Source organism: Salmo salar, chromosome 29 (assembly GCF_965601325.2).
Source record: "Salmo salar chromosome 29, fSalSal1, whole genome shotgun sequence".
NCBI classification, from domain to species: domain Eukaryota; kingdom Metazoa; phylum Chordata; class Actinopteri; order Salmoniformes; family Salmonidae; genus Salmo; species Salmo salar.
This window is the reverse complement of record NC_138319.1, coordinates 26,222,121-26,462,621: the sequence shown is the minus strand read 5'-3', so window position 1 is coordinate 26,462,621 and position 240,501 is coordinate 26,222,121. Positions and strand designations below refer to the sequence as shown.

At 44.1% G+C, this 240,501-nt stretch overlaps 6 protein-coding genes across 13 annotated transcripts; 2 read left to right on the top strand and 4 right to left on the bottom strand.

The window, feature by feature from the left end:
* Positions 1-9,700: 9,700 nt before the first annotated feature.
* LOC106590401 (brefeldin A-inhibited guanine nucleotide-exchange protein 1) lies at positions 9,701-110,803 on the bottom strand. Of its 3 annotated transcripts, XM_014181383.3 has the most exons (38): positions 110,483-110,802; positions 76,338-76,368; positions 72,642-72,795; positions 72,269-72,415; positions 71,151-71,330; positions 64,385-64,763; positions 58,851-58,967; positions 58,252-58,478; positions 57,583-57,716; positions 51,214-51,448; positions 50,345-50,444; positions 50,104-50,243; positions 49,889-49,997; positions 47,369-47,570; positions 44,719-44,830; positions 43,648-43,853; positions 43,189-43,273; positions 42,827-42,992; positions 41,892-42,172; positions 41,466-41,624; positions 41,016-41,160; positions 40,454-40,544; positions 40,279-40,319; positions 39,979-40,148; positions 37,493-37,644; positions 36,375-36,547; positions 34,538-34,698; positions 33,794-33,924; positions 33,553-33,682; positions 33,217-33,352; positions 32,868-33,006; positions 32,490-32,562; positions 32,201-32,354; positions 31,857-31,996; positions 31,424-31,595; positions 30,446-30,584; positions 13,490-13,607; positions 9,701-13,342 (listed from the first exon to the last, which is right to left on the bottom strand). In XM_014181383.3, exons 1-38 carry the CDS (start codon positions 110,604-110,606, stop codon positions 13,130-13,132), a joined length of 5,766 nt encoding a protein of 1,921 aa, XP_014036858.2. In that variant the 5' UTR covers positions 110,607-110,802; the 3' UTR covers positions 9,701-13,129. The 3 variants fall into 3 exon arrangements, with proteins under 3 accessions (XP_014036858.2, XP_082826887.1, XP_014036857.2); XM_082970761.1 differs by lacking the exons at positions 9,701-13,342; positions 13,490-13,607; positions 30,446-30,584; ... (4 more) ...; positions 32,868-33,006; positions 33,217-33,352 and adding an exon at positions 70,409-70,462 and having other exon boundaries at positions 33,460-33,682; positions 110,483-110,803; XM_014181382.3 differs by lacking the exons at positions 9,701-13,342; positions 13,490-13,607; positions 30,446-30,584; ... (4 more) ...; positions 32,868-33,006; positions 33,217-33,352 and adding an exon at positions 70,409-70,462 and having other exon boundaries at positions 33,460-33,682; positions 40,454-40,541; positions 110,483-110,803.
* Positions 110,804-114,414: 3,611 nt separating this feature from the next.
* On the bottom strand, positions 114,415-175,639 carry LOC106590408 (carboxypeptidase A6). The gene is made up of 11 exons (XM_014181399.3): positions 175,171-175,639; positions 151,629-151,704; positions 132,779-132,903; positions 129,359-129,473; positions 128,278-128,379; positions 128,091-128,195; positions 123,290-123,400; positions 122,711-122,801; positions 119,139-119,341; positions 118,950-119,034; positions 114,415-118,770 (listed from the first exon to the last, which is right to left on the bottom strand). Exons 1-11 carry the CDS (start codon positions 175,284-175,286, stop codon positions 118,541-118,543), a joined length of 1,359 nt encoding a protein of 452 aa, XP_014036874.1. The 5' UTR covers positions 175,287-175,639; the 3' UTR covers positions 114,415-118,540.
* Positions 175,640-192,629: 16,990 nt separating this feature from the next.
* On the top strand, positions 192,630-210,291 carry LOC106590402 (E3 ubiquitin-protein ligase RNF31). Its single transcript, XM_014181384.3, has 24 exons — positions 192,630-192,840; positions 196,462-196,669; positions 196,790-196,936; positions 197,214-197,369; positions 197,480-197,548; positions 197,657-197,801; positions 197,956-198,093; positions 198,224-198,383; positions 198,478-198,623; positions 198,841-199,037; positions 199,168-199,416; positions 199,507-199,839; positions 199,979-200,164; positions 200,280-200,486; positions 200,637-200,810; positions 204,836-204,934; positions 205,035-205,124; positions 205,298-205,412; positions 205,631-205,743; positions 206,083-206,196; positions 206,512-206,560; positions 208,179-208,275; positions 209,474-209,639; positions 209,775-210,291. Exons 2-24 carry the CDS (start codon positions 196,469-196,471, stop codon positions 209,820-209,822), a joined length of 3,399 nt encoding a protein of 1,132 aa, XP_014036859.1. The 5' UTR covers positions 192,630-192,840; positions 196,462-196,468; the 3' UTR covers positions 209,823-210,291.
* An 863-nt stretch (positions 210,292-211,154) lies between these two features.
* LOC106590411 (interferon regulatory factor 8) lies at positions 211,155-216,841 on the top strand. Of its 3 annotated transcripts, none has more exons than XM_014181407.3 (10): positions 211,155-211,398; positions 212,215-212,273; positions 212,461-212,583; positions 212,725-212,905; positions 213,283-213,425; positions 213,549-213,630; positions 213,780-213,833; positions 213,943-214,332; positions 214,450-214,553; positions 214,892-216,841. In XM_014181407.3, exons 2-10 carry the CDS (start codon positions 212,217-212,219, stop codon positions 215,048-215,050), a joined length of 1,293 nt encoding a protein of 430 aa, XP_014036882.1. In that variant the 5' UTR covers positions 211,155-211,398; positions 212,215-212,216; the 3' UTR covers positions 215,051-216,841. The 3 variants fall into 3 exon arrangements, with proteins under 3 accessions (XP_014036882.1, XP_014036881.1, XP_014036884.1); XM_014181406.3 differs by having other exon boundaries at positions 213,546-213,630; XM_014181409.3 differs by lacking the exon at positions 212,215-212,273 and having other exon boundaries at positions 211,250-211,398; positions 213,546-213,630.
* LOC106590414 (ER membrane protein complex subunit 9) lies at positions 216,575-219,656 on the bottom strand. The gene is made up of 6 exons (XM_014181416.2): positions 219,432-219,656; positions 218,823-219,019; positions 218,577-218,653; positions 218,285-218,354; positions 218,072-218,166; positions 216,575-217,156 (listed from the first exon to the last, which is right to left on the bottom strand). Exons 2-6 carry the CDS (start codon positions 219,015-219,017, stop codon positions 216,976-216,978), a joined length of 618 nt encoding a protein of 205 aa, XP_014036891.1. The 5' UTR covers positions 219,018-219,019; positions 219,432-219,656; the 3' UTR covers positions 216,575-216,975.
* A 289-nt stretch (positions 219,657-219,945) lies between these two features.
* On the bottom strand, positions 219,946-239,847 carry LOC106590406 (alanine aminotransferase 2-like). Of its 4 annotated transcripts, none has more exons than XM_014181394.3 (12): positions 239,476-239,847; positions 238,691-238,878; positions 223,042-223,131; positions 222,842-222,947; positions 222,612-222,745; positions 222,236-222,479; positions 222,053-222,132; positions 221,797-221,933; positions 221,456-221,630; positions 221,161-221,316; positions 220,865-220,977; positions 219,946-220,768 (listed from the first exon to the last, which is right to left on the bottom strand). In XM_014181394.3, exons 2-12 carry the CDS (start codon positions 238,826-238,828, stop codon positions 220,678-220,680), a joined length of 1,464 nt encoding a protein of 487 aa, XP_014036869.1. In that variant the 5' UTR covers positions 238,829-238,878; positions 239,476-239,847; the 3' UTR covers positions 219,946-220,677. The 4 variants fall into 4 exon arrangements, with proteins under 4 accessions (XP_014036869.1, XP_014036868.1, XP_014036870.1 ...); XM_014181393.3 differs by lacking the exon at positions 239,476-239,847 and adding an exon at positions 239,152-239,281; XM_014181395.3 differs by lacking the exon at positions 239,476-239,847 and adding an exon at positions 239,057-239,144.
* Positions 239,848-240,501: the final 654 nt, after the last annotated feature.

The following is a 240,501-nucleotide window of genomic DNA, read 5'->3' as shown; positions in this document are numbered from 1 at the left end:
CTCATTTGCACCCCATTATTTCTATTTCTACTTTGCACTTTCTTCCACTACAAATCTACCATTCCAGTGTTTTACTTGCTATATTGTATTTATGTTGCCACCATGGCCTTTTTTGCCTTTACCTCCCTTATCTCACCTCATTTGCTCACATTGTATATAGACTTATTTTTCTACTGTATTATTGACTGTATGTTTGTTTTACTCCATGTGTAACTCTGTGTTGTTGTATGTGTCGAACTGCTTTGCTTTATCTTGGCCAGGTCGCAATTGTAAATGAGAACTTGTTCTCAACTTGCCTACCTGGTTAAATAAAGGTAAAATAAAATAAATACAAAAATTGAAATGCATTCCATGTGACTATCTCATGAAGCTGGTTAAGAGAATTCCAAGAGTGTGCAATCAAGGAAAAGGGTGGCTACTTTGAAGAATCTAAAAGACAGACACTCACTTCAATTCCGTCATTGGAGCTGCATTTATCTGACTGGCAATGTAATGGATCTTTACTCTTTAGTTTCTGGGTCACTGGGTAGAGAGAAGACTGCAGTCAGACACTGGGATCTGTTGTGGTAGTGTGTGATGTGAGGTGCTGGTGATGGTGAATGCTAACTTGGATGTGGCTGCAAGGAGGATTGGTTAAGCTCTGTGTTTTATGAGGTGGTTCATTGATTAGGTGAACTGAACTGCAGATGTTTACCTAGGTACTGTCTGTCTGTGTAACAGTGTAACTGTTCTCCAGTCTTGTGATGCCTGCGGCCATGAAGACCGCCGGGAGATCCAGGTCTGATTCAGCCAACAAGGATAAGGCTGAGTTTGTACCCGGACTCATCATCATCAATGGGCATCAAGGGGCCCGGTGGTCGTCCTTAGCACAGGACTTGCATATCTTTCCACTTTGTCTAGAGACCTGCACACAAGTTATCCACTTACACCAATTAATCATACAACTCATTGCTAAGTAGCACAGATTTCTTTCGTTTTTAGTTATTTAAAGAACCAGAAGAGGGCACCCTAAGCAAGCATTGAAAGCTGTGTGTAGGCTATACACTGAGTATACCAAACATTAAGAACACCTTCCTAATATTGAGTTGCACCCCCCTTTTGCCCTCAGAACAGCCTGCATCTCAAAGGCACTTTTGTCTTGCCCATTCACCCTCTGAATGGCACACACACAATCCAGGTCTCAATTGTCTCAAGGCTTAAAAATCCTTCTTTGGATTTAACAAGTGACATCAATAAGGGATCATAGCTGTCACCTGGATTCACCTGGTCTGTCTAAGTCACGGAAAGAGCAGGTGTTCTTAATGTTTTGTACTCTGTGTATGTCTCTCACAACTAGTGATATTGTGTTGATAGGGTTACCCATAATGTTTCATGTCTTTCTTCAGAGGAGCCAATCAGCATGTTGTAGCTCTCCCTGGGGCTGGGCTGGGTGTTGGAGCGATAGGACAGAGGCCAAAGCAGTCCAAGGAGAGTGTGTTGAACTACCAGGAAGCCCTGAGACAACAGGTAGGCTACACATTGAAACATGTATTACATTTATGTTTAACTAGGAAAACCCCATTGACATAAACAATCTCACAGGACAGTAAATGCTTTCAGGACATTACAATACAATGAGACGTGTATGTGTGAAATACTCAGGTGGTCTCCAGCCAACCACACCTTTTATACACCATAAATCACTCACACCTGTTGGCAGGGAGAGGGACTCATTTTGTCCCCAGCTGTGGAATGGAGGTGAGGTAAGTGTGATGGAGAGGTGTGATAGCCGTACTCTCATTAGCGTGATAAAAGTCTGCCCTTCTCTCGTCCTTACCTCAGCTCACTGACTTTCTCGCTATCTCTCCCCACTTCTCTCTCCCCCCTCCCCCTCCTCTCTCTCAAGAGAGTGAAGGATAAACCATGAAATATTGATTGAATTCCATCTCCAGTTTGTTAGTCATCACAGTATTGTGTACCAATAACTGCATATTTGGGAAAGAATGCATCAGTTTTTCCCCCTGTTTCAAACTGCTTTGCTTTGTTGTGCACTACTGAACACGCCCCTGGCTCCCAGGCTCTTTACTGAAGAAGGATAATTTAAGTGTAAGGAGGCACATTGAGATGCTAACGTTGCTATCTAGCTGTGTTTCTCTCTGCTGATTCCAGAGGAACAGGAAACCAATGACTCAGATTAGTGACAGACTGCAATATTTTGACGGGAAGAGATCAGGCGAGAGCGAAGTCAGCACTTTTCCAAGGTAAAAGGAATAACTGCAGGAATAGCACAAGGGCAACATAAAAAGGCCTTTCATGTCATACATACTGTAGAGCTCAGTTCGAATATTTTGCAATAGATTAACGTTTTCAAACAGCCGTTGTTCGAGATGTGAAATAGAGAGGTAGGCGTAACTTTCAGGTCAGAGGATATTTCTAAAGTTAAGTTACAGGAGCTTTGGAAAAGCAAATGTTCTTATCATTCAAATAAAATGAGCTTTAAATGATCAGTAGTTAATGGCACCTTTCCATCCCTGGGTGCAGATCCAGGAAAGAAAGGAGCGATAAAGACAGGAGAGGAGGAAGAGGGATTGCTACGATGCCAAGATCGAGGCAGAAATGAATGCCTATGACCCCTTGGGGAAGGGGGAGGAGGGGCCCTTCTCAGAGATGACAGGGGAAACCTCATCAGTACGTCGTTTTTGATTTACTCCATAGTCATTAGTCCTCTTTAGTTACTCTCTCTCTCTATTCACTTTATACTGACTGTAAAACCAAAATGATAACTTCTCTGAATTTGACTATGACACCTTTGGTTTCAGTCACTTTGTTAAGTCTAAACCTCCGGGTTATTTCTCTGTCAACATCTCTGGCCCTGGTATGAAGAGGCATTGTAGCTGAATCTGTGAGTCACCACTGCGTTGAAAGTGTCTCTGTAGCTGATGACGATGCCTCCAGGTGATCTGAACAGAATGCACAGGACCGACGAGGAGGAGTACGTGAACCCAGAGTTCAGGGACAGGTGACGGCCTCAGGGCTCTGTAGGCAGGAGTGGAGGACCTAACCCCAGGGAGAACACCCACCTCCACGGGCTCCTCTGGCCCTCAGCCTACACCCAGGGAAAACACCCACCTCCACGGGCTCCTCTGGCCCTCAGCCTACACCCAGGGAGAACACCCACCTCCACGGGCTCCTCTGGCCCTCAGCCTACACCCAGGGAGAACACCCAACTCCACGGGCTCCTCTGAAGTGATTATAGAACTATGCTATTGATCTGTGGATACTATGGCTCAAGACACACAGAAAGGCTCTTGATAGATGTCTGTTGTCCAACACAACCCCTCCACGGTGTGCTCACAAACCACGATCAAAGTAACAAACAGTGCTGTTTGTTTTCTGAGGAGTAGAGGCTGGCAGAACAGAGGGTTCTCATCCAGCAGGAGTTTGAGAAGGAGCAGGAGAGGAAACGTAAGGAGATCGAGGTGAGGAAGAGGTTGTCATTTTAGATTAAATACCAAAACACAAAATGGGTATTAGGATGCATTCTCCAAGTATTGAAACTGGGCCCTGTCTTTTCCCAAAGTGCCAAGAATGAAGAGCTGACCCACCAGGCTGAGGAGGAGCGCCGTAAGGAGGCAGACAGGAAGAGCATGGAGGAGGAAGAGTGAGACCCTGAGACAACAGGTTGAGAGGGAGAGACAGGCGCGGAAGGCAGAGGTGTAACATGTTCACTATACACTGGATACTGTAAAATATGACTTGGTGTTGTATTGAGCCATCCAAATGTGAGTTGGACTCTCTCCTTTATGCAGAGCCAGAAGGATCCTTCCCCTCCTAACCCAGACTTGCAGAAGAGACTGGGCAAGCAGCTCCTCACTCCCAGACCTCTCTCTGCTGTCAGCCAGCACTCCTCTAGGCCCAGGCGCTATAGCTTTATTCTGACTCCGCTTTCATCCCTGGAACAATACTCTCACTGTCGGTGTACGGTTGTGAACTTAACATGCATATTTTATAGTGGCGACTGTGGCGTGTTTTGAGGTGTTAGATCATGTTCCATTCTGTTGTGCTGTGCCCAGGCGTAGAGGGCGCCCCCATGGGGACATGTTTGAGATATCACGCCACCCAACTCTGGAGAAGCTGCTGCAGCTGCTTACGTCAACATGCAGAACACCAGGGAGTTCAACCAGCTCAAATACAGAGGTATGACAATGACAGTCTTTATGTTATTAAAAACAAGAAACTACGTTTTCAGTGAGAAGTAGGCATCAGCCTGAAGGCCAAAAAGAAAGGAAATTCACATGAGCATCATAATGCCTACTACACCCATGCTCCACCAAGGTTTTACAGCACACAGCTTTGAGGTCCAGACCCCGGACAATAATAACTGGACATGAATCTTCTCCCTCCATTCTTCTCATTCCCTTATTAATGCCCTTGCCCAGATCAAATATAGAGATGAATTGACACCACCATCTCGTGCATTTAAAGGCCTATACCCAATTTATGAGTCCCTCTTTTCATATTTTTCTAGAAGAATAACTATGATCCATTCCTGTTCAGCTTGGCCGGATGTGCAGCCCTCATCAAGCCCCTCTGTCTCCTCTCCTCTTTGCCATGGCATTACTCTGATGAGGTCATGGGGCGACTCATCATTAAAGCCATCCATCAGTGACGGACAGCTTGGCAGCGTAAACACAGGGCTGAAACTAAGGAAATGGACTTTGAATGGATTCCCAGTACTGAGTTTATATGGGGGTCCAAAGAACACTTCAGACACGCAAACATACAAAAACGGGGTTAGAAAAGTGGGAGATATAGAAGCCCTGTGTACAACAACAGTTGGGTGTGTGTGTATACTGCAGGGTGATGACAACACTGTATGCCTGTGTGTTGAGTACACTACAGTGAGTGGGCACACATTGCTTTTGCCTGTGAGCAGACTGTCTCTTGCTTCCACTACTATAGCTCACCAGAGGCCTGCCTCTTCCTCTCCCTTGCAGAGAATGGGACAAGGCATGAGAAGTCTTGCTCCTCTCTGCTTGTCTATGTTACTCCTAGTCCATCTGTAGCTCAGTGTTTAGACTGCAGAGTAGCTGAGTCACCATGGCCTTGGCTCAGTCAGTATAGACTGATGGAGGAGGGGAGGGGTTGACAATAGAATTCGGTCCAGGTGCTCTTCACTCCCATATAAGGTCAGTGTCGACTATCAGTTTCATCTTGGCCACAGCTGCACTAGTCCTGTAAGTGCACAGCACTCCCCCCTGGCTTAGCCTCTTATCATAATGAGCGCTGGCCAGAGAGTCCCTCTGATTGGCTGGTGTGGGAGGAAATCCATTGTGATAGGCTAATCTGGGCCCATCTGTACCTCTAATGGCAACATTAGCACTGTATCAGTACACATGACTACCGCTGCACTCACTGCCTGACATCTGTGTCATGGTGAGGATGTGGTAATCCTGGATGCAGGGACTGAGTTGTGTGTGTTACAGACAGCGCATCTCATCAGGAGGTGCATCACGTATGCCCCAACCCCCCCAGTGACGAACACAGTCTGAACATGCAGCAGCAGGCTCTGCTCAGGGAGCAACAACGCAAGATCAGGATCATGAGGAGAGTCAGGTCAGACATACACTGTGTAACTTGGTTTTTATAGGTGTCTGACGGTCTGTGTTGATCCTCTCAGAGTGAGAAAACAGTCCGAGAGCAGAGAGTCAGAGAGTGCTGTTATTGGTGAGCCTGCTGGTCAAACAACCTGTTTTTGTAGAGGACACATGACTTGAGTCAGTGACAGAAAAACTGTCCTCCTGCGGATTCGCTTACTGGAAGGAATGAATAGTAATACATTATTACACTGAGGTGGATATGGGAGGAACACACACACACACACACACACACACACACCCCTAACTGAGGGGAGGGAGGGTCATTGGGCACCCTTTGGGTGTGTGCCAGTGCCAACACGGCATAGGCCAAGCCATGGCGCCCACACAGCTGGTAGCAGTCCTGACAGAGCAGGAAGCCTGTGCCAGCTGCAGGGTGGTAGTAGCATGGCCTTGGTCCGGCTGAAGGGGGAGAGAGGAGGGCAGGCAGGGAATGTGTTAATGAGAGTCTACTGCACAATGCAGAAAACACATTTTTTAAATTTCTTCTGATATTACTGAAGAATAACATGAGAAGATTGGATAAAATAGAAACATAATATACCTCCAATATTGCTATGCCTTAGTATTGTAGAACAGCGTAGCATTTTTACTAGTTAAGGTTGGGAGAAAGAGACATCATCCCACCTTGCCTGTTAGGTGATGTAATGTAAATGTGTTACAGTGCTACGTCCTCAGACGATCCGAACAGGAAGCAGGGTCCCTGTCCCAAGGGCCAGGGCAGCCCAGGTTGACCTGAGGTCCAGACAGCCCTTAGCCCAGGAGAGGGAGAGGAGAAGGCCTGCCGGAAGGAGAGACTTTGAGGATGTAAGAGTCTATTCCAGAGAAGAGAAGGGCCTGTTGCTTCAGTTGAGTCATTATCACATATTTACAGTGCCACTTCAACAGTCCATTAATGTCCTCAATCTGAGAAGGGCCTTGGGGAAACGTTTCTGATAATACACAACAGTCCCTCTTTTTTTAGTCATTAGAATGTCTTACAGGATTTATGAAAAACAATGGCCAGTACACATTTTCTCTGTAGTCGGTACTAACCCGTTCTAATGTACAGTCGTGGCCAAAAGTTTTGAGAATGACACAAATATTAATTTTCCCAAAGTCTGCTGCCTCAGTTTGTATGATGGCAATTTGCATATACTCCAGAATGTTATGAAGAGTGATCAGATGAATTGCAATTAATTGCAAAGTCCCTCTTTGCCATGCAAATGAACTGAATCCCCCAAAAACTTTTCCACTGCATTTCAGCCCTGCTACAAAAGGACCAGCTGACATCATGTCAGTGATTCTCTCGTTAACACAGGTGTGAGTGTTGACGAGGACAAGGCTGGAGATCACTCTGTTATGCTGATTGAGTTCGAATAACAGACTGGAAGCTTCAAAAGGAGGGTGGTGCTTGGAATCATTGTTCTTCCTCTGTCAACCATGGTTACCTGCAAGGAAACACGTGCGGTCATCATTGCTTTGCACAAAAAGGGCTTCACAGGCAAGGATATTGCTGCCAGTAAGATTGCACCTAAATCAACCATTTATCGGATCATCAAGAACTTCAAGGAGAGTGGTTCAATTGTTGTGAAGAAGGCTTCAGGGCGCCCAAGAAAGTCCAGCAAGCGCCAGGACCGTCTCCTAAAGTTGTTTCAGCTGCGGGATCGGGGCACCACCAGTACAGAGCTTACTCAGGAATGGCAGCAGGCAGGTGTGAGTGCATCTGCACGTACAGTGAGGCAAAGACTTTTGGAGGATGGCCTGGTGTCAAAAAGGGCAGCAAAGAAGCCACTTCTCTCCAGGAAAAACATCAGGGACAGACTGATATTCTGCAAAAGGTACAGGGATTGGACTGCTGAGGACTGGGGTAAAGTTATTTTCTCTGATGAATTCCCTTTCCCATTGTTTGGGGCATCCGGAAAAAAGCTTATCAGGAGAAGACAAGGTGAGCGCTACCATCAGTCCTGTGTCATGCCAACAGTAAAGCATCCTGAGACCATTCATGTGTGGGGTTGCTTCTCAGCCAAGGGAGTGGGCTCACTCACAATTTTGCCTAAGGACACAGTCATGAATAAAGAATGGTACCAACACATCCTCCGAGAGCAACTTCTCCCAACCATCCAGGAACAGTTTGGTGAAGAACAATGCCTTTTCCAGCATGATGGAGCACCTTGCCATAAGGCAAAAGTGATAACTAAGTGGCTCAAGGAACAAAACATCGATATTTTGGGTCCATGGCCAGGAAGCTTCCCAGACCTTAATTCCATTGAGAACTTGTGGTCAATCCTCAAGAGGCAGGTGGACAAACAAAAACCCACAAATTCTGACAAACTCCAAGCATTGATTATGCAAGAATGTGCTGCCATCAGTCAGGATGAGGCCCAGAAGTTAATTGACAGCATGCCAGGGCGGATTGCAGAGGACTTGAAAAAGAAGGGTCAACACTGCAAATATTGACTCTTTGCATCAACTACATGTAATTGTCAATAAAAGCCTTTGACACTTATGAAATGCTTGTAATTATACTTCAGTATTCCATAGTAACATCTGACAAAAATATCTAGACACTGAAGCAGCAAACTTTGTGAAAATTAATATATTGTGTCATTCTCAAAACTTTTGGCCACGACTGTACTGACAGATGTTTCCATGCTGTGGTCCAGAACATGGCGACTGCTGGTTGTCAGAGGGATGACAAGGGCCAACCGGATGCCCAGTCTCTGTTCTCTGTGACAAGCCTGTACGTGGAGGGGACCGCACGTACAGGCTTGTGATAGAATGACGAGGTTGGATGTAAGGTCTCAAAGCACCACATACTGCAAATTATTCAATGCTGCAACTCAATATAGGCTTTTTGATAGAATGTCATGAGAAATGCTAATGTAGGTATCTAAGTTAGGATTGGGCCATCAGGTGTCTGTCTGTGTGAATGACGTCTCTCTGGTCTCCAGGGGGGCTGTCAGCCGATGAAGGGGACGACCTCTCACTGTGGTCCACCCCGTACTACCCGGTCAGGTGTGTGTCCATGGAGACTGTTGCCACAGAGCGCTGGCTACGGCCCGGCACGTCAGACACGCTGAAATTGTTTGGGACTGATCAGAACCGGACAGAGACCGGTTACCCACATCCTGGAGTGGGATGGGCCCTCCACCTACCATGGGTGACCCCTTTCATCTACACATAGGATCCCATTCCCTTCATAGCTTACTACCTTTGACTAGAGTTTGAGGTCTATATTTTATATGCAGTCGATCCCCAATACAAATGTTACAAAATTAACATGGTCTATTTCTGTGTCTGCATCAGAAGAGAGCAAAAAACATCCATGTTTGTGTTTTTATGCAGAAAAACATCTGAATATAGCTTATGCATGTGTGAATTGTTTTATCAGCCACCAGGGCAGACGTCCAAATGGAGAGGAGGTAGTAGCAGAGATATTTCAGTCTCTGTATACAACAGCTCCATGTAGTGAGTAGGAGCAGGGCAGCGTCAGAGTGGGGAAAATCTAAATTGTAGACTTCTTGCGTCCTCTCTCTTCACCTCCTTCAAAAGAGAAGGTTTGAGGGGCGGGACCTCTGGCTTTCTCATCAAATGGGTTTTGAGAAGGAGACAGGATGTGAGGAGTATGCAATTGAGATTGTCCAAGTCTGCTTGGATAAGTGTGCAGCCAGTACACAGTGAAGAATTACTCTGTCCCTGACCTGCATCACTTTCACTGCTGTGTGATATGGCTACAGCTGCAGAAGTAGGACTACGGTATGGAAGAAGTATAGGCTCTGGTCTGCTGATGTAAGTAACTATGGTAACCGTTTGACTGGTTTGGTCTGCTGATGTAAGCAACTATGGTAACCTTTTGAATGTACTTTGGCAGAATGAATATGTATTTAAAACATGTGAAATGTGTATCTGGTGTTGAAATGTTTGTATGTAGCAAGAAAATATATGTGTTAATATACAGTATAGAAAGATTTGGGGTAAAAAAAAATGTTTTTATAATCTTGTCTTTGTCCAGACTGGTCCTTGGTGCTCAATCCTTTCCTCTTAAGACAGACTCATATAGTCCAATCAAATGGTCAAACAAATCAAGTTCAAAAACTTTATTGACCTATAACCTGATTAGAATGTCGGATGATAACCAGTTTTGTACAGGAAGTTGTACAGAAGTCTTTTTTCAACATAGAAAACTTTACATTTCTGTACCATATACATTTTGTTTTCTACATCCGTGAGCAAGGAATACATCCAATCCACACACCATCCAGAAGTCTTCTTTTAAAGCACAGCTAACATTCTTCATTTACTCTATACATACAGCATGTCCCCAAACAAAAGAAAATTAAATATATTATTAATGTATTTAATTTGTACACACTGAAAACTAACTTCAAACATAAACATACCTGTGACTCAGAAGCAGCTCACATCAGGGGCCTATTCAGAAGCATTGCAGATATAAATATTGTATATAGAGCAGATAATTACTTTCATTACATGAAAGAAAATCCTATCTACACAATACATTTCTAGCTGAGCATTGTGTAACATTGCAACCTCCTGAACAGGCCCATAGTTGCTCTTTTTCCTTCCAGTTTTAGGAAGAGCCCAGTTATCGACTATCAGTTAAAAAGCCTCAGAACACATCAATTGAATATTTTAATCCTTCACGTTCTGTTGTCATCATTCAATTACAAATCTCATATAGGACAATCTGCAGGAGAGGTGGTCCAGTAAATAAATTATCACAAAAGTAAAAATCTCCAGTGTATTCAATAATGAGATCAGGGCCTAGATTCAATCAGATCAGCATTACCGGGCGATAGCAGACACCCGCATAGCAGATGTTTTGGCGGTGTCTGAGGTGGAACTGCGTCGGAGCCCTCAAATCGGTGAGCAGCTGCTCTTACGATCATTGCCACACCCGCCCCAATCTCGTTAGTTAACAATGAGAAAGTGTACGCTAAATAGAAATCATCAAACTAAATCATGAGGATTTCTATCAGCCTAATTGAGGTGTAGATTACATCTCACGTTCCAGTGTTCCAACTTGTAAACAAGGCTGATAGAGGATTTCTGTTAATGCGACTCCGTGCAGGCATTGGCAATGTCCGCTTTAGATATAATGCAGGAGTCACTTGTGGATTTGACAGCTCTAGTGCAGTTCCACCTCCGACACGTCAAAACAAGCGCTATGCGGGTGTCAGCTAAAGCGGATGTGATTGAATTGAGCCCCAAGTGCAGCAAAATCCTGTGAAAAAACTAAACAAAACACAGAAATCAAATCTAGTGTTATCAGATTATATTACAAAGCGGCTTTTCTGTACTTAGTTTTTTCATCCACGAGGTGATTGCCGCTAACGTTAGCCATCAGCGGTGCAGCCAGGAAAAGATCAGAATTATCATTGAGTAACAAATGTTACATTTCAAATCACTGAATATTCGTCAATTGCATTGCATGATGTAGGTGTAGCCATTTCATTCTCTAGAATCGCTTTTAAGGATACAGTAATATCAAGAAGCAAACCCGTTTTAAATATATTTTGACTGAGTGATAGTTATTCTGCAGTCATTAGAGAATCAGATCTTCATGTACAAGGCCAAGCCATTCTTCCATGATATGAGGGGCTTCGGGTATTAGTAGCCCATAGGATCTAGGATCAGTTTGACCTCCCGATATTATAACCTTAACCATGAGGGGGAATGCAACAACTGGCCTTAGATCAGTGTCTAGGGGCAACTTCAACCTACTATGATACACTACATGGCCAAAAGTATGTGGATTCGACTATTTCAGCCACAGCCGTTACTGACAGGTGTATAAAATCAAGCACACAGCCATGCAATCTCCATAGACAAACATTTGTAGTAGAATGGCCTTACTGAAGAGCTCAGTGACCTTCAACGTGGCACCGTCATAGGATGCCACCTTTCCAACAAGTCAGTTCATCAAATTTCTGCCCTGCTAGAGATGCCCCGGTCAACTGTAAGTGCTGTTATTGTGAAGTGGAAACGTCTAGAAGCAACAACGGATCAGCCGCGAAGTAGCAGGCCACACAAGTTCACAGAACGGGACCGCCGAGAATTGAAGCGCGTAGAGCTTAAAATCGTCTGTCCTCGGTTGCAACACTACCAAGTTCCAAACAGCCTCTGGAAGCAACACTACCAAGTTCCAAACTGCCTCTGGAAGCAACACTACCAAGTTCCAAACTGCCTCTGGAAGCAACACTACCAAGTTCCAAACAGCCTCTGGAAGCAACACTACCAAGTTCCAAACAGCCTCTGGAAGCAACACTACCAAGTTCCAAACTGCCTCTGGAAGCAACACTACCAAGTTCCAAACTGCCTCTGGAAGCAACACTACCAAGTTCCAAACTGCCTCTGGAAGCAACACTACCAAGTTCCAAACTGCCTCTGGAAGCAACACTACCAAGTTCCAAACTGCCTCTGGAAGCAACATCAGCACAAGAACTGTTCATCGGGAGCTTCATGAAATGGGTTTCCATGGCTGAGCAGCCATACACAAGTCTAAGATCATCATGAGCAATGCCAATTGTCGGCTGGAGTGGTGTAAAGCTCACCTCCATTGGACTCTGCAGCAGTGGAAACGCGTTCTCTGGAGTGATGAATCACACTTCACCATCTGGCAGTCCGAAGGACGAATCTGGGTTTGGCGGATGCCAGGAGGAGGCTACCTGTCCCAAAGCAGTGCCAACTGAAAAGTTTGGTGGAGGAGGAATAATGGTCTGAGGCTTTTTCATGGTTCAGGCTAGGCCCCTTAGTTCCAGTGAAGGAAAATCTTAACACTACAGCATACAATTACATTCTAGACGATTCTGTGGAAACAGTTTGGGGAAGGCCCTTTCCTGTTTCAGCATGACAATGCCCCTGTGCACAAAGTGAGGTCCATACAGAAATGGTTTGTCGAGATCGTTGTGGAAGAACTTGACTGGCCTGCACAGAGCCCTGACTTCAACCCCATCAAACACCTTTGGGATGAATTGGAACGCTGACTGCGAGCCAGGCCTAATCGCCCAACATCAGCACCCAACCTCACCAATACTCTTGTGGCTGAATGGAAGCAAGTCTTCACAACAATGTTCCAACATCTAGTGGAAAGTCTTGCCAGAAGAGTGGAGGCTGTTATAGCAGCAAAGGGGGGACCAACTCCATATAAATGCCCATGATTTTGCAATGACATGTTCGACGAGTACTTGTCCACATACTTTTAGCCATGTAGTGTATATGGGAGTTGGCATTTTCTGTCACATGACCAGTCAGGTTCACAGTAGAGACACCTTGGAGTTTCCTGTATCGTTAGTTGGGGATTCTGGGTAACTGCCAAATCCAGAAGGGTGAAGTCTGGTCAGATGCACCCTTCATAGTACCCTGGGGGATGGGAGACCATAGTCCTAAAGGGTTGGTAGACAAACCCAAGGCAAGAGGGGAGGAGGACTTCCAGAACTCCAGGCTTCCCTAGTCAGAGGTCTCGCAGCCAGCCCGCTACAAGTGCAACATCACTGGGCTTCCTCTCCAGCCACCTCCCCCCTCTCCACCTCAACTTCCAGCTCTGGTTCTGGTTCTGCAGGTGGTTCAGGCAGCTGGGCGATCTGGAACACGATGCCGATGCGTAGGTAGAACTTCCGCAGCACGGCCCGCAGTTCTGGGATTAGATCAACCTGCATGATCTCACACAGCAGAGGATAGTACCTGGACGCATGGGCCTTGAACTGTGGAAAGAGAGAGAGACATAAAACATCTTCCTACAGATTCATCTCCACACAAAGACAGGGGCAGGTCTTCTTGAACATATCGCTGACAATGACTTGACCAAATCAGTGGCCTGTCTGAATGTTGTTAATGGTTGAGATCCTTACCCTGCCGTCACTGATCTTCAGGACCTTGGTGAGGAAGAGGAGCAGCAGGTTGGTCCAGGCTTCTCTGTGGCTCTCTGATGTTAGAGTCAGGAAGTAGGCTACTGCCTCACTGCACACACTAGAGGGAAAGATCTTGATAGACTCATTGACCTTATGAAAACTGTTCAGCGACACAGAATTAAGATGCGATTCACAAATTATTTAGCAGCAAGACTAAATTCACAGCCAACATGAAATGATTTGACTCCACACCAGCCACAGGGAGAGGAGCCGCTGTGACCTCTGACCTCTAACCCTCACCCTAGACCTTTCCTCAAACAGAACCTCCATCTCTCCCTCCCGTCCCCTCATCTCCTCCCTTCTTCACAGCCCCCTTACAATCCATGAGCTAATCACCTCCGAAATCTGCTTAGCCCTCGTAAGCACCTTGCCGGAATGTCGGATGTCCTCTCTCCTCTACCATGCTATACTAGTGTGGTGTGTGTGCTGTCCTCTCTCCTCTACCATGCTATACTAGTGTGGTGTGTGTGTTGTCCTCTCTCCTCTACCATGCTATACTAGTGTGGTGTGTGTGCTGTCCTCTCTCCTCTACCATGCTATGCTATACTAGTGTGGTGTGTGCTGTCCTCTCTCCTCTACCATGCTATGCTATACTAGTGTGGTGTGTGTGCTGTCCTCTCTCCTCTACCATGCTATACTAGTGTGGTGTGTGTGCTGTCCTCTCTCCTCTACCATGCTATACTATACTAGTGTGGTGTGTGTGCTGTCTTCTCTCCTCTACCATGCTATACTAGTGTGGTGTGTGTGCTGTCCTCTCTCCTCTACCATACCATGCTATACTAGTGTGGTGTGTGTGCTGTCCTCTCTCCTCTACCATGCTATACTAGTGTGGTGTGTGTGCTGTCCTCTCTCCTCTACCATGCTATACTAGTGTGGTGTGTGTGCTGTCCTCTCTCCTCTACCATGCTATACTAGTGTGGTGTGTGTGCTGTCCTCTCTCCTCTACCATGCTATACTAGTGTGGTGTGTGTGCTGTCCTCTCTCCTCTACTATGCTATGCTATACTAGTGTGGTGTGTGTGCTGTCCTCTCTCCTCTACCATGCTATGCTATACTAGTGTGGTGTGTGTGCTGTCCTCTCTCCTCTACCATGCTATGCTATACTAGTGTGGTGTGTGTGCTGTCCTCTCTCCTCTACCATGCTATACTATACTAGTGTGGTGTGTGTGCTGTCCTCTCTCCTCTACCATGCTATACTAGTGTGGTGTGTGTGCTGTCCTCTCTCCTCTACTATGCTATACTAGTGTGGTGTGTGTGCTGTCCTCTCTCCTCTACCATGCTATGCTATACTAGTGTGGTGTGTGCTGTCCTCTCTCCTCTACCATGCTATACTAGTGTGGTGTGTGTGCTGTCCTCTCTCCTCTACCATGCTATACTAGTGTGGTGTGTGTGCTGTCCTCTCTCCTCTACCATGCTATACTATACTAGTGTGGTGTGTGTGCTGTCCTCTCTCCTCTAACATGCTATACTATACTAGTGTGGTGTGTGTGCTGTCCTCTCTCCTCTACCATGCTATACTATACTAGTGTGGTGTGTGTGCTGTCCTCTCTCCTCTACCATGCTATACTATACTAGTGTGGTGTGTGTGCTGTCCTCTCTCCTCTACCATGCTATGCTATACTATACTAGTGTGGTGTGTGTGCTGTCCTCTCTCCTCTACCATGCTATACTAGTGTGGTGTGTGTGCTGTCCTCTCTCCTCTACCATGCTATACTAGTGTGGTGTGTGTGCTGTCCTCTCTCCTCTACCATGCTATACTAGTGTGGTGTGTGCTGTCTTCTCTCCTCTACCATGCTATACTAGTGTGGTGTGTGTGCTGTCCTCTCTCCTCTACCATGCTATACTAGTGTGGTGTGTGTGCTGTCCTCTCTCCTCTACCATGCTATGCTATACTAGTGTGGTGTGTGTGCTGTCCTCTCTCCTCTACCATGCTATACTATACTAGTGTGGTGTGTGTGCTGTCCTCTCTCCTCTACCATGCTATGCTATACTCAGTGTGGTGTGTGTGCTGTCCTCTCTCCTCTACCATGCTATACTAGTGTGGTGTGTGTGCTGTCCTCTCTCCTCTACCATGCTATACTAGTGTGGTGTGTGTGCTGTCCTCTCTCCTCTACCATGCTATACTAGTGTGGTGTGTGTGCTGTCCTCTCTCCTCTACCATGCTATACTAGTGTGGTGTGTGTGCTGTCCTCTCTCCTCTACCATGCTATACTATACTAGTGTGGTGTGTGTGCTGTCCTCTCTCCTCTACCATGCTATACTAGTGTGGTGTGTGTGCTGTCCTCTCTCCTCTACCATGCTACTATACTATACTAGTGTGGTGTGTGTGCTGTCCTCTCTCCTCTACCATGCTATGCTATACTATACTAGTGTGGTGCGTGTGCTGTCCTCTCTCCTCTACCATGCTATACTAGTGTGGTGTGTGTGCTGTCCTCTCTCCTCTACCATGCCATGCTATACTAGTGTGGTGTGTGTGCTGTCCTCTCTCCTCTACCATGCTATACTAGTGTGGTGTGTGTGCTGTCCTCTCTCCTCTACCATGCTATACTAGTGTGGTGTGTGTGCTGTCCTCTCTCCTCTACCATGCTATACTAGTGTGGTGTGTGTGCTGTCCTCTCTCCTCTACCATGCTATACTAGTGTGGTGTGTGCTGTCTTCTCTCCTCTACCATGCTATGCTATACTAGTGTGGTGTGTGCTGTCTTCTCTCCTCTACCATGCTATACTAGTGTGGTGTGTGTGCTGTCCTCTCTCCTCTACCATGCCATGCTATACTAGTGTGGTGTGTGTGCTGTCCTCTCTCCTCTACCATGCTATACTAGTGTGGTGTGTGTGCTGTCCTCTCTCCTCTACCATGCCATGCTATACTAGTGTGGTCTGTGTGCTGTCCTCTCTCCTCTACCATGCTATACTAGTGTGGTGTGTGTGCTGTCCTCTCTCCTCTACCATGCCATGCTATACTAGTGTGGTGTGTGTGCTGTCCTCTCTCCTCTACCATGCTATACTAGTGTGGTGTGTGTGCTGTCCTCTCTCCTCTACCATGCTATACTAGTGTGGTGTGTGTGCTGTCCTCTCTCCTCTACCATGCTATACTAGTGTGGTGTGTGTGCTGTCCTCTCTCCTCTACCATGCTATACTAGTGTGGTTGTGTGCTGTCCTCTCTCCTCTACCATGCCATGCTATACTAGTGTGGTGTGTGTGCTGTCTTCTCTCCTCTACCATGCTATACTAGTGTGGTGTGTGTGCTGTCTTCTCTCCTCTACCATGCCATGCTATACTAGTGTGGTGTGTGTGCTGTCCTTTCTCCTGTACTATGCTATACTAGTGTGGTGTGTGTGCTGTCCTCTCTCCTCTACCATGCTATGCTATACTAGTGTGGTGTGTGTGCTGTCCTCTCTCCTCTACCATGCTATACTATACTAGTGTGGTGTGTGTGCTGTCCTCTCTCCTCTACCATGCTATACTAGTGTGGTTGTGTGCTGTCCTCTCTCCTCTACCATGCTATGCTATACTAGTGTGGTGTGTGTGCTGTCCTCTCTCCTCTACCATGCTATGCTAGTGTGGTGTGTGCTGTCCTCTCTCCTCTACCATGCTATAGTAGTGTGGTGTGTGCTGTCCTCTCTCCTCTACCATGCTATGCTATACTAGTGTGGTGTGTGTGCTGTCCTCTCTCCTCTACCATGCTATGCTATACTATACTAGTGTGGTATGTGTGCTGTCCTCTCTCCTCTACCATGCTATACTAGTGTGGTGTGTGTGCTGTCCTCTCTCCTCTACCATGCCATGCTATACTAGTGTGGTGTGTGTGCTGTCCTCTCTCCTCTACCATGCTATACTAGTGTGGTGTGTGTGCTGTCCTCTCTCCTCTACCATGCTATACTAGTGTGGTGTGTGTGCTGTCCTCTCTCCTCTACCATGCTATACTAGTGTGGTGTGTGTGCTGTCCTCTCTCCTCTACCATGCTATACTAGTGTGGTGTGTGCTGTCTTCTCTCCTCTACCATGCTATGCTATACTAGTGTGGTGTGTGCTGTCTTCTCTCCTCTACCATGCTATACTAGTGTGGTGTGTGTGCTGTCCTCTCTCCTCTACCATGCCATGCTATACTAGTGTGGTGTGTGTGCTGTCCTCTCTACTCTACCATGCTATACTAGTGTGGTGTGTGTGTTGTCCTCTCTCCTCTACCATGCCATGCTATAATAGTGTGGTCTGTGTGCTGTCCTCTCTCCTCTACCATGCTATACTAGTGTGGTGTGTGTGCTGTCCTCTCTCCTCTACCATGCCATGCTATACTAGTGTGGTGTGTGTGCTGTCCTCTCTCCTCTACCATGCTATACTAGTGTGGTGTGTGTGCTGTCCTCTCTCCTCTACCATGCTATACTAGTGTGGTGTGTGTGCTGTCCTCTCTCCTCTACCATGCTATACTAGTGTGGTGTGTGTGCTGTCCTCTCTCCTCTACCATGCTATACTAGTGTGGTGTGTGTGCTGTCCTCTCTCCTCTACCATGCTATACTAGTGTGGTGTGTGGCTGTCCTCTCTCCTCTACCATGCCATGCTATACTAGTGTGGTGTGTGTGCTGTCCTCTCTCCTCTACCATGCTATACTAGTGTGGTGTGTGTGCTGTCCTCTCTCCTCTACCATGCCATGCTATACTAGTGTGGTGTGTGTGCTGTCCTCTCTCCTCTACTATGCTATACTAGTGTGGTGTGTGGCTGTCCTCTCTCCTCTACCATGCTATGCTATACTAGTGTGGTGTGTGTGCTGTCCTCTCTCCTCTACCATGCTATACTATACTAGTGTGGTGTGTGTGCTGTCCTCTCTCCTCTACCATGCTATACTAGTGTGGTGTGTGCTGTCCTCTCTCCTCTACCATGCTATGCTATACTAGTGTGGTGTGTGTGCTGTCCTCTCTCCTCTACCATGCTATGCTAGTGTGGTGTGTGCTGTCCTCTCTCCTCTACCATGCTATAGTAGTGTGGTGTGTGCTGTCCTCTCTCCTCTACCATGCTATGCTATACTAGTGTGGTGTGTGTGCTGTCCTCTCTCCTCTACCATGCTATGCTATACTAGTGTGGTGTGTGTGCTGTCCTCTCTCCTCTACCATGCTATACTAGTGTGGTGTGTGTGCTGTCCTCTCTCCTCTACCATGCTATACTAGTGTGGTGTGTGTGCTGTCCTCTCTCCTCTACCATGCCATGCTATACTAGTGTGGTGTGTGTGTGCTGTCCTCTCTCCTCTACCATGCTATACTATACTAGTGTGGTGTGTGTGCTGTCCTCTCTCCTCTACCATGCTATACTAGTGTGGTGTGTGTGCTGTCCTCTCTCCTCTACCATGCTATACTAGTGTGGTGTGTGTGCTGTCCTCTCTCCTCTACCATGCTATGCTATACTAGTGTGGTGTGTGTGCTGTCCTCTCTCCTCTACCATGCTATACTAGTGTGGTGTGTGTGCTGTCCTCTCTCCTCTACCATGCTATACTAGTGTGGTGTGTGTGCTGTCCTCTCTCCTCTACCATGCTATACTAGTGTGGTGTGTGTGCTGTCCTCTCTCCTCTACCATGCCATGCTATACTAGTGTGGTGTGTGTGCTGTCCTCTCTCCTCTACCATGCCATGCTATACTAGTGTGGTTGTGTGCTGTCCTCTCTCCTCTACCATGCTATACTAGTGTGGTGTGTGTGCTGTCCTCTCTCCTCTACCATGCTATACTAGTGTGGTGTGTGTGCTGTCCTCTCTCCTCTACCATGCCATGCTATACTAGTGTGGTGTGTGTGCTGTCCTCTCTCCTCTACCATGCTATACTAGTGTGGTGTGTGTGCTGTCCTCTCTCCTCTACCATGCCATGCTATACTAGTGTGGTGTGTGTGCTGTCCTCTCTCCTCTACCATGCTATACTAGTGTGGTGTGTGTGCTGTCCTCTCTCCTCTACCATGCTATGCTATACTAGTGTGGTGTGTGTGCTGTCCTCTCTCCTCTACCATGCTATACTAGTGTGGTGTGTGTGCTGTCCTCTCTCCTCTACCATGCCATGCTATACTAGTGTGGTGTGTGCTGTCCTCTCTCCTCTACCATGCTATACTAGTGTGGTGTGTGTGCTGTCCTCTCTCCTCTACCATGCCATGCTATACTAGTGTGGTGTGTGTGCTGTCCTCTCTCCTCTACCATGCTATACTAGTGTGGTGTGTGTGCTGTCCTCTCTCCTCTACCATGCTATACTAGTGTGGTGTGTGTGCTGTCCTCTCTCCTCTACCATGCTATACTAGTGTGGTGTGTGTGCTGTCCTCTCTCCTCTACCATGCTATACTAGTGTGGTGTGTGTGCTGTCCTCTCTCCTCTACCATGCTATACTAGTGTGGTGTGTGTGCTGTCCTCTCTCCTCTACCATGCTATGCTATACTAGTGTGGTGTGTGTGCTGTCCTCTCTCCTCTACCATGCTATACTATACTAGTGTGGTGTGTGTGCTGTCCTCTCTCCTCTACCATGCCATGCTATACTAGTGTGGTGTGTGTGCTGTCCTCTCTCCTCTACCATGCTATACTAGTGTGGTGTGTGTGCTGTCCTCTCTCCTCTACCATGCTATACTAGTGTGGTGTGTGTGCTGTCCTCTCTCCTCTACCATGCTATACTAGTGTGGTGTGTGTGCTGTCCTCTCTCCTCTACCATGCCATGCTATACTAGTGTGGTGTGTGTGCTGTCCTCTCTCCTCTACCATGCTATGCTATACTAGTGTGGTGTGTGTGCTGTCCTCTCTCCTCTACCATGCTATACTAGTGTGGTGTGTGTGCTGTCCTCTCTCCTCTACCATGCTATACTAGTGTGGTGTGTGTGCTGTCCTCTCTCCTCTACCATGCCATGCTATACTAGTGTGGTGTGTGTGCTGTCCTCTCTCCTCTACCATGCTATACTAGTGTGGTGTGTGTGCTGTCCTCTCTCCTCTACCATGCTATGCTATACTAGTGTGGTGTGTGTGCTGTCCTCTCTCCTCTACCATGCTATACTAGTGTGGTGTGTGTGCTGTCCTCTCTCCTCTACCATGCTATGCTATACTAGTGTGGTGTGTGTGCTGTCCTCTCTCCTCTACCATGCTATACTAGTGTGGTGTGTGTGCTGTCCTCTCTCCTCTACCATGCTATGCTATACTAGTGTGGTGTGTGTGCTGTCCTCTCTCCTCTACCATGCTATACTAGTGTGGTGTGTGTGCTGTCCTCTCTCCTCTACCATAGCTATACTAGTGTGGTGTGTGTGCTGTCCTCTCTCCTCTACCATGCTATGCTATACTAGTGTGGTGTGTGTGCTGTCCTCTCTCCTCTACCATGCTATACTAGTGTGGTGTGTGTGCTGTCCTCTCTCCTCTACCATGCTATACTAGTGTGGTGTGTGTGCTGTCCTCTCTCCTCTACCATGCTATACTAGTGTGGTGTGTGTGCTGTCCTCTCTCCTCTACCATGCTATACTAGTGTGGTGTGTGTGCTGTCCTCTCTCCTCTACCATGCTATGCTATACTAGTGTGGTGTGTGTGCTGTCCTCTCTCCTCTACCATGCTATACTAGTGTGGTGTGTGTGCTGTCCTCTCTCCTCTACCATCCATGCTATACTAGTGTGGTGTGTGTGCTGTCCTCTCTCCTCTACCATGCTATACTAGTGTGGTGTGTGTGCTGTCCTCTCTCCTCTACCATGCTATACTAGTGTGGTGTGTGTGCTGTCCTCTCTCCTCTACCATGCTATGCTAGTGTGGTGTGTGTGCTGTCCTCTCTCCTCTACCATGCTATACTAGTGTGGTGTGTGTGCTGTCCTCTCTCCTCTACCATGCTATACTAGTGTGGTGTGTGTGCTGTCCTCTCTCCTCTACCATGCTATGCTATACTAGTGTGGTGTGTGTGCTGTCCTCTCTCCTCTACCATGCTATACTAGTGTGGTGTGTGTGCTGTCCTCTCTCCTCTACCATGCCATGCTATACTAGTGTGGTGTGTGTGCTGTCCTCTCTCCTCTACCATGCCATGCTATACTAGTGTGGTGTGTGTGCTGTCCTCTCTCCTCTACCATGCTATACTAGTGTGGTGTGTGTGCTGTCCTCTCTCCTCTACCATGCCATGCTATACTAGTGTGGTGTGTGTGCTGTCCTCTCTCCTCTACCATGCCATGCTATACTAGTGTGGTGTGTGTGCTGTCCTCTCTCCTCTACCATGCTATACTAGTGTGGTGTGTGTGCTGTCCTCTCTCCTCTACCATGCTATACTAGTGTGGTGTGTGTGCTGTCCTCTCTCCTCTACTATGCTATACTATACTAGTGTGGTGTGTGTGCTGTCCTCTCTCCTCTACCATGCTATACTATACTAGTGTGGTGTGTGTGCTGTCCTCTCTCCTCTACCATGCTATACTAGTGTGGTGTGTGTGCTGTCCTCTCTCCTCTACCATGCTATGCTATACTAGTGTGGTGTGTGTGCTGTCCTCTCTCCTCTACCATGCTATCTATACTAGTGTGGTGTGTGTGCTGTCCTCTCTCCTCTACCATGCTATACTAGTGTGGTGTGTGTGCTGTCCTCTCTCCTCTACCATGCTATACTAGTGTGGTGTGTGTGCTGTCCTCTCTCCTCTACCATGCTATACTAGTGTGGTGTGTGTGCTGTCCTCTCTCCTCTACCATGCCATGCTATACTAGTGTGGTGTGTGTGCTGTCCTCTCTCCTCTACCATGCTATACTAGTGTGGTGTGTGTGCTGTCCTCTCTCCTCTACCATGCTATACTAGTGTGGTGTGTGTGCTGTCCTCTCTCCTCTACCATGCTATACTAGTGTGGTGTGTGTGCTGTCCTCTCTCCTCTACCATGCTATACTAGTGTGGTGTGTGTGCTGTCCTCTCTCCTCTACCATGCTATACTAGTGTGGTGTGTGTGCTGTCCTCTCTCCTCTACCATGCCATGCTATACTAGTGTGGTGTGTGTGCTGTCCTCTCTCCTCTACCATGCCATGCTATACTAGTGTGGTGTGTGTGCTGTCCTCTCTCCTCTACCATGCTATACTAGTGTGGTGTGTGTGCTGTCCTCTCTCCTCTACCATGCTATACTAGTGTGGTGTGTGTGCTGTCCTCTCTCCTCTACCATGCTATAGTATACTAGTGTGGTGTGTGTGCTGTCCTCTCTCCTCTACCATGCTATACTAGTGTGGTGTGTGTGCTGTCCTCTCTCCTCTACCATGCTATACTAGTGTGGTGTGTGTGCTGTCCTCTCTCCTCTACCATGCTATACTAGTGTGGTGTGTGTGCTGTCCTCTCTCCTCTACCATGCTATACTAGTGTGGTGTGTGTGCTGTCCTCTCTCCTCTACCATGCTATACTAGTGTGGTGTGTGTGCTGTCCTCTCTCCTCTACCATGCTATACTAGTGTGGTGTGTGTGCTGTCCTCTCTCCTCTACCATGCTATACTAGTGTGGTGTGTGTGCTGTCCTCTCTCCTCTACCATGCCATGCTATACTAGTGTGGTGTGTGTGCTGTCCTCTCTCCTCTACCATGCTATGCTATACTAGTGTGGTGTGTGTGCTGTCCTCTCTCCTCTACCATGCTATACTAGTGTGGTGTGTGTGCTGTCCTCTCTCCTCTACCATGCTATACTAGTGTGGTGTGTGTGCTGTCCTCTCTCCTCTACCATGCTATACTAGTGTGGTGTGTGTGCTGTCCTCTCTCCTCTACCATGCTATACTAGTGTGGTGTGTGTGCTGTCCTCTCTCCTCTACCATGCTATACTAGTGTGGTGTGTGTGCTGTCCTCTCTCCTCTACCATGCTATACTAGTGTGGTGTGTGTGCTGTCCTCTCTCCTCTACCATGCTATGCTATACTAGTGTGGTGTGTGTGCTGTCCTCTCTCCTCTACCATGCTATACTAGTGTGGTGTGTGTGCTGTCCTCTCTCCTCTACCATGCTATACTAGTGTGGTGTGTGTGCTGTCCTCTCTCCTCTACCATGCCATGCTATACTAGTGTGGTGTGTGTGCTGTCCTCTCTCCTCTACCATGCTATACTAGTGTGGTGTGTGTGCTGTCCTCTCTCCTCTACCATGCATCTATACTAGTGTGGTGTGTGTGCTGTCCTCTCTCCTCTACCATGCTATACTAGTGTGGTGTGTGTGCTGTCCTCTCTCCTCTACCATGCTATGCTATACTAGTGTGGTGTGTGTGCTGTCCTCTCTCCTCTACCATGCTATACTAGTGTGGTGTGTGTGCTGTCCTCTCTCCTCTACCATGCCATGCTATACTAGTGTGGTGTGTGTGCTGTCCTCTCTCCTCTACCATGCTATACTAGTGTGGTGTGTGTGCTGTCCTCTCTCCTCTACCATGCCATGCTATACTAGTGTGGTGTGTGTGCTGTCCTCTCTCCTCTACCATGCTATACTAGTGTGGTGTGTGTGCTGTCCTCTCTCCTCTACTCATGCTATACTAGTGTGGTGTGTGTGCTGTCCTCTCTCCTCTACCATGCTATACTAGTGTGGTGTGTGTGCTGTCCTCTCTCCTCTACCATGCTATACTAGTGTGGTGTGTGTGCTGTCCTCTCTCCTCTACCATGCTATACTAGTGTGGTGTGTGTGCTGTCCTCTCTCCTCTACCATGCTATGCTATACTAGTGTGGTGTGTGTGCTGTCCTCTCTCCTCTACCATGCCATGCTATACTAGTGTGGTGTGTGTGCTGTCCTCTCTCCTCTACCATGCTATACTAGTGTGGTGTGTGTGCTGTCCTCTCTCCTCTACCATGCTATACTATACTAGTGTGGTGTGTGCTGTCCTCTCTCCTCTACCATGCTATACTAGTGTGGTGTGTGTGCTGTCCTCTCTCCTCTACCATGCCATGCTATACTAGTGTGGTGTGTGTGCTGTCCTCTCTCCTCTACCATGCTATGCTATACTAGTGTGGTGTGTGTGCTGTCCTCTCTCCTCTACCATGCATCTATACTAGTGTGGTGTGTGTGCTGTCCTCTCTCCTCTACCATGCCATGCTATACTAGTGTGGTGTGTGTGCTGTCCTCTCTCCTCTACCATGCTATCTATACTAGTGTGGTGTGTGTGCTGTCCTCTCTCCTCTACCATGCTATACTAGTGTGGTGTGTGTGCTGTCCTCTCTCCTCTACCATGCTATACTAGTGTGGTGTGTGTGCTGTCCTCTCTCCTCTACCATGCTATACTAGTGTGGTGTGTGTGCTGTCCTCTCTCCTCTACCATGCTATACTAGTGTGGTGTGTGTGCTGTCCTCTCTCCTCTACCATGCCATGCTATACTAGTGTGGTGTGTGTGCTGTCCTCTCTCCTCTACCATGCTATACTAGTGTGGTGTGTGTGCTGTCCTCTCTCCTCTACCATGCCATGCTATACTAGTGTGGTGTGTGTGCTGTCCTCTCTCCTCTACCATGCTATACTAGTGTGGTGTGTGTGCTGTCCTCTCTCCTCTACCATGCTATGCTATACTAGTGTGGTGTGTGTGCTGTCCTCTCTCCTCTACCATGCTATACTAGTGTGGTGTGTGTGCTGTCCTCTCTCCTCTACCATGCTATACTAGTGTGGTGTGTGTGCTGTCCTCTCTCCTCTACCATGCATGCTATACTAGTGTGGTGTGTGTGCTGTCCTCTCTCCTCTACCATGCTATGCTATACTAGTGTGGTGTGTGTGCTGTCCTCTCTCCTCTACCATGCTATACTAGTGTGGTGTGTGTGCTGTCCTCTCTCCTCTACCATGCCATGCTATACTAGTGTGGTGTGTGTGCTGTCCTCTCTCCTCTACCATGCTATACTAGTGTGGTGTGTGTGCTGTCCTCTCTCCTCTACCATGCTATGCTATACTAGTGTGGTGTGTGTGCTGTCCTCTCTCCTCTACCATGCTATACTAGTGTGGTGTGTGTGCTGTCCTCTCTCCTCTACCATGCTATACTAGTGTGGTGTGTGTGCTGTCCTCTCTCCTCTACCATGCTATACTAGTGTGGTGTGTGTGCTGTCCTCTCTCCTCTACCATGCTATACTAGTGTGGTGTGTGTGCTGTCCTCTCTCCTCTACCATGCTATACTAGTGTGGTGTGTGTGCTGTCCTCTCTCCTCTACCATGCTATACTAGTGTGGTGTGTGTGCTGTCCTCTCTCCTCTACCATCATGCTATACTAGTGTGGTGTGTGTGCTGTCCTCTCTCCTCTACCATGCTATACTAGTGTGGTGTGTGTGCTGTCCTCTCTCCTCTACCATGCTATGCTATACTAGTGTGGTGTGTGTGCTGTCCTCTCTCCTCTACCATGCTATGCTATGCTAGTGTGGTGTGTGTGCTGTCCTCTCTCCTCTACCATGCTATACTAGTGTGGTGTGTGTGCTGTCCTCTCTCCTCTACCATGCTATACTATACTAGTGTGGTGTGTGTGCTGTCCTCTCTCCTCTACCATGCTATGCTATGCTAGTGTGGTGTGTGTGCTGTCCTCTCTCCTCTACCATGCTATACTAGTGTGGTGTGTGTGCTGTCCTCTCTCCTCTACCATGCTATACTAGTGTGGTGTGTGTGCTGTCCTCTCTCCTCTACCATGCTATCTATACTAGTGTGGTGTGTGTGCTGTCCTCTCTCCTCTACCATGCTATACTAGTGTGGTGTGTGTGCTGTCCTCTCTCCTCTACCATGCTATACTAGTGTGGTGTGTGTGCTGTCCTCTCTCCTCTACCATGCCATGCTATACTAGTGTGGTGTGTGTGCTGTCCTCTCTCCTCTACCATGCTATACTAGTGTGGTGTGTGTGCTGTCCTCTCTCCTCTACCATGCTATACTAGTGTGGTGTGTGTGCTGTCCTCTCTCCTCTACCATGCTATACTAGTGTGGTGTGTGTGCTGTCCTCTCTCCTCTACCATGCATGCTATACTAGTGTGGTGTGTGTGCTGTCCTCTCTCCTCTACCATGCTATACTAGTGTGGTGTGTGTGCTGTCCTCTCTCCTCTACCATGCTATACTAGTGTGGTGTGTGTGCTGTCCTCTCTCCTCTACCATGCTATACTAGTGTGGTGTGTGTGCTGTCCTCTCTCCTCTACCATGCTATACTATACTAGTGTGGTGTGTGTGCTGTCCTCTCTCCTCTACCATGCTATACTAGTGTGGTGTGTGTGCTGTCCTCTCTCCTCTACCATGCCATGCTATACTAGTGTGGTGTGTGTGCTGTCCTCTCTCCTCTACCATGCCATGCTATACTAGTGTGGTGTGTGTGCTGTCCTCTCTCCTCTAGCATGCTATACTAGTGTGGTTGTGTGCTGTCCTCTCTCCTCTACCATGCTATGCTATACTAGTGTGGTGTGTGTGCTGTCCTCTCTCCTCTACCATGCTATACTAGTGTGGTGTGTGTGCTGTCCTCTCTCCTCTACCATGCTATACTAGTGTGGTGTGTGTGCTGTCCTCTCTCCTCTACCATGCTATACTAGTGTGGTGTGTGTGCTGTCCTCTCTCCTCTACCATGCTATACTAGTGTGGTGTGTGTGCTGTCCTCTCTCCTCTACCATGCTATACTAGTGTGGTGTGTGTGCTGTCCTCTCTCCTCTACCATGCTATACTAGTGTGGTGTGTGTGCTGTCCTCTCTCCTCTACCATGCTATACTAGTGTGGTGTGTGTGCTGTCCTCTCTCCTCTACCATGCTATGCTATACTAGTGTGGTGTGTGTGCTGTCCTCTCTCCTCTACCATGCTATGCTATGCTAGTGTGGTGTGTGTGCTGTCCTCTCTCCTCTACCATGCTATACTAGTGTGGTGTGTGTGCTGTCCTCTCTCCTCTACCATGCTATACTAGTGTGGTGTGTGTGCTGTCCTCTCTCCTCTACCATGCTATACTATACTAGTGTGGTGTGTGTGCTGTCCTCTCTCCTCTACCATGCTATACTAGTGTGGTGTGTGTGCTGTCCTCTCTCCTCTACCATGCTATACTAGTGTGGTGTGTGTGCTGTCCTCTCTCCTCTACCATGCTATACTATACTAGTGTGGTGTGTGTGCTGTCCTCTCTCCTCTACCATGCTATACTAGTGTGGTGTGTGTGCTGTCCTCTCTCCTCTACCATGCCATGCTATACTAGTGTGGTGTGTGTGCTGTCCTCTCTCCTCTACCATGCTATACTAGTGTGGTGTGTGTGCTGTCCTCTCTCCTCTACCATGCTATACTAGTGTGGTGTGTGTGCTGTCCTCTCTCCTCTACCATGCTATACTAGTGTGGTGTGTGTGCTGTCCTCTCTCCTCTACCATGCTATACTAGTGTGGTGTGTGTGCTGTCCTCTCTCCTCTACCATGCTATACTAGTGTGGTGTGTGTGCTGTCCTCTCTCCTCTACCATGCTATACTAGTGTGGTGTGTGTGCTGTCCTCTCTCCTCTACCATGCTATACTAGTGTGGTGTGTGTGCTGTCCTCTCTCCTCTACCATGCTATACTATACTAGTGTGGTGTGTGTGCTGTCCTCTCTCCTCTACCATGCTATACTAGTGTGGTGTGTGTGCTGTCCTCTCTCCTCTACCATGCTATACTAGTGTGGTGTGTGTGCTGTCCTCTCTCCTCTACCATGCCATGCTATACTAGTGTGGTGTGTGTGCTGTCCTCTCTCCTCTACCATGCTATACTAGTGTGGTGTGTGTGTTGTCCTCTCTCCTCTACCATGCTATACTATACTAGTGTGGTGTGTGTGCTGTCCTCTCTCCTCTACCATGCTATACTAGTGTGGTGTGTGTGTTGTCCTCTCTCCTCTACCATGCTATACTATACTAGTGTGGTGTGTGTGCTGTCCTCTCTCCTCTACCATGCTATACTAGTGTGGTGTGTGTGCTGTCCTCTCTCCTCTACTATGCTATACTATACTAGTGTGGTGTGTGCTGTCCTCTCTCCTCTACCATGCTATACTAGTGTGGTGTGTGTGCTGTCCTCTCTCCTCTACCATGCTATACTAGTGTGGTGTGTGTGTTGTCCTCTCTCCTCTACCATGCTATACTATACTAGTGTGGTGTGTGTGTTGTCCTCTCTCCTCTACCATGCTATACTAGTGTGGTGTGTGTGCTGTCCTCTCTCCTCTACCATGCTATACTAGTGTGGTGTGTGTGCTGTCCTCTCTCCTCTACCATGCTATACTAGTGTGGTGTGTGTGCTGTCCTCTCTCCTCTACCATGCTATACTAGTGTGGTGTGTGTGCGCGCGCATGTTTGTGATAGTCCAGTCCGTGAGCTCTCACTCTCCCTCTCTGTCTTACACATGAACAGACATATCAGACTGACAACCTAGGAGTTTCCTGCTAATACAGAGACTGTCTTCAATACAAAGATGAGACGATAGCTACTATGTGATACTGCAATAGAAAGACAAAGCGATGACAACTGACTGAGTAATCACAGCAACACAGAGGCTGTGGATGTATAGGCCTTCTATACCCACTATCCAGTCTAGTTGTTTCAGATATCTGTCACATTTAGACATGCGCTCTGAATGACTGGAGAGAGTGAGAGTCATCGACGGAAGATGCAACGACATCAACACAATCTGACTCAATCATTCTCTCTCAGGACCAATTTCTTTTGATTCCCCCCCTGCTGTGGCGGATATTGATGTTTTGCCTCGGCGACTGTGACTTCTCTATTCCCTAGATGGTGTAAACAGAAGTGTGAATGTCTCAGTCTCTCAGACAGCTGCGGTCAGGGTCAGGACAGAGCACAGCTGTCGAGATGGGTCTCCCTCCCCCCAGTCAATCCTGTTTCCCCTGTGATTACATGGACTGATCAATGCCCTCCATCTCCCAGCAGCCCTTCATAAATAGCAGGCGTCTGGAAGGACTTGATTCCCCCTCTTCATGAAAAATAAAGGAAGTTGTTAATGCTGTTAGATGGTGTAGCTAGCTGCCTGCCTGGTCCTTAGCAATACTCCAGACATTCGATTTGTAGGATTTAAATAAAAGTCATCATGTTTGCCAGAGTTCCACCCACGACAAAGCAGCAAATGAGTTATTAAATATTTGTGTAAATTAAAGCACATTCTCGGCATACTTCAGACATGTGTGAAAATAATGCCCTCCATATGACTGCCATTACACACAGCCCAATAAAGGAGGTTTACGTATGCAGGGAGAGGATGATTAGAGATGGTGGAGGAACGGTGAAAGGCTCGTTAGTGAGAGGATGATTAGAGATGGTGGAGGAACGGTGAAAGGCTCGTTAGTGAGAGGATGATTAGAGATGGTGGAGGACCGGTGAAAGGCTCGTTAGTGAGAGGATGATTAGAGATGGTGGAGGAACGGTGAAAGGCTCGTTAGTGAGAGGATGATTAGAGATGGTGGAGGAACGGTGAAAGGCTCGTTAGTGAGAGGATGATTAGAGATGGTGGAGGAACGGTGAAAGGCTCGTTAGTGAGAGGATGATTAGAGATGGTGGAGGAACGGTGAAAGGCTCGTTAGTGAGAGGATGATTAGAGATGGTGGAGGAACGGTGAAAGGCTCGTTAGTGAGAGAAAAAAGAGCAAAACAATAACAGGAAGCAGTAGAACAGAGCTGCACGGCCTCCCGAGTGGCGCAGTGATCTAAGGCACTGCATCGCAGTGTAAAAAAATATAAATAATAGAGCTGCACATGATCATTGTTACTCTGCTCACTTAAAGAATGTTGTTTTTAGTTAAATTAAGCGTAATCTGAAACTCTAATGACTTTCTATTCCCAGGTTGAGACAAAGGGACACAAAGCCAGGTGGAGATTAGCTGGAGATAAGGACAGTGTTTGGTGTGAGTTAGGAGTTATTGAGGTTTACACGGGCAGTAATCAAACTAGCTATTCAAAGCAGCAGTCAAGCAATTCCCTGAGTTTAGCCTTCAGTAAGTCTGTTATATGGCCAAGTGTATTGATTGACAGCCTCCATACAATGATATAGTGGTGGGGGCGTGGCGGTCCTTCCTTACTTAAGCAGCCGTCTCTGGACTTCCTCCCAGGCGGTCTGACGGCTGTTGTCAGTGTACATCCGGAACAGGATCCTTAGGCCACACGCCAGACTGCTGGTCTCCTGCTTCAGCAGATTGGGCTTCGACTTCCCTTTAAAACCTGGAATAGACAGACAGAGAGAGAGCGGTTGCTGTCCGTCACAGCCATTGAGGCCCGTCAACACTAGGGACGACAAACAGGGCATTGTTCCAATTGTTCAGAGAGTTGCATTTGGCTCCAGGACAGATATACCGTGCATCCTGAGGAATTTTAAGATTCAGAAAATCACTCTCCTACTTCATGTAATTCTTGCAGTTTCCTCGAGTGGTGCACTGCAGGGCCATGTAAAGACTATTCTCAGGTACACTGTACAGCGCATTCGGAAACAATTCAATCCCCTTTACTTTTTCCACATGGTGACGTTACAGCCTTATTCTAAAACCAATTACATATATATTTTTTCCCCCCTCATCAATCTACACACAATACCCCATAATGACAAAGTGAAAACAGGTTTAAAGAAATCTTGCCACATTTATTACAAATAAAAAAACAGAAGTACTGTATTCACATAAGTATTCAGACCCTTTGCTATGAGACTCTAAATTGAGCTCAGGTGCATCCTGTTCCCATTGATCATCCATAAGATGTTTCTACAACTTGATTGGAGTCCACCTGTGCTTCAACAAAGTACTGAGTAAAGGGTCTGAATACTTATGTAAATGTGATATTTTATTTTATTTTTTATACATTTGCAAAAATGTCTAATAACCTGTTTTTGCTTTGTCATTATGGGGTATGTATTATTATGGGGTGTGTATATTGATGAAGAAAAAAAAGATTTAATCAATTTTAGAATAAGGCTGAAACGTAACAAAATGTGGAAAAGTAAAGGGGTTTGAATACTTCCCGAATGCAGTAGATATCTGCCTCTGCTCTGGTGCAGGGCAGTGACCCACCTGCCTTCCATAGAGTGGTCCTCTGCTCGTTGCTAGAGTTGAAGGCCTTGGCGAAGCGGTGGGACTCCAACAGGCAGTCCAGCAGCTTAAACAGCTGTTCTGAGGTCAGGTAGCGGTACATTCCCTGGTCCTGAGTCTCGACACGGACGTCTGCCGCGTCCAGAGCATCTCTCTGGAAAGGACAAACACATACACAAGCTTCAGAGAACTTTCCCAGAATATTCACACAACCAAACACAAACAGAGCCTTCACATATCACTGCTATGTATGACAAATACTTCCCTCCTTCCCTGACATTTACTAGAAGAACATACAGTATAGACATTTCACATTTTCAAGGATCAGAACAGTCCATACAGCCAAACTATTGTCCTTCCACCAAGCCCTGAACCAGTGATACCTCTCATCCTCCATGTAGGAGTGGGACGTTACCTGCGCAGCAGCCAGGTTCTCAGCGTCCTCCTTCCTGCTGGTTGCAGGGAAGAAGACCATGTTGTCTATGGTCTGGATCAGCTCCAACTGTACCACACACTTAATGAGCAAGCCTGAGAATAACCTCTGCTCCTGGATCTCTGTGGAACACACACACACACACACACACACACACACACACACACACACACACACACACACACACACACACACACACACACACACACACACACACACACACACACACACACACACACACACACACACACACACACACACACACACACGATGAGCATAGGGTTGAAAAACACTCCAGTGGTACAAGGTGTAAAAGAGACACTAACTTGTTGGAGTCTGGGTTCTGGGGCTGTCCTCACACATGCCTGCGCTGTACTGACTCTGCCGCCGGGTCTCCATGGCAATCCTCTCCGCACTGTTGATGGAATGCTGGTCCTCGGAACGGGACTGGATGTCCACTGACTTCTGGGAAATTGAGTCCTGAGGGCACATGGGGAGAAGTTATTTTGTCTGGATTGTACTGGGTCTTGTTGTTGTACAGTCTAGTCTAGCATAAGAGATAGACCAGCTACAGACTTAATGAAACCTACAGCTCAGTCAGGGTTTGAAACATACCAGCTGTTTGTCTGATCCATCCTGTGGTGTCATGGGATCTCCCTCTGCTCCTGCTTGTCTCCATGTCAACAGTCTGAGAGGGCAGAGAGGAACAATACGGGACAGGACAGTGTTACTCTACTTATACAGTGTTATGCTACAGTACCATACACACAGACAGTCAGGTATCCCACTCTATCAAGTAAACAACGGCAAAAGCCAGTAAAAGATCATGTCCATTTAATACCTCCCCTCCATCCCTAGAGGACTTCATATGATATCATACTCATCTCGGTGTGCTCCATGTTTCCATCACTAAGTTCAGCAATAACAATCATCACAAACAATATTCCCAGCTGAATCTCAGCCATATGAATAAAGCCTGCATCAGTAGCTTACGCGTGTGGGATGGTGGTCTTGAAGATGTCCAGCATGCAGTTACAGGTCTTGTCCCAGGTCTCCGGAGTAAACTTCTCTCCATTCAGGATGACCACGTTCTCCAGACAGTTGGTGCCTGACCGGGCCAACTGCTCATTATCTAGGGGGAGAGAGAGAGGAGAGAAGAAGTGAGGGAAAGAGAAAGACAATTAATGTGGAGAGCAGGAGAAGAGAGAGAAGAAAGAGTGGAATGTGGATTGAGAAGAAGAGGAACTATGCATAAGAAAGAGGGGATGAGAGTGATTGAGGACGGTGTACTCTGTAGAAGTCTAGGACTGGAGGTGTTTGTAGCTCTGCCGCCTGTCCTCACCTTGCTGAACACACCAGTACAGTTGGGACAGGATGTCATCCAGCAGGACGTCACTGAGAGTCTCAAAGTACTGCGTGAACACGTCAGAGATGGCGTAAAGTGCGTGGTTACAGGTCGTCGTCATCCACTCTGCTTTCTGGAAGAGAAAAACAACACAGAAGGGTTACCAGGGTTACACCAGTTCAAGTCATTGTAGCAGCCAAGAGGACAATCGTCCAGTTGGTACTGGATAGTTGTGGAACCAATGATGTAGTGTAACTATGGAAATAGGTGTGGGTTACACTGGAGATAAAGCTGGGTCTTTGGTGAATGGGTGTTTGGGATGTGGAGACTTGCCTCAGTTTGCTGCTCAGGCAGCTTCATGTTGTCAAAGATCCTGAAGACGATCCTGAACAGATCCTGCCACCAGTGCTTCTCAAAGGTGTGTCCATAGGTCTTCATCACCTCAAACATCACCGTCAGACCCCTGACACACACACACACACACACACTTCTTACAATACACCCTTACCATCAGTTGACTTCAGCCTCTAAAATATTCCAATCTATGATGACACAGGACTAAAACTCTTCTCACCTGGTCCTGACGTCCAGTTTGCACCTGTTGATGATGCAGGACAGCTCAAAGAGGATGGGGAACCAGCCCCTCACCCACACCCGGTCCTCTGGGACTACATTCATGTCATCGCTGGTGTAGTCTTTGAATGCCTGCCAGAGAGAAAACAGCATAGTTTACACCATTTCCTGAGAGTTGATACACACGGACACGCAGACACACACGCAGACACACACTCTATAAAGGTCTCTAAGCCGTATTTACTGTTCACTGTAGGCTTTTCCTGAATTTGCCCCACCGCCCACTCAACGGAGGTTTCCGTGTACACACACACACGCACGGAACTAATCCTTTCCTCTCCTCTTGTCCACCCCCACACAAACAAACAGAAAGCAGGCAGTGTGGCTGGAGAGTGTCTGCATAGGGAAGAGACCTTGGAGAAAAGCACTGGCAGTAAGCACCAGTGATGTTTTCTAACATGGGACATTTTCATTATATATATATATATATATATATATATATATATATAAATAGATCATTTGGGAGATGCTGTTATCCAGAGCGACATTGTTTATCTGATGATTAACAAGAAAACGATGAAAGCTTTAGGTGGGTCACAGTACAAAATGTTTTGGGGACCAGTCATGGTCTACCACGAACAACTATGGGCAATACCATTTGATGTTCAGAAATGACTGATATGGTTTCAGCTCTTATCTATGAGACCTGATAATAAACTCAGTCCAGGAAGTGTTTGTAACTGACCTGAGGCCTGTCAGAGACGTATTTGGCGCAGTGGCGGATGAGACGGATGGCCTCCATGCTGGTGTCGGGGAAGGAGGCGTTGCAGGCGAACTCAGACAGACACTTGACTGCATCCTGGAAGGAGTCTATGGTGGCTGGGAAGTGCTTCTCAAATACATTCACTGAGAGAAGAAGAGAAGAGAAGAAGAAGAGGAGAGAAGAAGAGAAGAGAAGAAGAAGAGGAGAGAAAAAGAGAAGAAGCGGATAAGGAGAGAAGAAGCGAAGAAGAGAAAAGAGAAGGAGAGAAGAAGAGAAGAGAAGGAGAGAAGAGAAGATAATAGAAGAAGAAGAGAAGAGAAGAGAAGAGAAGAAGGAGAGAAAAACAGAAGAGAAGAGAAGGAGAGAAGAAGAGAAGGAGAAAAGAGAAGAGAAGGATAAGAGAAGAAGGAGAGAAGAGAAGAAGAGGAGAGAAGAAGAAGAGAGAAAAACAGAAGAGAAGAGAAGGAGAGAAGAGAAGGAGAGAAGAAGATCAGTGAAAAGGGATGACTGGAGTTAATTTATCTGTTTATCAGAATGATATTACATGGCCCTGTCATCAAAAACACTAAAATAAACCTCAAGTTGAGGATTACTGAAACAATCATATTGAAATCTAAGCAGTAAATATATACAGTGCCTTTGGAAAATATTCAGACCCCTTGACTTTTTCACATTTTGTTACATTACTGATTAAAGTAAAAAAAAATCCTCAGCAATCTACACAATCTACAATTCTTTCACATGTATTAGAAATAAAAAACTGAAATACCTTATTTACGTAAGTATTCAGACCCTTTGCTATGAGACTCGAAATTGATCTCAGGTGCATCCTGTTTCCATTGATCATTCTTGAGATGTTTCTACAACTTGACTGGAGTCCACGTGTGGTAAACTCAATTGATTGGACATGATTTGGAAAGGCACACACCTGTCTATATAAGGTCCCACAGTTGACAGTGCATGTCAGAGCAAAAACCAAGCCATGAGGTTGAAGGAATTGTCCGTAGAGCTCTGAGACAGGATTGTGTCGAAGACACAGATCTGGGGAAGGGTACCTGTACCAAAACATTTCTGCAGCATTGAAGGTCCCCAAAAGCACATGACAGCTCACTTGGAGTTTGCCAAACGGCACCTAAAGAGTCTCAGATCATGAGAAACAAGATTCTCTGGTCTGACAAAACCAAGATTGAACTCTTTGGCATGAATGCCAAGCGTCACATCTGGAAGAAACCTGACACCATCCCTACGGTGAAGCATGGTGGTGGCAGTATCATGCTGTGGGGATGTTTTTCAGCGGCAGGGGCTGGGAAATTAGTCAGGATCGAGGCAAAGATGAACAGAGCAAAGTACAGAGATATCCTTGATTAAAACCTGCTCCAGAACACTCAGGACCTCAGACTGCAGTGAAGGTTCACTTTCCAAAGGGACAATGACCCTAAGCACACAGCCAAGAAGTGGCTTGGACAAGTCTCTGAATGTCCTTGAGTGGCCCAGCCAGAGCCCGGACTTGAACCCGATCGAACATTTCTGGAGAGACCTGAAAATAGCTGTGCAGCGACGCTCCCTATCCAACCTGACAGAGCTTGAGAGGATCTGCAGAGAAGAATGGGAGAAACTCTCCAAATACAGGTGAGCCAAGCTTGTGGCGTCATACCCAAGAAGAAAAGTCAAGAGGTCTGAATACTTTTCGAATTCACTGTATATTAAATATAGGTATAAAAATAAAATCTTAAAGATAGACGATAATACAGATCAGATAATGAAGATCAGTTCTTAGCCCGAAACATGGTTGTCTCTGAGGCGTGTCTCAGTAACTCACTGCTGATGTGGCCCGTCGTCTGGAAGGCTAGCTCTACGATGCTCTCATCCTGGTCCGAGGCAGCCAGGTGGAACACTGAGAAGATGTTCTTCCAGCCTGACCGGATGTTCCCCGCCTGTGAGTTGACCATCTGGGCTATACAGCGCACCACCATGTCCCTGATCGTTGGAGATCTGGAGGAGCAGGAAGAGGACATATGGGTTATTCACCTACTGTATGTGAAGGTTGCTTATTGGACTATGAGGAGGATGATCAATAGTGCAGTAGAAGTGAAAGTACCCCTGCTACAGCCTTTACTTAGGCAGTCTGATTATTCCCTTTCGGATGTTGTGACATGATGGGTTCCAACGGCGCCTGTTGTCATAGCAAATAATCTTTCTGTGCTTTGATTAAGGAGAAAGGACCAGCCTCTGCACAGAAGTACTCTCACAAACATACTACACACACACACACACACACACACACAGGCTGAGTCTAATGAACATACAGCACTGTGGGGCATCCATGGCTTTGCGTGGCCCCCTGCCATTTCCTCTGAGCTGTAACAGTGGGTGGATTTGGGCCTGGTAGTTCTCCTTCACATCAATGAAAACAGCTTTCAACTGTGAGACTCGGAGCCCTCCAATTTTAAGCTGCTGTATCTGTGTCACTACAGAATCTGAGAAAAGATTCACAGCTTCTACTCAGTTGCCAGAGTGCTTTCCTGGTGCTCAAGCCAAAACCAAGGAGAAATATTCTATAAAATCCCTATCTTGCTCTCTGGGTTAGTTCTGAGTGTGCCAGTTTTCTCCTCCTCAGAGAGCTGGGTGACTGTGGGAGTTTGACACAGTGCAGTGACTCAGTACAGGGAGACTGGCTGGCTGCAGCGCTAAGAGAGACAGGCACTGGAATGCGAACCACAGAGGTACAACACAACACAGACCTTGTAAGGCCAGACTACTATAGCCAAGTGCCTACGCAACTAGGGAGTGTGTACATATACCAGCACACACACACACACCGCCTAAGCAAGCAAGCAAGCACAACCGCAAGCTCATTCAACGCAAGTAGGCAGCACACACAAACAAACACTCACACGATACAATCAGGAATAACGTTTACAGCAACATTCTCTTTACCTGTTCTTTTTCATGATGTGCTCGAAAGGCCTCAGAAAGTCCTTCTGGAATCTGAAGTTCGCCAGCTCTCCCTTCTCCAGAAACTTCATGGACAGCTGCCGGAGAGAATCCACGGCAAAGATAGCTACATCCTCATTGGGGTTACATCCAACCTGAACAGGGAGGCAGACACAGCATTTTAACATTTCTACCCCACTCTCTAACATTTAACATCCCCTGTAACATTTATAATCTCTGTCCATCTGTAATATTTAGTAGCCATTCTCTACCTCTTCAGCATTTTCACACTTACACCCCCCACCCCCGCAGCACTCGGGAAGACTAAGGCTAAATTAAGCCCTTAGATATGATTCTTTAGGCCCTGTGCTGTCAAAAATGTGATATTCCTGTCTTTCATATACACTGCTCAAAAAAATAAAGGGAACACTAAAATAACACATCCTAGATCTGAATGAATAGAAATAATCTTATTAAATACTTTTTTCTTTACATAGCTGAATGTGCTGACAACAAAATCACACAAAAATAATCAATGGAAATCCAATTTATCAACCCATGGAGGTCTGGATTTGGAGTCACACTCAAAATTAAAGTGGAAAACCACACTACAGGCTGATCCAACTTTGATGTAATGTCCTTAAAACAAGTCAAAACGAGGCTCAGTAGTGTGTGTGGCCTCCACGTGCCTGTATGACCTCCCTACAACGCCTGGGCATGCTCCTGATGAGGTGGCGACTCCTGGACAGTCTATGGTGCAACGTGGCGTTGGTGGATGGAGCGAGACATTATGTCCCAGATGTGCTCAATTGGATTCAGGGCGTGCCAGTCCATAGCATCAATGCCTTCCTCTTGCAGGAACTGCTGACACACTCCAGCCACATGAGGTCTAGCATTGTCTTGCATTAGGAGGAACCCAGGGCCAACTGCACCAGCATATGGTCTCACAAGGGTCTGAGGATCTCATCTCGGTACCTAATGGCAGTCAGGCTACCTCTGGCGAGCACATGGAGGGCTGTGCGGCCCACCAAAGAAATGCCACCCCACACCATGACTGACCCACCGCCAAACCGGTCATGCTGGAGGATGTTGCAGGCAGCAGAACGTTCTCCACGGCGTCTCCAGACTCTGTCACGTCTGTCACATGTGCTCAGTGTGAACCTGCTTTCATCTGTGAAGAGCACAGGGCGCCAGTGGCGAATTTGCCAATCTTGGTGTTCTCTGGCAAATGCCAAACGTCCTGCACGGTGTTGGGCTGTAAGCACAACCCCCACCTGTGGACGGCGGGCCCTCATAGAGTCTGTTTCTGACCGTTTGAGCAGACACATGCACATTTGTGGCCTGCTGGAGGCCATTTGCAGGGCTCTGGCAGTGCTCCTCCTGCTCCTCCTTGCACAAAGGCGGAGGTAGCGGTCCTGCTGCTGGGTTGTTGCCCTCCTACGGCCTCCTCCACGTCTCCTGATGTACTGGCCTGTCTCCTGGTAGCGCCTCCATGCTCTGGACACTACGCTGACAGACACAGCAAACCTTCTTGCCACAGCTCGCATTGATGTGCCATCCTGGATGAGCTGCACTACCTGAGCCACTTGTGTGGGTTGTAGACTCCGTCTCATGCTACCACTAGAGTGAAAGCACCGCCAGCATTCAAAAGTGACCAAAACATCAGCCAGGAAGCATAGGAACTGAGAAGTGGTCTGTGGTCACCACCTGCAGAACCACTCCTTTATTGGGGGTGTCTTGCTAATTGCCTATAATTTCCACCTGTTGTCTATTCCATTTGCACAACAGCATGTGAAATGTATTGTCAATCAGTGTTGCTTCCTAAGTGGACAGTTTGATTTCACAGAAGTGTGATTGACTTACATTGAGTTACATTGTGTTGTTTAAGTGTTACCTTTATTTTTTTGAGCAGTATATATATATTTCACACTGAGGTTGGAATAATAGTGTAAAATTGTGAAAATTATGACAATGTCTTTTTAGTGTAAGAGCTGTTTGAAAAGACAGCCTGAAATGTCAGCCTGTTTTGGTGGGATGGAGTTTTGGCCTGCCTGGTGACATCACCAGTCAAGTTCCAAACCTCTCAGCCAATAACAGCTAGTTTTCAGGTTTCCCCTCCCTACTCAGACCACTCCCAGACAGTCCTAGAAACATTTTGGGTTGATAAGTTGCTGTTTGCTCAGAAGATATTTTTTTTCCTTTTTGACCATTTTAATTGAAAATAATCACAGTAAGGTACTTAATTATCACCCAGAAATGATTTCATATTGAGATAAAAATGGCTGCATTGGACCTTCATGCCAGGTGTTGCTAAGGGCAGTGTTACAAAGACTGATTAACACCTAGGTAATCAGGTGTGTGGACTCCCTAACCAACATCAACATTAATCAATCAATTAATGCAAATAAAACAATTTAAAAAACAGAAGTCCCTGACAACCAGAGTTTCCACAACCCCTGTTAAAGTAAAATAAATCCCAAGATGTCCACCTTGTTGAAGTGGTCTCCAATGACCTCCCAGATCCTGGACCACTGCAGTCTGATACGTCCCATGTTGTAGTAGGAGATCTCCACTATCTTCTGCAGGCTGAACATGCGGGGGTGTGTGGGCGAGGCCAGCTCATCCATAGACACAGCACACAACCAGCGCACAAAGTCCACTGAGAAACACAGAGAAACCAGTGTTACTCAACCCTCAGGACAGCCATGGTACAATGCCAATACATCCACATCAGATAAGGATGTGATCAAATACTGTAATTGAATTCAGTTTGGATTTAGAACACTCACCAATTGCATTACCATCCAGTCTGGTAGAACCTGTGAATATTCTGCAAGAACAAGACCATGGTCACAAGTACATGACATTTACAGTACATTCATTGACATGATAGAACATTGTCAGAGCTAAGACCCCAAACCAGTCAGCGGTAATAGAGCAGGAAGAGACTGCTACAGTAACTACCTGTCTACAGCCACCACCACACTCTGGGAGCTGGTCTCTCCTATGGACTCCTGGATACTGAGGATCTGCTTCCGGTCTACTGTCCCACCTGCTGTGGACCACAGGACAGTCAGTCACATCTCCAGCATCAAGCATCATACCAAGCATCTCCAGCATCAAGCATTGCACCAAGCATCTCCAGCATCAAGCATCATACCAAGCATCTCCAGCATCAAGCATCATACCAAGCATCTCCAGCATCATACCAAGCATCTCCAGCATCATACCAAGCATCTCCAGCATCAAGCATCATACCAAGCATCTCCAGCATCAAGCATCATACCAAGCATCAAGCATGTAACCAAGCATCTCCAGCATCAAGCATCATACCAAGCATCTCCAGCATCAAGCATCTTACCAAGCATCTCCAGCATCAAGCATCATACCAAGCATCTCCAGCATCATACCAAGCATCTCCAGAGTCAAACATGTTGTATACTCAAGCACATCACCGGCTTGTTAACAGTTTATTTAGTTTATTTAACAGTTTATACAGTTTATTTAACCAGTGATAAGCACTGACCCAGGCCCAGGTATTCATCGTTGCTCTGCTCCTTGGTGCTGCTGATGAAGCCCTCTTTCCCCCGAACCGTCCCTGAGATGTACCTGGCCTTCACCCCCGTCCCGATCAGCTGGGCCAGTTCCAGCTGACTGATACACTTCATTATCTGTAGGAGGGGGGAGGCAGGTTGGGGCATACAGTCACCCATACATTCAATAAGGCTGCGTTTACACACGCGTCAAAAGAGCTGATGTGATTGGTCAAAAGACTGATTGTGTAAAGCCAGCCTTATTTAGGATTGTTTTTGCACATATCTATTCATTAGTCTTAATTAGTTGAGATAGAAACATATTTTTCACATCGATTGCATCGAAATAAAGAAAAATGGAGACAAAATGATGCAATACATCTTACGACAGCGATACTATAGTTGCTAATACTGATTACAAGACATTGGCAGTATGTCCAGACCTCGTGCCAGGAGTTGCCCAGGTAGTTTCCGTCTGTGTGGGCGACGGTGATGAGAGTCTTGATGGTGTCGATGTTCTTCTGCTTCATCTCAGTGATGCCAGAGCTGGCTGTGAGCAGGGTGAACCGTGCCAGGGCCTGCACATACGCATCCCGCTCAAGCTGTGTGAGTGTGTGAGTGTGTGAGTGAGTGAGTGAGTGAGTGAGTGAGTGAGTGAGTGAGTGAGTGAGTGAGTGAGTGAGTGAGTGAGTGAGTGAGTGAGTGAGAGAGAGAGACCATATTCAGTACTATCGCCATTAAGTTAAGGAGCATTCTATCTTTGGAAAACACACCATTTCACCTTTTGATTCATAGCCCCTCATCCCTTTCATTTAATTCATATTAATCCTCAGTGAACACATATAGTGTTAGCGTGCTAGATAGACTACCTGTATGGTGAAGATGCAGGCTATCCGGATAGCAAAGCGTATTCCCTCCAGACAGAGAAAAGCCACCTCAGTGTCGTCACAGTCCTGGAGGCCCACGCTGAAGGCTGCTAGGAACGGAGTCCAGGCCAGCTTGAACATGGGTCTGACGTGCTCCAGGTGTGTGGCGCTGGTGAAGGGAGCCTGGACGTGACTGACAGCCTCCATCAGGGCCTTGGCTGTCTTAGCCATCTGCTCCATCTCTACGTTATACAGTAGCCGCCGCTGTTTCTCACTGGCCACACCTGATCCAGAAACAGAAGTAAAGTCATAGCATGAACAAACCCACTCTGCTTTTCACCGGCCACACTTGGTCCGGGATCTGATACAAGGCTTCCTACATGTTGTGTTTTCAGACGAGTGCAGATTATAAACTAGACGAGAGGAAGCCACCTGCACAAACACGAAAAATATACATCTCTAACTGAAGAGGAAACTTTCCCCGTTGAACAACAGACACTATCTCCAACTGAAGAGGAAACTTTCCCCGTTGAACAACAGACACCATCTCCAACTGAAGAGGAAACTTTCCCCGTTGAACAACAGACACCATCTCCAACTGAAGAGGAAACTTTCCCCGTTGAACAACAGACACCATCTCCAACTGAAGAGGAAACTTTCCCCGTTGAACAACAGACACTATCTCAAACCTTTCCACTGATCAGTAACCCAATCTAATCAAACTACATCTCAATCCCATTTATATCTCTTTGATTGTGATGAGAATTCTATGATCCCCACAAAGATGTCAGATGAAATGACTCGTCAGTTAAATATAAAGCTGATCATTTGCAAAGATCCATTACGCCTCAAAGTAGGCATTTACAGACTGACATGCTCAATTTCAGTCTGTAATGACATTGTTGTGCTAGCAAACACAGAGGAACAGAGATACTCACTGTGCTTGTTGGATTTCAGAGTCATTTCCTTGGTCCCCTTCATAGCGATCTTCTTCCCTGCGATCTCGTCGTAGATGGCCGACAGATACTCCTCCGGTAGATCCTTGCTGTCGTTGATCCCTCTGTTCATCTTGATGTATTGTTCTTTAGTCATCTTGTTCTTAACCTTTGAAAAGTAAAAGATGAGATTTGTTACCCTGTCTGTCTGCCTGCCTACTCTGTCTGTCTACTGTTGTCTGTCTGAAATAGCTAGCATTGACATTCCCCATGTGCCACTGCTGAAGGTCTTCTGTTGAAGCTAAGTGCAGCTCAGGTGATTGTTTCTCTCAGTTCATCTTTCCAAAAACAGGCTGTTGTCTTACCTGCGGACTATGAAGGTCTGTTGTCAACATAATGATTGAATAGGCAAGGACATAGGCAGTGTCTGCACTTGCAAACTCAGTTTGCCTGAAGGGAGAGAGATAGAGAGGAGGGGAGAGAGAGACAAGATAAACAACAGAGATTAAACAATAGTGTATGACTGGTTGTGCTAGACTAGAAGAATTAGACTAGTATTTCTACACTGAATTGTTCATTTAACCCATTCTGTCATTTCTTGATTTCTTGTTTAGTTTATTTGCCTATTTCCATTTTATTTGCGAGACACCTGCAACTCTGTGTATCCAACCAATAAACTTTGATTTGATTATGATTTAATAAAGATTCAAAACAGTGAGCAATCTGATTGTTGCCATTCAATGTACTTGACATCACAAACAAAGTCTTCTTCTAAATCCAAGATTCCACAATGCCCAGGGCAGTCCACACCACTCCACACTCACCCCTGATTGCATTCCAGATATCTAGCAGCAAATTTCTCCATGAGCCTGTCGATCTTCTGAGCCTCTCCCGGGAGACGGAAGCCCTCGAGGAATGTTCTGAGAGCGTAGACAAAGTCTTTGCCCTGGAAGTCCATCTGGTCCACGTAGGCATACATGACCTCTTTATTGAAGCGATCATTGTCCCCCAGGAACTCACCCACCTGAGTCTGAGAGGAAGGAAGAGAGAGAGAGAGAGAGAGAGAGAGAGAGAGAGAGCGAGAGAGAGGAAGACAGAGGGAGAGTGAGGGATGAAAAGAGAGGGTCAGAAGGGGATAGAGAGAGGCAATGATGTTGAATTCAATCAATAGATAATGATTTTTTTCCTAATGCATGTGCTTCTCATTGGAAGTCAATTAACACATACGGTCCTGACAATGAACTTCAGAGACACAGCACACAGAGAGGAAAGGTCTCTGTTTTCAGTAAACAGGAGCGTTGATGTGTTAAATACATGTTTCAGTCAGTCACTCCTCTGTGCTCTATTCTCCCCGCTCTGTCAGACTCTCTGGCTGTCTGTTTGAGGGCCTCTTGTTCCAAAGCAGATGTTATGAACGCTCTTCAATGCAGATTACCACCGCACCAAGCCCCCCTCGAGGCCAGCCAATCAACCGGGAGAGTGCTTCACTCGTTAAAATAAACATTGAAGTGCGCTCGGGATGCGGGAATTGTCTTGGAGTGGGAGGGTAATGTTGGTGGTTCAACATTAGGAGATAAGTGCCTTAGTGTTTCTATGGGATGGATATGTTCTCCTTTGGGCCTGCAGCTGTGTGGAGGCCGGTTGAGAGAGCCAAATGTGTGAACTGAGAGTTTAATGAGCTAGAGTGGGTATTTGTGTATTTGCTATTCGGATCTCTATTAGCTGCTCCGATCAACCACTCTACTCTACAATCGACAGGTCAGCAGGTAAAAGGTTGACAGAGGAAAGAGCTGAATGAGGTAGAGTGGGTATTTGTTTATTTGGACCTGCATAAGTTCAATGAAATGCAGTTCACTGAAGTAGATTGGGTAAACAGATTTAACAGGGTTCTTTACCGAGTCCAGCCTCTCCTCCTGGTGCAGGAACTGAGCGAGGTCCTCCGGGGTGGTTCCCAGCATACCTTGCTCCTGGAGGTACTGAATGCCCCTCTTTGGTTTCTTGTTGAACCTGACCACAGAACAGAGAACAGGGTCATGTCTAGGGATACAGATTTTGTCAAATTGACATCAAAAGTTGAATTTTCTTGCATTTTCGCTAACCCAAACCTGAACCCTTTTCATAACCTTAACCCAATTCTCCTAACCTGCTACGTAAGGTCTCCTAAATATGTTTAGTAAGGTGGAGGAGGAAGTGTCCCTCCAGAGCCAGTGTATAATGTATATTCTGTCCTAATTACAGTAATGACTTAATTAGTAATTGGCTAATTAATCAACGGCATTAATTGATCAATAGACAGGAGAAATGAAAACTAGCAGGACAACGTCCCTCACTAAAAGGACTGGCATTGTGCAACCCTGGGTGTGAATATATTCAGCTGCCTAAACAGTACAAGGTGAATATATTCAGCTGTCTATACAGTACAAGGTGAATATATTCAGCTGTCTATACAGTACAAGGTGAATATATTCAGCTGCCTAAACAGTACAAGGTGAATATATTCAGCTGTCTATACAGTACAAGGTGAATATATTCAGCTGTCTAAACAGTACAAGGTGAATATATTCAGCTGTCTAAACAGTACAAGGTGAATATATTCAGCTGTCTATACAGTACAAGGTGAATATATTCAGCTGTCTATACAGTACAAGGTGAATATATTCAGCTGCCTAAACAGTACAAGGTGAATATATTCAGCTGTCTATACAGTACAAGGTGAATATATTCAGCTGTCTATACAGTACAAGGTGAATATATTCAGCTGTCTATACAGTACAAGGTGAATATATTCAGCTGTCTATACAGTACAAGGTGAATATATTCAGCTGTCTATACAGTACAAGGTGAATATATTCAGCTGTCTATACAGTACAAGGTGAATATATTCAGCTGTCTAAACAGTACAAGGTGAATATATTCAGCTGTCTAAACAGTACAAGGTGAATATATTCAGCTGTCTAAACAGTACAAGGTGAATATATTCAGCTGCCTAAACAGTACAAGGTGAATATATTCAGCTGTCTAAACAGTACAAGGTGAATATATTCAGCTGTCTATACAGTACAAGGTGAATATATTCAGCTGCCTAAACAGTACAAGGTGAATATATTCAGCTGCCTAAACAGTACAAGGTGAATATATTCAGCTGCCTAAACAGTACAAGGTGAATATATTCAGCTGCCTAAACAGTACAAGGTGAATATATTCAGCTGTCTATACAGTACAAGGTGAATATATTCAGCTGTCTATACAGTACAAGGTGAATATATTCAGCTGTCTAAACAGTACAAGGTGAATATATTCAGCTGTCTAAACAGTACAAGGTGAATATATTCAGCTGTCTAAACAGTACAAGGTGAATATATTCAGCTGCCTAAACAGTACAAGGTGAATATATTCAGCTGTCTAAACAGTACAAGGTGAATATATTCAGCTGTCTATACAGTACAAGGTGAATATATTCAGCTGCCTAAACAGTACAAGGTGAATATATTCAGCTGCCTAAACAGTACAAGGTGAATATATTCAGCTGCCTAAACAGTACAAGGTGAATATATTCAGCTGTCTATACAGTACAAGGTGAATATATTCAGCTGTCTAAACAGTACAAGGTGGATATATTCAGCTGTCTATACAGTACAAGGTGAATATATTCAGCTGTCTATACAGTACAAGGTGAATATATTCAGCTGTCTATGCAGTACAAGGTAGATATATTCAGGTATTCAGTACATGGTGAATATATTCAGGTATACAGTACAAGTTGAATATATTCAGGTATACAGTACAAGGTGAATATATTCAGGTATTCAGTACATGGTGAATATATTCAGGTATTCAGTACATGGTGAATATATTCAGGTATACAGTACATGGTGAATATATATTCAGGTTTACAGTACATGGTGAATATATATATATATATATATATATATATATTCAGGTTTACAGTACAAGGTGAATATATTCAGATATACAGTACAAGGTGAATATATTCAGGTATTCAGTACAAGGTGAATATATTCAGGTATTCAGTACAAGGTGGATATATTCAGGTATTCAGTACAAGGTGGATATATTCAGGTATACAGTACAAGGTGAATATATTCAGGTATACAGTACAAGGTGAATATATTCAGGTATTCAGTACAAGGTGAATATATTCAGGTTTACAGTACATGGTGAATATATTCAGGTATACAGTACAAGGTGAATATATTCAGCTGTCTAAACAGTGCATGATGAATATAGATTTAGGTATACAGTACACGGTGAATATATTCAGGTATACAGTACACGGTGAATATATTCAGGTATACAGTACACGGTGAATATATTCAGGTATACAGTACACGGTGAATATATTCAGGTATACAGTACACAGTGAATATATTCAGGTATACAGTACACGGTGAATATATTCAGGTATACAGTACACGGTGAATATATTCAGGTATACAGTACAAGGTGAATATATTCAGCTGTCTAAACAGTAAAAGATGAATATAGATTCAGGTATACAGTATAAGCAGCACTAGTCTGGCTTACAGGTCAATGCCCTGCTCGATGATCTCCTTCTGTTGTTTGAGAACCTCAAACTGCTCGGGGTTGTCTGTCCCTGACATCTGTGTACTGTAGCTCCCAATGCCGGACGAGGCTGTTGAGTCCAGCGAGTTGATGCTTCCGTAGCGGTTGATGGTCTCTGGGGCCTTCGTCTCATTGGTCTCCTGCTCCGAGGGCTTCTCCTGACCTGGGGACGGAGGGAGAAGAACATTGAACAATCAATGGTCTGAGAGAGATTAGCAAACTCTGTAGTTGGTGTTAGGATCCCAACGCAATCAGCAATCCAGCACAGTCAGTCAGTCAGGCAACACTAAAAGTTTTCTAACAAACTGTATATTTCCTTTTTTAGTCATTATGGGGGTTCAGCCTATAGTTTATAGATCCGGGTCTCTGGGGACTTCACTAATAGTGGGAGGGACTCGCACTGCTGAGAGAAAGACAACGTGATGAACCTGAGGCCTTGTCTGGTGGTATATTGTTTGCTGTGGAGAGCCTGACAGTATCATATACACACAATAAAAAGGTTTGTTATTTAATAAACCAGGCAGCAGTTGAAGCAGTGTGCAGTAACTAACATGGAGGTAGTGCAGGGCGTTGTGTACGGCCTGAGGGGACAGAACAGAGCAGAGTAGCCTAACAGGTCTGATGCTACTGTTCTGTGGGTGAATCAGGTCCATGGTGGTTGCATACCTGGCTGTAACAGACATTGTAAGGGATCTTATTACCCATTGGAAACTCTGTAAAACATTCAGGACACCATCAGGGTAATGTGAGCTGGCAGTGTGCTTCATCTAATCAACAGCTTCAGAGAGCAGACACAGGGTGGGGGGAGGAGGGTGGCACAGCCAGGGTGGGGGGAGGAGGGTGGCACAGCCTGGGTGGGGGGAGGAGGGTGGCACAGCCAGGGTGGGGGGAGGAGGGTGGCACAGCCAGGGTGGGGGGAGGAGGGTGGCACAGCCAGGGTATTAGGAGGAGGGTGGCACAGCCAGGGTAGGTAGCAAAGCTCTCATAGAAACATGTGGGGAAAAAACTGGTTAGAATAACAACTTACAGTCAGATGTAGGTATTTGAAATGTACATAGAGCTGTGCTCCAAATCTATCCAGAATCTACAGTGTTCTAAGGCAAATAACAGAAGGCTATGCAAATGAAAGGAAGACAAGATGTCTAACACCCACAGTACTACACACAGTCAGCGTAGCCCCCTCCACCCTCTAATCTAGGCCCAATGACTCCTACTGTTGCTACAGCAACCAGTCTATCAAACACTCCACAACTTTGTACCGTTACCTGCTCTTCCTGTGATGTCAGATCAGTACAACCAGAGAACAAAGAAAGATAGACCCGAATTAAGAGAAAGTGGAGAGTAGAGCAGTATTATCTATGTAAGGATGTAAAACATATTTTTAGAACCCCAAATGATATGCATTAGCTGAGCTATCTACATGGAAAATAGCATAATAAGGATACACTTTCACTGACTCAGAAAAACACATTTTGTTTGAAGTAACCTAAAAGCGTAACAATACGCTTTTAGCAGCCAATACGGCATACTTTCTAGACTCAAATTTGTCTACTTGTCTTCAGCATTGTCACTAAATGAGTTGGCACTAGCTGTACTTTGGCATGGTGACATCCCCTCTAGCAGAGGTAGTTTGTGAATTCAGCTACCTTCCGTGCCTTGGTAGAGTTAGCTCTCTGAGTGCCAGAAGGTAGCCTGAGGCTAGCGCTGTGTATCCTCTCTGAGGGGAGATATCTGGCAACGCTCTCAGAGCCTCAACTTCCCTCCCTTTGTTAAAGCCCCCCCTTTCCCCCTTGGTTAGAGCCCTCTATTCTCCCTTAACAGGAATGATTCCCCTCACCTCACTCTGAAGCAAGGGGTCTAATCCAGGGGCACTGACAGGGGCTCCGTCTGTCGCACCAGGGCTTTTCATCATCAACAGGCTCAGGGTATCGAGTTAGCCTCCCCTGCTCTGGTGTATTAGCCTGGGTACATTATTGAATTAGCCTTTCCTTTCAGGGTCTGTATAAGGTGTAGGCTACTGATGAATGGTAATCGCTAATCTCAGGGACTATGCTAAAGCTGTACTGATGAATACCACTCTTCCCTTTAACCCCAGTTAACCCGAGGCTGGTTTGACTGAGAATAAAGCCCTGGCATAGCTTGGCCTGGCATAGCTTTCCCTTTTGCCCGTAGTCTGAAAGAATCCACTATACATATGTTAAACACACCGACAAGCACGTCACCATTTCTGATGTGGAGCATAGGATGCCAGAACGATGTAGATATCTCAACTATACTCCAGGTACTGGGGTACTGGACTCTACACATCCAAACACTTTCCTCTTTCTGGTAACCACAAAGGAGCAGGCACAACGGTGCACTTGAAGAATTGCTAAACAGTTTTCCTCAGGACCTAAATCAAACACCCAGTGGTGCATAAATCCCCATCAGCCTTAGTGTAACTATGTGACTAAAGTAAGTGTTGTTTGGTCAGTCTCCTACCAAGGCTGGTCTGGGAGTTGGGGTTGACATACTGGTCCTTACTCCACTCCACCATACACTTCAAGATGGACACCAGACACTCCAGGCCTTTCTTCCTCAGGGTCAACTCCTGGCGGGAATCGAGAAATATTACCGCAACGTTATGACAACTTTAAAGCAATATACTGTACATTTACCCAATACAGAGAAAGACAGTGGCCATTGGTCAGTCTTACCTGGAGTGGTGTTGTGCCGAGCTCGTGGCCTGCCCGGCCCTGTGCGATCTTCGACAGGTCATTCACCAGCCTCTCAAAGATATTAGCAGCATTCAAGTCACAATCATAATTCACATAGATATCCACCACACCCTGGGCATCTGAGGGAGGAGAGAGATGAGGGACAGTTGGTACTTGACTTGTAATAGGGATTGATGGGTTGTACCACAGCTAGCATTTAAAATTCACACCACACACTCACCTGCACATATTCTGGTTAGGGTCTGTATAACCATCCATTTATGGTCGTAGGAGCTTGTTGACGTCTCCAGAATATACAGGAAAATCTCCTTGAAGAACACCTGCACAGTGAAACAAACCATGACAGTTAAAGCTGAGGGAAACAAATAAGGGTAGCAAGAAGAGGTCAAGATGAAAAAAAGCATTTTGTATCTTCATTAACAGAACTATCCACTGTAACAAATCAATAAACACATACATCTCACTGCAAACTGAAAGCTCAACTATGAAATCATAACATCTCAACAAACAACATCCGTCTCCAGAAAAGACTGTTGGCCACAAACAGTGGCAAGCAGATTAAGTCATCAACTTCAGGATGAGGAAATATTACAGCCAGACCACTGTGGAAGTGGACTATTAATCAGAAGCAACAGCTAACAGGTAATACTGAAACACACTGAGGCAGAACTACATTACTGTGCCCTGTAATAAACTTCATCTCCCATGAATCACCTTTGTCAGGAGCCTGCTGTATTGAGAAATGTCAGTATGTTAATATTTGAAAGGTATGACAGATTTACAACATTGGAAGCTGGAACGGGAGAGATTGGCAAATAGGGGGATAAGACAGCTATTCAGGAACAGAACAGTGTCTTGACCTGCATATTTATAGGTTTTCAAGTAGGACAACAGAAGGTGAGGGGGACTAGATGGAGAGCAAGTGTGGAGGAATATAGGGTTTGTGACTTTGGGACAGGAAGGGAAATCCTATTTGAAGATAATAGCTTGTCAGGTATGCTTGGTTTGCACAGACACTTTCTGGAACAAAAAAACTAAAAATCAGCAGCTAACCCTTTTATGACAGAGGAACAACCAAAGGTCAGGTACCTCGATCTGCATCTTGAGGTGGGTCTTGAAGTGGGAGAGGAGGGTGAGGAAGATGGACAGCGAGAGCGAGAAGACCTCGGGGACAGAGGAGACGCCGTTCTTGGACAGCGCCACACACAGGTACTGCTTGATGGCGTTGATGAACATCTCGTTGGTCTTGAAGATGGGCCCAGCGTTCTGCAGGATGGACAGCAGCAGCTGGAGGGACAGCACCTTGGAGCGCAGCTCGTGGGACCTGGGAGGAAAGAGACAGGGGCGTTGAGTCAAACTTATAACATTCAAGTGCAACAGGAGTTGGATTTCAGTGTTTCCCCTATATCCATGAATCTTTGCTGGCCTTTTGTTATTTTTTGGAGAGACACAGTTTTAAAGAGATAGTGTGAGATTTTGGCAATTAAGCACTATTTTCTACTTACCCAGAAGAACTCATGGATACCATTTCTATGTCTGAGTGCAGTTTAAAGGAAGTTGGTAACTAGCGTTAGCGCAATGACTGGAAGTCTTTGGGAACAGCTAGCATGACAAGAGCGCACAGCCGCCGCTTGCTCCACATCATCTTCCTACAGTGCAGTGGCGCGCATCAGTTATATTTCAGATGGTGTCAACATAATTTTATTTTCATGCATTTGAGTAGAATGTTATTTTTTTTTAAGTCACCAGAAGTGAACTTCTCACAGTTGTTCTACAAAAATAAAACAACGGGAGGGGCATGCCCCTGGACCCCCATAACCCTAATTTATTCATTATGGTCATGATTGCACATTAGCAGAACGAGTGCCGTGTGTGTACTGTGAATCACCATCTGACACATCAGTTATTAGCAGCACTTCCTGATTGACCCACAACTGACTGAGGATCCTAATGGTCTGATGGCAGTGAGGGGCTCAGAGTATGTCAACCTAATGTCCTCCTTTATACTAAAAGCCTGAGCTAGCTATTGTAGATGTGTGGGTGCTGGTGCTGTTTTACCAGTTCCAATAATACTTCCAAAAATAGATCAACACAATTCATACAGAAACTATCTGTTACAATGTAGAGAGGGCATCTGCATAATAGATCATTATAGTATATTGTCCATACTGTCTCGATCTAGTCCGACCGATGTTTCTGACCAGCTGTATGATGGAGAAGTAGGAACCCAACAGATTGTTTTGTTATCTTATTTGCTCTGACTGGCTTCCTCTCTGTAATGTTCCCCAGCCCTCCTCCACAGACAGACTGATATTAAATGTAGCATACAGAAATATGGAACTGCTTCTCTGACTAACAGAAATATGGCCTGATTCTCCCCGGGCGCATGGAGCGCAGAGGAAACCTGACACAACTTTATAATTTCAGCTTGGCCTGGAAAGGGGAAGCGTGTGCAACCAAAATGCAAATTTTCAGTACAATAACAAATCAACAATTTGAACAAAACTTCTAATAACTGAGCAATGAACAACAAGACCGATGACCTAGGGTTTTGAATGTTTGAAATGTCTTTATATGCTAACCATAAATAATTTATGTGTGTGTGTGTTGTTCATAGTCAGTGGGTTGAACTGAGCATGCCATGCAGCCTTGGGGTATGAAACCATTTCACTGTTGACTCACTTTAGGCCTTATCCCACTGCATTGTTCTTAGCCTCGGGCTAAGACTGGACCCGGACAAAGACTGGACCCGGACAAAGACTGGCCCCGGACAAAGACTGTCCCCGGACAAAGACTGGCCCCGGACAAAGACTGGCCCCGGACAAAGACTGGCCCCGGGCAAAGACTGGCCCCGGGCAAAGACTGGCCCCGGACAAAGACTGGCCCCGGGCTAGCTTATCCTGCGTTCACGCAAGCATGCGTTAACCCTGGGCTAAGCTTTATCCTTGGGCTGAGGTTTCACACTTATATTCCAAAGCCTTGGGCTTACGGACAAACACACATGCTACCAGTCGTGGAAAAAGTACTCAACTGTCATACTTGAGTAAAAGTAAAGATACCTTAACAGAAAATGACTCAAGTAAAAGTGAAAGTCACCCAGTAAAATACTACTTGAGTAAAAGTATGTGGTTTTAAATATAATTAAAAATCAAAAGGAAATGTAATTTCTAATATATACTTAAGTATCAAAGTATAAATCATTTCAAATTCCTTATATTAAGCAAAACAGACGGCACAATCTTCATTTTTTTATTTATTTACAGATAGGGGTACACTCCAACATTCAGACATAATACAAATGAAGCACGTGTTCAGCGAGTCCACCAGATCTGGCAGTAGGTATGAACAGGGATGTTCTCTTGATAAGTGTGTGAAGTATTGCTAAGTCCTGCTAAGTATTAAAATGTAACGAGCACTTTTGGGTGTCATGAAAAATGTATGGAGTAAAAAGTAGATTATTTTCTTTAGGAATGTAGTGAAGTAAAAGTTGTCAAAAATATAAACAGTAAAGTACAGAAACTTTTGACATGTGATATCGCCCCTGTACAGCAAATGCTGTGCACTGAAGAAACATCAACTTTTCTGATCCAAAGCGAAATCATGCAACAATATTATTATCATGGATAGCTATATCCAATTATAAACCAGGTGGTTCAAGCCCTGAAAGCTGACTGGCTGAAAGCCGTGCTATTTCAGACCGTATACCATGGATATGACAAAAGCATTTTTTTTACTGGTCTAATTATGTTGGTAACCAGTTTATAATAGTAATAAGGCCTCTGCGGTGTGTGGTATATGGCCAATATACCATGGCTGAGGGCTGTATCCAGGCACTCCGCATTGCGTCTAGCATAAGAACAGCCCTTAGCCGTGGTATATTTAAGGGGTAATCAATGAGGGGCTATGCGTCCTATGGAAAATAACGAACGACGTGGAAGGTGTGTTCCACGACCCGCTAAAGGAGTTCTACTCCACTAGCACATTTATCGTGTGACACACCTTCCACGCCATAGCAACCAATGTTCTTGCACAGATGAAAGTATTTTGTTTTTTTGTGAGGTTTTGGCACCATGTTTCTGAGCCTCGCCCTAAAAAGTCAGTGCTAACCCTGCTAGCAGGACCAGCTAGCCCTGGGATAAGGTTGGTGCTTGCTCACTTTAGAATGTGAACAATCGCTTAGCCCCGTGCTAAAATCTCCCTTAGCCCAGGGCTAAAGAGGGGGCTAAGGTGCAGTGTGACCTCGCCTTCTGTCTGCTTCCTTAAAGTGAATTTAAGGTAACAAAAATAGCAAGGCAAATACGCAAAACCTGAATCCTTTATTAACGAATTACAACAGCAGGATTCAATACTGATTTAGTCTTTCTAATCCATAAAAAGACTGAGTTCAAAGCATCTGTTGTGAGATTTACAGCTGATCTCCAGATAAAGCAAGTCTCCTGTGTGTCATCCAGGTATCTTTCAAATAAAGGCTAAATCTGCACACCAGTAGCTCCAATGCAATAATTCATTTACCAACGTTTAGACAGCAAGCTGCCTTTATCAGGGTTATCACCTGGGCCAGTCATGGAGTAAATCTCTGTGGATGAAAAGGCTTTCTGTCTGACAGACACTTAGCACAGCCCTGCCTGTGATGACACCGCCTTCCTCCCTGTTCCCTCTGACAAAGGCCCGTGATCAACAGGGTTCTTTTCCACCATTGTCTGGACGGATCGTCTCTCTTGTGTCCTGAGACAGAATCCCGACAACACCATCAGAACAGAGTAGAGTGTTAGTCCACAAGGCTCATGGGAAGAATGATAGAGATGGGAGACTGAAACAGTCAGAATTGAGTTACCATATAGAAACCAGACTCAGGAAATCCTGTTATGTAAACACAGCTATCAGATTCAGCAAATCAAATGCCTCTTTGCCTGTAACAAGCCCAGCAAAACATACTGTAGAAAAACCAAATGTTATCTCACTTGTAGGGAGGCAAAAATCAGATAACACACACACACACACACACACACACACACACACACACACACACACACACACACACACACACACACACACACACACACACACACACACACACACACACACACACACACACACACACACACACACACACACACACACACATACAGTTGAAGTCGGAAGTTTACATACACTTAGCTTGGAGTCATTAAAACCACTCCACAGATTTCTTGTGAACAAACTAGTTTTGGCAAGTCGGTTAGGACATCTACTTTGTGCATAACACAAGTCATTTTTCCAACAATTGTTTACAAAAAGATTATTTCACTTATAATTCACTGTATCACAATTCCAGTGGGTTAAAAGTTTACATACACTAAGTTGACTGTGCCTTTAAAGAGATTGGGAAAACTCCAGAAAATTATGTCATGGCTTTAGAAGCTTCTGATAGGCTAATTGACATCATTTGAGTCAATTGGAGGTGTACCTGGAGATGTATTTCAAGGCCTACCTTCAAACTCAGTGCCTCTTTGCTTGACATCATGGGAAAATGAAAAGAAATCAACCAAGACCTCAGAAAATAATTGTAGACCTCCACAAGTCTGGTTCATCCTTGGGAGCAATTTCCAAACGCCTGAAGGTACCACGTTCATCTGTACAAATAATAGTACACAAGTATAAACACCATGGGACCACGCAGCCTTCATACTGCTTAGGAAGGAGACGCGTTCTGTCTCCTAGAGATGAACGTACTTTGGTGCGAAAATCCCAGAACAACAGCAAAGGACCTTATGAAGATGCTGGAGGAAACAGGTACAAAAGTATCTATATCCACAGTAAAACGAGTCCTATATCGACATAACCTGAAAGGCCGCTCAGGAAGGAAGAAGCCACTGCTCCAAAACCGCCATAAAAAAGCCAGACTACGGTTTGCAACTGCACATGGGGACAAAGATCGTACTTTTTGGAGAAATGTCCTCTGGTCTGATGAAACAAAAATAGAACTGTTTGGCCATAATGACCATCGTTATGTTTGGAGGAAAAAGGGGGACGCTTGCAAGCCGAAGAACATCATCACAACCGTGAAGCACGGAGGTGGCAATATCATGTTGTGGGGGTGCTTTGCTGCAGGAGAGACTGGTGCACTTCACAAAATAGATGGCATCATGAGAAAGGACAATTATGTGGATATATTGAAGCAACATCTCAAGACATCAGTCAGGAAGTTAAAGCTTGGTCGCAAATGGGTCTTCCAAATGGACAATGACCCCAAGCATACTTCCAAAGTTGTGGAAAAATGGCTTAAGGACAACAAAGTCAAGGTATTGGAATGGCCATCACAAAGCCCTGACCTCAATCCTGTAGAAAATATGTGGGCTGAACTGAAAAAGCATGTGCGAGCAAGGAGGCCTACAAACCTGACTCAGTTACTCCAGCTCTGTCAAGAAGAATGGGCCAAAATTCACCCAACTTATTGTGGGAAGGTTGTGGAAGGCTACCCGAAACATTTGACCCAAGTTAAACAATTTAAAGGCTATGCTACCAAATATTACAAGAAATTTGTGGAGTGATTGAAAAACGGGTTTTAATGACTCCAACTTAAGTGTATGTAAACTTCCGACTTCAACTGTATGTTTATTTATTTCCCCTTTTGTACTTTAACTATATTGCACGTTACAACACTGTATATAGACATAACATGACATTTGAAATGTCTTTATTCTTTTGGAACTTTTGTGAGTGTAATGTTTACTGTTCATTTTGTATTGTTTATTTCATTTTGGTTTATTATCTATTTCACTTGCTTTGGCAATGTAAACATGTTTCCCATGTCAATAAAGCCCCTGAAATTGAATTAAGAGGAGAGAGAGAGAGAGAGAGAGAGAGAAAGACAGAGAGAGAAAGAGAGAGAGAGGCAGAGAGGGAGGAGAGAGGAGAGCAAGAGAGAGAGGAGAGAGAGAGTGTGAGGGGAGAAGGAGTGAAGGAGAGCGAGAGAGAAAGAAAGAGTTCCATAATGTTCTGTTCAAGAGCAGCTGAACTCTTAACACATTCTTGTATGGATCAAGACAAGCTGACATCCATATATCTGACCTCTGCACCTCACTGAATAGCCCATAACCTGCTAGAGCCTGACGCATACATATTTCATATGGACAAGCCTACAGATTTGTGTATATATATATATATATATATATTATGTTCAATAGAGGGAGAGGAAACAGGAAGAGGAAGGCTGTTTTACTGCAGGAGCACAAGAAGTGATCCGGAACCAATAATCAGCTGAGTGATGCTTCATACAAACACACACACAAACCGTCACAACACTCCCCACTAATAATAACTAGGGCTACACTCCACGAGGCATGACTCAACTAAGGAACACACTCCAGAAATAAACCTGTAATATCCTACTTACTAAGGCACTATAGCTACTGTTCGTCTATTCAATTATCTTAAACAAAACCATCATAAGCGTTCCGATACAAGAACTCATCTTACTTTGGGTCTGGGGGACCATCTGACAGAGGCTTCATGGACAGCTTGCAGAGCGATCTAAACACTAGGAAGGCGTCCTTCTGGAGAATATGGGAGAACTTAGCACCTGGTACTGGGCCTGTGGTGGCTCCCGACTCCTAATGCAGAAACACAAACAGATGATCAACATCAAAAACTTTTAAACAAGGCTCAAGAGTAAATTATCATTACTTGTGATCAAAAATGTATTTTCCACTTGACACAAAGACTTTGAAATAAAATAGTTCTTATTAGCAGATCTGTTCAACCTTGATCATGTAAGACTATAATCATAGATAATTACATCCAGTGCTCAGACTTACTTATAATAACCTGAGAAGCTGAAAAGAGAGGAGATGTTAGAGTATCTATTAATCATGTTGGAATCAAGCCCAGCAGACTGGCAGACAGACACTTTGATCTGCAGTAGCAGAGATTGAATAGCTCCTCCCCTCACGGACTCGCTTTAATTCCTCATGTTACCAATGACTTTCCAATTTCCTTTTTACAAATTGATAAACACTTTAAATGCAATAAAAAATGCAATAACAGTTTTATTCAACTGCTAAAACAGACAGACACCCAGGCTAGCACAAAACTACTTTGTTGAGCGGAGTGTGTAACCAAGATGACAGTCAGGTCAGTCCCGCTCACCTGTGTATCATTAGAGGAGACAGACAGCCTGTCATCGGGCAGTGACGGAGGGAAGCTGGCAGAGATGGGCGTGCCGGGGATTCCGTTGGCGTGGACGTTCTCGCTGTCCCCCTCGTCGTCTACCATCTCTGCGATCGCTGTTGCCTTGGTGATGGCCTCATTGATGACCTTAGCAGGTTCCGTGACCTCTGTGGGCAGCTCGGTCTCACCAGCGGACTCCATGGCATCTGAACACATATGAGCAGGTTTCAGGCATTGCCATTTGGAGTGGTTTAGTATGCAGGGGTCAAAATAGCACTGAGACACACAACTCTCGCTCTAGGTAGGACAAAAAAAGCTAACACATAGTAACTTCTAAACTCTAGATTTCAACTCCTTTTCATTTGAAAATGATTTGTATCAGAAAACTCCCCCACCCCTGGATGCATGTTTTGGTTTTTGCCGTAGAAATAACAGCTGATTCTAATAACAAACTTATCATCAAGTTTTGATGATTTGAATCAGCTGTGTACTGCTGGGCTCAGGACCGAGTTTGGGAAACCCTGACTTAACTGACCGCAGACAGAAATCTGATTTCAGATCCATAGAGTGACTCTTACCTCCAACAACGGTGTTGACGACCTCCTGTAGGATGCTCTGGACGATTTCCTGGGTTTTCTCCTCATAGTTAGGCTCCTCCCCCTCCTCTACTGCTTCCTGATCACGCTGAGCGGCACCTTGAACACAGGACAAGTAAAACTTTAGTCAAAGTACATTCAAAAAGGACCTCAATACACTTTAAAAATGTAAGATGGGAAACAGTAAACTGGCAGAATGAGTAACGAATGCGTGTTCTCTGAGAGAGGCATTACCCTTTGACTTCAAAGTTCACAAGATATACAGTCGTCACAGGCATTAGCTATCACATCTTCACTGAATAAACTGAGCATGTGTGTGTGTGTGTGTGTGTGTGTGTGTGTGTGTGTGTGTGTGTTGAAAGCACTGAGTAATTTGCTAACAAAATGATTATTGAATCTTTGGCTGCATCTCCACTCACTCTGGGTGCCAAACTCTTCTATCCTCTCTCCCATTCAATCACTAATGAAAGGTTTTATGCAGGTTATTTTCTTTAAACTACTTCATTAATGTCTAAAGAGAAAGACGTCTCATCAAATGCTTATTTCGCACAGACTAAATATTCTACCAATATTGAGTACATGAAAATGTCAAGTTTGAGGCTTTGTTACTGTCTAAAGCAGCCAAGATACCAGTCTAGAACAATAACCTGGATGTGTCTATGATCAATACACTTCCATCCACTACGGTACAAAGTACTGCGTGAGAATGAGAGTCTGTGAACTTCAACCTGACTGCCGATATGAGTATGATATGATATGATTGTGTGTGACACACTGTGTCCTTGTCTATCTGTATGTGGTTTACCAACTACCTCTCAGATAGAGTTCAGTGTGTCAAATCGGAGGCCCTGTTGTCCGGACCTCTGGCAGTCTCTATGGGGGTACCAATGGGTTCAAATCTCGGGCCGACTCTGATCTCTGTATATATCAACGATGTCGTTCTTGCTGCGGGGGATTCCCTGATCCACCTCGACACAGACGACACCATTCTGTATACATCTGGCCCTTCTTTGGACACTGTGTTAACAAACCTCCAAACGAGCTTCAATGCCATACAACACTCCTTCCGTGGCCTCCAACTGCTCTTAAATGCTAGTAAAACTAAATGCATGCTCTTCAACCGATCGCTGCCCGCCTGCCCGACTAGCATCACTACTCTGGACGGTTCTGACTTAGAATATGTGGACAGCTACAAATACCTAGGTGTCTGGCTAGACTGTAAACTCTCCTTCCAGACTCATATTAAACATCTCCAATCAAAAATTTAATCTAGAATCGGCTTCCTATTTCGCAACAAAGCCTCCTTCACTCACGCTGCCAAATTTACCCTCGTAAAACTGACTATCCTACCGATCCTCGACTTCGGCGATGTCATTTACAAAATAGCCTCCAACACTCTACTCAGCAAACTGGATGTAGTCTATCACAGTGCCATCCGTTTTGTCACCAAAGTCCCATATACCACCCACCACTGCGACCTGTATGCTCTCGTCAGCTGGCCCTTGCTACATATTCGTCGCCAGACCCACTGGCTCCAGATCATCTATAAGTCTTTGCTAGGTAAAGCTCCACCTTATCTCAGCTCACGATAACAACACCCACCCATAGCACGCGCTCCAGCAGGTATAGTTCACTGGTCATCCCCAAAGCCAACACCTCATTTGGCCGCCTTTCCTTACAGTTCTCTGCTGCCAATGACTGGAACGAATTGCAAAAATGACTGAAGTTGGAGACTTATATCTCCCTCACAAACTTTAAGCATCAGCTATCTGAGCAGCTTACCAATCACCGCAGCTGTACACAGCCCATCTGTAAATAGCCCACCCAATCTACCTACCTCATCCCCATATTGTTTTTATTTACTTTTTTGCACACCAGTATTTCTACTTGCACATCATCATCTGCACATCTATCACTCCAGTGTTAATTTGCTAAATTGTAATTACTCGCTACTATGGCCTATTTATTGCCTTACCTCGTCACGCCATTTGCACACACTGTATATAGATTTTTTTCTTCTTCTATTGTGTTATTGACTGTACGTTTGTTTATTCCATGTGTAACTGTGTTGTTGTTTGTGTCGCACTGCTTTGCTTTATCTTGGCCAGGTCGCAGTTGTAAATGAGAACTTGTTCTCAACTGGCCTACCTCGTTAAATAAAAGGTGAAATAAAATAAATAAAACATATCTGCTCTAAGATGAAGCGCAGTCTGTGATACTGCTCTGGCCTGGCAGTGTTGCGGAGTAATGGATTACATGTAAAAAAAAAATTTAAAAACACCCCCTGTCACGCCCTGACCTACTCTACCATAGAAAATAACATCTTACTATGGTCGGGACGTGACAGGATGTTTGCAAAAAAAAAACATGTGGCACTTCTCTATTTACTGAATGATATTCAAATCAGCATTGAAAAAAGGCAGAAGTTTAACAATAAATTATCAACATTTGATCAAATCTGGCAGCCTTTCCTCTCTTACTTGGACCAGTCGGCGCTGTGAATTTGTACTTAACGCACTCTCAATTGTAATATTGAAATCTACCTTTGGGCAGCGTGTGCTGGCCCCCGCCACCCGAGCAGTCGGGAGGGGAATAGGGGGGAATAAAGGGGGGAATAAGTGGGGGGGGGGTGACATCTACCCTCCGCTTTCTTTCTACCCGTCCTTGTTCTGTATGTCTTGTTTTGTAATATTTATTTTGTACCCAGAACTCTGGGTCTTGTTGTTCCTGTCTGCTCTTTTATGTTTAGATAAGAATTGTATACTTGTCTTTTATACCTATACACCATTCTTGTGTGTGTTCAATACAAAAATATATATTTGAACAGAAAAAAACGCAGAAGTTTAAGTTTGTTCCACCTGAGCGAGTCTGAACACAAGTCAGAGACCACTATGATGACACACCAAATGTGTTTGATGGATCGAGGGAAAAGAGCAAGAATTGGCTTTTGTAGGCTACAGTCCAAGCTATGTCTTCCAATGGTACGACTGCTGTCGGCATCCAAAGATTATCCAACTTGAATAAACACTTGGAGGTAAGGATGACATCAGTGGTGTAGTCTACGGCGATACCGATATCACTTATTATTGATATACACATAGAGCATTGATGTGAATCACACAGCTGCTCTCTCCTTTTTGGGGAGGTTCCCATTGCTTGGAAGGCAGCCACGGTTCGTCCTTTATTTAAAGGGGGAGATCAAGCTGATCCTAACTGTTATAGGCCTATTTCTATTTTGCCCTGTTTATCAAACGTGTTGGAAAAACTTGTCAATAATCAACTGACTGGCTTTCTTGATGTCTATAGTATTCTCTCTGGTATGCAATCTGGTTTCCACTCAGGTTATGGACGTGTCACTGCAACCTTAAAAGTCCTCAATGATGTCACCATTGCCCTTGATTCTAAGCAATGTTGTGCTGCTATTTTTATTGACTTGGCCAAAGCTTTTGATAGGGTAGACCATTCCATTCTTGTGGGCCGGCTAAGGAGTAATGGTGTCTCTGAGGGGTCTTTGGCCTGGTTTGCTAACTACCTCTCTCAAAGAGTGCAGTGTATAAAGTCAGAAAATCTGCTGTCTCAGCCACTGCCTGTCACCAAGGGAGTATAGAGTCTTATTCTCAGCTTGCCCCTCCCCGGATTTTGTGTTAAATGCTCTACAACAAAGCTTTCTTAGTGTCCAACAAGCTTTCTCTACCCTTAACCTTGTTCAGAATACCTCCAAAACAAAGGTCATGTGGTTTGGTAAGAAGAATGCCCCTCTCCCCACTGGTGTGACTAATACCTCTGAGGGTTTAGAGCTTGAGGTAGTCACCTCATACAAGTACTTGGGAGTATGGCTAGACGGTGCACTGTCTTTCTGTCAGCACATATCAAAGCTGCAGGTTAAAGTTAAATCTAGACTTGGTTTCCTCTATCGTAATCACTCCTCTTTCACCCCAGTTGCCAAACTAACCCTGATTCAGATGACCATTCTACCCATGCTAGATTACAGAGACATAATTTATAGATCGGCAGGTAAGGGTGCTCTCGAGCAGCTAAATGTTCTTTACCATTCGGCCATCAGATTTGCCACCAATGCTCCTTATAGGACACATCACTGCACTCTATACTCCTCTGTAAACTGGTCATCTCTGTATACCCGTCGCAACCCACTGGTTGATGCTTATTTATAAAACCCACTTAGGCCTCAGTCCCCCCATCTGAGATATCTACTGCAGCCCTCATCCTCCACATACAACACCCGTTCTGCCAGTCACATTCTGTTAATGGTCCCCAAAGCACACACATCCCTGGGTCGCTCGTCTTTTCAGTTCGCTGCAGTTAGTGACTGGAACGAGCTGCAACAAACACTCAAACCGGACAGTTTTCTATCAATCTCTTAATTCAAAGACTCAATCATGGACAATCTTACTGACAGTTGTGGCTGCTTTGCGTGATGTATTGTTGTCTCTACCTTCTTGCCCTTTGTGCTGTTGTCTGTGCCCAATAATGTTTGTACCATGTTTTGTGCTGCTACCATGTTGTGTTCCTACCATGTTGTTGTGATGTTGTGTTGCTACCATGCTGTGTTGTCATGTGTTGCTGCCTTACTATGTTGTTGTCTTTAGGTCTCTCTTTATGTAGTGTTGTCTCTTTTGTCGTGATGTGTGTTTTGTCCTATATTTATGTTTATATATATATATATATATATATATTTTTTTTTTTACATATTTTTACATTTTGCCTTTTTGTAGGCCGTCATTGTAAATAAGAATTTGTTCTTAGAACTGACTTGCCTAGTTAAATAAAGGTTAAATAATAAATAAATAAATACATACATACATACATACATACATTTAGCTATTTGTGCTTTACGGATTGTGGTTGTTGTGGATGGCTGTACACAAATCTAAATGTGTATTTGAACCCAATAATGGAAGTTCAAGAAGTTTAAGCTGCCTATCAATCATTGTTTTTGAAACCAGTGGACAGCCAGTGAAAAATGTGCTCTTGCAACAGCTGCATAGTGAGGATCCCAGCCTATGGAATAAAAGTAGGGTTTTTATTACTCAATCTAATTCATGCTGATAAAACAATACATCCATAGACCTAATGAACACATGCTCAAACTCACACACTTTTGATAGACTTAAAGGGCAATCTGTAGTTGCTGCATCCATTTTATAAATTCTATATATTAATGTAAATATATCATTTAATCATATTATTATATGTAGTAGAAAGTGATGGGTTAGAAGAAGCCTACATAACCAACACATAAAGTAAAATTTAACATCCATATACATAGCCAGCTATGTAAACTTTAACACTGATTTATCCTGCAATAGACGTCGTTCAATTGGTAACACACATTCAGATTACTTTCCCATTAAGAGGCATTAGAAGAAGACAAAAATGTAACTGAATGTAATCAGATTACGTTACTGAGTTTGGGTAATCCAAAAGTTAATTTACTGATTACAAATTTTGGACAGGTAACTAGTAACTGTAATGGATACAATTAGAAAGTAACCTACCCAACCCTGTGGGCTGGTCTGCCTCTGTCTGGTGGTTCTCTGCTGTGCTGAACTCAGATCCATTCTCTGGGTCTGTGCTCTCATAAACCTCCCCCTGTTCCCCCTGCAATGCCTGCTCCTCCTCCGTGGCCCCCTGGCCCTCCTGGGGGTCCCCTGCCCCAGCTGCGCTGCCCTTAGGGGCCGGGGCAGGTGTAGGTGTGGAGGGAGTGGAGGTGGGCGTGGGTGTAGAGGGGGTGGTGGGGCCGTTGGCCTCACGAGGAAGGCCCTTGGCTGTGGGATAGGTGTGCTGCTGGAGCGAGTCTTGTTCCTGTTCCTGTTGCTGGGTGACTGGGGAGTGCTGCCGGTGCTTCTCCCTCTCCATCTGCTTGGCCTCTTGGAGCTAGGGAGGGGATGGGACACAGACACACATCCAAAGACCAAGACAGAGTATAACCCAGCGTAGCCACATACAACCAAACACACACAGACAGAGCCAAATTCACACACACACAGTCGCACACACAGAGAAACGTGTTAACATAATGTACACAAACTCATTATATCAAATACAAGCCTGAACAAGTGCTCAAATGTTCCCTAAGGTTTTTCCGACCCCAAAGCCATTGTCAGATCAGGAAGCAACAAATGACAGCTTCGGAATCACAGTTTTCCAGGCGGAGACAACAGAACACTGAGATTCTGCAAGGCTATTTCAACATCAGGACTGTCTAAAATGTGTTTATGAATGAGCAGTCATACGGTAGGACATGCTGTCAAAACAAGTATGAGCCAAAGCATCCCTTCATGCTTACATAAACTGGGCTATTTCAGTGCAGAGAAGGAGGCAAAGTATTTTTGGTCTAAAATACATTCATACTGCATGTTCTCCTGGTTGATGTATCACTGATGTTGATGTATGTGTACGCTCATTTGAACCTCAAACATTTCTGTTATAGTATACAGTGGCACAAGAATACATCATTCTAAGAAAATAACATATTTCACTGAAAAATATTAATTCTTTCAGCCAAGCTATAGCAGCCCACTACACAGTATCAATCAGGCTGCATGTGTAGTAGGTGTGCTGCATGTGTAGTAGGTGTGCTGCATGCATGTGTAGTAGGTGTACTGCATGCATGTGTAGTAGGTGTGCTGCATGCATGTGTAGTAGGTGTGCTGCATGCATGTGTAGTAGGTGTGCTACATGCATGTGTAGTAGGGGGTGCTACATGCATGTGTAGTAGGGGGTGCTACATGCATGTGTCGTAGGGGGTGCTGCATGTGTCGTAGGGGGTGCTACATGTGTCGTAGGGGGTGCTGCATGTGTAGTAGGGGTGCAGCATGTGTAGTAGGGGTGCAGCATGTGTAGTAGGGGTGCTGCATGTGTAGTAGGGGTGCTGCATGTGTAGTAGGGGTGCTACATGTGTAGTAGGGGTGCTACATGTGTCGTAGGGGTGCTACATGTGTCGTAGGGGTGCTACATGTGTCGTAGGGGGTGCTGCATGTGTCGTAGGGGTGCTGCATGTGTCGTAGGGGTGCTGCATGTGTCGTAGGGGGTGCTACATGTGTAGCCGAATCTTGATCCAGAAATTATAAAAAACTATCGGCCTATATCGAATCTTCCATTCCTCTCCAAAATTTTAGAAAAAGCTGTTGCACAGCAACTGACTGCCTTCCTGAAGACAAACAATGTATACGAAACGCTTCAGTCTGGTTTTAGACCCCATCATAGCACTGAGACTGCACTTGTGAAGGTGGTAAATGACCTTTTAATGACGTCAGACCGAGGCTCTGCATCTGTCCTCGTGCTCCTAGATCTTAGTGCCGCTTTTGATACCATCGATCACCACATTCTTTTGGAGAGATTGGAAACCCAAATTGGTCTACATGGACAAGTTCTGGCCTGGTTTAGATCTTATCTGTCGGAAAGATATCAGTTTGTCTCTGTGAATGGTTTGTCCTCTGACAAATCAATTGTAAATTTCGGTGTTCCTCAAGGTTCCGTTTTAGGACCACTATTGTTTTCACTATATATTTTACCTCTTGGGGATGTCATTCGAAAACATAATGTTAAATTTCACTGCTATGCAGACGACACACAGCTGTACATTTCAATGAAACATGGTGAAGCCCCAAAATTGCCCTCGCTAGAAGCCTGTGTTTCAGACATAAAGAAGTGGATGGCTGCAAACTTTCTACTTTTAAACTCGGACAAAACAGAGATGCTTGTTCTAGGTCCCAAGAAACAAAGAGATCTTCTGTTGAATCTGACAATTAATCTGGATGGTTGTACAGTCGTCTCAAATAAAACTGTGAAGGACCTCGGCGTTACTCTGGACCCTGATCTCTCTTTTGAAGAACATATCAAGACTGTTTCAAGGACAGCTTTTTTCCATCTACGTAACATTGCAAAAATCAGAAATTGTCTGTCCAAAAATGACGCAGAAAAATTAATCCATGCTTTTGTTACTTCTAGGCTGGACTACTGCAATGCTCTACTTTCCGGCTACCCGGATAAAGCACTAAATAAACTTCAGTTAGTGCTAAATACGGCTGCTAGAATCCTGACTAGAACCAAAAAATTTGATCATATTACTCCAGTGTTAGCCTCCCTACACTGGCTTCCTGTTAAGGCAAGGGCTGATTTCAAGGTTTTACTGCTAACCTACAAAGCATTACATGGGCTTGCTCCTACCTATCTTTCCGATTTGGTCCTGCCGTACATACCTACACGTACGCTACGGTCACAAGACGCAGGCCTCCTAATTGTCCCTAGAATTTCTAAGCAAACGGCTGGAGGTAGGGCTTTCTCCTATAGAGCTCCATTTTTATGGAATGGTCTGCCTACCAATGTGAGAGACGCAGACTCAGTCTCAACCTTTAAGTCTTTACTGAAGACTTATCTCTTCAGTAGGTCCTATGATTAAGTATAGTCTGGCCCAGGAGTGTGAAGGTGAACGGAAAGGCTGGAGCAACGAACCGCCCTTGCTGTCTCTGCCTTGCCGGTTCCCCTCTTTCCACTGGGATTCTCTGCCTCTAACCCTTTTACAGAGGCTGAGTCACTGGCCTACTGGTGTTCTTCCATGCCGTCCATGGGAGGGGTGCGTCACTTGAGTGGGTTGAGTCACTGACGTGGTCTTCCTGTCTGGGTTGGCGCCCCCCCCCCCCCCCCCCTTGGGTTGTGCCATGGCGGAGATCGTTGTGGGCTATACTCGGCCTTGTCTTAGGACGGTAAGTTGGTGGTTGGAGACATCCCTCTAGTGGTGTGGGGGCTGTGCTTTGGCAAAGTGGGTGGGGTTATATCCTGCCTGTTTGGCCCTGTCCGGGGGTATCATCGGATGGGGCCACAGTGTCTTCTGATCCCTCCTGTCTCAGCCTCCAGTATTTATGCTGCAGTAGTTTATGTGTCGGGGGGCTAGGGTCAGTCTGTTACATCTGGAGTATTTCTCTTGTCTTATCCGGTGTCCTGTGTGTATTTAAATATGCTCTCTCTAATTCTCTCTTTCTCTCTTTCTGTCTTTCTCTCGGAGGACCTGAGCCCTAGGACCATGCCTCAGGACTACCTGGTATGATGACTCCTTGCTGTCCCCAGTCCACCTGGCCGTGCTGCTGCTCCAGTTTCAACTGTTCTGCCTGCGGCTATGGAACCCTGACCTGTTCACCGGACGTGCTTGTTGCACCCTCGACAACTACTATGATTATTATTATTTGACCATGCTGGTCATTTATGAACATTTTAACATTTTAACATTTTGACCATGTTCTGTTATAATATCCACCCTGCACAGCCAGAAGAGGACTGGCCACCCCTCATAGCCTGGTTCCTCTCTAGGTTTCTTCCTAGGTTTTTGGCCTTTCTAGGGAGTTTTTCCTAGGGAGTTTTTCCTAGCCACCGTGCTTCTTTCACATGCTTTGCTTGCTGTTTGGGGTTTTAGGCTGGGTTTCTGTACAGCACTTTGAGAATATCAGCTGATGTACGAAGGGCTATATAAAAATAAATTTGATTTGATTTGATTTGATTTGATTAGTAGGGGTGCTGCATGTGTAGTAGGGGTGCAGCATGTGTAGTAGGGGTGCAGCATGTGTAGTAGGGGTGCTGCATGTGTAGTAGGGGTGCTGCATGTGTAGTAGGGGTGCTACATGTGTAGTAGGGGTGCTACATGTGTCGTAGGGGTGCTACATGTGTCGTAGGGGTGCTGGGGTGCTACATGTGTCGTAGGGGTGCTACATGTGTAGTAGGGGTGCTACATGTGTAGTAGGGGTGCTACATGTGTCGTAGGGGTGCGACATGTGTCGTAGGGGTGCTACATGTGTCGTAGGGGTGCTGCATGTGTCGTAGGGGTGCTGCATGTGTAGTAGGGGTGCTGCATGTGTAGTAGGGGTGCTGCATGTGTAGTAGGGGTGCTGCATGTGTAGTAGGGGTGCTGCATGTGTAGTAGGGGTGCTGCATGTGTAGTAGGGGTGCTGCATGTGTAGTAGGGGTGCTGCATGTGTAGTAGGGGTGCTACATGTGTAGTAGGGGTGCTACATGTGTAGTAGGGGTGCTACATGTGTAGTAGGGGTGCTACATGTGTAGTAGGGGTGCTACATGTGTAGTAGGGGTGCTACATGTGTAGTAGGGGTGCTACATGTGTAGTAGGGGTGCTACATGTGTAGTAGGTGTGCTGCACAAATCATGTTAAAATAACTGAAAAACTGAGCCACCTGACGATGAACACATGATTCAGAGGAAAGACAGGTTATGAATGGAAAGCAAATACCAATATGAATGTGAATGATACACCTTCTCTAACACCGGGCAATAGACATTTCCCCTATTCCTATCCACCCAACATGGGGCATTTTTAGGTTATTAACGTAACAGAATTTGCTCTCAACCACTTTCCTGGCTAAAGAAAGGTTAAATAAAGAAAGAAGTTAGTAGAGGTTGTACTGGCATTGACAAATCCAGCCAGCCGTGTTTAGTATGCAGCTCACAGACCAACTCCAGGTGGGAGTGAGACTCCTCCTATCAGACATGGCAGAGTCATGTAGCACCATTATCTCTGTGGCAGCTAGACATCACACACACACACACACACACACCACACACACACACACACACACACACACACACACACACACACACACACACACACACACACACACACACACACACACACACACACACACACACACACACACACACACACACACACACACACACACACACACGCGAGAGAGAGAGAGAGAAATGGAGGTGCCTCTCCATTTGTTTACCTGAAAGGCTGCTCTCAAACTGTCTTGCTCTAAAAGCCATTGTGTCAACGCTACTGCTCTCTCTACTATAATGAGGACATTACATTTACCATTAAATTCTATCAACTCTCAAATTCAATGATACGGCGCTCTATTTAAAAGGGATGAATGAAACTATCAACATCGAATTACTGCGATGGTAAAAACCCAAGACAAACGCAGTGAGATGCTGAGACAGGGGAGAGGTAGAGCACACGAAGTTGATTACAGAAATGTCACCTCAGATTCTGCCAGCTATATTAACCCACTGAGCCCTGCAATGAAAACACCACACAATACACTCCATATCACTTCTGAGGATGGGACATGTGTGTGTCTCTATTTCTTAATCAAGAGGGTTAAGCCCAAACACACACAATGCAAACAGAAAACCAGTTGAAAGGCTATGTCGGCTGGTATGAGCACACACACACACACACACACACACACACACACACACACACACACACACACACACACACACACACACACACACACACACACACACACACACACACACACACACACACTACACAGGCGAGTGAATGCAAACTAAAATGGAAATTGGTGGTGAAGAAAAGATAGTGATTTGCAGGCAACAGAACTGAAGCCACAGCAAGCACAGCGCAACCACAATGCACATCTGCCCCATAGCTGGAACAGAGGAGGAGAAAGAGAGAGAGATAGATAATGGATGGACGGAAGGAGCCGAATGAGCACAGTTCAGAGTTCAGATCATGCAAGTCAAGGCAGTCCTGTAGGCTTTACCTGGCGGTCACGTTTTCTGGGACCCAGAGACCAAGATATCTTGTGATTTGTAAGCTATGTGTCCGCAGGGGGGAGAAGTGTCAATCGGAAAATAAAAAGATGATATTAGAGCAAGCTTAACACCTTACTTGGACCTCTGGTCAGAAAGTGGATGTTATACTGTCATTAGCATGATGGAAGTTAGAAAAAAATCAGTCAAGTTATAGCAACTTAGATTGGTTATGTAGCTGTCAAGCTAGCCATGTTTAGCCTAGCCGTAGCCTGACACATAAACCCTTACGCCTCCTTATTCTTACTTATTCTAACTTAGATTGGTTATGTAGCTGTCAAGCTAGCCATGTTTAGCCTAGCCGTAGCCTGACACATAAACCCTTACGCCTCCTTATTCATCTGCTGTCATGATTATGACCGCATAACCCATGCTTTAGGACGGAATTATTTATATATTTTTCTCTCTGCATTGTTGGGAAGGGCCCATAAGTAAGCATTTCACTGTTAGTGTTTACCAAGCATGTGACAAAACATATTTTGATTTGAAGTGCTGAAATAAAGAGTTACCCTCTCTTTCCCTCTGTGTGTGTCTGTCTCTTCCCTTTTCCCCTCAGTACAGTATCTCTATCAGTCTGTAGCTCTGTTTCAATATCCACACTAACACACCACTTCAAATGAAGCCATCTATTTGGCATCATGCATTCTAAGTGCTTTTGTTAGTGTGGACACTGCGTCTCAGATCGGGACTTACTGCCTGGTTCTCCATGCGGGCGAAGATGACGTTGAGCATCTGCGTGAGCGTGGCCTTGGCCGTGGTCTGGTTGATCAGGTTCTTGCTGGCTAGGTAGATGTTGTAGCAGGTCCTGACCGCCTGCAGCACCGTGCCCTCGTGAATCTCTATGTGTTGGGAGGTCACCGCCGTCAACAGGGCCTGGTGTGAGGTGGGGGGAGGGAGGGAGGGAGGGAGAGAAGGTTCATTCATTCATAGTTTATCAAGGTCTTTCATGGCTACTCATAGCATAAATGATTTGTGTGAAAGACAAGATGAATAGATTACAAACAGAGCTACAGTCCTCTGCATCTCACATCTCTGACCCCTTGACCCTCCTCCCAGCAGGAACTACACAAACACAGCTATACTGGGCCGAGCTGAGCTGAACCAAGCTGCGCTGAGCTGAGCCAAACTGAGCCAACAGCAGATTAGGGGTAGAGGCTGAGATTTGGGCTAGTGTTTCACAGCAAGGAGTACTGTACTAGGAAAAAAACTCTGCCCCTGCAAGACGATCAGGCCCTCTGACTCACAGCACTTACTGTCAGTCATCACTTCTTAGTAGTCTTAATATGACCCTTCTCACAGCAGGAAAGTAATCCTGCAGCAACAGGAAATGTGAATTATTATGTAGACTAAATTAATGGACATTTGATACATTTTTTGTTAAGGCAAATCAATTCTGAAACTTTAAATTGGAAATGACAAACTATAGAATACTTTTTAAACCTTGAATACACTACAATTTTCATTTCCTGCTACAAGGGAAATTCTCTGTGACAACATAGTGATCAAATTAAGATAGTAGATCTGTACACTCCCCTCAAACACTGCTAAGTGCACTTCTCGTCATCCATCACGACTTAGTGCATTAACCTCAGCGTACTTCTCTCATCCACTGCTTAGTGCACTTCCCTTAACCACTACCCTTCTGTCTACAGGTGAACGTAACACACAGACAGACTCACTATACAGATAACACTATTCTGTATTCTAAATAACCACCATGCGGAAAAGCACAGAAACCAACAATAGCAGGACACAGTATCCAAAACACTCCCAGTTCCCAGCAGAGAGACCATTGAACAGCAGGAGCCGACCTTAATGATCTGTAGCTGCACCCCTTCATCTGTCTGGGGTCCCTGGAAGCAGCCACAGATGGTCTCGATGATCCTGTCGATGAGCTTCTTGCCTGGGGCTGCGCTGTCTGGACCGCTGCCTGTCAGGTGGCCGTACGCTATCAGCTTCTACAAGACACACCCAAAACACACAGAGGAAGACAGTCAGAAAAACACAACTCCTGAACCCTATTCAGAAACACCCCATATACACATGAACTGTACTATGTATGAACTAAGCAACAAAAAAAACACATGATTAATGTAGGAGAACCTCCAATGAATAGAAACCTGTAGCATAGACAGACAGTAGTAGACAAACAGGGGTCACGTCCTGACCTCCTCTGCCACTGACCTGTAAACAGTCTAGTGATGTGATGACAATGCGGGGACATTTGGACTGACATGCCAACTCAAACGGCAGGAAGTACTTGTCGGCCTCGACGAAGCTGGTCTTTGATTTGATTGGCGGAAGAGTGCTAGAATCTGATTTGCTGTCTGGAGGCGGACTGGAGAGAAGAGACCAAGGGAAAAGCAAACCAAGATCATACATCCTAGTCTGTCCTCTACTCAAAGCATGATAAAAACATAACCTAGATTTAAACCAGCATTTATTCTAGCATGCACAGACTACTAACAGTGTACTGTTTACGTATTTATACATGTGCTGTATGTAGCTCAATTTAATACACTGTAAGCAGCTAACTTTTACAAAGAAACACAGCTGCAAAGTATGAGAGATCCATGGTGTCATACACCTGATAATAATGCTCTCAGCTCCGACTCTGCTGACTGTCTTTATGCTGTCAAAAGCCTTTGTGGCCAAAATTGCATCCTTGTGACTGTTGCTAAGGAATAAAACCAAGGAAAAAGCCATATTTGTAAGTGTTGTCTGTCTTTATGGATCCCACATCTAAACCAGGGGTCCTTGTCTGTGGGCTAAAATATTACACATCTAAACCAGGGGTCCTTGGCTGTTTATTATTATTATTTTTTTTTAAACTAGGCAAGTCAGTTAAGAACATATTCTTATTTTACAATGACGGCCTACCCTGGCCAAACCATCTCCTAACCAGGACGCCGCTGGGCCAATTGTGCGCCGCCCTATGGGACTCCCGATCACGGCCAGTTGTGATACAGCCCGGGATCGAACCAGGGTCTGTTGTGACACCACTAGTATTGAGATGCAGTGCCTTAGACCCCTGCGTCATTCGGGAGGCTGTGGGCTAAAATATTATAGATCTAAACCAGGGGTCCTTGGCTGTGGGCTAAAATATTACACATCTAAACCAGGGGTCCTTGGCTGTGGGCTAAAATATTATAGATCTAAACCAGGGGTCCTTGGCTGTGGGCTAAAATATTACACATCTAAACCAGGGGTCCTTGGCTGTGGGCTAAAATATTATAGATCTAAACCAGGGGTCCTTGGCTGTGGGCTAAAATATTATAGATCTAAACCAGGGGTCCTTGGCTGTGGGCTAAAATATTATAGATCTAAACCAGGAGTCCTTGGCTGTGGGCTAAAATATTACACATCTAAACCAGGGGTCCTTGGCTGTGGGCTAAAATATTACACATCTAAACCAGGGGTCCTTGGCTGTGGGCTAAAATATTACAGATCTAAACCAGGGGTCCTTGGCTGTGGGCTAAAATATTACACATCTAAACCAGGGGTCCTTGGCTGTGGGCTAAAATATTATAGATCTAAACCAGGGGTCCTTGGCTGTGGGCTAAAATATTATAGATCTAAACCAGGGGTCCTTGGCTGTGGGCTAAAATATTATAGATCTAAACCAGGGGTCCTTGGCTGTGGGCTAAAATATTATAGATCTAAACCAGGGGTCCTTGGCTGTGGGCTAAAATATTACACATCTAAACCAGGGGTCCTTGGCTGTGGGCTAAAATATTACAGATCTAAACCAGGGGTCCTTGGCTGTGGGCTAAAATATTACACATCTAAACCAGGGGTCCTTGGCTGTGGGCTAAAATATTACACATCTAAACCAGGGGTCCTTGGCTGTGGGCTAAAATATTATAGATCTAAACCAGGGGTCCTTGGCTGTGGGCTAAAATATTACACATCTAAACCAGGGGTCCTTGGCTGTGGGCTAAAATATTATAGATCTAAACCAGGGGTCCTTGGCTGTGGGCTAAAATATTATAGATCTAAACCAGGGGTCCTTGGCTGTGGGCTAAAATATTATAGATCTAAACCAGGGGTCCTTGGCTGTGGGCTAAAATATTATTCAGCAGAACAACCACACCCAGACTGCACTGAGCTCTGATCCTACGATGGAGGACATGAGAGAAGAAGAGAGAGGGGGAGAGAGAGAAAGGAAGGGCTGTGTTTGTCTTGGCAGAGAGAAAGGGATGACTTCAGCTTCTTTAGAGGGATAACCTCGCAGAGTGCAGTGGGACACGAGAAAGAGAGTGGGAGAGAAAGAGTGAGAGAAAGAGAGCGGGAGAGAGAGACAGAGAAAGAGGTGGATAAGGAAGAGAAGAGAAAGCATACAGAATTCTGAAAGATGATATGATAAGCATGACTGAGCATTTGAAATATAACAACCAATATGGCCTCCAGACGTTGTTTTCAATGGTAATGTCCATTCTACTTATGCTAATTCTACGCATGGGTCTGAGTCATGAGTCACTGAGATCCTCCCTTTTCAGCATGCGTTCTCCCCTCTAATAAGCAACATACAGGATTTACCTGATCATGTTCATAATTTACATACATGTAGGTTTAGCCAGACGAGAGAATGCTAACAATATATTTAGCTACCGTTGCTTTTGGGCTTAACATTTTGGACAATTTTTAGCGTACAAAAGATCCTTGGGGATTAGTGATGTTATGGGTGTTTCTTATTACTTTTCTGAAACCTGGAGGGCAGGGCAACTCTGTGAAAGGTTAGGTAAGGTGTCTGTATATGAACTCCCTACATCCCTCCCTCCTCCCCCACCAAAAATGAGCCCATTTAGGCAGGTCATCTGTGGGAGGAAGCTTAGATACAGTGTCTGTACGATCCAGTGAATCGGCCCTCCCACCTAGCCAGCCTCCCTCTTCTCACCCCCTCAGCCCACCTCTCCCTACCCACCCCCTCAGCCCACCTCTCCCTACCCACCCCCTCAGCCTAGCTCCCCTACCCACCCCCAGCCTAGCTCCCCTACCCACCCCCAGCCTAGCTCCCCTAGCCACCCCCTCAGCCCACCTCCCCTAGCCACCCCCTCAGCCCACCTCCCCTAGCCACCCCCTCAGCCCACCTCTCATTACACACCCCCTCAGCCCACCTCTCCTTACCCACCCCCAGCCTAGCTCCCCTAGCCGACCCCAGGAGTCTCATTTTGGCAGAGCTAGCCTAGCTGGAACATTCTGATCCAGCCCTGATCATCCAGTTCTGCTGTGGGTCTCTCGAGGGGGAGAGATACAGAGATGGGAAGGGAAATGGAGGGAGAGAAAGAGGATGAGGAAAGGACTGGTACATTTCATTCCTTAGACCCAGTTACCGGGCAGAAAAGCTCCACAAACGCTCCCTCTCCCAGGTAAAAGCCAGCTTTTCTCTCTCCCGCTCTAACACACACACACACACACACACACACACACACACACACACACACACACACACACACACACACACACACACACACACACACACACACACACACACACACACACACACACACACACACACACACACACAGGTTAGAGCCGGGCACTAGGCAGGGGTCCATGAAAAAAGCCATTAATGATAGGGAGAGGGCTTTTAGAAGTAGACCAGCTGGAGAGACAAATAAACACACAGGAGGACACACACACACACACACACACACACACACACACACAAAACACACATACACTTATACTCAAGGGCACGCTAAGGCGAGGTTTGCTTTCAAAACAAGCGTTCAAATGTACAAGAACTGTACAGGCAGAGACAGTACAGGCAGAGACAGTACAGGCAGAGACAGTACAGGCAGAGACATTCAGTAGGGTAAAAGGAAATCACGTAAATTAACCCGGATGTTTTCCTGAACAGAATTAAAACAAACGTACCTTAATTTTTCAGACTCTTCCTTTATTTCCTCTGAAACGAGAGAGAGAGAGAGAGAGGAGAGAGAGAGAGAGAGAGAGAGAGAGAGAGAGAGAGAGAGAGAGAGAGAAACCGTTAGAAACATTGAGGTAACAGTCAAAGGGGAGAGTAAATTCTGCTGTATTTTACTAAACTAATGACATCATTGGGAATAGCAGACAGCAGGAACTGGCAGCAGTAATGAATAGAGCGGGTAGGGAGCCTGCTTATTAATGAATAGAGAGGTAGGGAGCCTGCTTATTAATGAATAGTGAGGTAGGGAGCCTGCTTATTAATGAATAGAGCGGGTAGGGAGCCTGCTTATTAATGAATAGAGCGGGTAGGGAGCCTGCTTAATAATGAATAGCGAGGTAGGGAGCCTGCTTATTAATGAATAGCGAGGTAGGGAGCCTGCTTATTAATGAATAGAGAGGTAGGGAGCCTGCTTATTAATGAATAGAGAGGTAGGGAGCCTGCTTATTAATGAATAGTGAGGTAGGGAGCCTGCTTATTAATGAATAGTGAGGTAGGGAGCCTGCTTATTAATGAATAGTGAGGTAGGGAGCCTGCTTATTAATGAATAGTGAGGTAGGGAGCCTGCTTATTAATGAATAGTGAGGTAGGGAGCCTGCTTATTAATGAATAGAGCGGGTAGGGAGCCTGCTTATTAATGAATAGAGCGGGTAGGGAGCCTGCTTAATAATGAATAGCGAGGTAGGGAGCCTGCTTATTAATGAATAGCGAGGTAGGGAGCCTGCTTATTAATGAATAGCAAGGTAGGTAGCCTCCTTATTAATGAATAGAGAGGTAGGGAGCCTGCTTATTAATGAATAGTGAGGTAGAGAGCCAACTTATTAATGAATAGCGAGCCTCCTTATTAATGAATAGTGAGGTAGGGAGCCTGCTTATTAATGAATAGCGAGGTAGGGAGCCTGCTTATTAATGAATAGCGAGGTAGGGAGCCTGCTTATTAATGAATAGCGAGGTAGGGAGCCTGCTTATTAATGAATAGCGAGGTAGGGAGCCTGCTTATTAATGAATAGCGAGGTAGGGAGCCTGCTTATTAATGAATAGCGAGGTAGGGAGCCTGCTTATTAATGAATAGCGAGGTAGGGAGCCTCCTTATTAATGAATAGCGAGGTAGGGAGCCTGCTTATTAATGAATAGCGAGGTAGGGAGCCTCCTTATTAATGAATAGAGAGGTAGTGAGCCTGCTTATTATTGAATAGCGAGCCTGCTTATTAATGAATAGCGAGCCTGCTTATTAATGACTAGTGAGGTAGGGAGCCTCCTTATTAATGAATAGAGAGGTAGGGAGCCTGCTTATTAATGAATAGTGAGGTAGGGAGCCTGCTTATTAATGAATAGCGAGGTAGGGAGCCTGCTTATTAATGAATAGCGAGGTAGGGAGCCTCCTTATTAATGAATAGAGAGGTAGGTAGCCTCCTTATTAATGAATAGTGAGGTAGAGAGCCAACTTATTAATGAATAGCGAGCCTCCTTATTAATGAATAGCGAGGTAGGGAGCCTCCTTATTAATGAATAGCGAGGTAGGGAGCCTCCTTATTAATGAATAGTGAGGTAGGGATCCTGCTTATTAATGAATAGCGAGGTAGGGATCCTGCTTATTAATGAATAGCAAGGTAGGGAGCCTGCTTATTAATGAATTAGCGAGGTAGGGAGCCTGCTTATTAATGAATAGCGAGGTAGGGAGCCTGCTTATTAATGAATAGCGAGGTAGGGAGCCTGCTTATTAATGAATAGCGAGGTAGGGAGCCTGCTTATTAATGAGAAGCGAGGTAGGGAGCCTGCTTATTAATGAATAGCGAGGTAGGGAGCCTGCTTATTAATGAATAGCGAGGTAGGGAGCCTGCTTATTAATGAATAGCGAGGTAGGGAGCCTGCTTATTAATGAGAAGCGAGGTAGGGAGCCTGCTTATTAATGAATAGCGAGGTAGGGATCCTGCTTATTAATGAATAGCGAGGTAGGGAGCCTCCTTATTAATGAATAGCGAGGTAGGGAGCCTGCTTATTAATGAATAGAGCGGGTAGGGAGCCTCCTTATTAATGAATAGCGAGGTAGGGAGCCTCCTTATTAATGAATAGCGAGGTAGGGAGCCTCCTTATTAATGAATAGCGAGGTAGGGAGCCTCCTTATTAATGAATAGAGAGGTAGGTAGCCTCCTTATTAATGAATAGAGAGGTAGGGAGCCTGCTTATTAATGAATAGTGAGGTAGAGAGCCAACTTATTAATGAATAGCGAGCCTCCTTATTAATGAATAGCGAGGTAGGGAGCCTCCTTATTAATGAATAGCGAGGTAGGGAGCCTCCTTAATGTATAGTGAGGTAGGGATCCTGCTTTTTAATGAATAGCGAGGTAGGGAGCCAGCTTATTAATGAAGAGCGAGGTAGGGAGCCTGCTTTTTAATGAAAAGCGAGGTAGGGAGCCTGCTTATTAATGAATAGCGAGGTAGGGAGCCTGCTTATTAATGAATAGCGAGGTAGGGATCCTCCTTATTAATGAATAGCGAGGTAGGGAGCCTCCTTATTAATGAATAGCGAGGTAGGGCGCCTGCTTATTAATGAATAGCGAGGTAGGGCGCCTGCTTATTAATGAATAGCGAGCCTGCATATTGAATAGCGAGGTAGGGAGCCTCCTTATTAATGAATAGCGAGGTAGGGAGCCTGCTTATTAATGAATAGCGAGGTAGGGAGCCTCCTTATTAATGAATAGCGAGGTAAGGAGCCTCCTTATTAATGAATAGTGAGGTAGGGATCCTGCTTTTTAATGAACAGCGAGGTAGGGAGCCTGCTTATTAATGAATAGCGAGCCTCCTTATTAATGAATAGCGAGGTAGGGAGCCTCCTTATTAATGAATAGTGAGGTAGGGACCCTGCTTATTAATGAATAGTGCATTTAGCTGATTATCGAGCTTCTCTCTCGTCCACAGCTCCTTGTAAATGTCTGGGTAGTCACAGCGAAATGTTGATGAATTCTGTAAGTGGGACACTTACAATGTTTGCAATGTGGATAAGAACCTCTTAAGACAGCAGGTAGCCTAGTGGTTAAGAGCGTTGGGATGCACACACTTACATATGCATGCAAACAAACTCATTAAGAAGTTGGCCTGCAATGAGTATGTGAGTGTGTTTTACAATACACCCTCTTGTGTTTTGGTGTTGGGTAGACATTCCACACTCCAACACACCCAGTCATTGTGACAGTTCTAGACATGCCCTCACCGAGAGGAGTCTGGGTGCTGTGCCGACGTGCTGTGGCACAATTCACTCTGCTATGCACTGAGTGAATGTGGATTTTAGCTCTCTCAACACTGACTCAGGGGGAGTCTAGGAAGTGCTTAAAACATACAGTATAGCAACACTCACCAGAGCCCTCCAAAGAATACTACCCTCTTATTATTAACAATGGCCACTAAAATAGTGACAGCTCAATTATTGATATTGCTTCGAGGCTCATTTTTGCTTCAAAATCTACTTAAGGGTCAAGTTAGCGTGCTACAGTACATGTCATTTAATCAGGTGTGGTTTCAGGGCCACTTTACAGTCTAGTACGAGCAGAATAAAACACAAGCCTATAACAAGGGCTTTTTAATCACAGGCAGAGTCATTAAATCATTATTCACAGTCATTAAATCATTATTTATATTTCCTTTTAAAACAACTCTTCTACTCCATTTGCATACCAGAAAGTATTCAGACCCCTTGATATTCTCTAACTATTGTTACGTTACAGCCATATTCTAAAATATATTAAATAAAAACTGTTTCCCCAGCAATCTATACACCATATCCCATCATGACAAAGTGAAAACAGATTTCTAAAAACGTTCCCCCCAAAAATAAAATACTTTATTTACATAAGTATTCAGACCCTTTGCTATGAGACTCGAAAATGAGCTCAGGTGCATCCTGTTTCCATTGATTATCCTTCAGATGTCTCTCCAACTTGAATGGAGTCCACCTGTGATTTAGTTGATTGGACATGATTTGGAAAGGCACACCCCTGTCTATATAAGGTCCCACAGTTGACAGTGCATGTCAGAGCAAAAACCAAGCCATGAGGTCAAAGGAATTGTCCGTTAAGCTCAGAGACAGGATTGTGTTGAGGCACAGATCTGGGGAAGGGTACCAAAAAATGTCTGCAGCATTGAAGGTCCCCAAGAACACAGTGGCCTCCATTATTCTTAAATGGAAGAAGTTTCGAACCACCAAGACTATTCCTAGAGCTGGCCACCTGGCCAAACTGAGCAATCAGGGGAGAAGGGCCTTGGTCGGGGAGGTGACCAAGAACCCAATGGTCACTCTGACAGAACTCCAGAGTTCCTCTGTGGAGATGGGAGAACCTTCCAGAAGGACAACCCTCTCTGCAGCACTCCACCAATCAGGCCATTATGGTAGAGTGGCCAGATGGAAGCCCCTCCTCAGTAAAAGGCATAGGACAGCCCACTTGGAGTTTGCCAAAAGGCACCTAAAGACTCAGACCATGGGAAACAATGTTCTCTGGTCTGATGAAACCAAGATTGAACTCTTTGGCCTGAATGCCAAGCGTCACGTCTGGAGGAAACCTGGCACCATCCCTACGGTGAAGCATGGTGGAGGCAGCATCATGCTGTGGGGCTGTTATTCAGCGGCAGGGACTGGGAGACTAGTCAGGATCGAGCCAAAGATGAACGGAGCAAAGTAAAGAGAGATCCTTGATAAAAACCTGCTCTAAAGTGCTCAGGACCTCAGACTGGGGTGACGTTTCACCTTCCAACAGGACAATGACCATAAGCCCACAGCCAAGACAAGGCAGGAGTGGCTTCGGGACAAGTATCTGAATGTCCTTGAGTGGCCCAGCCAGAGCCCGGAATTGAACCCGATCGAACAGCTATTGAGAGACCTGAAAATAGCTGTGCAGTAACGCTCCCCATCCAACCTGACAGAGCTTGAGAGGATCCCAAATACAGGTGTGCCAAGCTTGTAGCGTCATACCCAAGAAGACTCAAGGCTGTAATCACTGCCAAAAGTGTTCAACGAAGTACTGAGTAAAGGGTCTGAATACTTATGTAAATGTGATATTTCATTTTTTTATTGTTATTTTTTTGTTGCTAAAATGTCTAAAAACATGTTTTGTCATTATGGGATATTGTATGTAGATTAACGAGTAAAATTTTCTTTAAATCAATTTTAGAATTAGACTGTAACATAACGTTGAAAAAGTCAAGGGGTCTGAATACTATCTGAAGGCCCTGTATATGAACAAGCATATAGGCTAGAGGATGGCTCTATGAACCTTCTGTGTCTCTGTAGAACTGATCTGACAACACCAGTCTGTCTGTATAGAGGACTGCTGCCTTGATCTGCACTGATCTGAAGACATGTCAGGCTACACCAGTCTGTCTGTATAGAGGGCTGCTGCCTTGATCTGCACTGATCTTAAGACATGTCAGGCTACACCAGTCTGTCTGTATAGAGGGCTGCTGCCTTGATCTGCACTGATCTGAAGACATGTCAGGCTACACCAGTCTGTCTGTATAGAGGGCTGCTGCCTTGATCTGCACTGATCTGAAGACATGTCAGGCTACACCAGTCTGTCTGTATAGAGGGCTGCTGCCTTGATCTGCACTGATCTGAAGACATGTCAGGCTACACCAGTCTGTCTGTATAGAGGGCTGCTGCCTTGATCTGCACTGATCTGAAGACATGTCAGGCTACACCAGTCTGTCTGTATAGAGGGCTGCTGCCTTGATCTGCACTGATCTTAAGACATGTCAGGCTACACCAGTCTGTCTGTATAGAGGGCTGCTGCCTTGATCTGCACTGATCTGAAGACATGTCAGGCTACACCAGTCTGTCTGTATAGAGGGCTGCTGCCTTGATCTGCACTGATCTGAAGACATGTCAGGCTACACCAGTCTGTCTGTATAGAGGGCTGCTGCCTTGATCTGCACTGATCTGAAGACATGTCAGGCTACACCAGTCTGTCTGTATAGAGGGCTGCTGCCTTGATCTGCACTGATCTGAAGACATGTCAGGCTACACCAGTCTGTCTGTATAGAGGGCTGCTGCCTTGATCTGCACTGATCTGAAGACATGTCAGGCTACACCAGTCTGTCTGTATAGAGGGCTGCTGCCTTGATCTGCACTGATCTGAAGACATGTCAGGCTACACCAGTCTGTCTGTATAGAGGGCTGCTGCCTTGATCTGCACTGATCTGAAGACATGTCAGGCTACACCAGTCTGTCTGTATAGAGGGCTGCTGCCTTGATCTGCACTGATCTGAAGATATGTCAGGCTACACCAGTCTGTCTGTATAGAGGGCTGCTGCCTTGATCTGCACTGATCTGAAGACATGTCAGGCTACACCAGTCTGTCTGTATAGAGGGCTGCTGCCTTGATCTGCACTGATCTGAAGACATGTCAGGCTACACCAGTCTGTCTGTATAGAGGGCTGCTGCCTTGATCTGCACTGATCTGAAGACATGTCAGGCTACACCAGTCTGTCTGTATAGAGGGCTGCTGCCTTGATCTGCACTGATCTGAAGACATGTCAGGCTACACCAGTCTGTCTGTATAGAGGGCTGCTGCCTTGATCTGCACTGATCTGAAGACATGTCAGGCTACACCAGTCTGTCTGTATAGAGGGCTGCTGCCTTGATCTGCACTGATCTGAAGACATGTCAGGCTACACCAGTCTGTCTGTATAGAGGGCTGCTGCCTTGATCGGCTTCATCGGTCTGCTCTCTGTGTTGTTCTTTCTCTCCCACTTCTATCTGTCTCTATGACTGGCTATTCTGTGTGTGTGTATTCATGTGTACTCACACATGTGTATGAGCATATGTGTGTCTGCCTATGTGTTTGTGCTTACGTGTGTACGTGCCTGTGTGCACATGTGTGTGTTTTAGTCTACAGGGGCTGTAAAGCTCCAGTGAGACAGTTTTAGTCTACAGGGGCTGTAAAGCTCCAGTGAGACAGTTTTAGTCTACAGGGGCTGTAAAGCTCCAGTGAGACAGTTTTAGTGTACAGGGGCTGTAAAGCTCCAGTGAGACAGTTTTAGTCTACAGGGGCTGTAAAGCTCCAGTGAGACAGTTTTAGTCTACAGGGCGGCTCCGTGAGACAGGCTCGGGGCGAGCTCCGGAGACAGTTTTAGTCTACAGGGGCTGTAAAGCTCCAGTGAGGCAGTTTTAGTGTACAGGGGCTGTAAAGCTCCAGTGACGTACGTACCAGTCAACAGTTTGGACACACCTACTCATTCAAGTTTTTTTTTTATTTTCACTTTTTTCTACATTGTAGAATAATAGTGAAGACATCAAAACTATGAAATAATACATACGGAATCATGTAGTAACCAAAAAAAGTGTTAAACAAATCAAAATATATTTTATATTTGAGATTCTTCAAAGTAGCCACACTTTGCCTTGATGACAGCTTTGCACACAAAGCCTTTACTATCTCATCCTGGAATATCCAAGGCCTGAGGTCATCTGCCTTTGGCCTAAAGAGCAGGAACCTGGACTTCACCAAAGAAATCAGAAATACAGACATCCTACAAGAAACATGGTATAGAGGAGATGGACCCATTGGTTGCCCTCTAGGTTACAAAGAGCTGGTAGTCCCATCCACCAAACTACCAGGTGTAAAACTTGGAAGGGCCTCAGGGAGAATGCTAATTTGGTATAGAGCAGACCTAACTCAATCTTTTAAATTAATCAAAAACAGGAACATTTTATATTTGGCTAGAAAAACTAAAATGTTATCATGTGTGCTACCTATATCCCCCCACTAGAATCCCCATACTTTAATGAAGATTGATTTCCCCCTCCAGGATGGAGAAGCTAATATTTCCAGGCCCACGAACATGTACTAGTCTGTGGCGACCTAAATGCCAGAACTGGACAAGAACCTGACACTCTCAGCACACAGGGGGACAAACACCTACCTGGAGGTGACAGCATTCCCTCCCCATATGCCCCCCTAGGCACAACTACAACAACATAACCAACAAAAACGGGTCACAACTCCTGCAGCTCTGTCGCACACTGGGTATGTACATAGTCAATAGTAGACTTTGAGGAGACTCCTACAGTAGGTACACCTATTGCTCATCTCTTGGCAGTAGTATTATAGACTACTTTATCACTGACCTCAACCCAGAGTCTCTCAGAGCATTCAGTCAGCCCACTGACACCCCTATTAGATCACAGCAAAATTACAGTCAATCATGCATCAAAGCCAAAGAAACTGAATCAAATGAAGAAATTCTATAGATGGAAGGAAAGTAGTGTGGGAACCTACCAAAAAAACTATTAGGCAACAACAAAGTCAATCCCTTTTAGACAACTTCCTGTACAAAAGATTTCACTGTAATAGTGAAGTTGTAAACTTGGCAGTAGAAAACCTAAACAGTATATTTGACCTCTCAGCTTTCCTATCAAATCTAAACATTTCAAGCAGACAACCTAAGAAAATGAACAACAATGACAAATGGTTTGATGAAGAATGCAAAAACCTAATAAAGAAATTGAGAAACTTATCCAACCAAAAATATAGACCCAGAAAACTATGGTGAATCTGTCACTACTTCCGCCGAAGTCGGCTCCTCTCCTTGTTCGGGCGGCGTTCGGCGTCACCGGCTTTCTAGCCATCGCCGCTCCATTTTTCATATATCCATTTGTCTTGTTTCCATACACACCTGGTTTTCATTTCCCCAATTAAGCTACTTGTATTTAACCCTCTGTTTCCCATCATGTTTTGTGTGTAATTCTTTCATGTTGCTGCGCTTTACGTTTTGTCATGTTCCGTGGCCGATTAATTAGGGTCGATTTCAAGTTTTGGGCTAGTTTTCATAATCTGTCATCTGCATTTTTGGACACCGATTGTGGCCATTTACATGGCTCTCCACGAGGAGCCTGTGTGGCAGGCTGACTACCTGTTACGCGAGTGCAGCAAGGAGCCAAGGTAAGTTGCTAGCTAGCATTAAACATATCTTATAAAAAACAATCAATCTTAACATAATCACTAGTTAACCTGTTAGGGCTAGGGGGCAGTATTTGCACGGCTGGATAAAAAAAATTTACCCGATTTAATCTGGTTACTAATCCTACCCAGTAACTAGAATATGCATATACTTATTATATATGGATAGAAAACACTCTAAAGTTTCTAAAACTGTTTGAATGGTGTCTGTGAGTATAACAGAACTCATTTGGCAGGCAAAACCCTGAGACATTTTCTGACAGGAAGTGGATACCTGATGTGTTGTATTACCTTTAAACCTATGCCATTGAAAAACACAGGGGCTGAGGAATATTTTGGCACTTCCTATTGCTTCCACTAGATGTCACCAGCCTTTACAAAGTGTTTTGAGTCTTCTGGAGGGAGATCTGACCGAACAAGAGCCATGGAACGATGATGGCCCATTAGACACCTGGCGCGCGAGTTCATGTTGGGTACCCTCGTTCCAATTCGTTATAAAAGAGAATGCATTCGTCCACCTTGAATATTATTCATGTTCTGGTTAAAAAAGGCCCTAATGATTTATGCTATACAACGTTTGACATGTTTGAACGAACGTAAATATATTTTTTCCCCTCGTTCATGACGAGAAGTCCGGCTGGCTTAGATCATGTGCTAACAAGACGGAGATTTTTGGACATAAATGATGAGCTTTTTTGAACAAAACTACATTCGTTATGGACCTGTGATACCTGGAAGTGACATCTGATGAAGAGAATCAAAGGTAATGGATTATTTACATAGTATTTTCGATTTTAGATCTCCCCAACATGACGTCTAGTCTGTATCGCAACGCGTATTTTTCTGGGCGCAGTGCTCAGATTATTGCAAAGTGTGATTTCCCAGTAAGGTTATTTTTAAATCTGGCAAGTTGATTGCGTTCAAGAGATGTAAATCTATAATTCTTTAAATGACAATATAATATTTTACCAATGTTTTCTAATTTTAATTATTTAATTTGTGGTACTGACTTGACTGCCGGTTATTGGAGGGAAACGATTTCCTCAACATCAATGCCATAGTAAAACGCTGTTTTTGGATATAAATATGAACTTGATAGAACTAAAAATGCATGCATTGTCTAACATAATGTCCTAGGAGTGTCATCTGATGGAGATTGTAAAAGGTTAGTGCATCATTTTAGCTGGTTTTATGGTTTTGGTGACCCTGTCTTTGAATTGACAAAACATTACACACAACTCTTGTAAATGTACTGTCCTAACATACTCTAAATTTATGCTTTCGCCGTAAAACCTTTTTGAAATCGTAAAACGTGGTTAGATTAAGGAGATGTTTATCTTTCAAAGGGTGTAAAATAGTTGTATGTTTGAAAAATTTGAATTTTGACATTTATTTGGATTCAAATTTGCCGCTCTTGAAATGCACCTGCTGTTGATGGAGTGCACCACGGGTGGGACGCTTGCGTCCCACCTAGCCCATAGAGGTTAACTACACATGGTTGATGATATTACTAGTTTATCTAGCTTGTCCTGCGTTGCATATAATCAATGCGGTGCCTATTTATTTATCATCAAATCACAGCCTACTTCGCCAAACGGGTGATGATTTACAAGCGCATTCACGAGAAAAGCACTGTCAATGTGTACATAACCATAAACATCAACGCCTTTCTTAAAATCAATACACAAGTATATTTTTTAAACCTGCATATTTAGTTAATATTGCCTGCTAACATGAATTTCTTTTAACTAGAGAAATTGTGTCACTTCTCTTGCGTTCTGTGCAAGCAGAGTTAGGGTATATGAAGCAGTTTGGGCCGCCTGGCTCGTTGTGAACTGTGTGAAGACCATTTCTTCCTAACAAAGACCGTAATGAATTGGTTGTGCAATGTAACAGCAATACTTAGACTTAGGGATGCCACCCATTAGATTAAATACAGAACGGTTCCGTATTTCACTGAAAGAATAAACGTTTTGTTTTCAAAATGATAGTTTCCGGATTTCACCATATTAATGACCTAAAGCTCGTATTTCTGTGTGTTTATTATATTATAATTAAGTCTATGATTTGATATTTGATAGCAGTCTGACTGACCCGTGGTAGGCAGCAGCAGGCTCGTAAGCATTCATTCAAACAGCACTTTCCTGCAATCAATAGTCAAAGGTATATGAAATACAAATGGTAGAGAGAGAAATAGTCCTATAACAACTCCTATAATAACTACAACCTAAAACTTCTTAACTGGGAATATTGAAGACTCATGGCAAAAGGAACCACCAGCTTTCATATGTTCTCATGTTCTGAGCAAGGAACTTAAACGTTAGCTTTTTACATGGCACATATTGCACTTTTACTTTCTCGTGTTTTTGCATTATTTAAACCAAATTGAACATGTTTCAATATTTATTTGAGACTAAATTGATTTTCTTTATGTACAGTTGAAGTCGGAAGTTTACATACACCTTAGCCAAATATATTTAAACTCAGTTGTTTTCACAATTCCTGACATTTAATCCTAGTATAAATTCCCTGTCTTAGGTCAGTTAGGGTCACCACTTTATTTTAAGAATGTGAAATGTCAGAATAATAGTAGAGAGAATGATTTATTTCAGCTTTTATTTCTTTCATCACATTCCCAGTGGGTCAGAAGTTTACATACACTACATTAGTATTTGGTAGCATTGTCTTTAAATTGTTTAATTTGGGTCTAACATTTCAGGTAGCCTTCCACAAGCTTCCCACAATAAGTTGGGTGAATTTTGGCCCATTCCACCTGACAGAGCTGGTGTAACCGAGTTAGGTTTGTAGGCCTCCTTGCTCGCACAAGCTTTTTCAGTTCTGCCCACAAATGTTCTATAGGATTGAGGTCAGGGCTTTGTGATGGCCACTCCAATACCTTGACTTTGTTGCCCTTTAGCCATTTTGCCACAACTTTGGAGGTATGCTTGGGGTAATTGTCCATTTGGAAGACCCATTTGCGACCAAGCTTTAACTTCCTGACTGATGTCTTGAGATGTTGCTTCAATATATCCACATAATTGTCCTTCCTCAGGATGCCATCTATTTTGTGAAGTACACCAGTCCCTCCTGCAGCAAAGCACCACCACAACATGATGCTGCCACCCCCGTGCTTCACGGTTGGGATGGTGTTCTTCGGCTTGCAAGCATCCCCATTTTTCCTCCAAACATAACAATGGTCATTATGGCAAAACAGTTATTTTTTTGTTTCATCAGACCAGAGGACATTTCTCCAAAAAGTACGATCTTCGTCCCCATGTGCAGTTGCAAACCGTAGTCTGGTTTTTTTATGCCGGTTTTGGAGCAGTGGCTTCTTCCTTGCTGAGCGGCCTTTCAGGTTATGTCGATATAAGACTCGTTTTACTGTGGATACAGATACTTTTGTACCCGTTTCCTCCAGTATCTTCACAAGGTCCTTTGCTGTTGTTCTGGGATTGATTTGCACTTTTCGCACCAAAGTATGTTCATCTCTAGGAGACAGAACGCGTCTCCTTCCTGAGCGGTATGACGACTGAGTGGTCCCATGGTGTTTATACATGTGTACTATTGTTTGTACAGATGAACGTGGTACCTTCAGGCATTTGGAAATTGCTCCCAAGGATGAATCAGACTTGTGGAGGTCTACCATTTTTTTTCTGAGGTCTTGGCTGATTTCTTTTCATTTTCCCATGAGGTCAAGCAAAGAGGCACTGAGCTTGAAGGTCTTGAAATACATCCACAGGTACACTTCCAATTGACTCAAATGATGTCAATTAGCCTATCAGAAGCTTCTAAAGCCATGACATCATTTTCTGGAATTTTCCAAGCTGTTTAAAGGCACAGTCAACTCAGTGTATGTAAACTTCCGACACACTGGAATTGTGATACAGTGAATTATAAGTGAAATAATCTGTCTATAAACAATTGTTGGAAAAATTACTTGAGTCATGCACAAAGTAGATGTCCTAACCGACTTGCCAAAACTATAGTTTGTTAACAAGAAATTTGTGGAGTGTTTGAAAAACGGGTTTTAATGACTCCAATTTAAGTGTATGTAAACTTCCCACTTCAACTGTATGTTTATTTATTTCCCCTTTTGTACTTTAACTATATTGCACGTTACAACACTGTATATAGACATAACATGACATTTGAAATGTCTTTATTCTTTTGGAACTTCTGTGAGTGTAATGTTTACTGTTCATTTTGTATTGTTTATTTCACTTTGGTTTATTATCTATTTCACTTGCTTTGGCAATGTAAACATGTTTCCCATGTCAATAAAGCCCCTTAAATTGAAATTGAATTAAGAGGGAGAGAGAGAGAGAGAGAGAGAGAGAGAGAGAGAGAGAGAGAGAGAGAGAGAGAGAGAGAGAGAGAGACGAGAGAGACGAGAGAGACGAGAGAGACAGAGAGAGCAGGAGAGACAGAGAGAGCAGAGAGACAGAGAGACAGGAGACGGGCAGAGAGACGAGAGCGAGAGACGGGGCGGGGGGGGGTTCCATAACGTTCTGTTCAAGAGCAGCTGAACTCTTAACACATTCTTGTATGGATCAAGACAAGCTGACATCCATATATCTGACCTCTGCACCTCACTGAATAGCCCATAACCTGCTAGAGCCTGACGCATACATATTTCATATGGACAAGCCTACAGATTTGTTCTGCCTCAAACATATTACCCGCAGCCATCCAATCCCACAAACCTAGATGCATTCTTTCCTTGGCTAGATCCCAAACACAAACAGAGAGCAGGGTAGTATTATTTCAAACCAGTGTTTCTCATTCAAGTGTGCACATTTAAGTTCCAGCCCAGTACTTACACCCCCAGGAATGGATTGCGCAGTCACCACCCATAGCAACATCAGAAGACAGGTGTCTGCTGAAAGACCTTTGTAATATAGCAGTGTTAACTCAGTCCTGGCTGGGAGAGTTGTGAAGATGAAACCGAGGCTCTGTGCTACTGTGACTGTTCAGACAACATGTCCACTGCATAGCTTTTTACTGTTTCATAAAGTCAGATTCAAATACAAGAGAGTGTAAGGAGCCATAAGAACGTAGTGATATTAATTCAATAGGCATACATCGGCCCAGTATTGGCTAATCTCTTGGGCATACATCGGCCCTGTATTGGCTAATCTCTTGGGCATCCATCGGCCCTGTATTGGCTAATCTCTTGGGCATCCATCGGCCCTGTATTGGCTAATCTCTTGGGCATCCATCGGCCCTGTATTGGCTAATCTCTTGGGCATCCATCGGCCCTGTATTGGCTAATCTCTTGGGCATCCATCGGCCCTGTATTGGCTAATCTCTTGGGCATCCATCGGCCCTGTATTGGCTAATCTCTTGGGCATCCATCGGCCCTGTATTGGCTAATCTCTTGGGCATCCATCGGCCCTGTATTGGCTAATCTCTTGGGCATCCATCGGCCCTGTATTGGCTAATCGCTTGGGCATCCTTCGGCCCTGTGTTGGCTAATCGCTTGGGCGTCCATCGGCCCTGTATTGGCTAATCTCTTGGGCGTCCATCGGCCCTGTATTGGCTAATCTCTTGGGCGTCCATCGGCCCTGTATTGGCTAATCGCTTGGGCGTCCATCGGCCCTGTATTGGCTAATCTCTTGGGCGTCCATCGGCCCTGTATTGGCTAATCTCTTGGGTGTCCATCGGCCCTGTATTGGCTAATCTCTTGGGCGTCCATCGGCCCTGTATTGGCTAATCTCTTGGGCATCCTTCGGCCCTGTGTTGGCTAATCTCTTGGGCATCCATCGGCCCTGTATTGGCTAATCTCTTGGGCATACTTCGGCCCTGTATTGGCTAATCTCTTGGGCATACTTCGGCCCTGTATTGGCTAATCTCTTGGGCATACTTCGGCCCTGTATTGGCTAATCTCTTGGGCATCCTTCGGCCCTGTATTGGCTAATCTCTTGGGCATCCTTCGGCCCTGTATTGGCTAATCTCTTGGGCATCCTTCGGCCCTGTATTGGCTAATCTCTTAGGCATACTTCGGCCCTGTATTGGCTAATCTCTTAGGCATACTTCGGCCCTGTGTTGGCTAATCTCTTAGGCATACATCGGCCCTGTATTGGCTAATCTCTTGGGCATATATTGAGTTGTTAAAACCAAGGCACACAGAAAGTGTTGGCTTGGAACGTTGGGGTATGTTATCTTCACTGTGAGCTACATCAGGTAATTAGTTGAATGTGTAGGTAGTGTTTAGGAATAATTGTCACCAGTGGCGTTGAGTGCTGAAACCATGGCAACACTAAGAGTTAACCAGCGCCCTCGGTGAGACAGACAGACAGAGTAATATCCTGGACACCCCAGGAAGTTTTTATTGATGTGAAACTGGATCCCCAATTTGGTGCCTATCCCTCCCAAATAATCCCATTTAACTGAGATACAAACACACACAGACACAAAAGACACACACACACACATGAATGTCCATGACTTAGGCACACACACACTCAGAGACACATACCGCAATAGGGTGATCTATTATTCATTCAAATCTCATTTTCACCAAGTGAACCATGATAGTACTTTTGTCTCCCAATGCTGTTATGAATACAGTCAATGTTATGTGACTAACTTCACCTCTTGTTGCCTGTCTCTCCGCCCTATAATTTACCATCTCTTCCACAAGTCACTGAGTCCTAACATTCACCAAGCAGCACTATAAACAACACATTAGAAGTCATATTTATCCTATTCATCCTGTACTGTCTGTGTTCTGGTCTGCTGTAGTAGGTCTGCTGTAGTAGGTCTGCTGTAGTAGGTCTGCTGAGAGCTGGCGTTGACAGGCCTTGTGTTAAGTGTGTTTGGGTGTTCTGGGTTTGTCCAATCAAAGGGCATAAACACTGACTAGCATGCTTCCCCACCAGTAGCCTCTCAATCACACATGACAATGCTGATGCCCATCTGAGCGAGAGAGTGCTCAATGTAATTGAAGAATCCATACACTCTAACCACTTCTGGGAAAATTGGAACCCACTAAACAAACCACAACACGAAGAGTTATCTATCCAAAATGGAGATGTATGGATAAACCACTTCTCTAATCTTTTTGGTTCTATAACAAAGAACAAACACCAAAAACATATACATGATCAAACACAGATCTTAGAAAAAACTATTAAAGACTACCGGAACACACTGGATTATCCAATTACATTGAACAAAAGGCCTGTGGTGTTGATGGTATCCTAAATGAAATGATACAATATGCAGACCACAAATTCCAAATGGCTATACTTAAACTCTAACATCATCCTCAGCTCTGGCATCTTCCCCAATATTTAGAACCAAGGACTGATCACCCCAATCCACAAAGGTGGAGACAAATTTGACCCCAATAACTACTGTATGTTATGCATCAACAGCAACCTTGGGAAAATCATCTGCATTATCATTAACAGCGGACTCGTACATTTCCTCAGTGAAAACAATGTACTGAGCAAATGTCAAATTGGCTTTTTACCAAATTACCGTATGACAGACCACATACTCACCCTGCACACCCTAATTGACAAACAAACAAAACAAAGGCAAAGTCTTCTCATGCTTTGTTTATTTCAAAAAAGTGTTTTGACTCAATTTGGCATGAGGGTCTGCTATACAAATTCAAAAGAGACTAGGTCAGATTTTTAAAAAGAAATCCTGTTATTTCCAGATGGGAATAAAATATAAACGTTATAAACTTTGCACTAGTGTAAACCAATCCCTTTAGTAAACTCTAAAATGTCAGCCCAGGCCCCAGCCCTGCAGTCATCTCTACTCTTTCCATGCTATCTAAGCACGTGTGAGGTTTGGCTGTGTAGCTGCTTTGTCCCCCGAATCCTAGAACAGCCATCCTCATATACAGAATGGCAGTGTGAAGGGGGTTTATAACTCCCTGACCCCCCTGGACTCCAGTCTCACTGCCTAGCTGCACCAGAAGGAAGGCGATTGGATGGGAGAGGGCTATAGGAGATTTATTCATACCAAAAAACACAGGAACATACACTCACAATTACACAACATCAGACACAGATACAGACACACGCACAAATACACGGCTAACAGACACGCATTCACACACACACACACACACACACAAGTCATGTACTTCCCATCTGAAAACGGATACTACTCACCTACACAACACCAATGGAGAAACAGAACACTTACTGAAATTCATACACAACATCCAACCCATCAGTCTCCACTGACACTTCATATTCTTTAGGTAATGGTAATGCCCTGGCCAGAGCCCAGCTAACAGCTACTGTGCTACCGGCCACTTCCTCATTCTGCTAAGGATAGTGGATTTGTTTACATTGAATTAAGAGTGGGCCAACCAGCAAACCCTCTATTACTCTCTCTGATAGACCACAACAACACAAACACTGAAACATGGATGAGAGGGTGACAGAGGTTGCTCTGCTCAGTAAAGTAACCCTAATTCCCCTGACCTGAAAGCACAACCACTCCATAAACAAACTGTTCCTGACCCTATATTCATACTGTACCCTCTGTCCTTCTGTTGAAAGAACCGGTGGATCTGAGCTCATGACCGACGCACCTCAGATCAGACCACTATGATGCAATCCACAGCAAATGGAGTACAGTCAGCACACATCAAGAACACAGAAACGCTATCAGACTGCTGTGAGACAAACATGACTGTAGATACGACAGAGACAGAGGGACAGAGAGCGAGCGAGAAAAATACTTGAAATCAGTTATAGAACCCACCCATTATGGTTGTGAGGTCTGGGGTCCGCTCACCAACCAAGAATTCACAAAATGGGACAAACACCAAATTGAGACTCTGCATGCAGAATTCTGCAAAAATATCCTCTGTGTACAACACCAAATAACGCGTTCAGAGCAGAATTATGCCGATACCCACTAATTATCAAAATCCAGAAAAGAGCCATTCAATTCTACAACCACCTAAAAGGAATAGATTCCCAAACCTTCCATAACAAAGCCATCACCTACAGAGAGATGAACCTAGAGAAGAGTCCTCTTAAGCAAGCTGGTCCTGGGGCTCTGTTCACAAACACAAACAGACCCCACAGAGCCCCAGGACAGCAACACAATTAGACCTAACCAAATCATGAGAAAACAAAAAGACAATTACTTAACACATTGGAAAGAATTAACAAAACTTGAATGCTATTTGCAAACTTGAATGCTATTTGGCCCTAAACAGAGAGCACAAAGTGGCAGAATTCCTGACCACTGTGACTGACTCAAACTTAAGGAAAGCTTTGACTATGTACAGACTCAGTGAGCATAGCCTTGCTATTGAGGAAGGTCGCCGTAGGCAGACCTGGCTCTCAAGAGAAGACAGGCTATGTGCACACTGCCCACAAAATGAGGTGGATACTGAGCTGCACTTCCTAACCTCCTGCCAAATGTATGACCATATTAGAGACACATATTCCCCTCAGATTACACAGATCCATAAAGAATTCGAAAACGAACCCAATTTTGATAAACTCCCATATCTACTGGGTGAAATAACACAGTGTGCCATCACAGGGGCAATCAATATTTGTGACCTGTTGCCACAAGAAAAGGGCAACCAGTGAAGAACAAACACCATTGTAAATACAACCCAAATTTATGCTTATTTATTTTCCCTTTTGTACTTTTAACTACTTGCACATCGTTACAACACTGTATATAGACATAATATGACATTTGAAATGTCTTTATTCTTTTGGAACTTCTGTGAGTGTAATGTTTACTGTTAATTTTTATTGTTTATTTCACATTGGTTTATTATCTATTTCACTTGTTTTGACAATGTAAACATGTTTCCCATGCCAATAAAGCCCTTGAATTGAATTGAGAGAGTGCGAGATAGTGAGAGAGAGAGAGAGAGAGAGAGATGTATGCCCACAGAATCACAACAAGCCTTCCTCAGATGACAGGCTCGTCACTTCACTGAGACTCAGAACTATGGGATGGCTTCTTGATAATACTGGATTGGATGATAGTACTGGATTGGATGTTTGATACAACAATTGCCTGACAATAGGGGGCTGGCCAGTGGCCACTGAGACAGACTAAGAAACAAAACCTGCTCCAAACTGAAAGCTGCTCACTTCTAATGATTACCAAAGACTGCTGAGTCACAAGAAACTCAGGCTAAAACAAAGACAAAGTCCTCATCAATCCTCCTTTCGTCAATGGGTATTAAATTAGTATTGGGAGGTTTATCTGGGAGCAAGCACACACACACTAGGGATGCACAATATAAATCGGCGAACATATCGGAATCCGAAGATATTAGCTAAAAATGGCAACGTCGGTATCGGCCCGATGTCTTGTTTAACGCCGATGTGCAAAACCGATGTCAAAGCTAACGTGCATACCTTTATAAATTGTTTTCTTTTGTTGATTTTATATAACAACATTCCAACCGCGTTTAGCATGAGCTATTCAATTAGGGCATAATTCTACTATTTGTATCACTGTCAATGACATACTTTTATTTTCAAGGCTAACCGCAAAGTCCACTATTGTGGATAATCCTCATTGTGGCTAGCTTCACATAGATGGGTCCGACCACCATTAATCAAATAAGAACTGTCTTATAAATTAGGGTTATTTTAGATGATGACACCTAGCTATATAGTTAGCGAGCTAACTATAGCTACTGAAACGGATTATGTCATTTTGCTATGTTTTTGGGGAAGAACATTATTTGGATCCATTAGCTAGCTAGCGAGACAACTTTACCAGCATCATAGCATACGTATCGATGAATCATTGTGACATGAAATACAAGTGATAGTGTACTCAATGTGTAATGACTACGTAAAAAATGTATGAATGCGTTCAATTATTATGTAACTTTCAGGCATATTCAGGTCCTGATTGGTCAACAAGCTTATTTGACACATGAAATAGTGTTATTTCACATGTATCTTTTTTGACACGCAAAGACCCAAACGGCGTTCCATAGAAATCCTGGTTGAGAATGAAACGACTGAACAAATGAACAATGAAACAGCACAGCAAGTAAGTGAAAGAAATAGGTTTTGATTATGTTTTACTGGTAATGGGAACATAAGTAAATGCCAACAAAATAACTTTTTGGTCAGTGTGGTGTGTAGTTAACCTTGATTTAACTAGGTAATTCTTATTTACAATGACGGCCTAACCCGGCCAAACCCGGCCGACGCTGGGCCAATTGTGCGCCGCCCTATGCGACTCGAAATCACAGCCGGATGTGATACAACCTGGATTCGAACCAGGGACTGTAGTGACGCCTCTTGCACTGAGATGCAGTGCCTTAGACCGCTGCGTCCATGTGTGTGTGTTAACTATACTAGAATGCTTAAAAGGTCGCTAAAATTTTATCGGTATCACTATCGATTTTTTTGGGCCAGGAAAATATCGGATATCAGTCTCGGACAAAAATGTCATATCGGTGCATCACTAACACACACACTTTTTGTACAGATGAGTGGCACAGTTTGATGATGCGTACAGACTACTTCACCTGGACAAAAGACTCCTGCTGACTCAAGCTGTTTGATCAATACTACTAATTCAATAAGCACCCCCTGCTCTGGCAGAGAGATGTACACACACTGCAGAGCATCGCGTTAGAAAGAGAGGAAAGACTAAGAGTACAATAACAATAACAACCTAGCCTCATTCAGCAGCCACTGCTGTGCTATAGCTTCCTCACGGTGAGCGACTAAGAGTACAATAACAATAACAACCTAGCCTCATTCAGCAGCCACTGCTGTGCTATAGCTTCCTCACGGTGAGCGACTAAGAGTACAATAACAATAACAACCTAGCCTCATTCAGCAGCCACTGCTGTGCTATAGCTTCCTCACGGTGAGCGACTAAGAGTACAATAACAATAACAACCTAGCCTCATTCAGCAGCCACTGCTGTGCTATAGCTTCCTCACGGTGAGCGACTAAGAGTACAATAACAATAACAACCTAGCCTCATTCAGCAGCCACTGCTGTGCTATAGCTTCCTCACGGTGAGCGACTAAGAGTACAATAACAATAACAACCTAGCCTCATTCAGCAGCCACTGCTGTGCTCATAGCTTCCTCACGGTGAGCGTACATGATAAGAAGTCACTAGGGGAGTGGGACTGAGAGGTGAGGGGAGTTTTCAGTGGGACATGTTTTACCTTCTCTGTGAGGAGCTGCTCTGCAGAAAGGTATTGTGTCAGATCAGAGGGAAGAGAGGGGGAAGAGGGCAGGACAGGAGGAGAGGGGGAAGACGGCAGGAGGAGAAGGGGAAGACGGCAGGAGGAGAAGGGGAAGACGGCAGGAGGAGAAGGGGAAGACGGCAGGAGGAGATGAGGAAAACGGCAGGAGCAGAAGGGGAAGACGGCAGGAGGAGATGAGGAAAACGGCAGGAGGAGAAGGGGAAGACGGCAGGAGGAGAAGGGGAAGACGGCAGGAGGAGAAGGGGAAGACGGCAGGAGGAGATGAGGAAAACGGCAGGAGCAGAAGGGGAAGACGGCAGGAGGAGATGAGGAAAACGGCAGGAGGAGAAGGGGAAGACGGCAGGAGCAGAAGGGGAAGACGGCAGGAGGAGATGAGGAAAACGGCAGGAGGAGAAGGGGAAGACGGCAGGAGGAGATGAGGAAAACGGCAGGAGCAGAAGGGGAAGACGGCAGGAGGAGATGAGGAAAACGGCAGGAGGAGAAGGGGAAGACGGCAGGAGGAGAAGGGGAAGACGGCAGGAGGAGATGAGGAAAACGGCAGGAGGAGAAGGGGAAGACGGCAGGAGGAGAAGGGGAAGACGGCAGGAGGAGAAGGGGAAGACGGCAGGAGGAGAAGGGGAAGACGGCAGGAGGAGAAGGGGAAGACGGCAGGAGGAGAAGGGGAAGACGGCAGGAGGAGAAGGGGAAGACGGCAGGAGGAGAAGGGGAAGACGGCAGGAGGAGATGAGGAAAACGGCAGGAGCAGAAGGGGAAGACGGCAGGAGGAGATGAGGAAAACGGCAGGAGGAGAAGGGGAAGACGGCAGGAGGAGAAGGGGAAGACGGCAGGAGGAGATGAGGAAAACGGCAGGAGGAGAAGGGGAAGACGGCAGGAGGAGATGAGGAAAACGGCAGGAGGAGATGAGGAAAACGGCAGGAGGAGATGAGGAAAACGGCAGGAGGAGATGAGGAAAACGGCAGGAGGAGATGAGGAAAACGGCAGGAGGAGATGAGGAAAACGGCAGGAGGAGATGAGGAAAACGGCAGGAGGAGATGGGGAAGACGGCAGGAGGAGATGAGGAAAACGGCAGGAGGAGATGAGGAAAACGGCAGGAGGAGATGGGGAAGATAAGAGGGGGAAGGAAGGAAATTGTTCAACGGTCAGACACCATAGACAGATCAGGACACAGAAAGACCGCAGACTTTTCTCATGCTCTATGTGTCACACACACACACACACACACACACACACACACACACACACACACACACACACACACACACACACACACACACACACACACACACACACACACACACACACACACACACACACACACAGTAGGGGGTCACGGGTCAATTTCATTCTCAGGTTCGGTCACCTGAGCTGTGTGGGTGAGCATCCTGTCTCCTGCAGTCAGTGGCATTTCCACATCAAAGGCATTCCACCCATCTGAATCTAGCATGGATCCAATACCGATTGAAACGCCTTAGACACGGCACCCCTGTGTGTGTGGTTCTGTCTCGGGGGAAGTGTGTGAGAGTTAAAATGTTCCTTTCTTTGTAGACACGACATCTCAGCCACAATGTAGCACATCAGCCTTGGGCTGCTGAGACACAGTCAGCCACACGCTTTGTTATCAAGGGAAGATATTACATTTCAAATGCCACCGCTTTTCAAGATGAGAGTCCCTTCAGTGATCCTGGACTGCCTGTGTGCATCTCTTTCTACGTGGCCTACTTTCTTAAGGAAATCAGAAAGGCAGTGGTGAGGTTATCAACATGCAGACCAGTCTCTCTCAGTTGCTCCTTAACCCCTATTCCAGGGTCAGATATTATCTCACACCATGAAGATTAACATTAGGACCAGGGTTGATTAATCAGATCCAAGGTCTGTGTGTAGGTGGCAACCTCCAATTCAATCTCTCCCCTGAGCATTGGTAAACAGGGGGCAGCTGTTGCTGCCATAGCGAGCCAGAGGAAAATCTGCCCATATGGGATTTCCACTATGCTGGGTGGAAGGAAAGGTTGCACTGCAGTAATTACATTTGGAGAGGAGAGGAGTGGAGAGGAAGAAGGAAACACTGGCTGCCAGAGGTTGTCTGGACGACCTGGTGTGTGTGTGTGGGCCCATTGGACCACGGACTCCAGCCTGCCTACTCACCCAGACCTGCTGAAGCCTCTGTCTAATCATGGGAATCACTACACTGACTGAAGCTTGATTTCTGCTCCACCAGGGCATAATTATTAATTACACAGTTATTGAGGTCTTTCTTTTACAAGAATCCATGTGAAATATTTATGCAGTGTAAACACAGATTGGTGATTCTGCAATATTTCCCCCAAATTCAATGCATTGCAATTTCCTCTAGTGGTATTGATTTATTGTACTGGACTACATATGATATACACGTATACAGTTGAAGTTGGAAGTTTACATACACTTAGGTTGGAGTCATTAAAACTCGTTTTTCAACCACTCCACAAATTTCTTGTTAACAAACTATAGTTTTGGCAAGTTGGTTAGCACATCTACTTTGTGGATGACACAAGTAATTTTTCCAACAATTGTTTACAGACAGATTATTTCACTTATAATTCACTGTATCACAATTCCAGTGGGTCAGAAGTTTACATACACTAAGTTGACTGTGCCTTTAAACAGCTTGGAAAATTCCAGAAAATGATGTAATGGCTTTAGAAGCTTCTGATAGGCTAATTGACATCATTTGAGTCAATTGGAGGTGTACCTGTGGATGTATTTCAAGGCCTACCTTCAAACTCAGTGCCTCTTTGCTTGACATCATGGGAAAATCTAAAGAAATCAGCCAAGACCTCAGAAAAAAATTGTAGACCTCCACAAGTCTGGTTCATCCTTGGGAGCAATTTACAAATGCCTTAAGGTACCACGGTCATCTGTACAAACAATAGTACGCAAGTATAAACACCATGGGACCACGCACCCGTTATACCGCTCAGGAAGGAGACACATTCTGTCTCCGAGAGATGAAAGTACTTTGGTGCGAAAAGTGCAAATCAATCCCAGAACAACAGCAAAGGACCTTGTGAAGATACTGGAGGAAACAGGTACAAAAGTATCTATATCCACAGTAAAACGAGTCCTATATCGACATAACTTGAAAGGCCGCTCAGCAAGGAAGACACCACTGCTCCAAAACCGCAATAAAAAAGCCAGACTATGGTTTGCAACTGCACATGGGGACAAAGATCGTACTTGTTTGGCCACAATGACCATCGTTATGTTTGGAGGAAAAAGGGGGAGGCTTGCAAGCCAAAGAATACCATCCCAACCGTGAAGCACGGGGGTGGCAGCATCATGTTGTGGGGGTGCATTGCTGCAGGAGCGACTGGTGCATAGATGGTATCATGAGAAAGGACAATTATGTGGATATATTGAAGCAACATCTCAAGACATCAGTCAGGAAGTTATAGCTTGGTCGCAAATGGGTCTTCCAAATGGACAAGCATACTTCCAAAGTTGTGGCAAAATGGCTTAAGGACAACAAAGTCAAGGTATTGGAGTGGTCATCACAAAGCCCTGACCTCTATCCTATAGAACATTTGTGGGCAGAACTGAAAAAGCTTGTGCGAGCAAGGAGGCTTACAAACCTGACTCAGTTACACCTGCAACTTCTGACCCACTGGGAACATGGATGAAAGAAATACAAGCTCAAATAAATAATTCTCTCTACTATTATTCTGACATTTCACATTCTTAAAATAAAGTGGTGATCCTAACTGACCTAAGACAAGGAATTAGAGGGATTAAATGTTAGGAATTATGAAAAATTGAGTTAAATGTATTTGGCTAAGGTGTATGTAAATTTCCGACTTCAACTGTACACTACACATATGAAATACAAGTATGTATGTATATATATGCTACAATAGCTACTCTTTCTCTCAGTCAACATGTTTGATGTTGTTTCTAGCATCAAACTGTTTCTAGCTGATCTACTACTGTGTGTGTGTGTGTGTGTGTGTATATATATATATATTTATATACATACATACATATACACACACTACACATTTGACACACACACACACACACACACACACACACACACACACACACACACACACACACACACACACACACACACACAGTAGTAGATCAGCTAGAAACAGTTTGATGCTAGAAACAACATCAAACATGTTGACTGAGAGAAAGAGTAGCTATTGTAGCATAGCCCTGACATCATGCAGCTGCAATGCTATTAAGTATTCCACCATTCAATAACACCAGCCACGATAATATCCTATCCCCCCTTTCTGAGGCATGGACTGTGGAGATGAATAGCTAGGCAATGGTGTGTGTGGGGCCTTCCCGCCTGCCTGTACACAGCACCACAGCAACACACTCCCATGAAGACTCATTCTGCCAAAGTGCCCTCTCTCATCAACCCTGCACTCCTTCAACCTGCTGACTATGGGGCCCAGGCTGGCATGGCATCCCTCTCTCTCTCTCCCTCTCTCAATCCCTGTTTTCTCTATCTCCCTCTCTGTCTCCATCAATCAGTTCCTCCCTCCCTGATGCTCCTCTCTGTCCATCTCTTTAGTCAGAGTGATGTATGGTAACTCGCTAGCTTTGTATTAGCCCGCCTCAGATGCACACAGATGGCAGGATCTGCTAAATATGAGCGTCGTAACTCTTCCTACACCCTATGAGGAGGAGGAAGAGGAGGAGAATATTACCTCTGTTCCTCTCAGCTGTTTGTTAGCTGGTAAAATAAAATGTATTCATCACCTATCCTTAGATTGAATGAGCCGTTAGCATGGATCACTCATGTATTGGCTTGTGCGATAGAGAAAAACCCCACATAGAGATACAGTAGAGTATTAGCTTATTTTGCTCCTAACTTGGTTCTTTCTACAGAAAAGTGTTAGTTCATGTAATTTTCAGGTCCAGTTTGGGCTGTAGGAGAGTGAATTTCTCCCTGCTGACGATGTGTGTAGTAGTGAACCTGCTGGTTTAGAGCTGCGCTGAGCTAAGCTGCCTGATGCACACAGCCTGGTGGAGCCGAGACAGGAGTCCACCATGGGGTCTGCTCTCAAACTACTAGTCTGTCTGTCTGTGGCACAATTCAAGGAATATCTATTATCTGCCTATATCAACAGTTAACCAATAGAAAAAGAGAGCTCCTCTCCTCAGTCTCCCCTCCTTTCTCCTCTCTCCTCCCCTGCTCTTCTCCTCAGTCTCCATCCCCTTCTCTCCTCTCCTCCCCCCTCTCCTCTCCTCATTCTCCTCTAGCCCAGGACCCAGCGTATGCTCCTCACTGATGGAGAGCCAGCGAGCAAACCAAATTAAACTCACCACATTCACACTAAACAATAATACCCTGCAGCAGGCCAGGCTTGGCCAGACTCCATTACCTAACACACACACACACACACACACACACACACACACACACACACACACACACACACACACAGGCCCACACTTATGTCCGTGTGTTCCAAGTTTTGAACAATTTACTCTATCATTATTTTAAATTGCAACAAAAAAATAACAGCGCACACACACAGATCTGTCCATTTCCTGAGAAACAGCCTGAGGAGAGCAAATCTATTGCTGTGAATATTTCCAGATAAGAGATGGCTGAAGGCTGCTGTCTCCTCACTCATTTGCTCTCTTTCATCCACAGTGATGCTCTGGCAGCTCTAGCACCGGCTCCCTGGTGTCTCAGCTTCACACAGCTAGGCTTTCTAAATATGTCTGGCTAGGCGTAAACCACATGGTTATTCCATTTCTGTTCCTAATGTTGGGAATATGATAAAAAAACATCCTAGTTTATAATTGAATACATAGCCTTAGCCTATGAACCATCATGCACTATTTGATGGTGCTAACTAAGTAGAAATCACAATAATAGATTGCTGAAAGCTAATAGGAATAACTTGATCACTAAGGCTAAATACTAGTTACTCTAAACCCCATAGCTTTTATCCACTTAATTACTCCTTCATGACATAATGAAGCTAACAGAAAGTATCCCAATGAGGATCTGGTATAACCAGTTCTAGGCCTATGTAGCATTTGTGCACTATGGAGCAACTCTCTACCCCTGTGTGTGAGTGAGTGAGTGAGTGAGTGAGTGAGTGAGTGAGTGAGTGAGTGAGTGAGTGAGTGAGTGAGTGAGTGAGTGAGTGAGTGAGTGAGTGAGTGAGTGAGTGAGTGAGTGAGTGAGTGAGTGAGTGAGTGAGTGAGACTGCAGTGTTTACTGGTCATTAGGGAGTCACATTGAAAAGCTTAACAAATAGGATCCAATATTGGGAGAGCCTGTGTTCAGTGAGCCTAATGAGCAGAGGTGTACTGTTCCCAGTGGATGGTATCCCTAATGACGACGTGGCCGATGCAGTGCCCATATTTATGTCAACACTGTACAGTGTTTAAAACGTAGGTCCATAGACCTATACTTCCTGTCAATGTACAATAGGTTAGATGTCTTTTCAGTGGTGTTCTTTGCTATCTAAGACTTGTGGCCTTGGTAAAGTGCCTTATGTCATAATGAGTCATGTCCAGTTATTTCTTGAATGCAACCTGAGACAATCAGCCCACTTTCTATTTGGTTTAAACTTGAATCTTTACAGTCTGGCAAAAACTTCCCACTTTGATGAAGATTTATCCCCACATTGGCAGACGGTACCGTTAAAACAGCTCTGTCCTGAAAGCCTGCTTCACCACATTCGATACACACAGATCTTTGTAAGCTCTTAGACTCAGTGCATGAATTATGCATCGCAATACCCCACAATTGTTTAGAACAACCTTTTGAGTAAAAATAATGGAAACACACTGTTATTTTTCTATTTCGGAAATACCAAGTCATTGGACGAATGATGATTTTGTTATAAGGCGTCAGAGCCACCTGGAAAGCCGAAATTGATAAATGGAAGGAGTTTGCCACAGTCTAAGCATAATGTTATCTTCAAAATAAAAAGCTTTAGAATCCCACTAAGGATTCAGATATCATCCGTGAGATTTCTTTGACTGATTGAGGACCACATACACTGTACCCACCACGTGTGGTTGGGTTTGGCAAAACTAATGACTACAGTAAGTGGGACAACAATGGGCCATAACAGGAACAGCTGTTTATAAAAACATCTCAAAATGCCTCTTAAGGAGTTCTGATCTGTTATCTGAACCTATAAACTATCAAAATAAAGAAAGTCGCACACTCCATGTATAAACTCCCAGCAATTAAAATGGGTATTTACCAACGTTTTGGCATCACTGTGCCTTCCTCAAGGTTATCAGAACCCGCATTGTTCCTGAAAAGTACACAATATATTCTGATCATACTTGCCCAGCAAATGTTTTTCTCCAAGAGGAGGAAACAGTTATCTCCACTGCCATCCACAATCAGGAGGAAAACAGTTTGCCATAGCAGTTGCTCCATGACTTTGTTCATGTCAACCTTACTTTTGGGGAAGGTTAATAAACAGCATATTACAGCATATTAGAATTTAATTTCACGCCTCTTTTCGGCATCAAATGAAATGAATGAGGTCTACTATGGGTCAGTCAACATTGCTTAATTTAAAACGGCCTTCTAGGCTTTTACCTGTACAGTACAGAATATCCAGCCAGTGTACATGAGGGAAACAATGGGAGCTCTGTCTCGAGACACATACATGGCATACTCTCAAAGGGCAAACAGCGTAGTACCAAACAGTACTGTCCTCCAAGCTGACCAAGCTACAATAATTGAACTAGCAAACAACAAACGTTTTGATTGTAGTGCCTGAGACATCAGGTGACTGGCAGTGACTTAACCTAGATATGACCAATTACATGAAATCTAGACCCCGTGGTATAATATATACTGTGGACCGACTGCTACCTTCCCACAGCAGTCGTGTGTGTGTGTGTGTGTGTGTGTGTGTGTGTGTGTGTGTGTGTGTGTGTGTGTGAACTGAATGTATTCACATGCTGCTGTGAGAGCAGAGGACTGTGGAATAAGAGAAATGTGTTTCGACTCTACTGGACTCTGTGACCTTTGGAAAAGCCCTGACCTCGTTGCAGCTGGCCACTCCCTCCCTCTATCCTGATAACTTGTGACACACATTGGTTACCTTTTAAACAATGTATTTAACCTTTATTTAACTAGGCAAGTCAGTTAAGAACAAATTCTTATTTACAATGACGGCCTACCCCGGCCAAACCTGGACTTCCAATCACGGCCGGTTGTGATACAGCCTGGAATCGAACCAGGGTCTGTAGTGACGCCTCTAGCACTGAGATGCAGTGCCTTAGACCGCTGCGCCACTCGGGAGCCCACTTGAAAGTCAGCCCGGTGTTAGTAAACTATTTAATCATCATGAATGAAATGAATCATAAACCTCATTCTCAGAATAGGTGGGCAGCGCCAGGCGGCCGCCCACTACTCTGTGATCCAAGATGAATGTACTCCTGCTTCCATCACTGTTCTGCCTCTTTGTGACAATGTGAGAACCCAAGCTGTTACAGGATGTTTTCCTGAACCAGAGCAAAAGTCAAGTCCACAGTGAAAGTGAGAACATACTCAATCTGACAACTTCGTTTTTCAATAGAACAAATGTCATGTATTGGATAGTGTTACAAGGTAGATCACATACCTACAAGAAGAGGGCTGAATATCAACAACACTAGAGATGATACAACATCCCTGGTCAAAGTGACAAAAATAACTCCAGTATTATTAGATTGATGACGTGTCTACACTCTTAGAAAAAAAGGTGCCATCTAGAACCTGAAATGGTTCTTCGGCTGTCCCTCATAGTAGAACCCTTTGAAGAACCCTTTTTGGTTCCAGGTAGAACCCTTTTGGGACCCTTTTAGGGCTAGTGGGTAAGGGCTTGTGGGTAGGGGACTAGTGGTAGTGGGTAGGGGACTAGGGGTAGTGGGTAGGAGACTAGGGGTAGTGGACTAGTGGTAGTGGGTAGGGGACTAGGGGTAGTGGACTAGGGGTAGTGGGTAGGGGACTAGGGGTAGTGGGTAGGGGACTAGGGGTAGTGGGTAGGGGACGGGGGGGGGGTAGGGGCGTGGGGTAGGGGACGAGGGGTAGTTGGTAGGAATGTGGGGTAGCTGGTAGTGAATAGGGGACTAGGGGTTGTCTTGGAAGGATTACAAGGTGTCCCAAAGAGGAGGACAGTGAGGACTAAATGAATCCCAATCAGAGGGACTGTCAGTGAGTAGTGGCATTCTCTCAGAGATGTCTCTGTGCCTCAAGGTAAGAGGGAAGATTGCGTAAGTCTCTGAGTATACTGGGTGACCCAGTTGTTTAGACAGGCAGTGGTTACTGAGTTTCTCAGTGTCTTTGGATGAATGGCATTCACACTCTCCATCCACACCTCCAATAGGTACAAGATCCAAGCTTTTGAATAAAATCACAGCTGGTTATCATGAAAAATACTAATTCAGGCACAAGAAAAAAGAAAATCACCTTTAGAATCGTGCCTAATAAGGATGGCATCCTGTAGTTTCTGCCACGACATAGTACGGGTGTTTTTTCTTATTGATAATAGGTATGAGGAAGCATTATGTTAAACTCACTGCTCTTAAAACACCCACACTGTGATGCTCTGAATAATCTGGGCTATTCTGTTTATGAATGTAGAGGGAGCTTCATTCCTACTGCAGACTCTCTGCCTATCTAGGATAATCTCACAACACAAACCCAGGAAGTACATAGCCTAATGCTAACATAAACCCAGTAGCCTATGTAACACAATGGGGAAAAACTACAGAAATGTGTAATCAAATATTTTTACATCAAAAGAGTAAGTTTTACTGAACATGCTAACACTCAATTGTGTTACTAACAGCGTAATAACATCATAGCATTGCGTATGGGCTCGGCCCACCCCTCCTGTGCAGTGACTGAGTGACTCATTGCAAGCTAACAGAAAAGGTCTGCGGGCAGCTGAGCGAAAATGGAGGAAAACTACTCTAAACTTCTGTAGTAGGACCTATTATTCTTCCACTCCTCTCTACTTGCTCTTCCTCTGTATCCTTTGAAAAGAAGGTTGATGACATCCACTCCTCATTCACTCAGCCTATTGAGTCCACTGAGCACGCTGCCTCTGACCAACACTCTAGCTACCTCTCTCAGATTGATCTTCTTGACCCTAACCAGTCAGGCTTCAAGACGGGTCACTCAACCGAGACTACTCTCCTGGGTGTGACGGAGGCTCTCAGTACTGCCAAAGCTGACTCTCAATCCCCTGTTCTCATTCTCCTAGATCTGCCTTCGACACCGTGAACCATCAGATCCTCCTCTCCACCCTCTCAGGGCTGGGCATCTCGTCTCAGGCCCATCCTACCAGGTGACATGGAGAGGATCTGTATCTGCACCACATGCTCTCACTACTGGTGTCCCCCAGGGCTCTGTTCTAGACCCTCTCCTCTCCTCTCGAGTCACTCGGCTACATCATATCCTCACATGGTCTCTCCTATCATTGCTATGCGGATGACACTCAACTACTTTTCTCCTTCCCACCACCTAGGTGGCGACACACATCTCCGTGTGCCTGGCAGATATCTCAGCTTGGATGTCGGCCCACCACTTCAAGCTCCACCTCAACAAGACGGAGCTGCTCTTCCTCCCGGGGAAGGCCTGTCCGCTCCAAGGCCTCTCGATCACGGTTGACAACTCCACGGTGTCCCCCTTCCGGAGTGCAAAGAAACTTGCCGTGACCCTGGAAAAGACCCTCTCATTCTCTGCAAACATCAAAGCAGTGACTTGCACCTGCAGGTTCATGCTCTACAACATCTGTAGAGTACAACGCTACCTCCCACAGGAGTTGGCGAAGGGCCTAATCTAGGCACTTGTCATCTTTCGTCTGGACTACTGCAGCTCTCTGTTGGCTGGGTTTTCCTCTTGTGCCATCAAACTCCTGCAACCTATCCAGAATGATGCAGCCAGCCTGGTTTTCAACCTTCCCAAGTTCTCAGATGTCACCCTGCTCTTCCACACACGCCACTGACTTCCAGTCAGAGCTCGCATCCACTACAAGACCATGGTGCTTACCTACAGAACAGCAAGAGGAACTGCCCCTCCCTACCTTCAGGCTCTGCTCAAACCCTACACCCCAACCCAAGTACACCTCTGGTCTCTTTGCCCTCCCACTCCTAAAGGAGGGCAGCTCCCACTCATCCCAGTCAAAGCTCTTCGCTGTCCTGCACCCCAGTGGTAGAACCAGCTTCCCCCTGCAGCTAGGACAGCAGAGTACCTGCCCATCTTCTGAAACCCTACCTCTTCAAAGAGTATTTTAAATAATCCCACAGCACACCCCCATCTACTTACTATGACTGTGATATGTGGTTGTCCGACCTAGCAACCTTAAGATGAATGCACTAACTGTAAGTCAAACAAAAAAATCGAATCAAATGTTATTTGCAGCAAGTGCCGAATACAACAGGTGTAGACCTTACAGTGAAATGCTTACTTACAAGCCCTTAATAAGAGCATCTGCTGAATGACTAAAATGTCAATGTAATGTAGTAATGTGCATTTGCTATCCCCGTAAACAGTGGAGAGACAGGTACAGTAAAATGAAGATAAACTAGACTCACTGGCTGCTCAACAACAAAGGTGGTCTGTGGGGTCATTGTTTCACCAGCAGTGTCAGGTTACTGGAGTAGCAGAACAGAGAGTAACTTGTTCCAAGCCATTTTCCAAATTGACCAAAAACACATAAATGGACCAGAAATGACTATGCAGGGAAAAACAAAACCTGTCCTGACATTTTTCATGACAGATTAAAATGATTCATGTGAAGTTCAGATGGGCCCTTCCTCTTTCTAAATTCAACAAGGCCACTGGAAATAGGCTATAGTGTGAAGACGCGTTTCAGCTAAATGCAGCTAAATGCACCTGGTGCGAATGATACATCTGCCACTTTCCCGATGCGCATGTGTTTTTGGGGACAACCCAAGACATAAACGCCGGTCCGGGTCTCCAAAGACATCACAGTAGCCAAGATTCACTGCCAAGCTAGGCTACTTGTTTTTCTTTCAACACCACTCCCTCTACGGTTCTGACTAGAAGGGATACAGTTTATGTCAGAATTGACAATAATTGAGTTCGTAGCAGGTTAGGAGAATTTACGTAGCAGGTTAAGATAATTGGGTTAAGGTTAGGAAAAGGGTCAGGGTTTGGTAAAATGCAAAAAAATGTCAACTTTAAACGTCAATTTGACATAAACTGTATCCCATTCAGCCATGACCCCCCCTCTCCGGACACGCAGGGCAGTCTGGATTTCTAGAGCAGAGTAGACAGACTGCTTCGTATAACCCACACAGACGATCCCATCAGGAAAAAAGTTAAAGTAATGTGGCAAAATGATTTGCACATATCAGTCTAACAATTTAAAATCGCTTCTTCTTCTTGCAGGAATAATTGTATAGGCTACGAATTGATGTAGCCTGCAGCCTATGACTTGCAGACAAATGCAGCAGCAATTCCATAATGTTTTATAATTGGAAATAACAAGTGACAGTTTGCTTTCAGTTAATAGCTAATTATTTATACAGCACGGTATTGTCAGTTGCATGCGTAATAAACTAGTGTAGCAGTTTGCAACTGTCAAAGGAGGCACCCACCCCTGTCATTTGCACCATTTCCGTATCCACACAGAGTAACTAAGCGATGATTATCCGAGAGCCTATAATGCCACCTCGATAGTTGTATATTCAACAACTATCTACCGTCCTTTACGAGAATAAAACCTAAAATAGTGAGCGAAAATCCATATCAACTGTAGCTGCAATGTTGCGGACAGATTCTAGAACGACTTTGTTGCGACAATGCAGCCCAAGGAGTCGTATACTTTCGCGAACCTTGGGGCTGGCGACAACGTAGCAGCCGAAAACATAGTAGGCAGTATTAACCAGAGATGCATGACGTTGGTAAATCAATTACAAACTAAGACTGTGATAATGTCAGAAATAAAACTTACCTAGTGCCACCTCGCAGGCTTTTCGCAATTGCGAATGGTGAGCCTTTTTAACCTCTTTATCGGCCAGGATCTTCTCCAAAGCTCTGGTTAAAAACATGTTTTTCGTCTTTTTGCCCTCATACATGGCGTACCGGAATTGGGGCGAGGAGTAGTACCTGTCCCAAGGGCAGCAGCCGTTCCAGACCGATGTGTTCTATTCGAGAGGACAGCGGCAGTGGCCCTAACATACAGACATAAATAAAGACAGAAGGTGGGGTAAATCCCTCAGATTGCCATTAGCAACCTGCCTAGCTGCGCCATGTTGGAAGGAAGCGACGTCACGCACGTTAAAAAACGGCCGCAGTGAGGCAGCAGGGTGTGTATGTGCGCGCGTGTACTATAGAAATAATCTACCTGATCATGATGATATTACATTAATTAAAAAAATATTGTGGGAGCAAAGCAATCCCCCTCCTGCCTTTTCAAACTAATGCACCTGTCAAATAATGAGATGATGCATAAAACTGGTCACTTTAATAATGTTTATATAGTCAATGCCAGTCCGACATTGCTCGTCGTAATATTTATATATTTCTTAATTCCTTTATTTTACTTTTAGATGTGTGTGTATTGTTGTGAATTGTTAGATACTACGGCACTGTTGGAGCTAGGAACACAAGCATTTCGCTTGTGCCAAATACAGTACCAGTCAAAAGTTTGGACACACCTACTCATTCAAGGGTTTTTCTTTATTTTTACTATTTTCTACATTGTAGAATAATAGTGAAGTCATCAAAACTATAAAATAGCACACATGGAATAATTTAGTAACCAAAAGAGTGTTAAACAAATCAAAATATATTTTATATTTGAGATTCTTCAAAGTAGCCACCCTTTGCCTTGATGACAGCTTTGCACACTCTTGGCATTCTCTCAACTAGCTTCACCTGGAATGCTTTTCCAACAGTCTTGAAGGAGCTCCCACATATAATGAGCACTTGTTGGGTTCACTCTGGGGTCCAACTCATCCCAAACCATCTCAATTGGGTTGAGGTCGGGTGATTGTGGAGGCCAGGTCGTTTGATGCAGCATTCCATCACTCTTCTTCTTGGTCAAAGAACCACATCAGAAGGCTTTAAATTATCTGAGTCAGGATCAACAAAATGTTGAATCTAACAAACTCTCCTGTGTTTCTAACTAATTACACTGAGTGTAACTAGCGTAATGGATGTGATATTGAACAACTCATTATACTGAGTATAACTAGCGTAATGGATGTGATATTAAATAACTCATTATACTGTGTATAACTAGTGTAATGGATGTGATATTAAATAACTCATTATACTGTGTATAACTAGCGTAATGGATGTGATATTAAATAACTCATTATACTGTGTATAACTAGTGTAATGGATGTGATATTAAATAACTCATTATACTGTGTATAACTAGTGCAATGGATGTGATATTAAATAACTCATTATACTGTGTATAACTAGCATAATGGATGTGATATTGAACAAAATACTACACCTGTTTGTTCCTTTGTCTGGTACCTGCAATCAATCTGTTTTTCACCAAAGGTAGGGTGATACTGCACTCTTGAAAGTGAGCCATGATGTTGATTACTTGTAGAAAAACGAAAGGTAACCCAAACTGCAGTGTCAGCGAAGGAAGAGGCTCTATGAAAGAGAGTACTTGATCAACACTTGAGGCTAAAAGCCACTAAAGTGCCAGTATTGAAAGATCCTCGTACCATACCATTCTGTGTCTTAGCTCAAACAACATGAAATGTACAGCATATGGTGGTAGCAAATAATTTTTCTCAATACAGGAACATCCCCTGCCAATTTTGAAGATGAATGTCTATCTCTGTGTCTTGGTTGCTTATCCAGAACAATTATTAGTACTTTACACCCAAGTGGGAGGGAGAATCCTGATACATTCTTACCAGTCTCTCACACACTGTCTCACACGGCAGGTAGCCTAGTGGTTAGAGCGTTGGACTAGTAACCGGAAGGTTGCAAGATTGAATCCCTGAGCTGACAAGGTAAACATTTGTCGTTCTACCCCTGAACAAGGCAGTTAACCCACTGTTCTTGGGCCGTCATTGAAAATAAGAATTTGTTCTTAACTGACTTGCCTAGTTAAATAAAGGTAAAATAAGCACACGCAGTCTCTTACACCCACACAGGATTGATTGATGTCTAGCTACAGTAAGAGACAGACAGCACAAGGATCTTTCTTCATTAGTTATTTAGTGTTGTGATCAATGGAGTTTTAGGGTGGCAGGGGGAGAAGAAATTTGAAAAAACCTAACTCTGACCGATCTGGTACCAAGTCATCATTGTCATCCACATCAAATTGTAACAGTAGTTGATCCACATTGATCCTTGTCAATTGGGAGAGTGGGCAGCAATCATGATAACTGTTTGCATAAATACGCGATGATTGGACTAAACAGGGTGATATACAGTATGAGTGTGTTGTCTCAGGGCCCAGAAACACGGCACGCTGTGTCTTGTTAGAATGAATTATTAATAACAGAGATAGGAAATAGCAGACTGCTTCACTGCGTTTGTTACACTACCTACCACACATGATATTACACTCCTCCCACTGGGCAAAAACTGGTTGAATTAAAAACTTCTTAGGGCTAGGCCCCTTTTTTCTCAATTTCCGCCTGAATGACGTGCCCAAAGTAAACTGCCTGTTACTCAGGCCCTGAAGCCAGGATATGCATATCAATGTTACCGTTGGAAAGAAAACACTTTGAAGTTTGTATAAATGTTAAAATAATGTAGGAGAATATAACACAATAGATATGTTAGGAAAGAATCCAAAGAAAAACCAACCAGAATTTTAAAATTATTTTTTTGAAAAAGGTCATATTGAAAATGAGCTCTCTAGATGCAATTCCTATGGCTTCCACAGGGTGTCAGCAGTTTATGTTGAAGGTTTCAGGCTTGTAACTTTAAAAATGAATAAGAAATATCAGTTTAGGTACAGTGACACAGTCTTGGAAATTCGTGTTTATGCGCCATGAAGACAGGACGCACCTGCTAAAATCGGTTTCCTATTGAACATACTTGTTTCCGTAAGAAATATTATAGTTTGATTACATTTTAGGGTATCTAAAGAGTAAATAGACATTTATTTTGACTGGTTGAAACAAAGTTTAGTGGTAGATTTTCGGATTCCTTTCTCTGCATGTTGAACGAGTGGATTACTCAAATCGATGGCGCCAACTAAACAGACCTTTTGGGATATAAAGAAGGATTTTATCTAACAAAACGTCACTACATGTTATAGCTGGGACCCTTTGGATGACAAATCAGAGAAAGATTTTCAAAAAGTAAGTCAATATTTAATCGTTATTTGTAAATGTATGAAACCTGTGCCGGTGGAAAAATATTTTGATCTGGGGCGCCGTCCTCAAACAATCGCATGGCAGGTTTTCGCTGTAATAGCTACTGTAAATCGGACAACGCAGTTAGATTAACAAGAATTTAAGGTTTCAGCCAATATAAGACACTTATATGTACCTAAATGTTTAATATCCATAATTTTTACGATTATTTATTTGAATTGCGTGCCCTCCAGTTTCACCAGAAGTTGTCCCGCTAGTTTCCACATCATTTCAACCCCAAAAATCGATGTGATGCATTGAATCCACGTGGAAAACTTATTGGATTTGCAAAAAGTCATCAACATATGGGCATTTTGTCTTTTTTCACCCAACTTTTAACATAAATCCAATAAATGACATGGTGACATTTTTTGTTGATTTCACGTTGCATTCACGTTAGTTGACAACTCAACCAAATGTAAATCAAAATTAGACGTTGAACTGACGTCTGTGTGCAGTGGGCTGTTACTGTAAAATGATGCTATTGTAATGTTTGTAATGATAGTAATGTCAAAGAAAACATCCATGTGACAACCTCATAAAAAAAGAAATAAGATGTATTACATTTCAGTAAATGTCCGTTACACTTTCTATCAAAAGTAAACATTTCCCCTTGATAAAAAAAGATTAACTTATCCTTTACAAAATTATAAAAAGGGTTTAAAGTCCATTTCAAATCACTTTGTTAAAGGGATAGTTCAACCAAAAGACAAAATTACATATTGGTTTACTTACCCTGTAAGCAGTCTATGGACAAGATATGACAGCAATCCATGCTTTGGTTTTGTTTACCTGGATACTGTTTCAAATGATAACTTTTCTGCATTTGCAGAAGAAATCCAATGCAAGCCAATGGTACCTTTATAAGCATTTTACATTAATGTCCAAATTATCTATAAGTAACTTCATTGAGTTACACAATACATTTTTAGATACATAAAGTGCAAAAATTATAATACAGGTACTGTTGACTTGCATTGAATTTGCATTGGAACAGTGGCCAGCTAAACAAACTAAAGCATGGATTGCTGTCATACGTTGTTAACTTCTTAAAGTATAGGGGGCAGTATTTTCACGGCCGGATGAAAAACGTACCCAAATTAAACTGGTTACTACTCTGGCCCAGAAACTAGAATATGCATATTATTAGTAGATTTGGATAGAAAACACTCTGAAGTTTCTAAAACTGTTTGAATGGTGTCTGTGAGTATAACAGAACTCATATGGCAGGCAAAAACCTGAGAAAAATTCAACCCGGAAGTGGGAGATCTGAGAATTGTAGTTCTTCTTTCTAATCCCTATCGAAACTACAGTGTCTGTGGGGTCACGTTGCACTTCCTAAGGCTTCCATTAGCTGTCAAAAGCCTTCAGAAACTTGTTTCATCTGTCTCCTGTAACCCGGCAGAGAAAAGGAGCTCAGTCAATCAGTGGACTGCCTGGCGACAAAGGGATTGAGGATGCGCGATCCCGCCGTTCCTTCTTTTTCTTCTTGAATGAATATGCTATTGTCCGGTTGGAATATTATCGCATTTTTACGTTAAAAATACCATAAAGATTGATTTTAAACAACGTTTGACATGCTTATAAGAACGGTAATGGAACATTTTGACTTTTAGTCTCTGGTACTGCGCTCGCGCATTATGCCTTTGGATAGTGCTCTGTACGCACAAACAAAACGGAGGTATTTGGACATAAATATGGATTATTTCGAACAAAAACAACATTTCTTGTGGAAGTAGCAGTCCTGGGAGTGCATTCTGATGAAGATCAGCAAAGGTAAGAGAATATTTATAATACTAATTCTGAGTTTAGGTGACACCAGAACTTGGCGGGTGTCTGTATAGCTTGCTTTGATGGCGAGCTATGTACTCAGAATATTGAAAAATGTGCTTTCGCCGAAAAGCTATTTTAAAATCTGACACAGCGGTTGCATAAAGGAGTACTGTATCTATAATTCTTAAAATAATTGTTATGTATTTTGTCAACGTTTATGATGAGTATTTTTGTAAATTGATGTGGTCATTCACCGGAGGTTTTGGTGGGAATACATTTTCTGAACATCATGCGCCAATGTAAAATGCTGTTTTTGGATATAAATATGAACTTTATCGAACAAAACATACATGTATTGTGTAACATGATGTCCTAGGAGTGTCATCTGATGAAGATCGTCAAAGGTTAGTGCTTCATTTAGCTGTGTTTTGGGTTTTTGTGACATATATCCTTGCTTGGAAAATGGCTGTGTGGTTATTTTTGTCTATGTACTCTCCTAACATAATCTAATGTTTTGCTTTCGCTGTAAAGCCTTTTTGAAATCGGACAATGTGGTTACATTAAGAAGTGTATCTTTAAAATGGTGTAAAATAGTCGTATATTTGAAAAATTGAAATTATGATATTTTTGCTGTTTTGTATTTCGCGCCATGCTATTTCACTGGCTGTTGAGTAGAGTGGGACCCTCACGTCCCACCTTGTCCAGAGAAGTTAATAGACTGCTTACAGGGCAAGGAAACCAACATGTAATTGTGTAATTTGTGTGAACTATCCCTTTATTGATACTTTAGGCATCCTTGTTGTTTGTACCATATAAACACATTTTTATGACCTTGTTCTACAACAATTAATGTAAAATGTCTTTAGAAGACACCTAGAGCAGTTAGCTCAGTGGTTTAGTGGGTGAATACACAGGTATACATACGACTTATGCCCACATATTTTCAGTGAGCATTGCGTATACTCACTTCTTAATCGCCATGATGCGTATCAAAGTAGTGTAGTGGAGGTATATGCCATATCAATTAATAAGGCTGATGGAACAGATCAGAATGTTTAGCTTAGAATGTTAAAAAACTATTATTTCACATTTTAGGCTCAGCAATGTGCACATGGCAGTAGGCCTATGTGGGGAAAACACTGTTCTAAAATGTGCACTGCACATGCAAGCGGTTTCAAGGACAGAGATGTAAATATCCTTTAGATATTTTGAAAGAGGGGAAATCTAAAGATGCAACAATTATCATGGGTTGCTAATATGACTTGGATAATGCCTTTGGCTGCTAGACAATTTAAGACATTTTAAAGAAAACCAATATGTCTTTATAAAATAATTGCCTCCACATTTCTATGGTGGGATTTTGGCTATAAGCTACTTTGAAACATGCCTCATAATATGAGACAAAACATCCTGGTTTCAGACAATGAAGGAGCAGGAAAAATATAGCAATGCTAATGATAGGCCTAATCGTCTTCTGGTAGATGGAAAGGCTTTCCCAAAACCTTCTAAATTAAGCGTTAACTAGCTACCAAGTAGCCTATGCCTACTTGCCAGAATTATATCATGATTATTTGCATCAATCTAGTGGCCATTTGTTTTGCAAACTCAATCTCATGTCCTACAGAAACACTGCTAATCAAACAACAGTGCTAGGTGCCTGCAAATTATAGGGTAACTTCACAAAAAAATCTAAATTTCTTAGATTGTTCCCTGACCTCAAAAGTGGTCTCCGGATGTGGTTTAAACATTGTTATGGAGTTACAACATTCTATTTTGTTGTTTTTCTATAAAAAACTGACATTGGCCAGCCTCATGTATCCATTTCAATAGTAGGCATATTATTAGCCTACTTGCACAGTACAGCTTGGGTTGGCCTGACTGTGAAAGACCAATATGAACAGTACAGCTTGGGTTGGCCTGACCGTGAAAGACCAATATGAACAGTACAGTTTGGGTTGGCCTGACCGTGAAAGACCAATATGAACAGTACAGTTTGGGTTGGCCTGACCGTGTAAGACCAATATGAACAGTACAGTTTGGGTTGGCCTGACTGTGAAAGACCAATATGAAGAGTACAGTTTGGGTTGGCCTGACTGTGAAAGACCAATATGAACAGTACATCTTGGGTTGGCCTGACTGTGAAAGACCAATATGAAGAGTACAGTTTGGGTTGGCCTGACTGTGAAAGACCAATATGAACAGTACATCTTGGGTTGGCCTGACTGTGAAAGACCAATATGAACAGTACAGTTTGGGTTGGCCTGACTGTGAAAGACCAATATGAACAGTACAGTTTGGGTTGGCCTGACTGTAAAAGACCAATATGAACACTACAGTTTGGGTTGGCCTGACTGTGAAAGACCAATATGGGATTTATCATTTTAGGTCATTCAGAGTGTATGTCACTGTTTCTCATAGAATTCACCCAGCGGGCCGTTTGGGACATCTTTGGCAAAAGATAGAATATACCCACTTCTCCAGGCACGACTACACCACTGAGTTAGCTGATGGTGCTCCAGATAGTGAAGCTTTAATGGGTCAAAATGGCAAGTTCAAGAAAAAGACTCTGTGAAATGCAATGTCAGTCTCTTGAAAATGGCATTCAAGTGCTTGCGTTCACCGTACACTGTAAACAGTCGAGTTGTTGATAGTACAAGGTGAAGATTTTATGTAATATGACATCTAAATAATTTTACATTTGAAACCAGTTTGAGGGCATTTTCAAGTACCACTATAGCCTCTAACATACAGACATAAAATGGAGTGGTGACCACTCTTGGGTAAACATCAAGGCTTGCATGATACATGTTGCATTTTCCTTTTTGGCACAATAACCCACCACCCGTAGTTATTCCCTAGCAGATGCAGAGATACTGTAAATGTCTATATATATCTCAGAGATATGGATATCTCTCCCTGTCCAGCTGATACGTCCCTGTCTCACACTTCTTCAGTAGGCCTGATGAGATGGTCTTCACTGCTCTCATGGTCTCAGTACAGGTGGGGTTAATCAGAGCTTCAGGTAACAGGAAGCCAAAGTAGCCTGTGTCCCGCAGTTCAAAGGCAAAGGCATAAGGGATCCCGTTCCTATAGGCCCAGTCCATGGAGCTGCCTGAGCTGACATCTGTTGAAGTCAGAACAAATAAAACAGTTCGGATTCATTGGGAGGGTTTTCCACAGGCAAACGGGTGCGGCAGGAATTCTTAAATATTTAAATATTATGAGCTAGATGTTTTCTGAGTGTTTTGCAGTGTGTTGCTGAAGTAAGTAAACGTTGGGAAGGAGAGAGTGTGCATAACTCACACAGCGTGGTGGAGGCAGGTCCATATCTGTACCTCACTCCATAGGCAGAGTACAGGGCAGTCACTGCATTGTGTGCAGCTGACTCCTGAATCAGGCAATACATTACATTACAATCATTTATTCAATTCCAATGTGAGTTGCAACAACATTGATTCATTGATTGACTGTGGTCACAGATCTGTCTCTCACCACACAGTTGAAGTTAGGGATGGTGGCGTATTTATAGGAGTAGGGGTAGAGCAACATTTGGGCGTAGGCGTGGATGGAGACGTAGGCCTTGACACGCTTCTTGTGCTTCCGCAGGAACTTGGCCACTGCCTTGACCTCTGGCTCGGACTCGGGGAAGGGTCCGCAGTACGTGTCATCACAGGGGTGGGAGGATGCACCCTCCTCTGGCAGGGAGAAACAACGACAGGGCAGGTACTGTTACTTACTGTAATCATACAGTATTAAGTGCTGTAAATACATACAGAGAGGTTATACTAGTTTATAGTGGAACTATACCCAATACTTTATGACAGGGTTTTACTATGGTGTTAGTGTATGTATCTGTGACCTTTTTTGAATACATTTTATGCTTCTACACCTGCATTGCTTGCTGTTTGGGGTTTTAGGCTGGGTTTCTGTACAGCACTTTGATATATCAGCTGATGTAAGAAGGGCTAAATAAATATATTTGATTTGATTTGATGCAGAGAAAATTGCTCTGAGTAAATCTGCTAGATTATAAAATTGTTCATGGTAAATGGGAGGTATAAAACACACCGGGGACATATTTTTTGTCCACACAGCCTGTTGACATTTTGTTCTCAATTCAATACGTTTTAGACATTTCTCTTGGGGGAATTTTGACCCCCAAAAAAACAGTCTTCTTTCACCTCTCCCTCTTTCATGTTATTTTTATATTCATAGCTACTTTGTGTCATTGAAGCCTGTTTTCAATGTGGATGGATACCTCTTCAGATGGACTACGCTGGCTACATATCTCTCTCAGATTATTTTTTGCATATTCATGTATTCTAAGCAGAACTATACCTTCCAACTACAGTACGCATGCCCATTAATTATGTAAATGAGTACTCCAAAAATAAAAGTTAGAAGCACAACTTGGCATAACCTGCAGACAGACAAGAAAGAGCATGATCTAAGAGACTTGCCCATGAGCAAAAAGCAGCACCTCAAAACTCTGGGCCGAATTAATATTTCCATATGCAAATCCAACAGGGAATGAGCCATGTCTATGTATAATACAAACAGTGTAAATGAACAATTTCCTAAATTAATTGACTGATTAAAATTAGACGGTAAATTACCCCTGGTATCATCCAACCTTGAAAAAGAGGTGATTGGTCTGCACAAAACACATAGCGGCTTCAGTAAGCATTAACATGTGCCTATTGCCTATTCTCATAATTAGGGCCTCGTTCCAGGCTTTAGCGAGGAGCCAGAGTTCTTTTCTGGTCAGCTTTCAAAACTCAGAGCCTTATTCAAAATACAGATGGCTCTGAGGGTTAAATCAACAATACATACTGTAGTTTGGATTATTTGTCATTCCCCTCCCATTCTATGCTACAGTATAATGATACATCTCAACACCAAGCTGAGGCCTATCATTATCATGTAGTTTTCATAGGTCTTGGCCCCCATAATGAATACTCTGTGTAGACCAAGGCCGTGTTTTACACAGCGTGTGTTTTAACAACTTGTTCCCACAGGTCCCCAGCCAGTACGCATCTACATACGCCTGGCAATTAGTTATACACAGAGCATAGAAGGGTTTGTTACCCAGGAAAATGTGAAAGTGGCACAAGGTAAAGGACAAGGCAGTGGATCTTGTACTGTATTGTCACGTCCTGACCAGTATAAGGGTTATTTGTTATTGTAGTTTGGTCAGGACGTGGCAGAGGGTATTTTGTTTATGTGGCTCGGGGTGGTGTTTTATGTAGTAGGGTGTTTGATTTATTATTTCCGGGTTTTTGGGGTTATGTTCTAGGTTTGTATTTCTATGTGGTCTCTAGTCTTTTGTATTTCTTTGTCTAGTTTATTGGGGTTGGACTCTCAATTGGAGGCAGGTGTTTTCTAGTTGCCTCTGATTGAGAGTCCTATATATGGATATGTGTTTGGTTAAGTGTTTGTGGGAGATTGTTTCTTGTTTTGCATATGTGAGCCTGACAAGACTGTTTTGTTGTTCGTGCGTTCTTTGTTTGTTATTTTGGTGTTCTCATTATTTAAAATAAATACAAGATGAGCATCCACATTCCTGCTGCGTTTTGGTCCTCCAATCCCGACGACAACCGTTACATGTATTCTAGCCTGCCTTTACAGTAGCTGGATAATCTAATGTGGCAGGTTTGACTTAAGGGCCTAGAGTTTTCCTGTTTCTGTCTCGTGGTCAGGAAAAACTCAGGCCTATAGCCATTTCTGCTGCTGTCACACCCTGATCTGTTTCACCTGTCCTTGTGAATGTCTCCACCCCCTCCAGGTGTCGCTTATTTTCCCCAGTGTATTTATCCCTGTGTTTCCTGTCTCTCGTGCCAGTTCGTCTTGTACGTCTTTCAAGTCAATCAGCGTGTTTTCCCGTACTCAAATCAAACCTAAAACCCCAAACAGCAAGCAATGCAGGTGCAGACTCGACGTCACCGGCTTTCTAGCCATCGCCGCTCCATTCTTCTATTATCCATTGGTTTTGTCTTGTTCCTTTCACACCTGGTTTGCATTCCCAATCACACTAATTGTATTTATTCCTCTGTTCCCCCTCATGTCTTTGTGTGAAATTGTTTGTGTTACGTGTTTATTGTTGACGCGCCAGACTGGTTTGTTTTTCCGTGTTATTTCACGAAGATGTTTATTGTTAAATATTATTCTTGTGACTGTTTTGCACTTTTGCCTCAACAAAGTGTGCGTCTTTTCACAAATCTCTGCTCTCCTGCACCTGACTTCGCTACCAGTATGCACACACCTGACAGCTGCATTATAATCTCACGTGTGAGAATCCCTTAAACAACAACCACTCACTGGGTACAGATGTCACTTCAACTTCAATTTTTCATTTGCATTTGGTTGAGAAAAAAAATACAAAATTCCCTTACGTTGGGGACTTTCTGATTACTTTTAGAAATTCCAAACCGTTTTCCACGTTGTTTCAATGTTATCAGATTATAATTTCTGTTGTTGAAATGACGTGGAAACAACGTTGATGCAACCAGTTTTTTTCCCCAGTGGGCAGTGTCTCATACAGACCTTGGAGATGATCAGTATCACATGCTCTGTCTATCCACCCCTCTCTTCCTCCCTCTCTTCCCCCCCTCTCTTCCCCCCTCTCTTCCTCCCTCTCTTCCCCCCTCTCTTCCTCCCTCTCTCTCTTCCTCCCTCTCTTCCCCCAGCTCTTTTCTTGCTGTAATTATCTATCCTTTCTTATTTAAGATTCCAATTATCACACATAGAACCAGCCTCTCTCCCTCCCTGAGTGATGAATAGCAGACACCCCCCAGAAGACCCTACACCCCTCTCAGCACCACCAACATCATATCAAACAGGGGGGGTGCCGTCACCACACAAACATTTAATCCACAGCTTACACTAATTAAGCAGAAAGAGCACCAGGAGACACATCTCCCAACAGCAGGGGAAGGAAAGCAGGGGAAAGGGAGGACAAACAAACACACACACACACACACACACACACACACACACACACACACACACACACACACACACACACACACACACACACACACACCAAGGATATATTAAAAACTCACCACACCACTTGACTTTCCAGTTCCTGTTCGCGTCAACACCTCTGCAGTGATACTTGCCGTTTTTGGACCGGGTTTTCCTCCAGAAACGATCCTGGGGGGAAAATAATGAACACTGTCACTGACTCAAAGTAGCTATGAATATACTAATAACATGTCACCTTAAATACACATGTTGGGTCAAATGTTAGCTAGGTGAGAGAGAGAGCGAGAGGGAAAGAGAGAGGGAGAGAGAGAGGGAGAGGGAGAGAGGGAAAGAGAGAGAGAGCGAGAGAGGGGGAGAGGGAAAGAGAGAGAGAGAGAGAGAGGGAGAGAGAGAGGGAGAGGGAGAGGGAGAGAGGGAAAGAGAGAGAGAGCGAGAGAGGGGGAGAGGGAAAGAGAGAGAGCGAGAGAGGGGGAGAGGGAAAGAGAGAGAGAGAGGGAGAGAGAGGGAGAGAGGGAAAGAGAGAGGGGGAGAGGGAAAGAGAGTGGGAGAGGGAGAGAGAGAGGGAGAGGGAGAGAGGGAAATAGAGTGAGCGAGAGAGGGGGAGAGGGAAAGAGAGAGAGAGAGAGAGGGAGAGAGAGAGAGAGAGTTGTAGCTACCGTAGTCCAGCTGAAGATGTATCCATCCACGTTGAAGACAGGCATGATGTAGAAGTTGAGTTGGTTCATCAGTCGTCTCATCACAGAGTCATACTGGTAGGAATGCAGAGCCTACAACAACAACAGGCTTATATGAACATGACAGGTAAGATCACAATGAACCATAGGCTATATCTCTTCTTGCAACTGTTTTATTTCACCAGTTAGAATACTTTCCAGTTGGTGAATAATAAATCATGATTAATACTCCTAAGCAGTCTGTAAGTCTGAGGGTGGCAGAGGATCCACCAGTGATATCACACACCTGTGACTGAACAGTACCACTGCTATAGAGGGCTACTAGAAAACCCTTATCATCATCATCCTCCTCATCGTTCTACAGCTGCACCATCGAGAGCATCCTGACCGGTTGCATCACCGCTTGGTATGGCAACTGCTCGGCATCTGACCGTAAGGCGCTACAGAGGGTAGCGCGTACGGCCCAATACATCACTGGGGCCAAGCTTCCTGCCATCCAGCACCTATGTACATGTACTAGGAGGTGTCAGAGGAAGGCCCAAAAAATTGTCAAAGACTCCAGTCAACCAAGTCATTGACTGTTTTCTCTGCTACCGCACGGCAAGCGGTACCAGAGCGCCAAGTCCTGGTCCAAAAGACTCCTTAATAGCTTCTACCCCCAAGCCATAAGACTGCTGAACAATTCATGAAATGGACTATTTACATTGACCCCCTCCTCCCTTTGTTTTTACACTGCTGCTACTCGCTGTTATCTATGCATAGTCACATTACCCCTTCCTATATGTGCAAATTACCTCGACTAACCGGTACCCTCTGTATATAGCCTCCTTATTGTTATTTATCCTATTGTTTAAAAAAAATATATAATTTAACCAGGTAATTTGACTGAGAACACATTCTCATTTACAGCAACAACCTGGGGAACAGTTTCAGGGGAGACGAGGGGGGATGAATGAGCCTATTGTAAGTTGGGGATAATTAGGTGATCATGATGGTAAGAGGGACAGCTTGGGAATTTGCCAGGACACCGGGGTTAACACCTCTACTCTTACGATAAGTGCCATGGGATCTTTAGTGACCACAGAGTGTCAGGACACCTGTTTAACGTCCCATCCGAAAGACGGCATCCTACACAAATCACTGTCCTGGGGCATTGGGATATTTTTTTTTAGACCAGAGGAAAAGGTGCCTCCTACTGGCCCTCCAACACCACTTCCAGCAGCATCTGTTCTCCCATCCAGGACCTGACCAGGACCAACCCTGCTTAGCTTCAGAAACAAGCCAGCAGTGGGATGCAGGGTGGTATGCTGCTGCATTATGTTACTTCTATTACATGTTTTACTTTAGTCTATTAAGCAAATATTTTCTTAACTCTATTTCGTTGGTTAAGGACTTGTAAGCATTTCACGTTATTTCATGGCGCATGTGACAAATAGAATTGTATTTGATTTGATCAGGAGTGTGTTAATGGCTCTTCCCCAGGCAGGTTCCAGTGGAGGAACCTGCTCAGTAATCAGGCTCAGGCAGAGGTTAATCTGACTTTGTAGAGAGATGGAGCTCTGCCCCCCACTGGCCAAAAGGAAACATTACTATTATTGAGCTAAACAGCACAGTGATCTGCTCCATTATAAAAGTCTGTTCTTGTACAAACTCTTGAAGTTTCTCAATACTGTCCTAGTACACACTCATCTGGAGCTGCATAACCTCCCTGCTAGACATGCACACGGCTTGCTATGTTCTAACAATGTTATAGTAAAGCTCTGACATTTCAGGGTGGTTTGGGTTGACTTGCGGGGACTTAATTGTGTGTGACGCATTACTCTCCCTGCTCTCTGTCAAAATGGTTGTAATGGTTCCAAACTGAGAGAGGGTCCAGAGCAAAAGTAGAGAGATGTGTGTATGTGTGCCAGCAGCATGTCACCTTGCATCCAAATGCTGGCTTACCTCTGAAGCTAAGCAGGGTGGGTCCTGGATGGGACACCAGATGGTGTTGGAGGGTCAGTAGGGGGCACTCTTCTCTCTGGTGTAAGGAGAACCCAGGGCAGTGAAGGGGACATTGCCCTGTGTAAGGTGCCTTCTTTCGGATGGGACGTTAAATGGGTGTCCTTACTCTCTGAGGTCATTAAAAATCCCATGGCACTTATTGTAAGAGTAGGGTTGTAATGGTTCCAAACTGAGAGAGGGTCCAGAGCAAAAGTAGAGAGATGTGTGTATGTGTGCCAGCAGCATGTCACCTTGCATCCAAATGCTGGCTTACCTCTGAAGCTAAGCAGGGTGGGTCCTGGATGGGACACCAGATGGTGTTGGAGGGTCAGTAGGGGGCACTCTTCTCTCTGGTGTAAGGAGAACCCAGGGCAGTGAAGGGGACATTGCCCTGTGTAAGGTGCCTTCTTTCGGATGGGACGTTAAATGGGTGTCCTTACTCTCTGAGGTCATTAAAAATCCCATGGCACTTATTGTAAGAGTAGGGGTGTTAACCCTGGTGTCATGGCTAAATTACCAACATGGCCACCTAATCATCCCCCTAATTGGCATATATCACTCCTTACCTCTCCAGCTGATATGTGGTGAGTGTTCTGGCACAGAAATGGTTGCTGTGCATCACCCAGGTGGATGCTATTTTAGACTTAGGAGTTAGGGTTAAGGTTAGAATAAGGGTTTAGAGTTAGGCTTAGGGGAAATAGGGTTTTGAATGGGGATCAATTGTTTGTCCACAAAAAGTCCACACAAATACAGTAAGACATAGCTGTGTGTGTGTGTGGTAGTTTATGATAATTCGATGTGACTAAACCACAAGCGGTTCTGGGGGTGGGTGGGACAGTGGCACTGTGACAACAATTTTGGACCCCCTTGTGGCCCCCCTAAATGTGGAGTATGAAATAATTTTTACATAACACATTTTTTGCTATCGTTATTTTTTTACATCCGTTATTAGACTGTGGCAACGATGATGATTATGAACATGGTCTTTTGCCTGCTAATGCCTGCAATGCAGTGAAGAAAACGATATGACAACAATAACGTCTAATGTAACTGGCCCCTCTAACAGTACAACTGGCCCCAGCTTGGCCTAGTTGAAATGGTCTAGAACCGCCACTGGACTAAACTTCTGCATTTGAGACCAAAACGTTACACAATGTTTCACATTGTTCAAATCTTGAACAGGCAAGCCCTCTGAACTGTCTGCAACATTGTGCAGCAACATTTGACAGATGTTCACTGTATTGACAAGGGAGTGTGACTGATGGTTGGCACTGTAGTTGATGCAATTAGTAGTGATTCAGCACCATAGACAGACAGCAGCAGAGACAGACAGCAGCAGAGACAGACAGCAGCAGAGACAGCCAGGCAGCAGCAGAGACAGCCAGGCAGCAGCAGAGACAGACAGCACCAGAGACCGACAGCAGCAGAGACCGACAGCAGCAGAGACAGGCAGCAGCAGAAACAGGCAGCACCAGAGACAGACAGCACCAGAGACAGACAGCACCAGAGACAGACAGCAGCAGAGACAGCCAGGCAGCAGCAGAGACAGCCAGGCAGCAGCAGAGACAGGCAGCACCAGAGACAGGCAGCACCAGAGACCGACAGCAGCAGAGACCGACAGCAGCAGAGACAGGCAGCACTAGAGACAGACAGCACCAGAGACAGACAGCACCAGAGACAGGCAGCACCAGAGACAGACAGCAGCAGAGACAGGCAGCACCAGAGACAGGCAGCACCAGAGACAGGCAGCACCAGAGACAGACAGCAGCAGAGACAGGCAGCAGCAGAGACAGGTAGCAGCAGAGACAGGCAGCACCAGAGACAGACAGCACTAGAGAGGCAGCACCAGAGAGGCAGCACCAGAGACAGACAGCAGCAGAGACAGACAGCACCAGAGACCGACAGCACCAGAGACAGACAGCAGCAGAGACAGGCAGCACCAGAGACAGGCAGCACCAGAGACAGGCAGCACCAGAGACAGGAAGCACCAGAGACAGGCAGCACCAGAGACAGGCAGCACCAGAGACAGACAGCACCAGAGACAGACAGCACCAGAGACAGACAGCACCAGAGACAGGCAGCACCAGAGACAGGCAGCACCAGAGACAGGCAGCACCAGAGACAGACAGCACCAGAGACAGGCAGCACCAGAGACAGGCAGCACCAGAGACAGGCAGCACCAGAGACAGACAGCACCAGAGACAGGCAGCAGCAGAGACAGGCAGCACCAGAGACAGACAGCACCAGAGACAGACAGCACCAGAGACAGACAGCACCAGAGACAGGCAGCAGCAGGCTGCAGCTTCCCCAGCTATTATTAATATCATAATAATATGTGACAATTAGCAGACGATTTTATCCAAAGTGACTTACAGTCATCTGTGCATACATTTTTACGTATGGGTGGTCCCGGGAATCGAACCCACTATCCTGGCATTGCAAACTTCCTGCTTAACTAACTGGAGGCGTTCAACAACCAAAGTGTTGCTTAGGTTCTTTTAGGTTGTGAAACAGCTCACATGTGGACGTATTTGACTGCAGTGCAACACATGATTAAAGGTTAACACTGTGATTTACAGTAAGAACGTAAGAGGTGCACAACTCCAGGCCTCTAGGACCACAGTCCTGCTGGTTTCTCCTCTTGGCACTTTACTGATCAATGCATGTTGTTGTTGGGCTGGAGAGTCCACACACACCTGGCTCTCCCAGGACGAAATCAGTCTCTTATAAGAAAGCAAGGCCGAGCTGGCACTGCTGCCCTAAAGGACTGGAGTTGTCAAGGAAGGCCAAAGGAACGTACCTCTTTGACAAACCACTGGCAGAAGGCTGGTCCAATCCACTCCCTTGCATGGACCCCACAGTCTATCCACACTGCCTTCTTATAGGACCGTGTTCTCTTTCCTAGCTGACAGGACAGGACACCAGTCAGTTAACCAACATTGTGTGTGTGTGTGTGTGTGTGTGTGTGTGTGTGTCTCCTACAGTACCTGAAGCACATAAAGGGGCCTGCCTTCATATGACCTCCCTATAGAGAACATGTCCACCAGGTGAGGATGGGTCCTGTTCATCTCAAACATCCAACTCTGGATCTGGGGAGAGAAACACAACAAACAAAGAATTGAATGATGTGGTCATTCAGCCATTAGAATGAAGATAAAAAGGCACCAGGCCATCCTATCAGCTCTATAACACTAGACCTACACATCACACTTTAACTCTGTGAAACAACTCATTTCACGCTAGGCAGCACGGCAATGAATCTTAGTTGTAGCTGATTCCATGGGGGAATCAGCCCGCACGCACGCGCGCACACACACACACACACACACACACACACACACACACACACACACACACACACACACACACACACACACACACACACACACACACACACACACACACACACACACACACACACACACACACACACACACACACACACTAATATAAAAGTTCAATTCCTTCCATGTGTTTTCACACCCACTCAATAACCCCCATGCTTTCCCTTACTCTAACACACTATACAGACGCTTAATCTAACAGTCCTGGATGATCGAGGTGATGGAGATGTAAGTATTTCCACCTCTCTGGAATGGTATGTACATTATGGCCCTGCTACACAGAGATTGTACAGATGGTGAATGTAAGTGAATGTTTCCTGTGTGTGTGTGTGTGTGTGTGTGTGTGTGTGTGTGTGTGTGTGTGTGTGTGTGTGTGTGTGTGTGTGTGTGTGTGTGTGTGTGTGTGTGTGTGTGTCTCCTGTGCGTGAGGATTGGTTCAAAGCTGTGTAATGATAATGATAGGTTGCTGAAGTCTTACTGAAAGGCTCCCTGGTTCCCCCTATCTCACAGTGGAATGCATGCGGACTGAGGCACTGGGGCGTACAGATTCAAGATTCAGGGGGCCAGAGGCAAATGCACACATCTCAAAGACTCCTAGTTGCACTGTACTGAACTGAAAAGTGTGTGTGTGTGTGACTGTGTTAGTGTGTGTGTACAAAACTAAACAGTGTGTTATCGTGTGAGCAACGGAGTAAATGAGAGTGTGTGTGGGTGTCCCACCTACCTCCTCCAGAGAGTGGTACACCTCATAGTCATATTGGGATTCAGACCTCCTCTTGCGGGAAGAGCGATATCCAGTCTGCTTTTCAATTTCCTTCTGAAGGTTAGATATGAACACCCTGTAGAGAGAGAGAGGGGGGGGGCAGAGAGAGAGGCAGAGAGAGAGAGAGAGAGAGAGAGAGAGAGAGAGAGAGAGAGAGAGAGAGAGAGAGAGAGAGAGAGAGAGAGAGAGAGATACAGACAGGAGAGAGAGAGAGAGAGAGAGACTAGTGTGAGTCTGATGGGTACATGGTTTTATGGGAAACATTTTTCCTGAAAAGTCCTTTCTTCTCTTGGTATTTCTATGAGCCAAAATACAGAGAAACGATTGAAACAAAAATAAAAAGACCTTGGTGTTTCAGCTTTGGATAACTGCAAGTACAAGAAGCTTTGGGGGTGTGATTTTAGTATAGATGAGTTTCCTTTTATCATCAGTTTGCTTATTCAAGTGAGAAAAAAATGCAGAGAGAGCAGAGACTTTGGCCTTGTGTGGAGAGACAGCTTGTAGACAGTGCTATTGTGTGTGAGTGTAAGAGCTCAGCAACCCTCTGGAAGTAAATCAACCTCTGCTGTCCATGAAGACAAAATATGTTCTATTTGATGAGTCACATTCTTCTGTCACATATTTGGTCAACTATTCTCATAGCACCGGAGAAGGTTACATCTGTCTTTGCTATTTTTTCAGAGAACTTTCTTTCTCTTCAAAAATGAGTACGTTTTGAAGATTATTGTCATACACTAGCTTAGCTCACATTAATGAGAAAACTGAAAACTGTGGACAGAAATTCAAGTGGTTGAAAGCGTGGCATTTTAGGAATCCCTACACACAATTGTATTTCCCCAGCTACGATTTGATATTTTATTCCCCTCTCATATGAACCCATCAACCATAGCTTTTCTCCTCTAAAACAGACTGTCTCTCAGACTGTACATAAAGAAACCCTTCAACTCACCAGCCTCCCCTACCCAGACAATATAAAATAATATATACTGCTCCAAAAAATAAAAGGAACACTAAAAACAACACATCCTAGATCTGAATGAAAGAAATAATCTTATTAAATACTTTTTTCTTTACATAGTTGAATGTGCTGACAACAGAATCACACAAAAATAATCAATGGAAATCCAATTTATCAACCCATGAAGGTCTGGATTTGGAGTCACACTCAAAATTAAAGTGGAAAACCACACTACAGGCTGATCCAACTTTGATGTAATGTCCTTAAAACAAGTCAAAATGAGGCTCAGTAGTGTGTGTGGCCTCCACGTGCCTGTATGACCTCCCTACAACGCCTGGGCATGCTCCTGATGAGGTGGCGGATGGTCTCCTGAGGGATCTCGTCCCAGACCTGGACTAAAGCATCCGCCAACTCCTGGACAGTCTGTGGTGCAACGTGGCGTTGGTGGATGGAGCGAGACATGATGTCCCAGATGTGCTCAATTGGATTCAGGTCTGGGGAACGGGCGGGCCAGTCCATAGCATCAATGCCTTCCTCTTGCAGGAACTGCTGACACACTCCAGCCACATGAGGTCAAGCATTGTCTTGCATTAGGAGGAACCCAGGGCCAACTGCACCAGCATATGGTCTCACAAGGGGTCTGAGGATCTCATCTCGGTACCTAATGGCAGTCAGGCTACCTCTGGCGAGCACATGGAGGGCTGTGCGGCCCCCCAAAGAAATGCCACCCTACACCATGACTGACCCACCGCCAAACCGGTCATGCTGGAGGATGTTGCAGGCAGCAGAACGTTCTCCACGGCGTCTCCAGACTCTGTCACGTCTGTCACGTGCTCAGTGTGAACCTGCTTTCATCTGTGAAGAGCACAGGGCGCCAGTGGCGAATTTGCCAATCTTGGTGTTCTCTGGAAAATGCCAAATGTCCTGCACGGTTTTGGGCTGTAAGCACTACCCCCACCTGTGGACGTCGGGCCCTCATACCACCCTCATGGAGTCTGTTTCTGACCGTTTGAGCAGACGCATGCACATTTGTGGCCTTCTGGAGGTCATTTTGCAGGGCTCTGGCAGTGCTTCTCCTGCTCCTCCTTGCACAAAGGCGGAGGTAGCGGTCCTGCTGCTGGGTTGTTGCCCTCCTACGGCCTCCTCCACGTCTCCTGATGTACTGGCCTGTCTCCTGGTAGCGCCTCCATGCTCTGGACACTACGCTGACAGACACAGCAAACCTTCTTGCCACAGCTCGCATTGATGTGCCATCCTGGATGAGCTGCACTACCTGAGCCACTTGTGTGGGTTGTAGACTCCGTCTCATGCTACCACTAGAGTGAAAGCACCGCCAGCATTCAAAAGTGACCAAAACATCAGCCAGGAAGCATAGGAACTGAGAAGTGGTCTGTGGTTACCACCTGCAGAACCACTCCTTTATTGGGGGTGTCTTGCTAATTGCCTATAATTTCCACCTGTTGTCTATTCCATTTGCACATCAGCATGTGAAATGTATTGTCAATCAGTGTTGCTTCCTAAGTGGACAGTTTGATTTCACAGAAGTGTGATTGACTTGGAGTTACATTGTGTTGTTTAAGTGTTCCCTTTATTTTTTTGAGCAGTGTATATCTGAACAGTCAAAGGAAGGAGAGACAGACAGAGAGAGACAGCGAGAGAGACAGAGAGAGAGACAGAGAGAGAAGGAGAGTGAGAGTGAGAGAAAGACAGAGAGAGAGAGAGAAAGACAGAGAGAGAGAGAGAAAGACAGAGAGAGAGAGAGAGAGAGAGAGAGAGAGAGAGAGAGAGAGAGAGAGAGAGAGAGAGAGAGAGAAAGAGAAAGAGAAAGAGAAAGAGAAGGAGAGTGAGAGTGAGAGAAAGACAGAGAGAGAGAAAGACAGAGAGGGAGAGAGAGAGAGAAAGACAGAGAGAGAGAGAAAGACAGAGAGAGAGAGAAAGACAGAGAGAAAGACAGAGAGAGAGAGAGAGAGAGAGAGAAAGACAGAGAGAGAAAGACAGAGAGAGAAAGAGAAGGAGAGTGAGAGAAAGACAGAGAGAGAGAGAGAGAGAGAGAGAGAGACAGAGAGAGAAAAAGACAGAGAGAGAGAAAGACAGAGAGAGAGAGAGAGAGAGAGAGAGAGAGAGAGAGAGAGAGAGAGAGAGAGAGAGAGAGAGAGAGAGAGAGAGAAGACAGAGAGAGAGAGAGAGAGAGAAAGAGGAGAGTGAGAGTGAGAGAGAGAGAAAGACAGAGAGAGAGAGAGAGAGAGAGAGAGAGAGAAAGAAAGAGAGGTATAGAGTAGAGCAGTAGAAAAAAGTAGAGTCTTCCCTGAGGATAGGGATGACAATGATAAACTCCATCATTTTAATGTTGATTGTGATGATTGATGGGAAGACAATATGAAATGGGGAGCAGTGAGTCGGGAGGGTAGTCTCTAAGCCCTTACTTAAAATATATGTGTTCCTTCTGGAGGCATGCACGAAGCCCTCGCGTGTTGTTCCGTCTCACATGCACGTCCACGGTGGCGTTGTGTCGGATCAGAGAGGCACTGTTGGGCTGCCACAGATCCACCTGAGAGACAGTGGGAGAGTTAGTTATAGTGGAATGAACATGGACACATGCCTATAAACACAGACATGGCAAGACACTCACCACTCAAACAACCTTGCTTCCCTTGATGAACCCACAGTTCTGAACAGAACTACATTGGCCCATCCCCTGAACGAATGACTTTAGCTTCCTCCTGCTAATAAACCCAGGGCTTCTGGGGAGATGGACAATAGCACAGCTTTAACATTCAAGGCTGTTCTCCACAGCACACTGTGACCTGGATTCTAGATCAATCTTATGGCTTAAGGCTTGATGGGTCTGTCCAGCAGGTCAATATTGCTCTCCGAGTAAAGTGTGAGGGAATGTTGATGACTACACACACAGACACAGACAGACACACACACACACAGACACAGACAGACACACACACACACACACACACACACACACACACACACACACACACACACACACACACACACACACACACATGAAAATGCGCACGCACGCACATACACACACCCCCACACACACCACATAGACACACACACACATGCGCACACCCACCCACACACACACACCACATAGACACACACACGCGCACACCCACCCACACACACACACCACAAGTCCTTATTACAGTTTTTTACAATCTTTTTGGCACTAATTTCAGAACCTTGATGTCATTTTTCAAAACTCTAGACACAAAACTCACAACCGATGGTCAAAATGCACATTTTTCTAAACTCTAACACCTTTTATAATTGCTTGGATACAATACACATAAAGCTAAGATCATTTGTTCAGTGAACTAAAATCACCTGTTCAAAATGGCACAACTTAACATCAAAGTACTACCATTTCAAAATGCAATTCACACATTACATCTGAGATGACTGTCTATTCATTTCATTACAATGATCTAAATATCAATTGATACAACTGCTCAAAATGATAAGCAACTGTTGCATTACTCTTACAGTTTTTGTCAATTGCTAACATGCATTGGTCAAAACTGAAGTCACATTGTCAAAACTCTTCACACAGTCAGCGAAACAGAAGTGCATGTGGACCAAACTGTGAATCATTTTTCATTGCTTTCACACAAAATGCATTCAATGACCACATTCTCCAAAATCCATGAACTCTTTTCTCATTCATACTCCACCACCTGCAAAACTATATACAGTCGGAAGTTTACATACACCTTAGCCAAATACATGTAAACTCAGTTTTTCACAATTCCTGAAATTTAATCTCAGTAAAAATTCCCTGTCTTAGGTCAGTTAGGATCACCACTTTATTTTAAGAATGTGAAATGTCAGTGTTAGAGCCGATGTGGACATATTTGTATAAAAGACAGAACATACAGAGCTCCATGTACATTTGTGTAAATATATTAAATATTACAGTTTTTCTCCATTGGTTTGGCTCATTTCTTGAAACAGAAATTACATTCTCAAAACTCTAAGATCATTTGGCAAAACAGCCTTACAGTTCAGCACAACACTATAGCTCACTTGCAAAAGCTCATATCTCTCCTAAAACTGTTCACTCATGCTTCAGAACTAAATTCCTTTCCCATATAAAGAGTCAGTGCCAGGAAAATGGCAAAGATCCTTCTCAATTGCTTTGGCTCATTTCTTGAAACAGACCGGACGTTCTCAACACTCTTGGTGCTTTAACCAAAACTAAATGTCCTTCTCATTTAAACAGTCAGTGCCCCCAAAATGCTTCGTCCCTTTGGCATTGTGTAAGCACTGCAAGTCAAAATGTTTAGATGTTTTGTCACTATGGCAGAGGACCATTGAAATATCCCTCATGTCCACCTTTCAGTCTTAGCCCAGTCCTTCATTGACAATGGTTACTGTACTGTTTTTTGTCCAGCTAACAGAATACAATTGTGTATAAAACTGAAAAAAATAAATAGGATTTTAGGGTAAGAGTAGCCTCCAAGGTTTGACATCACACATTGCACTCATACTGCCAAGGAAATTGTAACCATTATCATTCACACACATAAAGTAACTTCCATACATCAGAGTAAAAAGAAAATGTATACAGCATAATATACTGTAATATAAACACACAAACAAAAAACAATGAAAATGATATGCAGCCTACAGTGCTGTAAATAAAGCTGGAGTTTCACAACTAACAGTTCTTCACTGGTCGCTGTCCTCACCCTCCCTCTCCTGGCCACCATTCTCACCCTCCTGGCCATCCACACGCTGCTGTCTGTCTGGCCACAGATTCTCGTCCACATCACAGCGTATATTCTCCCTTGCGATGCAACGAGGGAAGAAACGGCGTGCATGTCGCAACCATCCCCTACACTGATCTCTTGTAATATCCTCACACGCAGCATCCATTGCATGGAGCAGGGACCTCTGATCTTGAGCCCGATGCTCATACACAGAAATACTCCTCAATAGGATTGAGGAAAGGAGAGTAAGGTGGTAGGAACACCATGACCATCCTTGGATGAGTAGTGAACCAGGCCCTGATGAGCGGGCCACGGTGGAAATTCACATTGTCCCATACAATGACATATTGTGGTAGGTGAGGCCCTACGAGACCTCTCTCATTTTCAGGGATCAAATCAAAATGAAGGCGGTCCAAGAAGATGAGGAGCTTCTGTGTATTGTATGGGCCAAGACTGGGTGGCCCGGTGGCCAATAATATTACGGCCACGTCTTCGGCCCTTGGCCAGGTTGAAGCCAGCTTCATCCACAAGCACGAGGATGTGATGGGTCTCGTTTCCTTCCAATGCCATTATTCTCTACAATAGCGTAAAAAAAGAAAACATCAAATCAGTCATACAGAAGAGTCATACACTACAGTTACAGACAATTACATAGGAATGTTCTATGTTCTCCACAAGTTCAATATGCTACTGGCCACTACTCCAGTGGTTCCAAACCTGGGGTACATGTACCCCTATGCAGAGGTCCTACAGGGGGTATTTGACAGAAAGGGGAGGGGGGAAATCGTCAATGACTAGACTTACTGAAATGTTACAGTAAAACCCACAGTATTAGATAGATTTACATGGGAGGCACTAATTGCAGCTCTTTGACCCCTTTTCTTATTGTATGTTATATTCTTCAAAATAAGGATTATAATGATAATTGCATCATACAGTAAGCTGCAGTTTTTAGGCGAAATGTTGAAGTCAGATAAATCAAATACTTCCATACCTGGATTACCTGGATACACAAATCAGGTAAAGTGGGTACTGAAGCCAAAAAAGTTTGGGAACCACTGCTTAATTGTAAAAAGGTTATAATAATGGACAACCAGTAACTGACTTACATGTACATACTGGTACCGCAGCTCTTTCACTCTATCAGAGTTCCTCTCAAATGGTACCCTGTAAATTTGCTTCATTGTCATCTGATGCTTCTTCAATATCTGGTCTATTGTGGAGTTGCTTATAGAGTTGACATTTTGGAATATGGCATTGTCTTGTAGGATTGCAGCGCGGATCTGTCTCAATGTGATGGCAAATAACATCACCATGTTACAGATCTCTTGTTCTTGTTGTTCATTGAGAAGTTTTCCTCTGCCACCCGTGCAAGGTTGTCGTCCAATCCTAGATATAGAAGTCAAAGGACAACACTCCATTCGTAATGTATACCTTATGTATTCCTTACAGAATGAGTTACCTATGTAATTGTATTGTTGTTTTACTTACAGTAACTTTACCACAATTCTAATGCATCACTGCACAGTGACTGGAATACTACTGTAAACTGTATCATCAATACTGTAGGCCTATCACACACACACACACACACACACACACACACACACACACACACACACACACACACACACACACACACACACACACACACACACACACACACACACACACACACACACACTAAATGAATAGGTAAATGTGTAAATAAATATATTTCTTGCTCTATGCACAGTGTCCTGTCCTATACAACATATAATTCCATCATTGACTGACTACATACCTGTTTTCCCAGTGAAAGGTTTGGATGATGGAGGAGACTGTTGAGCGAGGCACATTAGGCTGCACTCGGCGACCTGCCTCCGCCATTGTGAGGCCATGTTTGATGACATGGTCTATAATTGTGGCCCGAATTTCATCCGGGACAGCATGGTGTCTTCGTGCTCCTCGGCCTCTTCCCCCTATTCCACCACCACGCACCCTTACTCCTCCTCCTCCTCCTCTTCTTCTTCCTCTTCCTCTTCCTCGAGCAGGCAGTTGCCCTTGTTCATTTACTTGGCCAGGTGCCTCCATGTTCAGAAATTGTACTGGTCCTGCATGGTCAAGCTCTTTACATACACGTTTGGCAGCATTCACAGTCATGGACAGCACCTGTCAGATAACTAAACATACTGTTTGATTGGTCATCTGAGATGTGTGAAACTCCTCCTTCGTTAGTCAAGTTCTAGTTTCACCTGACTGTCAATTGCTGTAATACATTTATCAAATGTTCCAAGGGATTCATATATGGTATTCATGGTATTATGTTCTTGACTAATTTTGACAATTGAACAGACTATTGTGCATGTGATGACTTATACAATGAAATGACGCTGACACGTTTTGGAGCGAACAACCATTAGACTGAGAATCAACAATGAGTTTAGATCGATAAGATCTATTCACTTGGAAATTGTACTAAATGTAGGCTACATGTACTTAATCATTTGCAAAGATGTACTGAGACATTGAGACATGTACTTAGACATTTGCAATTTGATGAAATGAATGAGAAATTCAATTCTGTTGTGAACAATTGCCAATTGGTTTGGAGGTTTGTCCATGTAGTTTTGAGAATGTAATTTCTGTTTCAAGAAATGAGCCAAACCAATGGAGAAAAACTGTAATGTATATGATGAAATATTAGGTACGTACCTTCATGATTTATATTGACCTGATTGAGATGTATTCATTTGTTGTTAGCGTAACTGAGTTTTTGGGCCTTCGGGGGGAGGAGTCCTTGCTTGACGCAGGAGCGGTATAGTTTTTTGACCATACAGACATACAAACAGGTCATATTATGTATTTTTCATATAAAGTAATCTATGCTTTAAGTTGATTGGAGAATCATTTTTTTGTTAGATATAAGAAGAATAAACATTTTTGTTGCATCATATCCCTGGATCTCATTGAATGTTTGGCCGTTTGGAAACCTTGAGTGTGGACTGTACGCATACAAAACAACCCCGCTTCAGGCTTAGGGAGTCGCTATGGTAAAGAAGAAAGGAAGCCACTACAGTCAGAATAATAGTAGAGAGAATTATTTATTTCAGCTTTTATTTCTTTCATCACATTTCCAGTGGGTCGGAAGTTTACATACACTCAATTAGTATTTGATAGCATTGCCTTTAAATTGTTTAACTTAGGTCAAACTTTTCAGGTAGCCTTCCACAAGCATCCCACAATAAGTTGGGTGAATTTTGGCCCATTCCTCCTGACAGAGCTGGTGTAACTGAGTTAGGTTTGTAGGCCTCCTTGCTCACACATGCATTTTCAGCTCTGCCCACAAATGTTCTATAGGATTGAGGTCAGGGCTTTGTGATGGCCACTCCAAAACCTTGACTTTGTGTCCTTAAGCCATTTGCCACAACTTTGGAAGTATCCTTGGGGTCATTGTCCATTTGGAAGACCCATTTGCGACCAAGCTTTAACTTCCTGACTGATGTCTTGAGATGTTGCTTCAATATAGCCACATAATTTTCCTTTCTCATGATGCCATCTATTTTGTGAAGTGCACCAGTCCCTCCTGCAGCAAAGCACCCCCACAACATGATGCTGCCTCCCCCGTGCTTCATGGTTGGGATGGTGTTCTTCGGCTTGCAAGTCTCCCCCTTTTTTCCTCCAAACATAACGATGGTCATTATGGCCAAACAGTTCAATTTTTGTGTCATCAGACCAGAGGACAATTCTCCAAAAAGTACAATCTTTGTCCCCATGTGCAGTTGCAAACCGTAGTCTGGCTTTTTTATGGTGGTTTTGGAGCAGTAGCGTCTTCCTTGCTGAGCGGCCTTTCAGGTTACATCGATATAGGACTCGTTTTACTGTGGATATAGATACTTTTGAACCTGTTTCCTCCAGCATCTTCATAAGGTCCTTTGCTGTTGATCTGGGATTGATTTGCACTTTTCGCACCAAAGTACGTTCATCTCTAGGAGACGCGTCTCCTTCCTGAGCGGTATGACGCCTGTGTGGTCCCATGGTGTTTATACGTGCGTACTATTGTTTGTACAGATGAACGTGGTACCTTCAGGCGTTTGGAAATTGCTCCCAAGGATGAACCAGACTTGTGGAGGTCTACAATTTTTTTCTGAGGTCTTGGGTGATTTCTTTTGATTTTCCCATGATGTCAAACAAAGAGGCACTGAGTTTGAAGGTAGGCCTTGAAATACATCCACAGGTACACCTCCAATTGACTCAAATGATATCAGTTAGCCTATGAGAAGCTTCTAAAGCCATGACATATATTTCTGGAATTTTCCAAGCTGTTTAAAGGCACAGTTAACTTAGTGTATGTAAACGTCTGATCCACTAGAATTGTGATACAGTGAATTATAAGTGAAATAATCTGTCTGTAAACAATTGTTGGAAAAATTACTAGATGTCACAACCGACTTGCCAAAACTATAGTTTGTTAACAAGAAATTTGAGGAGTGGTTGAAAAACGAGTTTTAATGACTCCAACCTAAGTGTATGTGAACTTCCGACTTCAACTGTATACTCAGCAAAAAAAGAAACGTCCTCTCACTGTCAACTGCGTTTATTTTCAGCAAACTTAACATGTGTAAATATTTGTATGAACATAGCAAGATTCAACAACTAAGACATAAACTGAACAAGTTCTACAGACATGTGACTAACAGAAATGTAATAATGTGTCCCTGAACAAAGGGGGGTCAAAATCAAAAGTAAGTCAGTATCTGGTGTGGCCACCAGCTGCATTAAGTACTGCAGTGCATCTCCTCCTCATGGACTGCACCAGATTTGCCAGTTCTTGCTGTGAGATGTTACAACACTCTTCCACCAAGGCTCCTGCAAGTTCCCGGACATTTCTGGTGGGAATGGCCCTAGCCCTCACACTCCGATCCAACAGGTCCCAGACGAGCTCAATGGGATTGAGATCCGGGCTCTTCGCTGGCCATGGCAGAACACTGACATTCCTGTCTTGCAGGAAATCACGCACAGAACGAGCAGTATGGCTGGGGGCATTGTCATGCTGGAGGGTCATGTCAGGATGAGCCTGCAGGAAGGGTACCACAAGAGGGAGAAGGATGTTTTCCCTGTAACGCACAGCGTTGAGATTGCCTGCAATGACAACAAGCTCAGTCCGATGATTCTGTGACACACCGCCCCAGACCATGATGGACCCTCCACCTCCAAATCGCTCCCGCTCCAGAGTACAGGCCTCGGTGTAACGCTCATTCCTTCGACGATAAACACGAATCCGACCATCACCCCTGGTGAGACAAAACCGTGACTCATCAGTGAAGAGCTCTTTTTATCAGTCCTGTCTGGTCCAGCGACAGTGGGTTTGCCCATAGGCGACATTGTTGCCGGTGATGTCTGGTGAGGACCTGCCTTATAACAGGCCTACAAGCCCTGAGTCCAGCCTCTCTCAGCCTATTGCGGATAGTCTGAGCACTGATGGAGGGATTGTGCATTCCTGGTGTAACTCGGGCAGTTGTTGTTGCTATCCTGCACCTGTCGCGCAGGTGTGATGTTCGGATGTACCGATCCTGTGCAGGTGTTGTTACACCTGGTCTGCCACTGCGAGGACAATCAGCTGTCCGTCCTGTCTCCCTGTAGCGCTGTCTTAGGCGTCTCACAGTACGGACATTGCAATTTATTGCCCTGGCCACATCTGCAGTCCTCATACCTCCTTGCAGCATGCCGAAGGCACGTTAACACAGATGAGCAGGGACGCTGGGCATCTTTCTTTTGGTGTTTTTCAGAGTCAGTAGAAAGTTTTCATAACTGTGACCTTAATTGCCTACCGTCTGTAAGCTGTTAGTGTCTTAACAACCGTTCCACAGGTGCATGTTCATTCATTGTTTATGGTTCATTGAACAAGCATGGGAAACAGTGTTTAAACCCTTTACAATGAAGATCTGTGAAGTTATTTGGATTTTTACGAATTATCTTTGAAAGACAGGGTCCTGAAAAAGGGATGTTTCTTTGTTTGCTGAGTTTATTTGCAGCACCTGTTTTCAAATGCTAACACACTGTTTCCAAAACTGTTAAAAACACATTCAAAACAGAACGATAGCAAATGTTGTGCATTTCTCCAGTAACTAGATTGAAACATATAGAAAATCTCAGCAGAATATTTAATAATTCCAAAAACAGCTGATTGCAATTTCAGCTGAAAGCCTTCCCAAGTGTCCTGTTTTTAATCTCGATACCAAACAAAAGACGACGGCTTCGGGATGATTTAGTTTGGAAACATGGACCAAGGAAGACAGGTTGGTGGGGAAAGAAGAGTGGCAGGGTGAGGGAGAATGTGTGGAGGACAAAAGAGAGGAAGACCAAGAGCGGTGGTCTCTGACGAGATAAGGGCCACAATTACTGACCATGTTGTAAACCATGGTCTCTCTTTGAGAGAGGCCGGTTTAAGGGTGCAGCCAAATCTGCAGCATTCAACAGTTGCATCAATAGTATGAATTTTCCGGCAAAACAACAGGTGAGATGTGCATCCTTCAATAATAATTGAACTACATACTACATTACAATACAGTATGTTCACATTTTTACATGTACTGACATTTTGAAATATATTGTTTTGTGTTTTTCAGTAGGATCCAAAGGTTGCCTCCCACAGGAGGGAGAGGCAGAACGTTATCAGATGCTGTCACGTGTGCTCCCTCTCCGGCCTCTAGGTCACCAGGCTGCTCGTTAGGGCGCACACCTGTCACCAGCGGTACGTGCATAATGACACTCACCTGGACTCCATCACCTCCTTGATTACCTGCCCTTTATATGTCACTCCCTTTGGTTTCTTCCCCAGTCGTCATTGTTGCTGTTTCATGTCGGTGCGCTGTTTGTGTTTCTTGGTTTGTTCATTTATTTATTAAATGTATTCTCTCCCTGAACCTGCTTCTCGACTCAGCATACATCGTTACAGAGGCGCAGGAAATTGCCATTGTTGACATGGTAATTGGCAACAATGCAAAAAAACTGCGGCAAATTCAGGACAGAGTGATGGTAGAGGAGCTAACATCACAACGTGTCCAGCACTGTCCAATGATGGGTTGCTGTTACACAAACTACTCATTGGCCCCTACAATACAGAAGCTCTTTTCTGGATGACCTGCGTAATCGACTTGTGCCAGCAGAGGAGAGAGGGGCAGGAAACTCCCCTACCTTCATTGATGTGTGGGATAATGTGGCATTCCACCACTTTGCTGCAGTCACAGACTGGTTTGTTGCACATCCCAGGATGTCAGTACGATTCCTGCCTCCATACTCCCCCCTTCCTAAACCCCAAAGAGGAGTTTTTCTCTGCGAAGAGGTGGAAGGTTTATGACCACCATCCACATGACCAGATGTCCTTACTGGATGCCATGAATGCGGGGTGTGGAGACACTTCTCCTGAAGATTGTCAGGGTTGGACTAGACATTCCAGAAGATACTTTCCAAGATGCATTACCAGAGAAGACAAGATGTGATGTTGATGAGAACTTGCAGGAGAACTAGAACCCTCACAGTACTATACAGTATGAGTGATTATACTATACATGTTTTTTGTTGTAATTATTATTGCAGACCTGGAATTTCAGGAATTTGTTTTTTGTTTCAACGTTACATTTTTCACATGTAAATTACTATATGCAAAGATATAGAAAAAAATAAAGGCTATTGAAGCAAATTGCTGCATTTGATTCATTCTTGTTACGTATACTGTAGTACAGTCAATAAAGTGAAAAGGTGTCATTCTTAGTCTATAATGAAATACTGATTTATGTGAAAATTTCAAAGAGAAGTTCATTTATGTAATGCTCCCTGTTAGTGTTTTTTAGGTCAGTGTGTTATGAGTGCCAATGCCTGCTTTCTGAGTGAGAATTGTTGCCAGTGTTATGGTTGAACAAGCTTATTTTGAATGAAGTGTTTTGGTGGTTTGAGTGAGTTTTGGAGGTGAGATTAACTGTTTGGCCAAGATGCATGTTGGTAATGTAGACTGTGTGAAGAGTTTTGAAAAAGTGGCTTCAGTATTGACTGATACTTGTTAGCGATTGAGAAAAAAACAAAAAAACAATGCGTAGTTTTATGGAAACTGACAAACAATATGCCATGTTCAGATCATGAAAGTTTCAGGATGAGATCCATTGGCAACAATTACCGTGGAACATGAACCAATTGGACTACATTATCTATGGATGTAATATTTCATCATTCTTTATCAGACACTTTCTATTGTCCCATGTTTTAAGATTTCACATTACTGTACACTCACTGGCCACTTTATTAGGTACAACTATCTAGTACTGGGTAGGACCCCCTTTTGCCTCCACAACAACCTGAATTATTCACGGTGCTGTACGTTAAGAGATGCCCTTCTGCACACCACTGTTTTAAATGGCTGTTATTTGAGCATTTGTGGCCTTTCTGTTAGCTTGAATGAGTCTGGACATTTTCCTCTGACCTCTCTCATTAACAAGGGGTTCTTGCCCACGGAAGTGCCACTCACTGAATGTGTTTTGTTTATCGCACCATTCTCTGTAAACTCTAGAGACTGTAGTGCGTAAAAATCCCAGGAGGGCAGCTGTTTCTGAGATGCTGGAACCACGTGTGGCACCAACAATCATACCACGGTCAAAGTTGCTTAGATTATGCATCTTCCCCATTCTAATGTTTGGTCGAACAACAACTAAAGCTCTCTACTCTACATACGGAGTTGCAGGCAGCCACATGATTCCCTGTTCGAAGGAGCAGGCTATTTGCGTTAACTTGTTTGGGATAGGGGGCGGTATTTTGACATCCGGATGAAAAGCGTGCCCAAAGTAAACTGCCTGCTACTCAGGCCCAGAAGCTAGGATATGCATGTAATTTGGATAGAATGTCTGTGAGTATAACAGAACTTATTTGGCAGGCGAAACTCCGAGGACAAACCATTCAGGATTTTTTTTTTGTTCACTGTTTTCAATTGCTTTTCTATGGTAAACTAGATTTATGAGGGACCTGGTTGCAGTTCCTATGGCTTCCACTAGATGTCAACAGTCAAGCCAAGTGGACTCTTTTTTTTTTTTTGGGGGGCCACTTTTGATTTTATCCGCTATTGAACACAGTATATTCCGTGTTAAATTTTAGCGATTATTTACGTTTTAGGATACCTAAGGATGGATTAGGAAACTTGTTTAAAATGTTTGGGCAAAGTTTACAGGTAACTTATTAGATCATTTGTAGTCATGTTGGGCGAGTTGGAACTGGTGTTTTTCTGAATCAAACGCGTCAAATAAATTGACATTTTGGGGATATAAAAAAGGAGTTTATCAAACAAAAGGACCATTTGTGATCTGTTTCTGGGACATATTGGAGTGCCAACAGAAGAAGATCTTCAAAGGTAAAGCATGAATTATATCGTTATTTCTGACTTTTGTGTCGCCACCTGCCTGGTTGAAAATGATTGTTATGCATTTGTATGGTGGGGTGCTGTCCTCAGATAATCGCATGGTTTGCTTTCGCCGTAAAGCCTTTTAGAAATCTGACATGGCTGGATTAACAAGAAGTTAAGCTTTATTTTGGCTAGGTGGGATGGTAGCGTCCCACCTGACCAACATCCAGTGAAAGTGCAGGGTGGCAAATTCAAACTACAGAATTGTAAATATAAAAAATTCTTGAAAATACACATGCATATTTACAATTATGTAGTTTGAATTTGGCGCCCTGCACTTTCACTGGATGTTGGTCAGGTGGGACGCTACCGTCCCACCTAGCCTAGTTAACATGCAGGTGTACCTAATAAAGTGGCCGGTGAGTATTTATGCTGGCTCTTGTAAATGCTTTTCCAATAAAAATGAATCAACCAAACCCCAGAAGATCAACCGTGGCCTCAATCATCAGAACTTTCCGCAATGATAACCTGTAAGTCTTCAGCATGCACTAAACATTAGGCTACTCTCAATTGTCAAATGACTGTATACTGCATGCCAATGTGTACTACAGAGTAGGTGATGTGACTAAATGAATTCTTACTGTAATTTTCCCTACAGAGACTAATTTTCCCTGCAGAGACTAGGCCAAATAGGGGAGGCAGTGGCAAAATTCTGACTGACCAACAAGAGTGGGCTGTGGTCAATTTGGTTCGGGACAGAAATTATATTTGCCTTACAGAAATTTGGCAGCACATCTTGGACAATGACGACATGTTCAACAATGTGGAAGCCATAAGTTTACCGACTATTGCACGCGTGCTGAAAAAGCACCAGGTGTCTCTAAAACAGCTATACCGTGTGCCTTTTGAAAGAAATGCAGACAGTCAAGCAACTGAGGACTGAGTATCTTCAGGTATGTTCAGTTTCAAGATGCCTGTTGTGAAAAATTCCCCAAAAGTTCTACATCATTGTAATCAGTAATTCTCTATCCAAAATGTATTTTTAGAGGGTGATGGAGCTGGATGCTGACGAAAACCATCACAAATTCCTCTTTTTTGGATGAGGCAGGCTTCAACCTGGCCAAGACAAGGAGGAGAGGTCGGAATTTCATTGGCCAGTGGGCAACCATCCAAGTACCTGGACAACGTGGGGCCAACATCACCATGTGTGCAGCTATATCAGAAGATGGTGTGGTGGGACAGACCTCATATTGGATGATATAATGCAGCTCTCCTTGTAACCTTCCTTGATGAGCAACATCAGGTCTGTAGAGCTGATGGCGTGACCAATGTCATTGTGTGGGATAATGTCAGGTTCCACCATGCTCAAATGGTGCATGCATGGTTTCAGGCCCATCCACAATTTACCACCCTGTACTTACTCTATACTCTCCTTTCCTTAACCCAATTGAGGAATTTTTCTCCACATGGAGGTGAAAGGTATATGATAGGTGCCCTCACGAACAAGCCACCCTTCTCCAGGCCATGGATGACGCATGCAATTACATCAAGGCAGACCAGTGTCAGGCCTGGATTCGCCATGCCTGAAGATTCTTCCCAAAATGTTTGGCTAATGAAAACATCCATTGTGATGTGGATGAAAACCTCTGGCCAAATCCACAAGACAGGGTTGATGGAAATATACATATTCTATGTTTTACTGTAGTTTTTTTTATTTTTTGCTTTGATTCAAAGAAACCTATGTTGTAACGTCCGTCGTTGAAGGTAGACCAAGGTGCAGCGTGTGTTGGGTTCATCATATTTTATTTAACGGTGAACCAGCAAAAACCAAAACAAGAAACAACGAACGAAAAGTTTTACAGGCTACTCACAGCAATACAAAAACAAGATCCCACAAACACAGGTGGAAAAAAGGCTGCCTAAGTATGGGTTTTAATCAGAGACAACGATAGACAGCTGCCTCTTTTTAGGAACCATACTCGGCCCAACACAAAGAAATACAAAACATAGAATGCCCACCCCACACCCTGACCTAACCACATAGAGAAACAAACCCTCTCTCTCAGGTCAGGGCGTGACATATGTTGTGATTTTACTGTATGTCATCAATACATTTCAGATTTTGTTCAATGTGTCTGTAGTATTCTCTCTACTAGTCCTTTTACAGTGATTTATTTACGTGTAGTACCATAATGAAACATGTATCACATATTTTGTACTACATTATTTAATGATTGTATGAACAACTACACAGTTAAACTATCGGTATCTTCTGTGTGGGTGATCTAAATGAATGTTCCAATGGTATTTCATGATAAGTGAGTTATTTGAACCAATGATTCTGCAAGTGCAAGGTTTCTTTAAAGATATAAATGCACAATGCAATGTTTAGAACATTGGATAGCCTGTGTTACAAGTGATGACCATTGCGAGTTTTGTGTCTAGAAAAATGACCACAAGGTTCTGAAATCAGTGCCAAAGTGATTGTAAAAAAACTGTAACAGCCCAGTCAAGCCATTCCCTCTGCCTCCAACATCCCACACCCTGCTGTTTGTCCCCAGGTTAGCAGCAAAGCCTTCTTTCAGCTCCTGCCAACAGATAGGCCTGCTGGCTGGAGCTGGTATAACCTATCCTTTAGCCAGCTATTAGCAGCCAAATAAACACATGTCGACCTTTGACCAGGCATTGATGCTCTCCTTCACCAAGGCTTTATGTAAAGACAATACCAGCCTTGCTCTAAAATTAAACTTTTTTGGGAGCATGAATCAGCGATTCAGTTATTTGCTGTGACGGGAACTGAGCGTCTCATAGTGCCAGCTGGCTCTGGTTTCAGCACGGGAGTAGAATCCTACAGACTGGTACAAACCCCTATTAACAGACCGATTAGTTTAATGGTTAACAGAAAGCCATGCACCCGCTTTGAAGTAAACGGTATAGAATGCCATGGTGTCCTCAGCTTTTCTCTGTTACTCCCAGCCAACATAAATGGGTAGGGTCAAAGGCCTCATTTCCAAATGGCTAAGAGCACCATTGTTACAGTAAATGTTTCCACATCTTCATCTCTTTGTTGGTCTCACAAATCAAACAGCCCAAGTATCACTTGTGTATCACTATCAGAGAACATGGTTCAGTCTTAATGAGGCCCTTGTAGGATCCAAGTTACGGTTTTCTGTAATTGTTTACAGAAAAGGCTCTTATAGATGCATTCCTTGGCTCCATTAGGAAATAGAATTCCCATTGATTAGATCCTTTATGATTTGATTGTTTACGCAATTTGTGGTTATAGGATACCTTTAAATTGAGGGAGTTGTGTTATGGTTCATGGCAATGATGGCATGGAGTTAAGGAAGCTACTGGGCCTACAGTAGAGATTAGTTCAGTCCTGAGACATACTGTAGACATGTCGGCCTCAACACAAGGCAACTAAGGTGAAATTCTATTGGAGAATTTGTGCTTCAGGAGAAGCTAGACAGATCTATCAAAATACATAGTGTAACGCCCTGGCCATTGAGAGGTTTTTGTTCTCTATTTTGGTTAGGCCAGGGTGTGACCAGGGTGGGCATTCCATGTCCTTTTTTCTATGTTTTATATTTCTTTGTTTTGGCCGGGTATGGTTCTCAATCAGGGACAGCTGTATATCGTTGTCTCTGATTGGGAGCCATACTTAGGCAGCCTGTTTTCCTTTGGGTTTTGTGGGTGGTTAATTTCTGTTTAGTGTTGCTTACCTGACAGAACTGTTTGGCTGTCGTTTTTTTGTTTCTTTGTTTATGTGTTCTCAGTACAATAAATACATGATGAGCACTCAACACGCTGTGCCTTGGTCTACTCCCTTCGACGGCCGTTACAGAACCACCCACCAAAAGAAGACCAAGCAGCGTGGATCGGAGCACCGGGGAGAAGGATGGACATGGAAGTCGGAACGTCGATTCTAGGAGGACAAGTTAAGGGAGCTACAGGAACCTGAGAGGCAGCCCCAAAAAAAGTTTTGGGGGGGCACACGGGGAGTTGGGGTAAGTCAGGTTGGAGACCTGAGCCAACTCCCCGTGCTTATTATGGGGAGCGACGGATCAAACAGGCACCCTGTTATGCTGAGTTACGCACTGTGTCACCAGTGCGCAGCTATAGCCCGGTGCGGTCGATACGGGCTCCTCAGCGTTGCCGTGCTAGAGTTGGCACTCAGCCAGGGAGAAGTGCGCCGGCACAGCACATCTGGCCACCAGTGTGACTCCTAGGTCCAGCCTACCCTGTGCCTGCTCTACGCACGGCAGCCATCATTCCCCAGCACAGCCCAGTTCGCCCTGTGCCAGCGCTCCGCCCATGCCGGGCTATAGTGACCATCCAGCCAGGACGGTGTGTGCCAGCCCTGAGCTTCAGATCTCCGGTACGCCTCCATAGCCCAGTACGTCCTGTTCCTGCTCCTCGCACTAGCCCTGAGGTGCGTGTTACCAGTCTGGCACCTCCAAAGCCAGTCCCACGCATCAGGCCTCCAGTGCGCCTGTCCAGCCCAGTACGTCCTGTTCCTGCTCCTCGCACTAGCCCTGTGGTGCGTGTTACTAGTCTGGCGCCTCCAAAGCCAGTCCCATGCATCAGGCCTCCAGTGCGCCTGCCCAGTCCAGTACGTCCTGTTCCTGCTCCTCGCACTAGCCCTGAGGTGTGTGTTACCAGTCTGGCACCTCCAAAGCCAGTCCCACGCATCAGGCCTCCAGTGCGCATTCCCTGTCCGGAGCCGCCAGAGTTGCCCGCCTGTCCGGAGCCGCCAGAGTCGCCCGCCTGTCCGGAGCCGCCAGAGTCGCCCGCCTGTCCGGAGCCGCCAGAGTCGCCCGCCTGTCCGGAGCCGCCAGAGTTGCCCGCCTGTCCGGAGCCGCCAGAGTTGCCCGCCTGTCCGGAGCCGCCAGAGTCGCCCGCCTGTCCGGGGCCCGCTGCGAAGGTCCCCAGTCCGGGGTCGGCGGCGAGGGTCCCCACTCCAGAGGCACCACCTAAGTGGGTCAAGGTAGAGCGGGGTCCACGTCCCGCACCAGAGCCGCCACCGTAAGGAAGGCCCACCCGGACCCTCCCCTTTAGAGTCAGGTTTTGTGGCCGAAGTCCGCACCTTTGGGGGGGGGGGGGGGGGTACTGTCACGCCCTGGCCATAGAGAGGTTTTTGTTCTCTATTTTGGTTAGGCCAGGGTGTGACTAGGGTGGGCATTCTATGTCCTTTTTTCTATGTTTTGTATTTCTTTGTTTTGGCCGGGTATGGTTCTCAATCAGGGACAGCTGTATATCGTTGTCTCTGATTGGGAGCCATACTTAGGCAGCCTGTTTTCCTTTGGGTTTTGTGGGTGGTTAATTTCTGTTTAGTGTTGCTTACCTGACAGAACTGTTTGGCTGTCGTTTTTTTGTTTCTTTGTTTATGTGTTCTCAGTACAATAAATACATGATGAGCACTCAACACGCTGTGCCTTGGTCTACTCCCTTCGACGGCCGTTACACATAGCACTCTGTGGTCTCAGTATCAACAATTCAAAGGGCAAAGCACTAAAGGAAACATCTTTCCACTAGTGTCTGAATGATGGTACAAACATATTTGGAGTCCAACCCTTCTGTCTCTCTGTGGACTGGCACCCGTAGATGTGAATCAACAATTGAATGTATGTGACACTCCTCTCTCTATTTGACCCCAGTCTCTACCTGAAGGTTAAAAGTGTGACTTTGGCATGAGGTCGTCACGGCGGAGCGCGGCTAAACTAATGAAAACACATCTCAGCAGCAGCTGTCCAAACAGTAGCTACCATCTCCAGGCTCTCCTTATCCACTGGCCCTCCTTTGACAAAGACTCAGGCCATACCAAGACCAACATGTGGGAACCACCAAATGATGTCCGGTTATTTAGCCATCAGTACAATAAATCACTACTTTTTGGGTCAATTTACTTTTCCCCCTCTCTGTCCCTCATTCCCTCTCTGAGTTAGTCTTTCTGGTTGTCAGAACAGTTCAGCCCAACCCTGAACCCTAATAGACTTGGCCAAGGATAACTATAACAGCCCAAACACCTCCCAACAGAACCCAAACAGTCAGACATACAGTACTTCAGACACTACCAAATAGCCATATCAGTGATATACTACCCAATACAGGCCAAAACAACTAAAGACAGCCCAACATTGGCAAACACTGTTCAACATATCCCACCACTGCAACACAAAAAGTGGGATGGCTGTATCTAATGTGAATGTATCAATTCAACACAGTTTTCATATATTAACCTTGACCACCCAGGCAGGTTCCACCTCATTTTCATACTCCACTAATAACATCAGTCCTTCTGCTGGGAGTTTATCTCAAGGGAAGGAAAGTGCAGGAAGGTTGTCGTTTTTCCTGGCATTGCTGTGTAATTGTTCCCAAATGGGATTGGGAATGTCACAGGCCACAGGAAACTCCTTCTCGCCTTGTCCGAGGAGCCTGCAGGTTTTTCCAACGGCAACAGTCCATGAACCAGATATCTTTCTTACTTGCATGAACTGCATCATCTGCCTCTCTGTAAAATGTGTCAGAAGAAGAATGTCTAGTACACTGACTACAGTATGATCACCGTGGTTCTCTATTGATGGTAAACAGTGAACGTTTTATCATGGCCTATTGTTCCTTCCTGGTGAAGCTACAGTATTGATGGAGACTCAATCTAAACATCCCTCCCCATTATGTAAATATAAAAATACTTCATCTCTCCCTCACTCTCAGACTGCAGAGCTCACTGAAGTAGAACAGGGGCCTCTTCTTCTCTCATAGAAACAGACATGGTCTGACGGTGGACGGCTCCCTCTCCCAGTCTCCCTGTCTCAGTAAAGAGGTTCTCTCAAGAGAGATAGAGAGAGAGAAACCGCTCAATCTGCATAACACTGTTGTTCTGACAGAGTAATCTGCCTCGGCTCGTAACTCAAGTTGACACGTTGACTCCGGGAAATATGATCATCAACACTGTGTCATAATAATCAGAGATGATGAGTGGGTTAATTACTCTCTCTGTGTGTGTGTGTGTGTGTGTGTGTGTGTGTGTGTGTGTGTGTGTGTGTGTGTGTGTGTGTGTGTGTGTGTGTGTGTGTGTGTGTGTGTGTGCGCGCGCACTCGTGTGTGTGTGTACGTGTGTTTTTGTGTGAAGAAAGAGAGAGGGTGAGACTATTAAAGACAGGACATCATTACCTTGATGTTTCCCAGGAGTTTCTTGAGCTCCTGAACCTCCCCCTCGTTGCTGGGAGTTATCCTGAAGACTTGATCACTGAACAAGCAGAGGGAAGGAGTTAAGTAACATTTATGCATTTCTTTTCTATTTGCTGAAGGGCGGACTGGCCATTGTACATTATTACTAGTATACTGTATAACTACAACAGAGTTTTCTTATTTCTTATTTTTTATAAAAGACTGTAAAAACACCTGCAAATCCGCTCCAATTTATTTACATTTTGGAAATCTATTCCAAACTATTCCCACGCATAATACAACTGTAAGCAAGATTTTAATTGATTATGTTTTAGCCAAACAATATATCTGTTTGGGCTTCTTGCGGTCAGTTTGCACTCTACAAATTATTTGTAATTATGTTCAGTTCACCTAACAATCCCCTTACGAAAAATGTATCCACCGCAAAAAAAAATGACAATTAATTATAAACCACATAATAATTCACATTTCCTGTTACTGCAGGATTATTTTCCTGCTGTAGGAGATGGCTCAAATGAAGATCCTATACCTTATCTAACTACCTTGTAGGATCTACCTATCTATCTAAACTATGTCTGGAAGTAGACATAATCTGTCCCCTATACTAACCACAGTCAGGATTAAGTTGAGCAAGATTTAAAATGACTAAAAGCACCTCACTCTATGACATTTCTCAGCCATACAGTAGACAGAGTTAATGCAGTCTCCCTTTTGTACATGACTGGAGAATGACACTTAATTGTGAGAGATGATTCAGCAAGGTTAAGGGAAGGGCTGGGTCCTGTTTTAGTGTGACGGAATGGATGGATGACAGGGTCAAACCAGCGGTGAACAATCAAATCAAATCAAAATACATTTGTCACATGCGCCGAATACAACAGGTGTAGAACTTACAGTGAAATGCGTACTTACAAGCCCTTAACCAACAATGCAGTTATAAGAAAAATAATAAATAAGTAAAAAATAGAAAATAAAAGTAACAAATAATTAAACAGCAGCAGTAAAATAACAATAGCGAGGCTATATACAGGGGGTACCGGTACAAAGACAATGTGCGGGGGCACCGGTTAGTCGAGGTAATTGAGGTAATATGTACATGTAGGTAGAGTTAAAGTGACTATGCATAGATAATAAACAGAGAGTAGCAGCAGCATGGGGGGGGGGGGCAATGAAAATAGTCTGGGAGCCCTTTGATATGCTGTTCAGGAGTCTTATGGCTTGGGGGTAGAAGCTGTTAAGAAGCCTTTCGAACCTAGACTTGGAGCTCTATGACTAGGGTGGTTGGAGTCTTAAACAATTTTTAGGGCCTTCCTCTGACACCGACTGGTGTAGAGGTCCTGGATGGCAGGAAGCTTGGCCCCAGTGATGTACTGGGCCGTACGCACTACCCTCTGTAGCGCCTTGCGGTCGGAAGCCGAGGAATTTGGCTGACAGACAGTGCAGTGCTACAGCGTTTTGTGTTACACACAGGTGATGGGATGGGACACAGGTTTGTTATTACAACACATCATTAAATTGAGACAGATGAGAATCAGGAGTCTTAAATAACATGAACCTATATTAAAACATAATATAGAGAATGTTATCTCTGGTAACTTTTCAAAAGGATATCCTACTGAAAATAAAATGATGCTGACATCTAAAATATAATTTCCCCCTCCAGAAACGAGCCCAATAACATATTGGTCCATAATATCAGGCAAGTGTGCTATTTAGCCATACTCATTATCACCTGATGTGGCCCAACTGATGCAGCATAGTTGCTAGGAATAAATAGGCAGAGGGTAGCCCATCTGCATTTACCTCACTGGGCTGATCATTAGCAAGATCACAAACTCTAAAGTCTAAACATTAGGCTATCTTGTTGCTAGTTACAGTATAGCAGCATAATGATGACTTGAATGTCCCCCCAAAAAAACATTCCACTGGCACTCAGCTAACCAAGGATCATGTAGGCTACTGTGAATATAATATAAGCCTACCTGTTATACATGACTCAGGTTACATTTCAACGCCATTGTAGCCCGCTAACGTGCATAAACCAATGCCGCTGCTAGAACTAAAATGGTGCATTTTACACATTTCTTGGATTTGAGAAATAAGTGTAGCTTAGTAGAAAGCTAGAAAGCTCAGTGATCCTCATCAACAGTGGCCATCAAAACTGCTTTCAAAGGTGTGTTTCCCGCGACTGCATTAAGAATGTTGAATGGCTACAATGACTGGGCATCACAGGAGGCTGGTGGCACCTTAATTGGGGAGGACGGACTCATGGTAATGGCTGGAGCGGAATAGGTGGAATGGTATCAAATACATCACACACATTGTTTTTATGTGTTTGATGCCATTCCATTCGCTCCGTTACAGACATTATTGTGTGCCGTCCTCCCCTCAGCAGCCTCCTGTACTGGGCATGCATATTTCTCTCCCTGTGCGGCACTGGCAATTTGAATGCTCCTTGAGAGGAATATTATTTTCTTGCATAGAATGCGACAGGCTGAACAATTGGTAAACTATTCTACTATGGGGTTGTCTGATTTTTCTGTTGCTTAGCCTACTTGTGTTGTTGGCTGTGGGAAATTAAATGTGGACAGCAATCTTTCATTAGATAAATCAAATAGGCTAACGAAAGGTAACGGATCTCAGCTCCACCCGGGTCTCTTTTGGGCTAGAGACAAGCGGTTTGGGCTAGAGACAAGCGGTTTGGGCTAGTGACAAGCGGTTTGGGCTAGAGACAAGCGGTTTGGGCTAGAGACAAGCGGTTTGGGCAAGCGGTTTGGGCTAGAGACAAGCGGTTTGGGCTAGACACAAGCGGTTTGGGCAAGCGGTTTGGGCTAGTGACAAGCGGTTTGGGCTAGAGACAAGCGGTTTGGGCAAGCGGTTTGGGCTAGAAACAAGCGGTTTGGGCTAGAGACAAGCGGTTTGGGCAAGCGGTTTGGGCTAGAAACAAGCGGTTTGGGCTAGAGACAAGCGGTTTGGGCTAGAGACAAGCGGTTTGGCTAGAGACAAGCGGTTTGGGCTAGAGACAAGCGGTTTGGGCTAGTGACAAGCGGTTTGGGCTAGTGACAAGCGGTTTGGGCTAGAGACAAGCGGTTTGGGCTAGAGACAAGCGGTTTGGGCTAGAGACAAGCGGTTTGGGCTAGAGACAAGCGGTTTTATGAAATGTAAAGTGTAACCATAACGGTCAGGGAGATGTGCTCTATAATAGGCCCTACTCACAGGCTGCGGTAGGCTACAGCGAAGCCTAATCAGACTTGCCCGTGCTCATGGTTCTCACAGGTGAGGTCAGGTGCAAAGGAAAGTGAACACTTCAGTGAAGAGAGGCATGGCCTCCTATTGGTCAGATTTCGTCTTGTATTCCCATTGTGATTTGTCCCTGAACCCATAGGAGACCATTTTGAAATATATAAAAGCCTCCTTAAATTTTCACGTCGTTAACACCTGAAGGCAGAAACATGTTTTTTTTGTTTTCTTTTACCAATTAAGAAGCACTTTGATCAACTTCCACTGTCCTCCAAGAGTTGCTGAAATTTCTCTTCACTCTCACAGGTGAGGTGAAATTATACAATGTATCGACTTTTCTTGCAATGTGCCCCATTCAAATATATAACAACAGCCGGAGTGCACTGGACTAATCCATTCAGAGATGCTAACTACATTAAGCATCTATTCATGAAGGTATCTTCTGGCCGGGGGAGTTTTAGTCTGAATGTTAACACGCATCGCTTGCGGTATGGTTTTAGAAACAATAGGAGCGTATCTTTCATAGCGAGAAATGCGTGCTCCAAACACCTATGTGTAAGCGTAACTGGGGAGGAAGTGTCGCAGAAGTGTAGTTCATCGGCTGGAAGGATCTGTGCAAACCTGCTACAGTAAGTGCATATTTTTTATTCGAAAGATTCTTTCTGGCTGATATGAAAGATAAGTTCCATATGTTTCGGAAACCGTATCGCAAGTGATGATTATTGACGTTTCTATACATTAAAACAGAGCATCGGGATTGTAGTTCACATGGTCCCACCGGTACACAGTGCTTAAAGCTGAGAACCCTTGGGATAAAGCAGAATGTATTTTTGAATGCCTTGGTGTTAAAGCCTTGGGTTCTCGAGAGAAAGCACTGGACATAAATCAATTATACATCTTTATTTGCTCTCAAAACATTTTTTGCCATACAATGTATTATCTGGGTGAATATTTCTCTAGGCGAACTGATGCTAAATCCAAATTTCAGGTCGGAGAGCATGCATCACAATTTTGAGCCCTGACCTTGACTATGAAACATATTGGTGAAAAGAATTTAAAAAATCCATACCACATTATTAGACACAGTTGCAAACAACATCAATTAAATGACTGTGAAGCCCTGGTAATTCCTTTCAGGTGTAAACATGGGAAACAGATGAATTAAATACACTTCATTTGACTGGGATGTTCCATGGGGGCTAGTAGTCATTCCTCGTTCGCACCTGTTTAACACTGCTTCTGAATCTCCTGTATTCATAGGCTATAAAGGCAATCCCTAGGCACACTGAAAATACATTTACACTAACGATACCATCATAAAGACAACAAAATAAGAAGGAAAAACCACTCCACTTGTGTTTGGTTAACTAAAACCATCTCTACCACCTAAGCTATCTGGTTTCAATGGTCTGGCTTTCATATTTCTCCATACAGCAAATCAACTCAGCCGCCAGATTAACACTGTGCTGCAAAGCTTTGCATACAGATGTAGGATCTTAATTTGAACATCCTGTTGCACGAGAACTTAATTGTGTTTTTGTAAAATTTTCTGTGGAAATTGTTAAAAGTAATCCTTGTAAATAGTTTGTTTAACTCAGCATTACATTCAAAACATTTCATTGTGCATTCATTTTGTTTGTCGACATCTTTCACCACACAACCATTGATCAAAAATATAAGTTCACTGTGAAGTATAATGGTGCAACCACCAAAACACAACATAATGATACCTTCTCAATGTAGTTATTTTAGCAACCAGTTAGTCCAATAGCAAAAAAAGTTAAGATACATATTAAAAAATGTCCATTTGAATGCAGTATGCTACAGTACTGTAAATTACAGTACATTACAGTTTTTTCACATTAGGTACTACACTTGCACTACCCATTAAAATTGACTGAACATAACATTTCCATAATTTCTATTCCATGTGTGATCAACGGTGTGATCATTGAAGACACCTTTCACAATGCAATCAAATGGAAGAAATGAAAGAAACAATGTTTAGCAGGCAGTAGTTTGCATAAAGCCTGTCTTGAGCATTTGTCTATAATGTAGGTTGTCATCGAAATCTCAGTAAATATGTACCTGGAGAAAAATGTTTTGGCATGGTGAATCCAAGCCCATTGGCCAATGTCAGATATATTTTTTTATTTGCACCACTGAGATGCAGTACCTTAGACCGCTGCACCACTGAGATGCAGTACCTTAGACCGCTGCACCACTGAGATGCAGTACCTTAGACCGCTGCACCACTGAGATGCAGTACCTTAGACCGCTGCACCACTGAGATGCAGTACCTTAGACCGCTGCACCACTGAAATGCAGTACCTTAGACCGCTGCACCACTGAGATGCAGTACCTTAGACCGCTGCACCACTGAGATGCAGTACCTTAGACCGCTGCACCACTGAGATGCAGTACCTTAGACCGCTGCACCACTGAGATGCAGTACCTTAGACCGCTGCGCCACTCGGGAGCCCATACAGCATATCTAATGCTATAGATTCATCTGAGCCACTCGCTTAATCCTATTCTTTAACTTTTATTGTTGGTTTAGTTGGAGACATGAATCTAACATAGAATTTGTTAACTTGTCAACAAGTTAATAGGCTGATATTTATTATGTTTGATTGTCAACGCAAGCAAATATCAACATTTCAAGGAGATGTATATTTTGTGCCATTGACTTAGTCTGGCTTTAATTCCAGTTTGTCTACAAATAAATCATTAATATGTTGGATTCACGTCTCCATCTCAACCAAAAACCTAAGTTAAGAAATAGGAATAAATCAAATCAAACTTGATCTAAAGCAGGGGTTTATAAACTTTTCCTTCAGGCCCCCTTCCAGCATTGGGGAACATCCTGCGCCAGCACCACCCCACCCCCCTTCCTGCACGCGCGCATGACAGGTCTATTTCTATGGATACAAGCACTGTTCATGCCCAGTAGCTTTGTCTGGGTATAATTACTGGGGAAGAAAAAAAAAGACATATTACAACCTATGTGTTGTCATCAACTGCTTTGTTTGCTTTATAACCGGTTAGTTCATATGCCTTGACACTGTGATATACAGGCCTAAGGCTGAGACAATAAGAAGACACAGTGGCAGAATAAACTCAACAACACCAGGGCACCCTCTGTCTGGTGAAGTCCACAATGCATATTACATGTAACAAATACACAGGTACAAAAGTATCTCTTACCACCATCCGTATTGGATTTGGATTTGCCATATATTTTTCAACTGTGCTGTTTCACAAAAGTTCTGAACTTTTCTATTCTCATTGTTTCTACAGATTGCATATTGAATATTTTTGCTAAAAGTATTATGTTATTGATCAATTGACAATGACTTTTCAGATCACACAGTAGTGCTATCTGCAAGGTTAGCTCCAGTTAAATATTGCAATTCTTCAGCCATTCCTGGACCTGTGACCAAAAACTATAGACAGTACCAAAACAAATGATCTAATGATTGTCTCTTCGCAGCAAAATCTGCAGAGCTTGGAAGGTTGTATCCCCCATATAAATAACATTCTATTGGTTGCAAGAATTTTGTACAACATTTTTGAATCTGGCGTCATTTTGCGTACTGTATCAGTTCATAAACCATGTGCCATGGAATCGGTACGTAAAAAATCTCTTCCCAACTATTTTGCAATCTATATGGCAAGGCTGTCAATTTTTTGGTCCTTAAATTAAACTTGTATACTTTATTTAGCACAATTTTCTTTAACCAATTATGGTCTTTAATGCAGGGCCGACAGACAACTTCCTTACTTTTTCCCCCTTCCACTTTCCTCTTCCATTTTTGTGGTAATGCTGCAATTAGTTGTAATTTTATGTAGAGCAGACATTTCCATATGTTATTGTTAGCTGCATGTGTGCCAACTCCACCAGTCCTATTCATTATATAATTTATGAAGATTATACTTTTATTTTTTTATTCAAATTAGTATGTTTGAATTTAACCACAATATTTGTTGTATTATTTGTTTTGTCTTTTCTGGTGGATTAAATTGAAATTGCAACAAACTTTCTATGCCTTGTTTTAAAAGTAGCGATATTTGGGAGATGATTTTCTTTTCAAATAACTGAAAGTGAGACGTTGTAATCTGAATAAAGGGAAAAAGGCCATTTTTGAACATAGGGTGAGACATTCTTACTAATTTACTAGAGAACCAGTGTGGATTTAAGTATAACTATCATGACACAAGGCAAGACCCAGATACAGACACAGGAGGCAGATGGTTGGAGTCTTACAATGTTTATAAATCCAAAAGGAGTAGGCAAGAGAAATGTCATGGACAGGTAAAAGGTCAAAAACACATCATAGTCCAGGAGGTACAGAGTGGCAGAAAGGCTCGTGGTCAAGGCAAGCAGAATGGTCAGGCAGGCAGGTACAGAGTCCAGAAACAGGCAAGGGTAAAAATCGCAAGGACTCGAAAAAGGAGAATAGTAAAGGCAGGAGTACGGGAAAAAAAACACTAGTTGACTTGGAACATACAAGACGAACTGGCACAGAGAGACAGGAAACACAGGGATAAATACACCAGGGAAAATCAGCGACACCTGGAGGGGGTGGAGACAATCACAAGGACAGGTGAAACAGATCAGGGCGTGACAATAACTTTTGTATGACTCCAGCCTTTAGTGAGAGGTCTAATGCTTTAATAATTTATCATTTCTGCCTTCCGAATTCATATTCATAATATAAATAGTCCCGTTTAATTTTGTCTGGCTTGCTGTTCCAAATAAAATGTAATATTTTTTTCTCAAATAATTTTATGGCAAGACCATAAGCAAATAGGTCAACTGGGATATGACTAAAGAGTTAATCAGGGTGATTTTTCCACAAATAGACAGGTATTTACCTTTCCATGGTAGCAAAATCTTCCCTATTTTTGCTAACTTTCTATGAAAATGTATTGGAGTGAGATAATGTATGTATATGTACACTGAGTATATCCACATCACCATCAGACCATTTTATTGGGAAACTACACAGTAATGTAAAAGTTGTATTTTTTGTGATCCAATACGTAATATAGTACACTTATCATAATTTGGTTGTAATCAAGAGAGGTTAGAAAAATTATCTAGATCCTCCATGAGACTGTGGAGGGATCTATGTTGAACATCAGCGTACAATGTGTCATGCCCTGACCTTAGAGAGCCTTTTTATTTCTCTATTTGGTTAGGTCAGGGTGTGATTTGGGTGGGCATTCTAGTTTTTCTATTTCTTTGTTTGCCGGGTATGGTTCCCAATCAGAGGCAGCTGTCTATCGTTGTCTCTGTTTGGGGATCATACTTAGGCAGCCTTTTTCCCACCTTAGTTTGTGGGATCTTGTTTTTGGTACTGTGCTGTATGCCCTACTGAATGTTTTACGTTTTCGTTTGTATTTGTTTTGTTTCGGTGTTCATTTAATAAATTAAAATGTTCGCCTACCACACTGCACCTTGGTCCAATCCTTACATTGACAAGCGTAACACAATGACACCTTTATTTTTAAGCCCTGGATATCTAATCCCTTGATATTATTGTTGGATATGATTTTAATAGCTAACATTTCAATGGCCAGCATAAATAGATATGCTGATAGTGGACAACCTTGTTTTACTCCTCTTGACAGTTTAAACTTTCTGAGAAGTAGCCATTATTTACTATTTTACACCTAGGGTTACTATACATGATTTTAACCCATTTTATAAGAGATTCTCCAAAATTGAAATATTCCAGGCATTTATATATAAACTTCAGTCGTACTTTATCAAAAGCCTTTTCAGTGTCAGCTATGTAAAAAAACCTGTCTGATTAGAATTAATAATGTCTGACAATACCATCTTAATTCTATGCGCTATACATTTTGCTAGAATTTTTGCATCACAACAGTGAAGTGTAAGGGGCCTCCAATTTTTTTAAATTGGACTGGATATTTATATTTCCCACTTGTATCCTGTTTCAGTAATAATGAAATCAGACCTTGTTGAGTGGTTTAAAAATGCTAATAACGGTCCTCTGAACATATAAAAAAAGTTGGTATACATCAACTTGATTGGAAACATTAACTTGATTGATCATGCATGCAGTTGAAGTCTGAAGTTTACATACACCTTAGCCAAATACATTTAAACTCAGTTTTTCACAATTCCTGACATTTAATCCATTTAATCCTAGTAAATCCCGGTTTTAGGTCAGTACGCAAGTATAAACACCATGGGACCATGCAGCCGTCATTCCGATCAGGAAGAGATTAGAGATTAACATACTTTGGTGCAAAAAGTGCAAATCAATCCCAGAACAGCAAAGGATCTTGTGAAGATGCTGGAGGAAACAGGTACAAAAGTATCCTATATCGATGTAACCTGAAAGGCCGCTCAGCAAGTAAGACACCACTGCTCCAAAACCACCATAAAACCAGACTATGGTTTGCAACTGCACATGGGGACGAAGATCATACTTTTTGGAAAAATGTCCTCTGGTCTGATGAAACAAAAATAGAACTGTTTGGCCATAATGACTATCGTTATGTTTGGAGGAAAAGGGGGAGGCTTGCAAGCCAAAGAACACCACCCCAACCGTGAAGCACGGGGGTGGCAGCGTCATGTTGTGGGGGTGCTTTGCTGCAGGAGGGACTGGTGCACTTCATAAAATAGATGGCATCATAAGGAAGTAAAATTATGTGGCTATATTGAAGCAACATCTCAAGACATCAGTCAGAAAGTTAAAGCTTGGTCGCAAATGGGTCTTCCAAATGGACAATGACCCCAAGCAACTTCCAAAGTTGTGGCAAAATGGCTTAAGGACAACAAAGTCAAGGTATTGGAGTGGCCATCACAAAGTCGTGACCTCAATCCTATAGAAAATTTGTGGGAAGAACTGAAAAAGCGTGTGGGAGCAAAGAGTCCTACAAACCAGACTCAGTTACACCAGCTCTGTCAGGAGGAATGGGCCAAAATTCACCCAACTTATTTTGGAAGTAGTCAATCACAGACTACAAAAGAAAAACCAGCCCCGTCGCAGACCACGATGTCTTGCTCCCAGACAGACTAAACAACTTCTGTGCTCGCTTTGAGGACAATACAGTGCCACTGACACGGCCCGCTACCAAAACCTGCGGGCTCTCCTTCACTGCAGCCAACGTGAGTAAAACATTTAAACGTGTTAACCCTCGCAAGGCTGCAGGCCCAGACGGCATCCCCGGCCGCGTCCTCAGAGCATGCGCAGACCAGCTGGCTGGTGTGTTTACGGACATATTCAATCAATCCTTATCCCAGTCTGCTGTTCCCACATGCTTCAAGAGGGCCACCATTGTTCCTGTTCCCAAGAAAGCTAAGGTAACTGAGCTAAATGACTACCGCGCTGTAGCACTCACCTCCGTCATCATGAAGCGCTTTGAGAGACTAGTCAAGGACCATATCACCTCCACCCTACCTGACACCCTAGACCCACTCCAATTTGCTTACCGCCCAATAGGTCCACTGACGACGCAATCGCCATCACACTGCACACTGCCCTAACCCATCTGGACAAGAGGAATACCTATGTAAGAATGCTGTTCATCGATTACAGCTCAGCATTTAACACCATAGCACCCTCCAAACTCGTCATTAAGCTCGAGACCCTGGGTCTCGACCCCGCCCTGTGCAACTGGGTCCTGGACTTCCTGACGGGCCGCCCCCAAGTGGTGAGGGTAGGTAACAACATCTCCACCCCGCTGATCCTCAACACTGGGTCCCCACAAGGGTGCGTTCTCAGCCCTCTCCTGTACTCCCTGTTCACCCACGACTGCATGGCCATGCACGCCTCCAACTCAGTCATCAAGTTGGCAGACGACACTAAAGTGGTAGGCTTGATTACCAACAACGACAAGACGGCCTACAGGGAGGAGGTGAGGGCCTCTCGTAGTGTGGTGTCATGAAAATAACCTCACACTCAATGTCAACAAAACAAAGGAGATGATCGTGGACTTCAGGAAACAGCAGAGGGAGCAGCCCCCTATCTACATTGACGGGACAGTGGTGGAGAGGGTGGACAGTTTTAAGTTCCTCAGCATACACATCACAGACAAACTGAAATGGTCCACCCACACAGACAGCATGGTGAAGAAGGCGCAGCTGCACCTCTTCAACCTCAGGAGGCTGAAGAAATTCGGCTTGTCACCAAAAACACTCACAAACTTTTACAGATGCACAATCGAGAGCATCCTGTCGGGCTGTGTCACCGCCTGGTACGGCAGCTGCTCCGCCCACAACCGTAAGGCTCTCCAGAGGGTAGTGAGGTCTGCACAACACATCACCGGGTGCAAACTACCTGCCCTCTAGGACACCCACACCACCCGATGTCACAGGAAGGCCAAAAAGATCATCAAGGACAACAACCACCCGAGCCACTGCCTGTTCACCCCGCTATCATCCAGAAGGCGAGGTCAGTACAGGTGCATCAAAGCAGGGACCGAGAGACTGAAAAACAGCTTCTATCTCAAGGCCATCAGACTGTTAAACAGCCATCACCAACATTGAGTGGCTGCTGCCAACATACTGACTCAACTCTAGCCACTTTAATAATGGAAAAATGTATGTAATAAATGTATCACTAGCCACTTTAAACAATGCCACTTTATATAATGTTTACATACCCTACATTACTCATCTCATATGTATATACTGTACGCTAAACCATTTACTGCATCTTGCCATATGATGTAATTAAATGTATCACTAGCCACTTTAAACAATGCCACTTTATATAATGTTTTCAGACCCTACATTACTCATCTCATATGTATATACTGTACTCTGCACCATCTACTGCATCTTGCCTATGCCGTTCGGCCATCACTCATTCATATATTTTTATGTACATATTCGTATTCATTCCTTTACACTTGTGTGTATAAGGTAGTTGTTGTAAAATTGTTAGGTTAGATTACTTGTTAGATATTACTGCATGGTCAGAACTAGAAGCACAAGCATTTCGCTACACTCGCATTAACATCTGCTAACCATGTGTATGTGACAAATAAAATTTGATTTGATTTGATTTGAAGCTTGTGGAAGGCTACCTGAAACGTTTGACCCAAGTCAATTAAACAATTTAAAGGCAATGCTACCAAATACTAATTGAGGGTATGTAAACTTCTGACCCACTAGGAATGTGATGAAAGAAATAAAAGCTGAAATAAATCATTCTCTCTACTATTATTCTGACATTTTACATTCTTAAAATAAAGTGGTGATCCTAACTGGCCTATAACAGGGAATTTTTACTAGGATCAAATGTCAGGAATTGTGAAAAACTGAGTTTAAATGTATTTGGCTAAGGTGTATGTAAACTTCCGACTTTAACTGTAGATGGGAGGGGTTGAATGGAGCTGAAGGTTGGGACTAACAACAAATAATAACAAGATAACTAATGTAAAACATACTTTATCCGTAAAACGTATATGGGTTACGAACTTTTGTGAAAGACCACAGTTTGAAAGATATGGAAAATAGAAATCAAACTGGATGGACATCAGAAATAGATGGGAGAGGTTGAGGTTAGAGAAAGGACAGGAGTAAAAACAAACAAAATAGAACTATTGTACAATAAACTGTGTCCATAAAATGTATATTGTACATATAAGCTGGAAGTAGAGGCCTAAGCATTGTTGTTCACTAGAGAGGTGGTAGGGTTAGAAACTAATCATGGAAAATATATATTTTTTAAAGATATGTATATGTATGTATGTATGTATGTTTATGTATATGTGTGTATATATGTATATGAATGAATATATATACACTACCGTTCAAAAGTTTGGGGTTTAAAGTTTGTCCATTAAAATAACATCAAATTGATCAAAAATACAGTGTAGACATTGTCAATGTTGTAAATTACTATTGTTGTTGGAAAATGCAGATTTTTATTTTATGGAATATCTACATACGCTTACAGAGGCCCATTATCAGCAACTATCACTCCTGTGTTCCAATGGCACGTTGTGTTAGCTAATCCAAGTTTATCACTTTAAAAGGCTAATTGAGCAATTATGTTAGGACAGGTAAAACTGTTTTTCTGATTAAAGAAGCAATAAAACTGGCCTTCTTTACACTAGTTGAGTATCTGGAGCATCAGCATTTGTGGGTTCGATTACAGGCTCAAAATGGCCAGAAACAAAGAACTTTCTTCTGAAAATAGTCAGTCTATTCTTGTTCTGAGAAATGAAGGCTATTCCATGTGAGAAATTGCCAAGAAACTCAAGATCTCGTACAACGCTTTGTACTACTCTCTTCACAGAACAGCGCAAACTGTCTCTAACCAGAATACAAAGAGGAGTGGGAGGCCCCGGTGCACAACTGAGCAAGAGGACAAGTACATTAGTTTGTAGTTTGAGAAACAGATGCCTTACAAGTCCTCAACTGGCAGCTTCATTAAATAGTACCTGCAAAACACCAGTCTCAACGTCAACAGTGAAGAGGCGACTCCTGGATGCTGGCCTTCTAGGCAGAGATCCTCGGTCTGTTCTTTTGCCAATCTTAATCTTTTCTTTTTATTGACCAGTCTGAGATATGGCTTTTTCTTTGCAACTCTGCCTAGAAGGCCAGGCGTTACATTTCATTTGCTCTGTTAAACATGCCCTTTGGAGTGACTTCAATAGCAACCGTGAAAATATTTAGTTATAAATAGCTCTCTCAATAACCATTCTCACGATAGCACATTGGTAGTAGTCAGTGATAATATCTAAGCTGGGCTTGGTAAAACCATGGATGGGCGACCAAATTGATACCAGTAGATTAATTCTCCAGTAGGAGGTGCAGTTTCAAATGTACAAATTCAACATATTTTATACAAGTTTGCCTATGTTGAAAATTGGTTACCACGATGACATAATCCTGTGGTTGAAATTTCACCCTCAAAAGAACACTTTACGTTGCCAACTTTTTTCAAATCCAATGTATTTTCCACATAGATTCCCGATCACAATACATTGATAAATGACGTTGAAGCAACGTTTTCTTTGTATTATCTTTTACCAGATCTAATGTGTTATATTCTCCAACATTAATTTCACATTTACACAAACTTCAAAGTGTTTCCTTTCAAATGGTATCATGAATATGCATATCCTTGCTTTAGGTCCTGAGCTACAGGTAGTTAGATTTGGGTATGTCATTTTAGGCAAAAATTGAAATAAGGGTCCAATCCTTTTTAACCTGTCTCCTCCCCTTCATCTACACTGATTGAAGTGGATTTAACAAGTGACATCAATTAGAGATCATAGCTTTCACCTGGATTCACCTGGTCAGTCTATGTCATGGAAAGAGCAGCTGTTCTTAATGTTTTGTATACTCAGTGTATATCATGCATTTTATGTTTTGTACTTTGCAGACATATGGTACCAGTCAAAGGTTTGGACACGCCTACTCATTCAAGGGTTTTTCTTTATTTGTACTATTTTCTACATTGTAGAATAATAGTGAAGACATCAAAACTATGAAAAAAAAACTCATATGGAGTCATGTAGTAACCAAAAAAAGTGTTAAACAAATCAAAATATATTTTATATTTTAGATTATTCAAAGTAGCCACCCTTTACCTTGATGACAGCATTGCACACTCTTGGCATTCTCTCAACCTGCTTCACCTGGAATGCTTTTACAACAGTCTTGAAGGAGTTCCCACATATGAGCACTTGTTGGCTGCTTTTCCTTCACTCCGCAGTCCAACTCATCCCAAACCATCTCAATAGGGTTGAGGTCAGGTGATTGTGGAGGCCAGGTCATCTCATGCAGCACTCCATCACTCTCATTCTTGGTCAAATAGTCCTTACACAGCCTGGAGGTGTGTTGGGTCATTGTCCTGTTGAAAAAAAAATGATAGTCCCACTAAGCGCAAAGCAGATGTGATGACGTATCGCTGCAAAATGCTGTGGTAGCCATACTGGTTAAGTGTGCCTTGAATTCTAAATAAATCACTGACAGTGTCACCAGCAAAGCAGCCCCACACATCACACTTCCTCCTCCATGCTTCACGGTGGGAACCACACATGCAGAGATAATCCGTTCACCTACTCTGTGTCTCACAAAGACAGGGCGGTTGGAACCAAAAATCTCAAATTTGGAATCATCAGACCAAAGGACAGATTTCCACCGGTCTAATGTCCATTGCTCATATTTCTTGGACCAAGCTAGTCTCTTCTTCTTATTGGTGTCCTTTAGTAGTGGTTTCTTTGCAGCAATTCAAACATAAAGGCCTGATTCACGCAGTCTCCTCTGAACAGTTGTTTAAAAAAAAAATATATATATATATTTCACCTTTATTTAACCAGGTAGGCCAGTTGAGAACAAGTTTTCATTTACAACTGCGACCTGGCCAAGATAAAGCAAAGCAGTGCGACAAAAACAACACAGAGTTACACATAAACAAATGTACAGTCAATAACACAATAGAAAATAAAAATAGAAAAATCTATGTACAGTGTGTGCAAATGTAGAAGAGTAGGGAGGTAGGCAATAAATAGGTCATAGAGTCAAAATCATTACAATTTAGCATTAATACTGGAGTGATAGATGTGCAGATGATGATGTGCAAGTGGAGATACTGGGGTGCAAAAGAGCAAGAGAGTAAGTAATAATATGGGGATGAGGTAGTCAGGTTGAGATGTGTCTGAGACATTGAGATGTGTCTGTTACTTGAACTCTGTGAAGCATTTATTTGGGCTGCAATTTCTGAGGCTGGTAACTCTAATGAACTTATCCTCTGCAGCAGAGGTAACTCTGGATCTTCCTTTCCTGTGGAGGTCCTCATGAGAGCCAGTTTCATTAAATGTCAAAGTTCTTACATTTTTCCGCATTGACTGACTTTCATGTCTTAAAGTAATGATGGACTGTTGTTTCTCTTTGCTTATTTGAGCTGTTCTTGCCATAATCTGGGGCCTGTTGCACAAAAGTAGAATTAAGACATCCGGGATAAATGACTCAGCTGAGCTCAATGAAGCCAAAACATGTGCGTCCAGGCTTAATTGGTTGCACAAAGACCAAGCCAGGATGAGCAGACACGGATTCATTAAGCCAGGTGAAACCAATCCTGGATAGGTGCGCGCTCACGGCTCACTCAAATAGACCCCGCCACAGATCACAGATTAACTGATTTACCATGGCAACTAGAGCCGCGTACTTTTCCCCGTCGGAAGCACAAATCCTCATGGAGGCATACGAGGAGGTAAAATATATAATTAAGAAGAAAGGCAACACCGCCACAGTGATAAAGCAAAGAGAAAAAGCGTGGCAAAGTATTGCAGACCGCCTGAATGCGTAAGTAGTGCACAATTACACAGTCACCGCTCCGCTGAAACATCACAATTACAATTCAAATATTTAATTCACATCTCCAAAAATGCAGTTGTACTGTAATTATGAAACGGTTAAATTTTTAATTGAAATGCACTGCAGATATGAGTGAAATTGTGTAAAGTAACTCCATCACACTGTATAAAGCTATGATAGATTTTTTGATATTTTTACTGAAAACAAGACAAAAATACCAAGTAATTTTTTGCAGTGTGACTCCATTAAATGTGTGTGTGTGTGTGTGTGTGTGTGTGTGTGTGTGTGTGTGTGTGTGTGTGTGTGTGTGTGTAGATTAAACATGAACGGGCCAAAACGGACATGGCAGCAGGTCAAAATCAAATACAAGAACATTCTGCAGAATGGTATGGTCCCTGACTAATATTTAACAAAGCACAAGCATATATTGTACCCAGAAGGTGCCTGCTCACACATTGTCTGTACTGTTTTAGCAGTGAAAAAGAATACCCACAGACAAGGCACGGGTGGTGGGTCACCAAAGGCTGACCTTACCCCAGCAGAGGACATGGCCTTGGAGCTAAATAAAGGCAGGCCCGTCTTAGAGGGGATCCCTGGGGGGAAAGAGACGAGCATAGGTTCCTCCCAAGATGCCACCCGCTTCATTCAAGGTATGTCCTTCCATCTCTACATGGGATACAACCACATTCATATTGAATCAATTTGGACTGTCTGACTTTGGTTTACCTATTGCCTTGCAGTGTCTGGCAGCACTGTGTTCCTGTTAGAGCCACCAGCACAAGCACCAGACGATGCTGATCCAGTGAGTACTCCATCAAAGGCATACTGTAGGCCTGGCATGTCTTGTCTACTAGCTTCAATATGAATCCGATTAAATGTGATAGGGTGAAGGCCCCAGTGCAGCAGCAACAGCACATGATGGAGACGATGATGATGAGGAGGAGACCATCTCTCTGGATTCCAGAAGGCATGAGGTATCATGTTAAGACTGTGAAAGTACTATTTACTCTACAATGGTGAGGAGTCCTCATCAAAATCAAAAAATCTAATTTCTTTTACAGGACCCAGATGCTATACAGTGGGAAAACCAGCCTGGCAACATAGTGCGTATTAATAAAAGGACACCACATCCTGCCAAATTCCAGCTGCGCTAATTGTATTGTGTTCACAGAGCTCACAAGCTATCAGAAAGTTGTATGGCAACCACCTCCGGCGCCAAATAGAACTGGCAGACATAGACATTCAGTACAAGAAGAAAAAGATGGAAAATCTTGCACTGGAGTCCGAAATAAAAAAGAGGACAATTAGGAAACTGGACCTTGAAATAAAAAAACTTGAGAGGGAGGTGAGATATGCCTTCAATGTACACTGTATGCTAACTGTAACACAAATGTATTAATCATTATTTTTCTTTCCTCCCCCAGCTCCAAGAAGATGACACAGCTCAAAATAAAAATTAGGTATATTCTCGTAAAGTCAAGTGAGCCATGACATATGAGCTCTTATTGTGAGCACACAGGACGGTGGCATCTTTCTAAGGTTTTTTTTATTTTCCCAGCAATCAGTACAACCAAGTCATCGTTATAAGGCATCGCCCTCTTTTGCCCACCCCCCCAGCACCAGGTGTGGCCACTAGCCTATATGAAGGCCCAAAATTGTGTGTTCCTTTCTGCTCTGACAATGGCATGCCCATTCGTGCGAGATGTGGTGGATGAAGAAGCACTTGTGCTGAGGAGAGCCTTCAGGCGAGAAAGGGTCTTCAGGGACCGGTTGGACCCACTGGCCTTCCCTGATGACCATCTATATGAAAGATACAGGTTTTCTGCAGATGGCATCAGGTATCTATGCAGACTACTGGGTCCCAGGATTAAGCACCGCACTGCACGGAGCCATGCACTGAGTGTGGAGCAAATGGTTTGTGTGGCCTTGCGCTTTTTTTCTAGTGGAGCCTTCCTGTACTCAGTGGGGGATGCAGAACAGCTGAACAAGGCCACAATTTGCCGCACAATAAGGAGTGTGTGTCTGGCTATCAAAGCATTAGCAGATGTCTTCATCTCCTTCCCTGGCCACAGAAGACTCTGTGACATCAAAGAGGAGTTCTATAGGATTGCAGGTAAGAGGATCTACAAATTACAGGACAACTGTTAACACATAGTAGGATACTCATTACTTTGTGTGACAGGTTTCCCCAATGTCATTGGTGCAGTGGACTGCACACACATAAGGATAAAAGCCCCCTCAGGTGCCCATGAGGCCGATTTTGTGAATAGGAAATCCTTTCACAGCATTAATGTTCAGGTGAACATAACTTTTTGATATTGTCCATTGACGAACACTCTGCATTGCCAGTGATGTGCATTGATTGGTGTAATATTCCTCATCTTATGATTTCAGATGGTCTGCAATGCTGACTGTGTGATCAGCAATGTTGTGGCAAAATGGCCTGGCTCAGTCCATGACTCCAGAATCTTTCGGGCCTCTGAAATCTATCAGTGCCTATCACAAGGTAAGCCACACAACCCCTATTTATAACCATCATGGCTGTGTCAAGAATATCACTGTGTTTATGAGGTAGTAATGATGAGATTTTGTGTTGACAGGTGAATTCTCTGGTGTGCTGCTGGGAGACAGGGGGTATGGCTGCCAGCCTTTTCTCCTGACACCTTTCACAGACCCCCAGGAAGCACAGCAGGCCTACAACCATGCCCATGCCAGGACCAGGGCCAGAGTTGAAATGACCTTTGGCCTCCTGAAGGCACGCTTTCACTGCCTTCACAAATTAAGGGTCAGCCCTGTTAGGGCATGTGATATTACTGTGGCTTGTGCTGTCCTCCACAATGTGGCCTGCCTGAGGAAGGAGAGGGCCCCCAGAGTGCCACCAGCCATGGACTGGGACAATCCGGCAATCTTCCCTGATGACGACAGTGGTCGGCTGCTGAGGGACCAATATGTGTTGAATTATTTTAGTTAGTATGTGTGCTTTCAATTTTGGTTAAATATGTCCTGCGGTGGCAGAGGAATTGGGTTTTTTTTGGGTTCGTTTTTTTACGAATTTGGCCTCTTATGATGTTTGTGCGGTATACTGTGTGTAATACAAGGCTGCAGGGAGGCTACTGCATCCATTCATTTGTCTGTTCAGTTGATGTGTATGGATTTGTCCTGCATTTATTTTAGTGTGCAGACATGCAGGGTGTGTTATATACAGACCTTTGAATGTGTATGTATCATTTTGTATAATATGCTTGGATTCTGTGCTTTCCATCTTGTAGTCACTGTGACTTCAGTTTCGAAAGGAGCTGATGGTTTACCTGCTTTGTTTTGTCCTTATTCAATAAAGGAACATAATGTTACACATTGTGTTTTTATATTCATATGGAATGTGTATTTGTTTATATGACAGAGTACTAGGGCCACACTGAAGAAAAAGGATAAAGTCATAAATTTATGAGGCTGGTTCTTTCTGCAGAAAAGCTACATATTGTTTTTACAGTTTTGATACTTATGACAATGTGATACTTAATATTCTGGCACATCAGCATGTCTTTGTTTATGAAACCATACTGAAGTACAATTTCACGAAATGCCCCACATCTGTCATTTTAACAACTGTCCTCCTTTAAAACAACCGGTTACAATATTATTACTTGTTTTTTTCCCCTCTGTGGCCCTAATATTCTATCATTTTATATATAGCCTTATAGTCTATGGGAAACTGTAAATTATCTAATGATAGCAACATAATCTAAAAATTATTTTTTATCCAAAATCATTGAAATTAATGATCACAAACGTTTAAATAATGACAGTGGGTCTAGTTATGTGATAACAATGTATAGTGAGCAGTGAAATAACTATTGGTTTCCATTTGTGGTGACTGCTGACTGACATTAGGGATGAGATTAAATAGATCCTGGAATTTAGCCTGGTCTGGAGCAGGCTAGCTCCACAGAATAAATCTCCATGGTAATTTATACCATAACATATCCTCCTGCCCCCTATCCATCTTTAGTGCAACCGGATTACGGATCAATTGAGCCAGGATCACCAAGATATCCTGGCTTAATCCCTTATCCTAGTTTTGTGCAACAGGCCCCTGGACTTGGTCTTTTACCAAATCGTCTGTATACCAACCCTATCTTGACACAACACAACTGATTGGCTCAAAAGCATTAAGAAGGAAAGAAATTCCCCAAATTAACTTTTAACAAGGCACACCTGTTATTGAAATGCATTCCAGGTGACTACCTCATGAAGCTGATTGAGAGAATGCCAAGAATGTGCAAAGATGTCATCAAGGCAAAGGGTGGCTACTTTGAAGAATCTCAAATATAAAATAGATTTAGATTTGTTTAACACTTTTTTGGTTACCACATGATTCCATATGTGTTATTTCATAGTTTTTATGTCTTCACTATTATTCTACAATGTGGAAAATAGTAAAAATAAAGAGTAGGTGTGTCAAAACTTTTGACTTGTACCGTACATGCTCATTATGTAGTTCTCAAAATCAGTTGTAGACAAACCAGTTTACATGTTAAATCTATAGGTTTACCAAATGTTTAAATTATCATCAATTAAGAGCAGTCGGATTAAGTAATAGTAAAATGTCTATTCATAAAGAAGAGAATCATATCAAAAGTAATGTGAGCATTGCATTGTGAAAGGCAATGACGCTATACTCTATGAACATGTATTGCAATGTGAAACATGTATTTCTAGATGAAACACTGATTAAGTTTGGTGGTAAAAGTGACTGTATGATTTTGTGTGTTGAACTTTGTCAATTGAAAATGTGCTTAGAGTTTTGAAACAACTGCCTTTTTGATTTTCTGTTATTGAATTTTGTACTAACAGTTCTACCACATAAAATTGCACCAAAGCGATCAAAAAGTAACACCACCTCTGTCTCTTTTTCTATTGCTCTCTAACATTTTATTTTCCTTTCTCTATGTACTCCATCACTCCCTTTCTCTCACTCCATGGCACCATCTCTCTATTTCTCTATCTCACTCCCTATAGCACTCTCTCTCCCCCTCGCTATTTATCCCTTTCCCTATCACGTTTTCCCTTTTCAACCCCGTCTTTCACACTGTGACATGGGATGTTGTGTCCCCCATAAACAAAGGTGGCCCAGGGCCGCTTATAGGGATATGAGAGAGGGAGAGAGAGAGGGAACAAAGGGGCATCACACCCCACTCCAGCGACCACAAGAAATGCCACCAACAGCCTGGCCCCAAGGCAACAGGCAGTCTCAATGCATCTCATGTTAGAGCAAGGACTTAAAGGCCCTTTATCGAGGGCAAATTCCTTTCCATCCCGAACTTGAAAACTGTGTAAATCATGCAACTTCAAATATATTATTAAATTTCAGTTTTTCTAAACTCATGCATTCTGTTTCTGAAACAACAGATAGTGACTTCCTCTTGTTTTTCCCTTTAAATTGCATTTTAAATAACGACTTCTTAGACTTCTTAGAGCTACAATGACATCATATGACAAAGTGCACCCCATAGAATTCAAAACAATCCACCAAGGCTGCAGTCTAGTTCTTCTCCAGAAAAGTTTTTTTAACCATCACACAAATTGACCCATCCTTTCTTTGTCATAGCGATCCCCATGGATTATAGATTCTCTGTCAAAACGCTGGCACTGCCTTCTCAGTGTGTCTTCAAAGCCTGGTGAGTGCAGGCAACTTGTCTTTCTAAGTTAAAGCGTTCTTTTAAGCTGTCAATCTCACGGTTCACTCAGCTATCTATAAGACAGGAAGTTTTTAACTGAACCCTGGTCACTCAGAGAGAGGGCACTTCTCTGTAGTCTTTTGGATACTGAGAGAAATTCTGTTATCGCTCCACTCTGTAAGCCTACATTCAATATACCCAACTCTTTGTGTCCAATTGTTGAAGGGAATAGGGCCACATAGTACTTCTGCACACAATATAGAAATCTGACAAGTGTATTGTATTAGATCATGCTCCACCAACAAAAGAGATATGATAATTACCAAAACTAAACTCAAGTAATCACAAAGATTTAACAACAATAGAGAACATTTAGTCATTTAGCCTAAAGGCGCATTGTGTAATCTGAACTAAGTGGGACAATGCCCACCATAAAGTATTCTGAAAAGAACAGAGCTATGTCCATGTTGGGACTGTTGTTTTCTTGCCCTGGCTTTCCTACCTTGTTAAAGTGGGGATCGTCTGTGCTCAGCAGCTGGGGATTGGGTGGAGCACTGGGGCTTTGGAACAGGTCCAGGGTGCAGGGGAGAGAGGGGGGTTGGGGGTGCGGAAGGCAGGGGGAGTGCAGGATGGGGTCCCACTGTGCCCCAAAAATTACCCTAAAAGTTCCCCAAAATCATGCCTATAGCAGAGCACTCAAACCGGCTGAGTATACCCCAAAACGGTCCCTTTTTTCCCTGACCCAAGGTGCCCCAGGGGTGCCCAAAACCTGCCCCAATGTGGCCCTTTGTGTGCCACATGCCACTTGACAGGACATCAACACAGCCAGGTTCTCTGCTGAGGTTCTCTGTCCCAAAATATTACTGTTTCTCAATGTCCCAGTTCGCCTTATCTGTCTGCTATCAACTCTCCGTTGGGGCATCTTTTCACAGAAATTGTTTTAGTCCCATATGTCTTGAACACACAACTAAATAGACACAATATGTTATGTCTCCAGCAGAGAATAGTTCTCCAGCAGGGAATATGAGAGAAAAAAATTGTGGTCATACTGTTGCTTTGAACAATCCATCTCTTTTCAACAGGAGATGAGAGGAAGTGATAAACCATTTTGATAATCAGATAGTTTGGTTTCAGTAGGCCTACAGTACTTAAGATACAGATCATTCCTTGTATGTTTTCATCCTTCTATTTTACTTCATAGGGGTTCAACTTCAAGTCTTCAACATGAATGAGAGCTCTTAGGACTCAATTTACTAACAGTCACAAGGAATGAATGAGAATCCTCACTTACCCTGCATAGCGGTTGTTGTAGAGGTACGCATCAATGGGACATAGCACGTTACTGAGGATAATCACACAGCCCCAAAAGACTGAGCCGTGAACTGCGCATCTAAAGTCCACTGCCATCCTGAGCGTACATTAATAACGACAGAGGATAGCCCCACTTCCCGCCCTCGAAGATGATTTCTCTGCAGGCTTCGATCAACTTCGTACAGTATAAGAATAGAAACTGAGGGTTAAAAATAAGGATGGGCCGCTCGTCATCAGGTTTGCTGATGGAGTCTCATGGGTCGTTGGTGCGTTCTGCGCGCTGTCAATTGCACAGAAGTGCCGCGGAGGTGCGAAAATCGGTTAACTGGCAACGGGGAGTAATTTATCCACCTCTTTGAAGCCCTGGTGGGAATTATAAATCCCGTTCTTTTTTAAATGTGCAGGATCTGTGTCACGTGACCTGGTGTGTGTCAGAGAGGTTGGTAACAGGATCCCTGTCCCGTTTGGATATGGGTAGACGATGGGCTCGCACCGGATTACCGCGAATTAATACCGAAGCGAGGTATTTAAATCGATAGCATCGTTTACCGACACCGTGAACAGGACCATATGCCTCTTGCATAATAGAGTGACTGGCATAGAATAACTAACTCAAACAAAAAGTGACTATTGGGGACTTTGGATAAACTTTAGAGAACAGACTGTAGCCTACATTTTAGATATAAATTGTTCGTCAATTTTAGTATGCAACTATTTTGACAGCATGTATATCCTTTTGCTTGTTTATAACGCACACTTAAGGTGATAATCTCCATCTGTCCTCTCTATACTCTGTAAAACAAACATTTTTGGAAAATAAAAACGAATCCACTCTGTATGCTCAGTGTTTGTTGAGCTGCTGCACACTGAAATAGACCCTCATTTAGACTGTAGTCTCCAGAAGATTTATCAGATAAACCACATACAGATCTGTGGGGTTTCAATGATAGACTGGAATGGAATAATGGAATTGTCCCCAGCCCTGAGTTCAATAGAGGTGTGTGTCATTTAATCAGTCAACCAGTCAGTCAGTGTGTACCCCAGACTTTGGGTAATAGAAGCCAGACAGTAGAGATAACAGGGACGAGAACAGATGCAGTCTCCCCAAACTCTCTGATAGATCTAGAAATACTAAACTCAGCAAAAAAAGAAACGTCCCTTTTTCAGGACCCTGTCTTTCAAAGATAATTCGTACAAATTCAAATAACTTCACAGATCATCATGGGTGAAGGGTTTAAACACTGTTTCCCATGCTTGTTCAATGAACCATAAACAGTTAATGAACATGCACCTGTGGAACAGTCATTAAGACACTAACAGCTTACAGACGGTAGGCAATTAAGGTCATAGTTATGAAAACTTAGGACACAAAAGAGGCCTTTCTACTGAAAAACACCAAAAGAAAGATGCCCAGGGTCCCTGCTCATCTGCGTGAACGTGCCTTAGGTATGCTGCAAGGAGGTATGAGGACTGCAGATGTGGCCAGGGAAATAAATTGCAATGTCTGTACTGTGAGATGCCTAAGACAGCGCTACAGGGAGACAGGACGGACAGCTGATTGTCCTCACAGTGGCAGACCAGGTGTAACAACACCTGCACAGGATTGGTACATCCAAACATCTCACCTGCGGGACTGGTACAGGATGGCAACAACAACTGCCCGAGTTACACCAGGAACGCACAATCCCTCCATCAGTGCTCAGACTGTCCGCAATAGGCTGAGAGAGGCTGGACTGAGGTCTTGTAGTCCTGTTGTAAGGCAGGTCCTCAAAAGACATCACCGGAAACAACGTCGCCTATGGGCACAAACCCACCGTCACTGGACCAGACAGGACTGGCAAAAAGTGCTTTTCACTGACAAGTCGCGGTTTTGTCTCACCAGGGGTGATGGTCGATTCACGTTTATCGTCGAAGGAATGAGTGTTACACCGAGGCCTGTACTCTGGAGTGGGATCGATTTGGAGGTGGAGGGTCCGTCATGGTCTTGGGTGGTGTGTCACAGCATCATCGGACTGAGCTTGTTGGAGGGATTGTGCGTTCCTGGTGTAACTCGGGCAGTTGTTGTTGCCATCCTGTACCTGTCCCGTAGGTGTGATGTTCTGATGTACCGATCCTGTGCAGGTGTTGTTACCCTCGACAACCACTGTGATTATTATTATTTGACCCTGTTTGCCACCAGAAATGTCTGGGAACTTGCAGGTGCCTTGGTGGAAGAGTGGGGTAACATCTCAGCAAGAACGGGCAAATCTGGTGCAGTCCATGAGGAGGAGATGCACTGCATTACTTAATGCCGCTGGTGGCCACACCAGATACTGCCTGTTACTTTTGATTTTGAGTTCAGGGACACATTATTCCATTTCTGTTAATCACATGTCTGTGGAACTTGTTCAGTTTATGTCTCAGTTGTTGAATCTTATGTTCATACAAATATTTACACATGTTTAGTTTGCTGAAAATAAACGCAGTTGACAGTGAGAGGAATTTTTTGTTGTTGTTGCTGAGTTTAGATACTTGTGCATTCAATTCTACCACAAATTCACAGCTACCCATCAATTCTCCAGACAACCCAGTGAAGGTACAGTATATTGATAAAGTTCTGTCTGACCTGATGACTGGGGCATCCATCCCAACCTGCTGCTACTCCTTTGGCCTGTTTCCACCAGTAATCTATCACTGTGTGTATCGCTGTGTAGGCTAGGTGGCTCTCCCTGTTATTCCAGGCTTGGCGTGCCTTCGTTTGATCCTCTACTTATCACCCAGCGCTGTGATTAAACGTCTAAATCAACCGCCAGGCTTTTCCCTTTGTGATTGCATGGCAGCAGCACATATTTCGCATGCTTCCCTCCTATGTAAACACTGCGCCACCTGTTTTACACCCGTACAACACATTATTCCCCCAAAACAGACACAGACAGGAATGGTTCCCGCCCAGACAGTGAGCTGAATGAGTGAGCAGGAGAGAACCTTTGTGCATGTAGTAGAACAAGTACAGATGTATAATCTTAAATTGATCTCTCTGTTGCGGTGTATTTGAGGTTTAAAAAGGCTTCTGAAGTTTGTAATTTCCATTTTGAAATGTCACACTTCGATTCTCCCTTACGAAAACTATATCAATCCCTAAAAAAGAATACAATAACTATAATCCACATAATAATTCACATTTTCTGTTGCAGGATTATATTCCTGGTGTAGCAAACTGGCTCAAATGAAGATCCCACATCTGTATGGGCTCTCTACCAGAAGCATTTTCCTACTGTAATACTTATTTTGTGAGTGCATGGGTGGCAGAAGTTGGTGTCTGTATATATACATTTTAGTGTACTAGTAAATTCTCCTATGGTATCTGTAAATTATATTTGGATACAACTAAAATCTACTTCCACTACACAGCTGAAAAAAAAGTGATCCCACAAGAGACCGTTTGGAGATGATGCCCCTGCCATCTTCAAGGATTCACGGTCCCAAACTGGAACCAATTATCATGTGATCAATGGTGTGCTTGTTGTGAAATTGAATTGTTTTTCATACAATCATTCATAATTGGAAAGTCAGTCCATCTGACACCAATGTGAAGCGCTCTCTGCATTTCATCTGCATTTAATAGTCAATCTGCCAGCGGTCTATTTGAACAAAATCTGTCTGCCACATTCAGTGAGAAAAAGCACGTTCATGAGAAACAGAGTTCTAATTTTATCCTGCCAAAAGCACTGCATCTAAATGTCAAATGGTTCATTTGGACAGATATAAAAGGCAGATTGATGTTTATTATACTGAGGTCCATCAAAAACACATAAGTGAAATCGTCCTCCATTGGTGAATTTCACAGGCCCATTTAGTAGGCCAATATGGTCAATGCAGAGGGTGGTTGACATACCCATAGCCATTTATTAAAATAACATAAAACCCCCACTGAAGGTTTTTTGAGTACCTTGACAGCCACACATACTGTACAGTAGCATATTCATAAAACTCCTGCGTTACATATTAGTGTGTATATGTCATGTGCTGGGTTTGTGGGAGGACTAAAATATGTTGCGTATATGAAGACTGCATTGCTTGGTGGACTAAGCAGACTGGCAATAAAACTGAGCTGTGACTTTTGGAACATAGGAACACAGTGTTCCGGCATACAGTTTAGCTCTACCTGTGGTTTGTGGGATAGGTGGAGGACCCGTTCACTCTGGCTCTCACAGAGTCCGAGTCTATACTATCTGGTACGGTTAAAAATGGCACTGCTGGCACTGGGGGCCAGTAAATTAGTGTTTTCTCTCTCAGGCAAACAGTATGTTGTGAGTGGAAGCGAGGGTGTGAATGAGTTCTTTGATAAGTCTCTGTTGGCCTGGGGCTGTGGGCATGCGCTGTAGGCGGCCTCTGGTCAGACTGACTCTGCTATGCTCTGAAGGGAACATCTGGTCAGACTGACTCTGCCATGCTCTGAGGGTGACTGCAGTTCTTTATGTCCAACCCCCCTGTTGCTCTGCTAGGTCAGAGATGACATCTGAGCCGGACTGTGAGTGCACATCTACAACCTTTGACCTTTTAGGGGGAGGGTTTGGTGTGTGTGTGTGTGTGTGTGTGTGTGTGTGTGTGTGTGTGTGTGTGTGTGTGTGTGTGTGTGTGTGTGTGTGTGTGTGTGTGTGTGTGTGTGAGTGTGTGTGTGTGTGTGTGTGTGTGTGTGTGTGTGTGTGTGTGTGTGTGTGTGTGTGTGTGTGTGTGTGTGTGTGTGTGTGTGTGTGTGTGTGTGTGTGTGTGTGTGTGTGTGTGTGTGCGTGTGCGAGCAGGGATTGTGGATCTAGAGGGGGGGCCAGAAAAAAATCTGTCACGGTCATTATTGAAGGAGGAGTTCTTTTTTTTACTTAACCTTTATTTAACTAGTCAAGTCAGTTAAGAACAAATTCTTATTTAAAATGACTACCCCAGCCAAACCCAGACGACGCTGGGCCAGTTGTGCACCACCCTATGGGACTCCCAATCACAACCAAATGTGATACAGCCTGGATTCAAACCAGGGACTGTAGTGAAGCCTCTTGCACTGAGATGCAGTGCCTTTGACCGCTGTGCATCTCGGGAACCCTAGAAGCAAGTCACGCCTAAATGCAACGCAATCCAATATAAATTCAGCACTATCAAGCATTTCACACGTTATCCAGATACTGACTGTTAGCTCTTGGTGGTCTATAGCAGCTTCCCACCAGAATTGGCTTTAGGTGAGGCAGATGAACTTGTAGCCATATTACTTCAACAGTATTTAACGTGAGATCCTCTCTAAACTTTACAGGAATATGGTTCTATATATAACCGGCCACACCTCCACCTTTGGAATTTTTGTCTCTTCTGTAGATTTTATAACCATGTATTGGCATTATCTAAATGAGTGTCATAGATTGTCAGAATATGAATGCCATCTGTTACTAGCAAATTATTGATTTCATGAACCTTGTTTCTTAAGCTACATATGTTAATGTGGGCTATTTTTAGCACTTTTCTGGGATGCTTGATTGTTTTTATTTCTTTACTGGGAAGCTTGGCAGAGGTAGACATGCTCAGGTTATTTGTGTTGGTGCAGGGTGAGCTGCACACAGTGGACATCCTGCTAGGGCACACTGCCTCAGTGCTAACAATGTACAGTGCCTTCGGAAAGTATTCAGACCCCTTCACCTTTTCCACATTTTTTTATTATACAATTGATTACATAAATAAAACCCCTCAGCAATCTACACACAATGCCCCATAATGACAAATCAAAAACAGATTTTTAGAAATGTTTGCAAAAACAGAAAAACCTTATTTAGATAAATATTCAGAACCGTTGCTATGAGACTTGAGATGGAGCTCAGGTTCATCCTGTTTCCATTGATCATCCTTGAGATGTTTCTACAACTTGATTGGAGTCCACCTGTGGTAAATTCAATTGATTGGACATGATTTGGAAAGGCACACACCTGTCTATATAAAGTCCCACAGTTGACAGTGCATGTCAGAGCAAAAACCAAGCCATGAGGTTGAAGGAATTGTCCACTGAGCTCTGAGACATGATTGTGTCGAGGCACAGATCTGGGGAAGGGTAACAAAAAAGGTCTGCAGCATTGAAGGTCCCCAAGAACACAGTGGCCTCCATCATTCTTAAATGGAAGAAGTTTGGAACCCCCAAGACTCTTCCTAGATTTGGCTGCCCGGCCAAACAGAGCAATTGGGGGAGAATGGCCTTGGTCAGGGAGAACTCGATGGTCACTGAGCTCCAGAGTTCCTCTGTGGAGATGGGAGAACCTTCCAGAAGGACAACCATCTCTGTAGCACTCCACCAATCAGGCCTTTATGGTAGTGGCCAAACGGAAGGCACTCCTCAGTAAAAGGCACATGACAGCCCGCTTGGAGTTTGCCAAAAGGCACCTAAAGACTCCCAGACCATGAGAAACAAGATTCTCTGGTCTGATGAAACCAAGATTGAACTCTTTGGCCTGAGTGCCAAGAGTCACGTCTGGAGGAAACCTGGCACCATCCCTACGGTGAAGCATGGTGGTGGCAGCATCATGCTGTGTGGGTGTCTTTCAGTGGCAGGGACTGGAAGACTAAGCTGGATCGAGGGAAAGATGAACGGCGCAAAATACAGAGAGATCCTTGATGAAAACCTGCTCCAGAGCGAGAGTTTACCTTCCAACAGGACAACGACCTAAGCACACAGCCAAGACAACGCAGGAGTAGCTTCGGGACAAGTCTCTGAATGTCCTTGAATGGCCCAGCCAGAGCCCAGAATTGAAGCCAATCTAATATCTCTGGAGAGACCTGAAAATAGCTGTGCAGCAATGCTCCCCATCCAACTTGACATAGCTTGAGGTGATCTACAGAGAAGAATGGGAGAAACTCCCCAAATACAGGTGTGCCAAGCTTGTAGTGTTATACCCAAGAAGACTCAAGGCTGTAATTGCTGACAAATGTGCTTCAACAAAGTACTGAGTAAGGGGTCTGAGTACTTATGTAAATGTGATGTTTCTGTTTTTTATTTGTAATAAATTATCAACATTTTCTAAAAACCCGTTTTGCTTTGTCATTATGGGGTATTTTCTGTAGATTGATGAGGGAAAAAAATATTTTAGAATAAGGCTGTAACTTAACAAAATGTGGAAAAAGTCAAGGGGTCTGAATACTTTCAGAAGGCACTGTAACTCTGGTTCACAGGCACATGATTACTGCATTCAATAGCTGTAGGATCAGCAGAGGCATTCAGGGCAGTACGAGCGACAAAAATTAGGTTACTTAAATTGTGTCTTCCAGCGCCCCTGGGATAATGTACATTTGCTAAGGCATTATGACAACTCAGCGACACAATGGTAGGGATTAAATGAGCTGAGCTTGGGTCATTCATAAGTAATTGTCTCAAATCAAATCAAATGTTATTTGTCACATGCATCGAATACAACAAGTGTAGACCTTACCGTGAAATGCTTACTTACAAGACCTTAACCAACAATGCAGTTCAAGAAATAGAGTTAAGAAAACATTTACTAAATAAACTAAGGTAAAAAAAAATACAAATTAAAAAAACTTACACAAGAAAATTACATAACAATAACCAGGGTATATACAGGGAGTACCGGTACCGTGTCAATGTGCAGGGGTACAGATTAATCAAGGTCATTTGTAAAGTGACTATGCATAGATAATGAACAGCGAGTAGCAGCAGTGTAAAAACAAAGGGGGGGGGAGCCTTTTGGTCCTAGACTTGGCCCTCCGGTACTGCTTGCTGTGTGGTAGCAAAGAGAACAGTCTATGACTTGGGTGACTGGAGTCTTTGACAATTTTTTGAGCCTTCCTCTGACACTGCCTAGTATATAGGTCCGGGATGTCAGGAAGCTTGGCCCTAGTGATGTACTGTGCCGTATGCATTACCTTCTGTAGCGCCTTACGGACAGATGCCGAGCTGTTGCCATACCAGGCGGTGTTACAATCGGTTAGGATGCTGTTGATGGTGCAGCTGTAGGACTTTTTGAGGATCTGGGGACCCATGCCAAATCTTTTCAATATCCTGAGGGGGAAAAGGTGCTGTCATGCCCTCTTCACAACTGTCTTGGTGTGTTTGGACCATGATAGTGCGTTGGTGATGTGGACACCAAGGAACTTGAAACTCGACCTGCTCCACTACAGCCCCGTTGATGTTAATGGGGACCTGTTCGGCCATCCTTTTCCTATAGTCCACGATCATCTCCTTTGTCTTGCTCACATTGTGGGAGAGATTGTTGTCCTGGCACCACACTGCCAGGTCTGTGACCTCCTCCCTATAGGCTGTTTCATCGTTGTCGGTGATCAGGCCTACCACTGTTGTTTCGTCAGCAAACTTAATCATGGTGTTGGAGTTGTGCTTGGCCACACAGTCGTGGGTGAACAGGGAGTACAGGAGGAGACTAAGCACGCACCCCTGAGGGGCCCCAGTGTTGAGGATCAGCGTGGCAGATGTGTTGTTGCCTACCCTTACCAGCTGGGGGCGGCCAGTCGGGAAGTCCAGTATCCAGTTGCAGAGGGAGGTGTTTAGTCCCAGGGTCCTTAGCTTAGTGATGAGCTTTGTGGGTACTATGGTGTTGAACGCTGAGCTGTAGTCAATGAACAGCATTCTCACATAGGTTTTCCTTTTGTCCAGGTGGGAAAAAAAACACAGACTTATAATGTCGTGGATCCCATCCTCCTTATAATACTAGCTTTGTTTCCAGAAGGTATCAACATTGTCAATAAATGTTATACTCACAGAGCTGCAATAGTCTCGTAGCCAGTTATGGAGGGCTAAATGTCTGCTGAACCATTCAATGCCACGATGTAGGGAGGGCAGAGGGCCAGATATTATAGGGCGTTTGTTGGTGTCGAGTAGTGACCCAAACAGTTCTTTAAAATCCATCTTCAGCTGTTCTGAGCTTCCCCACGTAATGCCATTGAATACCACATTAACCATGGTAAACTCAATTTCCTGATGCTGGTTTAAAATGTTTGGGAGCAGCTTATTGATGTCCTGTACTCTTGCTCCTGGATAGCACAACATTTTTTTTGCTCCAGGGACTGAGACATTTCTCACCATTGAACTGCCCAATACAATGGCCGGAGAAGGGAATAGAGAAATCTACCCATTCTTAGCCCTCACACAATTTGTTGAACCTTCCACAGGTCCACGAGAAGCAGGATAGTGTACGCCCAGAGAGAGGGAAAGGAGCCAAAACTCGACAACGAAGCATAGTTGGAGTTAGCACCGCCGTCACAGACACAGGCAGTCCCAGCAATGAAAGCGCAGGTAGATCAGGCACCAGTGCAGCGAAGCTGTTCCTTATGTCAATCTGCTCCAAACCTCTTGCAGTCACTCCCGTCCGCTTAGCAGCATGCCGCTGCTTTCGGTTTCCACGACTAGTGACATGGGACCAGCGCTGATTGGAACACTCTTCTTGCTCTTCTCCGTCTACTTCACTACAGGATGGAGGAGGAGAAGCAGATGGAGATGACTTCCTTGGCAGGAAAGTTCCAGGTAGCACAGGCCATTCTGATAGGGAAAGATGACAAGGCCGGGAAACATCCACTAGGCCCGAGCGGCGTCCTACCACAGTTGGCCTAGCTAAGCGGCTGTATTTAGATGCCCTTTTGAGGGCCTGGAATATTCTCTAGACATTAGGGACATCAGAGTTGATGGGAAACACACTAGACTAGATCCAGAGATTCACTCTGTGGTTAGTGAAGAGGTCCCACCCTGATACTGGATATAGAGATGTAGGAGATAGGCCTACATAACACCAACACCTATGGGGAAAGATGACAGAGCTGCATTTGACAGAAAATGAACATCTGCCATCCACAGCCTTCCATCTGCACACACACAATTAAAGCTCTCTGTGAAGAAGACAACTGTTAATAGAAACCAGTGTGTCTGTTACTGGTGCTAAAAATATGAAAGGGCAGCATAAAAGACTGATGATAGTTTAAAAAAGTGTCAGATGCTGAACTCAAAGGCACCTCACGGTTCCTCCTCATGGCTGTTACCCACAACCACAGTCCCACGGTCTCGTATTGTGTGTGATTTAGAAACTTAATATGAGGTTAGTGAGTGGGATGTGTGAGTGAAGAGGTCTGTCTACGCTGACATTGGGATGATGAATACAAAAATAGTGGTTGTGGTTGAGGTTAGCTCGCCCAGGGTTGGTGTGATGTTGTCAAGAGCAACATGTTTAGAACTTCTACCACCATTCTGGGAATGATTCATCCTGCAATGGTAGCTATACCACACAACACCAAATACAGTGTGCTTGATTCCATTCGAGAACTAGCCAATGAAGTAGAAAGAATGGGGAATGCTACTGCCACTGCTTTGGAAGCATTAACTGCTGAACTCGTAGCTACACGTACCATGGTCTTACAAACTAGCAGTGGTGGAAAAAGTACCCAATTGTCATTCTTGAGTAAAAGTAAGATACGTTAATAGAAAATGACTCAAGTAAAAGTGAAAGTCACCCAGTAAAATACTAATTGAGTCAAGGTCTAAAAGTATGTAATTGCTAAAATATACTTAATAAGTATCAAAAGTAAAATGAAAAGTATAAATCATTTTGAATTCCTTATATTAAGCAAAGCAGACAGCCACATTTTCTAGTTTTTAGTTATTTATGGATAGCCAGGGGCACACTCCAACTCTCAGACATAATTTAGAAATGAAGCATGTGCTTACTGAGTTCACCAGATCAGAGGCAGTAGGGATGACCAGTTGATGTTCTCTTGATAAGTGTGTGAATTAGATTATTTTCCTGTCCTGCTAAGCATTCAAAATGTAAGGAGTACTTTTGGGTGTCAGGGAAAATGAGTAAAAAGTACATAATTTTCTTTAGGTATGTAGTGAAGTAAAAGTAGTCAAAAATATGAATAGTAAATTAAAGTACAGATACCCCCAAAAACGGATGGGGGGGGGGGGGTTGCTAAATGTTGTACTTACATTTCGGATTCCACCATTGGGGTTGCTCAGTCTGTTGCCACTATCAGACAGGTGGTAGCTACTGTAAACAAGCAGGATAACGAGAACGAGTGGGGTTGGGATCTATTTGCATGGGTGAAAACTAACCTGGGGAACATTGGATCTCTCGTGTTGCAAGGTTTCCTAGCCGTGGTTGGAGTCCTTGTGCTATCATTCTGCCTGTTCTCATGCCTGATGGCCTTGGTGAGGAGATAGTGGTCTGTTCTCATGCCTGATGACCTTGGTGAGGAGATTGTGTGAAACAGAAGTATCTCCTCCCCATCAGAAGTAAACTTTTATGACCTGACAGATCTCACCATTGGTTCACCCTTTATTGGGGATCCATTTTGTCCTATTGGAAATGATAGTGCCTACTGCCATTGTCACGTCCTGACCAGTGAAAAGGGTCATTTTGCCATAGTAGAATGGTCAGGGCGTGGCAGGGGGGTTGGTTTGTGTGTTTGGGGTTTGTTTGGTTCTAGGGGAATTTGTTGTGGTTTTCTATTTCTATGTTTCGTTTTCCATGTTTGGCCGAGTATGGTTTCCAATCAGAGGCAGGTGTCTTTCGTTGTCTCTGATTGGGAGCCATACTTAGGCAGCCTGTTTTCCTTTGGGTTTTGTGGGTGGTTGCTTTCTGTTTAGTTTGTTAGTATACATGACAGAACTGTTTGGCTGTCGTTTGTTTTTTCTTTGTGAAGTGTTTTCATTCAAAACAAAAGATGAGCACTCAACCCGCTGCGCCTTGGTTTGTTCACTACGACGCGTGTGACAGCCATCGAAATGACCACATCCCTATGAATCCCCCTTTTCCCCAGATTGTTATGATTGTTATGATTACCTTTTAGGAGTTCCATTCAGACCACCCCTTTCTGTGTAAAATGCCAATTTCCCAGAAACCAGAATGTTTTCAATTCAGTCTGACAAGAGCTCAGATATATAATGTATGGTGATGCCTATGGTTTTCATGGCATCAAAGGGGGAATTGTGGTGACAGAATTTGGGGTGAGCTGATGTAACTTCTCACGTGATATGTTCTGTGTTGGACTGTGACTGTCACAACTTCCGCCGAGGTCGGTCCCTCTCCTTGTTCGGACGGCGTTCGGCGGTCGACGTCACCGGTGTTCTAGCCATCGCTGATCCACCTTTCATTTTCCATTTGTTTTGTCTTGTTTTCCCGCACACCTGGTTTGCATTCTATCATTACTCGTCTTGCATATAACCCTCTGTTTCCCCCCATGTCTGTGTGTGGAATTGTTATGTGTAAATGTATGTGTACTCCAGGCTGGTTTGCGCCAGGTCATTGTAACCCGTGTGTGTTTAGTTTTCTGAGTGCCGTGTTTTGTTCTCCTTAATAAAGGGCTCCGTTTGCTACCCATTTCTGTTCTCCTGCGCCTGAATTCCCTGCAGCCAGTTACGCACTCCATTACAGAATTCCACACACAGACATGGGGGGAAACATAGTGTTATATGCAAGACGAGTAATGAGGGAATGCAAACCAGGTGTGCGGGAAAACAAGACAAAACAAATGGAAAATGAAAGGTGGATCGGCGATGGCTAGAAGACCGTTGACGTCGACCGCCGTACGCCGCCCGAACAAGGAGAGGGACCGACCTCGGCGGAAGTCGTGACAGTACCCCCCCCCCTTGACACCGGCCTCGGGGACGACCCGGAGGGCGAGGCGCAGGGCGATCCGGCCGGAGACGGTGGAACTCCCGCAGCATTGAAGGGTCCAACACGTCCTCCACTGGGACCCAGCACCTCTCCTCCGGTCCGTACCCCTCCCACTCCACGAGGTACTGAAGGCCCCTCGCCCGACGCCTCGAATCCAGTATGGAGCGAACGGAGTACACCAGGGCCCTCTCGTTGTCCAGAAGGTGGCGGAGGAACCGCACCTCAGACTCCTGGAGTGTGCCAGCCACCACCGGCCTGAGGAGAGACACATGGAACGAGGGGTTAATACGGTAATCGGGCGGAAGTCGTGACAGTGACGTTATGCCTTGCATAGACTCGTGTTATGTCTGTGCTCTAACACAAGGCCATTGTGTTCTGGAACTGTTGCTTGTATAAAATAACTGTTGTGTAACAATATGATTGTATTATTACCTCCCACTATATAAGAGACATAACATTTAGTCTGAGTTCTTCCCAGTGAAATCAGAGGTGGATCTCCCATGCAGCTGCTTGTATTAAAGATGTTTCTATTATATCATTAAATAGTCTCTCAATCTTTGGATCTAATTTTCCACAACAACAGGATTGGAACTTCCCACAGATGCTGTATTACACTGCAGGTGTAGGTGGGACACAAAACCATTTTGTATTTCTAATGTACACTTCCGCTGAAAAGTTTAGGGTCACTTAGAAATGTCCTTGTTTTTGAAAGAAAAGCACATTTTTTGTCCATTAAAATAACATCAAATTTATCAGAAATACAGTGTAAACATTGTTAATGTTGTAAATTACTATTGTAGCTTGAAACAGCAGTTTTTTTATGGAATATCTACATAGGCGTACAGAGGCCCATTATCAGCAACCATCACTTCTGTGTTCCAATGGCACTTTGTGTTAGCTAATTCAAGATTATCATTTTAAAAGGCTAATTGATCATTAGAAAACCCTTTTGCAATTATCTTAGCATAGCTGAAAACTGTTTTGCTGATTAACAAGCGTCCCACCCTAGTCAACAGCCAGTGGAATCGCGTGGCGCGAAATACAAATACCTCAAAAATGCTATAACTTCAATTTCTCAAACATATTACTATTTTACACCATTTTAAAGACAATACTCTCGTTAATCTAACCACATTGTCCGATTTCAAAAAGGCTTTACAGCGAAAGCAAAACATTAGATTATGTCAGGAGAGTACCCTGCCAAAAATAATCACACAGCCATTTTCAAAGCAAGCATATATGTCACAAAAACCAAAACCACAGCTAAATGCAGCACTAACCTTTGATGATCTTCATCAGATGACACTCCTAGGACATTATGTTATACAATACATGCATGTTTTGTTCACTCAAGTTCATATTTATATCAAAAACCAGCTTTTTACATTAGCATGTGATGTTCAGAACTAGCATACCCACCGCAAACTTCCGGTGAATTTACTAAATTACTCATGATAAACGTTCACAAAATACATAACAATTATTTTAAGAATTATAGATACAGAACTCCTTTATGCAATAGCAGTGTCAGATTTTAAAATAGCTTTTCGGCGAAAGCACATTTTGCAATATTCTGAGTACATAACCCGGCCATCACGGCTAGCTATTTTGACACCCACCAAGTTTGGGACAACCTAAACTCAGAATTACTATTAGAAAAATTGGATTACCTTTGCTGTTCTTCGTCAGAACGCACTCCCAGGACTTCTACTTCAACAACAAATGCTGTTTTGGTTCCAAATAATCCATAGTTATATTCAAATAGCTCCGTTTTGTTCGTGCGTTCAGGTCTCTATCCGAAGGGTGACGCGCAAGCGCATTTCGTGACAAAAAAATTCAAAATATTCCATTACCGTACTTAGAAGCATGTCAAATGCTGTTTAAAATCAATTTTTATGCTATTTTTCTCATAAAATAGCGATAATATTCCAACCGGGCAACGTTGTATTCATTCAAAGACTGAAAGAAAAAAATGGAGAATGCTCATGAACGCGCATCTCAGTGTCACTGTCCCCAGGCTGACCACTAACAAACAAAGCTGTTGTACTTTGCCCAGAGACAGCAGACACCCCATTCCACTTTCTGGCGGCTTTAGAGAGCCAATGGGAGCCTTAGAAAGTGTCACGTTACAGCACAGATGCTGTATTTTTGATAGAGATGCAACAGAAGGAAACAAATGGTCAGACAGGGCACTTCCTGTATGGAATCTTCTCAGGTTTTGGCCTGCCATATGAGTTATGTTATACTCACAGACACCATTCAAACAGTTTTAGAAATGTTACAGTGTTTTCTTTCCAAATCTACTAAGTATATGCATATTCTAGTTTCTGGGCAGGAGTAGTAACCAGATTAAATCGGGTACGTTTTTTATCCGGCCGTGCAAATACTGCCCCCTAGCCCCAACAGGTTTTAAAGAAGCATTACAACTTGCCTTCTTTAGACTAGTTGAGTATCTGGAGCATCAGCATTTGTGGGTTCGATTACAGGCTCCAAATGGCCAGAAACAAAGCACTTTCTCCTGAAACTCGTCAGTCTATTCTTGTTCTGAGAAATGAAGGCTATTCCATGTGAGAAATTTCCAAGAAACTGAAGATATCGTACAACGCTGTGTACTACTCCCTTCACAGAACAGCGCAAACTGGCTCTAACCAGAACAGAAAGAGGAGTGGGAGGCCCGGTGCACAACTGAGCAAGAGGACCAGTACATTAGATTGTCTAGTTTGAGAAACAGATGCCTCAGAAGTCCTCAACTGGCGGCTTCATCAAATAGTACTCGCAAAACACCAGTCTCAACGTCAACAGTGTAGAGGCCACTCCGGGATGCTGGCCTTCTAGGCAGAGTTCCTCTGTCCGGTGTCTGTGTTCTTTTCCCATCTTAATCTTTTATTTTGGCCAGTCTGAGACATTGGCCAGTCTGAGACATGGATTTTTCTTTGTAACTCTGCCTAGAAGGCCAGCATCCTAGAGTCGTCTCTTCACTGTTGACGTTGAGACTGGTGTTTTGCGCATACTATTTAATGAAGTTGCCAGCTGAGGACTTGTGAGGCTAATCTACGTTTTTTTAAATGAAAAACTAACTAGATTAGCTAACACAACGTGCCATTAGAACACAGGAGTGATGGTTGCTGATAACGGGCCTTTGTAAGCCTATGTAGATATTCCATAAAAATTCTGCAGTTTCCAGCTACAATAGTCATTTACAACATTAACAATGTCTACACTGTATTTCTGATCAATTTTATGTTATTTTAATGGACAAAAAAATGTGCTTTTCTTTCAAAAACAAGGACATTTCTAAGTGACCCCAAACTTTTGAATGGTAGTGTATATTATAAAGCTGTAGCACCCTCTTTGAGTCAAAAATGTGGTGTTGCTATCCTTTCAAAGGTACTTCGATATAATTGAAATCTTGAGTTTTTTCTGTCGGTCTTTATTCATTTGATGTTTCTAAAGTATTATATATCCTCAACCTTTTAGAGTCCTCTCAGAGAACTTCTGTATGTTACGGTGGGTAATTCCTTTAACAACCCACATGTTTGTCCTGATCTGAAGGTGTGATTAGTCTGATAAATGGGTATCAGGTTACAGATCCGAGGCCAATCTAAGTGATGTGTGATGGAGGTCTGTTGTGCTTGGCCCAAAACGTATTGAGTGTGAATGGTATAAGGGGCATCATATCTTCAGTGCCACTAATGGCACTTTCTGGCAATAGCAAGTCACCAGCAGCACCAATACATGATTAATACTCTAGATGCTAACTAGAGTGCAAAGTCATGGGCAATGAACTGCCTGGATTCTGCAATTGACCTGCATTGGCATTCATATAAATCTCAATCTGTCACCAGTGCCCTGTGGATGCCCTTCAGACCCTAATATGTTAGTACAGGCCTGGGTTAGATATCAGTGAATGTAGTCAAATTGAGAATCATATGCCCTCTCACATACAGGCCCGCACCTGAAGAAAAGGGTGGCGAGTCCTTTTGTTGTTCAAGCCCTGGTACTGACCACTACCTTATGGTTGACCCAGTGACCATGCAATGACAATTATATTATCATTGTCATTGCAATAACTTCAATGACACTATGAGTTCTTCTTGCCATGTCATGATGAGAAGGCACTAAATTTACTAAAATAGCAGTTGCTTCCTTTGGTGGTAGAACAAATATAGTATAATCTTTGGACATTGTAAATTGGTCATATAGACCAGGGTTGGTTGATCAGATGAATCAGGTTAGTTACAACTGGGGTTGGAATGGAAACCTACAGGAGGGTAGCTCTCCAGGAACAGGGTTGGAGAGCCCTGATATAGACTGTGCTTGACTTGGACTGAAATTGGTTCCAGTACTCATTTTGGGTGCTGGTAGTAATTCCATTTAGGCGCTGTAGCTCCACAATACTTTTGAACTAATATTCTATAAGAGGAACAGGAGCTCAAGCAGTAGAACAATTTGTGGTGTCAGTACTCAGCACTCAAGCACTGCATATATGTTAATAAATAAAAGCTTACACACAGAAGAGTTGAACTGGTCTTTCAGCCTGGAGAGCAAAACACTAAGATAGTGTTTTGTGTTCAGTTCCAAGAAGAATACTTGAACGGCAGTTTGTGGACTTCAGTTGTATTTGACTGTCGTAAAGAAAATTAAGTATCCAAAACATGATTGATTGAGTGATTGATTTCTAACAATGTAATAACAATGTTGTGAACTCAAGTCAGTGTAATTACAGTAAGTGATATTATATATATGACCACTAGAGGGTAGTGTACCTCGAGGTTTAACCTACATACCACCCCCAAAGATTTAGTCTCCTTCAGTGCCGCCCCTCTCGATAACTTCCGCGTCAACAACATTTCTAATTTACTGTTGTTTTGACTGTATGCTTTTCAAGAAATGGTTCAGAAGACCGACGTGACTCTGGAAATGTAGCTACATTTTGCCTTGATATTTAAGTCTATTGGATTCATAAGGACCTGGATCATAAAATACATCTGGAAACCTTGAAGATAAAAGTAAGGCCAGCACTGATCTGGCTGTCATTATAAACTTTCGATTTCAACTTGCTAGCCAGTCATACAGTAATACTTTAGCTGACGTATGGTCAGAAATATACTTGCCAGCCAACTAAATTTTCCACTTCAATTTCAGTACATGTACTAACTGTAAAGTTTACAGCGATCTAGTGTCACTGTGTCATTTTGAGATAACAATAGCTAACTTCAATATACTTCATTCACAGTAGAGAGAGTAACGTTAGCTACATAGACAGTACACTCAGCTAGCAAGCTAGCTACTTTGAAGACAGTACTAGGCCTACCTACAGTGCAATCGGAAAGTATTCAGACCCTTTTGACTTTTTCCACATTTTTTTACACTACAGCCTAAAATTGATTAAATTGTTTTTTCCCCCTCATCAATCAACACACCACACCCCATAATGACAAAGCAAAAAAAGTTGACATTTTTGCAAATATATTTAAAAAAAAGAAGGTAATCAAATCCATATGTATTTGTCACATGCGCCAAATACTTACCAACAATGCAGTTTTAAGAAAAATACCTACAAAAAAAAAAGAAATAAAAGTCACAAATAATTAAAGAGCAGCTGTAAAATAACAATAGCGAGGCTGTATACAGGGGGTACCGGTACAGAGTCAGTGTGCAGGGGCACCGGTTAGTCAAGGTAATTCATGTAATATGTACATGTAGGTAGAGTTATTAAAGTGACCATGCATTGATAATAACAGAGACTAGCAGCAGCGTAAGGGGGGGGGCATTGCAAATAGTCTGGGTAGCCATTTGATTAGATGTTCGGGAATCTTATGGCTTGGGGGTAGAAGCTGTTTAGAAGCCTCTTGGATCTAGACTTGGCACTTCGGTACCGCTTGCTGTGCGGTAGCAGAAAGAACAGTATATGACTATGGTGGCTGGTGTCTTTGACAATTTTTAGGGCCTTCATCTGACACCGCCTGGTATAGAGGTCCTGGATGGCAGAAAGCTTGACCCCAGTGATGTACTGGTCCGTATGCACTACCCTCTGTAGTGCCTTGTGCTCAGAAGCCGAGCAGTTGCCCTACCAGGCAGTGACGCAACCTGTCAGGATGCTCTCGATGGTGCAGCTGTAGAACGTTTTGAGGATCCGAGGACCCATGCCAAATATTTTCAGTCTCCTGAGGGGGAATAGGTTTTGTCGTGCCCTCTTCACGGACCATTTTAGTTTGTTGGTGATGTGGACGCCAAGGAACTTGAAGCTCTCAACCTGCTCCACTACAGCCCCGTCGATGAGAATGTGGGTGTGCTCGGTCCTCCTTTTCCTGTAGTCCACAATCATCTCCATTATCTTGATCATGTTGAGGGAGAGGTTGTTGTTCTTGCACCACACGGTGCAAGAACGTTGTCTCATCGTTGTCGGTGATCAGGCCTACCACTATTGTGTCATCGGCAAACTTAATGATGGTGTTGGAGTCATGCCTGGCTGTGCAGTCATGAGTGAACAGGGAGTACAGGAGGGGACTGAGCACGCACCCCTGAGGAGCCCCCGTGTTGAGGATCAGTGTGGCGGATGTGTTGTTACCTACCCTTACCACCTGAGGGCGGTCCGTCAGGAAGTCCAGGATCCAGTTGCAGAGGGAGGTGTTTAGTCCCAGGGTCTTTAGCTTAGTGATGAGCTTTGAGGGCACTATGGCGTTGAACGCTGAGTTGTAGTGAATGAATAGTATTCTCACGTAGGTGTTCCTTTTGTCCAGGTGTGAAAGGGCAGTGTGGAGTGCAATAGAGACTGCATCATCTGTGGATCTGTTGGGGCGGTATGTAAATTGGATGGGGTCTAGGGTTTCTGGGAAAAAGTTTTTGATGTGAGCCATGACTAGCCTTTCAAAGTACTTCACGGCTACAGACGTGAGTGCTACGGGTCAGTAGTCATTTAGGCAGGTTACCTTTGTGTTCTTGGGCACAGGGACTATGGTGGTGTGCTTGAAACATGTTGGCATTACAGACTCAGGCAGGGAGAGGTTGAAAATGTTAGTGAAGACACTTGCCAGTTGGTCAGAGGATGCTCGGAGTACACGTCCTGGTAATCCGTCTGGCCCTACGGCCTTGTGAATGTTGACCTGTTTAAAGGTCTTACTCACATCGGCCGCTGATACATTTACATTTACGTCATTTAGCAGACGCTCTTATCCAGAGCGACTTACAAATTAATATTTACATAAGTATTCAGAACCTTTACTCAGTACTTTGTTGAAGCACCTTTGGAAGCGATTACAGCCTTGAGTCTTCTTGGGTATGACGCTACATTCTTGGCACACCTGTATTTGGGAAGTTTCATCCTCTCAAGCTCTGTCAGGTTGTATGGGGAGTCATTGCACAGCTATTTTCCGGTCTCTCCAGAAATGTTCGATCGGGTTCACTCAAGGACATTCAGAGACTTGTCCCGAAGCCACTCCTGCGTGGTCTTGGCTGTGTGCTTAGGGTTGTTGACCTGTTGGAAGGTGAAACTATTCCCCAGTCTGAGGTCCTGAGCGCTCTGGAGCAGGTTTTCTCTGTACTTTCTCTGTACAGAATCTCTCTGTACTTTGCTCCGTTCATCTTTCCCTCGTTCCTGACTAGTCTCCCAGTCCCTGCCACTGAAAAACATCCCCACAGCATGATGCTGCCACCACCATGCTTCACTGTAGGGATGGTGCCAGGTTTCCTCCAAACGTGACCCTTGGCATTCAAGCCGAAGAGTTCAATCTTGGTTTCATCAGACCAGAGAATCTTGTTTCTCATGGTCTGAGAGTCTTTGGGTGCCTTTTGGCAAACTCCAAGCGGGCTGTCATGTGCCTTTTACTGAGGAGTGGCTTCCGTCTGGCCACTCTACCATAAAGGCCTGATTACTGGAGTGCTGCAGAGATGGTTGTCCTTCTGAAAGGTTCTCCTAGCTCCGCAGAGGAAGTGTAGAGCTCTGTCAGAGTGGCCATCAAGTTCTTGGTCACCTCCCTGACCAAGGCCCTTCTCCCCCAATTGCTCAGTTTGGCTGGGTGGCCAGCTCTAGGAAGAGTCTTGGTGGTTCCAAACTTTTTCCATTAAAGAATGATGGAGGCCACTGTGTTCTTGGGGACCTTCAATGCGGCAGATTGTTTTTGGTATCCTTCCCTAGATCTGTGCCTCAACACTATCCTGTCTCAGAGCTCTACGGACAATTCCTTCAACCTCATGGCTTGGTTTTTGCTCTGACATGCACTGTCAACTGTGGGACTTTATATAGACAGGTGTGTGCCTTTCCAAATCATGTCCAATCAAGTTGTGGAAACATCTCAAGGATGATCAATGGAAACAGGAAGCACCTGAGCTCAATTTCGAGTCTCATAACAATGAGTCTGAATACTTATGTAAATAAGGTATTTCTGTTTTTAATATTTATACATTTGCAAACATTCATAAAAAACTGTTTTTGCTTTGTTATTATGGGTTATTGTGTGTAGATTGATGAGGAACATTTATTATTTAATCCATTTTAGAAAGCGGCTGTAATGTAACAAAATGTGGAAAAAGTCAAGGGGTCTGAATACTTTCCGAATGTACTGTATATCAGCCAACAATCCCAGCCCTGAGTTTACCATACTGTCATTATTTATCTCTCTCTCCCCCAGAGTCTGAATGATGAGTACCCAGTCTGTCCCATTTGAGGAGGTGCGGAGGAGAGCTGAGTCCCTCCTATCCTCCTCAGGCTCTGCCCAGGAGGTAAAGGCTGATGTCCAGGTCATGGCCAACATCCCCCTGTCCCTGTCTGACAAGTTTCACCACATCACAGCGCAGACCATGGTGACAGAGAACATCACAGGGCACAGAAGGCAAGAGGTGAGGCATGTTTTGACATTCAACTGTATCCCTTGTTTCACATTATGTGCCTCCTTACCGTCTTCACATAGCTATGCTTTCTTTCTCCCTGTCTGCCCTCCTGCTCCCCTTCCTCCCCAGGTCCTAGAGTCTTTGGGTCGGCTGTGTAAAGCCTTGAGTATCCTGGAGAAGTATGGCTGTAACCTGACCAGCCCCAGCAGGCCCAGGTACTGGCGGAGCGTCAAACACAACAACCCAGTTTTCAGGACTACCGTGGACGAAATCAAGGTGAAGAGACAGACAGGCCTCTCTAAACCCTGTCAGGAACTTCAAGCCCTATTCTTACAGTATAATGATTGACTTCCTTATGCATAGTACAGATTACAGAGTCTGAAGGTCATCTCATCCATTGATTTCACTATGAATTGTCAGATGGTTGAAAAGGGGAGTGGATCAATAAGAGATGTTTAGAGTGCCTAGGTAGGTCATAGACCTACTGATATTTAAAGCATCTGAGTTGACTTTTTCACTCATTTGAGTCAATGGGCTGCTTTCTTTTCTACAGGGTGGCAAGTCAGTCCTATTTCTTTACGGTTACACCAATCAGCAGCCAGACGGGCTCAGCTTCCCTGATGATGTCATACATCCAGACGTTGAGAAGGTTGCTGCGGTGACCATTGAGGTCATGATCCTGCACATGGAAATGGACATGCTCATCAAGGTGAGAAATCTATATTTACATTTGTGTAATTCTCAATTTGAATATGACCACAAAGTCATGTTATCATGTTTGCTCTGTTATGAGGTAATGTGTTGTTTTTTGCCTGTCAGGGTACACATGCTCACCCAGAAATGTACAGCAATATCATCCCATCCCCTAATCTACAGAAGACAACCCAGGTCTGTGTAACCTACAGTTGGTGGTTCATCAGTTCGTCTGTTTCTACCTCTACCTCTTCCTGGTTTTAGTGTTGTTATGCTGAATAATGGCTATTTTACTCTCCTCAGGATGAACCAGAGCTGATGTCTGATGTGGTGGTCATTCCACCAGGAGAGGAGCGCGGGGACAGGGGGAAAGACCTTCAGCCGCTATCTCCTCCACCCAAACATGCTACCAGTCCTGGACTAAGACATGTCCCCACCACTCCTACTGGTGAGACAAGCAGCCATTCCCTGTACCAGTCTACCTGTCACCTTGCCACCTGCCTGCTTTCTGCCCACCAGCATTTATGTCATCTGGCCAATGTGTTGTACTGTCAGCGGATGACAAACCCCTTATTTCTTCTTTCGCTCTCTTTCTCTCAAAGATGGGATGTGTGATTTGTGCGGTGCCACTCCCTCTCTCCTCTGCCCAGCCTGTGGTTCTCTTCCCTTCTGTCAGTCATGTGACCTCCTCTACCACATCCACCCGTCCAGAGCCAATCACAGGAGAGATAGAATACAGGGTAAGAGATGGGTCATAGCTTTGACCATCATTTCAGCTCAAATGTAACTTTTTAACCTGGATTTCTTTGAATATTACATCCTATCAATATGTAAACTAACACTGATCATCTTTTTAAACTCCCCCCGTAGAGACCTGTATACTCTGTGGAGTGTTCCAAGTCTCTGCCATTTGCTCCACCTGTTCTCAGAGGCTGTGTCTGGAGTGTGACAGACTGTACCATTCTCACCCTGACCGCGGGGGTCACAACAGGACAGTGGTTTCCCACGCCAAACCAAAAAGAGCTTTAAGGTTAGAAATTAGGAAGGGTTAATATTTTACTCCACGCGCGCACACTCACACCGGATCACTTCTTCCTCTCACTCGCATTTCTTCTCTTTTTCAGCCACTCTCTTTCCTCGTGGGAGTGTGCTCAGTGCACTACAGTCAACGAGGTGAAGGCCGTGCTGTGTGTGACCTGTGAACGACCCCGCCTGGCCCTCGCTTCCCTTATAGTTCAGGAAGACCCGGGGCAACCGCCATCCAGCGCAGGTCACATTCCATATACACGGGTCGACTGATGAATAGTTTTCATGTGACGTTCATTAAAACAACGTCAGTCACCTGTCCTATCCTGTTTGAGCGGTTCACGTCATCTGTGCCGCTATAGCATTGATAATACATCAGTAATGTAATTATACAGACATAGCTAGAAACTGAGCTAGATCAATACCAGGTTATCTGTTTATCTATCTGACCTCTCTCATAGAGTGGCAGTGTAAGAGCTGTACTGTGGTGAACCAGGGCAGCAGTATACTGTGTGAGGTGTGTGAGCGCCCCCGTCTGGCCACCCGTCCCTCTATCACGCCAGTACTCCCCAGTACTCCAGTACTCCCCAGTACTCCAGTACTCTCCAGTACTCCAGTACTCTCCACACCAGGACCCACATCAGATAACGAAACAGAGGTTCGACCCCCCCAGTGGTTTAAATACTCTCTACAATTGGAAAGCTCTGTGAGACATAATCATTCCAGCATATCTTTTCTGTTTTAATCTTTCACTCCCCTCCTCCCATGCTGTCTCTCTCGCTCTTTAGTGGATGTGTCAGTTCTGCACCTATGTGAACTCTCAGCCTGTAGTGGTTTGTGAGATGTGCAACTTGCCGTGTAAAGATCCTGCAGTCACCAGCCTCAAGTCCCTCCCCCTGCAGTCTCCAATCAAAGACTTAGCCTCACCTTCTTCTACGCCCCAACTCCGTCCCCAGATCCCTCCCAGGGTGAACATCGACATCAAGAGACAGAACCTGATGAGGGATGAAGGGCTGAAACTTGTCCATCAAATACGAGTAGGTGGAGTACAAATGGACACAATGTGAATTAAAACCAGATTAACCGCTACTATGTTATCTAACTTTTAACCTAATGTTCTTCCTCAGGAGGGAGAGAAAAATGGAGTGGGCCCAGAGGAGGTCTACGCAGCCCTTTGTGTTTCCGGGGGCAGCAACGTCAACCCCTGCGATTGGCTGAAATCAGAGCTGCCCCACCTACTGGATGAGATCTGTGCCATGGCGGCTTCAGCTGCTTTGCAGAACTACAAAGCAGGGGTTTCTGGGCCGCGGGATGGAGGTTCGACAGAGCAGCAGAGTCCCAGTGTGCTACTGGGTGAGGGGGTGCGGCTGTCCAGGGTTGAGGCCAAGCAGGCATGGCTGGCAGCAGGAGGAGACACTGAGAGAGCAGTCCGTCAGCTGCTCAGAGACAGACAGGTCAAGGTGAGAACCAGACATGTCACCTGACCCAAATGGTCACTCTAGACAGATATGACTAAACACTTTTGATATCAACTCAAGTAACCAAGATCTTAGAGTTGACTGTATCCAGTCCGACTGCGTCTGTCTCTGGTGTGTGTAGATGCGCGAGCTGCGTTCTCTGGGTTTCCGGGAGGCGTCCCAGTGTGAGGAGGCTCTGCGTCTGAGTGGAGGAGAGGTGCAGGGGGCTCTGTCCGTGCTGCAGCGGCCCCTTCTGGAGCCCTTCCACCAGCGCATCTGGAGCGACCAGCCAGAGGCCCCTATTGATGCCAAGAGCCCTGACAAACAGGTGTGTGTGTACACGAGAGCCAGCAGAACTCAATGAACTAAGTTTTTCAAGACTACACACACAAAGCAAATAGCCTGATTGTTAATCACCATGAACCTACATTGTGTAACCTCAGCGGATGTGCAGGCGCCTGCTGGCGTTGTACGAGCTGCCCAGCTGGGGGCGCTGTGAGCTGGCCCTGTCTCTACTCCAGGAGCCTGATGCCCAGTACTCCCTGGAGGACGTCGTCCAGGCCGTCGGAGAGTCCCAGGACAGGGAGTTCCTCCGCCGCCTCCTCAACAACGAGTGCCCCTGCTGCCTCAGCATCTTCCCCCACAGCAAGGTGGGCTGCTAGGGCTGTCTGTCTTTGCCTTGGGGTGGATGATGAGCTCTTATTACCTCCTCCCTGTATCTGTATTGCCTTGTCAGTCAATAGTCCTATGGACTTTAAATTGTTCCTTTTTATCCTGTATGAATTCTCTACCTCTCACAGATGCAGTCCCTGACCTCGTGTCAGTGCTCGGTGTGCCACGAGTGTTTCACGCAGCACTTCACCATCGCTGTAAGAGACAAACACATCAGAGACATGGTGTGTCCCGTGTGTGCAGGACCAGACATCAACGACCCTGAGCACCTGGACAGCTACTTCTCTACCCTGGACATCCAGGTACATACTATAGAAAGAAAGATTTAGAGATATCAGGGAGGAAGGTTATTTTCTACATTTTACATTTTTACATTTAGCAGACGCTCTTATTACAGTGCATTCATCTTAAGATAGCTAGGTGGGACAACCACATCACAGGCTAGTAGGGGGGAAAGTTAAGTGTGAGTGTTAGTTGTTTTGTTTTTTGTTGTGGGAGAGTGGTGCAGTGGGATTATTTAAGATACTCTTTGAGAGGTAGGTTTTCAGATGTTTTATGAAGATGGGCAGGGACTCTGCTGTCCTAGATTCATGGGGAAGCTGGTTCTACCATTGGGGTGCCAGAAGAGAGAAGAGTTTGGACTGGGCTGAGCGGAGTACTTGGGTTGGGGTGTTGGGTTTGAGCAGAGCCTGAAGGTAGGGAGGGACAGTTCCTCTTGCTGTTCCATAGGTAAGCACCATGGTATTGTAGTGGACTCGAGCTTTGACTGGAAGCCAGTGGCGTGTGCGGAGGAGCGGGGTGACATGGGAAAATTTGGGAAGGTTGAACACCAAGCGGGCTGCATCATTCTGGATAAATTGCAGGGGCCTGATGGCACCAACGGGGAGCCCAGCCACCGAGTTGCAGTAGTCCGGACGAGAGATGACAAGTGCCTGGATTAGGACCTACACTGCTTCCTCTGTGAGGTAGCGTCGTACTCTACAGATGTTGTAGAGCATGAACCTGCAAGAGCGAGTCACTGCTTTGATGTTTGCAGAGAACGACGGGGTGTTGTCCAGGGTCAAGCCAAGGTTTTTTGCACTCCGGAAGGGGGACACCGCGGAGTTGTCAACCGTGACGGAGAGGCCTTGGAGCAGGCAGGCCTTCCCCAGGAGGAAGAGCAGCTCCATTTTGTCGAGGTTGAGCTTGAGGCAGTGGGCCGACATCCAAGCTGAGATATTTGCTAGGCATGCAGAGAGGAGGACTGCCTTGAGAGGAAGACTGCCGTGAGGTTAGCAAACAGCCTCTAGTAAAGGTGAGGTCAAGCGTATTGCCTGCCTCGTGAGGGGGAGGGGATTGGGAAAGGGTGAGGTCAAAAGAGGTAAGGAAGGGAAATAAATTAATCGAAGGCAGACGTCGGGAGGTTGAAGTCACCCAGTACCAAGAACGGGGAGCCATCTTCAGGAAATGTGTTTATCAAGGTGTCAAGCTCATTGAGGAACTCTCTAAGGGCACTTGGTGGGCGATACAGTAGATGACAATAATGTTAAGCTTGAGTGGACAAGTGACAGTGACAGCATATCATTCAAATAAGGAGATGGACAGGTGAGAGAGGGAGAAAAGAGAAAATCTCCATTTAGGATGAATGAGTAGCCCTGTGCCACCACCGCAACGACCACATTCTGTCAGGCTATGAGAGAAAACGTAGTCAGACGAAGAGAGAGCAGCTGGAGTAGCAGTGTTCTCTGTGGTGATGTCTCCATCAGGGCCAAAAAGTCTAGGGACTGAAGGGCAGCATTGGCTGAGATTAACTTGGTGATCTTTACCGCAGATCAGCAGTTCCAAACGCTGCCGGAAACCAGGAATTCCACATGGGTTGTGTGCGCAGGGTACACTAAATTAGAATGGTTGCAGCCAAGGGATGGGGAGAGTCTGTAAAGCCTACAGGGAGAGGAGCAAACTGGGATGAAAACACATAGTTGCCAAAGCTACAAATTTGTTTTGCTGACGACACCACCGCTGACTCTGATTACCAAAACAACAGTCACAAATTGCCCTGACCCTTCATCCTGGTTGATGTGTCAACAATCATCTGCAAGTTATGAGCAGTGAGCAGTTCACACACCAAGTAGGCTATTGGGAAGACAGGCCGCACCTACAGTAGATGGCCCTAGCTAGCAAAAAAACAGTACTAGACAGAAACATATTAAAGGGAAACTTGATGCCCTTTATCTACTTCCACCTAGTCAGATGAATTTGTGGATACCATTTGTATGTCTCTGTGTCCAGTATGAAGGAAGTTGGAGGTAGTTTTGCGAGACAATGCTAATTAGTGTTAGCACTGTGACTGGAAGTCTATGGGAATCTGCAAGCATGTTAGTACAGTTGAAGTCTGAAGTTTACATACACCTTAGCCAAATACATTTAAACTCAGTTTTTCACAATTCCTGACATTTAATCCTAGTAAAGAATCCCTGTTTTAGGTGAGTTAGGATCACCACTTTATTTTAAGAATGTGAAATGTCAGAATAATAGTAGAGAGAATGATTTATTTCAGCTTTTATTTCTTTCATCAAATTCCCAGTTGGTCAGAAGTTTACATTAGCATTGACTTTAAATTGTTTAATTTGGGTCAAACATTTCAGGTAGCCTTCCACAAGCCTCCCATAATAAGTTGGGTGAATTTTGGCCCATTCCTCCTGACAGAGCTGGTTTAACTGAGTCGGGTTTGTAGGCCTCCTTGCTTGCACATGCTTTTTCAGTTCTGCCCACAAATGTTCTATGGAATTGAGGTCAGGGCTTTGTGATGGCCACTCCAATACCTTGACTTTGTTGTCCTTAAGTCATTTTGCCACAACTTTGGAAGTATGCTTGGGGTCATTGTCCATTTGGAAGACCCATTTGCGACCAAACTTTAACTTCCTGACTGATGTCTTGAGATGTTGCTTCAATATATCCACATAATTTTCCTACCTCATGATACCATCTATTTTGTGAAGTGCACCAGTCTCTCCTGCAGCAAAGCACCCCCACAACATGATGCTGCCACTCCCGTGCTTCAAGGTTGGGATGTAGTTCTTCGACTTGCAAGCCTCCCCCTTTTTCCTCCAAACATAATGGTCATTATGGCCAAACAGTTCTATTTTTGTTTCATCAGACCAGAGGACATTTCTCCAAAAAGTACAATCTTTGTCCCTATGTGCAGTTGCAAACCATAGTCTGTCTTTTTTATGGTGGTTTTGGAGCAGTGGTGTCTTCCTTGCTGAGTGGCCTTTCAGGTTATGTCGATATAGGACTCGTTTTACTGTGGATATAGATACTTTTGTACCTGTTTCCTCCAGCATCTTCACAAGGTCCTCTGCTGTTGTTCTGGGATTGATTTGCACTTTTCTCACCAAAGTACGTTCATCTCTAGGAGATAGAACACGTCTCCTTCCTGAATGGTATGATGGCTGCGTGGTCCTATGGTGTTTATACTTGCGTACTATTATTTGTACAGATGAACGTGGTACCTTCAGGCATTTGGAAATTGCTCCCAAGGATGAACCAGACTTGTGGAGGTCTACAATTTGTTTTCTGAAGTCTTGGCTGATTTCTTTTGATTTTCCCACAATGTCAAGCAAAGAGGCACTGAGTTTGAAGGTAGGCCTTGAAATACATCCACAGGTACACCTCCAATTGACTCAAATGTTGTCAATTAGCCCATCAGAAGCTAGCCATGGCATCATTTTCTGGAATTTTCCAAGCTGTTTAAAGGCACAGTCAACTTAGTGTATGTAAACTTGTAACCCACTGGAATTGTGATACAGTGAATTATAAGTGAAATAATCTGTCTGTAAACAATTGTTGGAAAAATTACTTGTGTCATGCACAAAGTGGATGTCCTAACCAGCTTGCCAAAACTATAGTTTGTTAACAAGAAATTTGTGGAGTGGTTGAAAAACGAGTTTTAATGACTCCAACCTAAGTGTATGTAAACTCCTGACTTCAACTGTATATATCCATAGACTTCCAGCCACTGTGCTAATGCTAGTTGGCATTGGCTCTTGAAATGACTTCTTCTTCCTTTATACTGGACACAGAGACATAAAAGTGGTATCCACAAGTTCATCTGACTCTGGGGAAGTAGATAAATGGCCTCATTGCCAAAATCCCAAAGTATCAATGTAAGACAAAAATGATATGATTTTCTAAAATGTCCGAAACTTTAAAAAAATTCCGTGTTTGAGATTTCTGGAATTTTGCAACCCAATTAGGGATATAGGCAGATGGAAATGGGGAGATCATGTGTTGCTGAAGCTTGTGCTATTATATGGTTATTACATAGTTATTGATGTTGTGTGTTTAGCTGCGAGACTGTCTGGATCGTGAAGTGTACGAGCTCTTCCACAAGAAGCTGATGGAGCATGCTCTGATGAAGGACCCCATGTTCCTGTGGTGTTGTCACGTGAGTGGGTTTCTAACCAGGTCCATCACATATAAAATTACTTCTCTACTGAACTTTTCACCCACCCACCCCTCTTCTCTTCTCCCTCTTTCTTCCTCAGTGCACCTTTGGGTTTATCTATGATGGAAACCAGCGCAAAGTCACCTGTCCCACGTGTATGAAGAGCTTTTGCAACCAATGCAAAAAGCCTGTAAGTACAAAAGATACATGTTGTTGCCTTGCCTGCCATCTATTGTGTCATTTCATAGCTACATGTATGTGGGACCTAAATAATGATGCCTGTCTCTCTCTCCATCTTTCTTTCTCCTTCTCCCTCACTCTCTCACGCTCTCTCTCGCCCCCCTCCCCCTCTCTCTCTGTCAGTGGGAAGCTCAGCACCAGGATGTATCCTGTGAGCAGTTCCAGTTGTGGAAGAGAGAGAACGACCCTGACTACCAGAGACAGGGACTGGCCGGGTTCCTGCGGGACAATGGCATCAGTGAGTCAGTCAGCCTAAACAACCTGCCGTTATTGGCCCATATTCACAAAGAGTTTTAGAGTAGGTGCTGATCTAGGATCAGATTTCCCTTTTAGATCACAATGAATAAGATTATATGGACAGACAGGACCTGATCCTAGATCACACAATGCCATCTCACCACCATCATCATTATTATAACACCATGATGTGGCCCTTCTTCTCATCTCTCTCCATAGCCTGTCCTCACTGCAGGTTCCAGTATGCCTTGACCAAAGGGGGCTGCATGCACTTCAGCTGCTCCCAATGCAGATACCAGTTCTGCAGCGGCTGCAACAATCCCTTCCACACTGTAAGTCACGCGCAGGGATATTATCTAGGACAGTGGTTCCCATCCTTTTTTGGTTACTTTACCACCAACTGAATTTTGCTCTGCCCGGAGTACCCTTGAAGTACCCCCTCATGTGCATTTTACCAGTAGGCCTATGGTCTCATGAGTCTTCTTAAGTACCCCCTGGTTAGGAACCACTGATCTAGTACAGAATGTCTTACTAAATGGATTCACTCAGAGGGAAGGATCTCTCTTTCTGCCATGGCTTTCTCATCATCCATCCTCATGTCTGTTTCCTTTCTCTCTTTCCCTTTTTCACCCCTTTCCCTCCCTCTCCCTCCCTCCACTTCTCTCTGTCAGACGGCATGTAAGACAATCCAGTGTAAAATCACAGGTCTCCATGCTCATCACCCACGAGACTGTCTCTTCTACCTCAGGGACTGGGAGCCTGTCAGACTACAGGCCCTGCTGCAGGTACAGCGACAAGGAATGTTCTGGGAACGTTACAGGGGAAATGTTCGGGGAACTTAACAGACTGGATGTTCTGGGAACGTTAGAAAGGGAATGTTCGGGTAACGTAACAGACTGAATGTTCTGGGAACGTTACATGGGAAATGTTCGGGGAACTTAACAGACTGGATGTTCTGGGAACGTTAGAAAGGGAATGTTCGGGTAACGTAACAGACTGAATGTTCTGGGAACGTTACAGGGGAAATGTTCTGGGAACGTTACAGGGCTGTCATTTCAATGTTCTGTTTCTGAGGTGAGGTGTTTGTATTTTGTCCACAGAGGAATGCTGTTGTGTTCAACACAGACCCCCCTAATGGTACACAGACTGGTGAGAGTGACCTCTTGTTTATCCTCACTTACAGTGCATTCAGAAAGTATTCAGACCCCTTGACCTTTTCCACATTTTGTTACATTACAGCCTTATTCTAAAATGTATTATAGTTTTTTTCCCTCATCAATCTACACACAATGCCCCATAATGACAAAAGCAAATTTTTTTGGCAAATTCATAAAAAATTAAAAATGGAAATATCACATTTACATAAGTATTCAGAACCTTTATTCAGTACTTTGTTGAAGCTTGAGTAGGACGCTACAAGCTTGCCACACTTGTATTTGGGGAGTTTCTCACATTCTTCTCTGTAGATACTTTCAAGCTCTGTCAGGTTGGATAGGGAGCGTCGCTGCACAGCTATTTTCAGGTCTCTCCAGAGATGTTAGATCGGGTTCAAGTCCGGCCTCTGGCTGGGCCATTCAAGGACAGTCAAAGACTTGTCCCGAAGCTACTCCTGCATTGTCTTGTCTGTGTGCTTAGGGTTGTTGTCCTGTTGAAAGGTAAACCTTTGCCCCAGTCTGAGGACCTGAGCGCTCTGGAGCAGGTTTTTATCAAGGAAACCTCTGTACATCTTTCCCTTGATCCTGACTAGTCTCCAAGTCCCTGCCACTGAAAAACATCCCCACAGCATGATGCTGCCACCACCATGTTTCACCGTAGGGATGGTGACAGGTTTCTTCCAGATGTGACGCTTGGCATTCAGGCCAAACTGTTCAATCTTAGTTTCATCAGACCAGAGAATCTTATTTCTCATGGTCTGGGAGTCATTTGCGCAAAATCCAACCAGGCTGTCATGTGCCTTTTACTGAGGACTGGCTTCCATCTGGCCCTCTACCATAAAGGCCTGATTGGTAGAGTGCTGCAGAGATGGTTGTCCTTCTGGATGGTTCTCCCATGTCCACAGAGGAACTCTGGAGCTCTGTCAGAGTGACCATCGGGTTCTTGATCACCTCCCTGACCAAGGCCCTTCTCCTCCCTTTGCTCAGTTCGGCCGGGCGGCCAGCTCTAGGAAGGTCTTGGTGTTTCCAAACTTCTTCCATTGAAGAACGATGGAGACACTGTATTCTTGGGGACCTTCAATACTGCAGAAATGTTTTGGTACCCTTCCCCAGACCTGTGACTTGACACAATCCTGTCTCGGAGCTTTACGTACAATTCCTTCGACCTCATGGCTTGGTTTTTGCTCAGATGTGCACTGTCAACTGTGGGACTTTATATAGACAGGTGTGTGCCTTTCCAAATCATGTCCAATCAATTGAATTTACCACAGGTGTGTCCAATCAAGTTTTAGAAACATCTCAAGGATGATCGATGGAAACAGGATGCACCTGAGCTCATGTTCGAGTCTCATAGCAAAGGGTCTGAATACTTATGTAAATAAGGTTTCTGTTTTTTGTGCAAAAATTCCTAAAATCCTGTTTTCACTTTGTCATTATGGGGTATTGATGATGACATTTGTTTATAAAATCCATTTTAGAATGAGGCTGTAACGTAACAAAATGTGGAAAAAGTCAAGGGGTCTGAATACTTTCAGAATGCACTGTATGTGAGAACTTTAGTCTTTTTTTCTCTTTCTGCCCATACTTTCATTTTATCTTTCTGTGTGACTCAGACGCATGTGGAGTGATGGAGCAGAAGGATGAGGGAGGTCAGCAGATGGACTCACCCTGTGGAGTCCAAACTCAGCCAGGAGAAGCTGGACTCTGCGAGTGAGTCACACACACACAAAAAATACCTAATTGTTTGTTATTTGTGCACTACCACCCACATATCCTGTGGGTTTAATTGTATTGAAGACATGCCATGAGAAGTTAATGATATTCACTTTTAAACAACCTTTGTTTGCTGTTCTCACTATCTCTGTCTATGTGTGGCCATTGTTCTCACTATCTCTGTCTATGTGTGGCCATTGTTCTCACTATCTCTGTCTCTGTGTGGCCATTGTTCTCACTATGTCTGTCTCTGTGTGGCCATTGTTCTCACTATGTCTGTCTCTGTGTGGCCATTGTTCTCACTATGTCTGTCTATGTGTGGCCATTGTTCTCACTATGTCTGTCTCTGTGTGGCCATTGTTCTCACTATGTCTGTCTCTGTGTGGCCATTGTTCTCACTATGTCTGTCTCTGTGTGGCCATTGTTCTCACTATGTCTGTCTCTGTGTGGCCATTGTTCTCACTATGTCTGTCTATGTGTGGCCATTGTTCTCACTATGTCTGTCTCTGTGTGGCCATTGTTCTCACTATGTCTGTCTCTGTGTGGCCATTGTTCTCACTATGTCTGTCTATGTGTGGCCATTGTTCTCACTATGTCTGTCTATGTGTGGCCATTGTTCTCACTATGTCTGTCTCTGTGTGGCCATTGTTCTCACTATGTCTGTCTCTGTGTGGCCATTGTTCTCGCTATCTCTGTCTATGTGTGGCCATTGTTCTCACTATGTCTGTCTATGTGTGGCCATTGTTCTCACTATGTCTGTCTATGTGTGGCCATTGTTCTCACTATGTCTGTCTATGTGTGGCCATTGTTCTCACTATGTCTGTCTCTGTGTGGCCATTGTTCTCACTATGTCTGTCTATGTGTGGCCATTGTTCTCACTATGTCTGTCTATGTGTGGCCATTGTTCTCACTATGTCTGTCTATGTGTGGCCATTGTTCTCGCTATGTCTGTCTATGTGTGGCCATTGTTCTCACTATGTCTGTCTCTGTGTGGCCATTGTTCTCACTATGTCTGTCTATGTGTGGCCATTGTTCTCACTATGTCTGTCTATGTGTGGCCATTGTTCTCGCTATGTCTGTCTATGTGTGGCCATTGTTCTCACTATGTCTGTCTCTGTGTGGCCATTGTTCTCACTATCTCTGTCTATGTGTGGCCATTGTTCTCACTATGTCTGTCTCTGTGTGGCCATTGCAGTAAACACTACAGAGAGTACCTGGTTAGTCTCATTAACGGACACACCCTGGACCCCGCTCTTCTCTATGACCAACAAGAGGTGACAGTTGCCTGCAGGAGGTACCAGGTGGAGGAGCAACAAGGGGAGGGGGAGGACGACCAGGTGTACCTGGATCGACTGCTGAAGGTCAGTCATCCATCACTCAGTTAGGCTTGTGGCCTCGCTGGAAGTTCGCTCGAAATAGTTTCAATGTTCATTTTGATGTGGTGTTTTTGTTGTGGTTCAGATTGTGTGAAAGTGTATACAACTCTTTCTTTACAGAAACTGATGGAAGTCCCACTTGGAGAAAATGTTCCTCGGATGAGATGAAGACTGGTTGATAAAATATTTAAAATCATTCTAAGGAAAGTACAGGTATCCTATTTGCAAACAGCACCAAGTGAAGGAGTCAGGTTTCAAACCTCCCACCACATTGCATTACCAAGCTGTTATATTACATCTCATTGAAGTTTAACATGTTTTGTTCTTTACATGCTTCATTTGATTTATGACATCTACAGTTATTAGTGTCAAAATTCCTCTCTGTAAGGATACAGTTGCAAAGACAGACTGACAAGACAGGCTAATCAACAACAGTCTTTCTTGTTTATTTTTTATTAAAGATATAAAATATTTTTTCAATATGTCACTAAACAACTTACAAAATAACCAGAAGGTGTTTGTCAACTTAAACATGACAGTCTATATTGTGAGATATTATACAAAGTGTAACTGCAGGGTATACCATGTAATAAATAGGCTACTCATGCAATAAAGTATTTTATTGATTTGAAAATTACTTTTATGACAGGTCTCATTTTTCTATTCTCAATTGCTTTCTCTGGGGGTGCGTTCCAAACACGTAATGTCCACTTACCCTCGCCTATTGCCCTTGGGGGAATCCCCGCGGCCATGTCTGCCGTCAGTCCAAACCATTAGCCAAGCAAGGGAAGTTTACAATGTAAGACCCTCAGACCTCGTTTGTGATCGAGTGTTCAATTATGTTCTGAAACACCCCATAATAAAATTTGTGATGATTGAACATCAGCTAAGAAAAGTCAGCCAGAACTTAAAACTAACATCAATATGAGAGTAGTCAAAATACAAGTGTAAGTAAAAACAATTGTAAATAAATTAGAAATTGTGCTACTAATGCACATGACGGCACTAACACGTCTGGTAAAAGTTGCGATGCTTTTGTGTGGTTAGCTTTTGGAAACGTTAGCTAGCACATACAACTTTCCCTGACATCACACATTTCAATTAACCTAATATCTAGTATTCGATGTCTGCGGATGCGTTGCCTTCTAGCCAAGATATTGCCAAGATATTAAATGCAATCAGAATTGACTGTAGCGCATATACAGCACACACAACAGATACCGGTGGTTCCATGATGGCAGAAAACCGTGGGACGAACGAGTGAATTTCCAGGCAAGGGCGGTCCATTTCAAATGAATTAGATTTGTGTGTATTAGGTAGTTGTGGAATTGTTAGATATTACTGCACTGTCGGAACTAGAAGCACAAGCATTGCTACACTCACATTAACATCTACTGACCATGTGTATGTGACCAATACAATTTGATTTGAAGTGTCCACTTAATTTGAGGGCTGAGGGGAGAGTGTGTGTCTTTCGTTTTTTTTCTGCAGTCTGGTGTTAATTGTGGGAGGCTCTGCCTGGGGAGACTACTTTCTGAGCATAGGCCATATTTTAAGCGGTATGTTGCGCCCTGGCGTCACAACAGTACCTACGTTAGTTCTGTAAAGTCACGTGATTTCTGGGAAACGGGGCGTCTCCCTCTGCCCTGCGCGAGACAAGTAAACAACTTCTGGATTTCCAGTCAAAGTGCTATGCGGTGGTGCGCTCAGCTGTAGATAGGAAACGGAGGAAACGCAACCTAAGGTAAGCGAAACCAGATCACCCAATAAAATACATTCATGACAATCATTCTAAATCTGTGGAAAAGATGTGTGTTTCACTTCATGAGCAATCTCTTGATGTATTTAGTTCGCTATTTTTAGATGGAGACTAATAGTTTGATATGTATTTCATACCAACCGATGCAGAATAAAAAGTCATTACTTTATGATCATGATCAAAGTGATAGGTGGCTCAGTTGGTCGAGCATAGCGCTTGCAACGCCCGAGTTGTGGGTTCGATTCCCACGGGGCACCGGTACGAACAAAAAATGTTTTGTATGCACTCACTACTGTAAGTCGCTCTGGATAAGAGCGTCTGCTGCATTTACAAAATGTAGTTATTTCATGCTTTATCATGAATATACAATGACATATAGTATCGTCTCTAAGTATAATCACAGTCAAACCATCTTTGGCAGAATATTTACTCACCAATAATAAATTATTTAAAAGTCCAGTAAGTAACAATGTGAGCGACCCGACCAAATTCATATAGAAATGTGAGTTAAGGATATGTCATTTTCATTTAAAGTCTGATAAGCTGTATATCCGTTCTTTGTGCGCTACTTCTATGCTTACGGCTAGCTTTTGCATATTTTTACTTTCGGTTTTGTACACCATCTTCAAACAGCTGAAAATACCTTTTGTTATTTATGCACTACCACACTCACCACAGCTAGCACTCTCATGTATTATGTTTGGTTTATTTATTTTCCATTGTATAGTGTATCGTTTTTAATCAGACACAAAAGTGTATTGCCAAACTAGATTCAAATAAAGTTATACGCCGTCTTCACAGCTATGGCATCTGGGAAAATTCGCTCCACGCGCAGACTACGCGCTTGGATGGTAGAACAGGTGAGTGTTTGTGGAGGATGGGCTCAATAGTCAAATGTGTTGTTTGGAACAGCTGATTACAGTGAGTGTGTCTGAGTGTTTCAGCTGGTATGTCATAGTGATAGGTAGAGTCAATGTACTGTCTGGGAAATGGGTCGAGTGTTTCCCAAGCAACACTCACCACATCCTGTTGAATGTATTGGTGCAGGTCAGCAGTGGGAAGTACCCTGGCCTGATATGGGACGACGACGACAAGACCATGTTCCGTATACCATGGAAACACGCCGGGAAACAAGACTTCCGCAGCGAAGTGGATGGTGCCATCTTCAAGGTCCTGACACTAACAACTTTATGAGTACTAGTTCATTGACTTTTTATTTTACAGTGGGCTCGTCATGTATTATCTGTTAAAAACACAATAGTAGATATTACTTCCTGCGTCTACATGCCTTCTCTTCCTACTCCTCGACAGGCGTGGGCAGTGTTTAAGGGGAAGTTGTCTGAGGGGGGTCATGCGGACCCTGCCTCCTGGAAGACGCGGCTGCGAGTTGCTCTCAATAAGAGCCCGGAGTTCAGAGAGGAACCCGAGAGGTCACAGCTGGAAATCTCCGAACCATACAAAGTCTACCGCCTCGTACCCATCAACGAACAAGGTGAGACAAGCACACACGCTGTTAGTTTGTTATACAATGTTTATTTCTACCCCTCTTAAGATGTTCCAGCAATTATTTGCAGCAATTACCTTTTGATCCTTTAGTCTTGTGTAGACATCTAACCACATACCTATGATCTGGGAATAGAAACTGGGTGTAGCCAGTTTCAAGGTTGAGAAGATTAACATTTTTAATATTTGCCAACTTCAATACTCTAGTTCAGTCAGTCCGTCCAAAGGCACATAGTCATACCAGAGTCAACAGTACAAATTAGCACAACAATAACGCCACATAGTTTGTAGCTATGGAGACAACTTCAAAGCAGGTTAAAGTGCAGTAAACAAATTCGTGACCTATGGTCCCTTTTCTCTTCACAGCATTGGGGAGTGTTGACATGAAGGTTCAAGCCAGAGCAGGGGGGAGGAAGAGAAGGAGCTGCGATTCAGACATCGAGGTGGAGGAAGAGGTGGTGAAGGTCAAACAGATGAAAGAGGTTACCACCTCCCTACCAATCACCATGGTAAGTCTGGCATTTTGAGGAGAAAATAACAATCCAATGGAAACAAGTTATAGAAACCTTTGGATGCATCTCTTAGTCATGTCAGTCTCTCTCACCGACATGTTTGATGTTTCTACTTAGCAGTCTGTTCAGGAGATTGAGGAAAGTCTTCTTACAATCCAGCTAGACCAGGTTGAGCCCTCGGTCATGGTGAAGAGTGCTGGGAGTAAGTCTTATGTCTTACTAATGCAATGTCATGTCTGTCAGACACTGAATCTCTATGTTAGTTGATGTTGGATCTCTCAGCCACTGTCTCTTCATTTTGGGGAGTTTCAATAGCATGTGGTTGATTGACATTCTGTTGTCTTCCTCTAGCAGTCAATGAGATCCAGGTGAACTTCACAATCGAGACCGTCCCTCCCCCTGGAGGTAATGCTACTGATGCTGCAGTAAATGCTAGACAGAGTATATCAGATCTGTTTTTCATCACATACACTGGAAAATGCAGTCTCTCATTCAAACTCATTCTCTCCCCCAGCCCAGGACTCTTTCCATGTCTTAGTGAAGTACATGGGAGAGGAGGTGCTTAAACGTGGGGTCATGGGCAGCGATGTCCGGATCGCCTATCTGCCCTCCTCGCCCGTTCCCCCCACCCTGATGGTGGCTGGGTTCCCCCGCATCCCCCTGCCCGACCCCCCCTCCACCTTAACCTCCAGCATCGGGCCCCAGTTCCAGGCCCTCTCCACCCTGCTGCCCTTCTTGGAGAAAGGGGTGATCCTGACCTCCACGAGAACAGGGGTCTATGCTAAGCGCTACTGCCAGGGCCAGGTGTTCTGGACAGGGCCACATTCAGCCACGGCGGGACCCCACAAGATGAACCATGCTGTGGAGCCCGTGCGGCTCTTCAATAGAGAGGCTTTCAGAATGGGTGAGTGACATGGGGCTGTTCACTCTTTTGCTGAGGATCACCCCACTTCTTTTTTTGTCCCCTTAATGGATTTGAGTATTTCAGCAGTCAGTGTGTATTTACTGACTGTTTCCTTAGAGCTGGACCACTTCAGCAGCTACGGAGGAGACCCTCCGCAGTGTGGCTTCACCTTGTGTTTCAGTGACAAAGAGGACCCATCCAGCAAACTCATCATCACACAGGTACAGCTGACCAAGCTGACTGTTAAACCTGTTCAAATGGAAACAAAAAGGTGTAGCAAATGCATACCGTAGAATGTTAATGCTAGGTCTCTCTATTCAATCCGCATCGCAGAAGTTCAGCTTTACAGTGTGATTGAAGTTTAAAGACAATGTTCCCGCTTTAGCCAAGACTGCATTCGTCGGCTCAATCTGAAATTACCTTTAAAATATATAAAATCGGAGAATCTGTTCACAGCTTTACAGATTGAATAGATCCCTAAGGTTTATGAAAGTACAGGATCGCTACACCTTATTTTTCACTGTGAAAGAGATTGAACCACCCACCCCCTCTCCTCTAGATAACCCTACCCTGGGCTCAGCAGCAGGTCAAGGAAGCTGAAGACTTCCGGGAGTCAATGACCTACTTCCGCAACATAACCAGCGAATCAGGAGAGGTCACCATCAACCTGGTATCAGGTTCATTGCTATCCGAGATCCTTGGGACGTCCCTACCTTAAACATTTAAAAATGTCAACTTCAAATGGGGGCGGGATAGCATGTAACAGTGCCTTGGCCTTTAGCATCCAATCACAGGACATCATGTATAATTGACTAGTCTTTTTTTAAATGAAGCACTCTCTGATCTGATACTAAGGCACACATATGATGCACTAAATACTGGTCTGAATAGCACTACATGGAGTGGAAGATGTCACTTTGGCTTAGCCCTCAGTATTGCCCTTTACCAACTTGTGATGTTATACTGATGTTCCAAACTCACTTTTATATGGAGTCAGATACTTCTACTCCTCGTTGCCGTCTTTGAATGCAGACTGGTACTGCGTTAGACACCTCTCCGTGTCCTCATGTTGCTTACATAGTGTACCTGTTGACCAAGTTGTTTTAAGTAGCATATGAGAGAAGCTCTGAAGCCATAGTAGGCTGAAGGTCAGTGATTTGATCATCACCATGCCAACCGTTAAGAGGCGGGAAACCAACTTCTCTTCCATTTTTGTTTCAGAAAGTGGAAACGCTTGTTAAGCACATTTCTATAGAGAACATTAATATTCCTAGACTTTGAAGCAGGCTCCTTCACTAGAGACATTGGACTCTTAAAGATGTGTTTGCAAGAGCAAGTGAGTTTGTTTTGCATTTGTTAATCTTCTCTCCATAACTCGGCACTTACTACTAGACCCAACCATAAGAACTCAATTGTGATTGGGTAAACCTGCCATGCAAAACTGAGCCAATTAGTATATTACACAAGCCACAGTATAAAGCAGGTGTGGAGACTGTTCTAGGGTTATGGTGTGTGGAGACTGTTCTAGGGTTATGGTGTGTGGAGACTGTTCTAGGGTTATGGTGTGTGGAGACTGTTCTAGGGTTATGGTGTGTGGAGACTGTTCTAGGGTTATGGTGTGTGGAGACTGTTCTAGGGTTATGGTGTGTGGAGACTGTTCTAGGGTTATGGTGTGTGGAGACTGTTCTAGGGTTATGGTGTGTGGAGACTGTTCTAGGGTTATGGTGTGTGGAGACTGTTCTAGGGTTATGGTGTGTGGAGACTGTTCTAGGGTTATGGTGTGTGGAGACTGTTCTAGGGTTATGGTGTGTGGAGACTGTTCTAGGGTTATGGTGTGTGGAGACTGTTCTAGGGTTATGGTGTGTGGAGACTGTTCTAGGGTTATGGTGTGTGGAGACTGTTCTAGGGTTATGGTGTGTGGAGACTGTTCTAGGGTTATGGTGTGTGGAGACTGTTCTAGGGTTATGGTGTGTGGAGACTGTTCTAGGGTTATGGTGTGTGGAGACTGTTCTAGGGACCATGTTTGAAAGGTTGTTTTTCGCACCTTTGAACTGGCAATCTGTTGTTCGATCTTGCTCTATTGCACAAATCAAGTATGTTTTATATATCTATATCTCTGGTCTACTTAAGCCTGTAAGTGCACAAGGTGATGGCTGGCCTTGCCAGACTTTTTAATCTGTTAGTATTGTAGAAATTAATGTGAACTGATATTTATATGAACATAGCACATGAACACTTGAAATAGTTTGTAGATGTAGTTTAATAAATTGATAAAAGGTTACACACTGAAAGCAGTGGGACAGGATGCACATAATATGATGCCATTAGCAGTCAGTGAACTATGAGCACAGCTTTGTCAGTTGTAAATGGGTTAACAACATGGCTACTGGGCTTGACAAGGCACACTGACTGAGAGACCGGAAGACTGCACAGATCTGTCAAACTGTAAATATTTGTTATTTATGCAATGTTCTGTCTGACCGCATTAAATGCATTTCATATTTCTACATTATCGTGGATGATGTGCGCTTATTTGACTGTTAGATGTTAATAAAAATATTCTTAGAATTTGTAGTATCAGTAGGTTTAAGACATAAATAATTCTAACCTTTTCAAAGTAACAAATTAATCTGCATACTTATTTCAGACATTACCATTGGCTGGTGAGGCAAGCTCTGCTATTTTGGCATTGAGTTTCTGATTTGTCCAGTCCCTAGTGATGTCGTCCAAATGGCTGTCAAAATCCACTAATAATGAGTGATCTCCAGAGTCCAGCAGCTGATTGGCTATTTCCCGAGTCTCCTCCCACTGCCGCAGCATTATCCTGGAAGAAAAACAAAGGTAGCTTTAAATGAACCTGTACTTCCCTCTTCAGGTACTAACACTAACCATGTTTCCATCCAACTTTTTTATGCAAGTAAAGTACATGAGATGAAAAGTGTCACGACAGGCCTGATGGAAACATTACATTTGGCGGTACACTTTCCAAATGTTGACAAAACATGCTAGACAAGGTGGGATCTTTTTGTCTAAAATTGTGTAAATGCTAAACGCTTTTATGCACATTGATAACCATATCGAAGTAAACTTGGAGTCACGCGATACGTTATGTTGTCCTCCCACTACGACTTGGGAAAGTATGCAATTTATTAGGCAACAGATGAAATAAGTTATGATGTACACAGTGATGAACTTTATGCTCCTTTCCAATAAATATTGAGGGTCTTATTCTGGTGACATGCTTGGCTGCCATTTGACAAAGATAATCTCTTTTGTCCTTAATAATCTCATGTAGGCTATACCCGCACTATCTGCAAGCTGTTGGCTAGAGCGCACGTGCCAAGACCAGAGTGGGCACATTCATTATATAATTTTGTGATGAAAATCCATTTAACTTGTACTTTTTATTTCAGTACCTGGGAATTTAGCCACAAGTTGTTTTTATGTGCACTAGGTCATCACACACAGCCTTTTATCTGCAATGAGTCAATTTGATGGAAACATCTCTGGTGGGAAAATGCACGTTGTTTTTATGCAGATTTTAGAATATTCGCATGAAAATCTGTCACCAATTAGATGGAAACCTAGCTACTGACTATTGGAATTTAGTTCCATGCTCACTCCGATACAATGTATGTAGTCATATGCAGTTGATAAAAGGTGTGCCATCAACAGAAAAGCAAACTGTAGTTAACTACAGTATCTAGAAAGAAGGATAGCAGAGATGTCCAGCTCTTACGTATGTTTGTCTTTGAGGGTCCAGCGGGTGTCTTTCCGCTCATACATCACTATGGGAGGCACCCTGTAGTCAGGAGACATCTTTCCACCGTCAATCTGAAAAGCCACATAGATCAGAGATAAGTAGATGGCACACAGCATAAAGATTTACCAAAAATCCGCATTGTGACCATGTACACACAGGAATTTAGACAAAACTCCAGTGGATGCTTACCATTAACAAAACTGCATTGTTACACTGCTCGGCAATCTTGTCTGCAATCTTCAATGCACATGGCGTAGGGCTGCCCAGCGAAGGAGAGAGAGAAGGAATGGTTAGTGTTTAACACAGGTGATATTTTTATTTAACTAAGCAAGTCAGTTAAGAACAAATTCTTATTTTACAATGAAGGCAGTGCATGACAGCATATGCATGTGATAAGCAGGCAATCAGCCACTGACACTACCTAATAGAGAAATTAACATCTACAGAGGTGATGGTGATGCTGGACCGCTATGGGACACACCTGTTGTCTGACACACAGGCGTTGGCTTGGTAGTATCCTACAATCCTCTGCTGTGTCTGTGCACACCATACATCCACCTGAAGCAAAAGGTATGATACATTACAGCATAACAAATACATTAAGTCAAAAGACAACCACAATGTACATGCACCACTGCCAGGTAAGGATGAGTAGTTAGGCTAACTGTATTGGTCATTTCAGACACATGTTTGACAGTAAAGACCACTCAGGTAATTAAATGGTTACCTGTGTGAGACCCAGCTGGGTGATGGGAGCCAAAGGTAAGTGAGAGTGGAGCAGGGGCACACAGTCTGTCACACACACAGCACCACCTGCTGGACTGGAAGACAACAGCAGCCCATTGACACTACACCGTGGAAACAAACAGCCGTGCAGGTACATCTTCACATAGGCCAAACAGGACAGCTCAACCTCCCCCATTGCTGTGGACAGAAATGGGTGCACAGATCAGAGAAGATGCAGCAAACTGCATTTAGTGATGAATACGTTGTTACAGTGACATGGAATTGCTACAATAAAACTCTATTGTTGGCTGGATTTGAGCATTTTGATGGCAGAAGTCATGAAATCTGAGATGGTAATAAATAGGTGTAACAGCTCTAGCTATAGTAGCTAGCTGAAATGGTAGCCAGCTGGTTAGCAAACATCTTATTGTCGAAGGGCCTGCCTACGTAGCTAGTTATGGCCAATAGTTACGATCCTTTTATTAAAATAGAACTGGTAAAGTCTATAGTGTAGATATTGAAGAAACAATTATTTGATAGGATATATAGGCGTTCAACACGAGTTAACGTTACGTTAGCTAGCTAACAGTTAGTAGCAAGCGTGGCTTACCATCAATGGATATTATTTGCTGGGATTAAATTTCAGAAGTCCAGTAAAACAAGCGTCCGGTTTGAAACTCATCTAATAGTGCATGTTAATACATATAACTGAATATTGATCATTTACAAACGTTTGCACTGTGAAGCTGCATTATTCGTTAAGACCATTTCCTGTTCCGTGCCCGCCTACCAACAGTACATCTACATTTGGGTTGGTAACAATAGCGACTGTCTAAAGTTCTATTGGCGTCTCAGTATGCCAATCATTTGGAAGTAGATCCGTTCTTCAAGTAGTGACGGTGTCTCCTCCTGGTGGACAGAGTTTGACATACCTTGTAACCCAATCATGCATTCATGGTTTTTTGACACATTTACAAAATATGATACGTAGTATAGCCAGATTTGTTTGTGCCGTCTTTTCAACTCCTATAGTCAGTGACATTAACATAAATATTGCCAGAGAATGCGGTAGATTGTCAACTGAGTTTACTTCTACAAAGAGACTGTCTTTCAACTTCCAATACTAATGGAGTACACAAATACATTTTATTATTTATACAATAAACATTAGTCACCAAAAAAATACTGTAGCTACAGTCAGACTGTTCATTGGACACAGTATTCTTTTCAACCCAGCACCCTTTTCAACACAATATCCATTGCACTCCTGTCGTGCAATAGAAGCACACCTCTACCAACCATTTACTGATATTCGGACTAGTTTGGACCAGTGTTGCTGTATGACCTGTAAAATACGTGGCAGGACAAGTAAATTCTTAACTGAAAAAAAAAAGTTAAGTCATGAGCTGATGACTGAAAACAGATATCACATAAACACACACACATTGCAAAGGAGGCTGGTTAGGGGAGAACAGCTCATAATAATGGAAACCATGTGTTTGATACCATTCCATACATTCTGTTCCAGCCATTACTATGAGCCTGTTCTCTCCAATTAAGTTGCCACCAGCCGCTGTGCAGATGCTGTCTGACACAATTAAAAACAATTAGCTAAAACAGAATAGCAGGCACCATGTTAAATAGTTCCGTTTTTTAACAGTGCTTCCCTTGCAATGTCAACTCTTGAGCATTAGAGGGGAGATATTCCAACACGAGGTGTGTTGTGGTGACTGTTCCAGCCACACAACGGCACTTGGTAACTCACTGGCACCCCTTGTTGGCTATTCAATCCATTTTCTGAGGAGGATAGGTGGGTTTCTGTGACAGACTGGTCTAGGTGGGGGAGGAGTTTGGGGTTATGAGAACTCCTCTGTGAACCGCTTATGAAACTCCCTGATCTTTTCTAAAACGATCTTCAGCTTTTCAGTTGCAGGCAAGATGGTCATCCTACAGAAAAAAAGACAAATTCAGTGTTATCATCATACCTTAACCATCACTAAACAATGGTGTTGACACTGTACAGTAGCAGTGAACAGGTCTAACCTGAAATGGTAGGTTCCATCCCTCTGGCCGAAGCCACTCCCTGGGACCAGACAGATGCCCGTCTCCTCCAGCAGTTTCATACAGTAGAACATGTCTGGAGCCTGTTCCTTTTCCTACACACACAGCGACACAGAGGGTGCAGTGAGCATATGGGTTGAACAACATTGGAAGAATCAAAACAACTGAGAAGAGCATCAGAAACAGGCAGAGAATTTAAATTAAAATAAAGAGGGGGGGGGGGGGGGGGGGGGATTGAGAGGGGGGGGGGGGGGGGATTGAGAGCGAGGAAGAGAGACCTTGGCCGCGTTGATGGCTTTTTCTGGCAGTGTGAGGCGGGGGAAGGTGTACATGGCTCCCTGGACAGGGTTACAGTGGATCCCTGGGACCGTGTTGAGGACCTGTGCTGTCATCTTGGCCTTCTCAGACAGGATATGCAGATTGGCAGTACGCTCCTGTAAACAGGTCAGGTTAATACCAACAAGTTGTGACAAAGTACATACAAATAAAAAAACTGAACAGCACTTGTTACACTGTAATAAGCTTAATGCAACATTTATCCTAACTGAACATCCACATCATGTGTATGCTGACCTTGATGAAGGTGTCGTAGGAAGGTTCGTCAGGCTGGGGGGGGTTGACTACCAGGTCCAGCAGGGCCTGCCCAGGGACGGAGGGGCACAGCTGCACAGACACCAGCTTAGTCAGCTGCAACTTCACCTCAGGGTCCATGTTAATCACCTCCATGTACCCTCCCCTGAAACCACACCTGCAGGACAGTCAGTGACAAACATCAACATTAACTTATCCCTTGCAGAAAATTGGAGAACACGTCATTCACAGCCAACGTATCAAAGGTTCGTTTTTTCTAAAAGAGCAAAGTAGTGCAGTCAGTCACCACCTGAGAATGTGTGGGTGTGTAGCTAAAGACTTACTCTCCCATGTAGCATTTGGAGGTGGAATGGAAGGAGGCTAGCTCCACAACACTGGAGTACTCTGGTCCCATCTCAAACAGAACCTTCTTAAAGGAGTGGAACTGGCAACCCTCCGCGTACACATTATCCTGGTACACCTAGCAGGAACAGAGGGAGGGAGTCATACATATTGAGTAACTAGTCTAGAAGAAACACCTTAGAGAAGGGGGAGAAAGGTCAAACCAGAAACAAGAGATTGTATTAATTATTAAATTACCTCATCAGCCATCAGGAAAAGGTGCTCCTCAGCAGCGAATCGGATCACATCTTCAATGCACTGCCTGCTCTGGACTTGACCTATCACAGTGAAGGGAGTCCACTAATCAGAACAGACATTAGGTATAAATTAAAAAGGACTCACAGATCACTAATGTTTTGGAACGGAAACTTTTCCACATACCTGTGGGGTTGCCAGGGTTGATAATGCAGATGGCGCGGGGGTTACAGTGCTCCCTCCCTGCCTTCACAGCCCTCCTCAACTCATTAACGTCCAGGCTCCAGCACTTGTCCTCGTCCAGGCAGTAGCTGATCTGGACAGCCGCCAGCTCAGCCAGAGCAGCAGAGTAGAGGGGGTACTGAGGGATGGAGATCATCACCCCTGTACGGGTCTTCCCCTCGCCTGACGTCAACAACTTCAGCATGGTCTACAGGACAGAGGGAGGAGATGTGAGGGAGGAGATGTGAGGGAGGTAGAAAGGACTGAAAGGGGAGAGTCATGTACTGTAGATCCAATTGCCATTGACCGGAAATTAAAATAAGGTTGTCATCATTCTTACCACTATGGCATCACTGGCCCCAGAAGAGAGGTAGATGTTGTCAGGGTTACTGGGAATTCCACCGTCCCGCCTCTCAATGTATTTAGCAACATCTTGTCGTATGACCTCAATGCCTGAACTAGCACTGTATGCACCTGGAGTAAAAATACAAGTTCAATGGATATTTATCCAATGTTTGTCATTCAGCTTGTACACACTGCCTGCCTACAGTAGAACTAGTGGTGTTTCACCTAAACTACCCCCTCCACAGGCCTGAAGGATGCGCCGTGCTCGGTTTTTAGCGTCCTCTGGAAACTTGTCTTCTAGGAGATCCGGGTACACGCACAGCGCTATAACCTGACAGGAACAAAGCAGATCAAGTCATATTTTGTAATAATGAGGCACTTGGATATAAAAATGTACCACAGGTTTAGAACAACAATTAACAGACCTGTCTGAAAAATGTGATTGGTTTCTGGCCCATGGCATGTGCATCACCGATGTTGGCTTTAATGACCTCAGTGAAGGGCTTCTTAACTCCCTGCAGATAAACATAGTTACACAGATATGGTTATCCACAGTGCATTCAGAAAGTATTCAGACCCCTTGACTTTTTCCACATTACAGCCTTATTCTAAAATTGATTAAAATCGTTGTTTTTCATCAATCTAGCCACAATGACAAAGGGAAAACAGGTTTAGAATTTTTGCAAAAGTATATATATATAAAAAAAAATGAAATACCTTATTTACGTAAGTATTCAGACCATTTGCTATGAGACTTGAAATTGATCTCAATCTCAGGTGCATCCTGTTTCCATTGATGATCCTTGAGATGTTTCTACAACTTGATTAGAGTCCACCTGCGGTAAATTCAATTGATTGGACTTGATTTGGAAAGGCAGACACCTGTCTAGATAAAGGTCCCACAGTTGACGGTGAAAACCATGAGGTCAAAGGAATTGTCCATAGAGCTCAGAGACAGGATTGTGTTGAGGCACAGGTCTGGGGAAGGATACCAAAACATTTTTTGCAGCATTGAAGGTCCAAGGACCAAGTGGCCTCCATCATTCTTAAATGGAAGAAGTTTGGAACCACCAAGACTATTCCTAGAGCTGGCCACCCGGCCATACTGAGCAATCAGGGGAGAAGGGCCTTGGTCAGGGAGGTGACCAAGAACCCGATGGTCACTCCGACAGAGCTCCAGAGTTCCTCTGCTGAGATGGTTGTCCTTCTGGAAGGTTCTCCCATCTCTGCAGCACTCCAATCGGGAGGGGGAACAATTATTCTAAAATAGATTAAAGGCTGTAACGTAATTTTTTTGGGGGGAAGTCAAGGGGTCTGAATACTTTCCGAATGCACTGTACAACAAAGTCAGATTTAGTGCACAACAACCTCAAAACAGCAAAACGTGTGCCAACTAATATGACAACTCTAAACTTGGTTTAAAATCCCTGCTTATTTCAACCATTGGACTTTATATAATTCCAGAAGCCAACAGGCTATCAAAGAGAGGGACAGGACAGCTGTGATACTCAAACCGTGTGGAGGACTGGGGAGGAGGGGAACGATCTGAGTCAACAATAAGGCTGTTGTGCCAATGCCTTTCCCGCTCTTTTCTCTCCTTCGCATTCTGTCCCTGCTCAAGGGCACTCCATTTCCCTCCAGTTCTCATAATCATAATTTCATTCAAACTCGTGATACTGATGGAAATTTGCAATGCTACAGCTTGATTTTCCAAGAAAACAGGGACAAGTCCCAGATTGTGGAAAGTGTGTAACATGACATTGACATGTTATTTTGTGTAGATGCGGTAGGCCTAGTAGTCATTAAACAGCATAATGTGATAAGCCCCTGAATAAGCCACCCATGTTTCTACTGTGCAGCAACTCGATTAGCGGGGTTTAACTTTCATTTAACTTGTTGTCCCCGCGGTGTCATTTAGGCTACACACTACAGAACATTAAAGACAGCCTATGTCTATGCTGCATTTACTGTATGTCTGAGTGCTGCGTCTTCTGTTCAGCGATCTAAAGCAATGGACTATAGATGACACTACTCTCCTTGCTGTAGCTAAACAGCCACTCTGTTTGTCCCCCTAACTGAAACCTAAAACTACAGGAGACCTCCCCGATGTCCTCCTATTGGTCAATATTAGGGGGCGTCTCATGACTTCTGCCAATCAAAGAAGGCAAGAGAGACCACTACTGGTTCTGTTTAGACTAGGCCTGGCTGACAGTCAGCATGGAATCGTTTTACTTGAGTCATCACCATTATCTTAACCAATTGAATCACCTCATTCTATAAATGAACAAAAATATAAAACTTAACGATTTTACTGAGTTACAGTTCATAAGGACATCAGTAAATTGAAATAAATTCATTAGGCCCTAATCTACGGATTTCAAATGACTGGGCAGGGGTGCAGCCATGGGTGACATGGTTACACGTGGTCTGTGGTTGTGAGGCTGGTTGGACGTTCTGATAAATTCTCTAAAATGACGGAGGTGGCTTATGGTAAGGAAATTCCCATTAAAATCTCTGGCAACAGCTCTGGTGGACATTCCTGCAGTCAACATGCCAATTACATGGTCCCTCAAAACATTGTGGCATTGTGTTGTGACAAAACTGCACATTTTAAAGTGTCCTTTTGTTCCGACCACAAGGTACACCTGTGTAATGATCATGCCGTGTAATCAGCTTCTTGATATGCCACGCCTGTCAGGTGGATGGATTATTTTGGCAAAGGAGAAATGCTCACTAACAGGGATGTAAACAAATGTATGCTTTTTGTTGATATGGAACATTTCAGCTCATGAAACCTGGGACCAACACTTCACCTGTGCGTTTATATTTTTGTTTAGTGTAATTACCATACAGGTCGTCCCTGTATGTTGGTAGAGCATGGTGTGTGCAACGCCAGGGTTGTGGGTTCGATTCCCACGGGGGCCAGTACAAAAAAAAATGCATGAAATGAAATGTATGCATTCACTACTGTAAGTCGCTCTGGATAAGAGCGTCTGCTAAATGACTAAAATGTAAATGTAAAATGTATCCACAAAGCATGTCAGAAAAGGTCCTAGGAATCCTGTTAAAAGAGACACTGCCCAGAAAAAAAACGGAGCCAGGAGTAAAATCAACTCAAGTTTCTCAGCTAGTAAAACAACAGGTATCCAAAGGAAATACAATGACGCTCATTGCATGGTTGCAAATTACGGGGAACAACTAATCGCGATGAGGCATGGCCAACGCCGGTGAACGCTATAGCACGCTTCAGACAACCGAGTCACGACGTGAAGTCAGTCATTTTATTGAAATTACGTGGAAACCTTGATTCAACCGTGTGTGCCCAGTGGGAGTGAATGTGACCGTACAATCAAATGTTGTGATGGTAAAATGTGAGATATAATTTGCCTGATATTAAATCACTTTGCCTACCCTTAATTATTTGCCATTGTGTAGGCATGCATTTTTTAAATAAATTCTGATGTTATTAAAAGCGCAATGGACAATTACCGTTATGTCAACACACTCGTCACTCCCGTTTCACAACTAAATTGCTTTGGCACAGTGGGCATCAAGCCACTTGCCGATAATGTTGCATACAACATTTGAAAAGTCTCATTACATTGTGTTCTAAGTTAACATAAGCCTTTGATGCCTTCAATTGCCCAACTTCTAGGCATGACGAATTTATCCTCCAAAAGGAATAACTTGAAATAACAATCGATAGAAAGACATGCTTATTTACTAGTCTAGTTATAAGTATATAGGCACAGGCCTATCATGTGAAGCTTTGTGGATACGGCCCCTAGTTTGACTGTCGTCGTAGAGTCGTAACACTCCTGTTATTCCCATAATTAAATCAGAATAAATTACATTTGTGGTCGCTGCTTCACCGCGTGTCATTTACGCTAGCCATTGTGATTTGGGACACATGGAGACAGCAAGTTTTGTAAGTGTTGTATAAGGGTAATCAAATGGCACTTATTCTTCACATAGGAGCTTGTTTAAATCTAGCCTGATTGCCGTCTGTTCAGCCATCACATGCCACTCAGAAGTGGAACGTTAAAAACTATATATATATATATATATATATATATATATATATATATATTTTTTTTTTAGGTGTCTTGCCCATTCACCCTCTGAATGGCGCACATACACAATCCATATCTCAATGCTTAAACATCCTTCTTTAACCTGTATCCTTCCCTTCATCTACACTGATTGAAGTGGATTTAACAAGTGACGTCAATAAGGGATCATAGCTTTCACCTGGTCAGTCTGTCACAGAAAGAGCAGTTGTTCCTCATGTTCTTTACACCATTTACCTAATGAGTTCTATTTCATTGTTTCATGCTCAGTTATCTTTTTTCCCCCTTCTGGAAAAGTAGGCTATAGTACCAACCCATTTACTGTATGCCGGTCTTTTGGATGCAGCCTAGGTGTAAATGACTGACCAGTCTGAAGTATTGAGTCTAGAGGTCGACCGATTTAAATCGGAATGTATGATTAATTAGGGCCGATTTCAAGTTTTCATAACAATCTGTATTTTTTTTACACCTTTATTTAAACTAGGCGAGTCAGTTAAAAACACATTCTTATTTTCAATGACGGCCTAGGAACGGTGGGTTAACTGCCTTGTTCAGGGGCAGAACGACAGATTTCTACCTTGTCAGCTCGGCGATTCAATCTTGCAACCTTACGGTTAACTAGTCCAACACTAACCACCTGCTTTACATTGCACTCCACGAGGAGCCTGCCTGTTACGCGAATGCAGTAAGAAGCCAAGGTAAGTTGCTAGCTAACATTAAACTTATCTTATAAAAAACAATCAATCATAAATCACTAGTTAAACTAGTAATATCATCAACCATGTGTAGTTATCTAGCTTGTCCTGCGTTGCATATAATCGATGCGGTGCGCATTCGCGAAAAAGGACTGTCATTGCTCCAACGTGTACCTAACCATAAACATCAAAGTCTTTCTTAAAATCAATACACAAGTATATATTTTTAAACCAGCATATTTAGTTAATATCGCTTGCTAACATTAATTTATTTTAACTAGGGAAAATGTGTCACCTCTTGCAACAGAGTCAGGGTATATGCAGCAGTTTGGGCCGCCTGGCTCGTTGCGAACTGTGTGAAGACTATTTCTTCCTAACAAAGACAGCCAACTTCGCCAAACGGGGGATGATTTAACAAAAGCGCATTTGCGAAAAAAGCACAATCGTTGCACGACTGTACCTAACCATAAACATCAATGCCTTTCTTAAAATCAATGCACAGAAGTATATATTTTTAAACCTTCATATTTAGCTAAAAGAAATCCAGGTTAGCAGGCAATATTAACCAGGTGAAATTGTGTCACTTCTCTTGCGTTCATTACACGCAGAGTCAGGGTATATGCAACAGTTTGGGCCGCCTGGCTCGTTGAACTAATTTGCCAGAATTTTATGTAATTATGACATAACATTGCACAACCTTCAATGTAACAGAAATATTTAGACTTAGGGATGCCACCCGTTAGATAAAATACGGAACGATTCCGTATTTCACTGAAAGAAAAACTATTTGTTTTCGAGTTGATAGTTTCCGGATTCGACCATATTAATGACCCAAGGCTCGTATTTCTGTGTGTTTATTATATTATAATTAAGTCTTTGATAGAGCAGTCCGACTGAGCGGTGGTAGGCACCAGCAGGCTCGTAAGCATTCATTCAAACAGCACTTTGGTGCATTTTGCCAGCAGCTCTTAGCAATGCTTCAAGCATTGCGCTGTTTATGACTTCAAGCCTATCAACTCCCAAGATTAGGCTGGTGTAACCGATGTGAAATGGCTAGCAAGTTAGCGGGGTGCGCGCTAATAGCGTTTCAAACGTCACTCGCTCTGAGACTTGGAGTAGTTGTTCCCCTTGCTCTGCATGGGTAACACTGCTTCGAGGGTGGCTGTTGTCGATGTGTTCCTGGTTCAAGCCCAGGTAGGGGCAAGGAGAGGGACGGAAGCTATACTGTTACACTGGCAATACTAAAGTGCCTATAAGAACATCCAATAGTCAAAAGTATATGAAATACAAATGGTATAGAGAGATATAGTCCTATAATAACTACAACCTAAAACTTACCTGGGAATATTGAAGACTCATGTTAAAAGGAACCACCAGCTTTCATATGTTCTCATGTTCTGAGCAAGGAACTTAAACGTTAGCTTTCTTACATGGCACATATTGCACTTTTACTATCTTCTCCAACACTTTGTTTCTGCATGATTTAAACCAAATTGAACATGTTTCATTATTTATTTGAGGCCAAATTGATTTTATTGATGTATTATATTAAGTTAAAATAAGTGTTCATTCAGTATTGCTGTAATTGTCATTATTACAAATACCATTATTATTATTATTTTTTTTTTAATAAATAAAAAAAATCTGCCGATTAACCTGTTGGGGATAGGGGGCAGTATTTGCACGGCCGGATAAAAAAACGAACCCGATTTAATGTGGTTACTACCCCTGCCCAGTAACTAGAATATGCATATAATTAGTAGATTTGGATAGAAAACACTAAAGTTTCTAAAACTGTTTGAATGGTGTCTGAGTGTAACAGAACTCATATGGCAGTCAAAACCCTGAGACAAATCCTAACAGGAATTGGAAATCTGATGTGTGGAATCACTTCAAACCTTTGCCATTGAAACGCACAGGGACTTATTAATCATTTAGCACTTCCTAAGGCTTCCACTAGATGTCGACAGTCTTTACAAAGTGGTTAGAGTCTTCTATGGTAGAAACTGACCCAAAGAGAGGCTTGGGAAGTTGGTCACAGGTGGAGGGCTATTACTACTATGATGCGGGCGCCCACGGGAAACCTTTTGTTCCGAAACGTTTAGTGAGACAATGCAATCGTCCGCCTTGAATATTATTGAAGCTCTGGTTGAAAAAGGCCCTAAAGATTTGTTATACAACGTTTGACATGTTTGAACGAACGTAAATATATATTTTTTGCACATTCGTGACGACAAGTCCCGCGCGCTTCAGTACATTATGAGTAGCCTTCGGAACGCGCTAACAAGAAGGAACTATTGGGACATAAATTATTAACTCTTTCGAACAAAACTACATTTGTTGTGGACCTGGGATTTCTGGAAGTGCCTTCTGATGAAGATAAAAGGTAAGGGAATATTTACAATAGTATTTTTGATATTAGATGGTTCCAAGATGGCGCTAACATGTATCGCCTAGCCTATTTTTCTGAGCATACCACGTCGTTTATTGCAAAGTGTGATTTCCCAGTAAAGTTATTTTTAAATCTGGCAATGCGGTTGCGTTCACGAGATGTTAATCTATAATTCTTTGAATGACAATATTACATTTTAACAATGTTTTCGAATAGTAATTTTGTAAATTGTAGCGCTGATTCACCGGAAGCATTTGAGGGAAAATATTTTCTGAACGTCACACGCCAATGTAAAATGCTGTTTTTACATATAAATATGAACTTTATCGAACAAAAAATGCATGTATTGTGTAACATGATGTCCTAGGAGTGTCATCTGATGAAGATTGTCAAAGGTTAGTGCTGCATTTAGCTGTGTTTTGGGTATTTGTGATGCATCTAGTTGCTTTGAAAATGGCAGTGTTATTTTTTTTGGCAGGGTACTCTCCTAACAGTCTAATGTTTTGCTTTTGCTGTAAAGCCTTTTTGAAATCGGACAACGTGGTTCGATTCAGGAGAGGTGCATCTATAAAATGGTGTAAAATAGTCATATGTTTGAGAAATTGAAGTTATAGCATTTATGAGGTTTTGTATTTCGCGCAACGCGATTCCACTGGCTGTTGACTAGGGTGGGACGCAAACGCCCCACCTTGCCCAGACAGGTTAATCGGTATCGGCTTTTTTGGCCCTCCAATAATCGGTATCGGCGTTGAAAAATCATAGTCGGTCGACCTCTAATTGAGTCCACACAAAACATGACATAATACATACTTGCCTTCAATTGAAATTGTCTGATTGTGCCATTCCACTTCAAACCATACTGATCTTTGTCCCATCTGTTGTGCTGAGTTAACAATAAGTGTCACTGGCCAGTGCCCTGACAAAGTATCTCAGCTGACTCATTACACATACTTTATGGCTGGAGGGAGAGAAAACAGGTGCAGTTGTGTTCAACTTCAAACCTACTGTACTTTCTGGCTAACCTGAGCACCTTATGACACTCCTTAGAATGAAGCGCTGGGGTAATGTCATAAGGGGAACCTGCTCGACAGTATTCAGCTGTTAAGACGTGGCACAAAGCCCAGTGAACTTTGCTCATAGAATTAGGCGTGACAATACACTGAAAATATATATTTAAAAAAAACACAACATGCAACAATTAACCTGTTAGGGCTAGGGGGCAGTATTGACACGGCTGGATAAAAAACGTACCCGATTTAATCTGGTTACTACTCCTGCCCAGTAACTAGAATATGCATATAATTATTGGCTTTGGATAGAAAACACCCTAAAGTTTCTAAAACTGTTTGAATGGTGTCTGAGTATAACAGAACTCATATGGCAGGCAAAAACCTGAGAAGATTTCATGCAGGAAGTGGCCTGTCTGACAAGGTGTCGTTCTTCTTGTCTCTGTTTATTGAAGAGTGAGGATCTTAGCTGTCCCGTGACACTTCCTACACCCTACAGGAAGTGGCCTGTCTGACAAGGTGTCGTTCTTCTTGTCTCTGTTTATTGAAGAGTGAGGATCTTAGCTGTCCCGTGACACTTCCTACGGCTGCCATAGGCTCTCAGAAGGCGGCAAAACGCTGAATCGTGGCTTTGCAGGCTCTGGCTGAAAAAAAGTAGCGCGTTTGGGTAGTGGCTGGTTACAGTACTGTGAGACTCAGGCTCGTGCCCGCGTCGACCGAAAGCTTTGTTTTCTTTCCTCTGTTTAGCTAAATGGACATTCCCGGTCGGAATATTATCGCTTTTTTACGAGAAAAATGCCATAAAAATTGATTTTACCAATTTTACTGAGTTAGTTCATAATGAGGAAATCAGTCGATTGAAATTAGGCCCTAATCTATAAATTTCGCATGACCTGGCAGGGGCAGGCCTGGGAGGGCATAGGACCACCCACTTGGGATCCAGGCCTACCCACTGGGGAGACAGGCCCAGCCAATCAGAATTAGTTTTTCCCCACAAATGGGCTTTATTACAGACAGAAATACCCCTCAGTTTCATCAGCTGCCCGGGTGGGTGGTCTCAGCCGATCCTGCAGGTGAAGAAGCCGGATATGGAGGTCCTGGGCTGCCGTGGTTACACGTGGTCGGCAGTTGTGAGGCCGGTTAGACAAACTGCCAAATTCTCTAAAACTCCGTTTGAGGCGGCTTATGGTAGAGAAATGGCAACAGCTCTGGTGGGCATTCTTGCAGTCAGCATGTCAATTGCACGCTCCATCAAAACTTGAGATATGTGGCATTGTGTGACAACTGTTACTTTAGAGTGGCTTTTTATTGTCCCCAGCACAAGGTAATGTAATGATCATGCTGTTTAATCATCTTCTTGATATGCCACACCTGTCAGGTGGATGGATTATCTTGGCAAAGGAAGAAAAAAATAAATAAAAAATAAATAAAATAAAAATCACAAACTTTCAAAAGTTTTTTGTGCGTATGGAAAAATGCAGGGTTATTTTATTTCAGTTTATGAAACATGGGATCAACAATTTACATGTTAAGTTTATATTTTTGTTCAGTCTAAGTAACTTAATAGGATCTCTATGACTCTGCTCTACACAGATTCAGACCAGCCCAAGGGAGAGAGCCAATTCAAAGACAGGGATGTCGAACGTACCCAATATCTACTCTAAACCAATCCAATGTCTACTCTGAAACATTTGGTTCTTATTCCCACCTCAAGCCATAAGAGGGAGTGACATCTCCACTCCTTTCAGTTAATTGCATTGTATTCGTATGTGACGCCACTAGTTGTAGAAATCCTTTAGGAGACTACTGCCTTGAGAGAACAATGCAGCGTCTCCAAAAGAGCAAGTGAGCATTAGTTTCAGTGCAGCCCAGGAGAACATCACAGCCCCTCACAAAGACTTATCCTTTGCCTCGTGTTTGTATTTCCTCCTAAGGAAAGCATAGCACTTATCATAGATCAGCGTCACCCATCTCAAATTTTCACATTTAAGTCATTTAGCAGACACTTACCCAGAGCGACTTACAGGAGCAAGTAGGGTTAAGTGCCTTGCTGGAGGGCACAGAGATTTTTCACCTATTCAGCTCGGGGATTCAAAACAGCAATGAAATACCTTCTGGTTACTGGCACAATGCTCTTAACTGCTAGGCTACCTGCCGCCCAGAACTCACCATCATTATGCAGCGCTACACTATTTGATGGTGTCTGTGCACGCAATGCTTTAAAATGTTATTGTAAATAGGTTGACTGCGAGTCTGACATTGCCTGTGTCACAACTTGTTTAGCATGCAGGGTTGTGTAAGTGTGCAGCCTGGTCTCAGACTAGACGTAACATTGTATACGTAAATCTGAGCAACTCAAATTAGTATGATATGGAACCAAACATAAGAGAAGGTTACTTACGCAGGACTACACAGTTATTTGCCCAATTATAGCAAATTTTTGGTCAGCAATAAACATCCTGTAAAAGTAATGGTGTGTGCGTCGCCCGCGTTTGTAGTCAGTGGGCCGTTGCCAGAGGAGCGAGAGACATTGCGCAGCAGTTAAAATAACAATATAGCCTACAACAGACTAACTAGATAACCATCCTAACTACAGAATATGTATTGAATTGGCTAACTCACTTTTTTTTATTTTACCTTTATTTAACCAGGTAGGCCAGTTGAGAACAAGTTCTCATTTACAACTGCGACCTGGCCAAGAAAAAGCAAAGCAGTGCGACAAAAATAACAGAGTTACACATGGGATAAACAAACGTACAGTCAATAACAACAGAAATCTGTATACAGTGTGTGCAAATTAAGTAAGGAGGTAAGGCAATAAATAGGCCAATAGTGGCAAAGTAATTACAATTTACACTGGAGTGATATATGTGCAGATGAGGATGTGCAAGTAGAAATACTGGTGTGCAAAAGAGTAGAAAAACAAAAACAAATATGGAGATGAGGTAGGTAGTTGGTTGGATAGGCTATTTACAGATGGACTGTGTACAGCTGCAGCGATCGGAAAGCTGCTTTGACAGCTGACGCTTGAAGTTAGAGAAAGATAAGTCTTCAACTTCAGTGATTTTTGCAATTTGTTCCAGTCATTGGCAGCAGAGAACTGGAAGGAAAGGCAGCAAAAGGAGGTGTTGGCTTTGGGGATGACAAGTGAAATATACCTGCTGGAGCATGTGCTACTGGTGGGTGTTGCTATGGTGACCAGTGAGCTGAGGTAAGGTGGAGCTTCACCTAGCAAAGGCTTATAGATGACCTGGGGCCAGTGGGTTTGGCGACGAATATGTAGCGAGGACCAGCCAATGAGAGCCTACAGGTCGCAATGGTGAGTAGTATATTGGGCTTTGGTGACAAAACGGATGGCACTGTGATAGACTGCATCCAATTTGCTGAGTAGAGTATTGGAGGCTATTTTGTAAATGACGTCGCTGAAGTCAAGGATCAGTAGGATAGTCAGTTTTACGAGGGTATGTTTGACAGCATGAGTGAAGGATGCTTTGTTGCGAAATAGGAAGGCGATTCTAGATTTAACTTGGGATTGAAGATGCTTAATGTGAGTCTGGAAGGAGAGTTTACAGTCTAGCCAGACACCTAGGTATTAACAGTGTCCAAAGAAGGGCCAGAAGTATACAGAATGGTGTCGTCTGCGTAGAGGTGGATCAGAGAATCACCCGCAGCAAGAGCGGCATTATTGATATATACAGAGAAAAGAGTCGGCCCGAGAATTGAACCCTGTAGCACCCCCATAGAGACTGCCAGAGGTCTGGACAACAGGCCCTCCGATTTGACACACTGAACTCTATCTGAAGTAGTTAGTGAACAAGGCGAGGCAGTCAGAGAAACCAAGGCTGTTGAATCTGCCGATACGAATACGGTGATTGACAAGAGTCGAAAGCCTTGGCCAGGTCGATGAAGACAGCTGCACAGTACTGTCTTTTATCGATGGCGGTTACGATATCGTTTAGGACCTTGAGCATGGCTGAGGTGCACCCGTGACCAGCTCGGAAACCAGATTTCATAGCGAAGAAGGTGCGGTGGGATTCGAAATGGTCAGTGATCCGTTTGTTCACTTGGCTTTCGAAGACTTTAGAAAGGCAGGGCAGGATGGATATAGGTCTGTAACAGTTTGGGTCTCTGCACCCCCCTTTGAAGAGGGTATGACCGCGGCCGCTTCCCAATCTTTAGGAATCTCAGACGATACGAAAGAGGTAGAACAGACTAGTAATAGGGGTTACAACAATGGCGGTGGATAATTTTAGGAAGAGAGGGTCCAGATCGTCTAGCCCAGCTGATTTGTAGGGATCCAGATTTTGCAGCTCTTGCAGAACATCAGCTGTCTGGATTTGGGTGAAGGAGAAGTGGGGGGGGCTTGGGCCAGTTGCTGCGTGGGGGTGCAGAGCTGTTGGCCGGGGTTGGGGTAGCCAGGTGAAAAGCATGGCCAGCCGTAGAGAAATGCTTATTGAAATTCGATTATCGTGGATTTATCAGTGGTGACAGTGTTTCCTAGTCTAAGTGCAGTGGGCAGCTGGGAGGAGATACTCTTATTCTCCATGGACTTTAGTGTCCCAAAACTTTTGGGAATTAGTGCTGCAGGATGCTAATTTCTGTTTGAAAAAGCTAGCCTTTGATTTCCTAACTGAATGTGTGTATTGGTTCCTGACTACCCTGAAAGTTGCATATCGCGGGAACTATTCGAAGCTAGTGCAGTACGCCAAGGGCTATATCTGTTCTTAGTTCAAATTTGTTGAGAGGGACATTATTTAAGATGGTGAGGAAAGTACTTTTAAAGAACAACCAGGCATCCTCTACTGACGGGATGAGGTCAATATCCTTCCAGGATACCCGGGCCAGGTCGATTACAAAGGCCTGCTCGCAGAAGTGTTTTAGAAAGCGTTTAACAGTGATGAGTGATGGTCGTTTGACCGCGGACCCATAACGGACGCAGGCCATGAGGCGGTGATCGCTGAGATCCTGGTTGAAAACAGCAGAGGTGGATATAGAGGGAAAGTTGGTCAGGATGATATCTATGAGGGTGCCCATGTTTACGGACTTGGGGTTGTACCTGGTAGGTTCCTTGATAATTTGTGTGAGATTGAGGGCGTCCATCTTAGATTGTAGGACGGCCGGGGTGTTAAGCATATCCCAATTTAGATCACCTAGCAGTATGAACTCTGACAATAGATGGAGGGCAATCAATTCACATATGGTGTCCAGGGCACAGCTGGGAGCTGAGGGGGGTCTATAACAAGCGGCAACAGTGAGGGACTTATTTCTGGAGAGATGGATGAGGGATGGTCGAACTGTTTGGGCATAGACCTGGATAGTGTGACAGAACTCTGCAGGCTCTCTATAGTAGATTGCAATTCCGCCCCCTTTAGCAGTTCGGTCTTGACGGAAAATGTTGTAATTGGGGATGAAAATTTCAGAATTTTTGGTAGCCTTCCTAAGCCAGGATTCAGACACGGCAAGGACATCAGGGTTAGCGGAGTGTGCTAAAGCAATGAATAAAGCTAACTTGGGGAGGAGGCTTCTGATGTTAACATGCATGAACCCAAAGCTTTTACGGTTGCAAAAGTCAACAAATGAGAGCGCCTGGGGACACACAGGGCCTGAGTGACAATGAGAGAGGTTGCATCTCTGGAGGTGCCAGTTAAGCTAGGTGCGGTCTCCGCATGTGTGGGGGGTGGGACAAGGGGGCTATCTGAGGCATGTTGAGCAGGACTAGGGGCTTCGCAGTAAAATAAAACAATGAGAGCTGCCCTAAACAGTATACAAGGCATATTGACATTAGAGAAAGGTATAAAGCAATCACAGGTGTTGATTGGGAGAGCTAAGACAACAACGGGTGAGACAACGGGTAAACAGCTAGGACAACAACAACGGGTAAATGGCGATGAATGGGCAGAAAGGGTCAGTTAGCTACACACAGGGCCTGAGTTCGAGGCTGGGGCCGACAGATAAACAAAATGAAGTACTGTGTCAATGTACAGTCCAGCAGGCATCAGCTGTGTAGCTGAGTGATCATAGGGTCCAATGAGCAGCAATAGATGAAACAGGGAGCCGTTCGGTAGTCAATTATTACGCTAGGCGAGCGGGAGACCCGGCATTCAGGAAGCTAGCGGGCCGGGGATAGCAGATGGGTCATCACCAACATCCACGACGCAGAGGCCGGTTGAGAGCACATCGTCCGAATTACGTCAGCAGACCAGTCGTGATGGATCGGCGGGGCTCCGTGTCGACAAAGGTTCCAGGCCAATCGGCAATAGAGGTATTGTTCTTGGTGTACTTCGTTTGCTAGCCGGGAGATGGGCCTAGCTCGAGGATAACTGGTGCATGCTTCTGGACAAGGGCGTTAGCCACAATAGCCACTCGGTAGCAACTAGCTAGCTGCAAAGATCCGGTGTAATGGTACAGAGCTTGCAGCAGGAATCCGGTGACGTAGTGGGGGAAAAAAGCAGTCCGATAAGCTCAGGGCTGATATCGCGCTGTGCACACTGGCAGGTATTATCCGGGCTAAAAGTGGCTGAAGTCCGACCTAAAGGTAACGGTAAAGACCGCTAGCAGTGGCTAACAATGGCTAAATAGCTAATTAGCTGGACTAGCTTCTGATGGAGGTTCCAGTTATAAGGTCTAAAAAAATAGCAGCTCCGTACCACATTGGGTGAGGCGGGTTGCAGAAAGGTATATTTAATTTGAAAATGGAAAAAAAATTATATGTATGAAATGTATACAAAAAAACCTGAAAAAGCTATTTACATGGCACGAAAACAAACAGGTCTTACAGCTGTGCCATCTTTGAACATTAGTTAACTATTAGCAGGTATTATTGTCATGTCCAAAAATAACTTTCCACCGGGACTCGTGTAGGCTATAACCGCAAATGGCTGACACGCAGTTGATACAGGTATGCAGGAGATAAAACCAATGCTGCATTCTCCGGTTCTAAAACAGTCTCTCAAGCGCTCAAAATTGGCTAGAATTCTCCTCTATTAAATATTGGCCATGTAATTCTGACAAAGTAAAACATTTGAATAGCCTAATTGACAAGTAGCCTAATATCTCCCTGGCCTGAACACTGAATATTTTTGCCATTAAAATAGATAAACATCTTAGTTCAACCTGGGCTCAAAGCATGTTGTATTATTCTTTACGTAAATCTGAGACGTTCCATTAGTGACACACACATACCCATTACAATATGTCAGTATGTTACGAATTTGCAAAACGCATGATATGTTAATTCTGGCTAGCTAGCTAACCTTAGTTCGCATTAGCCACCTAGCCACTGTAACCTAGCTACCAGTCTAGTGGTTAGAGCGTTGGGCCAGTAACCGAAAGGTTGCTGGATCGAATCCCCAAGCTGACAAGGTAAGAATCTGTCATTCTGCCCTTGAGCAAAGCAGTTAACCCACTGTTCCCCGGGCGCCGAAGAAGTGGATGTCAATTAAGTCAGCCCCCGCACCTCTGATTCAGATGGGTTGGGTTAAATGCGAAAGACATTTCAGTTGAAGGCATTCAGTTGTTCAACTGACTAGGTATCCCTCTTTCCCTATATAGTACGTTTTGCAAATTCGTAACATATGTATGAGTTGCAATTCTAACATATGTTACGTACAGAATACGAAATGCTCTGAGTCCAGGTTGAAGTGAGGTACTTTGCTAACCTTAGAGTAAGTTAGTGGGTGGGATTCCACTTTTCCTCACCTTCTTATGGCTAATTGGTATGTTTTTATGCCTGCTACATTAGTTTAATGGGCAACTTTCCATTGACCGAAGACATCTGGTAATTTGCTCTGTCACCTGGGCTGTACTCCCTCTCAAGGAAAATGTCAGCCCCTTGCTCAAAAGCTTTGTTTGTGAAAGCAGCAGCAGGACCGATTGCAAACCTCTATCCAATAGTAGACATGAAAATGTACCTCTTTGAGCTCTTTTTCAATCTGCACTGCACGTTGCACAACTGGACCACGGACAGCATACTCAACCCGCTTTACATTCGGGTTCATGGTGTCCACGTTAAGCACCCTCTCCCAGTGCCCAAGTCCATTTTCAGTCATGTTCGGTTTCTGGAGCTCACACAATGTTCCGCTGATAGTCCACGAATGGTCTGTGGAATTTAGAGAAAAAAGGAAGAGTGGTTGGTAAGTTTGAAGTGTGAAACAACCAATGCACAGCAGCACCACACCAGGATGTACAATACGGGTAGGTGCTAGCCAAAGACAACATTAGGCCAACTGTTGCAGCAGAAGACACGTGCACAATGCGAAGACAAAAAGCCCACCAACCATCCAGCGTGAAATAATTGTTTCCCTACTTGTCTTGCTTTCTTTCGTTCAATGACCTAAGCTGGATATAAAACTGTTTTGTTATCAGAGCTTACCAGAACCACCCAAAACGCGCGTTTCAGCTGTCACTAGATAGAGAAAGAGCTGGAACTGACAGGCACTAATCGGCTAAAGTAACAACCTCATGTAACAACCTCTTACAAATAACAGTCGATGGTTTTATAAGGTTGTCACGCCTCCTTTAGACTTCTGGTATCCAAACCCCCCAAGCCACTCATTGTCATTTATTTTGTACATCATGTTCTCTTAACTTGCTCAATTTAGGAGCACAAATACATTTAGGCAGGTTTAGTAGCACCAGAAAAAGTAATTTTTTAAAGATTGAGATATGGATCCTAGCAACTTTAAAAGCACATCACCTGAATAAGCTCTCCCTTTTCATTTCTTTCGGTGACACCAAATGTTGGCCTACTACTGGTAAAGTTCCCACAAATATGATAACTTTCAGGTTGTTAGCTAGCTAATGCTGTAACACGACTGAACTAGGTTATTTAAGGTTAGCTGCTTGCGAGTGGTTTTAGAACGGCCTGTGACATGGTTCGTGAATGTAAAATGCAGTCCTGCCTATGTGAGATGAGAAGAACAAAAACTTTGCGCCGGTAATATGCGTCATAGATTTGGAAGGGTTTGGGCTAGAATCAATCCGTTTTCTCTGTAGTAATGGTGCAAGCATGGCAGTAACGGATGCGCTCAGTGTATTCTCAATGGCACTAAGAGGCTGCAGTTCATTGAATGAATGATGACAATTATTATCGGCGTTATCATTTTTTCTCGGCGGCTAAATTGGATGCATCAACCAATGGTTGCCTACCTCGTCATCGAATATGCAGGCGGGCACTAGACAGCTATAACATATGGGTCGTGCTCTACATGGAACCCAAAGGGTTCTCCTATGAGGACAGCTGAAGAACCCTTTAGAACCCTTTTTTCTAAGAGTGTAGTTTAAATACTTAAGTAGGCCAACCTACTCTGCATTTTGATATATAGACATTGAAGAGATAGCTGGGGTGGATTTAAAAAACACTTGTGACCCAAAATATTTGCTGTTTTATTATTATTATCTATAATTATCTCCATTTAGGTTTTCAATGGTCAAAGTTTAAAAACATTAACCATTTCATTGAAGGATTAATATTATTGCCATGGAGTGTTGAAAGACATTTTTGCCTGAGCTCTTTACATTGCTTTCTGGAATTGCACAGAACCTGAAAGGGCACTGGCACAGCACTCCCCCCCCCCCCCCCCCCCCACACACACACACATGTAATTATCAAACCATTCCCTTGAATGTCAACATCCTAACCTAAATAACTCCTCCCATGTCCTAAATTACTCCAATGCACAAGTTTGCAATTATCCATGTCACATATGTCAGCAAGACAATG

Bases quoted from the DNA above. Each gene is read 5' to 3' on its own strand.
- LOC106590406 (XM_014181394.3), bottom strand. From the start codon at position 238,828: ATGACTGAAAATGGACTTGGGCACTGGGAGAGGGTGCTTAACGTGGAC. The intron at 222,133-222,235 runs GTATGTGGAAAA...TCACTGTGATAG, and splicing joins CAACCCTGGCAACCCCACAG to GTCAAGTCCAGAGCAGGCAG. The intron at 221,317-221,455 runs GTCAGCATACAC...ACCTGTTTACAG, and splicing joins CCTACGACACCTTCATCAAG to GAGCGTACTGCCAATCTGCA.
- LOC106590411 (XM_014181406.3), top strand. From the start codon at position 212,217: ATGGCATCTGGGAAAATTCGCTCCACGCGCAGACTACGCGCTTGGATG. The intron at 212,274-212,460 runs GTGAGTGTTTGT...GTATTGGTGCAG, and splicing joins GCGCTTGGATGGTAGAACAG to GTCAGCAGTGGGAAGTACCC. The intron at 214,333-214,449 runs GTGAGTGACATG...CTGTTTCCTTAG, and splicing joins TAGAGAGGCTTTCAGAATGG to AGCTGGACCACTTCAGCAGC.
- LOC106590414 (XM_014181416.2), bottom strand. From the start codon at position 219,017: ATGGGGGAGGTTGAGCTGTCCTGTTTGGCCTATGTGAAGATGTACCTG. The intron at 218,355-218,576 runs GTGTGTCCCATA...TTCGCTGGGCAG, and splicing joins GCCTGTGTGTCAGACAACAG to CCCTACGCCATGTGCATTGA. The intron at 217,157-218,071 runs GTAAGAGCTGGA...TTTTTCTTCCAG, and splicing joins ACCCTCAAAGACAAACATAC to GATAATGCTGCGGCAGTGGG.
- LOC106590401 (XM_014181383.3), bottom strand. From the start codon at position 110,606: ATGTATGAGGGCAAAAAGACGAAAAACATGTTTTTAACCAGAGCTTTG. The intron at 34,699-36,374 runs GTGAGTTACTGA...TTCTTCTCTCAG, and splicing joins GACGACGGGCCACATCAGCA to TGAATGTATTTGAGAAGCAC. The intron at 30,585-31,423 runs GTGGGTCACTGC...TGTCTATTCCAG, and splicing joins GACCACTCTATGGAAGGCAG to GTTTTAAAGGGAAGTCGAAG.
- LOC106590402 (XM_014181384.3), top strand. From the start codon at position 196,469: ATGATGAGTACCCAGTCTGTCCCATTTGAGGAGGTGCGGAGGAGAGCT. The intron at 197,370-197,479 runs GTGAGAAATCTA...TTTGCCTGTCAG, and splicing joins AAATGGACATGCTCATCAAG to GGTACACATGCTCACCCAGA. The intron at 206,197-206,511 runs GTACAGCGACAA...TTTTGTCCACAG, and splicing joins GACTACAGGCCCTGCTGCAG to AGGAATGCTGTTGTGTTCAA.
- LOC106590408 (XM_014181399.3), bottom strand. From the start codon at position 175,286: ATGGCAGTGGACTTTAGATGCGCAGTTCACGGCTCAGTCTTTTGGGGC. The intron at 132,904-151,628 runs GTAATGATGTCC...ACTGTCTCTCAG, and splicing joins AACTCCTGGGAAACATCAAG to GTGGATCTGTGGCAGCCCAA. The intron at 129,474-132,778 runs GTAAGGGCTTAG...CTCTCTCTACAG, and splicing joins AAGGAACACATATATTTTAA to GGTGTTCATATCTAACCTTC.